This window comes from Oncorhynchus nerka, linkage group LG15 (assembly GCF_034236695.1).
Source record: "Oncorhynchus nerka isolate Pitt River linkage group LG15, Oner_Uvic_2.0, whole genome shotgun sequence".
Taxonomy (NCBI): Eukaryota; Metazoa; Chordata; class Actinopteri; order Salmoniformes; family Salmonidae; genus Oncorhynchus; species Oncorhynchus nerka.
Window position 1 is genome coordinate 76,135,144 of NC_088410.1, and position 237,198 is coordinate 76,372,341.

The following is a 237,198-nucleotide window of genomic DNA, read 5'->3' on the forward strand; positions in this document are numbered from 1 at the left end:
AAACAATCACCCATATTATCAAACTTATTTCATTGTAAACTTCACATTTCTCTAGTATAGGCTACTTATCATAATGAATATCAGCAAAAATGCCTGCGTGAAGTGCTCGGTATGGATAATTCTGTTATCGTCCCAGCTCTAACGTGTACATCCTTTTGATTAAGCTAAGCTTCATTGAAATGCAACTCTCTATTAGCAAGCAACAGTTTTGTTGTATGATAGCCTAGGCATAAGCTACTCTATACTGTATGCAACTCTAGCACAAGACAATTTGATCCGCTCATTCCAACGCCTGTTGTAGAAATTCCTCCACATTCTTGTCACTGTAGCAAACGGGGCAATACATCTCATAAAGGGCTTCATATTCACCTATATAATCTCTATCTTTGTGATACTGTTGTCATTATTCACATTGTGGTGAATTGATGAGAAGCCTACAATGGTAAAACCAACGGTTTAAAGTTCTTTAAAACAAAAATATAATCTTTAAAGGGATGATTGGGCTGCAAACTGCAGGGATCTGGAGTGGTTAACCAGGTATAGTGCTTATTGGATTGGATTATTCTGCTGCGGGAGGAGCTCCATAAGTAGCTCGTGCTAGCGTGAAAGCTGCGGCTCCAGATCCACCAGGAGAATGCGAGGCGGTGTTATCTTCCAGACCAACAACCCCGTAATTCCCTAAACCGTGATTACGGTATGAAGACAAGGAAAACAATGAAGCTGATACACATTTTTCCTCCCGTCTCTTTCTCTCACCCAGATTCCTTCCACAACTTGTGTGGGGCGACCAGCGATCACCCAAACTGATGAGGTTCTACTGATCCAGTTACGATTGAGTTCCCTTTTCCACATTTGACAAGGTAAGGGTTCAGTGAGCACAATGATCTGTTTTTCTACTGAAATTCTAACCATCACTGGTTTCAGTTTTGAGGTTCTCTCCACAGTCTACAGACATGGCTGCAGTCAGACTCTTCTCTCAGGACTGCACTTTTTCAGCTGCCATTGCATTACAAAATCTCTAAGATATTGATACTTCATTAATAAGTGTAACGGAAGTGGTTTGATGACCAAACTTACATATGAGTAACCTAGCCTGAGTCCTGAAGAGTTGGGCTTTGACTTAGTAGGCTAATGCGCTCTTCTGCTGCACCATAGACCTGGGTTTGAACCCTGTGGGTCACATTAGTTCAGTGACCCCAATAGGTCAAAGTGGGGTGAAGTGTAATGGAGGTATGTTTGATACCTAAAGAGCTGCGTTGGCTCCCCGAGTCAGTTGGCCTGTTTGAGTGGATCACTTCTGTCAAGTCGTCAAAGTGTGTTGCATTGTGGGGATTAAAAAATGGTCCAACTTGCTCCTACATGTCGACTGCATGAACTTTACAAAAACCATGCTATCAAAGGTCATGAAGTTTTGACTGCTGTCGACTGCAAGTTTCTGCAGTTGAGCTTCACAAACAGCCATCACCTGCATTGTGGGAGGCGCTATTGTCAACCAATCATTAAGCTGTTTTTTTACCAACAGGAACATAACCAAAGACCTGATTGACAGGAACCAACTTTGCCACTATTTGTCTATACAGTGGATATGTACAAATTAATGTGATATTTGAGGCTGTCTCACCAATTCATTGTACAATGTACACACACTGTATACTTTCCTAATATTGAGTTGCACCCCTTTTTGCCCTCAGAACAGCCTTAGTCGCGGCATGGACTCTACAAGGTGTCAAGCGTTTCACAGGGATGCTGGTCTATGTTGACTCCAATGCTTCCAACAATTGTGTCAAGTTAGCTGGATGTCCTTTGGTTGGTGGCGCATTTTTGATACACATGGGAAACTGTTGAGTGTGAAATACCCAGCAGCTTTGCAGTTCTTGACACACTCAAATCATTGCGCCTGGCACCTGCTACCATACCCCGTTCAAAGGCATTGAAATCTTTTGTCTTGCCCATTCACACCTACACGATCCAGGTCTCAATTGTCTCAAGGTTTAAAAATCCTTCTTTAACATGTCTCCTCCCCTTCATCTACACTGATTTGAAGTGGATTTAACAAGTGACATCAGTAAGGGATCATAGCTTTCACCTGGTCAGTCTGTCATGGTGTTTTGTACACCCGGTGTATATTTTCGGTTTGTGAGTGTGTGATATGAGGGTCAGAGACATGTTTATGACAACCTTATAAAGAAGAAAAATGATTAACAATGGCAACACTACCATGTTGCATTGAGCCTTGCTGTTGGAAAACCACATCAGTATCAGACTTTCAGCTATCGCAGATGCACTTCACTCCTCGACTTTTGTCAACAGTCAGTTGCCTTAGCCCTCAAACGAGCCCAAGGCCTTCTGAGGCACAGAAGACCTGTTGGTCAGATAAGCAGGAGGCCTAAATACATATGGTATAACAGCTGCTTAGACCACCATGGAAGTGTAATATTTATCATTTGTCATTTTTAAAGAATCCCAACCTTATTCTTATTATGTCAGTCTGTTAGATGCAGAACATTTGCCAAGTAATATGTTGCTTTTATAATTGATTAGTATACACACACATGTAAACAATGACTTAGTTTTTGTAATCCACTGCACTGAGTCTGGCTTAGTGGTAACACTCTCTCCTTCAGAACCGTATACATTCACCCAAAACCAGATCCCTCTGTCTCCATACCTCTGTTCCTATCCATTCACACATAAATACAAATACCCAAAACCAGATCCCTCTGTCTCCATACCTCTGTTCCTATCCATTCACACATAAATACAAATACCCAAAACCAGATCCCTCTGTCTCCATACCTCTGTTCCTATCCATTCACACATAAATACAAATACCCAAAACCAGATCCCTCTGTCTCCAAACCTCTGTTCCTATCCATTCACACATAAATACAAATACCCAAAACCAGATCCCTCTGTCTCCATACCTCTGTTCCTATCCATTCACACATAAATACAAATACCCAAAACCAGATCCCTCTGTCTCCATACCTCTGTTCCTATCCATTCACACATAAATACAAATACCCAAAACCAGATCCCTCTGTCTCCATACCTCTGTTCCTATCCATTCACACATAAATACAAATACCCAAAACCAGATCCCTCTGTCTCCATACCTCTGTTCCTATCCATTCACACATAAATACAAATACCCAAAACCAGATCCCTCTGTCTCCATACCTCTGTTCCTATCCATTCACACATAAATACAAATACCCAAAACCAGATCCCTCTGTCTCCATACCTCTGTTCCTATCCATTCACACATAAATACAAATACCCAAAACCAGATCCCTCTGTCTCCATACCTCTGTTCCTATCCATTCACACATAAATACAAATACCCAAAACCAGATCCCTCTGTCTCCATACCTCTGTTCCTATCCATTCACACATAAATACAAATACCCAAAACCAGATCCCTCTGTCTCCATACCTCTGTTCCTATCCATTCACACATAAATACAAATACCCAAAACCAGATCCCTCTGTCTCCATACCTCTGTTCCTATCCATTCACACATAAATACAAATGCGGAAGAGGTTCAGAAGTTCGTTCTCCTTTTAAAAAGAAAAGTTGCACTGTACCACGATACAGAGGAAGGTGAGTGTATATGGTATAGAACCAGGGTGATGTTTGGATGTATAGTTAGGCTTAGTATCCTTATCAATGTATGCTTTGATAGCTGCATTAATGTGTGTCTTGTATGACATTTTTGGTTTTTGGATCCACAAGCATCCCTATAACCATAACAAGATGCAAAGTTTTTATATTTTAGAAAATGTGTCTGGAAATTAATAAGCCAAGAAATGTTAACATATCTCTAGACCAGGGGTGTTAAAGTAATTCCATAGAGGGCTGAGTGTCTGCCGCCCCCCCATTTCAATTAAGACCTAGACAACCAGGTGAGGTGAGTTTCTTACTAATTAGTGACCTTAATTCATCAATCAAGTACAAGGGAGGAGCGAAAACTGGCAGACACTCGGCTCTCCATGGAATGAGTATGACATGTGGTCTAGACTCTTAACATGCCCACAAGTTATCTTGAGGGGAGGGTTTTTGCTCTGTCATAACCTAGTTTTTTGTGAACTGATTAGTTGTCATTTATAGGGCTAGTCTCTGCCCCCTTGTTAGTTGACCCATTGTATGCCTATTGTAATGGCAGTAGAGGTATGGCGCTTGAATTCTGGTGGAAATGCATTTGGTAATTTCTGGTTACTACTGGTAAGCAATATTGAAAACTGATGATAATGGTTGTGTAGGATTTTGCCACTTTAACTATCTGTTACATATTGATTCTGCCCAACAGTATTTTATGTTGTGATGTAGTGCTGAGTTGCAAACATGAGAGAATATCTGACGACATCCTGGCTCATACCACTCACTCCATGTAATTCAGAATTCCATTTGAATATAAGGGATAATTCCTTTAGGAAATTTTTCATTTCTACAAACTTGAAGACATTAAACATTCATTTTTGTTAGGCTTTATTGAACTATTATAGTACTGTAGATCAGAAATAAAGTTTTTTAGAACGTAACAATCCCATCACTGTTTTCTAACGGAAGGACTATAGCTTTCTTTCTGCTTGTTTTGTGAATAAGTGTTCCAAGTTCCTAGATCGTCATTGCGCCACATGACACTGACGCAAAAGGTTGTGAGAAATATGAATCGATTTACTGGAAAGCAGTCGCTCTTTAAGGAAGTTTAGTATAACATTAATGTATATTTCTTCCCTCATCCGTCGACGATAAAACAAAATCCCGGTCATAATTGTTGCACTTTTTTTTCTATAAACGAACTGTTCAGTCATAGGCTACACACCTTCGATTCTGAAGTTGAGAGCGAGTGATATTCTGGCTGTCATGAAGTGACACATTTATTTTCTTAATATTAGGGCATTTTAACACATTTTTGGATCCCTATAATTTGGTTAGTTCTCTTTCACAAAGCCGCTTTTTCGATAAAAAAAATTAAATAAAAAAACGACAAACGAATGCCTACAATGTGAAATGTATACATTTGGCGTAGGCTACATTTAAGAAGTTGATGTGGGACTGCATGGTTTTAAATTGATAAGCAGTTACGTTTTAACACCCCTTGTAAGTGACCTGGATTTCCCACGTTTCTTGCGCTCAGGGAGGTGAAGTTATGTCCCTCCTTTAAAGTTGTATCTGTGATTGCCCAGACGGTATGTGGCCTCGCACACACATGCTCCCGTCTAAAAAAAAGCGATTTAATTGGAGTGTGACTCTCTATAGCTTCTGAAAACGTCAAAGGGATTAGTGTTATCGAAACATGCGTTTGCCTGAGTCGATCAATGAAGGAATCCTGAGAACACCACCTCAACGCTGACTGCTGTTGTGTTACATTGTAGCGGAAAGAATGTCGGAAAGGGCCGATGATGACGTCAGGGGGGAGCAGCGCAGAGCGGCCAGGCAGCTAAAGCAGCAGCAGATCCAGCGGGGAGAAGGCTCCACAGCAATGGCGACTGTTGCGGAGCGCAGATCCCTGCCTAGTCCAGAAATGATGTTGGGACAGTCTTGGAGCAACTGGGTCGATGCTGCCATACCCAAAGGCAACGACGGTGAGTGCTCGTGCGTACTGGATGTGTGTGTAGTCGAGATATGATCGTTAGCCTTTTTCCGATTGCGTGCAGTTTTGGGAATATGAAGACACGCTACTGGTAGCAACAGCAGAAGCAAGCAAGTGCAACTATTTGTGTCTGTATTCGATTGCCTCATTTTAGGTGCTGAATCGGAGGAAAGTTTGAAGGAGTTCGGGAAAAATCGAGAAGCCATGCGATTGTGCAGAGATGGTGAGTGTTCTCTCTTTTGTCAGAGCCAATGAGTGTTTTGGTGGGTTGCACACACACTTCACATGCACCAGCTGAAATCTGGTTGTTCTGTTGAACAAGTGCACCAGATTGACCTGTGACAACGCAAGTCTGATCAATCAATGATATAGCCCTGGAATCTATGGCCACTAGTTGACATCTTCAAGAGAGGACTTCTATCCTCTGTTCCTAAGTAGGTGCACACCACAGCTAACAACCAGCCAGGGCTTATTCAGTGGGGTAGAAAGACAGAAATGTAACGTGATAAAGCTGACATGATTGTTTATTATACACAACAGATAATTTGTCTGTTTTACACTATAATTTCTGTCTGGCTGTTCTGTATCATTGTGCCCACCTGAAAAGCCCTGATGTGCACTGTTAGGGGAGGGGCACACTCAGTGTGGTGACAGCAGTTTCACAGTTAAAATGGGAGCAACGAGTCTGTCATTAAGAATAACTGCTACTCTTGATGGAAATTTCTTGAAACCTCCAATGACTTTCCTATGTCAGTTGAATATTTATAGTGCTTCTAAACTACTACACACTCATTTGTTGAGAACAGTTTTATAAGCACATTCAAAGTGCTCTATATTTACAATATTAACCACAGAATGGCCTTACTGTTTTTTTTGTTTGGACGCTATGATTTATAATTGAATTATTACATGGGTTGGTGTCAGTGATTTGATAAAGACTGTCATGAAATGTTTAATTACCATGCTATACAAATGGCGAAGACAAAGGTTGGAAGACAATGACATATTAGTGAGAATGCAAATTCAAATGGTTTTGATACGTTTGGTGCCAATGTGAGAGTTAAGTCGATCCGTATTTATTTTATTGAACCGTTATTTAACTAGGCAAGTTAAGAACAAATTCTTATTTACAATGACGGCCTACCAAGAGTGTAAAAGCCTCCTGCGGGGACGGGGCTGGGATTAAACATACAAATATCTACACACTACTGATAATGAATGCCACCGACAGCTGACTCTGCAGTAGTGAAATGTGGCAGTGTCTCACAGTAAGGTGTCGACACTGAAACAGCACCAGCTACATGTCTGAACTTCTGAAGGCCTCAATCTGGGCCCTGTTTGTCAGGCAGTTAAGGTTCCGGAACAATTTGAAATGAACCTAAACAGACAGATATCACTTATTTTTGAAAATGGAAATATTTGTTAGGAACAGGAGAATGTGACATGAACAATACCCAGATGTTCAGATTTTTCTAGTTGTTTGTGTAATAATAATGTATTGGATTTATATAGCACCTTTCTACCAACTGAGGTTCTCAAAGTATTTATCAAGTAATGGGGAAACTCACCTCATCCACCACCAATGTGTGGCACCCACCTGGGTGAACCATTTTGTGCCAGAATGCTAACGACACATCAGCTAGCATGATGAGGACTGATATATGCCATTTAGGAATGAAGGGGGTGATTAGGTAGCCATGATGGAAATGGGGGGCCAATTTGGGAATTTAGCCAGGACACCGGTGTTAAAACCCCTACTCGTGCCATGAGATTTTTAATGACCACAGAGAGCCAAGACAGCAGTTTAACATCTCATCCAAAAGACTGTATCCTATGCAGGGATATGTCCCCTTCACTGTCCCGGGGCATTTGAATTCTATCTTAAGACCAGAGTGCCCCCTGCTAGCCCTCCAACACTACTTCCAGCTGAATCTGGTCTCCCATCCATGACCGACCCTGCTTAGCCTCAGAGGCAAGCCAGCAGTGGGATGCAGGGTGGTATGCTGCTGGTGTGACCTGCAGGATCCAATGGGATTATAGAAAGTGCATTCAGAAATTATTAAAACCCCTAGACTTTTTCCACATTTTGTTACGTTAAGGCCTTATTTTAAAATGTATTAAATTGTTTTTCTTCCTCCCTCATCATTGTACACACAATACCCCATAATGACAAAGAAAAAACAAAATGTATATATTTTTGAAAATGTATTAATAAACTGATATCACATTCAGACCCTTTACTTTATTGAAGCACCTTTGGCAGCAATTACAGCCTTGAGTCTCCTTGGGTGTGACGCTACAAGCTTGGCACACCTGTATTTGAGGAGGTTCTCTGCAGATCCTCAAGCTCTGTCAGGTTGGATGGGGAGTGTTGCTGCACAGCTATTTTCAGGTCTCTCCAGAGATGTTCGACCGGTTTCAAGTCCGGGCACTGGCTAGGCCACTCAAGGACATTCAGAGACTTGTCCCAAAGCCACTCCTGCGTTGTCTTGGCTGTGTGCTTAGGGTCGTTTTCTTGTTGAAGGTGAACCTTCGCCCTAGTCTGAGGTCCTGAGACTCCGGAGCAAGTTTTTCTTCAAGGATCTCTCTGCACTTTGCTCCGTTCATCTTTCCTTCGATCCTGACTAGACTCTCAGTCCCTGCTAATGAAAAACATCCCCACAGCATGATGCTGCCACCACCATGCTTCACCGTAGGGATGGTGCCAGGTTTCCTCCAGAAGTGATGCTTGGCATTCAGGCCAAAGAGTTCAATCTTGGTTTCATCAGACCAGAGAATTTTGGGTTCTTTAGGTGTCTTTTGGCTAACTCCAAGTGGACTGTCTTGTGCCTTTTACTGAGGAGTGGCTTCTGGAAGCATCTCCCCAGAGGAACTCTGGAGATCTGTCAGAGTGACCATCAGGTTCTTGGTCACCAGCCTAACCCAGGCCCTTCTCCCCCAATTGCTCAGTTTGGCTGGGCGGGCCAGCTCTAGGAAGATTCTTGGTGGTTCCAAACGGCTTCTGTTTAACAATGATGGAGGCCACTGTGTTCTTGGACCTTCAATGCTGCAGACATTTTTTGGTACCCTTCCCCAGATTTGGGCCTCGACCTTATGGCTTGATTTTTACTCTGACATGCACGTCAACTGTGTGACCTTTATAGACAGGTGTGCCTTTCCAAATCATGTCCAATCAAAATGAATTTACCACAGGTGGACTCCAAGTTGTAGAAACATCCCAAGGATGATAAATGGAAACAGGATGCACCGGAGCTCAATTTTGAGTCTCCTAGCAAAGAGTCTGAATACTTACCTAAATAATGCATTTCTGATTTATATTTTTAATAAATTTGAAACGTTTCTAAAAACCTGTTTTCGCTTTGTCATTATGGGGTATTGTGTGAAGACTTTATTTTAATACATTTTAGAATAAGGCTGTAACAAAATGTGGGGAAGGGGTCTGAATGCACTGTAAGTGCAACAAACTGCTGACTAGATGTAAGAAAATGGGAGAGCTGATCGTGTCCTTAAAACATCAATAGAATACAACTTTGTTGTCCTTTGATTAGAACAGAAATGTATCTTCTGCCTTTCCCAGCACCCTTGAGGTACACACATACACGTTGCGAGGCACAGGGTCAGCTGCAATGCAGCGCCCCTGGATGGAGAAAAATTGTGGGGATTTAAGTCCCTTGCCCAAGGGCTCCACGGCAGGAGATGGTACATGGGATCAAAGATCAGCAAGGTTCTTGCTGCCCTGTGTCTGTGTGCAGCCAGCCTCTGCTCTGAGCATCCAATATATGCTACTACTCTACCTAGATCATTCATCACTGCCATTGAAGAGGAAGGTGAAATTAACTGCATTCTACTCTTTCTCTCCTTCTCTCTCATCTCCATACCACACAAGAACATGGGGAATGAAATGGCACATGGAGTTTCACCAATTTTTTAATGTTTGATGCTTCAATAGTGCAGTGCCACTGCCAATGTCCTGAATGCAGAGTGGACTGGTGAGTCAGATGGTGCTCATTTAAGAGACCAGTTAGACCAGTCACTAACCCTGTGTTTAATACAGGTCAGCTTGTTAATTCCCCCATACACAGCAGCAAATTACTTTTCTAAGAGCACAGGTAGGCTTTTGTGTGGACTTGAATAGCCAGAGCCTCGGAAACGTTGGTGACATTTCAAGTGTCCTCAGCCGTGTGTTGGAGGGCCTTGTCTGCTACGGCGTGTGGGCGGGCACTCTGGGTGATCTCTTAATTAGCCCCTTCATTAGCTCTTTGTTGTTCTCCTTGTGAGGGTAAATGTTGAGCTCTCCTTGTCTCCCAGTGTGCCACTCTGATTTCCATGATGGAGCTTTCACCAAAAAAGGAGTGAGTCTTATATTTGTGTTTATTATGGATCCCCCTTGGCAGCAGCTACTCCTCCTGGGGTCCAAACACATTAAGGCACTTACATCACACATACAACACAAGATAAAACAGTACATCATATAACATTATTACACCACAACATATCTACAAGAAAAAAAGTGTATAATACCACCCTACAACAATATTTGTGGTCAGAGAAAGGCGCTAATGATTGTCAGACTCCAGCCACCTAGAGAGCGAGAAAGGGAATAGAAGGACCATGCGGTATTGGAGGGATTGCCAAAGACTCCAGCCACCCTAGTCATAAGACTGTTCTCTCTGCTACCGCACGGCAAGCGGTACCGGAGCGCCAAGTCTAGGTCCAAAGGCCTTAACAGCTTCTACCCCCAAGCAATAAGACTCCTGAACAGCTAATCAAACGGCTACCCAAACTATTTGCACCTTTTTTTAATTTTTTTAAATTTACACTACTGCTACTCTCTGTCATCTATGCATAGTCACTTTAATAACTCTACCTACATGTACATATTACCTAAACTAACCTGTGCATAGATGACAGAGAGTAGCAGTGGTGTAAATTTAAAAAAAGGTGGGGGGGGCAATGCAAATAGTTTGGGTAGCCGTTTGATTAGCTGTTCAGGAGTCTTATTGCTTGGGGGTAGACGCTGTTAAGGCCTTTGGACCTAGACTTGGCGCTCCGGTACCGCTTGCCGTGCGGTAGCAGAGAGAACAGTCTTATGACTAGGGTGGCTGGAGTCTTTGGCAATCCCTCCAATACCGCATGGTCCTTCTATTCCCTTTCTCGCTCTGCACATTGACTCTGTACCGGTACCCCCTTGTATATAGTCTCGTTATTGTTATTTTACTGTTGCACTTTAATTACTTATTACTTTTATTTATTTTTCTTATCCATATATTTGTTTTAAACTGCATTGGTGGTTAGGGGCTCGTAAGTTAGCATTTCACTAAGGTCTACTACACCTGTTGTATTCGGCATATGTGGCAAATAAAATTTGATTTGTGACTGGTGGTGTTGAGCACATGAATGAATCCACCAACCAACCAATTGCCTCTGTTAAATGCTTAACTAACTCAACGACTGACCGAGGTTGAACATTTTAACTTTAATTAACAGTGGATTGCAGTTTTCTGGACGCATAAGATAATAATATGCCATATGCATTCCTGTGAATGAAGGTGTTCTTTTTTTGCCTGGATGATTTAGTTTATTTGAATATTTGCAGGTACGGCCCAAGTGACAGTCTGTGCCTCAGTTGCTCTCCATCCTCTTGTTTATTTGAAGTCACAGATCATTCACAGGCTCTGCCACTGGCTGTAGTTATCCTGCCTGCTTCACCCCTTAGGTGTGTAGCGTGTGGGTAGCCTGTCAGTGTGTTTTCTGCAGCAGTTAACCTTTGGAGTGCTGACTCGGTCATCTTCTTGTTCTTATCACTAGGTTGTTTCCTGTACTGTGAAATTGGGCTGGTACCCTCTTTGTGTGTGTGTGTGTGTGTGTAATCTATACGAGGGTACAATCAGTTTTTGTCTGGAATGATTCTCACACTTGTATTAACCATAATTATCCTAGAGTATTGAATGCTCAGTTGCCTAGGCTTTATCTCCCTCTGTCCATAACACTACATGGTTTCAAATGTTTCATTCAGAAACTTCCTGTGTCTACCTCCCTACAGTTTACAATAGATACTGGTTGTCTTTATCCTGTTCATCTGTGTTCCCCCCCCTCCATGGAACCACAGACATGCCCATATTTGGCCAGTGTCCAGCACAGGATGACTTCTACCTGGTGATGTGCAGCCACTGCAGTCAGGTGGTGAAGCCCCAGGCCTTCCAAGCACACTACGGTAAGTCTCACACACACAAACCGAGCTGATCCAGGATCGGGTTTAATAGCTTTTTGTTTTATAGCTCTTCTGAAGGGTTTGGGCAGGGAGAGCATATTCTAGACTTGTGCATTGGGGAAACCTGCTCGGCACTAATCTCTGTCAGGATGACACAACTATAGAGTGCGTGTGCATGCATGTTCAGACACTATCACATTCAAAAGGATTAAAGCACCCCTCCCATTCACCTCTACACTCTCTATAACGTAACATGAGAAAGGAGCGCTCAGGCTTTTGATTTCCACCGCCTAAGACTTGTTTACAATTCTCCTGTTAATATTTGATGTGCTCCTCCGAGTCCACGCCTCTGTGAGTGAAGTCAAATGTATTGTTTTAGCATGTTAAGCTGTCCCTGAGATGTCTGAAGAGGTCTTAAAAGTACTACAAAGAGTAAAGGAGTATATTTTTTCCCCTCCGCTGTGTGAGTTCTTAAACTGGCTTTTTGGCCGGCACGCTGGGAAGAATTGATGAATTATGGATTTTAGAATCAAGAGATCGCTTTGCTGTGTATCTCGTTAAATCCAGCTTGGTGAACCCTCTGTGCTCTCTCACACACACACACACACACACACACACGTGCTTCAGTGCAATTATTAAGAGAACTGCTCTCTCCACAGACACAGTGAGCACCTGTGAGGCAGAGGGTTAGATGTGGTGTAAACTCTCTCTCCCTCTCTGGCTAATTTGTCTCCATGATAGGTGCTTTAGGTTAAAGTTTGGAGACCTTTTTAAAATAGATTTTAGTCTGTAAAATGTATAGTTCTACCTTCCCCTACAGTTATCATTGACACCTCTAGTAAAGAAGAGCAAGGTATTATCTGTTCATTGAGCTGTTTCATTGAAGGATTACTTTTTTTGTGAAATGGCCTTGTCTAAACTGACACAGAACCCTATCTTGTGTAATTCTTGAAGAATGTTCATGTGTTTAATAACACATACAGTGCCTTCAGAAAGTATTCATACCCCTTGACTTATTCTACATTTTGTTGCGTTACAGCCTGAATTCAAAATTGATTAAATAGATGTATTTTCTCACCCATCTACACAATACCCCGTGAAAACATGTTTTTCTAATTTATTGAAAATGATCTACAGAAATATCTAATTTACATAAGTATTCACACCCCAGAGTCAATACTTTGTAGAAGCACCTTTGGCAGAGATTACAGCTGTGAGTATTTCTGGGTAAGTCTCTAAGCTTTCCACTCCTGGATTGTGGAACATTTGCCGATTTTTATTATTTTCAAAATTCTTCAAGTTCTGTCAAATTGGTTGTAGATCATTGCTAGACAACAATTTTCAGGTTTTTTTCGTAGATTTAAGTAAAAACTGTTAACTCGGCCACTCAAACATTCACTGGCATCTTGGTTATCAACTCCAGTGTAGATTGGGCCTTGTATTTTGGAATATTGTCCTTATGAAAGGTGAATTCATCTCCCAGTGTCTTGTGGAAAGCAGACTGAACCAGGTTTTCCTCTAGGATTTTGCCGGGGCTGAGCTCCATTCAGTTTTTTTTTTAATCCTTTAAACTCCCCAGCCCTTGACGATTACAAGCATACCCATAACATGATGCAGCCACTATGCTTAAAAATATGAAGAGTGGTACTCCGTAAGGTGTTGTATTGGATTTGCCCCAAACATAATGCTTTGTATTCAGGACACAAAGTTGATTGCTTTGCCACATTTTTATGCAGTATTACTTTAGGGCCTTGTTGAAAACTGTATGTATGTTTTGGGATATTTTTATTCGGTACAGGCTTCCTTGTTTTCAATCTGTCAATTAGATTAGTATTGTGCAGTAACTACAATGTTGTTGATCCTTCCTCAGTTTTCTCCTATCACAGCCATGTAACTCTGACTGTTTTAGTCACCACTGTTCTCATGGTGAAATCCCTGAGCAGTTTCCTTCCTCTCCGGCAACTGAGTTAGGAAAGATTCCTGTATCTTTGTAGTGACTGAGTGTATTGATACTCCAGCCAAAGAGTAATTAATAACTTAATCATGCTGTTTTTTTGTGTTTTTTTTTACCCATCTTACCAATAGTTGCTTTTCTTTGCGAGGCATTGGAAAACCTCCTTGGTCTTTGTGGTTGAATCTTTGTTTGAAATTCACTTCTTGACTGAAGTACAGAGAATTGTATGTGTGGGGTAAAGAGATATGGTAGCCATCTCAAAAATCACTAAAACACTATTGCACACAGGGAGAGTCCATGCCACTTATGTGACCTGTTAAGCCAATTCCTACTCCTGAACTTATTTAGGCTCGCCATAAAGGGGTTGAATACTTATTGACTCAAGACATTTCAGCTTTTCGTTTTTAATAAGCAACATTTTTTTTTTTTTAACCTAGTTCCACGTTGACATGTTTTTTTGTGTGTGTAGGCCAGTGCCCAGCAAATCTCAATTTTAAGTTCAAACTATACCACAGCGAAATGTGGAAAAAGTCAAGGGGTGGGAATACTTTCTGAAGGCACTTTATGTTGGCTATGTCAATGTCCTCACGCAGAGGAACGGTGTGAACGGCGTGCTTTTAGTAGCTTTAGGATGGATCTTTCAGTCTTTAGAACAAATTAGTTTGTAAAATGTCATGCAAGCAATTTGCTTTTTAAACTTTAATTGGAATATTCACTTGATCTACCTGGTATAGAGGTCCTGCCATCCAGGACCTCTATACCAGGCAGTGTCAGAGGAAGGCCCTAAAAATTGTCAGACTCCAGCCACCCTAGTCATAGACTGTTCTCTCTGCTACTGCATGGCAAGCAGTACCTGAACGCCAAGTCTAGGTCCCAAGAGGCTTCTAAACAACTTCTACCACCAAGCCATAAGACTCCTGAACATCTAATCAAATGGCTACCCAGACTATTTGCACCCCTTTACGCTGCTGTTACTCTGGTATTATCTGTGCATAGTCACTTTAATAACTCTACCTAAATGTACATATTACCTGAACTAACCGGTGCCCCCACACATTGACTCTGTACCGATACCCCCTGTATATAGTCTCCACATTGCCTCTGTACCGGTACCCCCTGTATATAGTCTCCACATTGACTCTGTACCGATACCCCCTGTATATAGTCTCCACATTGACTCTGTACCGATACCCCCTGTATATAGTCTCCACATTGACTCTGTACCGATACCCCCTGTATATAGTCTCCACATTGACTCTGTACCGATACCCCCTGTATATAGTCTCCACATTGCCTCTGTACCGATACCCCCTGTATATAGTCTCCACATTGCCTCTGTACCGATACCCCCTGTATATAGTCTCCACATTGCCTCTGTACCGATACCCCCTGTATATAGTCTCCACATTGCCTCTGTACCGATACCCCCTGTATATAGTCTCCACATTGACTCTGTACCGATACCCCCTGTATATAGTCTCCACATTGGCTCTGTACCGATACCCCCTGTATATAGTCTCCACATTGGCTCTGTACCGATACCCCCTGTATATAGTCTCCACATTGACTCTGTACCGATACCCCCTGTATATAGTCTCCACATTGGCTCTGTACCGATACCCCCTGTATATAGTCTCCACATTGGCTCTGTACCGATACCCCCTGTATATAGTCTCCACATTGCCTCTGTACCGATACCCCCTGTATATAGTCTCCACATTGCCTCTGTACCGATACCCCCTGTATATAGTCTCCACATTGACTCTGTACCGATACCCCCTGTATATAGTCTCCACATTGCCTCTGTACCGATACCCCCTGTATATAGTCTCCACATTGACTCTGTACCGGTACCCCCTGTATATAGTCTCCACATTGGCTCTGTACCGATACCCCCTGTATATAGTCTCCACATTGCCTCTGTACCGATACCCCCTGTATATAGTCTCCACATTGCCTCTGTACCGATACCCCCTGTATATAGTCTCCACATTGACTCTGTACCGATACCCCCTGTATATAGTCTCCACATTGCCTCTGTACCCCTGTATATAGTCTCCACATTGACTCTGTACCGGTACCCCTGTATATAGTCTCCACATTGACTCTGTACCGGTACCCCCTGTATATAGTCTCCACATTGGCTCTGTACCGGTACCCCCTGTATATAGTCTCCACATTGACTCTGTACCCCCTGTATATAGTCTCCACATTGACTCTGTACCGATACCCCCTGTATATAGTCTCCACATTGGCTCTGTACCGGTACCCCCTGTATATAGTCTCCACATTGGCTCTGTACCGGTACCCCCTGTATATAGTCTCCACATTGGCTCTGTACCGGTACCCCCTGTATATAGTCTCCACATTGGCTCTGTACCCCTGTATATAGTCTCCACATTGGCTCTGTACCGCCCCTGTATATAGTCTCCACATTGGCTCTGTATATAGTCTCCACATTGACTCTGTACCGATACCCCTGTATATAGTCTCCACATTGACTCTGTACCGATACCCCCTGTATATAGTCTCCACATTGACTCTGTACTGGTACCCCCTTTATATAGTCTCCACATTGACTCTGTACTGGTACCCCCTGTATATAGTCTCCACATTGCCTCTGTACTGGTACCCCCTGTATATAGTCTCCACATTGACTCTGTACCGGTACCCCCTTTATATAGTCTCCACATTTATTCTGTACCGGTACCCCCTGTATATAGTCTCCACATTGACTCTGTACCGATACCCCCTGTATATAGTCTCCACATTGGCTCTGTACCGGTACCCCTGTATATAGTCTCCACATTGACTCTGTACCGATACCCCTGTATATAGTCTCCACATTGACTCTGTACCGATACCCCCTGTATATAGTCTCCACATTGACTCTGTACCGATACCCCTGTATATAGTCTCCACATTGACTCTGTACCGATACCCCTGTATATAGTCTCCACATTGACTCTGTACCGATACCCCCTGTATATAGTCTCCACATTGACTCTGTACCGATACCCCCTGTATATAGTCTCCACATTGACTCTGTACCAGTACCCCCTGTATATAGTCTCCACATTGACTCTGTACCGATACCCCCTGTATATAGTCTCCACATTGACTCTGTACCGATACCCCCTGTATATAGTCTCCACATTGACTCTGTACCGATACCCCCTGTATATAGTCTCCACATTGACTCTGTACCGATACCCCCTGTATATAGTCTCCACATTGACTCTGTACCAGTACCCCCTGTATATAGTCTCCACATTGACTCTGTACCAGTACCCCCTGTATATAGTCTCGTTATTGTTATTTTACTGCTGCTGTTTAATTATTTGGTACTTTAATTTATTTTCTTCTTTAACTGCATTGTTGGTTAGGGGCTCGTAAGTAAGCATTTCACTGTAAGGTCTACTACACCTGTTGTATTCGGCACATGTGGCAAATAAAATTTGATTTGATATCTCCAGTTTTATAGTGTAAACCAGGTGAGCCTCTGGCCTGTATTCTCTTCCTTTTGGTGTCTGAAAACGAATGGCACTTCCTTCAATTTCTACTCTGGGCTGGTCACTTAAGTTCCACCTATGTCCCAATATGCACACTAGTGTTGCGCTGTATACTGGTATATCACGCTACCAAAATGTCATGATACTTATGATACCAACATTTTTGAATACGGTATAGTACCGTTTCATATTATACTATCACATTTTTTGGGGCCATAACAATCTAAAGAACCCACTGGCTAGCACATATTATAACATTTTTATAAATTCAGTTTGGCTTATAAATGTAATAATAAAAAATGTAAGCAACAGAAACTAGTCTTTTTTCCGCTGGTCCAATACTGTCCACTTCACTTTCATGCGCATATCATGTGTGGCAGCGCTAACCCGCTGATATGTGGCAGCGCTAACCCGCTGATATGTGGCAGCGCTAACCCGCTGATATGTGGCAGCGCTAACCCGCTGATATGTGGCAGCGCTAACCCGCTGATATGTGGCAGCGCTAACCCGCCAGGCGCATCCCCTTCCAGCCATCACTCACCTGCACAAGGCAGTTGAAGTAGGCTTTGCAAGTTCGATGTCACCCAGCAGGGCTAAAGAGGAAAAACAGCTTCGCGACAGGCATGCTCGCAACTTTACAGCAAAGAAAACAACTTGTCTAGCTCAAACAGGGAAACAAATTGTTGATAAAATTTTAAACACTATGCCACTGGCTGTTTTAAACTAACCATGGGCCACTAATTATTGGTTTGATGACAAACAATGTTGTGAAGTCGTGTTACCTAGCTAGTAACCTAGTAACTTGACAGTAATTCTCGGCAAATTTGATTGGCACAGTTAGAAAGGAAAAGGGTCTGCTTGTCATGAGATGTGCTTCAAAGGTATGATTTATGTAAGCCTAAATCAAATCAAATTCGTACATCAGCTGATATCCTTCGTACATCAGCTGATATCTCAAAGTGCTGTACAGAAACCCAGCCTAAAACCCAAACAGCAAGCAATGCAGGTGTAGAAGCACGGTGGCTAGGAAAAACTCCCTAGAAAGGCCAAAACCTAGGAAGAAACCTAGAGAGGAACCAGGCTATGTGGGGTGGCCAGTCCTCTTCTGGCTGTGCTGGGTGGAGATTATAACAGAACATGGCCAAGATGTTCAAATGTTCATAAATGACCAGCATGGTTGAATAATAATAAGGCAGAACAGTTGAAACTGGAACAGCAGCACAGTCAGGTGGACTGGGGACAGCAAGGAGTCATGTCAGGTAGTCCTGGGGCACGGTCCTAGGGCTCAGGTCCTCAGAGAGAAAGAAAGAGAGAATTAGAGAGAGCATATGTGGGGTGGCCAGTCCTCTTCTGGCTGTGCTGGGTGGAGATTATAACAGAACATGGCCAAGAAGTTCGAATGTTCATAAATGACCAGCATGGTCGAATAATAATAAGGCAGAACAGTTGAAACTGGAGCAGCAGCACGGCCAGGTGGACTGGGGACAGCAAGGAGTCATCATGTCAGGTAGTCCTGGGGCATGGTCCTGGGGCTCAGGTCCTCCGAGAGAGAGAAAGAAAGAGAGAAGGAGAGAATTAGAGAACGCACACTTAGATTCACACAGGACACCGAATAGGACAGGAGAAGTACTCCAGTTATAACAAACTGACCCTAGCCCCCCGACACATAAACTACTGCAGCATAAATACTGGAGGCTGAGACAGGAGGGGTCAGGAGACACTGTGGCCCCATCCGAGGACACCCCCGGACAGGGCCAAACGGGAAGGATATAACCCCACCCACTTTGCCAAAGCATAGCCCCCACACCACTAAACTATACTGAACAAAAATATAAACCCAACATGCAACAATTTAAAAGATTTTATTGAGTTCCAGTTCATATGGAAATCAGTCAATTTAAATAAATTCATTAGGCACTAACCTATGGATTTCCCATGACTGGGAATACAGATGCACATCTGTTGGTCACAGATGCCTTAAAAAATGGACCTCAGGGTCTCTTCGTGGTGTTTCTGTGCATTCAAATTGCCATCAATAAAATGTAATTGTGTTCATTGTCCGTAGTTTATGCCTGCCCATACCATCGCCACCTTGGGGCACTCTGTTGACAAATTTGACATCAGCAAACCTCTCACCCACACGACACCATACACGTGTTCTGTGGTTGTAAGACCAGTTGGACATACTGCCGAATTCTCTAAAACGATGTTGGAGGTGGCTTATGGTAGAGAAATTCAATTCTCTGGCAAAAGCTCTCATGGACATTCCTGCAGTCAGCATGCCAATTGCACACTCCTTCAAAACACGAAGTCTGTGGCATTGTGCTGTGTGACACATTTTAGTGACCTTTTATTGTCCCCAGCACAAGGTCCACCTCTGTAATGATCAAGCTGTTAAATTAGCTTGATATGCCACAGCTGTCAGGTGGACGGATTATCTTGGCAGAGGAGAAATGCTCACTAAAAGGGATGTAAACAAATGTGTGCACAAAATTTGAGAGGACTTTGCTTTCTTTGCATATGGAACATTTCTGGCATCTTTTATTTCAGTTCATGAAAATGGGACCAACACTTTACATGTTTATATTTTTGTTCAGTGTATATCTAAAAATGCTAGCATCGGCCCAATGTCTAGTTTAACACTGATTGGCAAAACCGATGTCAAAGCTGACGTGCATAGTTACATGACGTAATGTCGGCACTTTAAAATTTAGCGCGACACGTGCAACACAGCATTCCTAACCTAGCCCACAATGTCTGCTGTGTGGATCGAGCAGTCATTTGAAAGAGTAAAAAAATTCAGTGAGACAACTCCATGGCAAAGTCCATTAACGCCAAGATAATGGACTTTATTGCCCTTGACAATCAACAGTTTTCTGTCGTGGGTGATGTTGGCTTTCACCGACTGGTTGAGCACTGGTACACTGCCAAGTGCGCTATTTTTCAGATGTTGCCCAACCGGAGTTGCACAGTAATCAAGTCACTGCTAAAAAAAAATATATTTAAACATTGCGTCACTGCTATTAGCTTCAAAACTGACAATTGGACCACCGATATCAACCCCATGAGCATGCTGAGTCTGACAGCACAGTGGATCATCTAGGATTTCGTACTGAGGAAGGTTATATTGCATGCTTATGAATGTGCTGGTTGTCATACCGCTGCTGCCATTTCAATGACATTTGTTTGAGAACATGTTTGAAACTTGGAAATATGAACATACTAGCTAGCTCCATTCGAACAACTGACTGGAGAAATAAGCTCATCAACTTAGCCTGCAGCAGACGTGATACCTCTGTCATGGCATTGAAACACCTGCTCAACAAAGTGATTCGGTGGTGTTCTCTCTTCACTGTGTTGCCACCGTGCTCGATACTATGTACAAGGACCGCTACTTCGATGCAGACAATAAACAAGGTTTACGTGAAATGTTACATACACAGCTGGACAAGATGGAAACGGACACCGTGACGAAGAGGCGCCACAGACTGAGCTGAAACTTCACTGTTTGACATGTATGATGAAAGCCTGGTTGAGAATTGACTGAACAAATGAACCCATGAAACAGCACAGCAAGTAAGAAATAGGTTTTGATTTGTTTTACTGGTAATGGGCACATATGTAATTGAAATACTTTTTGGTGTGTGTGTGTGTGTAACCATTATTTAACTAGGCAAGTCAGTTAAGAACAAATTCTTATTTATAATAACGCCAAACCCGGACGACGTTGGGCCAATTGTGCCCCGCCCTATGGGACTCCCAATTACGGCCGGATGTGATCCATCCTGGATTCGAACCTGGGACTGTAGTGACTCCTCTTGCACTGAGATGCAGTGCCTTAGAACGCTGTGTGTGTGTTAACTATTTAACTGTATTAGAATGCTTAAAAGGCAGCTAAAATTTTAAACATCGGTTATCTGTATTCTTTTTTTTTGTTTAGGAAAATATAGGATATCCGTATCGGCCAAAAATGTCATATCGGTGCATCACTACTTTCTGGTGTTCTTTACATCCTGTTTGGTGCCTAACATTTTTAAATTTGGGGGCAGCGCGCATGTGTTTGGTCTGTGTGTTAACTGAAGAGGTTTCATGCTGTTTTCCCTTTACTGCCACAATGACATGCAGATCATTAGACATGTATATTCCTTCCTCCCATTCCTCTAGCCAAATCACAGCTAGGCCTTTGCAAATATGAGTAAAGTTGCCATTTTATGCCACCTTCTACTATACCTTCGTGGCCAAAAGTATTGAATGGCACAAATATTAATTTCCACAAAGTCTGCTGCTTCAGTGTCTTAAGATATGTTTGTCAGATGTTACTATGGAATACTGAAGTATAATTACAAGCATTTCATAAGTGTCAAAGGCTTTTATTGACAATTATATGAAGTTGATGCAAAGAGTCAATATTTGCAGTATGCTTTACTGTTGGCATGACACAGGACTCATGGTAGCGCTCACCTTGTCTTCTCAAAACAAGCTTTTTTTCCGGATGCCCCAAACAATCGGAAAGGGGATTCATCAGAGAAAATGACTTTACCCCAGTCCTCAGCAGTCCAATCCCTGTACCTTTTGCAGAATATCCGCTTGCAGAATATCCGCATGTCCCTGATGTTTTTCCTGGAGAGAAGTGGCTTCTTTGCTGCTCTTCTGGACACCAGGCCATCCTCAAAGTCTTTGCCTCACAGTGCTTGCAGATGCACTCACACCTGCCTGCTGCCATTCCTGAGCAAGCTCTGTACTGGTGGTGCCCCGATCCCACAGCTGAATCAACTTTAGGAGACGGCCCTGGCTCTTGCTGGACTTTCTTGGGCGTGCTGAAGCCTTCTTCACAACAATTGAACCGCTCTCCTTGACGTTCTTGATGATCCGATAAATGGTTGATTTAGGTGCAAACTTACTGGCAGCAATATCCTTACCTGTGAAGCCCTTTCTGTGCAAAACAATGATGACTGCACGTGTTTCCTTGCAGGTAACCATGGTTGACAGAGGATTTAGTAGACAGTAGATTTATTTATCCGTTATTTTACCAGGTAAGTTGACTGAGAACACGTTCTCATTTGCAGCAAAGACCTGGGGAATAGTTACAGGGGAGAGGGGGATTAATGAGCCAATTGTAAAGGATGAACAATGATTCCAAGCACCACCCTCCTTTTGAAGCTTCCAGTCTGTTATTCGAACTCAATTAGCATGACAGAGTGATCTCCAGCCTTGTCCTCGTCAACACTCACACCTGTGTTAACGAGAGAATCACTGACATGTCAGCTGGTCCTTTTGTGGCAGGGCTGAAATGCAGTGGAAATGTTTTGGGGGGATTCAGTTCATTTGCATGGCAAAGAGGGACTTTGCAATTCATCTGATCACTCTTCATAACATTCTGGAGTATATGGAAATTGCCATCATACAAACTGAGGCAGCAGACTGTGAAAAATTAATATTTGTCATTCTCAACTTTTGGCCACAACTGTACAGTGTGAAGTTAAATACAATTTGTTGTATTGAGTAGAAGTGTGAATATCAGTGACAGGTTTTAGCACATGCGCATAACATTTAGAGAACTACAACGAGTGTCAGGGGGGACGGCTGAACAGTTAATTAGGCCACCCTGAATTTTTTCCCACTGTGGTAATGCAATAAAAATCAACATCAAATTTGATTTGTCACATACACATGGTTAGCAGATGTTAATGCGAGTGTAGCGAAATGCTTGTGCTTCTAGTTCTGACAATGCAGTAATAACCAACGAGTAATCTAACCTAACAATTCCACAACTACTACCTTATACACACAGGTGTAAAGGGATAAATAATATGTACATAAAGATATATGAATGAGTGATGGTACAGAACGGCATAGGCAAGATGCAGTAGATGGTATCGATTACAGTATATACATATGAGATGAGTCATGTAGGGTATGTTAACATTATATTAAGTGGCATTGTTTAAAGTGGTTAGTGATACATTTTTTCCATCCATTTCCATTATTAAAGTGGCTGGAGTTGAGTCAGTATGTTGGCAGCAGCCACTCAATGTTAGTGGTGGCTGTTTAACAGTCAGATGGCCTTGAGATAGAAGCTGTTTTTCAGTCTCTCGGTCCCTGCTTTGATGCACCTGTACTGACCTCGCCTTCTGGATGATAGCGGGGTGAACAGGCAGTGGCTCGGGAGGTTGTTGTCCTTGATGATCTTTATGGCCTTCCTGTGACATCGGGTGGTGTCCTGGGGGGCAGGTAGTTTGCCCCCGGTGATGCGTTGTGCAGACCTCACTACCCTCTGGAGAGCCTTACGGTTGTGGGCGGAGCAGTTGCCGTACCAGGCGGTGATACAGCCCGACAGGATGCTCTCGATTGTGCATCTGTATAAGTTTGTGTGCTTTTGGTGACAAGCCAAATTTCTTCAGCGCTGCTGCGCCTTCTTCACCACGCTGTCTGTGTGGGTGGACCAATTCAGTTTGTCCGTGATGTGTACGCCGAGGAACTTAAAACTTACTACCCTCTCCACTACTGTCCCATCGATGTGGATAGGGGGGTGCTCCCTCTGCTGTTTCCTGAAGTCCACAATCATCTCCTTTTGTTTTGTTGACACCAATATCACCAATATTACTTGTTGTCATGATGCTTGGCCTGGTATCGTTAGTAAAATGATGGTATCGTGACAACACTAATGCACACATTACTTCACACAATAACACCGTAGTGCCCTCAAAGCTCATCACTAAGCTAAGGACCCTGGGACTAAACACCTCTCTCTGCAACTGGACCCTGGACTTCCTGACGGGCTGCCCCCAGGTGGTAAGGGTAGGTAACAACACATCAGCCACGCTGACCCACAACACGGGGGCTCTTCCTGTACTCCCAGTTCACTTATGACTGAATGACTCCACCATCATTAAGTTTGCCGATGACACAACAGTGGTAGGCCTGATCACCGACAACGATGTGACAGCCTATAAGGAGGAGGTCAGAGACCTGGCCATGTGGTGCCAGGATAACAACCTCTCCCTCAACATGGTCAAGACAAAGGAAGATGATTGTGGACTACAGGGAAAAGAGCACTGAGCACACCCCCATTCTCAACGACGGGGCTGTAGTGGAGCAGGTTGATAGCACCAAGTTCCTTGGTGTCCACATCACCAACAAACTATCATGTCCAAACACACCAAGACAGTTGTGAAGAGGGCCTGACAAAGCCTATTTCTCCTCAGGAGCCTGCAAAGGTTTGGCATGGGTCCTCAGAAAGTTCTACAGCTACGCCATTGAGAGCATCCTGCCTGACTGGTTGCATCACTGCCTGGTATGGCAACTGCTCGGCCTCCGACCGCAAGGCTCTACAGATGGTAGTGCGTACGGCCCAGTACATCCCTGGGGCTAAGTGTCCTGTCATCCAGGATCTCTACACCAGGCGGTGTCAGAGGGGGCCCTAAAAGTTGTCAGACTCCAGCCACCCTAGTCATAGACTGTTCTCTGCTACCACATGGATGGCAAGCGGAACCGGGGCCCTTAGTCTAGGTACAAAAAGGCTTCTACTCCCAAGCCATGAGACTCCTGAACAGCTAATCAAATGGTTTCCCATTTGACTATTTGCGTTGCCCCCCCTTTACATTGTTGCTACGCTGTTCATTATCTATGCATAGTCACTTTAACTCTACCTGCGTGTACATATTTCCTCAATTACCTTGACTAACCTGTGCCCCCTTCACATTGACTCTGTACTGGTAGCCCCTGTATATAGCCTCGCTATTGTTATTTTACTGCTGCTCTTGAATTATTTATTTGCGTTTTTAATGTGTTCTTTTTAAACTTATTTTTCTAAACTGCAATGTTGGTTAAGGGCTTGTAAGCATTCACTGTAAGGTCTACACACCTGTTGTAATTCAGTGCATGTGTCAAATAAAATTAGATTTATGTTTGTGTGGACATTGGGATCCATACTATTTAAATTGACCAGTCAAGGCCACGGGTTTCAGTGGAATCACTACTCTCTCTTTACAATGCAGTGTTTGTTTCTTTCTTTCTCAAAGGAAATGTTGAATAAACAGCTAAGCCTGTAATATTTCATCTGATTATTGCTGGTAATACAGTGATCAGGATTGACCACAAGAGGGAGACAAGTGTCATTGGTGACACTCATTGGTCCTGTGGCAAGAGTCACAGCAATCATCGACTAATAGCAAATGTGAATAGAGGAGCAAATACAGAAGTTTGTACTTTCCTCATAAATTGATGTTAGCCTAGTGCTGGTGTGGTTGCACCTGACTACTACAGTGTAGTTCATTAACAGAACTTTCTACTTAAATGTTGTGCAATAACGTTGATTCAGATAGCTCACACGCTGGTACCACAGACTGCCTGTCAGTCTCATCTGCATAATCTCTGTGATTTGATAGGCACGGCATTATGAAATTCCATAATAGGCCTGTTCATTCATTGGTTTTCCAGTGTACCGTGTGTTAATGCAGGACTCAACTGTTTCTATCTGAAGCCGACTGCACTTGTCTGGTTAGTGAAACACTAGTGAACTTCTATTAAAATAATGAGCGCATCTCTGCAAGGTACCACAGAGGGACCCTCCCTTTCTGCTCTGAATGTGGTCTGTGTCGGGACCCTCCCTTTCTGCTCTGGATGTGGTCTGTGTAGGGACTCTCCCTTTCTGCCCTGGATGTGGTCTGTGTAGGGACCCTCCCTTTCTGCCCTGGATGTGGTCTGTGTCGGGACTCTCCCTTTCTGCCCTGGATGTGGTCTGTGTAGGGACCCTCCCTTTCTGCCCTGGATGTGGTCTGTGTAGGGACCCTCCCTTTCTGCCCTGGATGTGGTCTGTGTCGGGACCCTCCCTTTCTGCCCTGGATGTGGTCTGTGTAGGGACCCTCCCCTTTCTGCCCTGGATGTGGTCTGTGTAGGGACCCTCCCCTTTCTGCCCTGGATGTGGTCTGTGTCGGGACCCTCCCTTTTCTGCCCTGAAAGTGGTCTGTGTCGGGACCCTCCCTTTTCTGCCCTGGATGTGGTCTGTGTCGGGACCCTCCCTTTCTGCCCTGGATGTGGTCTGTGTAGTTTTACATGACTTTCACTCCATGAAGCCACAGTGTTGCTGCTGGTAGGAAGGCCATTAGCTGAGAGAGTCTGCTGAAGGTCAATGCACTGTGATTCTCCCATCTAGACTGTCTCACCTCATTCTCCTGTATTGCTTGAAGCCCATCCATATGCTGTGTTTGAACAGTGGGGCCCCTGGGTATAGTACAGGGAGCAGCTAGCCTGGCGCTGTGGGCAGGAGTGACACTCTGGAGTTTAAACAGGCACTAGGCAGGCAGCTCCGCTCCTCTTATTTAATCCGGTCGCTGAACAAAGACCCTCTCCTCACAGCTATATGTGAGTACTCAGCAGTGACTGACTGTGAGACTACAGATCTGGGATCAGCACAAGCAGAGCTATAGTATGCTGAGGAGAGCAGGCCTGCACTGTTGACAGGACCATGTAAATAATTTTGATTGGCCCTAGCTGCTTTATGTGTAGCCTACACTGAGTGCTGTAGGCCTATGCTGTGGCCCACTTTCCAAAATGTACCCCAGCAAGCCGGTCTCCTCCATCGTCAGGGATTTCCCGGCCCTCTAGAGAGACTACTGTTATTTGCCAGTGTGAGAATAGACCTTAATGCTGCTCCTCTCCTCGGTCTCTGTTTTGCTGTTCTATTGGTCTACCAGGACCTCTCGCTGGCTGGCTCTCAGCATTTGGCAGGCGTTGTGGGAACGTCATGCTGGGGAAGCCTGTTCGTGCTTGTGTGGGTTATGCAGCGACGTCTGGCTTTGACTGAGTGGCAGCTATGGGTTGGGGGAGGTTGGCGAGAGGCTGTTGGGTGCTGTCCTGTTAGCAGGAAGGCAGTGGGTCATGAGTAGGAGGGTGGAAGAGGTGTGAAGCTCCAGCTTGGCTCAGGGAGGGAGAAGAAGGGCCTGGAGCTGGTTCTCTGTTAGCTAGCTGGGGTGGTGTGTGGCTGGGAGTGTCAGCTGTGCATTCTGTCCTGCTCTACTGCAGCTCTCCAACTGAGACAGCCTCGGCATGCAGCCCAGACCTGCATGGGCTTAGCAGAAGGTTAGTTGGAGTTTCGTTTTAACTCGCCACGCCACCACGAGCCAGCCAGGCAGACTATTTCCCACTAATCCTGCTCTGATCTGCTCTATCTATCGCTCTCATCCTCTCGCTCCATTCTCTTGTTATCTGCCCTCTCATTCACTGATTGTCTGTTTCTGTCTTTATGTCTGTAGGCTTATGTCTCTTCTTTCTGACACACTTTTCTCCATGGATAGAAGATTAAACATGTTTGTTGTGCTGCTCTGCTGGTTGGGAGGAGGTAGTGCAGTCAGTGTCTTATCTGGCTGTAAAATGGTCAGATTAACCCTCAGGACTGGAACGGCCTTCAGTTGCTTCGGCCTGAAGAGCGAAACCTCTCGCATTCTCTCACATGCTTTCTTCTGCTCTTGCTGTATAACTTTCATTTTCTCTGTCTATTTTACTTTCAATTGTCATGTAGTGTGCTTGTTCAGATTGTGTTAGTTTGTGGAGTGAGTGCTCAATAACATTAGAAATAACTGTTTAGGCTAAATACTGCAATGCAGATATTCCCTTTTGTCCTGTTCAGCAGCTCTTGTTTTTCCTCTTAGTTGTATTTTTTTCTTCTGGTATTAGTATTTTCTTGTATCAGTTATTTTAAGCCTAACCGTTCCATTCTGTTTCAGACAGGAAATCAAGCTCATGACCCCTATTTTTATTTCAGGTGAATTGGCCTGGATCAGCAAGGCTTTCTAGTCTTTTTGTTTTTAAAACGACCTGTTTTTGACTTTGTGTTTAGTACATTTTTACCCACTTATACTAGTGTTTATTGACACATTGATTCCATGCACATTTATTGGAAAAATGTACCTGTCCAAAGGCCTGTTTCAAGAAAAAATGGAACACTAGTTACTACCTTCTGATTTATGTGCCTGTGTCGATGCTTGTTGGTCATGTCTCTATGTGGACTGTAGTTCGTCCCTAACCTGCTTTACCCCTGACCCCTAGAGAGAAGACACAGCTCGGCCAGCATGCCCCCCTCCACCTCGGCCCCCTCGTCAGCCTTCTCCCTGTCTCGGAGCAGGGGCAGTGGGACTGGGGCGGGGGCCGGGGGTGTCAGTGGAGGGGCCATGGGCCGCTCCTCCAGTGGGACCAGCGCCGTGTCCAACTCCAAAATCCTCAAACCAGCCAAAGAGAAGCTGCCAGGCATCCAGCAGAGACCTCACTTCCCTCCCTTCAGGGAGCTCAATGACAAAATGTAAGCCATGCCTAACCTAGCTGCTGAATCATTAGCTTTTATTATTTTTTAAGTTCATTTTTATTTAACTAGGCAGTCTGTGAGGAACAAGTTCTTATTTACAATGACAGCCTACCCCGGCCAAACCGGGATGACACTGGGCCAATTGTGCGCCGCCCTATCGGACTCTCAATCACGGCCGGATGTGATACAGCCTGGATTCGAACCAGGGACTGTAGTGATGCCTCTTGCACTGAGATGCAGTGCCTTAGACAGCTGCGCCACTCGGGAGCCCATGCTGAACCCAAGAAAAACGTGTTGTCATGTTGAACTTCTTCCCCCCCCGCCTCTGATAGCCCTGCTTTATGTTTACTTCTCTCTCTTCAAGTCCTCCTCTCCCTGCTCCTAAGAAGTCTAGCTCTGATTGACATCTCCCCGTACTACCCTCTATCTGAATGAGCCCCTTAAAGAGTGTTAAAAAGATCCTTTATCAAACTCCATTTGCAACCACTCAAAACATGTTGGCTTTCTACTTGGGGATTTAAACACATTTCAAACTCTACCTAAACCTGTTCTGTTGAAATGAAATGATTTCTCTGAGATCTTTGCTTTGCTGCTATAGATAAATTAACTCCCTCCTCCTGCCATCCTTCACTTTCTCCTCCATCTGTCCATCTCTCTCTTCCAGCCTGACTCCTGCGGTCAAAGTGGAGAAGATGCGTCTGAAGGTGGATGTGTGGGCCAAGCTGGTGCAGGCTCCCTTGGCCGCCACGACATCGTCCTCCTCCAGCAGCACTGTGAGCTCCTCATCACCCGTGAAGCCAGGCCTTAACTGTCCCTCCATACCAAAGGCTCCCTTGCTGGCCCCTGTCCAGATCCCCAATGGCAAGGGCCACATCTCCCTCTCTGCCCTGGACAAGAAGCAGGACAACAGTGCCAGTAACAGACAACACCTCCACAAGAGACTGTCAGGTGAGAGGAGATGATAAGGGATTGTCTGTAATATGGTTTGCTGCAATAGATTTAGAACCTCAGTCATTTATCCAAGTACTGACATGTCATTGCCAAACAGTAAAATCTCGGCTGATTTTATCCCAGAAATGCCACTAACTGAATACTGTTTTTCTGCTACCGCTCTCTTCCTTTTTCCTTTTCTTGTTCGCTCTCTCTTCCTTTCTTGTTCTCTCGTTCTCTTCGCTCCTGTTCTCTCTTCCATCAGAACGTGAGTTTAATCCAGATATCCACTGTGGGGTCCTGGATATGACAGCTCGGAAGCCATGCACACGATCCCTAACATGCAAGGTACCAAGCCCTCTCTTCTGCCCCCCATCTCTCTGTTCTGTTTGGTTAGGAAATATTCATTGTCACATTTCCTAGGTCTTTCAGCAGCCTCCAGACTGAGTGCAGCTCATCCTGACCTAACATACCCTTTGGCCTTCTTCCTCCCTCAGACACATTCCCTAAGCCAGCGGAGGGCAGTGCTGGGCCGGAGGAAGCGCTTTGACACACTGTTGACTGAGCACAAGAGCAAAGCCCGGGAACGGGAGCTGCAGCACACCCACCCCCAGCAGATCCCCCTCTCAGGGACCCCCACCCCTCCCCCTCCCGGCTCGCCCCCCACCACGACGCCCACCAGGTCGCTCAAGGCAACGGAGCCGCCGACGCCGCCACCAAGCCTTTGGTGCTCGGCAAACCCAAACCTCAAAATCCTGGTCTTCCACGGTGAGTCACTCCATGTACTCTTTCTGGGTACCCAACATCCAACAAATACTTTTTCCAATGTGGTACAGCCAGTACCTGCATCCCTGATGTGTGTTCGTAAATCACTGTTTCCTCTGCTCTAAGACTGAACAGCAGTATCTCTCAAGGAGGTGGCGGTTTCCTGGAAGACCCCTCGTTGGTCCACGAGTCACCCCACCCCTCTACGCCCGCCCCCGACAGGGTCGCCTGCCTGTCCAGTGACGAGGGGGAGAACGAGGAAAGGGAGGAAGGCACAGACAAACTGGACTGTCACTATTCAGGTTACCAACCACGGCCGGCAGCTGTAAGTCACTTTATATTTAACTCTTACAGGAATGTGCTCTACATTTATTGAGCCCTTAAATTCACACCACAGAAACAATGAAACAACAGCTTAGCCAGATGCACGAAAAAGTCTTCAACCTGTTTTACAGGCTCTATAAACAGTACCAACCTCCATTGAGTGGCAGCTTTTACCGTGCAGTGTGTGTTAACTGTTTCCTCCCTTGCTGCTCAGTACTGCACCTTTGGAAGTCGACTATTTGGGAGTAGCTGCTACTCTTTTGACCGGCGCTGGGATCGAATGCGATGTGCTCTTACTGCCATGATGGACAAGCACGTCAACACTCAGATGTGGAAGTAAGTCTGTACATTCATTAGACCAGCGTTCCATAATACCTACCTAATCCACTAACCTATTGCAAAATCACTGAGGCAGGGAGTAATGGCGTTGCCAGTGTCATGGAAATATTCAGTCAAGAATATTTCTCAAATACTGGAGCCTGTGAGTTCAATTATAATTTATAACAAGGTAATAAAAGCCGAGCTGGTTCATGAACCACTTTGTAATAAAGTCTAATTGAACTTACAGGCTCCGGTATTTGAGAAATATTATTGAATGAATATTTCCACGACACCGGGTGGTGAAGGGAGATCTAGTGCTGTATGGGACACCATTAGGCTATTTATCTCTGGGCCTGGTGGGCCAGAACACATCTGGTTTTCATACTCTCCTAATTAGGGACTGATTCAGACCTGGGACACCAGAGAGGTATACCACAAAGCAGGATCAATGAGTTGGCCTGCTAATTTTGATGAACAACCATAAATAACTATTGATTTCTGGTTAATAAAGAAAGCTAAACATAGATATTTGTTTTTGGTTGTTGAGTCAATGAGACCTTGCCCATTTCAAGCTTAACTTTTATTTGTTTCAAAGATATTTCAGGACATTTAGGCAAGTTAGCTGACATTGATCTTGCTTGGTATTATATCCCGTGTCTCTCCAGGACTGTCCTGTGCTGACTCCTCTCTATGTGTAAAGCAGTTCCAGTTTCTATCCAGGACTGTCCTGTGCTGACTCCTCTCTATGTGTAAAGCAGTTCCAGTTTCTATCCAGGACTGTCCTGTGCTGACTCCTCTCTCTGTGTAAAGCAGTTCCAGTTTCTATCCAGGACTGTCCTGTGCTGACTCCTCTCTATGTGTAAAGCAGTTCCAGTTTCTATCCAGGACTGTCCTGTGCTGACTCCTCTCTGTGTAAAGCAGTTCCAGTTTCTATCCAGGACTGTCCTGTGCTGACTCCTCTCTATGTGTAAAGCAGTTCCAGTTTCTATCCAGGACTGTCCTGTGCTGACTCCTCTCTATGTGTAAAGCAGTTCCAGTTTCTATCCAGGACTGTCCTGTGCTGACTCCTCTCTATGTGTAAAGCAGTTCCAGTTTCTATCCAGGACTGTCCTGTGCTGACTCCTCTCTATGTGTAAAGCAGTTCCAGTTTCTATCCAGGACTGTCCTGTGCTGACTCCTCTCTCTGTGTAAATCAGTTCCAGTTTCTATCCAGGACTGTCCTGTGCTGACTCCTCTCTATGTGTAAAGCAGTTCCAGTTTCTATCCAGGACTGTCCTGTGCTGACTCCTCCCCTATGTGTAAATGTTACTGATGGGAATGCTCATTGTGGCCTGTTTGTGTTGTAGGAAAATCCCTTTGGCCTTGGAGAATTCCTCTTCTGCGCCGGCCCACAGGACAAGCACAAACTCCCTGTCCTCATCCCACGGTAGCACACCTGCCTCAGGCTTCCTCAGCCCCTCTGCGCCCCCTCCGCCCCCCTACACCCAGTCTTACGACAGCAAGTCTGTGCTCTCGTACGGGACCACCTTAAACGCTCGTGCCTCCCAGGGCACGGCCGACCACCCTGCCTACAGTGCAACACAGGCCAGACAAGTGTCTTCGTCGCCCCAGATGCCTTCAGCCCACTCCTCGGTCACCACCCTGGCGTCAGGACGACCGCTCAAGTCCAGATCCAGCGGCAAGTCCTTCAGAACCCGGGAGTCTTCCTCCACAGCCGCCATAACCAACTCCACCAGCGGGGGCAGCACTAGCCTCAGCTCGGGGAAGAAGAAGAAGAACAGCTCCCTCACATTGTCTCACGCTACCACCTACTCCTCAGAGTCCTCCTCCAACCCCACCTCTTCCTCCTTCAAGAAGAACTGCACGGTAAACAGTGGCAGCTCAGGGAGCACGTCCCACCACGCCCCACTAGTCCCCTCATCTCACAGCGGCGTCCACAGTGTGGGACTTAATTGTGGCCCCAATGCCAGGACCAACTCCCTCAGTCTGAAGGCAGAGCCCTCGGGGGTGTCGGGGCCTGGGGTCAGAGGCCCCCCCTCGGGTAGCCCGGCCGAGTCCATCAAAAGGATGAGTGTGGTGATGAACAGCAGTGACTCCACCCTCTCCTTGGGGCCTTTTGTCCACCAGGCCTCAGAGCACCACAGCAGGTTCAGCCATGCCCACACTGACGGCCGCCTGGAGGGGAAGAAACGCAAGGGCTCCCCCGCTGCCAGCTCCGTCAACAGTGGAGGTGGACCGGGCAGGCCCAAAGTGGCCAAGTCTCCAGCAATCAACAACATCCATGGCAAACATGGACGCACAATCCCAGGAGGCCCAGGGCTCCCCAACAACTCCCTCATCCATCAGGTGGGTTGGACCCCTACAGCCTCACACACTGGCTGCTAACGCTTCCTATCATCAACCAGTCAATCTCTATCTGTTGGGAAATTTACTGTGCAGTTAGGACTTATCTGGCTTCAACATATGTACATATATTGACGTTAGACAAAACACAAACTAAAAATCTCATCATTTAAAAACCCTGCCACTCTCTCTCTCCCCTCAGCCAAAGGCCCGCCCCTGACAGCAGTGGCTGTGTCCTCTGTATGGAACTGAGGGGCGGATGATAAGGGGGCAAACCTGTACACTGCTCTGGACTGCACGAGGCCTTCTAATGCCTTACTCTCAGCTTCCCATGATCCTCAGGGTGGAGGTGATCTGGACAACCCTGTGATGTCGTCTATAGTGGAACTATTTCTCCTAAAGCCATGTGGAGGTGGCAGGCGTTAGCACCTGGGGTGGGTCTCACCTGTCCCCCTGTCAGTCAGTGTTGTCCTGAGGTAGGTCTTCCTATGGGGAGGAGAGGAGGGAGTTGCAGCCTTCCTGCCCTTTGACCTCCATGTTGAAGTTCCAGAGGTATGGAGGGGAGGGTGAAGGGCTGGCACAACAGCCATGCCACCGCCCGCCCACCATGATGCAGAGCCACTGGGAGTGACTGGAGAGCCAACAAGCCGCAATCTGTTGGTATCTGACGATCTCTTCCGTGTGTGTGTGTGTGTGAGTGTTTGACTTTGTCACGTCAGATTCTACTGGACTACTGGAAATTCAAACTTACACCTGCAGGCCTGAACTCAGAAGCCTTGAATGGAGAGGGCAGGAAGACAAACTGTCACTTACATAACTTCAATCACGTTGTTTTTATCTCTTCACTACATTTTGTTGGTTGGTTTGAATCATTGTGGCGTGTGTGTAGATACCGCCATGTTATGTACAGTAGCCAGAGATGAATGACATGAGCAGATCCAGTCAATTCTATATGAGTTTCATACATGACCCAATTATGCAATTGTTACTTTTTATGTTTCTTATCATGTTTTCACTGAATTTAACTACAGCAGATTGGGGGGGGGGGGGGTCAATTGTGCATGCATATGTGAAAAGGATGCCTGATGTGACAATTTGATTGAATGATCGTGAAAGAGGCACTAATGCTCACGAAAGACCAGCTGAGTGCTTGGGACTATAAGGTTCTAGCTGAAAAAAGATGATTCTGAGATAATTAGCTTTAAAGTTAAGCAGTTTTTATATTGTATTCTTTTGAAATTAACATGAATTGTGTTATTTTGAGTACTATATAGGTAGGGAACATTGAACAGAATAAGGCTGTCAATAACTACATTTGAACAAAAATGCAGATTTACCTTAGTCCCAAGCTTGAAGTTGTAATTCCTACAATATTAACATTTTACTAATGAACAGCCACAGTAGACCTATCCCTAACTGTGAACAGCACTAAACAAATACAGACCCACTACTTGCTTTAGGACATTTAAGTTGTGCTTATTTGCCCCAAAAGCTAGCCAAAGGCAGCCATCTGTTTCTCCCACCATAGTCTGTAACCACTATCCCAGCTATGGCTATTGTTTCCATTCCGGTACCTTTAGTAATGTCACAATACTGTTTGTGAGTAGAGGGGTTTGTAATGATTGACATCAAACTTGTAAGTCTTTCATCAAGCATGAAGTCTTAAACTGGCAATACTTCCCTCTGTCTGAGATGATGCTCCTTTGGGGGGTGTGAGATTCATGGAGATGGCTTCAGAGTAAGTTACTACTTTTTTGTAACCCCTGTAAATTTCATAAACTCCACTGATGTCAGGCAGCAGAGAAGTTGAGTGTTTTGTATCTTACTTGAGCTTTTTCTTGTATGTATTGAACAAACATCGAAGTATCCCTATTTCAGAATACATATTTTGTTAACGAATTGTACATATTGAAATATGTATTTTTGCACAGGCATTTTCTTATACAAAATGTTTTGGTACAATTGAGATTATTTATTTAGTAATTGAAATAACACGTTTAAGAACTTAACTTATTTGAAGTGGTTCACTGCCAAGTCTAACGCAATAGGCCTATAACTAGAGGTTGAAGCATCTCATGAATCATGTAGTGGGATCCTTTAAAAGGTGAAGTGTTTCCACTGTAGCATGTGTTTGTGTGATAGACAATATGTTTTGTTTGAACTCTCCAAGGTCTCACTTGTGCTTTTTTCTATTTTCAAGTTGCCTCAATCAAAAAAAGAATTATAATTTTGTGACCCAAATAGCCTGATTCTGAAATGCCCCGCAGGCTGAAAGCTGTGCCAGTTGTCTAAGCAATTTCTATGGATTCACTCAACTAATTTGGCTGCATTCGTGTTTACACCGGCAGCCCAATTCTGATTAGATTTTTCTCCAATAACAGATCTTTTTCAGAGCTGATCTAGTTAGTGAAAAGAATTGGTCTGCCTGTGTAAACACGACCGCTGTAGACTTTATAACATTTCATCATTGACACTTTCCTTTTAAGGCTGAAGGGACTTAAGCAATCATGATAAACACTTCAAACAGTGCAACTGCTTGCATCATTGTTGCCAAACATAATTTGAAACTCAGCATTAAGAAAATGTAGTTTTCAGCGTTTCAAAATGCTAAAATTAAAAAAGTGCCTGAATTTGTTTCACACTGACTGAGGACAGTTGTTTTTTTAGTTTTACCTTACTTGAATGTTCAGTGTTTTAGGAGCTTGCTTTTGAAATCTGCCTATGAACCCTAAATGTGGTGTAAAAAAAGAGGCTTGTCAGCGAGCTGGTATGAAACCTTGGTGTTAACTCTATTCTTTTGATTTATGTTTTCCAGATGAGGTGCAGACCAGGGGGTGTTGAAGCTTCCTGGTCCATTATGAATTGCTTGTAGCAGGTTCAGTAAAGTGTTTTGTTTACCCTCAACCTCCACTGAAAGCGCTAACCTTGTTTTCATGTGATGGAAACTTTGCAAAGATGTTTATCAAGTACCACAGACTTGGAATGTGAAAGTGAAACACAGCTTGCGGGAGGAAAAATCCTCAGTAAGAGCGTGCAGTTTTTGTATACATCATCAGAATCATTTGATCAGCTGGACTTGTATTGGCTGCTATGTAATTCATGAACAAACATGGTAGGTTAGATTTACTTAATATTTAAAGAAGATTGTATATTCTATTTGTTTTGTAACAGGTTTCTGTAAATAAATAATTTATACAGCTATTTATACAGAAAACTTGACTCGCTTCTTTACTGATTTTATTTGTTAACTCCAAGTCTGTATCAAAGGAAAACAAAATCACCAAAAAGAATTTTTATATACATAATGAGGGTCAATTCTTGGATACTGGTACAACAGAAAAATCCAGCTCTCCCTCCCAAAGAACACGGCCATCCATTTTACATGTTGATAACTCGAGACAACTTCTGGACACGGTTGAGCAACAAGTCCCCTTTCTTGATGGTCTCCTGGTACTGCCAGTTCTTACTATCAGGTCTGGAAGAAATAAAATAACACTTGAGCTCTACCACTTCTAATAGAAACTAATTGTTTTACATGTAGGGTACCAGTCAAGTTTGGACACCTACTCATTCAAGGTTTTGACTTTTTCATTGTAGAATAGTGAAGATATCAAAACTATAGAATCACACTACCAAAAAAGTAAAACCCCAAATACTTTCATGAGCTTCATGAGGTAGTCACCTGGAATGCATTTCAATTAACATGTGTGCCTAACTTTTTATGGCTGCAGGGGCAGTATTGAATAGCTTGGATGAAAGGTGCCCATTGTAAACAGCCAGCTCCTCAGTCTCAGTTGCTAATATATGCATATTATTATTATTGGATAGAAAGCACTGAAGTTTCTAAAACTGTTTGAATATAACAGAACTCATATTGCAGGCCAAAACTGGAGAAATTCCACTTCCTGTTTATTTTTTCTGGGGGTGGCAGATTTTCAACCAAGCTCTCATTGAAATTACAGCGAGATATGGATGAGTTTTCACTTCCTACGCCTTCCACTAGACGTCAACAGTTGATAGAACTTTGTCTGACTAATGTGAAGGGGGGATCGAATGAGACAGGAAATGGTCACCACTGCCATGCACGTTCACAGGGGAAGGACCTGCGTTCCACCGGTCATCGGAAGTCATTCTAATTCTCCGGTTGGAACGTTATTCAAGATATGTAAACAACATTCTAAAGATTGATTCAGTACATCGTTTGACATGTTTCTATGGACTGTTACGGAACTTTTGGACATTTCGTCACATTATAGTGGACGCGCTTTGACTTTGGAATTGTTAACCAAAGTAGCTAATCGGACATAAATAACGGACATTTTCGAACAAATCAAGCATTTATTGTGGACTGGGATTCCTAGGACTGCATTCTGATGAAGTTCATCCAAGGTAAGGAAACGTGTCATTTTCTGGTTTCTGTTGACTGCGGCTAATTTGGCTACTGTTCTGAGCTCAGTCTCAGATTATTGCATGGGTTGCTTGTTCCGTAAACTTTTTTTGAAATCTGACACAGCGGTTGCATTAAGGAGAGGTATATCTATAATTCCATGAGTATGAAACGATGTGACTATGCAAAATCACTTGATGTTTTTGGAACTAGTGAATCTAATACGCCAATGTAAACTACGATTTTTTTGATAAATATTAACTATCAAACAAAACATGCATGTATTGTCTAACATGAAGTCCTATGAGTGTCATCTGAAGATAATTCAAGGTTAGTGATTCATTTTCTCTCTTTCTGCTTTTTGAATGCTATATTTTGCTGGAAAATGGCTGTGCTTATTGTGGTTTGGTGGAGACCTAACAATCGTTTGTAGTGCTTTTGCTGAAAAGCATATTTGAAATCGGACACTTTGGTGGGATTAACGAGAATAGCTTTAAAATGGTATGAGACACATGTACGTTTGAGGAATGTTAATTATGAGATTTGATGTTTTGAAAATGGCGCCCTACACTTTGACTGGCTGTTGTCAAATCGCTCCCGTTAACAGGATTGCAGCCATAAGAAGTTAAGGAAAGAAATTCCATAAATTAATGCATTTGTGACAAGGTAGTGATTGTATACAGGAGATAGCCCTATGGTCAATACGGAAAATTTCAAGTTTCTTCGAGTGCAGTCGCGAAAACCGCTGCAGAGGATAAGTTCATTAGAGTTACCAGCCCAAATAAATGTAACGGACACATTTCAACATGAACTGTTCAGAGGAGACTGGGTGAATCAGGCCTTCATGGTCAAATTTCTGTGAGGACACCAATTATAAGAGACTTGCTTGGGCCAAGAAACACGAGCAATGGAAACCTGTCCTTTGGTCTGAGTCCAGATTTTTGGTTCCAACCTGCCGTGTCTTTGTGACGCAGAGTAGGTGAACGGATCTCTGCATGTGGTTCCCACCATGAAGCATGGAAGAGGTGGTGTGATGGTGCTTTGTTGGTGACTGTCTGATTTATTTAGAATTCAAGGCACACTTAATCAGCATTCTGCAGCGATACACCATCTAATCTGGTTTGCGCTAAGTGGGACTATCATTGGTTTTTCAACTGTGTAAAGCATTGGAAAAGCATTCCAGGTGAGGCTGGTTGAGAGAATGCAAAGCTGTCATGGCAAAGGGTGGCTATTTTGAAGAATCTAAAATATATTTTTGGTTAACATGATTCCATGTGTTATTTCATAGTTTGTCTTCACTATTATTCTACAATGTAGAAAATAGTAAAAATAAAGAAAAACCCTTGAATGAATAGTAATTCTTACCTGTTTGTTTCCACTATCTCGTTTACTTTGTCGATTTTGCAATGGAGGCGACCAGCAGCTATGAATCGTGAGAGTTCCCTGAGAGGGAAGAAATTTTAAAAAAAAGTTATCACAGTACCTTTTCTGTATCAGTGTAATCAAGAGCACCAATTGTCTTCTGACGGCTGGCATCATTCCTATGTGACTCGCAGTCCTCAACCATCAGTGCAGATGAAGTCGTCGCGCGCTGTCTGACGTAAGACAATGGAGCACTAATCGGCATTGTGGGTATGGAACAAGAGCTAGTGAGACTCACTGGTCAATGAACTCTGTGCTGACTCCAAAGGCCTCAGCCATGTAACCCAGGGTGAGTGAGCGGTAGGACTCCAGGAGCTGGCTGTAGGCATGGATACGCATCTCTCTCACATAGTAACGGTAATGAGGGGCAAACAGCCAGTCCTTCTTCATATCCTGCTCCACTGTGGCTGCAAAGAGGGGACAGAGACAAACAGGTTTACAACTAAGGAATGGGGGATAGTGAAACATGCATGTCCACTCACTGTCTGCGGACATTCATTCTCTTCAGCTTTACTATTTACAAGCCTAAATGAGGGGAGAGAAAAAGGGGTCTCACCCAGTGACTGGAAGAAAACAGAGTAGCGACACTCGTATAGTGAGAAGAGGTACTGGCGGACAGCAGGGAGACTGTGCAGCACCTCCAGAATCTCTGCTCCCTTTATCACCTGAAAGAGAACAGTCAACAGGATAAAGTCATGACAGAACTGGAAATCTGCCAGTTGTATAAAACATTTATCCTTATCAAAACAAGTTTAAATATACCTGTTCTGACATGTAGAAAGTATTATATAAACATATTCAGGTTTTCTGCAACCATACTTGTCTTATTGTCTGTCAGGGTAAGTACGAAGTCTGCAAAACTACCACCTCTAGAATTATGTAAGCACATTGATGCCCCGTTGACAACACAACCACCGTGGCTCCAGAATCTTCCTCTCCTGCTACCAACCTTTTCTCTGAGGTCGGGCCTCTTCTGGGCAATCATGCAGACGTAGACGGTGTATGTGACAAAAGTCTTGTAGTCCATGAGCTCGTAGGAGGTGAAGGTGGACACCGTGTCCAGGAAGAGCTCAGCAGCCTGTTTAAAGTCGCGGATGGCCACACAGTACAGGCCCTGGTACACCTTCAGACGGTTCCTCCTGTCCCAGTCACCCCCCTCCTCAATAAGGCTGTGCAGACACAAACAAGGAGGATATTGAAATGATGATGCTTACAAAATACGAGAATATAGAAAAACAGCTTACAATAAATAGACAATACAATGCCACGGCAGGCAAAATGTTGCTGGCTGCTATGAAATCTAAACCGTGCCAGGTAACACATGAGACTTAATGACATGTCATCATAGAATAGTGAATGCAGAGAGAAGCAGTGCCTTTTAGCCAAACTACCTTTTGGCTTTCTCAGTGTTGCGTGTGATGAGGTCACTGTCCATGTAGAACAGTCCAATCCTTAGAAGGTAGAACACAATGTCTAGCCGATGTCCCAGGGCCACAGTCTTATCAAAGGTCTTCCTGAAGGCCGTCAACGCTTCCTCCTGTGGAATTACACAGCAAGAAAAACAGTTAAGATACTGGTGATGTGAAGTTGATGAGTTATTTGGTTAAGCTAATGACCTACATGCATGGCTAAGTTAGAATGGGGTTTTCTGGGGTAGATTCTTGAGGTTTATGTGTATGTATAGCATGATACTGTGTGTATATTGTATAAGGTCCACCGTGCAACCGTGGCACTATGACTGATAACATTTAACATGACTTCTGATTTTTTGGCCTCTGCTCTGAATGTAACAGCTTATGAATGCAAAAGCACCTTATTCCCAATTCTGATGAGATATTCAGCTCTAGCCATCATTGCATCTCGAATTTCACTCTCCCCGAGGTTCTTCTCAGCATCTTCCAGGACATCATCCAGACGTTTCAGCTCGTCCTCGTTGGCCTTCTTCATCTTACTCATTAGGTCTGTGTCAAGCTGCCACTTCAGGTCTTTACACAGGCTCTCGTAGTAAGGTGCCATATCTGTAACAAGACAATTCATCAGCTATCACGTTAAAATAAATAAAAGTGACTAGCTAACTAACTTGTAACCTTTGGCAACATTCTAGCTAGCTAGCCATTTTTATTCCATATGTATCTGGTTAGCTAGCTAGCTAATTTCATTTGAGTATCTAACTAGTTAGCTACTCGCTAACTGACTAAGTAGCAGGTTGATATGGATAGGTATATGTTTGCCAGAAGATACCGACTCTACAGTTAGGCTTGTTTACACTGAGCTGCACTGGGGTCAGTTCAGAAAACGTACCTCAATGCAGTGATGTGATATGCCACTGTACTCCAAATGTACCTTTCTCCGTGTTACTATCAGTATTCAATTTGATGGAGCAGTGTGGATAAAGATCAAATCTGAAGTACAGTGGCATATCCCATCCCTGCATTGAGGTACGTTTTACCACCCATATCTTGCGCCGACTCCACGATGTCAATGTAACCATGACTGCGTTCCAACCCCAGTGCAGCTCAGTGGAAACAAGCGTAATGGTAGGGTCGGTATCTTCTGGCAAGGTTTATGTCTGACAGTGATGCTAACGACACTGAACAAAAATATAACATGCAACAATTTCACTGAGTTCCAGTCCACATAAGGCAATCAGTGAATTGAAAGAAATTCATTAGGCCCCATCTATGGATTTCACAACTGGGAATACAGATCTGTTGTTCACAGATACTTTATCTGTGACCACTATTTGCCTCATCCAATGTGACATCTCCTTCGCATAGAGTTGGTCAGGCTATGTGGCCTGTTGTCCCACTCCTCTTCAATGGCTGTGCGAAGTTAGTCATTGGCGGAAACTGGAACACGCGGTCGTACACTGTAACCCAGAACATCCCAAACACGCTCAATGGGTGGTGACATGTCTGGCAAGTATGCAGGCCATGGAAGAAATGGGACATTTTCAGCTTCCAGGAATTGTGTACAGATCCTTGTGACATGTGACCATGCATTATCCTGCTGAAACATGATCTGATGATGGATGAATGGCACGATAATGGGCCACAGGATCTCGACACGGTATCTCTGTGCATTCAAATTTCCATTGATAAAATGAAATTGTGTTCATTGTCCGTAGCTTATGCCTGCCCATACCATAACCCAACCATGGGGTACTCTGTTCACAACGTTGACATCAGCAAACCACTTGCCCACACGACGGCATCGGTCTGGTCGAAACTGGGATTAATCCGTGACGAGCACACTTCTCCAGCCTGCCAGTGGCCATCGAAGGTGTGCATTTGCCTAGTGAAGTCTGTTACGAAGCCAAACTGCAGTTAGTTCAAGACCCTGTTGAGGACAACAAGCATGCAAATGCACTTCCTTGAGATGGTTTCTGACAGTTTGTGAAGAAATTCTTTGGTTGTGCAAACCCAGGTTCATCAGCTGTCCGGGTGGTTGGTTTCAGACGATCCCGCAGGTGAAGAAGCCGGATGTGGAAGTTCTGGGCTGGCGTGGTCTGCGGATGTGAGGCCAGTTGGACTTACTTCCAAATTCTCTAAAGCGACGTAGGAGGGGGTTATGGTAGAGAAATTAACATAAACCAGAGCTGTTGCCAGACATTTTTAACATTCCTGCAGTCAGCATGGCAATCGCACGCTCCCTCAAAACATGAGACATCTGTGGAAGTGTGACAAAACAGGACATTTGAGTGGCCTTGTATTGTCCTCAGCACAAGGTGCACCTGTGTAATGATCATGCTATTTAATTCGCTTATTGATATGCCACAACTGTCAGGTGAGTGGATTATCTTGGCAAATGAGAAATGCAATGTTGTGCACAAAATTGTAGATTCATAAATGTTGTGTATATTGAACATTTCTAGGACATTTTATTTTCAATTCATGACACCAACACTTTACATGTTGCGTTTATATGTTTGTTCAGTGTAGTGTAACTAGTTAGCTACCCGTGTCAACGCGTTAGTTAGCAAGTCTACTCGCTAGCGACAAAAATGTGCCAGGCGAGTTAGCTACCTACAGGAGCTAGCTAACGTCAGCAATTTCAACACTGTATGATAGGAGAACACTAGCTAGCATGACTTCCTAGGCCACATTGCTATATATTTTGTTTACAACAGATAGCTAAAGTTACTATTTTCGGTTTATTAGCTTGGCATAAGCTAGTTACTTTGCCAGTACCGGGACTTTCTGGCTAACGTTAGCTACTCACCGTTTTCTTTGATTGAGTCCATGAGTTCGGTTTTCACTTTAGCATCTTGTCGGTGACCATCCATTGTGAGCAAAAATTTCAGCTGTGCTATCCTAAGATCAGGGTTTTTAGGCAGACCCTCTTCTTCCAGATTTTCCAACGGCATTTTGGCAAATATAAAATTAAAGTAATGACTTGGCTAAATAGCAGATATATCTTCTCTGGGACAACAAGGGTAAGGGGGAGATATATTCGGCTAGCTAGCTAACAATGACTACGGATAACACTGGTCTGCTACTTCCGCTACAGCGAGAACGTGACAAGATCAGATGGTGCTGCCCTCGTCTGGCTAATAACGGAATGTCGGCCGAGCACACGAAGTATGCCAATTTATCTCACGTCAAAGTACACAACTTTTCACTCAGATTAAACACATGTTGCCAAATGGTTTATAGGCTTTCTTACTTTCTACAGAGACGAGTAGGACTAATGTGACAGCGACTCAGTGGTTGAAAGTTAAGCTCCCTCTGAGATGTAAAATATTAATCTTATTCCTGAAAATGTCTAACAGAGCAACTGTCAGGTGGACATGTAACGTTAGACATAATTGTGTTACATGGAACTCTCAAGATATACAGAATGGAGACTTTGTTGAGGCACCTGGTAGGCAACCTTTATTATTATTATTATTGAAACGGGATATACTTTTTCATATCTGAATGAGTAAGTATTAGTAAGTTTCCTGTTATTTTATCCAAAGGTAACATAAGCAAAAATGTTACTGTTGAAAATGTAAAAAATCTATTACGAAATTAGGTTCTTATTACGAACAACACGTTTATAGCCATAACATAATTAATTGCTGTATGAAAGGGTTATAAAATCACAATAGGTACAAATTAGACAAATCTATGAGCACAATGACTCAGCTAAACAGGGAAGAGAAGCAATGTTGACGAGAGGTTACATAGTAGTCTATCCATGCCATCTCTGTCAATGTTTTTTAAAAGCGTTTTAAGAATACTTTTAAGATACATTATTGATTGAGGTTATATACCTCATTGACATTAAATATGTGTCGACCTGTAACTTTCATTGTAAAATGTTTACCCATTTATGTTCTCCATTCCAGACCCATGGTAATGCTCTAGTCTTCATAATAATTTTGGGTATTGGCGGATCTTTTCAAAATGGGTTCCATGTTACTGTCATCAGTTCCCCTTCACCAGTAAGAGATATCAACACATTGATTCCCCACACACTCATTTTTGTTAAAAAGCATGATACTAAATATGTTTTGATGAGTCTGGAATTGCCACTACTTTTCCCATGGCAAGAAATACCTAGGAAATATAACATGGTGTTCAAGGTTTATGAATATCTTATTTTCATCTCACACAAGTTAAATCTGCATATTCGACCCTGCTCAAATGAACACATAGCCTACTTCACCAGGGTTGTAGACTGTCTGTTTCCATAACCATGTCGGTCTGCTTGCAGTACATCTGGAACTTCATCAATAGCAGTTGGATTGGGCGATATGAAGAAACCCCACCGGCACAGACAGTCAAACTCCTCTGGTCAGCTATAGTGTCTCTGTACGCTGTGGGGGGTCTCCTGGGCTCGATGAGTGTCAGGTGCATTGCTGGGAGGTTTGGCAGGTGAGTTGCACTGATTTTTGTCATCTGTATTTATCTCAATTTAAGTTACTTTTTCATTCAAACTTTTCTTCATTTCTTCTTCAGGAAGAGAGCCATGATATGGAACAATGTTGTCAACATTGTTGCTGCAGTGATCATGTTCACCAGTAGGGGGGCAAACTCCTTTGAGATGATCCTGATTGCTCGGTTTCTGTTTGGATTCAATGCAGGTCCTACCAATGTGATGATGTTGCACCTTTCATTTCATGCAGATTAGTTTAATCTATGGATCATTTAGCCATGGTAAAATAAAATCATGGAATGGTCTTATATCTTAGTGTTGATAGCATTGATTTTTTTAATTCTTGTTTGTGAATCTCAGGTTTAGGAGTGAATATCCATGCAATATACCTGGGTGAGAGTTCACCCAAAAAGATAAGGGGCATGGTAACACTAACATCTGCTACCTTCCTCTCCATTGGTAAACTGTCAGGACAATTTTTTGGACTAAGGTACAGTGCTCATTCTGAATTTCAACATTTCAAAAGACAAAAACATCAAGTATCACATTAAACTGATGGTTATCAATGTGTGCCAAATTGGATATCCTGAAATATGCTCTGACTTGATTCTTTATCTCAACTTTCTCAGGGAGATTCTTGGTCGTGAGGATAGCTGGAACATCCTACTGTGTGTTTCAACATGTTTCTCAGTGGTACAGCTGCTAACACTGCCCTTCTTCCCCGAGGCCCCAAGATACTTATTGATAGAAAAGGGCAATGCAGAGGCATGCAAAAAAGGTAGTTTGTGTTTCCTCATAGGCACCAAGATTGAAATTCTTGATGTCCAAAGGGATCCATCCTAAGTAGCAACGATCGTACTCAGAACATTGAGTACTGTCTGTGCAAATGTAGAAATTATGTACAGTACTATATTACACTGGATCTAAATACATAAACGTATATTATTACACATAGCGGACTGATTGGCCAAGGCCTGTATAGCTGGGTGCAAAGTCTATACAACTGAGGAGACTTTAGTTACTTCTTGTATCATATTCAGAAACTGTGTGTGTGTCAGCTCTGCAGAGTCTGTGGGGCAGGGGTGAGTACAAGCTGGAGATGACGGAGATGGTGTTGGAGCAGGCTGCCATAAAAGGCGAGACCTCGAAGACTCTCCTGGAGCTGCTGAGAGACAGGAGCGTACGATGGCAGCTCATCACCATGGTGGTGGTGTACGGCTGCATCCAGTTCTCTGGCATCACCGCAGTAAGCACAGCCCCCTCTGTCTTTTATCTCATACTGTACCTACTACTGTACATTCTACATCCTACTCCTCTTCTTCCCTCCACCCTCAGATCAGTGTGTTCTCCTTTGACATCTTCAAGGAGGCAGGCATCCCCCTGGATAAGATCCGCTATGTGACTCTGGGTGTTGGAGTGTCTGAGGTCCTCACCTCCATCACCTGTGTGAGTGCTGCTGGGTAACATGGGCTACACTATAGGGGGTACACTACGATACCCCTCTTTAACTTCTACAAAGCATGGCCATCACTATGTACCTAGGGCAATGGGGGGCAAAGTACGGCTCGCTAGACATATTTCAAATGTATTAAATATTATTATATTGTAAGATTTCTGGCTTAAAATGACTCATTCCGTGATAGACAAACAACCTCCAATAGATGGCGCTGTAGCCTGACAGCGCTCTCTGTATTTGGGCCTAGTCAGTCAGATTCAGAATACGCTTAGTCATCATAGCCAATTCATTGCTTGACGGCTTTTGACAAAATGAGTGCTGCGAAAATGAGAAAAGTGGGACTCTGAATGTTGTGTGTTTAAAGAAGAATGGACAGCAAAATACTTTTTATACTAATATTGGACATAAGGCGGTATGTCTGATATGCCAAGAAAGTGTTGCCGTTTTTAAGGAATATAATCTCAATCATAATTTTTTAAGCAAGCATGCTAACTACGCTAGCGATCTGTCCTCTCAGGAAAAGGCAAGGAAGGCCTCAAACTTAAAAGCTCAACAAAATATGTTTACTAAACGGTTTACTCAAGGTTTACTCAAGACTGTAAGTACTGGCACATAAAATCACAAAGCATAGCAAGCCTTTTGGTGAAGCGTTTGTGAACGAGTGTATGGAGCCTGCTGATATACTTTGTCCTGAGAGTAAAAGCCAATTTGGAGAAAATTAGCTTATCACATGATAAGTGAGGAGTGATAGGTGAGGAGCTAATCTCAGAGTTGAAGAAAAAAGCAGATAGCTTCAATCCTTTTTCTATAGCACTAGATGAGAGTACTGACATCAGACACCTCTCAACTTTGCATTTTTGTCAAAGGAATAAATGAGAAATTTGAAATAAGAGGAACTTCTTGCAATCGAATGAATGATGGGAACAACCAGGGGCTCTTATTTATATGACAGGATGTCTGCCAGCTTGGAAAAAAATGTATCTACCAAGGAGCAAACTGACAAATGTCACAACAGATAGATCACCAAATCTAACCTGTAAAAATATTGGCCTACTAAAAAGATTACAAAAGACAAAGTAAAATAAGAAACTCTGAGGAATTGATATTTCTTCACTGTATTACTCATCAGGAAGCCCTGTGTAAAAGTCTGTTAAAGCTGGAAAATGTTGTCAAAGTGCTTATAAAATGTGTCAACTTCATACGGGCAAGGGGGCTGAACCATCGTCAGTTCATACAGCTACTCAATGACACAGAGGCAGAGCATCAGGACCTGTTGTATCATTCAAATGCGCGCTAGCTAAGCCTGGGAAAGTATTTTGCCATGTGTGGGAACTGAGAGGGGACATAGGTATGTTCCTTGATACGGTTGGAAAGCTGATGACTTCTCCGAGTTGAAAGACACAGACTGGCTGGGCGACTTTGCTTTCGGTGTGGACATATTGGGGCATCCAGACAAATGAGCAGCCAGTCTCTTGCTAATTTTCTGACAGTGCTTTCAAGGAGAACTACAAAACAGCAACAATAGTCCCGTTCTATGGCTCACTTAACGAAACAAAGTTTACAAACATGAAAAAAAAACGCCCAAAGGATGCTTGTTTTATTCGGGTCCACATGTGTGTGAACAAATGTTCTCAGTCATGAACCAGACTTTGATGCCCTTGCCAAGAGAGGTGACCAGACCCATTGTTCACATTAAGACTCAAATAACTGACTGGGGTAGGAAAGGATTATGCTTTTTCATGGTGATGATAATGCAGTGAGAATTATCCAGCAATGCACTTGGATACAGGTTATTTGTCCCCATACATCTGACAATTAACACTTATTTGGACTGAAATGATTGGATAACTGTAAATATGGCTCACATTGGAGATGTGTTCCTTTACATGCTTTCAAAAACAGACCATTCCAAATTAAACAGATGCTCTTACCATATGTTTCACTCACATTTTTGAATCTTTTTTTTTTTACACATCTGCTGTTGCATTTTGCATGTCTCCAGACATATAATATATATATATATTTAAGTTTGCATATTGTGACAAAGTTTGATTGTACTTTACAAGGGTAGAGATGCAGGATCTGTGTGTGTGTTTGACTGTGTCATGTTATAAATTATATCAATTTTGTGAAAAATTTGCTCACAAAAAACAAGGGTAGAGATGGTACAAGGGTAGAATTGTTCTGCAAGCGTATGTACACCTACAGTACACTAGTAGATGCATGTCAATTTGAAAATGAATAGTCTTCACATGTTTTGACATGCATATAGTATGTGGCCCTTCACTTGGTTTCATTCACTTAATGTGGCCCTTGAGCCAAAAGGTTTATCCACCCCTGACCTAGGGTAAAAAGGTTTAAAGTAGAGCCCTTTTTAATTAATGTGAAAATGTCACTCGTTAAGTGGTCATTAGGCAACCGTAGGAGTGACCATACAGGAAGAAACACTGTCCCCGTGCAGGAATCCCACCACCTGTGCCTACTGTACAGAAGCTCCGCTACAGGTTGAACATATTTGTCACTAAGATGTGAATGCCCCTCCTGAGCTCCTAAACAGTAAATCATGTCTGAGCTCCTCTGGCTCTGCCATCCCCTGTGCGGTGGGAAGGAGGGAGTGATAGATGGGGAAGGTTCCGGATAAGTTCTGTTGTGTCCGTTCATCCCTAGGGCCTGCTGATCGAGAGTGTGGGGAGGAGAGCGCTACTCTGGGGGGGCTTTGGGGCCATGTCTGCCATCATGATATTAATCACCATCACTCTCAATCTAAAGGTGAGTCCCTTGACCTTTCAACTCTCCTGCATTGTGACAAATATACAGTAAGAGGACCTAAGTGATGATACATGGATGTGTATCACATTAGAATGTGTCCCGAATCCCCTTGGTCACGACTTCACCAGCAAAAGTGGTGGTTGTTCCATGTGCATGGAAAATATACAATAAAATATAATTTATTCTGTTTTAACAATATTGTTATAGGATTACAGCTTCTGGATTCCATACAGTACTGTTGGCTTGATATTCCTCTTTGTCATTTTTTATGGAGGAGGACCAGGTATGTTTAATATCAAACCACAGAATGGGTTAGTAATAATACAATAACAAAGTATAGACAAAATACCAACATTACATTGCTGTGATCATCAGTGGTGATTGATCTAATGCATCCTTTCCTGTTGCCTGTGCTATTCCTAGCTGGAGTGTTGCCGTCTCTCACACATGAGATCTTTATCCAATCGTGCCGGCCTGCAGCGTTTGTGTTTACTGGGATCCTGCGCTGGCTTGGCTTTTCCGTGCTGGGACTAGTTTTCCCTTTTCTTATCGTACGTCTATATAGACCATTTTGGAATGAAGTGTTGTATTATGCTTTTATAATGCTTGCAAAGTTTTATAATTCTTTCTAAGTTACCAATTGAGATACAATGACATTTCCTGAGCACAAAGCCCATTGTTCTTCACTATGACAGTTTGATACCCCAGAGATACCAGGCATACAGTAATTCCATACTTTGAACATTACATTGAGACACTGCAATTAAAACTTTTCTTTATTATCTCAGTATTACCTTTGTCTCAGCCAGTCTGTAAAACAGCAGAGCTCTAATTTAGACATAAGTGGAATTATCTAAAATGAAACAAAGGTTTCCTGTAGCCATGAGTAGAACATTAGGAGAGGACTATTTAATCACAGGCTCTCAGCCAACTGTCCAAGTTGTTCCCCTGGTTATTGTAACTATAGGAACTCACCTGCCTGCCTCTTCTCTGTACCACAGGAGCTGCTAAAATCAGTCAGCTTCGTGCTGTTTGCCTGCATGTGTCTGTTGGCGTCATTTTACATCTTCTTCTACCTGCCGGAGACCAAGGGGAAAACCCTCCTGGAGATCTCAGAGGCGTTTAAAAACATCACACTGTGTGAAAACCCCCTCTCCGTTGACAAGACCCTGGAGACAAGGTTATGAAAACTGTTGATAGCAAATTAACTGAGATTTATCCCACTCTGAGTTGTTTAGTTTGTATCATATCTTCATACAATGTGCACTCACAGCATATATTAAATCAAATGTATTTATATAGCCCTTCTTAGATCAGTTGATATCTCAAAGTGCTGTACAGAAACCCAGCCTAAAACCCCAAACAGCAAGCAATGCAGGTATATATACAATTGTTTTATGCATCTGAATGACTTTTAGAGACCTATTGATTTATAATAAAATTACTTTTCAAACAATCTTTAATTTACTTGTTTCCAACCTTTTTTACAAGCCATATGGTCTGGTCTGTTTTCCTGAGAGGGTTCATATTATACATTTTCTAGAACAAAAATGTACTCTATCTTTTATATCTCATACCACATAAAATCCTCCCCAAGTCTGACTTCTTACGGACTCATTAGTAAGAACCCTGTACACTTAACCGATGCCCATGGCCCACGTGGGGGACTCGCTCAGCCTCTTAGCTGGCTCTTTGAGAACTGGCTCCCATAATGATGTGGCTGGGACTTTGATGGATTTGACTTTTCCAGTATGGTTGTGAACCTGCTGGCTCTGAGGGGCTCCCCATCTCCCCCTTATCATTGGCTGCCAGCTGCTGCCAGGCACAGGGTCTTCATTCGCAGTTAAAGGCGCTAGGTGCACAGCTCCCATTCAGGGATGGGGAGTGATTGATGTTATCTTAGATGGGTGAGATGTTTCCTCGGCGTCCCACTGTTGTGCGTTATCTCTAGAGGGGATTCATTAGAGGTACCATAGTGACGCCTAACCGTTTCTCCTCACTGACCTGCCTGCCTGGCCAATGGGCTGTTTTTACTCTTAGAAAATAGAAAATGCTGACTGAGGTAACAATCATGGACACATACAGTATAATAGGTATTTCCATCTGAGCATATGTGTCAAATAAAGGGTTGGACTTAGACCAAACAATGTTCATGACAAGTGCAATGTGGTATATTTCAACTGTAAATAATAGTATATTGATCTTGGGAAGATTAATGCTTAAATATATCAAAATTGAGCGTTTGTGATAGACCATATTGGTTTATTATTTATTGTGCTGTAGTGAGACCAAGTTCAACAGATGGCAGAGTTAATCTGCATTGTGAAAACAACTTAATTCAAGGCATGACAGCACAGACGTTGTGGCACAGTAATATACACGCAACATGCAACGATTTCAAAGATTCTACTGAATTACAGTTCATATAAGGAAATCAGTCAGTTTAAATAAATTCATTAGGCCGTAATCTATGGATTTCACATGACTTGGAATACAGATATGCATCTGTTGATCACAGATACCTTTAAAAAATTGTGTACAGATCCTTGCAGCATGGGGCCATGCATTGTCATGCTGAAACATGAGATGATGGCGACTGATGAATGGCACGACAATGGGATTCAGGATCTCGTCACGGCATTAATTCACTGTCTTCATATTGCCATCGATAAAATGCAATTGTGTTCATTGTACATAGCTTATGCCTGCCCATACCCCCAACATGGGGCACTTTGTTCACAACGTTGACATCAGCAAACCACTTGCCCACATGACGCCATACACGCTGTCTGCCATCTGCAGTGTACTGTTGAAACCGGGATTCATCCGTGAAGAGCATAGTTCTCCAGCATGTCAGTGGCCATTGAAGGTGAGCATTTGCCCACTGATGTTGGTTACAACGCCAAACTGCAGTCAGCATGCCAATTGCACACTCCCTCAAAACTTGAGAAATCTGTGGCATTGTATTGTGTGACAAAACTGCACATTTTAGAGTGGCCTTCTCTTGTCCCCAGCTTCTTGATATGCCACACCTGTCAGGTGGATGGCAAAGGAGAAATGCTCACTAACAGGGATGTAAACAAATTTGTGCACAAAATGTTAGAGAAATAAGCTTTTTGTGCTTATGGAACATTTCTGGGATCTTATTTCAGCTCATGAAACATGGGCCCAACACTTTACATGTTGCGTTTATATTTCTGTTCAGTGTACATTCACACTAACATCTTTTGAGGGAATCAGTGATAAAAATAGGTTTGGTTGACTGATACTGCTTCTCAATGCGTCACAATACAACAAAATGCATTTTTTGAAAGGACAACCAATTAAGGTCAGTTCATATGATCACTGAAGAACCATTTTGCTGAAGTGAAAATTATATTATCCCAAAACCACTGTACAAGGTCATACCGTGAAAGATACATTTTAAAATGTCTGGTGCTATTTTTAGGACTTTTACTGCCTCTGCACATAATGGAAAAGCCCGGCTCCAGTAGCTGTTCCTCATGGACACAGAGGTGAAATGTGGGCCAAGCACTCAGTAACAATATTGCAAACAAAACTTACAAGGCGTTCATGGTAGTTCCGTAAAATGACCTAGTTTAGATCTACAGTATATGACTGAAACCTCCTGGCCACACAGATATACACTGAGTGTACAAAACATGATGAAAACCTTAATATTGAGTTGCACCCCCTTTTTCCCTCAGAACAGCCTCAATTCATTGGGGTATGGACTACAAGGTGTCGAAAGTGTTCCACAGGGATCAAATCAAATGTTATTTGTCACATGCGCTGAATACAACCTTAACGTGAAATGCTTACTTGCAAGCCCTTAACCAACAATGCAGTTCAAGAAATAGAGTTGATTTTTTTTTTTTACTAAATAGACTAAAGTAAAAATAAAGAAAATCATAAGTAACAAGACAATTACATAACAATAATGAGGCTATATACAGGGGGTACCAGTACAGAGTCAATGTGCTGGGGTACAAGTTAGTTGAGGTAATTTGTACATGTAGATGTACATGTAGCAGTGTAAAACAAGGGGGGTCATTTGATTAATTGTTCAGCAGTCTTATGACTTGGGGGTAGAAGCTGATAAGGAGCCTTTTGGATCTAGACTTACCGGTTGCCGTTCGGTAGCAGAGAGAACAGTCTATGACTTAAGTGACTGGAGTCTTTGCCAATTTTTTGGGCCTTCATCTGACACCGCCTAGAATATAGGTCCTGGATGGCAGGAAGCTTGGCCTCAGTGATGTAGTGGGCCGTACGCACTAGCCTCTGTAGCTCCTTAAGGTCAGATGCCGAGCAGTTGCCATATCAGACGGTGATGCAACAGGTCAGGATGCTCTCGATGGTGCAGCTGTAGAACTTTCTGAGGATCTGCGGACCCATGCCAAATCTTTTCAGTCTTCTGAGGGGGGAAAGGTGTTGTTGTGCCCTCTTTCAACTGTCTTGATGTGTTTGGACCATGATAGTTTGTTATCTTAGTGATGAGCTTTGTGGGCACTATGGTGTTGAACGCTAAGCTGTAGTCAATGAACAGCATTCTCACGTAGGTGTTCCTTTTGTCAAGGTGGGAAAAGGCAGTGTGGTGTGCAATTTAGATTGCGTAATCTGTGGTTCTGTTGGGGCGGTATGTGAATTGGAGTGGGTCTAGGGTTTCCGGAATGATGGTGTTGATGTGAGCCATGACCAGTCTTTCAAAGCACTTCATGGCTACGGACGTGAGTGCTACGGGTTATCTTCGCTGTCTTGGGCACAGGGACTATGTTGGTCTGCTGGAAACATGTAGGTATTACAGACTCGGTCAGGGAGAGGTTGAAATTGTCAGTGAAGACACTTGACAGTTGGTCTGCGCATGCTTTGAGTACATGTCCTGGCAATCCATCTGGCCCTGCGGTTTTGTAAATGTTGACCTGTTTAAAGGTCTTGTTCACATTGGCTATGAAGAGCATGATCACACAGTCGTCCGGAACAGCTGGTGCTCTCATGCATGCTTCAGTGTTGTGGGGGTGACGTCATCGATGCTCTTATTGATGAAGCCTGTGGCTGAGGTGGTATACTCCTCTTTGCCATTGGATAAATCCTGGAGCATATTCCAGTCTGTGTTGGTAAAACAGTCCTGTAGCGTAGCATCCGCGTCATATGACCACTTCCGTCTTGAGTGAGTCACTGGTACTTTCTGCTTTAGTTTTTTCTTGTAAGCAGGAGTATAGATTTGCCAAATGGAGGGCGAGGGAGAGCTTTGTATGCGTCTCTGTATGTGGAGTAAAGGTGGTCTAGAGTTTTTTTCCCTCTGGTTGCACATGACATGCTGGTAGAAATTAGGTAAAACGGATTTAAGTTTGCCTTCATTAAAGTCCCCGGCCACTAAGAGCGCCACTTCTGGATGAGCATTTTCTTGTTTTCTTATGGCCTCATATAGCTTGTTGAGTGCGGCCTTAGTGCCGCCATTGGTTTGTGGTGGTAAATAGACGGCTACGAATAATATAGATGAGAAATCTCTTGGTAGATAGTGTGGTCTACAGCTTATCATGAGGTTTTCTTCCTCGGGCAAGTAGTACCTCGAGACTCCTTCAATATTAGACATCTCACACCAGCAGCTATTGACAAATGGACACCCCCCCCCCCATCGCCTTACCAGACGTATCTGCTCTTTCCTGCTGATACACAGAAAATCCAGCCAGCTCTATATTATGTGTCATCGTCCAGCCACGACTCGGTGAAACATAATATATTACAGTTTTTAATGTTTCGTTGGTAGGATAGACTTAATCATAGATTTTCCAGTTTATTTTCCAATGATTCCATGTTGACCAATAATACGGAGGGTAGTGGTGGTTTACCCACTCGCTGGTGCATTTTCACAAGGCACCCCGACCTCCTCCCCCTTTTTCTCAGTATTTTCTTCACACGGATGAATGGCATTTGGGCCTGGTCTCGACAAAGCAGTATATCCTTCACGTCGGACTCATTAAAGAAAAACATCTTCATCCAGTTTGAGATGAGTAAACACTGTTCTGATGTCCAGATGCTGTTTTCGGTCATAAGAGACTGTAGCAGCAACATTATCTACAAAATGCGTTACAAACAATGCAAAAAAACAAACAAAATGATGCTGTGTCAAGTTGGCTGGAGGACCATTCTTGATACACACAGGAAACTGTTGTGCATGAAAAACCCAACAGTGTTGCAGTTCTTGACACATTCAAATCGGTGTGCCTGGCACCGACTACCGTACCCCATTCAAAGGAACTTAAATCTTTGCCTATCCACCCTCTGAATTTCACACATACAAAAGCCATGTCTCAATTGTCTCAAGGCTTAAAAATCCTTCTTTAACCTGTCTCCTCCCCTTCATCTATACTGATTGAAGTGGATTTTGCAGGTGACATGAATAAGGGAGTATAGCTTTCACCTTGATTCACCTGGTCAGTTTATATCATGGAAAGAGTAGGTGTTCCTAATGTTTTGTACACTCAGTGCATAGTACCTCAAACATTTTTGCATTGTGCAATAACAGTTTAAAGAGTATTTAAACCCATAACATGGGATGGGATCAAACAACGCAATAGCAACCTTGTATGAATCACTCTAGGTAATGAGTGCCAGCCTGGTGATGAATAAAGAAAAGTATGTCCTGGAATGAAAACATCACCGACACTCTCTGCCTCATTTACATCTGAGGGCTAAAGTGGTCAACCCATTATACTGGGAAAGAGAGAGAGGGGGTGAGAGAGAGCGAAAGAAAGAGGGTTATTAAAGAGAGAGCGAGAGAGAGAGGTTTTGGTTGTGGTGATTTAGTGCAGGTGGCACACAGATGGGAACCCTCTGGGACTTGGGGCTCATTAATGAGTTACTGCCAGAGGGCCTGGGGACGTGACACCATGAACCAGACGGAGCCCTCTATCGTGGCGGTATAAAGATACCCGGTGTGTCACTCTCCATTAACATGAGATGTCTCCCAGTTGTTTAATTTGTGGATTACTACCCAGCCCCAAGCTGGCACAGTTTCACTGTGGATGTGGCAGATCAGGAAAAAACACATTATGAAGGGAAATGCTGCATGATGTGTTACGAATTCTAGCTAGGTGGCTAATGTTACAGTGCCTTGCAAAAGTATTCATCCCCCTTGGTGTTTTTCCTATTTTGTTGCATTACAACCTGTAATTTAAATGGATTTTTATTTTGTATTTTACAAAATAGCCCAAATTGGTGAAGTGTAATGAAGAAAATAACTTTTTAAAAATACACTGACGTGGTGCGTGCATATGTATTCACCCTCTTTGCTATGAAGCCCCTAAATAAGATCTGGTGCAAAAATTACCTTCAGAAGTCACATAATTAGTTAAATAAAGTCCACCTGTGTGCAATCTAAGTGTCACATGATCTGTCACATGATCTCAGTACATGTACACCAGTTATGAAAGGCCCCAGAGTCTGCAACACCACTAAGCAAGTGGTGGCACCATGAATACCAAGGAGCTCTCCAAACAGGTCAGGGACAACGTTGTGGAGAAGTACAGATCAGGGTTGTGTTATGAAAAAATATCAGAAACTTTGAACATCCCACGGAGCACCATTACATCCATTCTAAACATTTTTAAAGAATATGGCACCACAACAAACCTGCCAAGAGAGGGCCGCCCACCAAAACTCACAGACCAGGAAAGGAGGGCATTAACCTGTTGAATCTAGGGGGCACTATTTTCATTTTTGGAAAAATAACGTTCCCAAAGTAAACAGGCTATTTTGTCAGGACAATATGCTAGAATATGCATATAATTGACAGCTTTGGATAGAAAACACTCTAAAGTTTCCAAAACTGTAAAATATTATCTGTGAGTATAACAGAACTGATATTGCAGGCGAAAGCCTGAGAAAAATCCAATCAGGAAGGGACTCTTATTTAGAAAGCTCTGCGTTCCTATGCGTCCCTATTAAGCAGTGAATGAGATATCAACCAGATTCCCTTTTCTATGGCTTCCCTAATGTGTCTAGTGTCACAATACATAGTTTCAGGCTTTTATTTTGAAAAATGAGCCTGAACATCAACATTGCGTCAGTGGTCAGCTGGAGGCTGACGCTTTTTGGAAAAAAGGAACATTTGCTATCTAACTGGGAGTCTCGTGAGTGAAAACATTCGAAGATCATCAAAGGTAAACTATTTAATTTGATTGCTTTTCTGATTTTCTGCTTTGGCTGTAAAGCATAATTTCAAAATCTGAGATGACAGGGTGATTAACAAAAGGCTAAACTGTGTTTCAATATATTTCACTTGTGATTTCATGAATATGAATATTTTCTAGTAATATTTATGTCTGTTGCGTTATGCTAATTGGTGTCAGTTGATGACAATTCTCCCGGATCCAGGATGGGTAGATCCAAGATTAATCAAAGAGACCAAAGATAACCCCGAAGGAGCTGTCCACAGGACAACTTTAAGCCGCACACTCCACAGAGCTCAGCTTTACGGAAGAGTGGTCAGAAAAAAGCCATCGTTTAAAGAAATAAATAAGCAAACACTTTTGGTGTTCGCCAAAAGGCATGTGGGAGACTCCCCAAACATATGGAAGAAGGTACTCACTCTGGTCAGATTAGACTAAATTTGAGCTTTTTGGCCATCAAGGAAAACGTTATGTCTGGTGCAAACCCAACACCTCTCATCACCCCCAGAACACCATCCCCAGTGAAACATGGTGGTGGCAGCATCATGCTGTGGGGATGTTTTTCCATCGACTGGGACTGGGAAACTGGTCAGAATTGAAGGAATGATGGATGGTGCTAAATACAGGTGGGAAAAAAAGTCTTCCAGAGATTTAAAGCAACATGAGTGGTTTAAGGAGAAACATTTAAATGTCTTGGAATGGCCTAGTCAAAGCCCAGACCTCAATCCAATTGAGAATCTTTGGTATGACTGAATTGCTGTACATCAGCTAAACCCATCCAACTTGAAGGAGCTGGAGCAGTTTTAACTTGAAGAATGGGCAAAAATCTGAGTGGCTAGATGTGCCAAGCTTATAAATCAAATCAAATTTTATTTGTCACATACACATGGTTAGCAGATGTTAATGCGAGTGTAGCGAAATGGTTATGCTTCTAGTTCCGACAATTCAGTAAAAACCAACAAGTAATCTAACCTAACAATTCCACAACTACTACCTTATTAAACACACAAGTGTAAAGGGATAAAGAATATGTACATAAAGATATATGAATGAGTGATGGTACAGAACGGCATAGGCAAGATGCAGCAGATGGTATCGAGTACAGTATATACATATGAGATGAGTAATGTACGGTGTGTAAACAAAGTGGCATAGTTTAAAGTGTCTAGTGAACATGTATTACATAAAGATGCAGTAGATGATAGAGTACAATATATACATATACATATGAGATGAGTAATGTTGGGTATGTAAACATTATATTGACTCTGGGGAGGGGGGGGGGATGAATAGTTATGCACATCCAAATTTGTTGTCTTATTTCTTGTTTGTTGCTAAATATTTTTTATTGTGAATCTTCAAAGTGGTAGGCATGTTGTGTAAATCAAGTGATACAACCCCCCAAAAAATCTATTTGAATTCCAGGTTGTAAGGCAACAAAATAGGAAAAATGCCAAGGGGGGTGAATACTTTTTGCAAGCCACTGTAGCTAGCTGGCTAATGTTAGTTAGGCTAGGGGTTAGGGTTAAGGTTAGGGCTAAGTTTAGTTACGTTAAAGGGTTAAGGTTAGGGGAAGTGTTATCTGAAAGGGTTAAGGTCAGGGTTAGGCGAGGTTTAGCTAAAAGGGTTAGGGGAAGGGTTAGCTAACAGGCTAAGTAGTTGCAAAATAGCTCAACAGCAGTAAGTATTTAAAGTTCTACCTCAACTACTCCAGTATCCCTGCAAATTGTAAAATTGGTACCTGTGTTTAACTTACATTATCCAGTTTTTTTCTTCCTTTCTTATTTCTCATGTTTTGGTATACTATTTTTATATTGAATACTACACTGTTGGGAAAGGCTTGCAAGTCACGCATTTCACAAATAAAACATGAAACTTGAAGGTCCTGTGTAGATTGTATTTTCAACCAGCAACTATCAGGAAATAACACTGATCAAATGTTTTCACAATTTTACAGTGTTAGTTTCATCAGCTGTTGTACAATATGATATAACACAGAGAATTGCACTGAGCCTTTTTAAAGCCTGGATTAAAGTGAGAGTTAAAGAAGGCTGTGGATGGAGAACAGTTTAAGGCAAGGGTTGAGGATGAGGACTGGGTTGGAGCTAAGCTTAGGTTAATGAGTTCAGTTGAGTGGAGGTCCAATTCCTACCTGCTATGACCTTGACTAACACTTTTGGTATAATTCACTTAATTCATGGGACACTTCACAATTTCTCACCTTTGTATTTTGGTGGGCAGCTGGAATGAGATGTGGGTCCAGTATGTCCCCCAGTTTTTGATCTGAAACTGGGTAAGAGTTAAAGCAGTGCGGGGGGGTGGGGGATGCCCAGTGAGTTGAGGTATAGCAGATGGAGTTAATACCAGATAGAGGGGTTACTGACTGTCACCCTGTATTAACACAACATCCTCAGGAGATGGGTCAGGCTCAGGACAGCCAAAGGCACTCATGCACAACGTTGTGAGGGAGCGGGTCCTGTTGTTTAGGAGAGGACTCTGGGTGGTCATCAGAGAATGAAATACCCTGCTTGTTCCTGAACCGCAGAGTCAGGATTAAGGGTCATATTGGCCAATTCTCCAAAAACATCCAGCTTTAGTCAGTGGAATACAGAGAAAACCTGCAAATCTCTCTGTATCAATATCATCTACATCGGAGGTTGACAAATTGCAGTTCAGCCTTTAATTGTTTTTATCTCTTCTCAGCTAACAAAATCACTTTATTCCATATTGATTCATCAATCTCAATGTCAACTACTATCAAAGGTCAGGTATGAGGCTACTTTTATCAGTGTGCAGTTTGTGTGTGTGTATGTTTGGTGTGTGTGTGTTATGGTGATGTCTTACCATGGTAATTGGACACACGACGAGGGGTAGACAGCCAGTAAAAGCCTCAGCCATTCCTGTCACGCATCTTCACCAGCTAAATAACTGAATCAGGCTATTTCAGTCCCCTCTGAGTGGAGCTGTAATTTGGTGCAGTTTTGGTCCCGTACTCTCTACATACAGCAGATAGGCAGGCGCCTTCTCTGTGCTGGCCTTGAAGATCACTTAATAGCTTCTGACCTTCCTCAGGGATCTCAGCAAACAGGAGAATTATCCGTCTTTATGTCTCAGCTGATAACCTTATAAATTGCCACTACCCATGATGTGCATTCCTCCCAGTTAACCAAGACAGAGCTTAGTGTTCCCAGAACAGCCTCTGACACACTAGAATAGAAAGATGTGTTCTGTGTTAACCACTGGACAACGTGCTAGTTTTATTCAGTCATGGTCATGATACAGGAACAGCCTCTGGATTTCAGACTCTCTCTGTGTTTCATCCTATGAATCTCTGTCTGCTAACTTTAGCGTCATCACATGACTGAGTTCCGTGCATGCCAGGGCCAATGGAATGTCAGGAACATTGGTTAATTGGCAGTCACATGCTACAGACATTCTATTTAGAATCATTTGAATGCTCTTCATGAGCCCTACACTGGCCATGAGAGAGTCAGTCAGAAGGACAAACAGAAATTCAGCAAAAAAAGAAACAACCCTTTTTCATGACCCTGTCTTTCAAAGATAATTCGTAAAAATCCAAATAACTTCACAGATCTTCATTGTAAAGGGTTTAAACACTGTTTCCCATGCTTGTTCAATGAACCATAAACAATTAATGAACATGCACCTGTGGAACGGTCGTTAAGACACTAACAGCTTACAGACAGTAGGCAATTAAGGTCACAGTTATGAAAACTTAAGAGGCCTTTCTACTGACTGAAAAACACAGAAAGAAAGATGCCCAGGGTCCCCGTTCATCTGCATGAACATGCCTTAGGCATGCTGCAAGTAGGCATGAGGACAGCAGATGTGGCAAGGGCAATAAATTACAATGTCTGTACCGTGAGACGCCTAAGACCGCGCTGCAGGGAGGCAGGACGGACAGTTGATCGTCCTCGCAGTGGCAGATCACGTGTAACAACACCTGCACAGGATCGGTACATCTGAACATCACACCTGCGGGACAGGATGGCAACAACAACTGCCCGAGTTACACCAGGAACACACAATCCCTCCATCAGTGCTCAGACTGTCCGCAATAGGCTGAGAGAGGCTGGACTGAGGGCTTGTAAGCCTGTTGTAAAGGCAGGTCCTCACCAGACATCACCGGCAACAACGACGCCTATGGGCACAAACCCACCGTCGCTGGACCAGACAGGACTGGCAAAAAGTGCTCTTCACTGACAAGTCGTGGTTTTGTCTCACCAGGGGTGATGGTCAGATTTGCGTTTATCATCGAAGGAATGAGAGTTCCATCGAGGCCTGTACTCTGGAGAGGGAACGATTTTGAGGTGGAGGGTCCGTCATGGTCTGGGGCGGTGTGTCACAGCATCATCGGACTGAGCTTGTTGTCATTGCAGGAAATCTCAACGCTGTGCGTTACAGGGAAGACATCCTCTCTCATGTGGCACCCTTTCTGCAGGCTCATCCTTCCAGCATGACAATTCTACCAGCCATACTGCTCGTTCTGTGCGTGATTGTCAGTGTTCTGCCATGGCCAGCGAAGAGCCCGGCTCTCCCATTGTCCCATCTCCCATTGAGCACGTCTGGGACCTGTTGGATCGGAGGGTGAGGGCTAGGGCCATTCCCCCCAGAAATGTCCGGGAACAGGCAGGTGCGTTAGTGGAACAGTAGGGTAACATCTCACAGCAAGAACTGGCAATTCTGGTGCAGTCCATGAGCAGGAGATGCACTGCAGTACTTAATGCAGCTGGTGGCCACACCAGATACTGACTGTTACTTTTGATTTTGACCCCCCTTGTTCAGGGACACATTATTCAATCTCTGTTAGTCACATGTCTTTGGAACTTGTTCAGTTTATGTCCCAGGTTTTGAATCTTGTTATGTTCATACAAATATGTACACATGTTGAGTTTCGTGAAAATAAACACAGTTGACAGTGAGGACGATTATGTTTTTGCTGAGTTTATAACACACATGCCTTTGTTAGCAGTCTCCTCAGTAACAGGTGGTCAATCACACTTCTTTTCACTCTGTTGACCTGCAGCAGTTTAGCTTCATTTGAAATATGTGATCGTCATTAGCTTAGGCATGATCAACTTCATTCTGCAATTAAAATGCAAATTGAAAAGACACAAGCTGTTTTCAAGTTGCTTTGAATGTTACATACTTCGACACATTGTGCTTTTCACAAGCCCCATACAAACTCCCTATGACAAACACAAGTATAGAAGTATTCAAACCACATTCCCATAAGAATGTACTGTGTAAATACATGGACCACAACATTCAGTGAGACAAATAACAAAGATGATATTACCAGAGCGTAGCCTAGTGGTTAGAGCGTTGGGCCAATAACGGAAAAGTTGCTGGATCAAATCCCAGAGCTGACATGGTAAAAATCTGTCCTTCTGCCTGAGCAAGGCAGTTAACCCACTGTTCACTGGGCACCATGGACATTGATTAAGGCAGCCTGATTCAGAGGGGTTGGGTTAAATGCGGAAGACACATTCAGCTGGACAACTGACTAGGTATCCCACTTTCCCAGAGCCATATATGGGATGTTTGTTCTCTCCAGTGTAATCTTCCTGGAGTCCACTGACCTGCATCAACACAACTCAGGGATTATCTACTCCTCTATGGTGTGTAGCCCAGAAAGCATTTGGTTTACAATCTGTGGTGCCTCTCATCTCAGCTTTAATTAAGCACATGGAAAAGACACTTGCTCTCAGTGCCAAACCATTGACACACACACTGACTGCACAACCCCTCTGTCCTTGGGTAAAGGCCCGCAGGGATGAGAAGATATGTAAACGAAATGAATAAATATATGGTTTGGGTTAATGAAGTAAGGCTGTGTGCGCTGATGAGTTTTGAAACATGTGTTCCGTTTCTTTGGTGACAATGTGCATCTCTGCGGGTATGACTTAATGGCAGTGGCCTAGGGGCTCAGTAAAACAGGGGCCTCTGTTTTGGTCATAACAGTCAACAAAATGAGAACTCCTCTCTCGCCCTTTGTTATTTGACCACAGCAAAACATAAGAACAATGAAAGACAGCCTCTAAAAGGAACCTACATAAACACATATTAATGCCCCCAACATGTCAGTAGCATTGGTCTTCAATCACTTTTAATCTAGAGCGTGTAGTTAAATACCTATAGTTTTGAGACCTGCAGCAGAGGGGAGGGTGTGGAGTGGACAGATTACGAGGGCCCGAGACCTAGCTAGCGTAATCCTCTGACCACACTGACACAGTCCAATTTATTGCCCTGCTACTTCACCTTTCAAACACAAACTTAACCTGGATCTCTTGTCTAAGTGTAAAAGTAGAAAACTGGAAAATTAAACGACAAGAGAGAAGTAAACTACTCCTGTCATTTTGGATGTAAAGGTTATATTAATTGAGGAGATAGCTTGTGAGTTACAAACTGTGCTTCAGTGAAGACCATATGAATCCCATTAGCATAGCTTTTAATGCATTAATTCATGGAGATGTATCAGCAGCACATAATTTATCTGGGTTTATGATAAGCTCAGCTAGAGCTCACAGACATCTGTTTGCAAACAGTGCCGTAAAGGCCCATTAATCACAATATTTGTAACACTTGACTCATGACCTCATGGGGGTAATGACATTTACAGAGAGGTGTGCTTTTGCCATGTTCTCATTCATTTTAGCACTGAGCAGATGGTGAGCGTGACTGTTCAGTGGTAGACATAGCTTCACATGAACCCACCAGTCTCCAGTGAGGGTACGGACACCTGTCAATCTCTCTCTGAAATGCTATTTTATTCCAATACAGGACAAGATCAGTACATTAACAGGCATGCGGTTTCTATTTCTACATTATAGATATTCAATACATAAATGATTCTATACAAAATATAAAAATATGTGGGACATCATTTACATCGTATTTACATTACTTCCTTAATTTAGTGAATTAATTAATTTAGTTATATACAGCCTATAAACTTGAGTATAATGGTATACACCTAAATCACATTGCATGAAATAGCTGGACCTTACTAAACTGTCTGTACCTTACTGTTTCTGAATGGAAATGACATTATTATTACGATTGCACATTGTCTTTGATAAACATGGTGACAGACAAGCATAACGCAGAGTGAGAGTCAGAGAAATATAATCAGTACTCAGGATATCTTATTCTGAAACATTAAATGGATAAACATGCAAAACATTCTGTCAACGGTTTACCCAACTGCATATCAAACATTGTCAATCTCACAATACCCAACTTCAGACTTATTTTCTGAACAGATGAACTATGTTAGTGTATACTAGGGAGGGAGGGCACATTGTCTTGACTCTTGCCATGTGCCGAATGTTAAGAGATTATGCAATTCTTGCTTTTCCGGCGTTTCCGGGTGTGCAGCTGTCCTCCTCTGCCGCTCATTTGGTGCGGTCCGCCCACCCCCGTGGAGCTGTACTTGTGGAGGAGCTCCTGGCTGCTTAGGTACCTGAGCTGCACGGGCCTAGGAATGGGCTCTCCCAGGAAGTAGCCCTCGTCATCTGACTCAGATGATGAAGAGCAGGTGGAGCACCACTCATCCTCATAGTCGTCCCATGAGTAGGGCCCGGCAAGACGGCGGTGGGCACCTGGGTTCTGCAGGGTGAGGTCAGAGGTGGTGCGAGGGCACTGCCGGAACGGCTCCGGCCCCCTGCACCTCCCCCTTGCACCCCCAAACAGGTCCCTGGTGCTCCGGGGAGGTGGGAATTGGTCATAATCCTCTCTGACTCTCAGCTGGGGCCTCTCCCTGCGCTCAGCGGCCAGGTGCAGGGCATTCTCCGAGCGGGAGCGTCTGGAGCGACGGGACCGGTGGTGGTGGTGTTTACGGCGCTGAGGGGTGTCTTCAGGGGCAGCCATGTCCGGGCCCTCTCCTTGTCTCCGGGTGCGCTCGCTGATGGGCGGGAGGCGTGCAGCATTAGCGCTGCTCACCAGGCTGACCCTGTCCTCCTCCTGGTAGGTGAAGCCGGGGGGCAAGCGGCCCATCCCCATGCCCAGGCCTGGGGGCTCACAGTACTGCAGAGGATACTGCACCTGCACCGGGGGCTCCAGCTCCATGTAGGGCTGGCCTGAGGTCAGGCTGCGCAGAGACTCAGAACTGTGGAACTGGACCGAGGAGTTGAGGTTGCCAATGTTGCTCTTCTCTGACACGTTCATGCCAGAGTCTTTGCTCAGGTCGGGCATAGAGAAACGAGACAGGTGCTCCTGGCGCTTCCCTCCATCTGCTGACGTTCCTTCAGAGAGAGAAGAGGGATTAGTCAGTGGTCAACTTCATCAGTTGTCCTCATTATGGTCATTAGGAGTGTGCTGACATTGCTATACTCGTATCCGTAAGTTGACAGTTGATAGTCAGATCGAATGGTACTCGTGATAGGAAAAACGGAAGTGTTTTAATATACCCAAATAAATGTGGGCAAAATACCTCCTTGCATGTTCTCACAGCAAAAAAGCTGCAGATTAGGAGCAGTGCGCAGAGGGGTGGGTGTGTATGTGTGTCTGTGTGTGTGGTGTGTGCCTGTGTGTGTGGTGTGTGTCTGTGTGTCTGTGTGTCGGTGTGTATATGTCCTCAACTTGCAGTGGGCAGCCAAGTTTGCTGTCACTCAGTCAGAATGTGCATTAGCATTTCATATTTTTTCCCAACCCTTGCCCCACTTGTTAGATATTATGCACATTGATAGCTTGATAGCAAACGTCTTCGCCATGTGATTTATCATAGTAGCAGCAGAAATCTAAATGATCAGACTGAAAACACGTGAGGGAAAGTGATCGAGTGAAATTATGAAGCGAGTGGATGGAGAAATACAGCTTCACACTATCCAAATCAGAGCAGCAGAATCAATGTCCCGCCCGCCCTTCTCTTTACAGACAGGAAAACTAGTCAGTTATTCAGAGCACACACATGACTGACTCAAATAGAGCACCGCATGGTTTAGAAACTCTGTTTCTGACTGACATGAGAAAGATGCTTGTTGGCATATTTTTTTTCTCCTGATCACTGATAATGACAAAAAATACTTGAATCATAATCATATAACTGGCGAGTGTAGAGAGTATAGAGATATTGTTATCCACGTCGGCACCAACGATGTTAGGATGAAACAGTCAGAGATCACCAAGCGCAACATAGCTTCTGCGTGCATATCAGCTAGAAAGATGTGTCGGCATCGAGTAATTGTCTCTGGCCCCCTCCCAGTTAGGGGGAGTGATGAGCTCTACAGCAGAGTCTCACAACTCAATCGCTGGTTGAAAACTGTTTTCTGCCCCTCCCAAAAGATAGAATTTGTAGATAATTGGCCCTCTTTCTGGGACTCACCCACAAACAGGACCAAGCCTGACCTGCTGAGGAGTGACGGACTCCATCCTAGCTGGAGGGGTGCTCTCATCTTATCTACCAACATAGACAGGGCTCTAACTCCTCTAGCTCCACAATGAAATAGGGTGCAGGCCAGGCAGCAGGCTATTAGCCAGCCTGCCAGCATAGTGGAGTCTGCCACTAGCATAGTCAGTGTAGTCAGCTCAGCTATCACCATTGAGACCGTGTCTGTGCCTCGACCTAGGTTGGGCAAAACTAAACATGGCGGTGTTCGCCTTAGCAATCTCACTAGGATAAAGACCACCTCCATTCCTGTCATTACTGAAAGAGATCATGATACCTCACTTCTCAAAATAGGGCTACTTAATGTTAGATCCCTTCCTTCAAAGGCAATTATAGTCAATGAACTAATCACTGATCATAATCTTGATGTGATTGGCCTGACTGAAACATGGCTTAAGCCTGATGAATTTACTGTGTTAAATGAGGCCTCACCTCCTGGCTACACTAGTGACCATATCCCCGTGCATCCCGCAAAGGCGGAGGTGTTGCTAACATTTACGATAGCAAATTTCAATTTACAAAAAAAAAAAAAAAAATGACGTTTTCGTCTTTTGAGCTTCTAGTCATGAAATCTATGCAGCCTACTCAATCACTTTTTATAGCTACTGTTTACAGGCCTCCTGGGCCATATACAGCGTTTCTCACTGAGTTCCCTGAATTCCTATCGGACCTTGTAGTCATTGCAGATAATATTCTAATCTTTGGTGACTTTAATATTCACATGGAAAAGTCCACAGACCCACTCCAAAAGGCTTTCGGAGCCATCATCGACTCAGTGGGTTTTGTCCAACATGTCTCTGGACCCACTCACTGTCACAGTCATACGCTGGACCTAGTTTTGTCCCATGGAATAAATGTTGTGGATCTTAATGTTTTTCCTCATAATCCTGGACTATCGGACCACCATTTTATTACGTTTGCAATTGCAACAAATAATCTGCTCAGACCCCAACCAAGGAACATCAAAAGTCGTGCTATAAATTCACAGACAACACAAAGATTCCTTGATGCCCTTCCAGACTCCCTCTGCCTACCCAAGGACGCCAGAGGACAAAAATCCGTTAACCACCTAACTGAGTATCTCAATTTAACCTTGCGCAATACCCTAGATGCAGTTGCACCCCTAAAAACTAAAAAAATGTCTCATAAGAAACTAGCTCCCTGGTACACAGAAAATACCCGAGCTCTGAAGCAAGCTTCCAGAAAATTGGAACGGAAATGGCGCCACACCAAACTGGAAGTCTTCCGACTAGCTTGGAAGGACGGTACCGTGCAGTACCGAAGAGCCCTTACTGCTGCTCGATCATCCTATTTTTCTAACTTAATTGAGGAAAATAAGAACAATCCGAAATTCCTTTTTGATACTGTCGCAAAGCTAACTAAAAAGCAGCATTCCCCAAGAGAGGATGACTTTCACTTTAGCAGTGATAAATTCATGAACTTCTTTGAGGAAAAGATTATGATTATTAGAAAGCAAATTACGGACTCCTCTTTAAACCTGCGTATTCCTCCAAACCTCAGTTGTCCTGAGTCTGCACAACTCTGCCAGGACCTAGGATCAAGAGAGACGCTCAAGTCTTTTAGTACTATATCTCTTGACACAATGATGAAAATAATCATGGCCTCTAAACCTTCAAGCTGCATACTGGACCCTATTCCAACTAAACTACTGAAAGAGCTGCTTCCTGTGCTTGGCCCTCCTATGTTGAACATAATAAACGGCTCTCTATCCACTGGATGTGTACCAAACTCACTAAAAGTGGCAGTAATAAAGCCTCTCTTGAAAAAGCCAAACCTTGACCCAGAAAATATAAAAACTATCGGCCTATATCGAATCTTCCATTCCTCTCAAAAATTTTAGAGAAGGCTGTTGCGCAGCAACTCACTGCCTTCCTGAAGACAAACAATGTATACGAAATGCTTCAGTCTGGTTTTAGACCCCATCATAGCACTGAGACGGCACTTGTGAAGGTGGTAAATGACATTTTAATGGCAACGGACCGAGGCTCTGCATCTGTCCTCGTGCTCCTAGACCTTAGTGCTGCTTTTGATACCATCGATCACCACATTCTTTTGGAGAGATTGGAAACCCAAATTGGTCTACACGGACATGTTCTGGCCTGGTTTAGATCTTATCTGTCGGAAAGATATCAGTTTGTCTCTGTGAATGGTTTGTCCTCTGACAAATCAACTGTAAATTTCGGTGTTCCTCAAGGTTCTGTTTTAGGACCACTATTGTTTTCACTATATATTTTACCTCTTGGGGATGTTATTCGAAAACATAATGTAAACTTTCACTGCTATGCGGATGACACACAGCTGTACATTTCAATGAAACATGGTGAAGCCCCAAAATTGCCCTCGCTAGAAGCATGTGTTTCAGACATAAGGAAGTGGATGGCTGCAAACTTTCTACTATTAAACTCGGACAAAACAGAGATGCTTGTTCTAGGTCCCAAGAAACAAAGAGATCTTCTGTTGAATCTGACAATTAATCTTAATGGTTGTACAGTCGTCTCAAATAAAACTGTGAAGGACCTCGGCGTTACTCTGGACCCTTATCTCTCTTTTGAAGAACATATCAAGACCATTTCGAGGACAGCTTTTTTCCATCTACGTAACATTGCAAAAATCAGAAACTTTCTGTCCAAAAATGATGCAGAAAAATTAATCCATGCTTTTGTCACTTCTAGGTTAGACTACTGCAATGCTCTATTTTCCGGCTACCCGGATAAAGCACTAAATAAACTTCAGTTAGTGCTGAATACGGCTGCTAGAATCCTGACTAGAACCAAAAAATTTGATCATATTACTCCAGTGCTAGCCTCTCTACACTGGCTTCCTGTCAAAGCAAGGGCTGATTTCAAGGTTTTACTGCTAACCTACAAAGCATTACATGGGCTTGCTCCTACCTATCTCTCTGATTTGGTCCTGCCGTACATACCTACACGTACGCTACGGTCACAAGACGCAGGCCTCCTAATTGTCCCTAGAATTTCTAAGCAAACAGCTGGAGGCAGGGCTTTCTCCTATAGAGCTCCATTTTTATGGAACGGTCTGCCTACCCATGTCAGAGACGCAAACTCGGTCTCAACCTTTAAGTCTTTACTGAAGACTCATCTCTTCAGTGGGTCATATGATTGAGTGTAGTCTGGCCCAGGAGTGGGAAGGTGAACGGAAAGGCTCTGGAGCAACGAACCGCCCTTGCTGTCTCTGCCTGGCCGATTCCCTCTTTCCACTGGGATTCTCTGCCTCTACCCTGTTACGGGGCTGAGTCACTGGCTTACTGGGGCTCTCTCATGCCGTCCCTGGGGGTGCGTCACCTGGGTGGGTTGATTCACTGTTGTGGTCGGCCTGTCTGGGTTGGCGCCCCCTTGGGTTGTGCCGTGGCGGAGATCTTTGTGGGCTATACTCGGCCTTGTCTCAGGATGGTAAGTTGGTGGTTGAAGATATCCCTCTAGTGGTGTGGGGGCTGTGCTTTGGCAAAGTGGGTGGGGTTATATCCTTCCTGTTTGGCCCTGTCCGGGGGTGTCCTCGGATGGGGCCACAGTGTCTCCTGACCACTCCTGTCTCAGCCTCCAGTATTTATGCTGCATTAGTTTATGTGTCGGGGGGCTAGGGTCAGTTTGTTATATCTGGAGTACTTCTCCTGTCCTATTCGGTGTCCTGTGTGAATCTAAGTGTGCGTTCTCTAATTCTCTCCTTCTCTCTTTCTTTCTCTCTCTCGGAGGACCTGAGCCCTAGGACCATGCCCCAGGACTACCTGACATGATGACTCCTGGCTGTCCCCAGTCCACCTGGCCATGCTGCTGCTCCAGTTTCAACTGGCCTGGGCCCTAGGACCATGTCCCAGGACTACCTGACATGATGACTCCTTGCTGTCCCCAGTCCACCTGGCCATGCTGCTGCTCCAGTTTAAACTGTTCTGCCTTACTATTATTCAACCATGCTGGTCATTTATGAACATTTGAACATCTTGGCCACGTTCTGTTATAATCTCCACCCGGCACAGCCAGAAGAGGACTGGCCACCCCACATATGCTCTCTCTAATTCTCTCTTTCTTTCTCTCTCTCTCGGAGGACCTGAGCCCTAGGACCGTGCCCCAGGACTACCTGACATGATGACTCCTTGCTGTCCCCAGTCCACCTGACTGTGCTGCTGCTCCAGTTTCAACTGTTCTGCCTTATTATTATTCGACCATGCTGGTCATTTATGAACATTTGAACATCTTGGTCATGTTCTGTTATAATCTCTACCCGGCACAGCCAGAAGAGGACTGGCCACCCCACATAGCCTGGTTCCTCTCTAGGTTTCTTCCTAGGTTTTGGCCTTTCTAGGGAGTTTTTCCTAGCCACCGTGCTTTTACACCTGCATTGTTTGCTGTTTGGGGTTTTAGGCTGGGTTTCTGTACAGCACTTTGAGATATCAGCTGATGTACGAAGGGCTATATAAATAAATTTGATTTGATTTGATTTGATATCCAGAAAATTGCCCATATTCGTTATGATACTCAATTTGTCAGACTAATTGGCACTCCCCTGAATATCATTACTACATCAGGATAGTAGTCGGTTATAACCATCAATATAATAGACATTACACTCTTATGTGAACGATACTTGTTTCGTTAGCCCCAGATCGGTTGCAGTATTATGTGAGAAATAAAATGTCCTGAGCAGTAAAATATATTGCTTCAAATATAATCACATGAATTCATCTTCACATGATGGTGAATTTTGAATGAGTTACCTGTAGCGTTGGACAGGGTGAGTGACTCCATAGAACCCCTGGGTGTCTGCTCTAGGGGAGTGAGCTGCTCCGTGAAGCTAAGTGCACTGATGGGGTTCCTGCTGCGCCCCATCTGGGGAGGCCCCACCTCCCTGTCCCTCTGGTTCTCCCTCTGGAACACATGCAGACTGACTGAGCGCTTGTCAGAGAAGCCATTGTGGGGTGAGGAGCTGTGGGGTACATCAATGCTTTGCTGGGGTTTCTGTTTGGGGGAGTAGTAGTTGACTGAGTCCTTGTGGAACCAGTTCTCATTCATAGAGTGGCCCTTCACGGCTGAGATGAGCGGCTTCTTGGGGACACCCGTCTCTTTGGACCTGGGGTCTGGTTGGCTGCCCTGCCCGGGGGAGGTGGAGTTATAAGCAGTCCTGACATTGCATTGGCTGAGCAGCTGGAGTGGAGTGGGTGTTGCTGTGTGGTCTGATCGGCCCTCGTAAGGGTATGTGTCGCCTCCCTGTCCCTGGCTCTTCCATGCGGGCGGCTCACGGGTCAGACTGGGCGTCTGGCTGGACAGACTCAGCAGGTCCATCTGTAAGGAGAGAGGGTCCACCTCGCCCGAAATCCGCCCCGCCTGACCCCTGTTCTTCCCAGCCTTGGAGCTGCGGTGGGGCTCTCGAGTGGAGTGTGTGCTCTGGAAGGCAGAGTCTGAGGAGTCTGACCCGTTAGGCTCACCTCCAAGGCTGCAGGAGCGTGAGCAGAAGATTTGTCCCTGTTTGGGCAGGAAGGGGCGACCTAGGAGGGAGCTCTTACAGCGGGCACAGCAGAAACAGCCCTCTGTGGCGTGCCAGTGCTGCCCGTCATACGTCATCTGGCCCTGGTCAATGCCTGCGGGAAAGAGTGGAAAGACTTGTTAGCATATAAGCCAAAATGTCCATGAAAAATTCCCAATACATTTGACTGTTTTGCTCAGTAATGCTTAGGGTCAATGCCTGCAACAGAAAACCCTCAAGACTAATCATTGTAGAAATACTGTTGCTGGGGAATGTGAAAGAGAAAGTGCTATAAGCAGCTAGGCAAATTGAGGCTAATCAAATACAAAACACGAGCTAAATATTCTAGAAGGAGAACTCATATCAAAAGATAACGATATCATCCCTAAACTGTATTTTTTATTTTTTATTGTAGTAGCAAATTATAAGTAAACTTGAGTGAAGAAAGGCTTTGGGGCTATGACACTTAGCTGAGTTTACTCATTATGTACCATGCCTGGCACTGTATAAACACATTGCATTTGAAGTATGTTTGGAATTTCCGGGGAGAATGGTCCTAGGCTAATGGCTGCCATCTGGTTTCAACGTGTTTTTTGATGGTTTCAATGTATAATCAGTTTTACTCAAATAATTTCTTTATCCTGTATAACAAATAATTACAGAGCTGCATGTCTGTCTGTTGAGGGCCATGCCAGATCACAGCTGGGGATCCTGTTGAGGGATAAACCAGCAGCTCTCTGGACTGAGAGGAACACACAGAGCTTGCACTGGGCCAACTGGTGATACGGTGCTGGGTTTACCCTCCAAAATAAGTTATCCTACTCAGAACAGGGTTGGTTAACCTACAGAAAATAATGTGTGAAACATGTATCTGCTGAATACATTTGAAATTGTATTGATTTCACACACTGATCTTTTTCCCCTTTGTGAAAACGGTCTTAAGTTCACATAGTCTGTATTTAAGGACAATATGGTATCTGCATGCCAGTGTTGCATTAAGTCCTACCCACAGTTACTCTCAGCTAAAAGCAGGTCATCTCTGCACCATTGCAAATTTCTCCCTGAAATGTTTCTCCAAGCTAAATCCAGGTCATTCCTCTGTTCTCTATTACCATTACAGAAATCCTTCAGCTGAAAGAGCATCAGTGAAATCATCTAGCTTTGCATATGCCAGTGCTCTAGCTCTCAAGAATAGGATTCACGTATTGGACCTAGGGCCCTGCGTTGGCTCTGATGGATGGGTTGGGTGTGTGGCATACCAATGTGCTCCCCACAGGAGTCACAGTACTCTGCATAGAGGGACTGAAAACAGCTGCAGCAGTAGGGCCGGCCCTCCTTCATGATGTACCGCTGGCCACCCAGCATCGTCTCACACTCGAAACAGCAGAAGTGCTTCATGTGCCAGTGCCTGCCCTCCGCCTCCGTGCACTCGTCCGCAAAGATGATCTACAGACGGAGAGAGGGAAGAGGGATGGGGAAGGTATCATTTATCATGCTGCTTTTTCTCTGAGGCAAGGCCCTTCTCACCCAATTACAGAGAATGACAGGACAAAGACATCAAGGCCTCACTGCCTGCTGCTGTAGACCTCTCCCTCCTGCATACTGACAGACACTGTCCTACTGTATTACACCACTTTTACAACCCACTCTTTGGGATCATGTGTATGGAGATCTAATTGAAAACAATGCTTAATTATTCCCATATTATAGCAATGTATTTCAAGACAACACCATATAGGTCTCTTCTGTTTACCCATCTCTAAATCATCTATTGTGTTTTGCATGGCAGTTTTAAAAAAAATGTATTTTTATTTAACCTTTATTAAACTAGGCAAGTCAGATAAGAACAAATTCTTATTTACAATGACGGCCTACCCCGGCCAAACCCTAACCCATACGACGCTGGGCCAATTGTGGGCCGCTCTATGGGACTCCCAATCACGGCCAGCTGTGATACAGCCTGGAATCGAACCAGGGTCTGTAGTGATACCTCAAGCACTGAGATGAAGTGCCTTAGACCGCTGCGCCACTCGGGAGCCCAGTTAGTGTCATAGTATTCAATATAATATTTGCTGGGAAGACCTATGAAAGGTTTAGTATCAGAGAGGATTTTGACTGCGTGGGTGTACTGTATGTGTGTTTGTGTGCCTGTGGGTGTGTTTAGCGGGGTATGCACTCACCTCGTCACATGCGGAGCAGCGTGGTTTGAGTCTCTCTGCATGGTGCCGACCACAGTAGATCTTCCCTTCCTGGTAGAAGTAGATGAGGTCCACCAGCAGCTCGTCACACATGCTGCACACGAAGCAGCCAGGGTGCCAACACACGCCGTGGCCCGCCCGCGACGCAAACACTGCAATGTCACCTCCGTTTATCTGCCCCCCACACTGAGAGATGGTCAGAGACAGAGATGGTGGAGGGGAGAGGTGGGGGAGGAGAAAGAGACATGGTGGAGGAGAGAGAAAAAGGGAGGAGGGAGAGGAAGGGGAGAGGAAGATTAGAGGAGAAGAAAGGTACAGGGAGTGGGAATGAGTGGGGTTTAACAGTGAGAGATGGTAGGGAGGGGAGAAAGGAGGGAGATGGAGTGAAGGAGACAAGAGTGACAATGAGAGAAAGGTCAGGGAGTGCAGCAGAGATTTAGAGGGGTGGGAGAAAGAGGGAGAGGAGAAGGTTACAAACAGTCGGGGAAACACAAGACCCTCAAGTCTACCATTGGTGAAAGACAGGGTCCTAACTTGAATGTGAGGCTCCATTATATGAGCTGCTTTTAAATGTCAGCTGAGCACTTCACGTGGTGAATCACAATAAAAGTGAGAAATGTCACTGGGTACTTACGATTCTGTTAGATTCTACCACAAAGGAGATGTGCATGTCCTTCACCTTCATAGTAATTTCCTTTGATAACCTGCTAAAGTTTTTTTAGATCCCTCATAGTGATGTGACTATACACGTATTTCTATCACATCTCACCAACTATAGCCACTGATGTATAACGTCTACCAGATGTCTGTCCTGCCTCTGCCCTACTTATCATGTGAGTGCACCAGTCCCAGTCTCGCAGGAGTCAGTGTACCTGCTCACAAATCACTCCGGTCATCGTCACAGGAAACGGTCTCACACTGCCGCGGCCCAGATTATCTCGTTTCCGTTGGTTACTGAAGAGTTTGAGCTCCCGCTTCTCTTCATCGTCCAGAGTGTTACAGTAACGTACCTGGAAAACACACACAGATTGTTAAAATAAATGGCAGCAGAGAAACACAAACTCTGTAGTTTGTTGTAATTATTAAGCTAGAGACATACGTTACAATGTCACTGTGACAAATGACCCCTTTCCAACGTCTGTGTGCCCAGGGGCCCGTGAGGCAGGGGGTCTCACCTCATTGTCGTGGGGGGGCAGCTGATGGAGGAGCTGTTTGATGCGGTGCTTCTCTCCTGGGCTGTTTACATAGGGCACCTTGTCCTCAGGCAGGGAACTGTAGTACTGATGAACCTGACGGGAGAGAAACAGACTTGTCAGGCCACCACTACGGTAAGCTGTCAGAGCCACCACTACGGTAAGCTGTCAGAGCCACCACTACGGTAAGCTGTCAGAGCCACCACTACGGTAAGCTGTCAGGCCACCACTACGGTAAGCTGTCAGAGCCACCACTACGGTAAACTGTCAGAGCCACCACTACGGTAAGCTGTCAGAGCCACCACTACGGTAAACTGTCAGAGCCACCACTACGGTAAACTGTCAGAGCCACCACTACGGTAAGCTGTCAGAGCCACCACTACGGTAAGCTGTCAGAGCCACCACTACGGTAAGCTGTCAGAGCCACCATTACGGTAAGCTGTCAGAGCCACCACTACGGTAAACTGTCAGAGCCACCACTACGGTAAGCTGTCAGAGCCACCACTACGGTAAGCTGTCAGAGCCACCACTACGGTAAGCTGTCAGAGCCACCACTACGGTAAGCTGTCAGAGCCACCACTACGGTAAGCTGTCAGAGCCACCACTACGGTAAGCTGTCAGAGCCACCACTACGGTAAGCTGTCAGAGCCACCACTACGGTAAACTGTCAGAGCCACCACTACGGTAAGCTGTCAGAGCCACCACTACGGTAAACTGTCAGAGCCACCACTACGGTAAGCTGTCAGAGCCACCACTACGGTAAGCTGTCAGAGCCACCACTACGGTAAGCTGTCAGAGCCACCACTACGGTAAGCTGTCAGAGCCACCACTACGGTAAGCTGTCAGAGCCACCACTACGGTAAGCTGTCAGAGCCACCACTACGGTAAGCTGTCAGAGCCACCACTACGGTAAACTGTCAGAGCCACCACTACGGTAAGCTGTCAGAGCCACCACTACGGTAAGCTGTCAGAGCCACCACTACGGTAAGCTGTCAGAGCCACCACTACGGTAAGCTGTCAGAGCCACCACTACGGTAAGCTGTCAGAGCCACCACTACGGTAAGCTGTCAGAGCCACCACTACGGTAAGCTGTCAGAGCGGCTAACAGATCGCTGAAGCTGTACACAGCCCATCTGTAAATAACCCAGCCAACCAACTACCTACCTCATCACCATATTTGTTTTTGATTTTCTGCTCTTTTGCACACCAGTATTTCTACTTGCACATCCTCATCTACACATATATAATTGCTACACCACTATGGCCTATTTATTGCCTTACCTCCTTACTACATTTGTACACACTGTATATAGACTTTTCTATTGTATTATTGACTGTACGTTTGTTTATCCCATGTTTAACTCTGTGTTGTTGTTTTTGTCGCACTGCTTTGCTTTATCTTGGCCAGGTCGCAGTTGTAAATGAGAACTTGTTCTCAACTGGCCTACCTGGTTAAATAAAGGTGAAATATATATATATATTTTAATACCAGTGACATGGTACAAAGATTAGGCTACAAGTAGCAAATGAACATTTATTGTAATCATGTAGGCTATTTGAGGAAGGAGAACATTTATATCTGCAGCGTAACCATAACCCTACCACAAGAACACACATACATGCAGTACATACACACAAGGACACACACACATATACAATCACTTTGATTTATGACCCTCCGATGCAGTCTTAATGGAATCTGGCCTTTTATTCCCTCCCAGCATGTTGACATGAGAATGCAATGCATTACCCCTCGACATCACACACACACACAGATGAACCGTGTTTGTGTCAGACAGAGGATTAATACTAACCCCACTATTCAAAATGACTGCTACATTCTTTACATTATGCCGGCCAACAATGAACGTCATTTTGGTAGAAATGTATTACAGTCTCTCCATTATAGAGTAACAGGGGGGCAGAACAGAATGGGAGCCAGCGGTCTTCAATTGCGTTGATGTCAGGAGCATCGAGCGCCAGACGATGGAGCAAAAGAAGGCAAAAGAGAGAGAGCGCGAGAGAGAAGGGGGCCAGCGGTACAGGAGAGGCAATCAATATGTGCTGACCACAGAGCCACAGGCAAGCCCATTTTAATAGCCTATGTACCCAATAAATGGATCTTTGGACTGGAACCTATCGGCTTTGTCCTTGGGTGCGATACAAAGGGCCTGCTACCACAACAATAAGGATAGCCCTGAATAATGAAGAAAGTCTTCTGCATTTAATAAATACAAATATATACAATACCGTTCAAAAGTTGGGTCACTTAGTAATGTCCTTGTTTTTGAAAGAAAAGCAATTTTACGTCCATTAAAATAACATCAAATTGATCAGAAATACAGTGTAGACATTGTTAATTTTGTAAATGACTATTGTAGCAGGAAACGGCAGATGTTTTAAGGAATATCAACATAGGCGTACCGAGGCCCATTATCAGCAACCATCACTCCTGTGTTCCAATGGCACGTTGTGTTAGCTAATCCAAGTTTATAATTTTAAAAGGCTAATTAATCATTAGAAAACCCTTTAGCAATTATGTTAGCACAGCTGAAAACTGTTGTTTTTTTAAATTAAAGAAGCAATAAAACTGTCCTTCTTTAGACTCGTTGAGTATCTGGAGCATTAGCATTTGTGGGTTTGATTACAGGCTCAAAATGGCCAGAAACAAAGAACTTTCTTCTGAAACTAATCAGCCTATTCTTGTTCTGAGAAATGAAGGCTATTCCATGTGAGAAATGGTCAAGAAACGGAAGACCTCGTACAACGCTGTATGCTTGACTTGGAGTCAACATGGGCCAGCATCCCCGTGGAACTCTTTTGGTACCTTGTAGTCCATGCCCCAACAAATTGAGGCTGTTCTGAGGGCAAAAGGGGTTGAAATTCAATATTAGGAAGATGTTCTTAATGCTTGGTACACTTAGTGTGTGTGTGTGTGTGTGTACACGTACAGTGGGGCAAAAAAGTATTTAGTCAGCCACCAATTGTGCAAGTTCTCCCACTTAAAAAGATGCGAGAGGCCTGTAATTTTCATCATAGGTACACTTCAACCATGACAGACAAAATGAGAGAAAAAAATCCAGAAAATCACATTGTAGGATTTTTGATGAATTTATTTGCAAATTATGGTGGGAAAATAAGTATTTGTGTGTGTGTGTATGTATGTATGTATGTATTTATGTATGTATATATGCATAGCCTCTGGATTATCTATAATCTCTGATGTCGAAATTTATACCCAAACACACTACAACATGTTCTATGACAGCTGGAAATAGTCTGTGATTCTTGGAAATAAAACTAGGTGCATGTTTATTGTGGGTTACTCTTTTAACTTTTATGCATGTCCAGGGTGAAACGTCCCCCTTTTATAAGTGTGTGCTGCTTTAAGTGCAACTCAATTCCTCTGGTTGTGTTTTGGTTGGCTTGGCTCGGGTCGACAAGGGATAGGGAATCACAGAAGCGGCTCAGGGATCCTTGCATATTTCATGAAACAACAACTGTGGTCAAGCCCTGATAAATCAGAGAACACACAGACACACACACCCACGGAGACCAAGCCCTGATAAATCAGAGAACACACAGACACACACACCCACGGAGACCAAGCCCTGATAAATCACTGAACACACAGACACACACACCCACCCACGGAGACCAAGCCCTGATAAATCAGAGAACACACAGACACACACACTCACGGAGACCAAGCCCTGATAAATCACTGAACACAGACACACACACCCACCCACGGAGACCAAGCCCTGATAAATCACTGAACACACAGACACACACACCCACGGAGACCAAGCCCTGATAGATCACTGAACACACGTCCAACAACAACCACTGGCCTATACACTTGAGGCCCAACACACACACACTGTGGTAGAGATGTGTGGAGCAGGACACACATCCACACTCCCCAAAGCCAGTTAGGATGAGCAGATTAGGATAATAATAGTAATCAGGGGCATGGAAACTAAATGTAGTCAGATTAAATCTGCTTTCTAATTGTATGGAGAATGTATTACTTTTAAAGGGTAAATCAAATGGCAGGGTTTTGGGGTTTATTTTGGAAACCAACAGAACAGAGTCCTCCCCCCACACCTGATTTTCATCGCTGTTCACTGGCAAGACTGACAGCGTTTAAGACACAATCAAAGTCCAGTCCTGAAACATGCAACAGTGAGCGTTTATTGGACATACCATACTTTAACAAGACACCATTGCAACAGCCCATCACGCATGAAGGAAGGACAGGTAAAGAACAAGAAGGCCCGCACACTGTTAAAGCTCCCAAATCGCAACTTTATTGACAACAATATGATCCGAAACGGATCTTCGTCAGGTCAAGACGGAAGGACTGCCATTCCAAAGTACAATGAATGGTAACAGGCTGCCATTTCCTTCAACGTGAGTGTAGACATTGTCTTTACAGCTACAAAAACAATGAAATAGTCAAAGCTTTTTGGTTTAATTTCCTCTTGGATGAGCAGGCAGATTCTTCCTCGTCTCTTGTGACACAAGGTAAAAGCAACGGGAGACAGACTGAGTGACCTGCCTTTCCAACAGCAGAGAGACATCAGTAACGGCTGCTTAGTAACATATTTGGCCTGAACTTCCCTGTATCCTGGCAATGTCCTGACATTTTATTAGCTCTGACATCAAGGGAGAGAGTGTATATTGGCTGGACCTTCCTGAGGCCAGAACCAATAACTTCTCAGCACAGTCAATAATGGCAGTCTTATTAAGAACTTGTAGTTGAAATGCAGCCGAGAATCCTTCAGTTTCACATTACCAATACAATTTAGCTACATACATGCATCCAGGCGTTCATATCATTGCAGAGCAAGGGGAAAACATGTTTAGCTATTCCCGGAAACACTGTTTGGTGGAATGGCTCCCACTATCTTTGTGGAAAATATGTTACAGAATGGTGACATGACACCAGTTGAGACTGAATAGGACGCTCCTCTTCCTGACAGAGCAGTGGGACTGGGTCCCTGAGGAGAAACCTAAACCAGGAGCTCAGATTCTACAGATGAACTGGTATTCATCATCTCTCTCTCTCTCTCTGTGTGTGTGACTGGGCAGGGCTGGGTTTGGACGTTGAAAACACATTTCTATGACTCGACTGACTTGAATGTCAGGTTGGGAAAAGCTCAACTGTATACCTGGATACTCAATGTGCATATGTAACCAGCAGTAAATCCTGTAAAATATAGCCTTTTCCCTCAATGCAAAGCCACTCCTATAACTGCAACACGCCCAGTCTTATTGCCCTACTACTTTAGAAATCTATCAGTCAGTCTATCCTTGCCGGGCTCCATTTTGGCAGGCTGGTGTTACGCTGCTTTTAAAGGGGGGCTTAATTGACTGGAGGTCACATGTGACTCTTGGGGATGAAAAATGGCGGTGCTCAGCCTTGGGCGACTGAAATGGGGGACTAGTTAACAGAATATTGACCACCCGATTGCACAAGCAATAAGGCTTCCTTTCAGTTCATCAAGAAAATGAAACTCACATCTATAAAAAGGTTTTATTGTCCAATAACAAGCACACACACACGCACACCTTCGGTACACAAGAGCCTTGTAAAGATGTTTTTTTGGATGCTCACAGGGCATGTAATATATTTCTGCATATCCCAGCTTAACAGAGTCAACAATGGGCTTGTGAAATCACGAGTAAACAGTTTGCAAGCAGAATTAATGAGATATTCACTCAACCACTGGCATCATATAATCCTTGTAAACCTATCAGTTTACTTGAACACCACACACGCAATATAAGATGGCAAGTAGAACTGTAATCCAACACAGAGGAGATGGAATAGTGAAAGCAAACCATACTCCTTTTTGAGTCCCCGGTGTGTGTGTGTGTCTATCATACCTGTTCAGGTTTGAGCCCCGGGGGCACCCAAGCATACTCCTCCAGCGCGCAGCCTGAGTCGTCGTCTGAGGTGGAGTTCCTCTGGAAGTCGTACATCAGCTTAGTGATGGTCTTCTCCATCTCCAGAGGCATGGCCGTCACCACATGCTCCTCACGGTGGCACTTACAGTGGACACAGATGTTCCTACAGGACACAGGGACAAAGCAGAAGTCAGTTATCAAAGCTTACAGTGGACACAGATCTTTCTACAGGACACTGGAACAGCGAGCTGAGGTCAGTGATAAGATACCAAAGCTAACATTGAGTGGACATGTCTTTTCTTCAGGAAGAATAGAAAAGTGAGAAACTGTTATCCATAGTCCAAGTTTAGTGATATAAAACACTGTCAGCAACCAACCAGGACTTGTGCCTTGTACGTATGGCAAAATGTGGGTTGAGTTCAGACCTCTCTCGATGTCCATCTTTGTTTTGAGGGGTTTCCATTGCAAAGCAATAAAGCATGTGAAATCTAATCTCCATGGCAACAAAGCATGTGAAATCTAATCTCCATGGCAATGAAGCATGTGAAATCTAAACTCCACACAGTTCAAAGGCCAGGGTTCACATGTTTTACAGAGAGCAGGATCTCAGAGACATTCTAGCTCCCACAATCCTCTAGGTAACACCAGTGAGGACATAACGACAAACAGGTTAGGGAAATGATTCGCCAAGCTACTGACAGTGATGGAAAGCAGTACTGTAAATACACATTTCTCCTCCTGTCTTTACAAGGTTAGCTTCAAGCGGTTTCAGATGCTCAAACAGGATAAAAATCTGTTCTCATTAATCAAGAACCATGCAACAGATTAACACACCCACACAAGGTATCCGTTTGTTCGCATACAGAACAAGGATTGCAAATTTAGGTATAATACATGTGACTAGAGCCTTTTTTCACCCTCACCCTTTAAAACAGAATAAACTAAAGTTGTGAACTAGGCCACACACACACACACACACAAACACACCCACACACACACACACAGAAACTCTGTCCAGGCAGCAGACCCTGTAACCATTGGACACAGAGGGAGGCCCGCGGGTCGTATCCACTGACTTCTACTGCCCCTCAGGTAGCCAATCAAAAACAAATCAAAAGTTTATTGGTCACGTACACAGTTTAGCAGATGTTAAAGCGTGTGCAGGGAAATGCTTTTGTTACTAGCGCCCTGCAATGCAGTAAAATGTCAAATAATTGCACAAATAATCACACACACACAAAAGAAAATTAAGAATGATTTTTTATCACGAAATGTCGTAACTAATCCAATTAACAAGCCAAAGAGCACTGTAAAAGTAACCCAAATGCAGTCTATACATATATACACCAGATGAACCTACACAAGATATACTAAGAATGATATGTACAGAAGTAGATATATTAGAGTGAGCCATGTCAAGAATCCAGTATATAAATAAATATGTGGTGTGCATAAACGGTGTAACTAAAATAGTAGAAATATTTATTATTATTTCGACATATTTAAATACACAGTACAAAACACCATGGCAAAATGGACGGAATTGCAGGAAATTAGCTTCCAGAACAGAGTCTGGAATATAAATGTGTGTAAATGGTGTATAGCAGTGGCGGTCAGTGCCGTTTAAGATGAGGGAGGCCGATTTTTTTAAATGAACATGGCCTTTTTTCTACTAGAGCATATTGGATGACTGTCATTCATATTTCATTCACCCTGCTCAATGTAACATTGATAGGTTTAAGATACAACATGATACTAAACATTTTCCTATACCCATCATAATTTTGCTATTGCTAATCTAGGGTGTAATTAGTCCAACAGTTGCAATTGAGAGTTTCTATTGGACAAATTCAGGTAAGTTTATCCCCTTCCTTCCGTTTAAGACTAGTTTTTCTACAGAATCGGCGGAAGGAATACATCCTTGATCACCACAAACACAGTTCATTTTCATAGCAGCCACATACAAACAGCACAATCATTTGCTTGTTGTAGAATTCCTTCTCGGACCTTCTCATCCTCTCACCTTTTCCCTTTGCTTGCGTACTTCAGTGCACAATACAACAGCTGTCTGTGACGAAGCAACAAAAAAAAACAAGCCAAACCTTCATACCATAACCGCTATCTGCTACACACAGCCAACATCGTTGTAACTAGAGGTCGACCGATTATGATTTTTCAATGCCGATACAGATTATTGGAGGACCAAAAAAAGCAGATACCGATTAAATAGGCCGATTTTTATATATATATTTGTAATAATGACAATTACAATATGGAAGGAACACTTATTTTAACTTAATATAATACATCAATAAAATCTATGGTCTCAAATAAATATTGAAACATGTTTCACTTGGTTTAAATAATTCAAAAACACAGTGTTGGAGAAGAAAGTAAACGTGCAATATGTGCCATGTAAAAAGCTAATGTTTAAGTTCCTTGCTCAGAACATACAGTTGAAGTCAGAAGTTTACATACACTTAGGTTGGAGTCATTAAAACTAGTTTTTCAACCAGTCCACACATTTCTTTTTAACAAACTATAGTTTTGGCAAGTCGGTTAGGAAATCGACTTCGTGCATGACACAAGTCATTTTACAACAATTGTTTACAGACAGATTATTTCACTATCACAATTCCATTGGGTCAGAAATGTACATACACTAAATTGACTGTGCCTTTAAACAGCGTGGAAAATTCCACAAAATTACGCCATGGCTTTAGAAGCTTCTGATAGGCTAATTGACATCATTTGAGTCATTTGGAGGTGTACCTGTGGATGTATTTCAATGCATACCTTCAAACTCAGTGCCTCTGCTTGACATCATGGGAAAATCAAAAGAAATAAGCCAAGACCTCAGAATTTTTTTGTAGACATCCACAAGTCTGGTTCATCCTTGGGAGAAATTTCCAAACGCCTGAAGGTACCACGTTCATCTGTACAAACAATAGTACGCCAGTATAAACACCACGGGACCAGCCGTCAGAATGTGTCTCCTTCCTGAGCAGTATGTCTCCTAGAGATTAATGTACTTAGGTGCAAAAAGTACAACTCAATCCCAGAACAACAGCAAAGGACCTTGTGAAGATGCTGGAGGAAACAGGTACAAAAGTATCTATATCCAAAGTAAAAACATGTCAAATATGGACATAACCTGAAAGGCCACTCAGCAAGGAAGAAGCCACTGCTCCAAAACCGCCACAAAAAAAGCCAGACTACGGTTTGCAACTGCACATGGGGACAAAGATCAAACTTTTAGGAGAAATGTCCTCTGGTCTGATGAAAAACAAATATAATTGTTTGACCATAATGCCCATCGTTATGTTTGGAGGAAAAAGTGGGAGGCTTGCAAGCCGAAGAACACCATCCCAACCGTGAAGCACGGGGGTGGCAGCATCATGTTGTGGGAGTGCTTTGCTGCAGGAGGGACTGGTGCACTTCACAAAATAGACGGCATCATGAGGATGGAAAATTGGGGATATATTGAAGCAACATTACAAGACATCGGTCAGGAAGTTAAAGCTTGGTCGCAAATGGGTCTTCCAAATGGGCAATGACCCCAAGCATACTTCCAAAGTTGTGGCAAAATGGCTTAAAGACAACAAATGAAAGGTTTTGGAGTGGCCATTACAAAGCCCTGACCTCAATCCTATAGAAAATGTGTGGGCAGAATTGAAAAAGCATGTGCAAGCAAGGAGGCCTACAAACCGGACTCAGTTACACCAGCTCTGTCAGGAGGAATGGGCCAAAATTCATCCAACTTATTGTGGGAAGCTTGTGCTACCCGAAACGTTTGACCCAAGTTAAACTATTTAAAAGGCGATGCTACCAAATACTAATTGTGTGCATGTAAATCTCTCTCTCTCGCTCTCAGTTCATATTGCAAGAGCTCTGATGGGTTGGAGGACATCCTCCAGAAGTTGTCATGACCCCTGTGTAAGTCTATGGAAGGGGGCAAGAACTGTGAGCTTCCTAGGTTTTGTATTAAAGTCAATGTATCCAGAGGAGGACGGAAGCTAGCTGTCCTCCGGCTACACCATGGTTCTACCCCAGAGAGCGCTGTTGAGGCTACTGTAGACTTTCATTGCAAAACAGTGTGTTCTAATCAATGATTTGGCAACATGTGAATATATTTAGTATAGTTTTTTCTAAAAATTACAACTTCGGTTCACTATTTTAATATTTATGAAATTCAATGAAGAGGATGGTCCTCCCCTACCTCCTCTGAGGAGCCTCCACTGGTGTATAGTGACAGTATGTGAATAGAAAAGGTGTACAGCAGTAGTTACAGCCTTCAAAAAGTATTCATATCCCTTGACTTATTCCACATTTTGTTGTGTTACAGCCTGAATTCAAAATAGATTCAAAAACATTAAGTTCTCACCCATCTACAGATAATAACCCGTAATGACAAAGTGGAAACATTTGTAGAAATTTGTGGAAACATATTTAAAATTAAATACAGGAATACTTCATTTACATAAGTATTCAGACCCCTGAGTCAATACTTTGTAGAAACACCTTTGGCAGTGATTACAGCTGTGATACCTTCTGGGTGAGTCTCTAAGAATTTTCCACACCTAGATTGTGCAACTTTTTCCCGTTTTTCTTTTCAAATTCTTCAAGCGCTGTCAAACGAGTTCCTGATCAATTGCTAGACAGCCATTTTCAGGTCTTTCCATAGATTTTCAAGTAGATTTAATTAAGAACTAACTCAGCCACTAAGGAACATTCACTGTCTATTTGGTAAGCAACTCCCGTGTAGATTTGGCTTTGTGTTTTAGCTTATTGTCCTGTTGAAAGGTGAATTCATCTCCCAGTGTCTGGTGGAAAGCAGACAACCAGGTTATCCTCTAGGAATTTGCCTCTGCTTAGCGCCATTCCGTTTATTTTTTAAGTCGATTACAAGCATACCCCTAACATGATGCAGCCATCACTATGCGTGGAAATATGGAGAGTGGTCCTCAGTAATGTGCTGTATTGGAATTGCCACAAACATAACACTTTGTATTCAGGACAAAAAACGTATTGCTTTGTCACATTCTTTGCAGTATTACTTTAGTTCTTTGTTGCAAACAGGATGTATGTTTTGGAATAGTTTTTATTCTGTAAATGCTTTCTTCCATTCACTCTGTCATTTAGGTTAGTTTTGTGGAGTAACTACAATGTTGTTGATCCATCCTCAGTTTCCCCTATCACAGCCATTAAACTCTGACTGTTTTAAAGTCACCATTGGCCTAACGGTGAAATCCCTGAGAGGTGTCCTTCCTCTCCGTCAACTGAGTTAGGAAGGATTGCTGTATCTTTGTAGTGACTGGGAACATTAATACACCATCCAAAGTATAATTAATAACTTCACCATGCTAAAAGGGATATTCAATGTCAGATGTTTACTTGTACCCATCTACCAATAGGTGCCCATTTGAAAGGCATTGGGAAATCTTCCTGGTCTTTGTGGTTGAATCTGTGTTCACTACTTGACTGAGGGACCTTACAGATAATTGTGTGCGGGGTACAGAGATAGGGTAGTAATTGAAAAATCATATATTAAACATTATTATTGCACACAGAGTGGGTCCATGCCACTTATGTGACTTGTTAAGCACATATTTAGGATTGCCATAAAAGGGGTTGATTACTTACTGACTCAAGACATTTCAGCTTTTAATTTGTAATTCATTTGTAAATTACCCTTTGACATTATGGGGTATTGTGTGTAGGCCATTGACACAACATCTAAATGTAATACATTTTAAATTCAGGCAGTAACACAACAAAATGTGGAGAAAGTCAAGGGGTGTGAATCATTTCTGAAGGCAATACAGTATATACTAGAATACAATATATACATATAAAGTGGGTAAAACAGTATGTAAACATGATTAAAGTGACCAGTGTCCAATGACTATGTACATAGGGCAGCAGTCTCTAAGGTGCAGAGTAGAGTACCGGATGGTATCCGGCTAGTGACATGTCTACGGTTCAGGGCAGGGTACTCCATCCCATTACACAGACAGATGCCCGGTGGGCAGCACAGGATAAGGAACAGGGGCTTAGACTTCTTTGAGGGAAAGATAGAGACAGAGAGACTCTTACATGCAAACCTCACCGGCCGCGTGCGCGAGCGTTGCAAAATCCATTTCCACACGTTATTCAGTCCTTTCTCCCACACCGCTTGCGCACGTGAACAAGTGTCTGTGTAGCCAGGCCCTAAAATAGAACTTGATTATGCAAGTCCCCTCATTATTGGATATCAGGAAGATACAAACCCACATGGATGCTTGAAAGAGAAACGAGGAGAGCAACAGCTAGCTGACTAAATATCCATGGATGTTTCATGTGTGTTTCGACCTGCCCCCAAATTAACATAATATACAGTGCTTGACCTGGACTGAAATAGGGACTGGTATTCATTATGGGTGCCAGTATTGTTTACATGTAGGTGCATGAGCTCCACAATACATTTGAGCTAATGTTCTATAAAAGGAATAGGAGCTTAAGCAGTCGAAATTTGAGGTGCCGGTACTCAGCTCCAGTGAGCACCTGTCCAAGTCAAGCACTGGTTAAATAAACTAGTGATGCACGGCTGGGGACCACTACATACATCCCTGCTTCTTCACTACCCTTGGGCAAGGGCAATCTACCTGATCTCCTGGAGGTGATTGGCTTCAGACCAGTGTGCATGAATATTAAATCAACATATGAATGAATACTGAAATGCCAAGACATCTCATCTATGAATATTGATGGGAGTGGTAGGTAGTACATGGAGTCAGGCCTCGGTTTGCAGACTAAGTCATCAGCTCTCTGACAACCAGCCCGTCCATACAGGAGAGGGAGAATTAAACAGCCCATCCTAGCAGTGGGACACCTAGCCTGGGGCTACAGAGTCCTCTCATTACAATACAGCAGTTCTCCATCATTACTAATGGATGTGGGATTAGAGACACATGTACGTACGTACGTACACACACTGTACAAAAAATCTAGTTGTTTCAACTAATTATTATTAAATTGACTGATTCCAGTCTTTTTAGTTTCCTCAGCTTTTCGATCAAAGTGTTTATTTTTGATTTTGATTGAATATTAAAACATACAATCTACTTGCAGTGAACATTTACATTCCATTCAGTCATCAAACAGACTCCCATCCAGAGTGACCCACAGAAGCAACCAGGGTCATCGCCCTGCCCAAGGGCACATTTAAAGATCTCCCACAAGGTCAAAACATGGACCCGAACCAGCTACCTATCCGCCACATATATCATAACAGCAAGGCCAACTGAATACGTTTGAGTGCATGTATGGCACTATTTACAAAGTAAATCTCAGTTCTGTTATAACTATTTTATTTATCATAGTGATTAACATTAACACAGAGTAATATGCCCCACTAACATTAGACAACTATACAGAAAACCTTTCAATTGCTGAAATAAGTCAATCAAATCAATAGTCAGATTAACTGATAATTGACACAGACATGGTGGCAAAGCAGGAAGATCCCAGGTGAGGACATGTTGAATAGTAATTACTGTATACATGCACAATGTAATCAGGTTGGTCAAATATGTAAGTTTAAAACATTGTATGTCAAAGCACCACCGTCTGTGTGTAACTAGTTCCACAGACATTTTTTTACAAAGATAACAAAATAATAATATCTAGTTGAATGAACATATGAGTCAAGTTGAGCAAACACATCATTTTACGTTTTAAGTTAACTTAATTTGTGCCGAAGTTCTCTCAAGTTGGAGTTTGCACCAACTAAAAATGTTAAGTTCAGGTAACACTGACCGAAAAGTAGAACGAGTGGAACCAGTGACTTAATCATTTTACAGTATGCACATATATGCACACACACCAACATACTAAATGTACGTTAGAACACGGAGAGATGATCCAGAGGGTACAAAAACATGACAAATAAAATAGAAAAAACCCATTACACACACATCTCCCACTCCTTTTCATGCAAGGGGCTCATTCTGCCTTTGGGTGGAGAACAGGCTTGGAGATAGGGGTTTAAATATAGCCTGGAGGAGTACATTGGGCATGGGGGACAGTGTTTCACACTGCATTCCCGGAGTGTCTCCGTTTTAAAATGATACAGACAGAGAGGCCTTATAAAGACCAACCCAATTGTTCTCATCGTCTTTGAACTGGACATGGGAGCACGAGGGTTGGAGTCCCATGGGACCCGTAAGCCTGTCTCTCTCCAGATGTATAGGGCCATCATCCAGTGATTCACCTTCCATACATCTGATCTCCCTGCATCAGGATTGGCAGAGATATGCCCAGGGCCTAAGCCCCTGATTTACAACAAGGTGCACATCACTGGGATTTCTATCCTGAAACAATACCCCATGTTACACTGGTCATCTACATGACTTCAATACAAGTCAAGTATATAACCAACGCCTTCTAAAAAAAAAACACAAAGTAAAAGGTAAGAAAATGAAATAAATGAAGTAGACTGGCTTTTCCTCTCCTGGGGCAGATAAAGCCTTCCATGGTCAGAGCAGAACACCGCAGGAAGATACTAATGACTGGAAGGTATCTGAGTGGACAGTAATCGCTGAGACTGTGATGTAAGCAGACAATCAGTCACCACCACAGTGTTAATCATTGCATTGCTCCTCTACATCACCCTGGCAACAGCCAAGTTAAACAGCTACACTCTGACACACTGCACAGTCAGTCAGTAGACACACCCAACCCGTAAAGACCCTGTCCACTGGTGAAGCTAACGCCCAAGAAATGACTGACCCACACACAGACAAGTTCTTACTAGACTAGAGATACTTATTGTTTTGTTTTCAGTATTATTCACCACTGTGGAACTCTTAATAACCACCTATGGACTGGTTGGTACAAATCCTCTGAGGTACTGGTTGAGTGGTGGTGCCATTCATTTAACAAACCCAATATTAACAGTTTCATTTGCCATAGGGCAAGGTGTCATCCAGGCTCTTAAACACCTCCTCTAAAGTGTTCAACACATCCACAACCCTTGCCTTCGAGAATAACAGCCATGGAGCTGAGTGGGCTTGATGTGGTATCCGAAAGGAACCCCATTCCCGACTAATTCCAGAGCAGCTCCCAGAACCGCTGCTGTGTTTCTGTGTCATCATTCCAGACAGCATGTTTAAATGGCAGCTCAGAGGAACAGCTGCTGTGTTTCTGTGTCATCATTCCAGACAGCATGTTTAAATGGCAGCTCAGAGGAACAGCTGCTGTGTTTCTGTGTCATCATTCCAGACAGCATGTTTAAATGGCAGCTCAGAGGAACAGCTGCTGTGTTTCTGTGTCATCATTCCAGACAGCATGTTTAAATGGCAGCTCAGAGGAACAGCTGCTGTGTTTCTGTGTCATCATTCCAGACAGCATGTTTAAATGGCAGCTCAGAGGAACAGCTGCTGTGTTTCTGTGTCATCATTCCTGACAGCATGTTTAAATGGCAGCTCAGAGGAGAGAAGGATAAAAGGTTCAGAGGAACAGCTGGAGGCAGGCAGCAGCCAAATTTCTATTATTTCTGCTTCTTTTGTTTTCTCTGGACAGGCAGGGAAAATAGGAGGACAGATTATTTCTCTATTTTTTAAATGCCTTTTGTTCTGAGATCAGATGGGCATTTCCTTTCAGTGTATTTAGTCTTAAATTGTCCTAATTTGGTAATTTATTGAAGCAGACATGTTCATCTTTAATCAGTGTTAAACTGGATTGCACTACATACCAAAGAGGAATCAAACAAAAAAAAGGTGTTTATTAGTAGCTAATTACTGGCGACTCAATCCAATATATTCAATCTAATGGAGATTAGGCCTGCACCCACCTGCCGCAATAAATAATAATACATTATTCTTGTCCAACACACACACACCATAAAATATACATTGATTGAACACTATCAAAGAATGTACGTGGCCTCCCGGGTGGCGCAGTGGTTAAGGGCGCTGTACTGCAGCGGCAGCTGTGCACAATTGGCCTAGTGTCGTCCGGGTTAGGGAGGGCTTGGTCGGTAGGGAGATGTCCTTGTCTCATCGCGCACCAGCGACTCCTGTGGCGGGCCGGGCGCAGTGCGCGCTAACCAAGGTTGCCAGGTACACGGTGTTTCCTCCGGCACATTGCTGCGGCTGGCTTCCGGGTTGGATGTGCACTGTGTTAAGAAGCAGTACGGCTGGTTGGGTTGTGTATCCGAGGACGCATGACTTTCAACCTTCGTCTCTCCCGAGCCCGTACGGGAGTTGTAGCGATGAGACAAGATAGTAGCTACTACAACAATTGCACATCACAAAATTGGGGAGAAAAAGGGGTAAAAAAAAATAATAAAAAAAAAGACGTAATCTCACTACACCTTTATAGAATTTGTAAAGGTTTAGTGTCAGAAGTGCAGGAAGTGAGAGAGGACTATATATTTATGTAACATTAACTGAGGATGGCAGCTTTATACCAGATGACCGTGTTACTTATTCATAAGTGTTACTTGTTCGGTAACTGCTACTGGGACAGATGCATGGTATGTCACATGTGGCCAGGTTTTCAGGCTCCTGAGACCTCAGTCCTTATACGGAACTGTAGCTATGCTGTTCTCATGCGATATTATCAAGCTGTCATTGGGGAACCCATCTGTGCAAACTATCTGCAAGTTTGAAATGCTGACAAACACAACTAGTCTAAACATGGCTTAAAACAGTGGACCAGATTAAACAATCTCATGGTGTTGAAAGGGGATGGTCAAAAACCAACTGACATTATTTTGCACATCAAGACTGATAAAATGGTTGGTTGCCTATGAGCCGAGGCTACCTGTAGTCTAAATGTCTGTTTCAGAGCAATGCAGCCTGATATCTCCATTACCCCTGGACTCTCGGGCCAACTGCTGGAGTGTCCCATTATTCATTATTCCACCAAATCCGTTCATATGCTAATCCAAAATGACCTATCCTGACTCAATCAATCCCGCGGCCGGCCACGTCCAGACCATAGAGGCAACACAACAAAGACTAATCCCACTGAAAAAAAACTGGTTAGCTTGACCGCCGCGCCACGAAGAGTAGAAAGAGAAAATGGATAACAACACATCCATTACGGAGGATAGTCTATGAGTCAGTAAGGTGAAAATGAGTGACACCGTCAGTGCAACTATTGCGTACGAGCAAAAAAAATGTAACGTTCAAATAAAAAACATCTATTACAGAATAATCAGTGTAATTGCTTAGTAGTTGCAATGTAAATATGATTGCCTAGTTCTAAATCATGAATAGGCCTACCTAGTCGTTAAAATACATTTCACCTCATACCTCATTGATGTTGATATGATTTAGTTTAAATCGAGCACACCACGAATGAGCCACAGACTACATTGTAGCACACATCTTGCAGTCAGGAAATATCAAACCCGTTCTAAACACGACCTTTCAACGGCAGTAAAAGTTCACTCAAACTGGAAATGTTGATTAAACTTGGCCACAGTTTAAAACCTGAAATAGATACTGTCTTGAAGGTCCGGACACAACAGAGCGCAAAGATAGCCTTGTCAGCTGTGTAAATAACAGATTGATACAAAATAACGGAGCCACAAACGGTAAAATGTAGTCAATGCTTACCTTATCACCAAGTAGGTGTGAGGGAGAGCATGGCTATGCACCCGGTGATAATAGCTTTCAACCACACTTTCCTCATTGCAAGCCTTTTCATAGTCTACTATTCCTGCGACACAATTTTACGAATCCTGCACTCTCACTCTCTGGTCAGTGCGAAGGCGCAATCTGTTCCTCTAGGCTCTGTCCTCTTCGCTCTGCGAGCCTTTTTGTCAAGCTGTTCTGCAAACACATTCACCAAGCGCAAGGATTGGTAAAGCGACACAAAACCCAATAAGCGGTTAAACACAAATACCCCTACATTTAGTCCACCTACATTGAGATAATGCAATAGCCTTAACTTTGTAGATTACGTTTCGAACGAATCCAAAACAATAATTTACGGAGGCAGCAACAGAAAGCTAGAAAGTTGAAAAACGATCCACAGGGACTCCTTTACCGTATGCGCTTAGTTAAGGAGCGCTGAGCAGGGGACTTGCTCACCCCGAGTGACTGGCTGAATAACGGAGTAGCCTGTCCTTGCCAGGACCACCGCACCCCCACCCCTCCCGAATGCTAATGACCATCCGTGATGTCAGCAAGTCACCATCCCAACACTGGTATAATTAGCGGCGTGAATGACTGGTGTTTTGGAGTCATTTGCATGCAAATTAAACAATTTCACTGAATCAACTGCCCCAGGGCAGCCAGCTAGAGAGCGAGAAAGGGAATAGAAGGACCATGCGGTATTGGAGGGATTGCCAAAGACTCCAGCCACCCTAGTCATAAGACTGTTCTCTCTGCTACCGCACGGCAAGCGGTACCGGAGCGCCAAGTCTAGGTCCAAAAGCCTTAACAGCTTCTACCCCCAAACCATAAGACTCATGAACAGCTAATCAAATGGCTACCCAAACTCTTTGCATTGCCTGCCCCCCCCCACCCCACATTTTTACACTGCTGCTACTCTCTGTTTATTACATATGCAGTCATTTTACCTCTACCTGCATGTACATATTACCTCAATTACCTTGACAAACTGGTGCCCCTGCACATTGACTCTGTACCGGTATCCCCTGTATGTAGCCTCTCTACTGTTATCTTTTTGTTGCTCATCAATTTTTTGTTCATTTCTATTTTCTTATTTTTTTTCTTATTTTTTTTTAACTTCAGTTTATTTGAGTAAATACTTTCTTTACACTTATTCTTCTTAAAACTGCATTGTTGGTTAAGGTAAGGGCTTGTAAGTAAGCATTTCACTATACCTGTTGTATTCGGTGCATGTGACAAACATTGATTTGGAAACAAAATGCATAACAATTACCAAAATAATGGAGGAGAATGGAGAAGGGTTATAGATAGCCTATAGCTTACAGAACACTGGTGTGGAATAGAGTAAGGTAACCAAACGTTTTTTGTATTTTATTAGGATCCCCATTAGCTTTTGCAAAAGCAGAAGCTACTCTTCCCCCTGCCCTTATTTCCCAATACACTGTAGCCGAAGAGGTCCTATTATATACTGCTTAGTTAGTTATCAAATGTTTACCAACAGATTTAGAAGAAATACATTGTTACAAGGCCTGTCAAATAGCTTCCCGAGCATTGGACTAGTAACTGAAAGGTTGCAAGTTCAAATCCCCGAGCTGACAAGGTACAAATCTGTCATTCTGCCCCTGAACAAGGCAGTTAACTCACTGTTCCTTGGCCGTCATTGAAGATAAGAATTGACTGACTTGCCTAGTTAAATAAAGGTCCAATAAATAATAAAAAAAACAGAAGTGAACAATAGCGTTCACCTTTCAGCTCTTCCACAACAGTGAGTATGAGGGGATGGAGACAGGCAAGACAGTTATTGAACACTAGGCAATTGAAACATAGTTTAGAGACAAAACAATTCATATTGACCTTGTACTTCCATCATAAAACAACTTCCAAATGTAGAAACAATGACATACAGTATAAGCAGTTGTAAGAACTATAAACTGGGTGATAGGGGTCTGTCGGTTTGGGACCAAAATAAATAGTTACACTTTTGGAATGAAATCAGTGTGTCAAGTTGCAAACCAAAATATTCATTTGACTTACTCTCTAACTTTTGTATAATTTCAGCCAGTAGTTTTGAAAGTGGTGCTCACGAGCCAAAAGTGGTACCCGTTTTTTTGTGTACTTGTGTATCCAATTGTGTACTACGTCATCCATTTAGTGTGATATGTTATGAGTTTTGCCATTTATATTATATCATACACATTTAGCAATTTGTGTGATATGTTCCAAATCCAATTCCTGCAATATGTTTCAAATTGGTTGGGCTTTAGATCCCGGAGTGCATTTAAAAATATATATTTTTTAAATAAAACCCCCTTTTTCTCCCCAATTTCATGGTATCCAATTGTTAGTAATTACTATCTTGTCTCATCGCTACAACTCCCGTACGGGCTCGGGAGAGATGAAGGTCGAAAGCCATGCGTCCTCCGAAACACAACACAACCCAACCAAGCCAAACTGCTTCTTAACACAGCACATCCAACCTGGAAGCCAGCCACACCAATGTGTCGGAGGAAACACTGTGCACCTGGCGACCTTGGTTACTGTGCACTGTGCCCGGCCTGCCACAGGAGTCGCTGGTGCGCGATGAGACAAGGATATCCCTACCGGCCAAACCCTCCCTAACCCGGACGACGCTAGGCCAATTGTGCATTGCCCCACGAACCTCTCGGTCGCGGCTGGCTGCGACAGAGCCTGAGCGCAAACCCAGAGTCTCTGGTGGCACAGCTAGCGCTGCGATGCAGTGCCCTAGACCACTGCGCCACCCGGGAGGCCGCCCGGAGTGCATCTTTAACTATGGAAAGTCAATCAACATTAATTCTTCCATTTGGGATGTGATTTGGTATTGATCGGTTTATTTGTGGACTCAACCTGCAATTAAAAGGGACTAAATAAACAGGCTGAGTGTTCTCTACTAGATTAATTATATCTTGGCTATTTTGGTTAGTCGTAATTTACAAACACTTGCATGGCTCTAAGCCTGTAATACTATCTGAGCTCCTTTCCAGAATCAGTGTTAGGAGTGTTTAACAATGTCTGACTGCTGCTGCTAATTTGCTTATTTGTCTTGCATTGAATGTGGTTGATTTCAAAGGGGAAACGGCGCAATGAGGGGGAGTTTGTAATTAAATCAAGATGTGTTTATTCTTCCTCAAAAGCCTCTGCACTGCTTTAGCCAAGAGCCAAAAAGTAAAGTAAAAAAACAAAACTCTTTGAAACAGTGGTTGAACGCTGTATAAACAGTTTGTGAAGCTGGTAAAACCAGCCGGTGGCTCTGAATGACCTCCACATTTTGAGGAAGACGCAGTCTTCTTTCCGTTCTCCTTTACCTCCTTGAGTCAGCCTACAGCTTTTGCTCCCAATGCTGTGTCTGGCTTGGATTCCATCTTCACACGTGGCAGACTGCCTCTCCCTGGCCTGCACGTCTTTTAGCCCCACACACAAGAGTATCAATTGCCCCTTATCCTGAACTTAAGGCCTTTCCACAGGATTTTATGAGGAACTGTAAGTGACAGCGTCCCCACTCCTCATAGCGGATCAGCTGGTCTGGGGACCGTTGCTAACCTCATATGGGCTCTGCACTTTCCCAATAAACTTATCCAGGGCCTGTAACTGCTTTAATGCTCTAATAAAAATGTAGAGGCCAGCTTGGGAAACATGCCACAGATAACATTTACTTTACTGTAGGCATGCAGTGCCTCTGCATGGTCATTTTAGTCGAGGAGTACAAGTTTACTCCCTTCAAAAGCATGTAGGAGCATATCAGTGCTTTTGTCCCGATCAAAGCACAAGATGAACGATAGTGCATACTTACTGCCCCGAGGGATGAACAAGCCATGTCAAATATGTTTTATAGTTGCACTTCCTGAGAGGATCTTATCATACACCACTATTATATAAACCTTACCAAGGAACAAACTAAAGTAACAACAAAAACATTATCTGTCACTATAACAAAGAGCAATGGCTCCAATGGCCCGAGTTGACCCACAATTTCATGTAACACCACCCTCTTCTCTCCTTTCATGTGGGAAATGCTGATGATGACTATCACTGAGTCAACACCAAGGCAGCTGAATCTCACCCCAACAGCTGATCACTAAGGAGAGAAGAGAGAGCAAGAGAAAATAGAGGGAGAGAGAGAGAGCAACAGAGAGAGCAAGCGAGAGAGAGAGAAAGAAAGAACACTCCTTTTCTGGTGTGTATAGATATCTACATTCTGGTGTGTATAGATATCTACATTCCTTTTTAGTGACTGGGCTGGGCTTGCATCAAAGCAGTTGGGTCCAACAAGCAAGTTAGATTGATCCAACTTCCTTTCCCACAGACTAGACATATTTCCAGCCTCAGATAGGGATTTAGGGGGTTGGAGTAATTCCCCAAATCTCTGCTACCGCTTTTAGAAGTCTCTTCCAGCGCGTTTACCCATGTACTCTATCCTTAGAGTAGAGGGTCTGCGGCTGTGGATGGATACAAAGCTCACGAGCACTTCTACAATAGTGTTCACAGCAGATAAGTGACTATTACACACTCCATGTTGAATGTTAAATGGATTAATTCCACACGGTTTGAGCGGCATAATTGTATTTTTATAGGGGGAGAGAAAAGTTTAGCCAGTTTGTTGAAATTATAATTTGCTTGGGGGTTCGTGAACAGGGAGAGTGTGTTTTCCTGCTCCAACTCCATTCATGGAGGGGCCCTCGGCTCTGGAGTGATCTTGAGGAGAGGCTCCTGATGGGTAGGCTATTTCTGCCCCTGCTGGCCCACTTAAAACAAGAGGTCTTCAGCATGGAGAAACGTGTAGCTAGGGCCCCATCCATCTCAAGCCACAGGAAGCCTGGCTTTCAGGGGCTGTGGAGCACGTTCCTCAGTCCACAGTACCCTACTCTACCTCTGTCTCTCGGAGTTTTCCCAGTCCTACATGCGGATTCTGATTAAAAACATAACTGGGTCACACTTTCCTCTGGTTGAAAAAGGGGTGGGACGTAGATGCACAGGGAAATGTCGACTGATAAACATGAAAAATGTAGAAAGAAATGGTTTTACATCAACGTGAAATAGGAAAATTAAAGTGAACCACCTGCTGTCTAAACCTCCCACACCAAACATACAAGGGCAGTTTCATGACTAAGCTCCCATTCATCCACCAGTGGGAGGAATAATCCATAGTCATGTCGGCCATGTGGGTGTCAGTACCTCAATGGGTGATCACTCCCATTCAGTCAGACTGCAGGGTTCTGGAACACCATACATCTCTCCTCCTTGGAGCTCCGCAGCCCTCTCCTTCCTCCCTGCAGTCGCCATGCGGAGAGGAGTGACCAGATGTTCATTAATAAAGGATATCATCACCCTCATTAGGGTGACCACAGCAGTGCAACAACCCAGCAGCTTGATACATTATTGCCTCATTCCGTTTGAGAACGTCACACCACACAATACCCAATACTAAAGCCTCAGACACACTCTACAACACCACAGACAGGTATGCAGAACAACAGTACATGCTGATAACGCATACTACTTGAAGAGAGAAATAGAAGATGCAAAATTGAACACAATATGTGGTCTGGGACAAAGACGTAGACTTGTTTTCATGTTGAACATCAATAGAGAGTAAAAATCCTCAGGTCGGTCGGCCCAGTGATTTAAACACAGCCGTGTGATTATCTTCTTCTATTTAAGCCAATCACTTGGGTAGTGCTCCAATTTCTCCAGAGGCTCCTGTAACGGTTTAAACTTGAGCCATCCAAACTTTTAGTTAAATAAACCCTTGCTCAAGTATGCCATGTTTAAATATTTAGTTTGAGAAAGACTGGCTGGAAGGAGAGAAGGATCAGTCAAACAGTGGTGGGTCTGATTGAGCGGTTCTGTCTGTCCATTCTAGTCCAGGACCAGGAGGGAGTACAGTGCTCTGCTTATGTCCACTTACAGCTCCGTTTGATTTGCAATTTGTTATCAACACAATTCAAGGCCATGGTAGAACATTCCTCAGACAACTGTCTAGAGGACACTTTTCCTCCTTGTTGTTGCACAAATAAGAACATGTAGTAGACTAAAAAAACAGAACATAAGTCATGCTTACTAAGTTTTTACAAATTACATTTTAAAAAATCTGTCAGATGTTATTCGTGCAGTAAGTAGGAACTGAAAGTATGTTCCTATTCAATTTCCAATGGCAAAGACAATATAGGGAAGAGAGATGGGGGAAAAAAAAATACATCTGAACAGTTAGTCCTCGGGGTTTTGTCTGCTACATAAGTTCTGTTATACTCACAGACATGATTCAAACCGTTTTAGAAACTTCCGTGTGTTTTCTATCCAAATCTATGAATAATATGCATATCTTATATTCTTGGCATGAGTAGCAGGAAGTTGAAATTGGGCACGCTATTTATCCAAAAGTGAAAATTCTGCCCCCTGGCTTTAACCTTGAAGTTAAGAACAACTGCTTATTTACAATGACAGCCTACAACTCATGCAACAGCAGCCACACACACACAGTCTGGTAAATGTATCAGGGTTAGGGATCAGGGAGGGCGTGAATTAGAGCCCAGGACGGACTGATATAGCTTCCTGTTACAGGAGTGAGAGTGCGAGAGAGATTGCGAGAGAGAGACCTAGAGAAAACCAGGATGCTCTTTTATTCATCTGTAGGAAAACATATTACCATTAGCTCATGCTTTAAATACCTCCGTGATTTGCAACAGAGAATAGCACCTTTGAAAAATCGGATCAGTCCTTTCTGCAACATGCCTATTACAAACACCAAGCTCCAGTCAGTTTGATCGGTTGGTGTTGTCAAAATATGATTGGTTAGAAACTTTCACAGAGGCCCATATCTTGCAGCATTAGTAGAGCCAGTTTGCTACCGTCAAGCCCATCTGAACTCTATGTAGACCTACACAGGAATAGGAAAACAGACCGGCTTACTCACCAATCCATTTCCACCCTCCCCTTTTCACCTCAATAACCCTAAAGCGTTTCACTTACATCACTATCTCACAGGGGAATTATGCTTTTAGTACTACAGGCTATTTTGGATTAAAATTAATTTAATTGATGAGGTTTTTCAGAATAAAGTAAAAGCGAAGGTGTGTAGAGTCAGGATTGAATAGACTTGTCTGATATGAACAGATGACATTGGAGAAGGAGAAAAGGGGGATTTAATACACTGAATCTGATTTCAGAGCTTATCTAAGTGGCCAATAGAAATATAAAGAGGATGACTTCCTGACCACACAACAGAGGTTCTGTGAGGGGGCCCTCATCCAATCAACAGTGTTTCATCTCAACAACCCTGAAATAAAACAACCACCCATCCAATTCACCAACTACAAAAACAACAACAGTTCACTTTGGTCAGGCCATTTATTCCACCCAAGGTCCATTTCATTATCAGATATCCTGCAATAAGCTGTGATGACACACGCTCCATGTCGATATGACCACCGCTGCTTTCTCCACAGGAGCTGTCTTGCCCAGGTCCGGTGGGTTTACATACACCTTAGCCAAATACATTTAAACTCAGTTTTTCACAATTCCTGACATTTAATCCAAGTAAAAATTCCCTGTCTTAGGTCAGTTAGGATCACCACTTTATTTTAAGAATGTGAAATGTCAGAATAATAGTAGAGAGAATTATTTATTTCAGCCTTTATTTCTTTCATCACATTCCCAGTGGGTCAGAAGTTTACATACACTCAATTAGAATTTGGGTCGCATTGACTTTAAATTGTTTAACTTGGGTTTCGCCTTCCACAAGCTTCCCACAATAAATTGGGTGAATTTTGGCCCATTCCTCCTGACAAAGCTGGTGTAACTGAGTCAGGATTGTAGGCCTCCTTGCTCGCACATGCTTGGCCACAGTCCTGGCCACAAATTTTCTATGGGATTTTTTAATTTTACCTTTATTTAACTAGGCACTTGCTAAGAACAACTTCTTATTTTCAATGACGGCCTAGGAACAGTGGGTTAACTGCCTGTTCAGGGGCAGAACGACAGACTTGCCAGCTCGGGAGTTTTGAACTTGCAACCTTCCGGTTGCTAGTCCACCACTCTAACCATTAGGCTGCCCTGCCGATTGAGGTCAGGGCTTTGTGATGGCCACTCCAATACCTTGAATTTGTTGTCCTTAAGCCATTTTGCCACAACTTTGGAAGTATGCTTGGGGTCATTGTCCATTTGGAAGACCCATTTGCAACCAAGCTTTAACTTCCTGACGGATTTCTTGAGATGTTGCTTCAATATATCCACATAATTTTCCTCCCTCGTGATGCCATCTATTTTGTGAAGTGCAACAGTCCCTCCTGCAGCAAAGCGCTCCCACAACATGATGCTGCCACCCCCGTGCTTCATGGTTCTTCGGCTTGCAAGCCTCCTCCTTTTTCCTCCAAACATAACGATGGTCATTATGGCCAAACAGTTTTATTTTTGTTTCATCAGACCAGAGGACATTTATCCAAAAAGTACAATATTTGTCCGCATGTGCAATTGCCAACTGTAGTCTGGCTTTTTTATGTCGGTTTTGGAGCAGTGGCTTCTTCCTTAATGAGTGGCCTTTCAGGTTATGTCGATATAGGACTCGTTTTACTGTGGATATAGATACTTCTGTACCAGTTTCCTCCAGCATCTTCACAAGGTCCTTTGCTGTTGTTCTGGGATTGATTTGTACTTTTCGCACCAAAGTACGTTCATCTCTAGGAGACAGAATTCGCCTCCTTCCTGAACGGTATGATGGCTGCCTGGTCCCATGGTGTTTATACTTGCGTACGATTGTTTGTACAGATAAGCATGGTACCTTCAGGCGTTTGGAAACTGCTCCCAAGGATGAACCAGACTTGTGGGGGCTTACAATTTTTTTTCTGAGGTCTTGGCTGATTTCTTTTGATTTTCCCATGATGTCAAGCAGAGGCACTGAGTTTGAAGGTATGCCTTGAAATACATACACAAGTACACCTCCAATTGACTCAAATGATGTCAATTAGCCTATCAGAAGCTTCTAAAGCCATGACATAATTTTCTGGAATTTTCCAAGCTGTTTAAAGGCACAGTCAACTTAGTGTATGTAAACTTCTGACCCACTGGAATTGCGATACAGTGAATTATCTGTTGGTAAACAAGTGTTGTAAAATTACTTGTGTCATGCACAAAGTAGATGTCCTAACCGACTTGCCAAAACTATAGTTTGTTTAAAATAAATTTGTGGAGTGGTTGAAAAATTAGTTTGAATAACTCCAACCTAATTCCGACTTCAACTGTGCACGCACGCACCCACACACAAAACTATTTAGGCATTAGGGATCTTAATCCAGAAGGGATTGAATGTCTCTGCTGTAACCAACAAGCTTGATCTTGACATCTAGCCACTTAGCTACAAATGAGGAAACCAAATGCATAGCTGGAGCCCTGAGGTGGATATAATTTAGTTCACATCTAAGATTTCTAATAGTTATACTTATAAGCAGTGTCATAGTGTCACCCCCCCGCAGCCCCCACCCCAAACATCTATATACATATATATATTTTTTTAAAGATATTGGTATTTTGAAATATCCCGGTATAAGGTATAAACAGTATATCGCCCAAGCCTAGTATGTGTTGTGTTGAGACTCAGTGTGTTAGCAACGCAAGGACTGATTGGAGAAGGTCTGAGACAGCACTAAGGAATAAGGAATAGATGACTCATTCAGCATCCACGTGTACTGTGTAATCATGAAAACTCAACAGAACACACAAATACACGCACACACACTCACACTCACAGACAATCCAACAAAAGGTAGAGGCATTGAGACACTCAGGAGCCCCTCCACCACGTTCCACAGAACAGAAGACTGCCGTTACTGCTACTCTTCCATCTGTCTGTCCCTGCTACTCACTGTAGCTTCTATTACTTCCCCTTGTGTAGACTTTGGCCCATTAGAAATCAGTGAGAGAGCAACACCCTGAGAAGAACTAAATGACCCAGGCACAAGGCTGTTTATATAATCCCGGCCTGCCATTCGCCCCTGTTTATTTGAACTACGAACAGCACCATCCATGTGTATGTGGAGGGGGAAGGCAAGGTCGGCTATTCTAAAGCATATCCTGTGTCCTGCCCCTTTCACACTCCTCCACGCTCTTAGCACACTTTTCACAGCGCGTTTATCTCCCAGCAGGCGCCGGCAGTCCTTTGCTTCTCCAGGCACAGATAGTCCTCTGTGTGCCCAGCCAGGGTTGCACGGCAGACGCCCCACTGCCTTCCTGAAGCCACAGAGCACTGTGACCCACATATGGGTAGTACTCTTTCAGCTTTTGACCACTGCCTGCTAGTCCCTCTCCAGATCCCTCCACTGCACAATGCCAGTGACTATGCATGGAGATTACTCAAAGCAGCCCCTGTGATGAAGGAGGGAGACTGGAGGAATAGTGGGTTTGGGATGGGGTTGGTAACGGTGCCTAGGGGTAGGGGAGGATGAGAGAGTGTATCGTCAATGAACCCAATGTTTTAATCCACAGCCTGGAAGGACTGTGCCACCAAGCCAGATACTGTGAAATCTCAAAGAACACGCATGCGCGTACAGACAAATAGATAGATGTCGGTACAATATTGAGTTAACTTTTCGTAGTTTACTTTTTGTGGATGTGAATGTACTGAGATGTAAAATAGCAGACATTTAGCTAGGCTGACATTTATGAAGGACTGGTGGGCTGTGATTTAGCTGCTTACAGTTGCGATTTCTGACTCCCAACTATCCATGTGTGGGTTTCTCTAAAATAGCAACTCATACATTAATGGCAAGAAATAGACTGTTCAGTATGATGTGGGAATATTGACCAGGAAAATCAGATAGCAATGCTGTCACATTTGACATAAGACTACGTTATGAATCTAATGTTTCAGGCTCCACCCATTCTCAGTTACACACTAGTTTTACACAGTGTATATGTGCAATCATTAGAAAAATATAACCTAGCAACTGAATGTCAGTTGAGGTCTGTTTTGGGTTAAAGTGATTTTCATTCTGAAGACTTCAACCCTCTTTAGATATCCCCTAAAGGCCCTTTGACTTGTTGGACTCGTTGACCATTTACTTGCAGGTGGAATGTTTAACTACTGCAAATGTTTCCTACTCACCTCTGTTGCTATGCCTAGCATCTGTAGCTCCCACCAGTTACTTTATACAGAAACACACTCACATACACATGACCAGCTGAGAATATTACTCATTTCCATCAGCTTCACTACACATATTTGTTTTCTTATTGTGCAATGCTTTTCCAGAAGAGCTTGGGCTAAACTACAAAATAAGAACATTTAATGGTTTGGAATTGGACACGGCAGTTTGATTTCAAAAAGCCCCTTTTACATTACGGGAAAATCAGCCTGAATTCCAAATCCAATTGAATTAATCCTTGTATTGAATTTAAGAAAAATGTGCTTGGTGCCACAGCTCTGGTATGTAGGCCAGTGTATTAGTGGGCAGAGTAAAGCCTGCTGCTATGATACAGGCTGCAGTGCTACTGGTCTGCCAGCCAGAAGACAGCGCTGCCTGGAGTCCAGTTGAATGACCCTCAGCCTGCCCACCCAGCTTTAAAGAGGATGAGGAGGTCAGAGAAAACAGACTGCGAGAGGGAGAGAGACAGAGAGAGAGAGAGAGAGAGAGACTGCGAGAGAGAGAGAGAGACAGAGAGAGAGAGAGAGAGAGAGAGACTGCGAGAGCGAGAGAGAGAGAGAGACAGAGAGAGAGAGAGAGAGAGAGACTGCGAGAGAGAGAGAGAGACTGCGAGAGAGAGAGAGAGACTGAGAGAGAGAGAGAGAGAGAGAGAGAGACTGCGAGAGAGAGAGAGACTGCGAGAGAGAGAGATACAGAGGGAATGAAAGAGAAAGAAGAGAGAGAGCGAGAGAGGGGGAGAGGGAAAGCGAAAGAGAGAGAATTGAAGAGAAAAAGCAGTGGAAGAGAAGTCATTCATCTGACATGGTGCCACCAGGAGTTGGTATTTGGCTGGCTACAAGTAATTAGAATACATTTCCCCATGGAGTGTATCACATTATTGAAACCTTCCATTGACAGATCATTCTGGTTTTCTCATCATAAGACTTCTGTATGTCCCCTACTGCTTTGAGAGGGAGGCCATTAATCTACACAGTGAAACCAGGGGCTGGAGGGGTGAGGTCATTGACATCGACCAACCAATGAGAGTTCCTCTCTGTCTCAAGGTGCAGAGCCCTTGGCCATCACTAAATCACCGCCCTCAGTCAAGATGACTTCCCGTGGGCCCCAGGGCCCTCTGCTGTGCCGACACCTCCAGGGAGAGCGTGAGGAAAGCTTTGGACTATGTACAGACTCAGTGAGCATAGCCTTGCTATTGAGATAGGCCACCATAGGCAGTCCTGGCTCTCAAGAGAAGGCAGGCTATGTACACAATGCCCACAAAATGAGGTGAAACTGAGCTGCACTTCCTAACCTCCTGCCAAATGTGTGACCATATTAGAGACACATATTTCCCTCAGATTACACAGACCAACAAAAGAATTGATCAACTCCCATATCTATTGGGTGAATTACCAGTGTTGTCAGAAGAATATGTCAACCAGTGAAGAACAAACACCACTGTAAATACAACCAATATTTATGTTGATTTATTTTCCCTTTGGTACTTTAACTATTTGCACATCGTTTTAACACTGTACATAGCCATAATATTACATTTGAATTGTCTCTATTCCTCCAAAGTGTGTCATGTTTACTGTTAATATTTTATTGTTTATTTCACTTTTGTTCATGATCTATTTCACTTGCTTTGGCAATGTAAACATATGGTTGCCATGCCAATAAAGCCATTTGAATTGAATTGATAGTATACCTGGCATTAATGTGCCCTTTGATCAGAGGTATATTAGTATTCGGCTGGCCTGACCAAGCCTGGTCCCTCTGTGTCCCCTAAGGCCACGGACCTGATCAGCCCACTGTTTCATCTCACCTTAAACTCTATTGATTACTCCTAAAATGCAGAGCCTTTAGTCTTTCGTGTGGACATAGGGGAGGACGTCCATTTCCTTGACCATTTCCAATCAATACATTGGAAAAGGCTGGGGAAAGTATTAACTGAGAGAGCAGCTTCAGTCTCTTAAAAAAAATGTGAAAATGGACAGATGATCATGAGAAATGGTTAGATAAATCTAAAAATAAAAACAAGCAGTATAAGATGTCTCCCAAATTGGAAAAGATGATGACATAGCAGAAACCGGAGTGTTGCACAAAAAGCTTGAACAACACATGAACCCTGCCATCTGAGACACATTTAGTATGTGCAAATTATTACATATTTCTCAAAAATAATATTTGAGATGTCTTTAATCTGTTGATGCAAGTTTACTCCTATTGAATGTTATATTCTAAGCATAAGTAAGCAAAGTATAGTATAGTGAAGAAGCCCAAACCCAGGGGATGCCACCCCCTCTGAGCACCCCCCACGTCAGCCACCCTGATAGTCCTGTCATGACGTGGCCCTCTTTGGGGATAGCGAGTACCATCCTCCTCTCTCACCACCTCTCTATCTTCCCAATACACCCAGGCTCTGTTATGCAAGTCATAAATTCCTAGAGGAGTCTCTCCTCATGACCAGACAGTATAGAGAGAAAGTTTCACAGGAGAACAAAGGAAACTCTTCCGCATCACAGAACTTGAGAACTGAACAATGTCTGTCCATGTTTTGGAGAATGTGTACACGGTTGGGGGAGAATCCAGCTAGGACCGGTCCATTTCGTTTAATGTTTGTGAAACTCATGAGAGACAATACAGCCACATTACCATAACTCTGTTTATACAAGAGTCTCAGTTGTGAGGCTTGCATCTAATTGTTGTGTAAAATGAATGACTAAAGATGAAACTTTGTGAAATTATGTAATGTGATTTTAAACTGTTTAATGAAGGAAACTCCAATTCCCTTTGGAGTTTAACTAAGTCATAGGCCCGCCCCATGAGCACAGACATTGATCTAGTGTCATGGGACAGCTCTTTCCTACTGTTCTGGATATAAACCCCACCTTGGGAATTTCCCTTGAGACCAGCTTACCTCGATTACCGAGAGGGCTAAGGTTTGAGTAGAGACCATGCATTCCTCGTTTCTGAATTCTTAACCATACCACGTGGTTAAAATCTGAGACTATTGATCCGACAGAATAAGAGCTACTCTTCGATACTAATTACTATTCTGCAGCTAGAAATTATGTACCCGTGAATGCGAGGACCGACAACCACCGAAACATATATTCTATAAGGACATTTCTGAATGGGACTCTGAAGTACCCATTCTAACCACGAAAGACAGGCTAACAGAAAGGACTATTCCAACAGAGATCACGACGACACACTGAGAGTAAATATATATATTGTTTGCAATTATTCCAGAATGAGTGAGCGTTCATGTGCGAAGGATTAGCATTTCAATTATTATAATTATCAACCGTGTAGTGTCTTTTGTCTTTCGCGCCCTTCCACCCTGCTACCATGAAAATACTTCCACCCTGCTACCATACAGCAGGTAAACGCAAGTATTTCCTGTGACAGTGCCTCAAAACCAAATGTTTACCTGGCCCACCACTCCAATCTGGACTAGAACAGCCTCTATGACCAGGTCCACCTCTACAAGGCAGCAGTGCCCACCACTCCACCCTGGACTTGAACAGCCATTACGACCAGATCCACCTATACAAGGCAGCAGTGCCCACCTTCGCCAGCACCCTAAAGGACATCGCCCTCAACCGCAGCCCCAACACCACACACAGGAGCAACAGATAAATAGACACCGCGCCCAGATCAGCAAGACACTCTCCCAGACCTACGGGACCCTCCGCGGACCTACATATAGAGGACCCACAGCGAGCGGACCTACCTACATCTAGACCACAGCACCACATCCACATACCAACCAATCAATACCCCCCCCAAACCAACCATGCCCACACCCCATATAGGCCCCCTCAGATCAGACCTATGCCGCTCGTGCCCACCCCGTTCCCCCCACTCCCATGAAGAGGGCCTCAACATGAAAGTCACACATACGATCAGGCAGTGAGCAGGCAAACAGGCCCAACCCCCACTTTTATACTAGCCCAAGCCAATGGCATGTACTAGATGCTCAGCAGGCTCTGCTTACACTTACTGGTCTGAGACCAAACAACACGACTAACATTATTGGACACTTTATGGACCGCAACGCCTTCACTATCTCATCCTGGAATATCCAAGGCCTGAGGTCATCTGCCTTTGGCCTAAAGAGCAGGATCCTGGACTTCACCAAAGAAATCAGAAATACAGACATTGTCATCCTATAAGAAACATGGTATAGAGGAGATGGACCCACTAGTTGCCCTCTAGGTTAAAGAGAGCTGGTAGTCCCATTCACCAAACTACCAGGTGTGAAACAGGGAAGGGACTCAGGTTGTATGCTAATTTGGTATATAGCAGACCTAACTCACTATTAAATTAATCAAAACAGGAACATTTTACATTTGGTTAGAAATTCGCAGAGAAAAATGTCCTCCTGTGTGCTACCTATATCCCCACACTAGAATCCCCATACTTTGCCTAAATAAAAGGTTACATTTAAAATATATATAATAATAATAATAATAATAATAATAATAATAATAATAATAATAATAATAAAGACAGCTTCTCCATCCTGGAGGGGGAAATCAATCATTTCCAGACCCAGGGACATGTACTAGTCTGTGCGACCTAAATGCCAGAACTGGACAAGAACCTGACACCCTCAGCACACAAGGGGACAAACACCTACCTGAAGGTGACAGCATTCCCTCCTCTATATGCCCCAATAAGCACAACTACGACAACATAATCAACAAAAACAGGTCACAACTCCTGCAGCTCTGTCGCATGCTGGGTATAGTCAATGGTAGGCTTTGAGGGGACTCCTACGGCAAGTACACCTATAGCTCATCTCTTGGCAGTAGTACTGTAGACTACTTCATCACTGTCCTCAACACAGAGTCTTTCAAAGCGTAGTGAGCCCACCGACACCCCTATCAGATCACAGCAAAATCATGGTCTACTTTAACAGAGCAATACTCAATCATGAGGCATCAAAGCCAAAGGAACTGAATAATATTAAGAAAGGAAGGAAAATAGTGTGGAAACCTACCAAAAAACAATTAGGTAACAACAAATTCAATCCTTTTTAGATAACTTCCTGGACAAAATGTTTCACTGTAATAGTGAAGGTGTAAACCTAAATATATTTGACCTTTCAGCTTCCCTATCAAAAAGAAAAATGTGACTGACCCAAACTTAAGGAAAGCTTTGACTATGTATGGACTCAGTGAGCATAGCCTTGCTATTGAGAAAGGCCGCCGTAGGCAGACCTAGCTCTCAAGAGAAGACTGTATAATATGTGCACACTGCCCACAAAATGAGGTGAAAACTGAGCTGAACTTCCTAACCTCCTGCCAAATGTGTGACCATATTAGAGACACATATTTCCCTCAGATTATACAGACCCAAAGAATTTGAAAACAACCCCAATTTTGATAAACTCCCATATCTATTGGGTTTATTACCAGTGTGCCATCCCAGCAGTGAGATGTGTGATAACTCTTACCACAAAAGGGCAACCAGTGAAGAACAAACACCATTGTAAATACAACCCATATTTAAGTTGATTTATTTTCCCTTTTGTACAGAGAAACCAACCAAGCAGAAATTCCAAAACAAGCCCCTTCACACTCCCAGCATTCTCAGCTGCAAATTACCGTTTTAGAGCAGAGGGGTGAAATGTGGCACCCCCTTGGCTGGCAAGCTGGGTAAACTTTATAGATCCTGTGTCGAACCACAAACACATCTCTTAAACTTGGGGAAGCCCTCCATGTGCTCACAAACTCAGCACAAAACAACCAGTATGGCTGGTGGCATTGTCATGCTGGAGGGTCATGTCAGGATGAGCCTGCAGGAAGGGTGCCACATGAGGAAGGAGGATGTCTTCCCTGTAACGCACCGCGTTGAGATTGCCTGCAATGACAACAAGCTCAGTCCGATGATGCTGTGACACACCGCCCCAGACCATGATGGACCTCCACCTCGATCCCAATCCAGAGTACAGGGCTCAGTGTAACGCTCATTCCTTCAACGATAAACGCGAATCAATCACCCTTGGTGAGACAAAACTGCAACTCGTCAGTGAAGAACACTTTTTGCCAATCCTGTCTAGTCCAGCGACGGTGGGTTTGTGCCCATAGGCGACGTTGTTGCCGGTGATGTCTGGTGAGGATCTGCCTTACAATAGGCCTACAAGCCCTCAGTCCAGCCTCTCTTAGCCCATTGTGGACAGTCTGAGCACTGATGGAGGGATTGTGCGTTCCTGGTGTAACTGGGGAGTTGTTGTTGCCATCCTGTACCTGTCGCGCAGGTGTGATGTTCGGATGTACCGATCCTGTACAGGTGTTGTTAACATGTGGTCTGCTACTGCGAGGACGATCAGCTGTCCGTCCTGTCTCCCTGTCTTAGGCGTCTCACAGTACAGACATGGCAATTTAATGCCCAAGCCACATCTGCAGTCCTCATGCCTCCTTACAGCATGCCTAAGGCACGTTCACGCAGATGAGCAGGGACCCTGGGCATCTTTCTTTTGGTGTTTTTCAGAGTCAGTAGAAAGGCCTCTTTAGTGTCCTAAGTCTTCATAACTGTGACCTTAATTGCCTACCATCTGTAAGATGTTAGTGTCTTAAATCTCACTAGGGTATGTGGGACGCCACCTGGCCAACATCCAGTGAAATTGCAGAGCGCCAAATTCAAATACAGAAATACTCATAATAAAAATTCAGAAAACATACAAGTATTTTACATAGGTTTAAAGATTATGTTCTTGTGAATACAACCACGGTGTCAGATTTCAAAAATGCTTTACGGCGAAAGCATACCTTACAATTATTTGAGAACATCGCCCAGCAGACAAATCATTACAAACAGTAACCAGCCAAGTAGAAGAGTCACAAAAGTCAGAAATAGACATAAAATGAATCCCTTACCTTTGATGATCTTCACATGGTTGCACTCAGAAGACATTCATTTACTCAATAAATGTTTGTTTTGTTTGATAAAGTCTCTCTTTACATCCAAAAACCTCTGTGTTGTTCGCACGCTTTCTTCAGTAATCTACAGGCTCAAACGCAGTCACAACAGGCAGACAAAAAAATCCAAATTGTATCCGTAATGTTCATAGAAACATGTCAAACGATGTTTATATTCAGTTCATAGGTTGTTTTTAGACTAAATAATCAATTATATTTAAACCGGACAATAACGTCATCAATATAAAAGGTAAACAAGAAAGGCACACTCTCGGGATTGCGCATGAAAACGCTTTGTGACACTGCAGGGTCCACTCATTCAGACTGCTCTTACTCCCTAATTTTTCAGAATACAAGCCTGAACCAATTTCTAAAGACTGTTGACATCTAGTGGAAGGCATAGGAACTGCAATTTGAGTCCTAAATCAATGGATACTGTAATGGCATTGAATAGAAAACTACAACAACAAAATAATCCTACTTTCTGGATGGATTTTTCTCAGGTTTTCGCCTGCCAAATCGTTATACACACAGACACGATTTTAACAGTTTTGGAAACTTTGGAGTATTTTCTATCCAAATCTACCAATATCTGCATATCCTATTTTCTGGGCCTGAGAAGCAGGCAGTTTAATTTGGGCATGCTTTTCATCCAAAATACCCCTACCCTATAGAGAAGTTTAACGACCGTTCCACAGGTGTATGTTCATTAATTGTTGATGGTTCATTGAACAAGCATGGGAAACAGTGTTTAAACCATTTACAATGAAGATCTGTGAAGTTATTTGGATTTTTACGAATTAACTTTGAAAGACAGGGTCCTGAAAAAGGGACGTTTCTTTTTTTGCTGAGTTTATGTACATATTGCAAATAAAAAAACACAGACAAAGTAGACATTATGGACTACAAGGGCAATTTGTATGGACAGACCTAAGAAACGCACCTATGATCAAAAGTCACGATAACCTACAGTATATGATAGGAAGCCAAGTTCAATGTGTCACATACAGGCAGTCAAAGAAGTCAATGACATTAACTTGAAGCTTAAAACAGACAGCATTATTTTCGGTAAACCTCACTCTCAACTAATGTTCCCTCAAAACATTTTTAGCACGGAGCAAATTTCAGGTCTGCTGAGCACAAACTTGAACATTGTGAAAATTCTGTACAACTTCCAATGCACGTTTACTGTGAACACTGAGGCTGTACCCGCTTTAAGTTACAGTTTTAATAGTGGCCATGTAGGCTCCTGTGGCTATTTGGTCATAATGTAGGCCTATCAGAGTGGCCCACCATCAAAAACAATGGAGAAAACGCATCCCTTTATATTTTAAAATGGAAATAGCTGTTCTATCATTTAGCCTACAGTAGCAGCCAATGTGACGTGTTCAATTTAGGCCTACATTCCATGAAAATTTTGAAAAAAAGCAGGGCTTGACATGAACCTGTTTATCCACTTGCCATTCAGACAAGAAGGTGTCTGAAAATGTTTTTGCGCTGTTTGATGCAAAATAAAATGCATTCTTATTCTCATACCATTATTACATAGAATTAGACACATTATGCTAAACTCTGCCTATTGGCTACTTATCTTATTCAAGTCTGTCTCAAAATATACAACTTCCCCTTTAAGACAAAAAAAAATCTTTACCTGACTCACGTTTCAAAGATGTCTAGAAATGTATACATTTTGTGCTCTTGTAGGAAGCAATCACTCCCCTATTACTGACTACAAATGATCTAAAACGGGGCTAATAACTCACAAACCAGCAAAGGATATGAACAACGTGTACAGTGGGGCAAAAAAGTATTTAGTCAGCCACCAATTGTGCAAGATCTTCCACTTAAAAATATGAGAGGCCTGTAATTTTCATCATAGGTACACTTCAACTATGACAGACAAAATGAGGGAAAAAAATCCAGAAAATCACATTGTAGGATTTAAAAAAAATGTATTTGCAAATTATGGTGGAAAATGCGTATTTGGTCAATAACAAAAGTTTATCTCAATACTTTGTTATATACCCTTTGTTGGCAATGACAGAAGTCAAACGTTTTCTGTAAGTCTTCACAAGGTTTTCACACACTGTTGCTGGTATTTTGGCCCATTCCTCCATGCAGATCTCCTCTAGAGCAGTGATGTTTAGGGGCTGTTGCTGGGCAATACGGACTTTCAACTCCCTCCAAAGATTTTCTATGGGGTTGAGATCTGGAGACTGGCTAGGCCACTCCAGGACCTTGAAATGCTTCTTACGAAGCCACTCCTTCGTTGCCCGGGTGGTGTGTTTGGGATCATTGTCATGCTGAAAGACCCAATCACGTTTCATCTTTAATGCCCTTGCTGATGGAAGGAGGTTTTCACTCAAAATCTCACGATACATGGCCCCATTCATTCTTTCCTTTACACGGATCAGTCGTCCTGGTCCCTTTGCAGAAAAACAGCCCCAAAGCATGATGTTTCCACCCCCATGCTTCACAGTAGGTATGGTGTTCTTTGGATGCAACTCAGCATTCTTTGTCCTCCAAACACAACAAGTTTTTACCAAAAAGTTATACTTTGGTTTCATCTGACCATATGACATTCTCCCAATCTTCTTCTGGATCATCCAAATGCTCTCTAGCAAACTTCAGACGGGCCTGGACATGTACTGGCTTAAGTTCTTGGATATAGGGGGCGCTCTTTTAATTTATGGATAAAAAAACGTTCTCGTTTTAAACAAGATATTTTGTCACGAAAAGATGCTCGACTATGCATATAATTGACAGCTTTGGAAAGAAAACACTCTGACGTTTCCAAAACTGCAAAGATATTATCTGTGAGTGCCACAGAACTGATGCTACAGGCGAAACCAAGATGAAATTTCAAACAGGAAATGCCCCAGATTTTGAAGGCGCTGTGTTCCAATGTCTCCTTATATGGCTGTGAATGCGCAAGGAATTAGCCTACACTTTCTGTCGTTTCCCCAAGGTGTCTGCAGCATTGTGACGTATTTGTAGGCATATCATTGGAAGATTGACCATAAGAGACTACATTTACCAGGTGCTCGCTTGGTGTCCTCCGTTGCAATTATTGCGTAATCTCCAGCTGTGTGTATTTTTCCATTTGCGTCAGAGGAGAAACCCAACTGCCACGAATGACTTATCATCGAATAGATATGTGAAAAACACCTTGAGGATTGATTCTAAACAACGTTTGCCATGTTAATTTGGAAAAAAGTTTGGCGTTGTAATGACTGAATTTGTTTTTTTTCTTAGCCAAACGTGATGAACAAAACGGAGCGATTTCTCCTACACAAATAATCTTTTTGGAAAAACGGAACATTTGCTATCTAACTGAGAGTCTCCTCATTGAAAACATCCGCAGTTCTTCAAAGGTAAATGATTTTATTTGAATGCTTTTCTTGTTTTTGTGAAAATGTTGCCTGCTGAATGCTAGGCTTAATGCTATGCTAGCTATCAATACTCTTACACAAATGCTTGTGTAGCTATGGTTGAAAAGCATATTTTGAAAATCTGAGATGACAGTGTTGTTAACAAAAGGCTAAGCTTGTGAGCCAATATATTTATTTAATTTAATTTGCGATTTTCAAGAATTGTTAACGTTGTGTTATGGTAATGACCTTGAGGCTATGATTACGCTCCCGGATACGGGATTGCTAGACGCAAGAAGTTAAGCAGGGGGACACGTCTGGCACTGCAGGATTTGAGTCCCCGGCGGCGTAGTGTGTTACTGATGGTAGGCTTTGTTACTTTGGTCCCAGCTCTCTGCAGGTCATTCACTAGGTCCCCCCGTGTGGTTCTGGGATTTTTGCTCACCGTTCTTGTGATCATTTTGACCCCACGGGTTGAGATCTTGCGTGGAGCCCCAGATCGAGGGAGATTATCAGTGGTCTTGTATGTCTTCAATTTCCTAATAATTGCTCCCACAGTTGATTTCTTCGAACCAAGCTGCTTACCTATTGCAGATGCAGTCTTCCCAGCCTGGTGCAAGTCTACAATTTTGTTTCTGGTGTCCTTTGACAGCTCTTTGGTCTTGGCCATAGTGGAGTTTGGAGTGTGACTGTTTGAGGTCGTGGACAGGTGTCTTTTATACTGATAACAAGTTCAAATAGGTGCCATTAATACAGGTAACGAGTGGAGGACAGAGGAGCCTCTCAAAGAAGAAGTTACAAGTCTGTGAGAGCCAGAAATCTTGCTTGTTTGTAGGTGACCAAATACTTATTTCCCACCATAATTTGCAAATGAATTAATAAAAAATCCTATAATGTGATTTTCTGGATTTTTTTTCTCATTTTGTCTGTCATAGTTGAAGTGTACCTATGATGAGAATTACAGGCCTCTCTCATCTTTTTAAGTGGGAGAACTTGCACAATTGGTGGCTGACTAAATACTTTTTTGCCCCACTGTATGTGTGGCAATACTTTGGAACAGCTTTCCAAAGTTAAAATCACTTTGTGCTGGTTTTTACAATCTTTTATGTACAACATTTGTTTTTTTCTTTTTAAAATTATTATTTTTATTATTTAAAAAATTTGCTCAGAAAACTTGGGGGGCCAAATAAATTCACCCATGGCCACCAGTTGGAGCTGGTGTAGTACGTATTGGCAGAGTTTGCAAAACAAATGGCCCCCCCAACTGATACAAACCAACATGATATCATTATGTCAGGTAGGCCTACTTTGTAATCAACATTTAATTGTGGGAAGTTTTTTGGGGAAAGCCTTTAGAAATGTTCATTCAAAACAGAGCATGATGACTGAACTGCCCATTGCAATTAGCTTACTAACCAAGACTCCGGACCAAACTTCTCAATACCTGGTTTACATACCCATTGTTGCCTTAGTTAGCATTTACTGGTAGATCTCATACGTTGAAACGTATTTCCTACCTACCCTACCAGCTACCCTACCAGCCACTGGTTGGCCTGAGGTGGGCCCACCACATCTGGTGTCCCTGTGGTGGGTGGGACCAGACCACAGTCCACGGTTCAGCCAAACAGCCCAGAAGTCAGGGACATACTGTAACTACAGCACAACACACACCCAGAGAGGCAGTCACGGTGACGGGTGTAGGCTGGGCTTAGAAAGAGAAAGTCCTATCCCACAGCTATAGGGGTAGGGGGATGCAAAGAGATACATCATACTGTGCATCAACTACATTTACATTTGAGTCATTTAGCAGACATTCTTATCCAGAGCGACTTACAGTAGTGAGTGCATACATTTGTGTACTATTTCGCACGGCTACTATTTTGTGCTGATTGTACATACGAATTGCACAGATACAAAAAACGTTGTCCTCCATAGAATAGGGACGTTGGCGGGTTAAAGAAAATCAACAAAATACAGGGAGAGAAAGCAGAAGTGTGGATATGAGACTAAGGGGCTGGGCTTTCCTGTCACCCACATCAAGGTCAGGTATTTCTGCTGTGTCCTTGAGAAAAGCTCTCCACCTCCGCCACCTCAGAATGTATCCAGCTGAATACATATGGCCACCTAAAGCACTACATCAACTATAATGTACCATAACAACCAAGCAAATGGCCACGGACTAGTCTCAGATGGGGAAATGATGATAAACAGCCCATAATCAGTCTAATAAAACAGTGCAAGAATCAGAATGGGACGGGATCGATGCAGTGTGGTACGGTCTAAGGGAGAGTAATTAGGTGGTGATTCATTCTGTGTCTCAGTGATGATTCATTCGGTGTCTCTTCCATTGTCTGATCCCTGTATCACACTGAGAGGCAGCTAATTGCCTGGAGGTGACATTAACACCCAGCAGTGACTCACCACTGTCACTGTGTCCTGCCTGTCCTCCCATTTGAAGGCTCTCGCTCTGTGACAGGGACATACACAGCAGTGCGACAGGGACAGCTTTTACTGTACCAGTGTCACACCACACAAATGTGATGAGAAAGGACTGAGAACATTACAATGAACTTTAGAGAACAAAAAGTCAGCAGCACCAAAGGGATGGTAGTGTCTGTTTGTTTTGTTCTTACTGTGTGATACAATAATACAAAACACACCCATGTTGTAGCATCTTTGTTTAATGTGGAATGTGACAGATTTGGGTTCTGTGAGATGTGGGGGAGGTGTTTGTGTAATGTGTGTGTGTGTGAGAGAGAATAGAGCAGATGATTATACAACATGACAAAGCTTGGAACATGATTTAAGGCGAGGCATCACATTAACGTGGTTCCAGCTCAGTGTCCTTCATTAGGAAGGGAATAGTCCTGTCCTCAGACCAGCAGGAAACCACACAGCTCTGACACACAGCGATGACACTGGGGACAGGCATAATCACCTGCAAATGGAAGACCGATGGGGCACATTTTCGATGGGGCACATTTTCAACATATCGACTTGTAGCCAAACAGAATCACGCTGTGCTATTGCTGTCTCTTAGGGGGGTCAGCCATTGTGTACTGCTGGTTGCACATGATTGATTTATTTGCTGTGGCACACCAAAAGGTTCCCCCAACCGCTTACGAAGTGATTCACAAACAGAAAGAGAGGTTACTGGGTACATTTGTCTGTGTTTGCGTGTAGGGGAAAGATGGTTTTGCGGTCGAAGCGATTCATTAATAGCATAAATGTGTTTTCTATTTTCTCTGCATGTTTGTGGGCGGAACAATTTTCAGCCACATGCAGTGCTGTCTGTGGGGGGTGGGGGGCGTCCATCGATGACATCAGAGGTCAGGCAGGAAGGAATTTTAAAGACCAACACTCAAAACCAATCCCAACCCACATTCCCTATTGCCCCCCCCCCTTCCATCTCCATGGCAAAACAGATATTTTACCTCCCGACACGCACGCACACGCACACACACACCTAAACCAATGTGTAGGAAGTCTCTCCCGCTGTTGATTTTTTTCGACCACCACAACGGCAGAGGGGTGTTTCAGAGAGCGACAAGATTGAGGTCATTGTCCAGATTCAAAGGGGGGCCTCTCTTTACGTGCTGTTTTATGACGCAGACACAGACAGACACCACAGGGTCGTCGTGGCTACAGTCACCATGGGGTCAGAGATGGGGGAGAGGGAAAGCTATTTTTCCCCACACACTAACATTGAACCAGAGCAAACAGTGGACTCTCCCTAGGACCCGATGTAAAGGAAAGGCAGTTACTACTTCACAGCTTCATGACCCCTCATATTTCTTAGTGCTGGCTGATGTGGAAGTTTGAAATAAATGCAATTTGCAATAAAACATTAGGAACATTTTAAGTAATGATATTGGCAGCTTCCCTATTTTATGTTTTTCAGGCTGTGAGAATTTCCAGGGGTGTTGTTCAGCTGTGTAATGTGTTTTTCCCAAATACAACATACAGTAAGAGATCAAATAATGGGGCTCAATCTGGCAAACACACACACATGCAGCACACACACTAAGTAGACACACACACACACACACACACACACACAGTTCTGAAAGTCATCAGAATTCTCCCTAAACAGATCCAGTTCTTCCAATTAGGCTGCTTGCAGGTCTGTGGGCCCCTCTGGAGCCCCAGTGAAGCGTGGAACATTAATAATGGGTCTGGAGACAGGCCTTATCACTAGCGCTGCAGCTCCAGCCAACCTCAATTACCTCATAAATGCTTAGCAAGTCCAGCAAAACAATACCGCAGGGGCGAGCAAGGCCACACTCACTGCTCACACACACACACACACACACACACACACACACCTCCCAAAAACAACAGTTTCAGCACTATTCACTAATAGGCTTTTAATACTCCGGTTGGGAAGTTCAGATCAAAGATACTTTAAGTTATGAGACTGATTGAGAATTCTAAATATAAAGAATAGGAACATAGACAGGATATTATACTGCAATATAACAAACACATCAAGTGTGGAAATATGAGCAAATATGTGGCAAATTATGGTGGAATTGCTTTAGTGAGAAGACGAGGGATTGGGGTTGTAATTAATGTGTGTACATGCATCTGCTGTGTACTGTATGTGCATTTTTGTCTGTGTGTGTGTATACTCTGCCCTGTTATTTATTTCACACTGGACCCTCTAGTGTTTGATGGACAGGCAGTCTTCCCACGAGTGTGTGGACTGTGGAGGTGTGTTGAGCACAGACACATTATAATTATCCTCAGCCTCACCAGTTCTTAACGCGGTCACACAAACATTGACCTTTACAATGCCAGCCATCTCTCGCTTCTTTCTTTCTTGGTCCATCTCCCTTTTTCTACGGTATGCACTGTTTCTTTCACTTGATGTCAGTCTCTTTCTTGGTTTCTATATGCTTCCCCCTTTCACTAACATCTCTCTCGTTTGTTTTTTTCTCCCTCTCTCCCCCCATTTCTCCCTCTCAACACACGGAAACATACATCAACCACACACTGTATGCATCCTCCATTACCCAGCCGGTATCTTAGACCGATCTGGCACTCTGTGTAACGTAGCAACATGTTGGGCTAAAGACAGAGGTTCAAGTGTGTAATAACCTTCCCCTGCATTCCACCCTTCTGTCCTAAACCCCGCCCACTCAGGATTTGGGAAAACAATTAGGAGGAGAGACGGATCACAGACTTCTGGAAATGACTTCATGAAACCATTTTCCTTGTCCCCGAAGTGGAGAGGAGAGGGGAAATGGAGAGCGAGAGAGAGACTGCTGAATGCTAAAGGCTGAGTTCACCAGGCTGGAGTTTGTTTGTGTTGCTCTACTTCAGGGACGGGCAATGGGTGACCATGTAGCCCCCTTTTGTAGGAACTCAGTCAGGGTCTCAACTTACTGTTGAGAGTTAGAATAGTATAAAATATATATTTATGTTTTATTGTCAAATACACTGTATCGATGCAGTGAATAGGGCCCCCAAAAGGCCAGGGCAGCTCTGTGTGGCTGTGGGTACTGTGAACCCTCATGATGACTTCAGATTTCTTGTGGCCGCCACCCCCATAAAAGTTGCCTATCCCTAGTCTACTTCATGGTGAGTCAAAGCACATATACCCCCATCATCTCTACACTCTTAGAAAAGGGTTCTGCGGCTGTCCCCATAGGTTAACCCTTTTTGGTTCCACATAGTACCCTTTTTAGTTCCAGGTAGAACTATTTTGGGTTCCATGTAATACCCTCTGTGGAAAGGGTTCTACATGGAATCCAAAAGGGTTCTACCTGGAACCAAAAGGGGTTTGTTAAAGGGTTCTCCCATGGGGACAGCTGAAGAACCCTTTCTGTTTCTAGATAGCACCTTTCTTTTCTATGAGTGTACCGCCATCACCACTACAACCTCCATCACGATAAGGCAGGTCATAGCCTGGTTCTGCTGGGCCTCGGCTACACGGGGCTGGCTGGGCTGGGCTAGAGACACTCCCTAGAGATATTTGAACACAGACCTATATTGAACATGCTACCAAAGAACACATAGTCAATCTACAGTACTGGATCCCTCGCACAGTCACATAGATTTACTAACTTGCCATCGCTAAACATGGCAAGTTAGAGTAAAACTGTTTTAGCCACACTGTACTGTCAGAACGAAATAACTCAAATAACTCGAAAGTAGAGTGTTTCTGAGTGTATCCATACTATAACAGGTCTGCTCCTATGGGCTTCAGATGGATGAAGGTCAGGGGAAGTCACATACTGGGGGCTGCTTTAGTGCTCTCTGGTGCATACGGGGAAATGAGGTCATTCCTCAGCAGGAACAAACTCATATGCAGGTGCCCTACAGGGAACAGGGAAGCCTATGGGAATGCCTTATGCATGTAATGTATGTGTGTTTACAACTATATGCCAAGAGTGGTTAGCATTCTGGGTGAGGACCACTTTATACCCTGAGTCCCTCCCGTATATCTCTTAGAGGGGTGCAGTGGCATGGAGGGTGGGTGGCTAGGTGGTTGATGAGGTGGCAGGGTGAGAGAGATCCTGAATTGTGCACCAGCTAGGCATGTAGGAGTGGGCATGGCCTGGACTGCCTGCTCCATATGGTCTTTACATTAGTGGCACACTGGGAAAACTCAGACCAACACTGCACACTCCTCACTAATGTATGTAGGACACACGTACAGATGTAGGATCTTAATTTGAGCAAGTTTGCTGCAGCAGGAAAATAATCCTGCATCAACAGAACATGTGAATTATTATGTGGATTATAACTAATGGACATTTTTTTTGTAGGGGCTGATACAGTTTTTGTTATGGCAAATCAAGTCTGAAATTTTAAAGTGGAAATTACAAACTTTAGAAGCCTTTTTAAACATCTAATACATTACAAGTTTGCATTTCCTTCTGTGTAGAAAAATTCTCAGCAAAAGAGTGATCAAATTAAGATCCTATATCTGAATGCACATGTATACATACACATTCCTCCCCTGTAAACACACACATGCACACACACACATTATCCTTGTGCTACTTTCCAGTGAAAGTTTCTCCCCTCCCCTTTTCCACTGGAATGAATGTGAGAAAGCCTCGGTCCACAGTCACTGCAAACCTAACCTCTCCTCCCTCTAAATCAAATCAAATCAAAATGTATTTTCCACGTACACAGTTTAGCAGATGTTATAGCGGGTGCAGCGAAATGCTTGTTACTAGCTCCTAACAATGCAGTAAAACATCAAACAAATACACACACAAAAATAAATAAAAGAACATCAGGACAAATCCAATGAACAACCCAAATAGCACTACACAACCACTATAAAAGTTCCTCTGACTCAAACATGTTCAGGCCTTCTATGGAATAGATGACAGAATGAGATTATGTTAAAGGAAAGGCTACAACAACAGGAAGTATGAAGACAGAGACGCTTTGTGTCAATCAAGTGACACGTGCAGGCTAAGAGACAGATCCCATGTAACAGCAGCCACACACACACACCTCCTGCAGCTCCTCCTCCTAAGGAAGGCAGAGGGCCATGTCTCCCAACACATCAGTGCTGTGTTGGCCTCGGGACCTGGGTCCAGATAGGCCACTTAATTAACAAACACTCCCCCCATCCCATCACACACACCCTGGCCCAAACCCTACTGATTGACACTGGCATATGGAATTCACAGGAGGGTTCTATTTCTGGGGCTAGGTGTTGACACTAAGGGTTACACCTTCACTAGCAAAACGGCCACACCTCAGGTGCAGGAGAAAGGTTTGCTTTGGCTGCTGCGTGAGGTTCATGCTTTAATCTCATAGAACGCTGCTGACTCTGTGTCTCTTCATCTTTCATGATATTATCTAACATCTGGTTTTTAAAAAATGATCCTGCTTCTTTTCTCTTTATTTCTGGTTCTAGAGAAAATAGCCCAATTAATGAAAAAAGTATCTAATCAAGAATTACATTTTCAATTACTTCTGCAACTCGTCCAACTAATTACCTTTTTTCACAAATGCCACCAGTTTGACGCCAAAACATTGACTACAAATACATATTGACATAGCAAAAACAATATAAAGGATATTCATGCTGAAACCCTCATATTAAACACCAAAGGTATTCAATGAGTTGATCATGTTATACAGCTTTTTCATTCCATTTTTTATTTTAAAATCATCTTATTTAATTATTTTATATATTTTACATGCGATAAAGCCAGAGATAATTACATACACCTGTGATAATCTAAGGTACACTAGATGTTTTGTGATAGATTACATAAAATCCTTGATCCAGACTTCTGGTAGTTTACTGGTAAACTTTGAAAGTTTCCAGTAAAATACCCTCCCTTTGCAACCCTAGCCCTGTCACACTGAACAATGGCCTGCGCAAAGTAACCCACCCTGCCAGGGTCAGGTAGGACTCACCCTGTATATATGGAGAGAATCAGAGCACACTTTATGCAGATGAGAGCTGTGTGTGTTTCTCCATGGCATGATAGAGCGAGGCCTGCTCTGTGCCAAGGCTGCAGTTTTCTCCAGCCAGAGGGAGACGAGCACAGATACATCATTATGGCCTCATTTATCACCCATGGGACATCTTGGCAGCGTTCCTCACTCCCACTCTCTCTCTCCTTTTCTACTTACCTCCCTCCCTAAATCTTTGTCCCTCTTTCTGTCTTCTCCCTCTCATACTTAACTCCCTATTTCTCCCCTTTATTCATGTAGTTACTTCCCTCCTATCTATCCGGTCTTTTGGCTGTGGGGACGGAAGGTAGACTAGCGGTTAGGTGTTGGGTCAGTAACCGAAAGGTCGCTGGTTTGAATCCCCGAGCCGGCAAGGTGTACAAATCTGTTCTTCTGCCCTTGAGCAAGGCAGTTAACCCCCAACAACTGCTTCCTGGGTGCCGATGACATGGATGTTAAGGCAGCCTCCCACACCATTCTGATTCAGGGGGGTTGGGTTAAATATGGAAGACACATTTTGGTTGAATGCATTCAGTTGTGCAACTGACTAACAACCTCCTATCCCTCTTTCCGTCTCTAAATGCCTCTCCTAGCTCCCACCACCGTTCCTCCTCTCTGGTAACCCAATAACCTTCAACCTGTCAGGCTGTTTTCACTCCAGCACTCCCCCTTTCCTCCTCCTCCTGCTGCTCTCCGTGCCAGTGGGTGCCCTCTGCACTCTGCTTGCCTCATCTGTCCTCTGTGAGCATCGCGTGACAATTGGGAAATATGGGGATTCACTGATGCATGTTCAGTGTGTGTGTGTGTATTGGAAGCCTGAGGGTGGTATCATTGGCACCTGGTGACGTCCACAGCCTCATGGGTCCTGTGGGTGGCACGTGGGAGAGGGGTGGGGAGCACAATGAGCATCAACAGCACCTGGTGGGTGGCACTCTGAAGTCTGTGCTTTCCTTTTATATATATATATATATATATACACACACACACACACACACCTTACGGAACATTGCACACTGAAGCCATCTGCAATGCAGTCAGTGCACAGAGACCTGGGTGTCTACAGAGCCCCAAGTTCTGCCGCCATATAAACCAACCGTCTCATAAAAACCCTGCCTCCCACCCACACCTTTACCCTCCCCCCAGAGCCCTGCCTGTGAGCTTTAGGACCACAGGGTTGGCGACCACCACTACCTGCAATAACATATGGATGGCATTCTGTCCAATTAGGGCTCAGTCGCTGTAGATGAACATAATTAGTCCCTCTGGTCCTGTATTTAACTTAGGGAAGCTTGACATTATAAACAGGAGATAAAAGGAGAAAGTATAATGACCGTAACGAGCCTGGGTCTGCTGTGATGATGCTTCTCCTAAGAGACAGATGCAACTTCCCAGGATCCGTAGCAGCAGAGTTAAATGCCCAGGGGTTGCTACTCCACAGTGCTGTCATAAAGTGTGTTGTGGCGTGGCTGATCGCAATTTGACCTTCTGGTAAAGAAGCAAGCCCCACTTAATGGGACTTCTGACTTCATGGCATGCTATTTTCCTCCCTCCTCTCAACAGAGCCCTGACCCACTGCTCTTTGGCATGTGCTGTGTGCTATATAGAAACCTTTAAAACAGCCATTTCTGATGCGTGTTGTCAGACAACTAAGCCAATGGGAGAAAATTAATAGAACTCCTTTACATTCTCTGAAGACAGAAAATACAACTTCTTTACACATGTGTTCCCGAATGAAACCAAGTGGTTCTCTCTTTCTGACACTGGTCACACTGACAGTTATTTTGTAAACTTGGATTGCATCTCCGCAGTCCCACAGCTCTAGCTAGCTAACCACCACCATGTCCCAGGCCAGATAGGGAAAGGAAGATATACGCCATGCCTTTGGGATTTGCTCAATGTGACCTGACATATGACACAACAACATTAACACATGACCCCAGGACTCATTTGCCCAAAGCACTCTTCTAAAGCAGGCCTGTCAGTCTGAAAAATGAGCACCCATCATCCAGTCGTTACAGGTTATAGGCCAATCTGTGTGGAATCAAGACAGAAATAGGAAATGCAGATGCTTGAAATATTCTAGGAGCAGAATCATTACCACCAAACTGTTCATGTAGTCTACTTTCCAGTGTAAACTGGTGAGCGTTAGGAGTGGTGTGCTTGGCAACTAGTATTCTGTCCCCTAAGCAAACATGAAGGAAACACAAAGAAATAGTTTGGGAGTTAAGCCCAATTAACAGAGCTTTAGCACAATGGCTCAGCTGTGTGTCTCATCTTTTCATTAACTCAAGCAGAGAGATCTGAGGCTGCTCTCTCTCCAAAGAAACTCCAATATAGCCTTTCATGTGTAATGAACCCACGGTTAGGAGTAAGACCTTACCAATTTAACGATTTACAAACCACTTTCACCAGAATGTAAAGAGATGGCTGATGGAGATAGTTAAATATCTGCATCATCTAAGGCTTCTTCAATGACTGATTATCTACACTATAGCTCAGACAAAGAGAGATCCTTTGTGGGTGTGTGCGGCAATGCGTGAGTTTTTGAGTGAGTGAGTCTGTGCGTGCCTGCATATGCGTGAGCAATGCAGTCTATCAACTAACAGTCTATCCAAGTCACAATAGACTGACGTGACCATCCTCTGTAGAAAAGGCAGCACTGGCAGATTTCAGTTTCATCTCTGTCAGCACAACTATAAAAAAGTGTCAGTCAACAAGGTAGAAGTAGAGGGGATGAAGGTCTTGCGTTCTAAGCCAACCATCTCACATTTACATTCCCCTAGGGGGAAATCTGCTAAGACTATTCTGTATAAAAGAAGCCAGCAGAGAAAGCCCTATTGTAATGTCATTCGAGCTAGTTGGATTTGACATGATTTCCATGAGATTTTATGATAATGTGTTTAATTCTATGAAACATAGTCTGGTTTAGCGAGGAAACAATCTGAAAATGAGAGGACTGGGTGAGTAGAGGGAATAGAAAAATGTGTTCTGGTTAGATCCATGACAGAGAGATGAGAGAGGAGAGCAGTGGTTTGGCTGGCACATAGACAGAGGGTCTCACTCTCTTTATCCCTCTTCTTTCTCTCTCACTTTTCCTTCTGTGTCGCCACTCCTTTCCCCTCAATCTGGCCTCATCGTTTCAGTATCCCTTCTTTCTCCCCCCCCTCACTCAGCCCTCTCTCTCTGCACCTCACTCTTATCCCTCTCTTTCAGCACCTCCCTTGTCCTCCCCCCCCCCCCCCCACCCTCTACATTTATCTCTCCCTCACTCCCCCTCTTCCACCCTCTCAAATCAAATTCAGGCTGCTTTATCCTCTCTCTCTCCCCTCTCTAGAGTTGTTGAAGGAAGACCTTGTGTTTGACAGACAGGTCCCGAGTGCAGTCACCTTCCTGGCCTGTGCTATCAGATGGCAGAATTGGAAGTACTGAGTGGCAGGCTGGTTAGTCAACCCGCTTTCTTGGCTCTCTGGCAGATTCAAGTGTGGTGGGTGTCGAGCCTAACACTGGAGACAAAGATATGGTTGGCTTAGCACACAAAGAAAATCTAATAAAAATTATGTTGGACATGTGTAATATAAACATACTAAATGTCACTCAGATGCAATTATTTGAAATTCCATGTATAGATGGAATGAATTTGTTCATGTTGATGTTGGCGCACGCTTCTCTATTTTCCCCAGTTACAAGCTGTAGGCCTACACTGTGACATCACTACAGAGGCAGTCTGCATTGTGAGCTCACTGAGGGGTTCCCGGCTCTGTTTCCATATCAATGTCGCTCATGTCGCCCTTGTTCAAACTCTTATCAGTGGACAGTTGACTGGCGTTATATTTGGTTATGTTACTATACTAGAACAGGAGGAGCTACAACAGTAACAGACTAAAGATGGATAATTGGCAGCATTAAACCAAAGTGTCTGAGATTAAATATGATTCAAGATTAAATCTGCCCGCTGGTTTGGCTCGTGGCGAGTTGTGCCCAGGACATTGATCAGTAAACAGCATTAGAGCAGGAAATGGGGCTGGCAGCACACCCACTCTTTAAATCAATGGGCACACCTACCACCTGGAGAGCCTCTAAAGATCAACACACCACATCCATCCAGCCCATTGTCTTTCACTCTCTCTCCCTCCTTTAATCTTCCCCTCCTCTGCGCTCAGCAGAGCCCTCTTCCTGGGGGTATTGTATTGAAAGGAGGCTGTTTGTCCTGGGTCTGTGTGGATTGATGCAGTCAGCACTAGCCTTCAGTGTGTAGCTCTAAGTAAAGGTTCAAATGGCCAGTTGGAACCCAAAATGGGATTAACTTTCCAAGATTCTTATCTAGCTGACAGTTTTACATCTGCCCCTGTTGATACCACTTTCAATCAAAATATCTGTTCTATTTTTCCTGGTTTAACCACTGGCTCTAAATCAGTCAACATGGAGGCCATTTTAGGGACAGAAAGGGCGTGTTCAGGAAGCCACAGCCTGTTATGTGTCAAACCCTATTCTTCTCCCTACTAGGCCTGTGCCAGCCACTCACACCCGGGGGCCATAAACATTGAGTGCAGGCACATCTATGTGGAATGTACCTCGCGATTTATAGACACTCACACGGACAATAAAGACGGCAAACCCAGAAGTGTATAGCTCAGATATAAACTGTACTTTAACTTGTCATATCTGACATGATTTGAAGCATAACACACACCAAAAGCCTTTGATATAAATGCCTAGACTACCCTGATATTCACAGCCAACTACACACAACCTTAACGCACAACCCTAATACACTCACACACCTTGTTGCTGAGACAATGGTATGCTCCCTGTCCCTGCTATAGTCCCATATAAGTGGAGTTAAAAATAAAAGAGGAAGGTATGTCACACAGCTGTGAGATGCAGGGAGATTTGTGTGCTGTCAGTCCACTTAAATCACAACAGCTGAGATGACAGGAGACTGCTTTTACACGGCCTTTTCCCTTCTCTCTCCCTCTTTTTCTCTTTCTTCCCGATGTTTCCTCCTTTTTTCTGTCTCTCTCTTTTTACTGTACTCACCCTTTGACTATTTTCCATCTCTCACTCCAAAGATAAAGCTACCCACTCCAAACACCTTTACCTGGCAGGCTCTACAGAGCCTACCCACTCCCAACACCTTACCTGGCAGGCTCTACAGAGCCTACCCACTCCCAACACCTTACCTGGCAGGCTCTACAGAGCCTACCCACTCCCAACACCTTACCTGGCAGGCTCTACAGAGCCTAAGAGAACGGAAGGACATGCTTCAAAAGATGTTGACATCACAAATGTCACAAGCCTTTCACACATTACTAACACACACACAAAATCTGAATCCCACAAAATCTCATGACAACAAAAGGCTTAGAGACACAGAAATGTATTTCCAAATAAGCTAAAATACCAGTTGTGTACACATTTGCCTAAAGAAACACAAGTCAGTCAATCACTAAAGGTATTGGACATAACAGAGAGAAAAGGTAGGAAACTTACATGAGTGTATCCAGGCAGAGATTCCATGGCTGTCAGTTTGTGTGTGTGTGAAATGGCATGTTTGCTACAGAGTTGAATTAATATGTAAAAGTTACTTACCACTTCCCCTCCAGCTGGCTGAGCAGTGCAGGGACTGGTGATCATGCAGTTAAACGACAGAGGCTCTCAGAGGATAATCACTGCAGCACGATAGCCTGAAAACACTTTCAACGTTTATGTAATTGAAAAAGTCTGTTCCTCTCTCAGATGAGCAACCAGGAGAGAAGGGTGAGAGAGAGAGACTGACATGGAGATGATTGCCTTGAGTGTGTTGCTGATCTGAAGGGGAAGATTGCACTAGACTGCAACCAGTGGATCAACCATACGGGTGCATGGAGTGAGAGAAGGAGGGACAGAGAGAGGGAAAGAGCTGCTCACCAGAGGAATGTGATCAGGGATGATCACCAAGCTAGGAGCTGAGCAGGCAGGCTCCTTAGCCAGGACCCCCAGTTAGCATGGAGGTTAGATTGCCACAGTGGAAAGCTAGGGAAAAGAGGACTAATCAACATGTTGTGCCATATAAAAAGGACAGTAGAAGGTTAACTTCAGGTTTCATTGCGGTATGTTACTCTCCTCTACCTACTGAAAAGACTGGAGCGGAGCAGAGTGGAGAAACTGGGTACAGCTACTGCCAGCATCTTTTCACTATAATCCACCTCTACTTCCACATACCTGTCTGCACAGTGCTGAACTGGATGGAAACATCTGCTATAATACTTTCTGTAGAGCCAGATCTTATGTGATGTGCAGCTAGTAACGCTCTATTGGTTTAACTACAAGAGAGCTACAGTTGAAGTCGGACGTTTACATACACTTAGGTTGGAGTCATAACTAGTTTTTCAACCACTCCACAAATGTCTTGTTAACAAACTATAGTTTTTCCAAGTCGGTTAGGACATCTACATTCTGCATGACACAAGTCATTTTTCCAACAATTGTTTACAGACAGATTATTTCACTTATAATTCACGGTATCACAATTCCAGTGGGTCAGAAGTTTACATACACTAAGTTGACTGTGCCTTTAAACAGCTTGGAAAATTCCAGAAAATTATGTCATGGCTTTAGAAGCTTCTGATAAGCTAATTGACATAATTTGAGCCAATTGGGGGTGTACCTGTGGATGTATTTCAAGGCCTACCTTCAAACTCAGTGCCTCTGCTTGACATCATGGGAAAATCTAAAGAAATCAGCCAAGACCCCACAAAAAAATTGTAGACCTCCACAAGTCTGGTTCATCCTTGGGAGCAATTTCCAAACGAGTGAAGGTACCACGTTCATCTGTACAAACAATAGTACGCAAGTATAAACATTTACATTTACATTTAAGTCATTTAGCAGACGCTCTTATCCAGAGCGACTTACAAATTGGTGCATTCACCTTATGACATCCAGTGGAACAGTAGTGCATCTAAATCTTTTAAGGGGGAGGGGGGGTGAGAGGGATTACTTTATCCTATCCTAGGTATTCCTTAAAGAGGTGGGGTTTCAGGTGTCTCCGGAAGGTGGTGATTGACTCCGCTGTCCTGGCGTCGTGAGGGAGTTTGTTCCACCATTGGGGGGCCAGAGCAGCGAACAGTTTTGACTGGGCTGAGCGGGAACTGTACTTCCTCAGTGGTAGGGAGGCGAGCAGGCCAGAGGTGGATGAACGCAGTGCCCTTGTTTGGGTGTAGGGCCTGATCAGAGCCTGGAGGTACTGAGGTGCCGTTCCCCTCACAGCTCCGTAGGCAAGCACCATGGTCTTGTAGCGGATGCGAGCTTCAACTGGAAGCCAGTGGAGGGAGCGGAGGAGCGGGGTGACGTGAGAGAACTTGGGAAGGTTGAACACCAGACGGGCTGCGGCGTTCTGGATGAGTTGTAGGGGTTTAATGGCACAGGCAGGGAGCCCAGCCAACAGCGAGTTGCAGTAATCCAGACGGGAGATGACAAGTGCCTGGATTAGGATCTGCGCCGCTTCCTGTGTGAGGCAGGGTCGTACTCTGCGGATGTTGTAGAGCATGAACCTACAGGAACGGGCCATCGCCTTGATGTTAGTTGAGAACGACAGGGTGTTGTCCAGGATCACGCCAAGGTTCTTAGCGCTCTGGGAGGAGGACACAATGGAGTTGTCAACCGTGATGGCGAGATCATGGAACGGGCAGTCCTTCCCGGGAGGAAGAGCAGCTCCGTCTTGCCGAGGTTCAGCTTGAGGTGGTGATCCGTCATCCACACGGATATGTCTGCCAGACATGCAGAGATGCGATTCGCCACCTGGTCATCAGAAGGGGGAAAGGAGAAGATTAATTGTGTGTCGTCTGCATAGCAATGATAGGAGAGACCATGTGAGGTTATGACAGAGCCAAGTGACTTGGTGTATAGCGAGAATAGGAGAGGGCCTAGAACAGAGCCCTGGGGGACACCAGTGGTGAGAGCACGTGGTGTGGAGACGGATTCTCGCCACGCCACCTGGTAGGAGCGACCTGTCAGGTAGGACGCAATCCCAAGCGTGGGCCGCGCCGGAGATGCCCAACTCGGAGAGGGTGGAGAGGAGGATCTGATGGTTCACAGTATCGAAGGCAGCCGATAGGTCTAGAAGGATGAGAGCAGAGGAGAGAGAGTTAGCTTTAGCAGTGCGGAGCGCCTCCGTGATACAGAGAAGAGCAGTCTCAGTTGAATGACTAGTCTTGAAACCTGACTGATTTGGATCAAGAAGGTCATTCTGAGAGAGATAGCGGGAGAGCTGGCCAAGGACGGCACGTTCAAGAGTTTTGGAGAGAAAAGAAAGAAGGGATACTGGTCTGTAGTTGTTGACATCGGAGGGATCGAGTGTAGGTTTTTTCAGAAGGGGTGCAACTCTCGCTCTCTTGAAGACGGAGGGGACGTAGCCAGCGGTCAGGGATGAGTTGATGAGCGAGGTGAGGTAAGGGAGAAGGTCTCCGGAAATGGTCTGGAGAAGAGAGGAGGGGATAGGGTCAAGCGGGCAGGTTGTTGGGCGGCCGGCCGTCACAAGACGCGAGATTTCATCTGGAGAGAGAGGGGAGAAAGAGGTCAGAGCACAGGGTAGGGCAGTGTGAGCAGAACCAGCGGTGTCGTTTGACTTAGCAAACGAGGATCGGATGTCGTCGACCTTCTTTTCAAAATGGTTGACGAAGTCATCTGCAGAGAGGGAGGAGGGGGAGGGGGAGGAGGATTCAGGAGGGAGGAGAAGGTTGCAAAGAGCTTCCTAGGGTTAGAGGCAGATGCTTGGAATTTAGAGTGGTAGAAAGTGGCTTTAGCAGCAGAGAGAGAAGAGGAAAATGTAGAGAGGAGGGAGTGAAAAGATGTCAGGTCCGCAGGGAGGCGAGTTTTCCTCCATTTCCGCTCGGCTGCCCGGAGCCCTGTTCTGTGAGCTCGCAATGAGTCGTCGAGCCACGGAGCGGGAGGGAGGACCGAGCCGGCCTGGAGGATAGGGGACATAGAGAGTCAAAGGATGCAGAAAGGGAGGAGAGGAGGGTTGAGGAGGCAGAATCAGGAGATAGGTTGGAGAAGGTTTGAGCAGAGGGAAGAGATGATAGGATGGAAGAGGAGAGAGTAGCGGGGGAGAGAGAGCGAAGGTTGGGACGGCGCGATACCATCCGAGTAGGGGCAGTGTGGGAAGTGTTGGATGAGAGCGAGAGGGAAAAGGATACAAGGTAGTGGTCGGAGACTTGGAGGGGAGTTGCAACGAGGTTATTGGAAGAACAGCATCTAGTAAAGATGAGGTCGAGCGTATTTCCTGCCTTGTGAGTAGGGGGGGAAGGTGAGAGGGTGAGGTCAAAAGAGGAGAGGAGTGGAAAGAAGGAGGCAGAGAGGAATGAGTCAAAGGTAGGCGTGGGGAGGTTAAAGTCGCCCAGAACTGTGAGAGGTGAGCCGTCCTCAGGAAAGGAGCTTATCAAGGCATCAAGCTCATTGATGAACTCTCCGAGGGAACCTGGAGGGCGATAAATGATAAGGATGTTAAGCTTGAAAGGGCTGGTAACTGTGACAGCATGGAATTCAAAGGAGGCGATAGACAGATGGGTAAGGGGAGAAAGAGAGAATGACCACTTGGGAGAGATGAGGATCCCGGTGCCACCACCCCGCTGACCAGAAGCTCTCGGGGTGTGCGAGAACACGTGGGCAGACGAAGAGAGAGCAGTAGGAGTAGCAGTGTTGTCTGTGGTGATCCATGTTTCCGTCAGTGCCAAGAAGTCGAGGGACTGGAGGGAGACATAGGCTGAGATGAACTCTGCCTTGTTTGCCGCAGATCGGCAGTTCCAGAGGCTACCGGAGACCTGGAACTCCACGTGGGTCGTGCGCGCTAGGACCACCAGATTAGGGTGGCCGCGGCCACGCGGTGTGGAGCGTTTGTATGGTCTGTGCAGAGAGGAGAGAACAGGGATAGACAGACACATAGTTGACAGGCTACACAAGAGGCTACGCTAATGCAAAGGAGATTGGAATGACAAGTGGACTACACGTCTCGAGTGTTCAGGAAGTTAAGCTTACGTAGCAAGAATCTTATTGACTAAAATGATTAAAATGATACAGTACTGCTGAAGTAGGCTAGCTGGCAGAGGCTGCGTTGTTGACTATGTAGGCTAGCTGGCATTGGCTGCGTTGTTGACACTACACTAATCAAGTCGTTCCGTTGAGTGTAATAGTTTCTACTGTGCTGCTATTCGGGGCTAGCTGGCTAGCTAGCAGTGTTTATTACGTTACGTTGCGTTAAAAGAACGACAATAGCTGGCTAGCTAACCTAGGAAATCGCTCTAGACTACACAATTATCTTTGATACAAAGACGGCTATGTAGCTAGCTATGTAGCTAGCTACGATCAAACAAATCAAGCCGTTGTACTGTAATGAAATGAAATGAAAAATGTGATACTACCTGTGGAGCGAAGCGAAATGCGACCGGATTGTTGAGTGCAGAGGTTCTGTTCGGTAGACGTTGGCTAGCTGTTGGCTAGCTAGCAGAGTCTCCTATGTTAAGGACGACATAAAACTACACACTCTAAACTACACAATTATCTTGGATACGAAGACAGCAAAGACAACTATGTAGCTAGCTAACACTACACTAATCAAGTCGTTCAGTTGAGTGTAATAGTTGTGCTGCTAATCGGTAGACGGTGGACTAGCTAACGGTGGACGTTAGCTAGCTGGCTAGCTGCAGGGCAGTGTAGACTGCGTTAGGACGACGAAATACGATAATTACGCAATTATCTATGATACAAAGACGGCTATGTAGCTAGCTAAGAAGAAATTGCTAAGATTAGACAAATCAAACCGTTGTACTATAATGAAATGTAATGAAATGTAATACTACCTGCGGACCGAGTGCAGATGCGACCGCTCGCTCCAACCCGGAAGTGCAGCATCTTCACAATGTCCTTTGCTGTTGTTCTGGGATTGATGGTGCAAAAAGTGCAAGAAGTACGTTCATCTCTAGGAGACAGAACGTGTCTCCTTCCTGAGCCATACCGCTCAGGAAGGAGACGCGTTCTGTCTCCTAGAGATGAACGTACTTCTTGCACTTTTTGCACCATCAATCCCAGAACAACAGCAAAGGACATTGTGAAGATGCTGGAGGAAACAGGTACAAAAGGATCTATATCCATAGTAAAACAAGGCCTATATCGACATAACCTGAAAGGCCCCTCAGCAAGGAGGAAGCACTGCTCCAAAACTGCCATAAAAAAGCCAGACTATGGTTTGCAACTGCACATGGGGACAAAGATAGTACTTTTTGGAGAAATGTCCTCTGGTCTGAGGAAACAAAAACAGAACTGTTTGCCCATAATGACCATCGTTATGTTCAGAGGAAAAAGGGGGAGGCTTGCAAGTCGAAGAACACCATCCCAACTGTGAAGCACGGGGGTGGCAGCATCATGTTGTGGGGGTGCTATGCTGCAGGAGGGAGTGGTGCACTTCACAAAATAGATTGCAGCATGAGGAAGGAAAATTATGTGGATATATTGAAGCAACATCTCAAGACATCAGTCAGGAAGTTAAAGCTTGGTCGCAAATGGGTCTTCCAAATGGACAATGACCCCAATATTACTTCCAAAGTTGTGGCAAAATGGCTTAAGGACAACAAAATTAAGCTATTGGAGTGGCCATCACAAAGCCCTGACCTCAATCCGAAAGAACATTTGTGGGCAGAACTGAAAAAGCGTGTGTGAGCAAGGAGGCATACAAACCTGACTCCGTTGCACCAGCTCTGTCAGGAGGAATGGGCCAACATTCACCCAACTTATTGTGGGAAGCTTGTGGAAGGCTACCCGAAATGTTTGACCCAAGTTAAACAATCCCTGTGTGATTGGCATGGGGAGAGGCGATGCTACCAAATTCTAATTGAGTGTATGTAAACTTCTGACCCACTGGGAATGTGATGAAAGAAATAAAGGCTGAAATAAATCATTCTCTCTACTATTATTCTGGCATTTCACATTCTTAAAATAAAGTGGTGATCCTAACTGACCTAAGACAGGGAATTTGTACTAGGATTAAATGTCAGGAATTGTGAAAAACTGAGTTTAAATGTATTTGGCTTAGGTGTATGTCAACTTCCGACTTCAACTGTGCACACATCTTAAATGGAGTGTAACCTCACCTTACCATAGGCCTCTCCATGCCAAACATCTTCTCTCCCCAAACTGCCCCCTCTTCCCATGCCAATCACATGACCAATAAATATAGGAACAGGACCTGTAGAGCATGTGAGTACAGGTTAAATCAGAGCCATTTATCACTAGAGAGCCAGAGTGAGGTTTCTGGACCTGTCAGTAGTGTGCTGTGGGTAGAATATGATTGGTTCTACAGCAGCGCTCTACACTGTACAACTACTGTGATTCATTCCCATAAATCCATATGGATTTCTGTGGTGGAGGACAAGGAATCACACCAGGAGAGCAGCACGCACTCATACCTGACAACTAGTGCCAGTGTTCTCTTTACAACCATCATCACCCTCATGCTCGTGCGCACGCATGCACGCACCCGCCCACACACACACACCCGCCCGCCCACACACACACACACCCGCACACACACACACACCCGCACACACACACACACCCGCCCACACACACACACACACCCGCCCACACACACACACACATGAACATTCCCCAGCAGCGTGTGTGTATGCCACTTAACATTAATGTACTGTATATTAGCCCAGTACTAGGCAACAAGCCACACTCAACCTCAATAAATGTCTCAGATGTTGCTATTTTTTGCTACTATGGACAGCTGCATGCTAAAGTGCATCATAATTTATGCATGACACTGAGAAATATCTAATGTCCAAAACAAGCTTTGGATCACTAGTAAAGACTCAATTTTGGAAAATACTGGCAGCTGTGTTGATGTCTTAACTGGTGTTCGTATTATAGTCGAGCCACACGATAGTGTGCATTGGTTGAAGCTCAATGTTAAAGTCAAATCTCCCTGCCATCATATCTAAGCCAATATAACATCAATGTGGAATTCGCAAGTCAACTTGATTTGAGGTACACAACACTCTACCCACCTCTTGTGATGATCCAGAGTCTTATGGCTTGGGGGTAGAAGCTGTTTAGTAGCATCTTGGACCTAGACTTGGCATTCCGGTACCGCTTGCCGTGCGGTAGCAGAGAGAACAGTCTGACTAGGGTCTATTTTTAGGGCCTTCCTTTGACACCGCCTGGTATGGTGGTCCCGGATGGCAGGAAGCTTAGCCCCAGTGTTGTACTATGGCCAAGCTAACAGCAGTTGGATGTGAAGCAGAAGGTAGCTAGCTAGGTATATTTAGCTATGGCTTTCATAAAACTGCTGACCTGGACACTTGCGTGTAGTCAGGGGACAAACAAATAAGCTCATGAATGTCCTTGGCTGAAGTTATATACACCAAACTCTGGGAAAACTGTCACACTTCAAATTTACAATACATGCACACAGCAGAACAAATGTGTCGCTGTTAGAACATCCAGAGGAAATTCGATCCCTTACTATGTGCATTAATTCAGTACGCTCCCTCCTTTCTCAACACAATTTATTCTTGTCATTATAATCCAAATTTACACTGACTGATCAACACAGTGTCAAGTTACGTTACAATGTCTTCCCAAAAAGCATCCAGGTAAAACAACATGATGATCTGGGGTTCCTTTCGCAATCTGTTCACAGTCAAAAGAAAATGTTATGACTGATAACTTGGTTAGCTATGTAATAAAAACGAGACTATTTGCAACACATCAACTGTTTGACTATTTGGTTTTTAACCAAGCAAGAGAAAAATGTACTCAGTACTGATTGAATGTTAACAAAAACATTGTCATCGCCAGACTGTCATCATCAGACTGTCCATTTAAATAGTGTAAAGTTGACTATCGATAATGGCTAGCTTCACAGCCCTGGGATTTGAAGGTCCTGGGTTTGCCTACCGCAGACCCGCTCCCCACCTCCGTTTCCCGACACACACACCAACAGTGTGTGCTTATTGTTATTTACTTGGTGTCTCTTAAAAAGAGCCTTTGGGTTCGTTGGGCATCATTGAGTGGCAAGGGTCAGAGTGTGATGTGTACTAGTACTATTGTGGTGTCTTGCTACCATGGAGGAGAGAACAGTGGAGAGACCAGTTCTCAAACTCTCAAGGAAGTGGTCGTTGTCCTCCCTGTTAGATGCACGCCATCCCTATGGTACACATGCACTTGATAAGTTGTACAGGTTGTAAATGTTTCTCCTTTTCAGGCACCACCACCTGTCATTTGAGAAGCATGGAATTTGTCAAGCTGGCCTATGTGGAGCTGACAAATGACTTACGCTTATTCATATGCCCACTATCAGTAGTACTTATGTATGTTCTATTCCCAACCTGTGAGTACTCACATCTGTTTCTTATATTTATACTGCCATTTATAAATGTGGGAATGTGTGCTATTTTACTGGAGTTGGACAGCGGTGTACAGCATTACTAAGAACGTTTGTAGCTAAAGGATTTAGAGCACCTATTCATTGTCAGATTTGTACGTACGTATTCTTAAAAGTGTTTTGTACTTGTCTAATAACTTTGTATTTTACAGGTGCTTCTCAGCCGTTTGTCATTTGTTTGTTTTAGGAGTTACCAAAATTGCTATTGACTAGCCACAGGGTTATACAGGCTTTTTTGTTCAAGCCCAGTGCTACCACACCTGATTCTACGAACTGTTCATCAAGACCTCAGCTGTTCATCGAGAATCAGGTTTGTTAAAACTGGGCATGAACAAGAAAGCCTGCATAACCCTGTAACTCTTCAAGAGCAATTGTGGCCATGCTTGAATTCTATGTATAAAGTTTACTATATCTGATGAATGTACGTTTGATTGTAAATTGTATATTTTATACTAATTCACTATAGTTTACAGGTAATGTAGTACTAGGCCTTTCTTCAGTAAACTTTAAAGTACATTTCCATGTAAATAGGTAATGGGTAGATGATTATTTTGTTTATTTTACAGGAGCCATCTCAATTGTCTTGTTAAGAGATCAGGGAACAAATGTCTAGTTTACTCCATATTGGCGTAAATGGGTTTCAGTTTTTTCGCTTCCCTCTGGAAAAACAGCTGTCAATATTAAATGAATACTAATAACTACATTATTTCTGTTGCCTTTTGTCATTGTGTACTTTTACTTTACTTGTATTGCTTTGTTTAGCTGTATTATAATGTTGTATAATCACCTTCAGATGTAAAAGCCATGGAAATTAAAAACAAAAAACTACGTTGGTCTGAAAAAGAAAGAAAATTCAGATGAGCACCACAATGCATACTTCACCCATGCTCTACCAACACACAGCTTTGACTTACTACAGTAGCTATGCTGGTCTATTGTACTTCCAACAATGTGTAGGCAGGTTGCTTAGGATTCATACTCTTCAGAGGGATAACGGACAATGGTGTCCTGCGATTAAAATAACATATAAACATACAATCACAAAGAGACAATCACAAAGACAGGTGAAACCGCTCAGGGTGTGAAACATACAAGTTATTTTCAAAGATAAAAAAAAAACTATTCCACCACCACTCTTGCTGTTGAAAGTTATTATTGAAAAGGGAGAGGCTAACAAATTAGCAACATCCTCTTCGATACACCTGCTGGAGCCGCTGCAAACTAGCCTACAACAAAAGCTAGCAAGCTAGACCGTGGGACAACTACTGCTCACAATTGCGCAGTGTTTTTACGTTTTTGTGAAAACAGTCACACCCATTTCAAGTCAAAATGTGATTGGTTGATTACACTGTCACTCAACATTTTTCCCTTAATACAGTTGAATGGCAGATGCCTTCTATCTAGCTTCTGGTGCCTTGCCAATGGCTGACTTGGCTAGCTATATTTATCTCCCCTGAGAGACCACCAAAGAAAAATCCACATTGGATCTTTTTTCTCTTTGGTCTTAACTTTCCAACAAAAACTGAAGAGATTAAATCAGAACATCATTGAAAATAATAATATTTGATAAATCCTTAGCCCTTCTCTGAAGGCATAAAGGGCCCTCATTGTTTCCCACTGTGTTTGGGTTAGTAATCATTTGTAGACGGTCTCCATTCTCCCTCAGCATACATTTTATTTACACCATTCTGAATGTCTAAAGAATCCATATGTTGTTCTGAAATATGAACACAGAAATATTGGACATTTTGAACTCTGTTATGGTGGCAATTTGACAATATTGCCACCATGAATTGGACTCGCATTTTTCTGGTCTCGGATCCCTCGACCCCTTCTGGTCTTGGTCTTGACTCGGACTAGATTTTCTCTGGCCTTGGATCGGTCTCACTTTAGGTGGTCTCCAACACAACACTAACAAATACACACATAACTTTAAGCTGCTACATAGTCATATGACAGAGGTAATGAACTGTCCATTGTTCAGCACAGGATGTGATAAAACAGGACCATGCTTGAAAAGTAGTACTCTGGTAAGCTAACGGTTACAGAAATGAGGAATGCAGACAGGCTCTATAGACCTCTATATCTTTATGAGTGACTGTGTCAAACACACCACCTCCTGTTATGTTGGGTACCTACTGACTCAAAAATGTTTTATGGAAAATGTACTTTCAATTACATGTATTTTTTAAATAAATATTGAAGGAAATACAGGCAGGCACCACATTACTACATGACAAAACTGCTCATTCAATCAAGCCTGATGGTGTTGTAAGTATAAAACTAAAGCTTGGTTTCATTTAAAAAAAGAAAGAAAGCTTGAAATGGTAGTGGAAATGGGGTAATGTCTTAGTGTGGGGTGGGAAGAATGCTATACATTACCTTGTATCTGGTATAAATCACATTATTGTGGGAGAACCTCCTCTAAGAGTATGAATTAGGCTGTTTAAAAAGGTTTGAATCCTAAGCAACATGCCTACACATGGATGGAAGTACAATAGACTGTAGGCTGGAAAACCTTGGTAGAGCATGGGTGAAGTACGCATTGTGTTGCTCATGTGAATTTCAGACCAATGCTTACTTCTCACTGAAAACAGTTTTTTGCTTTTAATCGCAACAAGGTTAGTGTATGTGGTCATGCAGAGGAAATGCTAAAGACGTGACTCTCCCCTCCTCCACCCCATCCCTCCATCACCCATCCCCCTGCCCACAGAGGTTAACTCGTTGTCTGCCCCTCAGGACTAAATTAAGTGATCAATCAATTGCACAGTCTCACAGAGAGGGGAACATGGGCCAACAGCACACACATACTGTAGAGTGGTAGAGGCAGCTAACTGCCCGAGTGAAAGGAGAGTGTGTGTTTATCACAAGCTGTTCTGAGATACTCATGAGCCATCTGCCTTATAAGGGGACTTGAAAAAAAGACATGACTATTATAACATGCAAAAATAAACAGCATGGTACAATGTAATGTAAATGATTTAAAAAATGTCAGACTACTCATCAAGAGTCTTTGATATACCCATAGTGCACCAAAGAATTGTGGGTTGGCAACTTGGCAAAGGTAATCAATGGTGACGGAAGAAATTAGCTGGTACAAGATAGTTAGTGCCTACATATCTGAATCAATATTCTCTTCTCACCCATACCGGTGAAAAGAGAGAGCAAAGACCAATATAACACAATAACACGGCTGTAGCTATTAAAGCCATCTCTCACAAAGTAAATGTGTCACGCAGAAAATGGGCTTTGACATCCCATACACATAACAGAGAATCCTCACGATTAAGAACTCTGCTTCCGTCTCTTGCTGGGAATCTGCTTTCTTCTCCGATTCTGAAGCCATTAGAGAGACAGCTGGCAGACAGAGTGACATGGTACAATAGAGTATCAAAAGAACCCCATTGCTTCAGCCTACAGTATAAGCATGAGTCTAGACTGTAGTAGAGCATTAGGAGCTCATATAGAGCAGAATCCTGTCTGAGACTACTCTTGATGCAGAGCCTAACCACAGCAAGGAGTGTGCTAAGGATGGAAGCTCTGATCCAGGCTATCCACACTGGGCCAATTACGGGCTCGGACTGTCAGCTCACTGGCACATTACCATGCCTAGGTTACCCTTTCAGACCCCAGAGGAGAGGCCCGCTTCAGGCGTCCTCATGCTTCCCATCTGAAACATTTAGAGCATATATTATGAAAACATTGTGATGTTTTTGTTCCTTTAGGTCTCCGGAAAGGTTTTTTTGGGCTGTTTGTGCGCACATTTTCTTTGCTGAGGCAAGCCCAAGTTTGGTAACTGAAGTCTACGCCCCTTCGTCAGTGATTGATCAACAGTAGGGATTCTTCAATTAAGTGTTTGTTGTCATTCAACAAGAGATGACTCGTTTTCATTTAAACATTTTCACTTGAGAAATAGAGCACCAAACATCTTAGTTAGATGTAAAATTGTGCGACTAAGACCTCCTTGGCAAAAACAACAAAATGAATTATCTTAGGTTAGTTCTGAGAGAGACAAAAAGTACTATTGCTGCTTTTTCCTCGTTTTTCAAGGGAAGGTATTTTAAGGCAGTAGGCGAGGCACAGACGTACACTTCGCCTAGCCATTCTGCTAGGAGCAAACCAAACCTAGTACGCCTTTAGACCACAGGCTGACCGTCAGCCAAGATGGAGAGAGAGAGAGGGGGGAGGTGAAGAAAGGAGAGAGAGACCAATCCCCCCCTCTCTGCACTGCCCTGGCAGTGAGCCCTTTGGCAGGCCCTCTGGTATCCATTGCGTCTGGGTAATACTGGGGGTGGAAGGCGATGCGGGAGGGGGCTGAAAATCACCCAAAATGTCAGATGAGAAGAGAGCAAGGTTAAACCAACACTGAAACTTTGGAACGAGTTTCATGCAATCCATTGAGAGAGAGACACAGAGAGAGATGTAGAGAAATACAGAGAGAGAGATATAGAGAGAGATGGGGGGGACTGAGATTTACATTTACATTTAAGTCATTTAGCAGACGCTCTTATCCAGAGCGACTTACAAATTGGTGCATTCACCTTATGACATCCAGTGGAGCAGCCACTTTACAATAGTGCATCTAAATATTTTAAGGGGGGTGAGAAGGATTACTTTATCCTATCCTAGGTATTCCTTAAAGAGGTGGGGTTTCAGGTGTCTCCGGAAGGTGGTGATTGACTCCGCTGTCCTGGCGTCGTGAGGGAGTTTGTTCCACCATTGGGGGCCAGAGCAGCGAACAGTTTTGACTGGGCTGAGCGGGAACTGTACTTCCTCAGTGGTAGGGAGGCGAGCAGGCCAGAGGTGGATGAACGCAGTGCCCTTGTTTGGGTGTAGGGCCTGATCAGAGCCTGGAGGTACTGAGGTGCCGTTCCCCTCACAGCTCCGTAGGCAAGCACCATGGTCTTGTAGCGGATGCGAGCTTCAACTGGAAGCCAGTGGAGAGAGCGGAGGAGCGGGGTGACGTGAGAGAACTTGGGAAGGTTGAACACCAGACGGGCTGCGGCGTTCTGGATGAGTTGTAGGGGTTTAATGGCACAGGCAGGGAGCCCAGCCAACAGCGAGTTGCAGTAATCCAGACGGGAGATGACAAGTGCCTGGATTAGGACCTGCGCCGCTTCCTGTGTGAGGCAGGGTCGTACTCTGCGGATGTTGTAGAGCATGAACCTACAGGAACGGGCCACCGCCTTGATGTTAGTTGAGAACGACAGGGTGTTGTCCAGGATCACGCCAAGGTTCTTAGCGCTCTGGGAGGAGGACACAGTGGAGTTGTCAACCGTGATGGCAAGATCATGGAACGGGCAGTCCTTCCCCGGGAGGAAGAGCAGCTCCGTCTTGCCGAGGTTCAGCTTGAGGTGGTGATCCGTCATCCACACTGATAGGTCTGCCAGACATGCAGAGATGCGATTCGCCACCTGGTCATCAGAAGGGGGAAAGGAGAAGATTAACTGTGTGTCGTCTGCATAGCAATGATAGGAGAGACCATGTGAGGTTATGACAGAGCCAAGTGACTTGGTGTATAGCGAGAATAGGAGAGGGCCTAGAACAGAGCCCTGGGGGACACCAGTGGTGAGAGCACGTGGTGTGGAGACGGATTCTCGCCACGCCACCTGGTAGGAGCGACCTGTCAGGTAGGACGCAATCCAAGCGTGGGCCGCGCCGGAGATGCCCAACTCGGAGAGATCTACAGTATGACTGCAGAACAAAGTTAGCCGAGGTCAGAGAGAAGACAGATGTCTCTGACAGCTGTTTCCGATCTGTGTATTCTCAGAACGAAGGGAGATGAGAAAAGTTGAAATGACAGAAGTCAACCTGGGGAAAGTCCACACTAGAACCCCTGAGTCAAAGAGTCATACTGTTTATAGATAAACTACTGTATGTAAAGGTGATAAGTTCGCCCCTGTAGTGCAGGGCTCAAGGGGTTAAAGTCCAGCGGTGTTCCTGCCACTTAGTTTCACAATGCCCAGCTGTTTGCCTCTCCAGAAAGCCAATGAAAATGCCAGGCTGCGGTTTAGACGTTCCAGAACACAGACTCTGGGGACTGGGATCAGAGCTGGGGATCAAGCCACTGCTACAAAAGTCTCAAGTCCATCCTCTCATCCCTCCCTCCACCCTTCATAGTCTCCTCCGTCCATCTACTCCTCCTCTCCAGACATGTCCTCTCTCCAGGGATAGTTGGAGGCGCGCACACACACGCATAGTCTGTGACAGTAAAGAGGCAGCCTCTGTCCCAGACTTGTCAGTCAGTGTGTCTTTATTAACCGCTGGCCGGCTGAGCCACTCCCCTCCCGACAGAGGAAGAGAGCTCACAGTACACACAAGCTAATGAGCTATACACAGTAGTCGCCACATCTGTCAATCACACTCAGCACCAAGGCGGGGAGTCGCATAGAGAAATCAGTGTCTGTTTAAAATAATATAACGAACTGGTCGATTCTGGGGACAGTGAGAGTTGTAGCAGTGATCGTTATTATGTTGATGAGAGTTTATAATTTTGGTAATTTCAGTTAGTGGAGGAGACGGAGAGAATGATAGAGATTGAGGGAGCCTTGACCTCATCCTAACCTTACGCCATAAACAGACAGTGATGATACAGCCTGGGTGTCTCATCTCATTCCCCCGGTCTACTGGCCACACGTTTCACCTGAAAGGATAGGTCAAAGCTATTCAACATGGTGGAGATAGATAGCTCCATAACTATGTAGATGAAGCTCCAGAATACTGTTCTCTCAAAGGTAGCACTCTTTCAGATCTGTGGTCACCAAAGGAAACTAAAACAAGACTAAGTCCTGTTAGAACCCTGATCTATCCATCGAGTTGGGAGTGTTCTCGCCACAGTGAACAGGAGGTGAGAGGGTCATGGGGCTGGGACTCCTGAGTCAGTTCCCGGCAGCCAGTCCTCGGAAGGAGGGAGATACTGACTGCAGAACCACAGAATGCAGCCAGTCAGTCAGCCAGTCAGCCAGCCAGCCCATCACAGCTGAGCTACAGCTCTAGACCTCTGCTGCCACTGATTATAGACCGTCCATCTGCTACACATTCACAGGGTGGGCATTGAGCACGATCCATTTACTGCCTCATCTCTGCGGCATCCTTTATTATACATCATGGGATTCAGTCAGAGAGGTTGTTAGAGACAGTGGCTCTCAGAAGGTCTTCAACCACACCGAGGTCAGATCCAGAGACACATAATCCAGCTACCCCTGACTAACATCTCTAACCTACAGCAGTGAATGGGCTATGCACCAAGTAAGCAAACTCTAGTTAGCGTGTTTGGATTATCTCTCTGTGTTAAGGGGGATGATGACGTTAAGTCTTCTATGACCAATGCTCTAATAATGTGCACATCTCCACAGAGTCATGATGAAAGGACAAGGGTAAGAAGAGGCATCTGAAAGGTCACAAATCAACAAGGCCCACTGGGAGAACGACCAAGCTTATTTCACTGGAGTCTGGGGCGGCAATAAAATACAGAATATGGAAAGAAGATGATTTTTGCTTGTGTCTTCCACACATTTGAGATGCCTTAGTTTGGCAGCCAGAGAGCGTGTGATGAGCTGTGGTAAAGACCACTGCCTCGCGAATCCTAACAATGCATTTTCTTCTGATGTCCTGGGGGTATAAACACATGAAATGCTTTTTTGCTCATCAGCAAGCACATCTGAGAACAGCCAAACCAATCTCTCCAAACCCAATCTACAATGATGCAAAACACATGCTCCCTCCTTTCCTTCCTCCTCTCATCTAAAACACATTGCCTCCCTCAAAAGTGTCCCGAACAAATGCAAGTGGTCGCGCCCATATAATCGAACAGTCCCATATAAAATTCTCTGAACATGAATTTCCCATTGTGGCAGCAGGGTCAGTGGCTCTCTCATCCAGGATCACCAGTGTCCCCAGACCCACGTGTGGCCCCAGCCCAATGACAGCTTTGCCTCTCTACCCCCCCCCTGCCCCCCTCCACCCCTGGTCACTGGGGACCAGCACTGTGTGACACGATGACATTATCAATCAGCAGATATTGATTCTATTGACAGGGTCCATAAGAGTCCCTGATGTTACCACCCACTCTTCCTCTCCTCCTTCATGCTTCTCTCCCTAAACATTTCATCCTCCATCTAAATGTTAAATGTTGTGTCCACATCTTTCTCTTAATTTTCACTTCATCTCTCCCTTCCTCACATGCTCAGTCTATAGAGCCTATCTACTAACCCAATCAGACAGCACAAAATGATACTTTCCTTGGGGGCCACTGTGTATAGCCTTATGAATATTTAATTTACTATGATTCACTTTCTGTGCATGCATAATGCACAGGTTAGCATTCTTTGTCATGAATCTTGTTCTTGACGCAGCTCTGCAGTGGTCACTAGCTGGCATAGTCACAAAGTAATAAAATCTCATTTTCAAACCTAACCTTAACCACACTGCTAACATTAACGCCTAACCACACTGCTAATCCTAATGCCTAACCTTAACCACACTGCTAACCCTAATGCCTAACCTGAACCTTAAATACATTTTTACAATGTAGCCTATTTTGACTTTGCAGCTGGCCTAACTAAGGGGGAAATCGCTCAGTTCTGCCTCCAGGACAAGACTCATGACAATAAATGTCAACCTGCGCATAATGCAGTGACTGCTTAAAGAAGAGGGTATCAAATTAGGGAAAATAAGAAGCTGAAAATAAACTCAAATTGAAAATGAGACCACAGTAGGCCGGTAAAACCCCTATAAGAAAACAGATCTCTTTTGACAGAGAACTGCTAAGATGTAAGCAATGAGGGAGAGCCATTAGTGAGGCTAGAATCTGAACTGGACAGGAAGCAGAGGGCGAAATTACACTCCAGAGGAAGACCGAGCCGTTTTACACACTATCAGAGGGATGGAAAAAGGCAATAAGCTCCCTGACAGCAACGTGTAAACTTCATGAAGCCAGTGTCAGTTCCTCTCCCAGTTCCGCATGAGTGATTTTTATCTCTCCGAAAAGCACGGTCCTCCTCACGCCTATCATACTGCTCCCCCCCCCCCCTATCCCTCCGCACAGAACAGAGAAATACCGGTGATGCATTTACATGTGCCACATGGGATGGCCAGAATCCAATTTCACACAGACAGATGTCATATATTAGACTCTCCAAGGAAGCCAAACATCCTTTCAGCCAAACATCCTTTCCTTTGAGAGAGAGAACGAACAGACAGAGAAAAGGAGTAAGGGAGAGAGCTAGAGCAAGACCATAGACCTTCCCTCTGGTCTTTGGGGCAGGCATGTAGGAGAGGAACAATGGAATGATCAGTGGGCCCTGGAAAGCAGGCGCTCAAAGGCTACCTTTGTCTGTGAAGTGAGGAGCGGGACAGCAGGCCCCAACACACATGGACGTAAAAGAGAACACAGAGTGGAGACCTTAACAATAAGCAATAGAAGCAGCGACAGAGTGGGGTCACTACACTGTAATGTGACCTGGCTACTGTAGCAATCTATCCCTCTTTCACAATTACACCAGCCAGCCAACCAGCCCCTTCTCCTTACAATTCAATCACTTCTCCAATGAAAGGCTATTAAATTGCCATTTTACTTTCTGGCGTATTTAAAGAACTTGGCACAATAAGTGGTTGTCCGATCAGCTATTATGATGTGATGGTGCTGACCTGTACAAGTCAGTTTGAAAGGAGAGGGCTGGATGGGAGATGGAATAGGAATATGTGTAATCAATTGAAGAGCTGGTCCTCAAAGACATGAGGGATTTGACTGGCTGAGTAACAAAAATCTGCTCTACATGACTACATAACCATTAACACCAAAATAATATATTTTGTTTAATGATGTATACTATGTAGTCTAATATTTCAAGACAAATATTCGATACAGGAAGCAAAATCTCATTATGCATGCACACTGTAGGTACACTCGTATAAGGACCCTCTCAAATAGGCGTCCATATCTGTAATTACTGTCTTATAGGTCAGCTGTGGGATGACAGACAGCAGGCGAGACACCACCAAGTGAGCTGACGCGAGGCATCTCTCTATGGACCTGGGGGATAGTGATCGCTCACACACGAACGCACGCATGCATGCAAGCACACACGCCACTCTCCCACTTTCCCTCAGTGCTGGGGTGTCCTATCTGGGTCCAGGTCTGGCTGTTCATGGTTCAGGAGTTCTAACTCAGATGAGCTGCTGATTCCCTAGTGGCAGAAAACAGATTATACATTTTAATAAGATTTATCACCACCCTGGTGAAGGTTGAACATGGGCAGAAACACAAATTCAGGGAATGATTCATTTTAGATTTGGAATTTTGCCTCTCTGGCTAGGTCCTTCTACAGTACAGTATGTGCTGGTAGCACAGTAAGTACTGAAGCTGTCCTGAAACTACAAAAACATGTGAGGGGAGCAAGATACATTTCTGGAGACAGAAAAGGCGAGTCAAACAAGTGAAAATCCAGAGGGAGAGAAAATAATATTAGGTAAAATTATCCTTTATGTTCTATTCTCCAGATCACTCAGTCTTCTCACTCACTCTAATTCCCTGTCTTTCCCTCTCTCACCCACACATCACTTGTTTAACCCTTAATGTCTTGAGGAAGGCTGTAGTGATCTAGCTGATAAACTAATGGACCTCTGTGTCTAATCATTTTCACCCAAACATTAGGACTAGGTCTGCCCGATCAGACCCTGCAGAGCCTTATAAAGTACACAGATCTGATGTTTGAAACATTGGACAAATGTTCAGACAGACAGACAGAGAGAGAGAGAGAGATGAAACAAAGCGTTGTCCTGCCCCAAGGGAGTTTTACAAATGACTTGAATGATTAGAAAAATGGATGAGTGGAATGAATAGTTCATTAGATATTTATATGGATCTGCACATTTGTGGAAGCTAAAAATACAGTATCAGGTGATGGAAAACACTCCCGTCTTCTCGCTTCTCCTTTTGTGCTGTTTAGATCACAGACTAGTCTTTTCTCCACAGCTTGACAGTTTATACTGTACACACCAGACAATTGATACTGCTGAAACCCACAATGTAGCACAAAGTATAGCTATCTTGGAAGACAAATCTATGCTTTTCCATGTTAAATACAGCATCTGTCTTCTGCCTGACTGATGAGTATGAGTGGAGAGGAGCAGACAGGAGTGGTGAAAAGGGATGAGCGAGAGGGGGCACATGGGGTCAGGTTAGAGAGCTGTCATTGTACTGATTCCCGAATCACGTCTGTACCATGGAAACAAGCATTCAGGATAGATTCACCTCTCTGCCTCGTTCCTTCTCAGGCTCAATGTCTTCCCTGCCGCCTCCTTGCTCCAGGGTTCCATACTGTGATCAAAACAGTCAAATTTGTGACCGTTTGACTGGCAGTGTGATACACGTTTTACTGGTTGCTAGCAAAAAAATAAATGTTTTACTTGGTTACGTTAGTTTTTGGTTCAGAATTAACTTCTTTTTAATCATCATGATTTATTCAAACAGTAATGTGCAATTGACCACAAATAAACCAACTTTATGAAAATGGCAACAACGGCATGGGATTGTCCCAGTCTGTGCGGCAGGGCTCGACATACAGGAGAGGTTTTGGAAAACCTCCGGGCTAGCCGCCAGTAAACAATAATATTGTAATAATGCTATTTTTAATATAGGCCATCTAATTGATTATGAAAAACAGATGGATCCCCGAAGCTGTTCGTTCATTATGTTGATTATTTATCACACGCGCTGCACATATATAGCCTATAGAAATGATATTGGGCAGAGAGAGCTCGCTGCTCTCAAACAGCTGGTTGTTGCGTGGAGTGAAGACCGACAGAGGTAAGGATAAGAAAGCGGTGGAAATGATGTTCCAAGTTATGATATATACCAGTAAATGCTAAGGCAAGAGTGGGTATGCAAAACAGGTATTTCAAAAGTTCAAAGTAACAGTTGGCTTTTCTAGGCTTTTCCATCCATAAAAAGTCATTGAAGTTACAGTACCTTCAAAATGTATTCACACCCCTTGACTTTTTCCACATTTTGTTACAGCCTGAATTTAAAATGTATTGAATTGAGATTGGTTGGTCACTGGCAGACAAGCAATACCTCATCACTATGTTTTTTGAAATTTTTACAAATTAATACAAATGAAAAGCTGAAATGTCTATAATCAAAAAGTATTCAACCTCTGTTATTTTAAGCCTAACTACATTCAGGAGTATAATGTGCTTATTAACAAGTCATAATAAGTTGCATGGACTTTGTATGGAATAATAGGGTTTAACATGGTTTTTGAATGACTACCTCATCTCTGTACCCAACACATACAATTATCTGTAAGTTCCCTCAGTCGAACAGTGAATTTCAAATAGAGTCAACCACAAAGACCAGGGAGGTTTTCCAATGCCTCGCAAAGAAGGGTACCTATTGGTGGATAAAAAAGGTTAAAAAACTAAACAGACATTGAATATTCCTTTGAGCAGGGTGAAATTATTGATTACTTTGGATGGTGTATCAATATTTCCCAGTCACTACAAAGATACAGGCATCCTTTCTAAGAGGATGGAAACCCCACAGGGATGTCACCATGAGGCCAATGGTGACACAGTTACATAGTTGAATGGCGGTGACAGGAGAAAGCTGAGGATGGATGAACAACATTGTAGTTACTCAACAATACGAATCTAATTGACAGAGTAAAAACAAGGAAGCCTGTACAGAATTAAAATATGCATCCTGTTTGCAACAAGGCACTAAAGTAATACTGCAAAGAAACTGGCAAAAAAAATCATTTTTGGCCTGAATACAAAGTGTTATGTTTGGGGCATATAAAACACATTACTGAGTACCACTCTCCATATAGTGGTGGCTGCATAATGTTATGGGTATGCTTGTAATTGTTAAGGACTGGGGAGTTTTTCCAAGATAAAAAAGAAACGGAATGGAGCAAAACACAGGAAAATCCTAGACAAAAATCTGGTTCAGTCTGCTTTCCACCAGACACTTGGAGGTGAATTCACTTTTCAGCAGGACAATAACCTAAAACACAAGGCCAAATCTACATTGAAGTTGCTTACCAAGAAGACAGTGAATGTTCCTGAGTGGCCGAGTTACAGTTTAATTTAAATCTGCTTCAACATTTATGGCAAGACCTGAAAATGGTTGTCTAGAAATGATCAACAACCAATAGACAGAGCTTGAAACAAACATTTTGAAAATAATAAATTAGCAAATCTTGCACAATCCAGGTGTGGAAAGCTCTTAGAGATGTACCCAGAAAGACTCACAGCTGTAATCACTGTCAAAGGTGGTTCTAACATGTATTGACTCAGGGGGGTGAATACTTATCTAATCAAGGTATATTCGTGTTCTATTTTTTATTGATTTTCTTTTTTGCAAATGTTAGAATTTGACAACAAAATGTGGAAAAAAGTAAAGGAGTGTGAATACTTTCTGAAGGCTGTATGATAGCCAATTTAGAAGTTCTACTGCTCCACATAATTATTCTGGGATTTCATATCTGATCTGTTTCCCACCGTTTCAATGGAAAGGTGTTGCGCTGGTCTGTTGTGCTTTTTGTGGTAAAACCACATATGGTTATTATGAGCACGACAACATCAAATGTTGGTTCAACTTTTTTCTATACAGACCGGTCCATTACAAAAGGGAACATGGTTTTTGGATGCTTTCTCGTTTTAAAACATAATACAGTAACCCCTCAAAACTCTTCAACATCTGAAATGGTGTGACTGACTAGCTAGCACTTGCACAGACTTCATTAATGTGTTTGTGTTGGGAGCATGCATGTATTTAGTCAGGCAATGTCCACATTACTATGACATTTTAGAATGTAAAAATTATGTGAACGTCAATGCATAATGCCATTGGGTAGGCCTATTAAAGAATACATTAAGTACTAATGCATACTTTTTCTATAAAGACAATTACAACAATTCAATATAAAATGTAGAAGTATTTTTTTCATTCGCCACAGTAGCTTTCAGTTGGCACTGGACCGGTGTGCCACTGATAAATTTACCTGACTGGATCCCTGCTGTGTGCGTAGGGCCTATTTGTCTACCACTGTGTATCCATTAGTGATGCGAATGATAGCCTAACTTTTTCAGGTAGATGGAAAGGCAATTAATAGGTATATACAAAGTAGCATTCTGCCAGATTCTACCTGGCAGAATCTTTATTATTTGCATCAATCCAGTGGCCATTTGTTTTGAAAAATCCATCACAAGTTTGCTACACATGATTTGAATTGGAGGGTAAATATATACACTGCTCAAAAAAATAAAAGGGAACACTAAAATAACACATCCTAGATCTGAATGAATGAAATATTCTTATTAAATACTTTTTTTCTTTACATAGTTGAATGTGCTGACAACAAAAATCACACAAAAATTATCAATGGAAATCAAATTTATCAACCCATGGAGGTCTGGATTTGGAGTCACACAAAATTAAAGTGGAAAACCACACTACAGGTTGATCCAACTTTGATGTAATGTCCTTAAAAGTCCAAATGAGGCTCAGTAGTGTGTGTGGCCTCCACGTGTCTGTATGACCTCCCTACAACGCCTGGGCATGCTCCTGATGAGGTGGCGGATGGTCTCCTGAGGGATCTCCTCCCAGACCTGGACTAAAGCATCCGCCAACTCCTGGACAGTCTGTGGTGCAACGTGGTGTTGGTGGATGGAGCGAAACATGATGTCCCAGATGTGCTCAATTGGATTCAGGTCTGGGGAACGGGCGGGCCTGTCCATAGCATCAATGCCTTCCTCTTGCAGGAACTGCTGACACACTCCAGCCACATGAGGTCTAGCATTGTCTTGCATTAGGAGGAACCCAGGGCCAACCGCACCAGCATATGGTCTCACAAGGGGTCTGAGGATCTCATCTCAGTACCTAATGGCAGTCAGGCTACCTCTGGCGAGCACATGGAGGGCTGTGCGGCCCCCCAAAGAAATGCCACCCCACACCATGACTGACCCACCGCCAAACTGGTCATGCTGGAGGATGTGGACAGTTTGATTTCACAGAAGTGTGATTGACTTGGAGTTACATTGTGTTGTTTAAGTGTTCCCTTTATCTTTTTGAGCAGTGTATATACTGTATATATATCGTTTTTTACCAGACCTCCAGAATGGTCCCCTGATGTGGTTTAAGTATTATCGTGGACTTAGAAAAACAACTGAATTGGATGTTCTATTTTAAAAAAGTGTGATTTTGAGAACGAATACATGAAAAAAAACTTGGGGAACAGTCCTTCTCCCCACCTCATTTTGGTATCAGTATAATATTTTCAGATTCTGCCCTTTTCACAGAAAAGAACACATGGCACTTTAAATTATGCAATAAAATATTTGGAACTATTTTAACAGTGTATTTTCTTTATTGTCACAGTGAACCTATCCAAATAGGTCATGCTAATTTAAAATATGGCTTGTCATTATTAGAATGGTTCTGTTTGGAATGCATGCACATTACGGGACATAGGCCAGTTCATTATCAATTACAGATGTTTTTGTAAAAATAAATAAAATAATAATAATTAAAAATTTAATTAAAAAAAAATATATATATTTTTTAAATCGGTGAGATCAAATCATGTGCTGATGCCACCAACTGAATAAGTTGGTAGCAGCAGTGCCACCAGGGAAAAAAGTTAGTGTCGAAACCCTGCCTTGCTCCCTCTCTCGGCCTCTCTTTCTCCCTCTCACAGACCTTCTTTCTCTCCTTCACTCTCAATCTGCCCATCTCTGCTAACCCCTGGCTATACTCTCTATCTGAACAGAAATCATCAATAGACAGCTATTTGTGGTCCTGCATTTCCTGCATTTCACACACAAAAAGGAAGGATGACACTTTATTGAAAGTCTATTTCAGAGCTCAGACAGCCATAGACTGATGTCACAGGCCAAGTACCGCAGCACAGCTCTCTAAACAGTAGTCCATGATGACAAAGTTAGACTAATAAACTCTTAAATAAGATGGCCCCATTTCACAAAATATATTCATTGCACTAGCATTGCATATTTTTCACCTGACAAAAGCCTGCCCCGTTCCTAAAAAATATTAACATTTTGGGAAAATGGAGCTCATTAGCTGGAAGTGAACTTGTTTTTTTTTTGCACTACAAAGGTTAGCAACTAGCAGATGCAAATCAATGTGAGCGAGAGATAAACAGAAAGAGGGCACAACTTCAAAGTGGCCTGGTGAGATAATGATTCCTTCTGTTGATCATGCAACAGGTCATCATAAATACCCCTTCCCATGGAGACTTACCCAGACTCTGCTGTAAAGCAGCCAATTTACACACATAAAACATGCATATAGACACACACACGGAAGCGCAAACACAAATGCATTCACACACCAGCAAAGCCAATCTTTTCTTCAGGAAGTAGCTAAAGTTAAGGGTTAAGGTTGTGAAATATCCAGAGCACCAACTTTTCAAACTTTCAACGATGATTTACGTTCTGTTCCCTTGGACCTGCAGTCAGAGTCCATTTCCTTTAGTTCAAAGCCAGACTGCATCTCCTCTGAGCCAGGTGGGCTAATTAAAGATGACATGAAATAAAGCTAACACCGTCCACTTGGCATCTGCCTCTTACCAAGATCCCACCCAGCCTCCCTGTTTCACCAGCCTCACCCAGGCTACCTGCCCTGTTTCTCCCAGGTTTCACACCGGGCTGACTGCTCTCACACTCCAGGCAGCCCATCGGACCAGAGAAGCTCAGAGAGGGAAATGGCTGATGAAGCTCACCTGGGTCATTACACCCAATATAGTCAGATTATGACTGGTGAAGGAGAACAGCCAACCTACACTGTACTTATGCTCACACCAACATTGTGTTTACACAACTACACAGTCCATGTGGTGGAGCCGTTTTATATTAGCCACTTGGAAGGTAAACTTTTACAGACGCGAGGGGTGCACACCGTTGGCTTATGCTGCTGCTCTGGCAGGGTTTGTGAGCAGCAGCATATGGGAGATATTTTAGTCACAACACAAATCACTAAGTAGTTCAGTCTGTTGAGCAGAGCTCTTAGCTTCGATGCTCCTCAACTCCTGGATTTGAACAATGCTGATGCTGGAGAAAGCTCTGCATACATCCCCAGACTGTACCCTTCATATCCTTCACTGTGTCCTAATGAGGTTTTAGGACAGAGGTATTAGGAATGGACTAGTTTGTCATTCATTACCATCTCTGTGAGAGCTTGGAAAGATCAACAAGGCAGAGCCTGCCAAAATGCAAAAAAAAGTAGCCTGACTTCCAGCTCAGCGCATTGTGTGCATTTGTATTACTACTGTGTGTGTGTGAGTGAGATGGCACAGGAGCGGAACTCTGAAAAGCACATAGCATATCCAACACTATAAGACCCATGCAGTGCAGAAGCCTGCTAGAGAATCTCTTTCACGACACCTTAACTTTTCTCCACAGAACCCCCTAGGAAAGATGTTACCCAACCATTTTGGAATAAAACAAGGTTGAGATGTGTTATATGTATAAAATCTATCCCAGTGTCGAGAAATCTCTATGTAGAAATGTCTCCCACAGTCAAAGTATGAAAAGTACTATTCAGTCTGCCTCTAACGGATTCAAATGTTTTCTACTTAAAATAACTACAGAGAACAAGTGACCTAAGACCCCACCAATCCACCAGTAATAAGACCAAGAATGCGGCTCGTAATGACCTCCTTCCATCTGATGCGAGTCAAACATACACTGCTCAGGCTCAGTGGGGAAAGAGCGAGAATGGCTACATGAATGTGTCTGATTGGCCATTGAGTAGGTCTGGACCTGGACTGGACTGTAGAGGCATCTGATTGGTATTAGTAAGGAGAGCGATGCCTGGTCTTGATATGAGCGTGCTGTCATTAGACTGGGATGTGAAGGCCACAGGGTGCTGGACAGGGGGTCACTGTGGGGTCCTACAGCCTCATACTGACTTCTGATTAATGAACTTGGTAGCCATTACCCAGCAGGCTTGATTGTCAATTACAAATCAAAATAGGTCAAATGGCCTAGGCCTATGTAAAATGATATGTTGTCCTGCAAGCTATCCGTTAAGAGAATGTAGAGACTGAATGAAGTCCGTTTCCACCATGATTTCAGATAACCAGTCATTTTCCCCAAACACAACATCACATTCTACATCCATTGCTACAGTGTGTCTACTTTGAAACCCGAGTATGTGTCCCCCCCCAACACACACTCACACCAAAATAGCTTCCACATGTGGACCTTTGACTAGTGCTTGACCCTATTAACCCAAAACAAGGCCTACTAATGACACCTCACTCCTGGTCCCAGCCCAGCTGATTCACTGACTGATAGTCACACACTGACGGACAGACAGAGACAGCCAGACAGACGGGTCCTATCAGAGCTGGTTCCTCATCTGCTCTATGTTGACCAGGAGGAGGTCAAACAACAGATAGTGGGCAAAGGATTACTGCAAACTCTGTCACAGTCGAGTTTAAGTTAAGCGCAGCTCCTCAGCACAATCACCAAGCTGATTATTGAACTATATGCAACCTAGTGTGTGCGCATGAGTCTGTGTGTAGAGAGAAAGGCCAAATCTGAAGAGAGACTTGTAAAATAAACCCACCCAAATACAATGAAGAACTCTCATCATGTACCCTTTTATTTAGAGGACCCTAATCATACACTCATGTTCAGAAAACAAGGATCTGGGATTGACTGGCACAGAACCAGCAGAGGCTTATCACCTTTACATATGATATCAAATCCTAACCAAACACCAAATCTGATCTACCAAAGCTATGGAACCCCTTATTACACAACCGAAAGCCTGAAGATCTACCTCAGAGATTTCAGAAAAATAATAATTTGTAGCTCTTTAAGGAGATTACAAATATTTTGATCCCCCTAAATTGGAGAGCATTATCACACAAGGAAGGAAGGGAGGCACAGGGAGGGAGAAGCCTTTGAACAGGGAAGAGGGGGGAATCATGACGAGTCTGAAAATAGCCTGATAATTTGTGGTCTGACACAGAAGGCGTCTGATGTAGCGGATGGATCCACAGCTCTGAACTTACAGGAGAGAGATGCCTCTTCAGAAATACATCAATTCCAGGGTGCAGAGAGCACAGATATCCAACAGTCTCCGCTGGCTTGATCATCAGCACTAGAGGCTTGACAATAAACACACACAGGCCACCACAACAACCTGGCTTGCTGAGAATTGTACCCAGGTCAAATCAATACAAACGTCAGACTGAAGGATGTACAAATGAATAGCTCCCACCCAGGTATTGTGCAAGTACAAAAGGCCTCAACAATAGGTGGGTGAAAAGCTAGAAAACAACCTTTTAGGAATAGAGGAGTCAATTATTACACTTTTGTAATGGTTTTGAAATCAACATTGTCATACGCCCCATAATTTTGCACTAAGGTGCTAGGTAACAGAAAAACACAGACCAAACCATTGTAACAAGGATGTATGGGAACAATAGCTATGTGTAGGAACATTTACTTTCTTTTTACTTTTGTAATAGCTGCCATGACGCAGTACTGTGGCTTTGAAATCCCAGCGGTTCTTAGCCAAGCACACTGACTTCAGGGTCTTTATCCAAGCTAAAGACCCTGAAGATCACTTACAGCTGTCTGCCTGAACACAATTCCCTGAGAAGCCCCTCTGAAATAATATTATGATTGTGGCCCTTCGGGGCCCATTTCCAATACAGAAGGACTGTGGTATATTGGTCTCTCCCTCATCATTAGAACCTACTGGAGTTCACAGGTGCTGGCTGCTCCAAATCCAAGTCTAGCAGGCCAGGCCTGATGACTGTCTCAGTGATGAGGCTGCCTGTACTGGGCCAGGGCCTTTGTGGGTGTAGAGACAGACTCTTTGTGTTTGGGCAGAAAGTCTGTCCACCGACCACTCAATTGTCTCACACCATTAAAATCAGCCACGACAGTCCATCGCCTCAGACTAATATATGCACTGGTTTCTTCTATGGCTAACCCAATGAGGCGTGCACACATGTACAGTTGAAGTCGGAAGTTTACATACACCTTCGCCAAATACATTTAAACTCAGTTTTTCATAATTCCTGACATTGAATCCTAGTAAATATTAGGATCACCATTTTATTTTAAGAATGTGAAATGTCAGAATAATAGAGAATTATTTCTTTCAGCTTTTATTTCTTTCATCACATTCCCAGTGGGTCAGAAGTTTACATACATTCAATTAGTATTTGGTAGCATTGCCTTTAAATTGTTTAACTTGGGTCAAACGTTTCGGGTAGCCTTCCACAAGCCTCCCACAATAAATTGGGTGTAACTGAGTCAGGTTTGTAGGCCTCCTTGCTCGCACACACTTTTTCAGTTTTGTCCACACATTTTCTATAGGATTAAGGTCAGGGCTTTGTGATGGCCACTCCATTAGCTTGACTTTGTTGTCCTTAAGCCATTTTGCCACAACTTTGGAAGTATGCTTGGGGTCATTGTCCATTTGGAAGACCCATTTGGGACCAACCTTTAACTTCCTGACTGATGTCCTGAGATGTTGCTTCAATATATCCACAAAATGTTCCTGCCTAATGATGCCATCTATTTTGTGAAGTGCACCAGTCCGTCCTGCAGCAAAGCACCTCCACAACATGATGCTACCACCCCAGCGCTTCACGGTTGGGATGGTGTTCTTCGGCTCGCAAGCCTTCCACTTTTCCTCCAAACATAACGATGGTCATTATGGCCAAACAGTTCTATTTTGTTTCCTCAGACGAGGCAATTTCTCCAAAAAGTACAATCTCTGTCCCCATGTGCAGTTGCAAACCGTAGTCTGACTTTTTAATGGCGGTCTTGGGAGCAGTGGCTTCTTCCTTGCTGAGCGGCCTTTCAGGTTACGTCGATATAGGACTCGTTTTACTGTGGATATAGATACTTTTGTTCCTGTTTCCTCCAGTATCTTCACAAGATCCTTTGCTGTTGTTCTGGGATTGATTTGCACTTTTCGCACCAAAGTACCTTCACCTCTAGGAGACCGAACGCGTCTCCTTCCTGAGCGGTATGACGGCTGCGTGGTTCCATGGTGTTTATACTTGCGTGCTATTGTTTGTACAGATGAACATGGTACCTTCAGGCGTTTGGAAATTGCTCCCAAGGATGAACCAGACTTGGAGGTCTACAATTGTTTTCTGAGGTCTTGGCTGATTTCTTTTGATTTTCCCATGATGTTAAGCAAAGAGGCACTGAGTTTGAAGGTAGGCCTTGAAAGACATCCACAGGCACACCTCCAATTGACTCAAATTATGTAAATTAGCCTATCAGAAGCTTCTAAAGCCATGACATAATCTTCTAGAATTTTCCATGCACAAAGTAGATGTCCTAACCGACTTGCCAAAACTATAGTTTGTTAACAAGAAATTTGTGGAGTGGTTGAAAAACATGTAAACTTCCGACTTCAACTGTACATGTACACACACACACACAAAAGCCATAGTTTTTAAAGACTGTTGACTGAGAAATATTGATCCTTGTTAGTAAAAGAAGGAATTGTCACAGTGAGTCACAGTAGAAGAGAAGACTTGGGTTTATTTAATTCAAAACCGTCACCTTCTGGCCTATAGACACTAACAAAATGCACACACACACACACATCAAACATTCTCCTTGTAGTCCAAATGCATTATTCACTGTAAAAGGTGCACAGCTTGCCCGAGTTTGAGCATTTACAATTCAAACAGGGCAGAGGCTGAGTCTGCATTGAGAGAGGCTGTGGCTCCAATCTACATACAGGACGTGCCTGACTTACCAGATGAAGAGGTGGTGAGAGACCCAGAGAAGAATAGGGAGTGGAGGGAGATAGAGGAACAGGAAGCAAGAGAGAGAGGAAGAGGGGAGGGATAGTGAGTAAGAGAGATTGAAATAGAAGAAGAGAGAGAGAAAGAATCTTTTGCATAACTGCATAACTGAGGCTTCACATGATATGATGTCTGTCACATGATGTCTCTCGCTGACGTAGGCGGAGGGTGAGGCCTTAACAGTCACAAGGCGATTTCTCTGCTACCCTTGCAAACCTGGACCCCTGGAACAAAGACACAGTCTCTGTGTGTGTGTGTCTACTGGGACATTGCAGTCTCAGCCATCAGTTCGTTGAGATGGATTTATTTTAGATGTAATAATAAAAGGTCAACTTTGAGACACAGATAAGGCCACTGTTCCTCTCAGGAGGACCAGCTTCACATTTACACAACACAGACATTCATGCCCAGGCCAACAGTCCCCACAGACTCTCTGGGGCTCCTATAGACATTCATCAAAACACACTGAATTGGACCATATGAATGGATAGATACACAAGCTGACAGAAGACCCGTGTCAAGCATCAACTCTTTAACAATTAAGATATGGAAACCCCCTCCTAATATGGAGGAACACACACACAAACCTTTGGACGTCCTTCTGTCACAGGACGAGATCAGGCATTGAGCACCTGCTCACACCCCCAGCCTGTACAGATGTAAGATATTAATTTGAGCCAGTTTGTTGCAGGAAAATAATCCTAAAGCAACAGGAAATGTGAATTATTATGTGGATTATAATCAATGCACATTTTTGAAAATCAAGTCTGAAATTTCATAATGGGAAATTAAAGTTCACAAGCCTTTTTAAACCTCAAATACACCAAAAGTTCTCCTGCAACAGGCAGATCAAATGAATATTAACATCTGTACCCCACCCTACCGTATGGTGACACACAAATGCCACTAAACCCCACCTGTCAGTGACAAAGAGAACCTTGGACATTAGTGGAGTGGAACACCTCGGACGACAGGAGTGGAACACCTCGGACGATGTCAGACCCCGCCTATCCTTCTCCGATATACAGACACCTCTTCTTCCAACACAACCCATAATGCCCCTACATTTAAAACATATCACTTTCACTCTTTTGTTCCTATCTGGAGTGAAAGGAAATATTTTGGACCGCTCATCCCAGAGTGGATACCAGTGCAGGAACATTTACACATGCATCAGGGTTCTGGATCCAGTCATCATAGTCAGCCTCCCTAGTAAAACACATTAGGAGACAAACAAACAGAGATTCTGATTCAAACCAGATGGCCAGATGCAGCAACAGGGCTTGGTGAACTGCACTGTGAAACCCATACGGGCCGGCTGAGGATAAGTCACCGTTTATAGGTGATATTTTTCAACAAGACATGACAATGGATTCCCAATTTATAGGTCACAAAATGCCTTTTTATGGCTAAGGCGTCACCCCTTTTACCTAAACAGTTTACATTTTACTCAGCATACTTGTATACAGCATTCATTATGTGTGTATTTGGCTTCAATCAGCAGACATTAGAGGCAAAAAGAGGAAGAAGAGGATTTAAGTAAATAAATAAGACCAGGCCTGCTCATTAGAATCAAACGAGAAAGAAATTACACCCCAAAAGACTGTTAAAGACTGTGAGCCTTTGATCGCTGCCCTAAATGAGCAAGATCCACTCTACAGAAAGGAATGTGTGCGTGTGATGATATAGACTGAGGCTTGCTTTACAGAGAGGGGTTTAACTGAGGTAAAGCTAACCTAACTCTAAAAGTATGCAGCACAGAGCCGTGAGTCAAGAGCACAGACCCAGAGACCAGGGAACTGTTAGTCTGAACATTCAGCAGTCCAGGTGTTGACAGCTTGAGGAAACACGTCACCTCTACCGTATAGAAGAAAGTCTGATGAGGATTTAGTAGAAAGGTAGAGACATTTTGTATAATAAGGTTTAAACTAGGGTAAAGCACAAATAAGTGGCAATGCTTTTTACACTGTATCGTGCAGTAAAATATTGTCCGTATAATTCGGTATCTGTTTGTTATCACATTGGATTTTTACTGTATGTTCATAAGAATGGAGACCGGGATGGTTTTCCAATACTTTACTGAACAGAAAGCCAAGTTCATCACTTTCTTTGTAGCTGAATTAGTTATCGTGAAGCATACTACTAGATTATAGGTACACTAGACCACTATGGAACATTCACAACATTGCATGTGTCTCGACAGGATCCAGCCTGGTGAAATGTAAACAGAGTCCCCCTGGCTTGGCCTGCCTCTCTGTCCACTGTCCTGCGTGTGAGAAGACCACAGAGCAGAGGATTATGGAGGGGAAATGGATGTTAGTTAAAAGCTGACCTCTGACATTGATACAACAGTCTTTTGATTCGCTGGATCAGGGTGTTCTGTTCTCTGGTGTGGGCTTTAAATGCAAGCTGTCACTTAAATAAAGTCATTATCTAGGTTTTGTCTGAGCGTCAACTGGATAAAGATGATAAATCCCTCCCCAATGTGATTCTGTATGGTTTGTTCTATTCGTGACAGAAAGCCAAACAGACAGTTGTCAGATTGTTGGTTTGTTTGAAACTGCCAAAAGCATAGAAAGTGCTGTTCCACATTAGTGACACCACATCAGGATCCTGCGAGAGTGTGGTTAGAGAGTGATGATTTCACACCTACGATGTGTAATCCCTCCTCCATGATGTCTCAGTCCCCAGTGAGCCTGCAGTATTCTCCTGGTTAACTTTAACACATGACAACCTGCATATTCACCACATCACTCTGCTGGGTTGGTGGCAGTACTGAACTTACAATAACCTGTAATGCCATGGACTGATAGATTCTGGTCGTTAGCTAACGACATCTTGTGAATAGTCAAAGCTAATTTGAACACGTTCAACTTCAAACTGAGTGAAAGAAGAATGCTCCCTGCTAGCTCAAACTACAAGGATATCAGGTTGAGAGATAAATCACTGAGTGGCCTAAACATGAAAAATGGCCTTGACTTGTTAGTTATATAGTCTCCTATTTCACAAGACACAAGGTCCTAAACTTTTCAATTGCAATGCAGACTTTATGAGTTCAATAACTCTGTGACTCTGCTACACTGAGACAGTCCAGACAAACCGTGGGTCATTTATTTACATACCAAACTGTCAAACCCTCAACAGACCAGTAAAGGGTTTGCTTTTCATTGTTAGATGTTTTTGCACTGTTGGAGATAGCAAAATTCTTGTGTTCCTACACCCGCAAAAACATCTGCTATGTGTGTGTATGCGACCAATAACATTTGATTTGATTTGATTCTGCAGTGTCAATGACACATTTTAGGAGGGGACCCTTACCTGATGTCAATTACTTGAAATGAAACACTCTATCCCTCACAAAGTGCTTCATTCTTAGAACTGTCTGGCTTATCTTTAAAAAAATGTCAAGGTTCGTTGAAGCTTATCTACATGAACTCATACCAAGTTCCTCACTCAGCCTCAACTTTACAGCGATGCAGTGAGCTGGACCAAGCGAACGCTGAAGAGCAATACTGAGCTGTTCTCAGGACGTGTAGTATGACTAAGCAGATTATTAGGACAAAACAAGGTCACTGGAGTCCAAAGCCAATTCAATTCACAAAATAGCTATTTTTCCTCTCTCCTACTGCCTTCCTTCTTCTAGCTGTTAATCTGGCTGTGTTGTATAGACCCTGCCTGTTGGCTCTCTGACCATAGCCATTACCATTATTAGGGTGCCAATGTTATTCTGGGCTGGCCAGTTGTCAAGGCACCAACAGGCACCAGCAGCCACTCACACACATCTCCTTGGCAATTAGTCAATTTACACAAATAAATGTGTCCCTACATGAGAGAGCATCTGCGTTGCATTCAAATATGCAGTGCTATACGGAGTTGCTGGAGCAAGAGTTCGGGTTTCTTGTGCAATAAGTATCCTCTAGGAATGGAGGATTTAATAGGGTGATATTGGTAAGGCCTACTGAAGGAACCTCACATGGTGCTCATTCTGAAATACTCTTAATGCTGGCTCCCATCTCCCTCTCGCTACCGCAGGCACACATGTACGTACACACACAGCCTTTTAAACATGTTACATCCATAAACATGGTGTAGAATAGTCTTAAAAGTCTCATGTTCTCAAGTTTCAGGTGGAAGACCATTACAGTGCCCAGTGGTGCCATTACTATCAAACGGAGATACACTGGTTACACTATTCTTGTGGGGACCTAAAATCCCCAAATGGTCCCCACAAAGATAGTAAAATTCTCCCTTGTGGGGACATTTTCCCACACCCCCATGAGGAAAAAGGCTATTTTAAGCTTAGGGGTTAGGTTTAGAGTTTGGGTTAGGGGTTAAGGTTATGGTCAGGGTTAGCGGTTAAGGATTTTGAATGGAAATTAATTTTAGGTCCCCACGAGGATAGAAGAACATAGAATGCGTGTGTGTGTGTCAGTTTGTGAAGGAATGTGTGATTGTGTTGGCCTGAGTGTCATGGTGTTCAGTGTCCCTCATGGGGACATTTCCCACGTCCCCATGAGGACAAAGGCTATTTTAAGCTTAGGGGTTAGGTTGTTATGTTTAGGGTTACAATTAGGATTAGGGGTTAGTGGTTAAGGTAGGGTTAAGGTAAATAGGTTTAGGGTAAATAGAATTTGGAATGGTAATTCATTTTAGGTCCCCACGAGGATAGAAGAACATAACATGTGTGTGCGTGTGCAGGTACATGTTGTTTGTGTGTGTGTGTGAGGTTGTGAAGGAGAGGATGTGCGTGTTTGTTTTGGGGTGTTCAGGATCTCTGGAAGCCGTTCGTTGTCCCTTCTCTGATCACAGGAAGCTGGCAGTGCCTCAGACCTCCTATTAGAGGCAACTTCCTGACCTCTCCCTCTCCTTTCAGATGGATTGATAAGCAGAGTCCAGAAAAGCAGAGCGGCTACTCTTTCATCTATGAAACACAGGGCTCACTAGCGTCCTCCTGGCTATTAATAGACACACACAAAGTATGGACACTTAAACACCTCAATATGCATAGCCAAGAGAAAAAGGCTTCTGTATGTATAGAATCTTTGGGACATCATAAAATGTTGACTGGTGATGAAGGATCTTTCTGGTCTCTATAATATTCCTCCTCTGTTTTGTTGTTGAGCTTTGACGATATCTGCTACTGCGTCACTCATGGATTCTGCTGTGTGCTTTGAGTCATTGTGAGCTGTGGATGTGATGGGGACCAAAAATAACACTTCGCCCACTCCTCAGATGATGCAGAATACGCAGTATGAAAAGCCTGAGCATGAGGGAATAGATGCAACACAGTCCGCAAGACATCTTGGGCCAGATACAAGCAAACCTACACACCAAAACATGTTCATTTTAGCTTATAAACATTCATTTATTACACCATTTCAAATATGATTTAACATTTAAACAATGTGATATACCACTGTGTTGGTTAGATTGAATTCTACCATGGTCATGCTTGCAGCTCAATACGCTACTAAAAGGCAACCAATATCCAGTCAGTTGGCTAAATCAATAAACCATTCCAATACATCAACACTGACTGCTGTGTCATCAAATCCATGTTTTGTGACTAAACAAATGAATACTGCTCCAATGAAAATAGGAAGTGCCACCATTTTCCATCCCAGAGGGAAACATTTAAGTGAAAGTGTTAAAATGTCTATTGTTTTGTCTTTTAGTCACCTGACTTGGGCCACTCTTCTGATTTGTTTGTTATGTTGATTATATATTCATTATATGGATATAAAAAAATTATTTAATCGACAGTGAGAAACTAACTTTCTGGCCATATTGGTGATGAAAATGCCATGCGATAACGTCAGATACAACACTTACCTCTGCTGGTGACTCTGGGCTAGAGCTGAAATCTATCCTAATACTTCAAATAACAACTAGGTGGTGTAACAGCAAACTCATTATCCTGCGTATAGGACTCATCGGAGTTCACCAGAGCAGAGTAAGGGGACTGTAGATGAACAGAAGGTAAAAGTTAGACTGCTGAATGTGCCAATAGTCACAGGAATGTCATGGAATGTCAAGTGGAGAGGGGCTGGTAATTAGGTGAGGGGACAGAGATAGATACCACCACAGCTGTGTTTCTGGTGCATCTTAGCCAGTGTGTGTGACAGTGTGTCAGCGCTGGCCTTTGACCCTGGCCTAAGGGACACAGAGATAATGACTGCATCGCCTGATGTTAACGGGAAAACATGTCAAATGACATGAATGAACAGTGCAAACCCTAACAAGTGTGGGAGGGTGGAAATTGTAGGCTGTGGTACGTAGTGAAGTCAGTGTGTGACTGACGGCTGCGAGACTCCCCCTTTATTCCAGGTGAAAGTTCATTAAGCCAGGATCAGCACCAGTGGAGATGCAGGCGGAATAAGTCCTCTAGACTCCAAAGCAGAGCAGAACACTGCCTTCATGGCTAGAAACTACTGGGGAAGGAAGCTCTCCGGCAAATCCAGGATTTATTCACATCAAGGGGGAGAGTGCATTGATCAATTTATTCTCCTAATTTCAGAGTGGAACAAACATGTAAACAGTATGCAAATCGAACAAAATCACGAGGACGAATGTTTTCCTACAGGAATGTAAAGTTACAATGACAGTCAAAGTTACAAATCGATTCAGAATACCAAATGCACTTCTCCAGACATTGGGATTCACTTGCCCTCTCCCTCTCTCCTACATACTGTAGATAAGTTGGTCTACATCACTATCTAGTGAGTCTGACTTCATCCTCTTCTCCAGTCTCTCTCTGGGTCAGAGGGATTTTCTGATGCCTATCTGTCTCAGTCCAATACCCAGAGTGCTTGGCACCTGTTCAGTATGACCTCTAATAACAGTCTAGGAAAATAGATGGGGATCAGACTAAAGCAACAAGACACACAGAGATAGCGTAATCTTGTGCCAGACTAGGGGTATGTTTTTGTTCAGGAATCAGCTGTGGAACACACACAGTGCCATGAGGACCATCTCTCGTGGTTGTTAAAAACATGTCATTGCAGATCACTATTAAGAAATGATAACACAATAATAAAAGCTGGGTGACCATTTTTAAACATCCATATTTGATATCTATTGCTGCAAACTAATTGCCCTTTAGGACAAAGGATATGTACTCCAGTCTAGTCTGTATGAGACATGTTCGCCTCCCTGTGGAAAAACAAAAGCGTTTCAACACTGAGACAGTAAACACAAACAACTAAGTGAAGGTGGAGAACAAGACTCCTCAGAGCTTAAAACAAGATCTGGTCCCATAGAATTAGAAAACAATGAAAGTTACCCCCCAACACGGAATAAAAGGTTTTGAACGTCCCAGAAGGAAAAGCACCTACTCAAAATGCAAGTCACCACAATGCTGAGTCAACACAAAGAGAGCCTGTTTTGGCTTGTGACTTCTGGGCTCTCTGATTATGTGGGTTTTCTGGCACTGGCACACTGGCCAGTCCACAGCGTCAAAGTCAGGGTAAAGAGACGACTTCTGTTGTCTGCCCGGGCCAAGACTTTAATCAACAGCACTTCAATTTGGCTTTATGGCTGTTTAGAGAACAAGATGCACAAGTCGATGGGTTGTAGGAATGTGAAGCCTTATACACTACCACAATTATAGTATAGTTAACATTTGCACAGCATACACTAATGACTTCAAATATTAAATTTATGTTAGGGAGTAAACATTATTTATAATAAGGGTTACATGGATGGCTCTCCCGTCAGCAAAATATATTGTACCTAAACCCTCCCTGAACGCTTGAAAAAAAAGTGGCCCTCGTTTAAACCCTAAATAATAATTAAAACAAAGTGGATAGCAGAAAACATGTCTACCGTTTACCCTCAATTCTTGGACAGACCAAACGATTCTTCATCCTGTAAGCATTTACATGGCAATGCAGGAATTTTGATAGCGCACAGGGCTGAGGGCCAGAAGGCTGTGGGTTTGCAGACAACTGTGGACAAGAATAGGGTGGAAAGATAACATTTATAGTAAAAACATTGTATGAATCTATCATCGTATTTGCAGGTCTGAGAAAAGAAAAAAAAAAATCGCCTTTTATAAACATTTGATGCAATTCTACATAATTTTCAACATTAGCGGGATATTATTTTAATACCACACAAATTAATGAAATTACAGGCTAGGGAATGGACAAATAGCTAGGCCTGTGTTCATCTTACCATATTTATCCAATGGCAAATTAGTGTCTTGTTCGCCACGAAACTGTCCCTGTTGGCAAATAATTAAAAATGAGACGTCATGCAGAAACATTAAGCTTTAATTTCTGGCTACTCTTCTTCCGTGGCTTAACCCAATGAGAGGTCACAAGTGTTTCCCTAAAAGCTGTCTGGGTTTTAGGGCTGTCTCCAATTGGTCTAAATTTTAAATCATGTCTTAATCCATTTTTTTCTATTTAACTAGGCAAGTCAGTTAAGAACAAAAGTATTTTTTACAATGTCATATATAGACACACCCTATGTGTTTTAATGAAATCAACTAGATACAGTGCCTTCGAAATGTATTCACACCCCTAGACTTTTTCCACATTTTTTTTACAGCCTTATTCTATAATGGACTAAATAAAAAAAATAAAAAAACAGAAATACCATATTTACATAAGTATTCAGACCCTTTGCTATAAGACTTTCAAATTGAGCTCAGGTGCATCCTTTTTCCATTGATCATCCTTGAGATGTTTCTCCAACTTGGAATCCACCTGTGGTAAATTAAATTAATTGACAAGATTTGGAAAGGCACACACCTGTCTATATAAGGTCCCACAGTTGACAGTGCATGTCAGAGTAAAAACCAAGCCATGAGGTCGAAGGAATTGTCCGTAGAATGCCGAGACTGGATTGTGTCGAGGCACAGATCTGTGAAGGGTACCAAACCATTTCTGCAGCATTGACTGTCTGCAAGAACAGTGGCCTCGATCATTCTTAAATGGGAGAAGTTTAGAACCACCGAGACTCTTCCTAGAGCTGGCCGCCCGACCAAACTGAGCAATCGGGGGAGAAGGGCCTTGGTCAGGGAGGTGACCAAGAACCCGATGGTCACTCTGACAGAGATCCAGAGTTCCTCTGTGGAGATGGGAGAACTTTCCAGAAGGGCAACAATCTCTGCTGCACTCCACCAATCAGGCCTTTATGGTAGAGTGGGCAGACGGATGCCACTCCTCAGTAAAAAAGGCACATGACAGCCCGCTTGGAGTTAGCCAAAAGGCACCTAAAGACTCTCAGACCATGAGAAACAAGATTCTTTGGCCTGATTTCCAAGCATCACGTCTAGAGGAAACCTGGCACCATCCCTATGGTGAAGCATGGTGGTGGCAGCATCATGCTGTGGGGTTGTTTTTCAGTGGCAGGGACGGAGAGACTAGTCTGGATCGAGGCAAAGACGAACGGAGCAAAGTATAAAGAGATCCTTGATGAAAACCTGCTCCAGAGCGCTCAGGACCTCAGACTGGGGCGAAGGTTCACCCTCCAACAGGACAACGACCCCAAGCACACAGTCGAGACAAAGCAGGAGTGGCTTCGGGAGAAGTCTATGAATGTCCTTGAGTGGCCCAGCCAGAGCCCGGACATGAACCCGGTCTAACATATCTGGAGATAACAAAAAAATAGCTGTGCAGCAAAACCCCCCTCCAACCTGACAGAGCTTGAGAGAATCTGCAGAGAAGAATGGCAGAAACTCCCCAAATACAGGTGTGCCGAGCTTGTAGCGTCATACCCAAGAAGACTCAAAGCTGTAATTGCTGCCAAAGGTGCTTCAACAAAGTACTGAATAAAGGGTCTGAATACTTATGTAAATGTGATATTTCTGGTTTTTATTTTTAATAAATTAGCAAAAATTCCTAAACACCTGTTTTTGCTTTGTCATTATGGGGTGTAGATAATAAAAACATATGTTCTAGAATAAGGCTTAACCTAACAAATTGTGGAAAAAGTCAACGCACTGTATGCATTGAGCATGTCTGATGCTTTAAGCTCACTGTTCGATGAAATAACACTCAAATGACTCAAGAGGGAGCCAGAGATCAAGGTCATTAAAAAAAAACCTGACCCGACTATCCACATGCTCCTACTGGTTTTCGCAGATTCTGCCTTACTCTCCCGAAGTTGCCGGTAATAGGCCAAATGAAGAGTCAGAAAACTTTCATGTGTAATGCCAATTTATCTTACCATTTCTACTGATCTGCGTGCCAGTTATGGTTTTCATATGTACATTTGTAGAACGGTTTAATTTCATTATTATAATAAAGTCTTCGTATCTCAAAATCACTGTCACGTGGTTAATCAAAATTCTATCTAAATGAAAATGATGCAAACCTAAAAAAGTAACTTCTATTGCCAACTATGTAAAAATAGCCTATAAAGCTAACAAATAAAAACATTGCAGCCTGCAGGTAGAAAATATCCTGATAAAAATAAATCTATCACATTGGCTATGCACGGCCTGTCTGCAACGAACTTGAAACACTATCAGGTTGGGTCTGGCCTGAAGCTTCTTGCAACAATGTACGACATATTTTGGGCCCTCAGAGTTACCCGAGCCAGTGAGCTTGGGACAGATACAGCTGTAGGCTATTTGCGCAAGGGATAAGAAGTAATCAGGTAGGCCTATTTTATGACATTTCCACTGGGTCACAACACAGTCATCAGATTACCATATTGCAAATAAGAATACAAACACATCCGTCATGTAATCATTAGCTTAAATGATGACACCCTTGTAACAGAAAACACACATACACGGATTTCATCTCCCTGAGCAGCGTAAAGCATCTGTTACAGAGGTGTCATAGATAGCAGCATCATTACTACTTGGATCTCATCCAGACTAAAGATATAATTTCCCCTCTCCAGGTAGACAAACACAGAAAGGCCATAAAGAGCAGCGCTTACAACACAATATTTCAATATGACTGGGGATCAAAGGAGAGCGCTGGATAGGAGAGACACTGAACTAATAAAACAGGCTCTTATCTGGGGAGTGGTCCTTCCACAATGACCTCTGTTTGCGTCACATGGGGTGACTTTTAGATACAGCTAACCCTGGCTCATCTCAACTTTTAACATGCCACTCCATTGGAATTCACGAGCCGTCCGATTGGCCCTCGGTGTCTCAGCGGGTTACCACATGCTTCCCCGTTTCCGTGACCACCATATCTAATGGAACGTTTAATAATTAAAAAAAAAAAGAATTACAGCCAATCAAAGACAGCTTCTCCCTCTTGAGCCCATAGAGAAGCTTTCAGAGAAGCAACTGATCTTGACCCAGCCTTTGATGCAGAGAGAGAGAGGAGTAAGAGAGTAAGAGAGCGAGTAAGAGAGCTAGAAAGGGAGGGGAAAAAGAGGGAGGATAGGCTCCCAACCCTGTCAGAGGATCTGGAAAGGTCAAACTATGATTAATTTCAGGGTTAAAGAGTTCTCTGGGTTTGTATTATTGCTGAGCAAAAACCCTCCGGCGCTGTCAAAACGCAGGCGTTTAAAATTGGATCCTCTTAAATGACAAAGACAAAACATTCAATTTACACAATAAAAAACCGCCACAGCATCTCATTTGCCTCCTGACCTAAATGAGTGTTACCACGCTGCACAGATGTTGCTGCTTACCACTTCAAAGGACACAGGGAGTGGAGGAGATAGGGATTGGTCCAATAATTACCAGTGAACCTCTTCAGGGCTTTCACTGGAGGTTGGCATCCATCTCCATGCCAATACTGACACTACATGGTAAATCCAACAGGCCTATTGTGTGGTGGTGGCCACCAGGGTCTCTCTCCCCCCCCGCCTTAGTGCTGTGGCCTCTTCAGAACTAAAACGAGAGGGTCCTTTTTAAAGGGACATTCATGTGCCAAACCAGGCTGACAGTTTTATTTGACCGGGCTACTTGTTAACATGATGAATAGCAAGTTGGGTCTGTGTTATGCAGATCAGATCGGGTTACTGTGAGGACAGACGTCAGTGGGCTCACTGAGGCCGGATTAAAACTCAAACCCAAACACCCTCCATATCCCTTCTCCTCTGATTTTACTCCAACTTGGGTTTCAGCTTAGGCCAGTGGTGCATACAAGAGCAGGCTTTTTCCAAATACCAAGACTAACCTATTGTACTACGTGAATGAAGATACTGGCAAGAAGAAATTACTGCAAATGGGAAGACTTTGCAGGAGTTACAGTAAAATTACTATAACCTGCCCTAGTATTAACTACTGGTCAAGTGTTAACATTCAAGCACCATTATCATTGGCAGTGGTGCGCCAACATGCCTTGGCAGTGCGTTAGGTGAGTTATCGAACATGCCTTGGCAGTGCGTTAGGTGAGTTATCGAACATGCCTTGGCAGTAAAGCAAAGTTAGATGGTGAGTTATCGAACATGCTAAATGACTTGGCAGTGCGTTAGGTGAGTTGATCGAACATGCCTTGGCAGTGCGTTAGGTGAGTTATCGAACATGCCTTGGCAGTGCGTTAGGTGAGTTATCGAACATGCCTTGGCAGTGCGTTAGGTGAGTTATCGAACATGCCTTGGCAGTGCGTTAGGTGAGTTATCGAACATGCCTTGGCAGTGCGTTAGGTGAGTTATCGAACATGCCTTGGCAGTGCGTTAGGTGAGTTATCGAACATGCCTTGGCAGTGCGTTAGGTGAGTTATCGAACATGCCTTGGCAGTGCGTTAGGTGAGTTATCGAACATGCCTTGGCAGTGCGTTAGGTGAGTTATCGAACATGCCTTGGCAGTGCGTTAGGTGAGTTATCGAACACAGCTTTAAAATACACCAGTGGAGAGTTAAGTGGGTCACACGATCAGGCTGATCAGATATCTGCTCTCACACAGTGCTCATGTTAATAAGCTCTGTAATGAGTCTCATTAGCACGGAAGAAAATCAATCAAGCCAACGGCTAGCATTAATAATTCAAAGGAGCACGTTGCGCAAGTTAAATCCACTCCTGTCTTCCCCTATCCTAACCTCCCCTGCCTAGAACTGCCAACTCTGGTTACACAGCTACACTGGCTCTCTGACACACTTGCAGTAGGGTTAGTAATGTGCAGCTACTCTTCATCAGAATATATTGGCATTATTGAAATGGACAGATTGAATTGTTCTGAAGCCAGAGGCAAATCAAACTAATCAATACAACTAGGCATACAGCAGTCTATTCATCATGTAGTCTATTCATCCTGTAGTCTATTTAGAAGACAGTAGCTCACAGTAACGCATAACATATTCCCGTTTGCATACATTGCTTTTCTGAGAACAAATCATGTTATACTAAAGTGACAAATTCTTATTGGAGTTTTCCTTTAGTCAATCTTTTTCAGAAAGAGTGTGAGAGTGTGATTGGTTGGATGAAAGCTCAACAGTGGTCGGTGAAGAATCTGTTCAGTAGTCGACCTGAGTCATTTAAAATGGATGGCACTTGACTGGGCCTTCAATAGGACCTGAATGGGACCAGCCAACACAATAAAACCACTGTGGAAGAGTAGGTATAAAACCCCTGGACACCAGCTTAGCGGAAGCTTCTTTATAGCACAGAAGAAGGAAAGAAGAAAAAAAACTGCCGCAAACTCTTCCTGAAATCTCAAGCTCCTGAACATTTGGAAAAGCATCAATATTTTGGAGAATTCTGGAGATACACATGTTAAAGTGTAGGGAATGGTAGGGGGATGTGGATCTCAGCGCTTACTTAGCCCAGTCCCTTTTACTGTTAGTTATTCATTTCTGAGAGTTCAACACAGTTCTTTACATGGCCTGGCTTTCCCAACCTCCTTGGCTTTCCTCCAGACTCACACAGTGCATGTCATCAAAGAGGGTGCTCTTGTGCAACTATGTCTGACATCAGCAACAGTGGCTGTTTAAAGGCTGTTATAGAGAACAAGATTTAGATCTATATTTTTAAATAGCCCAGTCCCAACCCATATACACCATGAGCATCATCAATAATTTCCCAGGGAGACAATTCAAGGTCTGATTTTGGCAGTCTTGCAGGTCCCTGTGTTGACCTAGCAGTTTTGGCACTCTTAGTTAATAAACAGCAGGGTTATATAGTAGCCTAGCTACAGTACTGTCTAATACTGTGTACGCACCTGCCTTCTCCGATGACCTAATCTCGAACACTGAGGTCAGCTAAAGTCCACATTCAAAATAAAACACCCATATCTACATCAATCGACATGAAAACATACTTTGCTGAGAACCAGGGAGGAAGAGACTGGTTGGAGTGTTTTCTTTTAGAAAGGAACAAAGGAGTTCAGTGATGTTCGTAGCCATAAAGTTCCCTCGTACTGTTCTAGCTTCTGCACACAAAGCAGAGTTTTCAAGGCCGTCTGTAAGAAATGTCTGCCGTTGGGTTGGTTTGTCGGGAAAATGTTTACTTTTATTGTGGCACTGCAAACACAGGCAATTAAAGGCACATTCCAGAGGTTGGCTGTTGCCCTGTAATAGTTTATTCCTCATTCCTTTCACTCTAAAACAAATATAAGCGGAGAGTGTGTGTAGAATGACTGCTTCAAATATCCCATACTGCATGAATGGCTTTCTTAAAGTCAACTTATGTTAGGGCACACAGATCATGAACAATGCCTTGCTGACTCTGATATGCATGGCTGAGTCCATTAAAACCTTAACACATGAGGGCTTCAGTAACTCACAGGTGTCCTCCAGACCAGTGCTCTAGCAGAGAAGGAAGTGTCCAATGACTCAAACTGGAATAGAGATATGGTCTATACTATTCAAGAGCAGTATGTATTCAGAGTTTCCTCAGGATGTTTTCTCAAACAAGGAGCCAGCACTATTCCACCTTACCAACTACCACCACTGAATCTTTTAACTGATACGAACTGAAGTTTTTGGCAGGCAGGGAGGGAGTAGAGAGATGCCCTGTAAAAGTAAGGGTAAGTGTATAAATAGAGAAGGAGAGAGAGGGTCCCTACCTCCATTGGTGCAGAATGAAGCCCGGTCACTGGTCTCCACACACGTTACACAGCTGTTCACTCTCTGATTCAGCAAGGGTGTTCAGCTAGTGACAGAGAGAAGAACCAATATATGATACCTCCTTGTATAACGCATCTCTTCATCAAACACATACAATATGCTGTCTCTCACATGACAACAATTCACATTGGGACAGAGTAGGTTTACAGATTATCTCGAAAGGCATCGAAATTTTGAGACATTACAATGACATAAATCCAGGTGCATTAGGCCCTACTCCCTTTGAGTTTATGACCTGGGCAAAATTCCCCCAAAATACCACTGATACAAAGAAAATATGTTGGGAAAAATATAGTTCTGTGCCTCAGTCTAACAGTTCATAAAACAGAAGTCTCTATGAAAGGTTTGACAAAGTATGCGTATTGGCGTAGAATACAAACCAACTATTCATCAGCGGGCCAATTAATGTGACTTAATTCGTCTTTGATTTGTACTGGTGGATGCGTTATCTTCCCGGAGCAGATGTAACTTCCCCACGGAAACGGTACAAAGAGGAATGCACTGCTTTGCCGATTGAGAAACAAAGTCCACAGACTGCATTTACACAGCACATTGTTTGTGGAAACTGGTAACCACACTGATGCCGTTGTCATGCAAGCATCGTTTTATTATATTTCTGCAAAAACGTGGGATCCTATGAAAAACGACAACTTGCATCACTCACCGTTCTACTGGATTCTCTCTTCTTGGAGCTGCGAGTGAACATACCAGTCTTGTTCCAGAACGGTGGGATGAGAACTGAGACCAATAAAGCAAAAGGTACACTTGAAGAGTGTCCGCGCACGTTCGTAAACAAATCGTGGCGCTCGACTTTCCTCAAACAGAGAGCCCTGCCCTCGCGTTTCATTCATCAATGAAGAAGCGCGGTTTCCGGATACTCCAGCTCTACCTTATTGCCTCCAATAGAAGCAGCAAATTCCGCAGAATATATTAATATTCACAGCTAAATATTGCAAGTAACACTTTACACTGTCGTTATTAATTACATTTCTAAAAGTAAAGTGTTAACCATATTCACTACGTTCATTAGGCTACATAGAATCAAAATGTAATTGACATTACAAGTGAATTGTCAGAGTATGTTTCCATCATATAGGCCTACTGTATGAAATAAACTAAAACGTTGGAAAACTTTGCCTTTGAATCGTTCATGAGTTTTCCTATGCTAATGTTTTACCATCAGACTGTAACCAAGCCAACCCAAGAAACTCCCCTTCTCAAACACAGAACTGAGGACTCACTTCACTGTATTCTCTCCAAGTCACATTTGGTCAGAAATGATACATTTTACCCCCATTTGTTTGATGAAGTGTCCAACTTTTTCCTCCCACTCTGGAATTTCCCATTTCAATTTCCTGTGAGGTATAGCAGGCAGAGTTGGCTCTCCAACAAGTGCTTGCCATTTACCACCAGAGAAAAGCTTTGCCGCATCACCAAGACTCAGGCAGACAGACTCAATGCACTCAAGAGAGCTTTGAGTCCCAAGGCTTTTCCTCTCAAAGGAGAATTCTTCACAGAGAGCAGAGCCATGTTAAGAATATCACTGCAATAATCTCCATGCTCAGGGCTCTATTCACTTTACTGGGCAATTGTATATATATATTTTTTTTAAATCTTAGATTCATTCAAAGGATGGTATTACTGCCTAATATATTATACAACTCCTTGAATTCCCTCTTGGCTTTTCTCTATCTTCAACATGCTCATGTACCACTCAATTCACTACATTTCTATGTGCTTACCTTGCTTCACTTCCCACAATGTTCAGACATCTGTCTTCAACACTTTTGAATCTGGAACAAGGTTGCACTACTCTGAAGAAGTCAGCGCTGTCTACTGTTTGAAGGTGAGAGCTTTGATCTTCAGACTTCCTCACTCCTGTGGACTAAAACGTCCACAATGTTCCACATCAGCAGGCTCTATACAGACAGAGAGAGATATATACGCACGCTCGCGTGCTCACACACACACACACACACATACACACAGTTTGTGTATGTAAAGCAATGATGGTGATGGTGGTGGGGGCTGTTCTACAAGGTGTTTTATCTTTCGCTGGGTTTACGATAATCCTGATGTTATCTAAAAACAGGATGAGGATCATCATGGTCGAGGTGTCTAATATTTATTTTTCCCAGGGCATGCCTTGATTTTTTTACCTCACAATTTTCAGTGTTCAGAAATAAAATGTCCTTAGGATAAAGGACACATGTGTTGGGAATGTACAGTAGATCCCCGGGACCTATAAGGACCGAGGTTACTGTTTAATCTGTGTGGGAAGATCTGGGAATATGTCTGATTTGAGCACACACAGGCACAGACATAGACAGACACAGATGCAAGCACAGGTACAGATACAGACACAGACATACAGACAACCATAACCCACACACACACACCTGATTCTACACAATGGTTAGATATAAACTGTAGTTCAAAATAAAAAAATACAAACATGGAATAGAATTGATTCTAAATATTCACTCCAGTACAAGATGATGATGTGAAACCATGTAAACTATACACAATACACACAAAACACATATTCCACATTGACAGGGGACTCCAACCACTCCCAGCATTAAATGTGCTGTAAAAAAATATGAACATGCAGTCTGCACAGCTCCACGAGGTTAGATTAAAGAAACAGCTGAACTTGCTCTACTGCATAATTCAGAGGTAACTCTCCCTGCACTGCTGCAGGGGGAAATGTCAAAGCCTTCCAATGGAATACTGCATACTAAGGTGGTTTTAGTAGCAAACCCACAAAGGGGTTTTCTCTCTGTTACCACTTAGTTAGCATGGCACAGGGCTCTGGTTGGTGATACAGGGTGCAGTGGGGAGGAGGCAACAGTTCAGGTGGGACACTGCGGCAGCTCTAACCCTAGGCTAAACACTTTACCTGGATAATTATATCAACCCACCTATTTAGCAGTCTGTTCCAGATTGAGTATTGCCAGAGGATATGAGTGAGCATGTGAAGAGTGGTTGTGTATGAATTGCTGATAAGGTTAGATTGAGCTCAAGTCATAGCACCTCATATAAGTACTCATGAAAACAGATTCCATGTGATTAGGATGCAAATAAAACAGTAGATACGTGTCCACTGAGAGATTGTAACTCATAAGCATATTAGAAAGTGATTGGAGAAACAAGTTAATTACCCAGTTTACCTTGGAGGTGTCAGAGTAGTTGTTCGATCTTCTCCTTTTGACAGTGATAATTGAAGTTGGAGCTGTGAATGACAGTGTGATCCTAGCACCTGGGCTCCGTAGACTTACAGGTGTTTGCTGGGTCTTGTTAAAACAGAACATGCCTACGTGAGGAAGGATCCATGGAGATGGTAAACAGTAACCATACCAGGTGAGTTGGAGGGCGCGCAAGCACACACACACATACACACATTCTACTGGCAGAGATGTCGTTCTAAGTAACATAGCTACACATGCTTTTAAAACAATCAATCAAATGCTCATAATCATTACAGGTAAAGTCATCTATTTTTCTGGCATCATGTTAGTGCTGAACCAATGACCATAACATATTACAGAGGACATACCTCCTACATTGGAAAACATGAGATTGAATGGGCTGTTTAATTTAACCTGAGGTCTGGGGGAATGTCCATACATCTGGTCAATGTGGGTTGCTACAGTACATTGGATGTTATCTCTCTGAGGATTGATACTCTGCCAAAGACCAGTGGTTTTGTTTAGATAATGACATGGTCATGGTCCTTGTATGTTAGATCCACAACATACCCACAGAAGTGCTACATCACAAACTGTCTGGACTGTCATGCATAGGTGTAATAGGTGGCAGGGAAGTCAGGTGCAGGAGAGTCAAATGGAGTGTAACATGGAGTCTTTTAATAAAGTCCACGGATTATGCTCCATAACACTAAATGTACATAAACAAACAAACAAACAAACATGGGTACGAGGACCCGACGCGCACCTATACAACAATCACACTACACTGACAATAAAACAATCTCTGACAAAGACATGAGGGGAAACAGAGGGTTAAATACACAACAGGTAATGAATGGGATTGAAAACAGGTGTGTGGGAAGACAAGACAAAACCAATGGAAAATGAAAAAAGGATCAATGATGGCTAGAAGACCGGTGACGTCGAACTCCGAGCACCGCCCGAACAAGGAGAGGCAACGACTTCGGCAGAAGTCGTGACATGGACACTAAAACAACTGGTTTCAGACCAACCTTATTACATTGAATGCAATATCTACTGTAAGCTACTGTCGTGTCTTTGGCATCAGTAAAGGTGAAGACTGTTATTTTATTAAATCAATTCTCTGTAATTATTTTTATGTGATTAAACTAATCATGTGAATATAATTAACTAGGAAGTCGGGGCACCAAGGAAAATCTTCAGATTACAAAGTTATAATTTTCCTAATATAACTCTTCAGATATTTTAATATCTGATCAATTAGTCTTCTAATTAATGAATTATTCTTTATCTCACTTTAGTCTCATTCCAAACGTCGTAAATTGTTGGTTATCTGCACGAACCCAGCCTTTACTATGAATCATCCATACACCAATTGGCATAATCATTTATTTAATAACTAACTAAATAATCACATAAATGCATAAACAAACAACACAGTAGATATGGTTACAAGGAACTGATAGGGGATGTTCCCTAGTGGGCTAAGCAGATATGATGGCTTGGTGGAAAAAGGGAAGTGGGTGTGGACTGAAAACATGCGGGAAAGACAAATGGAATCACTATACAGTTGATAATTATATTAATTGAAATGCTAATCCTTTGCACATGAACGCTCACTCATTCAGGTATAATTGCAATTAATATATATTTACGCCCAGTGTGTCGTCGTGATTTCTGTTGGAATCCGGTCCTTCTGCAGAGAGTCAGTTCATCAGCATCTCTCTCTGCTTCCCTGAAAATCAAAGTATTTTGTGGTTAGAATGGATACTTCAGAGTACCATTCAGAAATGTTCTCATAGAATAGATGTTTCGGCGGTTGTCTGTCTCGCATCCCAGGTTGACATCATTTCTAGCTGCAGACTAGTAATTAGTATCTAAGATTTGCTCTTATTCTGTTGGGATTGATTGTCTCAGAATTTAACCATTTCCACCTGTGTAGCCAATACTCCACGTGGTATGGTTAGGAATTCAACAACCATTGCACCCTTAGCTTATGCTGAGGTTTTTGTGGTCTGAAGAAGATTTCCTCAGGAGGGGTTTTTATTCGTAACAATAGGAAAGTGCGGTTCATGTCGCCAGATCATGTCTGTGCTCACAGAGGCGGGCCAATGACTTAGTTAAGGGAATACAATTCTCTCTAAAGGTTTAACATCACAATACATCATTTCACAAATAGTTTCATCTTTACTCATTCATTTTATACAATAACTAGATGCAAACCTCATGATTTTGAAATGTACAAATTCAGAGATATAGTTATGTGTGTTTCCTGTCCTCTCTGATGTCACCAAATGAAACACACTCATCATACCCATCCCTTAAGTGTCCACGGACCATTCCCACAAGTGGATATTTTGTTTCAAATTCCCATTTTGGGGATTTAGGAGTTTGCCATGTGAAATCCTTTGTTCTCTCTGTGTCTCTCTTTCTGTATGGCCAGGAGGAGAGAGTCTCCGCCAGGAATTCATGGCCTGAGATAACAGAACCTGGGTGTAGGAGAGAGTGAGAGAGAGGGGGGGATGCCACGATCTACACCCAGAAAGGGCCACGTCATGACACTACCTACCAAGAATAATTTCCCTGTGAGCATGAAATCTGTCATGTCATTTCCAGGAACAGCTCTGTAGAAACACAAGGTATTCTGGCATGGCACTGTCAGATCCTTCTGCTTGGTAGATTGATGACTTTCTCTCTCCCTCTGTCTCTCCACACTTCTATGCTACTGTAGACACTCTCTTGCATTTAATAGAGCCCCCTGGATCTGTTGACAACTAACAGCTAAAAGAATCCGCAAGCTCCCTACAATACACCTGAGATTTGGTGTATTGTAGGCTTGCACAAACTAGCTGGAGCCTCAGCACACAACTTATTTGAATGTGTTTTCATGGCGCCCCATGGTCCTAGCATTGGCTTTGTATTCCCAAGTCCCTTTCATGTATGGTTCGTAAGCTACAGTATGACAGACAGTCAACAGCACATGGTCACAGTACTGCACATCTTAGAAAAAACTACCAACCAGTAATTACACCTGGAGGACCAGGTGACGGTCTAGAGCAGACCCCCATAGACAAACAAAGATGGGGGGAGGGTTCACAGAAACATATGCACAGCGTAAATCTGTTTTTTATGGTATGGTCGGGAAAGTGCAATAATGTTAAAGTGATCATCATGAAAGCAATGAGCCTTTATGGCAGAGGCATGTCTTCTCTCTTGTCTATTCATAGCAAGATCATAGCTATTATTACCTTTATTATTATGTGTTATTATTTATTATTTTGTGTTATTATGTGTTATTACCTTTCTATTATTATATGAGTAAACATTTCACCGTTGGTCTACACCTATTGTTCACTAAGCATGTGACAAATAACATATGATTTGATATTATACTTCATAGTGTGATACATCAAGGTTTGTGTATGAAAATTATGTATTAGCATACAGTGAGGGAAAAAAAGTATTTGATCCGACGTTTGCCCACTGACAAAGAAAATGATCTGTAAAGGCTTTCCTCCTCCTCTTCTGAGGAGGAGTAGTAGGAAGGATCGGAGGACCAAAATGCAGCGTGGTATGTATCCATAATGTAATTTAATGAGAATGAATACAGAATACAAAAAGAACAAGAGAAACAAAATGAAAACCAAAACAGTCCCGAATGGTGCAAACACTGAAACAGAAAAATAATCACCCACACCACACAGGTGGGAAAAGGCTACCTAAGTATGATTCTCAATCAGAGACAACTAATGACACCTGCCTCTGATTGAGAACCATACCAGGCCAAACACAAAAACACCACATAGAAAAAATAACATAGATAACCCACCCAACTCACGCCCTGACCATACTAAAAGACATAACAAAAGAACTAAAGTCAGAACCTGACATGATCAGTCTATTATTTTAATGGTAGGTTTATTTGAACAGTGAGAGACAGAAATAACAACAAAAAAATCCAGAAAAACGCATGTCAAAAATGTAATAAATTGATTTGCATTTTAATGAGGGAAAGAAGTATTTGACCCCCTCTCAATCAGAAAATGTCTGTCTCCCAGGTGTCTTTTATACAGGTAACGAGCTCAGATTAGGAGCACACTCTTAAAGGGAGTGCTCCTAATCTCAGTTTGTTACCTGTATAAAAGACACCTGTCCACATGAGCAATCAACCAATCAGATTCCAAACTCTCCACCATGGCCAAGACCAAAGTGCTCTCCAAGGATGTCAGGGACAAGATTGTAGACCTCCACAAGCCTGGAATGGACTACAATACCTTCGCCAAGCAGCTTGGTGAGAAGGTGACAACCGTTGGTGCGATTATTCGCAAATGGAAGAAACACAAAAGAACTGTCAATCTCCCCCGGCCTGGGGCTCCATGCAAGATCTCACCTCGTGGAGTTGCAATGATCATGAGAACGGTGAGGAATCAGCCCAGAACTACACAGGGGGATCTTGTCAATGATCTCAAGGCAGCTGGGACCATAGTCACCAAGAAAACAATTGGTAACACATTACGCCGTGAAGGACTGAAATCCTGCAGTGCACGCAAGGTCCCCCTGCTCACGAAAGCACCAATACATGCCTGTCTGAAGATTGCCAATGAACATCTGAATGATTCAGAGGACAACTGGGTGAAAGTGTTTTGGTCAGATGAGAGTAAAATGGAGCTCTTTGGCATAAACTCGCCGTGTTTGGAGGAGGAGGAATGCTGCCTATGACCCAAAGAACACCATCCCCACTGTCAAACATGGAGGTGGAAACATTATGCTTTGGGGGTTTTTTTCTGCCAAGGGGACAGGACAACTTCACAGCATCAAAGGGACGATGGACAGGGCCATGTACCGTCAAATCTTGGGTGAGAACCTCCTTCCCTCAGCCAGGGTATTGAAAATGGGTCGTGGATGGGTATTCCAGCATGACAATGACCCAAAACACACGGCCATGGCAACAAAGGAGTGGCTCAAGAAGAAGCACATTAAGGTCCTGGAGTGGCCTAGCCAGTCTCCAGACCTTAATCCCATAGAAAATCTGTGGAGGGAGCTGAAGGTTCGAGTTGCCAAACGTCAGCCTCGAAACCTTAATGACTTGGAGAAGATCTGCAAAGAGGAGTGGGACAAAATCCCTCCTGAGATGTGTGCAAACCTGGTGGCCAACTACAAGAAACGTCTGACCTCTGTGATTGCCAACAAGGGTTTTGCCACCAAGTACAAAGTCAGTTTTGCAGAGGGGTCAAATACTTATTTCCCTCGTGCCTTTGTGCCAAAGCCGTGGTGCAGGGCTGTCTCTCCCATTTGCAAGGGCACCTGACTAATGTACCATCCTACTGCTCACTGCTGGTGACTGCGTGTACTGCTTTAGACCAGGTAATTAGACCAGCCTAAACAGCCATTACAAGAACTAAAGCACAGGTAGGAACCTAGCACTTACTACTCTGCTCCATAAACACTCAGCCACTGAACTAGCTTGGATAGTGACACCACAGAGCATAGGAAAATCAACGCTGAAGGATGCAGAGACTGTAATACAGCTAAGAGTGGAAGAGAGAAAGTACATACAAAGTGTGTACACATTCATACACATACCCAAAACTAACAGTCTTCTTCTGCCTCATTAGACAAAGAAGAGCCAGGCCGTAACACTGCCATAATATGAGAGAAAAAACACTGCATGAAACACAAAGCAGCTACAGTACACTGGACTGAATATGATGCTACATATTTCTAAGGCACATTTTTATGTTCTAGTGCCCTCAATCTCAACTCTGGGCCCCGAAGCCAGTTCCACTGTGTTTTTTCATTGTTCCCCTCTAATAAGGGACTGATTTAAACCTGGGACACCAGGTGTGTGCAATTAGTTATCAGGTAGAACAGAAAACCAGCAGGCTCCGGACCTCATAGGGTAAGAGTTGAATACCCCTGTTCTAGTGTATGGTGAAGGGATGTGGATAGATACACAGTAAATACAGTACATTGTGTGGTGTTTGTTGGAGAGAAAAAAACACAATTCTTAAAGGATCTTACAATGTAAAAATAAATGTTGAGTATATCGTATAATAAATAAGTCATTTACCATGCTATGTACAGTACTTACACCTGTTCTATTGACATATTTACACATTGGAGGGAATAGGGGTCATTTGGAGGATGGAACCCTCGTTACTTTAGCACCACTGAGAGGTTGGATATCTTGGCTTGAAGAGCAGCTGAAGAGAGCTGTGAAGAGAGGGAGGGATGCCAATACAGAGGGATGCCAAAACCACACACATTTAGAAAAAAAGTGCTATCTAGAACCATAGGCTGTCCCCAAAAGATAACCTTTTGAAGAACCCTATTTGTTTCTAGGTAGAACCCTTTTGGTTCCAGGTAGAACCATTTTGGGTTCCATGTAGAACCCTTTCCACAGAGGGAGCCAAAAGTCTTATTACCTGGAACCAAGAAGGGTTTTTACCTGTAGCCCAAAAGGGTTCACCTATGGGGTGAGCCGGTAAAATCCTTTTGGAAACCTTTTCTCTAAGAGTGTACTATGGATACAAACACAATCCAGGTGACATGTTTCATGTTTAGGAGGGAAATAGTGGTAAATAGTGATAAAACATGATCTATTTCTAAAGAATAGTTAATAATATACACACGATTAAACTGTCAATTTAGGCCACTGTGATGAGCAGGACAGAGCCAGAAGACGGAGTGCATTTCCCACAGTAACCCCGACGCATTAATGTCACTCTGCTACCATCCTGTGGACAAACAAGGAACAATGTTTACACTGCTATAATAAACAGGATACAGCATAGTTTAGTAACAGTAACACAAATCATGATGTATCAACTCATCTACCATGCCATCTCTTTTATAACTGGCCATGAGAAGAAAAAAACCCAGTTGAAGGTGGTTTTAGGCTCTGGCCTTTTGTGAGGTTCTCTGTCACAACGTTATAAAGGTATTAAACCAAACTGTAAAATGGGGCCGCTGAATGAATTACATATGCACTACCGGTCCAAAGTTTAAGAACACCTACTCATTCAAGGGTTTTTCTTATTTTTTACTATTTTCTACATTGTACAATAATAGTGAAGACAGCAAAACTATGAAATAACACATATGGAATCATGTAGCAACCAAAAAAATGCTAAACAAATCTAAATATATTTTATATTTGAGATTCTTCAAATAGCCACGCTTTGCCTTGATGACAGCTTTGCACAAGCTTGGCATTCTCTCAACCAGCTTCACCTGGAATGCTTTTCCAACAGTCTTGAAGGAGTTCCCACATATGCTGAGCACTTGTTGGCTGCTTTTCCTTCACTCTGCAGTCCGACTCATCTCAAACCATCTCAATTGGGTTGAGGATGGGTGATTGTGGAGGCCAGGTCATCGGTCATCTGATGCAAGACTACATCACTCTCCTTCTTGGTAAAATAGCTCTTACACAGCCTGTAGGTGTGTTGGGTCATTGTCCTGTTGAAAAACAAATGATAGTCCCACTAAGCTTAAACCAGATGGGATGACGTATCACTGCAGAATGCTGTGGTAGCCATGCTGAATAAATGTTCCTTGAATTCTAAATAAATCACAGACAGTGTCACCAGCAAAGCACCCCCACACTATAACGCCTCCTCCTCCATGCTTTACGGTGGGAAATACACATGGGGAGATCATCCGTTCACCTGCACCGTGTCTCACAAAAACCCGGCGGTTGGAACCAAAAATCTCCAATTTGGACTCCAGACCAAAGGACAAATTTCCACCGGTCTAATGTCCATTGTTCATGTTTCTTGGCCCAAGCAAGTCTCTTCTTCTTATTGGTGTCCTTTAGTAGTGGTTTCTTTGCAGCAATTCGACCATGAAGTCCTGATTCACAGTCTCCTCTGAACAGTTGATGTTGAGATGTCACGCCCTGACCTTAGTTATCTTTGTTTTCTTGATTATTTTGGTTAGGTCAGGGTGTGACAAGGGCGGTTGGTTTAGTTTTTGTATTGTCTAGGTGTTTTTGTCCTGTCTATGGTTTTTGTATATCTATGGGGTTTTAGTATGTCTAGGTATATGTAGGACTATGGTGGCCTGAATTGGTTCCCAATCAGAGACAGCTGTTTATCGTTGTCTCTAATTGGGGATCCTATTTAAGTTGCCATTTTCCATTGGTTTTGTGGGTTATTGTCTATGTGTAGTTGCATGTCAGCACTTGTGTTGTAGCGTCACTTTTGTTATTTTGTTTAGTGTTCTTTTTTTAATAAAGAAGAATGTATTCATATCACGCTACAACACAAGTGGTCTCCTCGTTATGATGACCGTGACATGAGATGTGTCTGTTACTTGAACTCTGTGACGCATTTATTTGTACTGCAATTTCTGAGGCTGGTAACTCGAATGAACTTATCCTCTGCAGCAGAGGTAACTCTGGGTCATCCATTGCTGTGGCGGTCCTCATGAGAGCCAGTTTCATCATAGCGCTTGATGGTTTTTGCGACTGCACTTGAAGAAACTTGAAATGTTCTGTATTGACTGACCTTCATGTCTTAAAGTAATGATGGACTGTTGTTTCTCTTTGCTTATTTGAGCTGTTCTTGCCATAATATAGACTTTTACCAACTAGGGCTATCTTCTGTATAACCCCCCCACAAATGAACTTTTAAGAAGGCACACCTGTTAATTGAAATGCATTCCAGGCGACTTCCTCATGAAGCTTGTTGAGAGAATGCCAAGCGTGTGCAAAGCTGTCATCAAGGCAAACGATTTGAAGAATCTTTGAAGAATCTCAGATCACAGATATAAACTGTATTTGTATTTGTTTAACATTTTTTTGTTTACTACATGATTCCATGTGTTTTTTCATAGTTTTGATGTCTTCACTATTATTCTACAAAGTAGAAAATAGTAAAATAAAGAAAAACCCTTGAATGAGTAGATCTTCTAAAAGCTTTGATAGGTTATATGTGTAAATGCACAGTAATCTAATAGCATTTGCATAAGCAATGATGTGGAACACTTTCAGCTTAATACACAGGATAATCAAATGCAACAAATCTATCCCACGGAATGAAAGGAGCGGCATCTCCTCTGTAGTTGGACAACACTTATAGTGAGTGCCCTCCACCCCACTTGACTTAAAACAACCGGTATTCAGTTAACCAGCCTTGAGTGTCCAGAGCTCCACTGGCTTTGAGACAGATTCAGCGTCCTCAGCCTGATCTCCATTACAAAACCCACTTCACAGTGCAACTGCCCAATAAGGCTCCGGTCTCTCCAGGCACTTAAGGCATCAGAGGATTCTGGGATACAGAGCCCACTTGGGCCAATGCCCAGAGCAGAGAAGCCTCTGGAGCCAAGAGGAAGGAAGGGAGGGAGGGAAGAATGGATGGATGGATGGAAAGAGAGAGAAGAAAGGAGGGAAGGAGGGGAAGTGGAGAATGAAACCAGGAATGTGAAAAGCCTGTTAGGTAAAACACTGGGGTAAATCTCAGATGAAAACTCGCCATCATAAGTGACCAAACATGAGGCTATGTGATGTGCATCATGTTCTTGCCTGGGATTTGTGTATATCAGCAGCTACATAGTTTCTTTGGGAGATCCACTTGGTTTTCTCAGCTAGCTGGAAGCCTGTTGCTGAGAGGTTGATGCTGAATCTACCCTGAGGACACAGGGAGGGAGGGAGGGAGGGAGGGAGGGAGGAAGGAAGGAAGGAAGGAAGGAAGGAAGGAAGGAAGGAAGGGAGGGAGGGAGGAAGGAAGGAAGGAGAGAGAGAGGGAGAGAGAGAGATAGAGAGGGCAAGGGAGATATCAGCACTAGGGTTGCAAAATTCTGGGAACTTTAAATAAACTCCCTGATTTTCCCGAAATCACGGTTGGAGGATTCGCGGAATCAGGAGGGAATACGCTGGAAATCCGGATGTCTCCACCCAGGATTACTGGAAAACCAGGGAATTTATTGAAAGTTCCCAGAATTTTACAACCCTTTCAGCGCCTCCCCCATAAGGCCAACAGCAGGGAGCAGTAGAGACCAGTTCAATTACATGCCGCAGCTGCATTTAAGTTTCATCAAAGCCCAGATTATATATGCCTGCCAAAACCCAGCTACAAATACCAGACTCTTTACAGCACAAACAGCTATAAACAGAGGTCGTCTCTTGGAACTCTCTTATGGAAGCATAAGTATTTGTCAAGTTAACAGAGCATGGTGAGAAGTGTATTACTACTGTAAATGTGTGCACACGTTTTCTGATTACATGGTGTGTTGTGTTAATGGAAATGAAAAACATGTTCAGTAACTCTTGGAGTCCAATGAAATATCTATTTATTAGCCTATCAAAACCAACATGTTTTGGTGCAATAGTTTTCATTGGGGTCTTTTTCGGTCGTTGGAAACACATGGCCTCAGCCATATCTCCTGAAATGATTGAAAAAATTGCATTTACATGGGTTGGCACCCGTGTCTCACTGGGCCATGGCTCCAGCGAACCTGCTCTCACTTGGGGCCAAAGCCAGGCCACTTACTTCTCAGCTTGCATTTACTGTGAACTTCAACACATTCTTACAAAGCAACTGTTTTGATTATGCAGAGGTCGTTGATTCTGCTCGTCACAAGTCCTCACTGTCAGCCCTAGCTATGGAAACACAATGTCCCTAGTATAACATAAGGCTAGCGTAACACTGGAGTTACAGTCGAAAAGCAGCATCAAGAGGGGAGGGAAAGTGGGTGAAATGGTGTCTTTGAAGGATGTTTCTTCCTGTTTTACTGGCTTTCCCTTGTGGTGGGCTGCAGTCTGCGACACTCTGGAGACTCATCATATGTGCCACACATTGGGAGCTGGCTAGGACTGTGGGAAAGGTGGCATATACACACACATACAGATAGAACCCCTTCTCCATGCACTGGCTGAAGCTCACACACACACCCATTTACACACAATACCCCATAATGACAAAGTGAAAACATGTTTTTAGACATTTCAGCTAATGTATTGAAAATGAAACAAATAAATATCTCAGTTACATAAGTATTCACACCCCTGAGTCAAAACATGTCAGAATTAGCTTTGGCAGCGATTACAGCTGTCAGTCTTTCTGAGTAAGTCTCAAAGAGCTTTGCACACCTGGATTGTACAATATTTGCACATTATAATTGAAATAATTATTCAAGTTCTGTCTAGTTGGTTGTTGATTATTGCTAGAAAGTCATTTTCAGGGTGGCAGGGTAGCCTAGTGGTTAGAGCGTTGGACTAGCAACCGAAAGGTTGCAAGTTCGAATCCCTGAGCTGACAAGGTACAAATCTGTCGTTCTGCCCCTGAACAGGCAGTTAACCCACTGTTCCTAGGCCGTCATTGAAAATAAGAATTTGTTCTTAACTGACTTGCCTCGTAAAATAAATAAAAAATGTCTTGCCATAGATTTTCAAGCCAATTTAAGTCAAAACTGTAACTGGGCCACTCAGGAACATTCAATGTCATCTTGGTAAGCAGCTTCAGTGTATAGTTGTGTTTTAGGTTATTGTCCTGCTGAAAGGTGAATTTGTCTCCCAGTATCGGTTGGAAAGCAGATTCAACAATGTTTACCTATATGATTTTGCCTGTGCTTAGCTCTATTCCGTTTCTTTTCGTCCTAAAAATCTCCCTAGTTCTTGCCGATGACAAGCATACCCATAACATGATGCAGCCACCATCATGCTCGAACATATGAAGAGTGGTACTCAATGATGTATTAGATTTTCCACAAACATAACGCTTTGTATTCAGGACATAAAGTTCATATCTTTGCCACATTACTTTAGTGCCTTATTGCAAACAGGATGTATGTTTTGGAATATTTAGCACTGAGATGCAGTGTCTTAGACCACTGCGCCACTTGGAAGCAGTTAAGAACACATTCTTATTCACAATAACGTCCTACACCGGCCAAACTAGGACGACACTGGGCCAATTGTGCACCTTCCTATGGGACTCCCAATCACGGCCAGTTGTGATAGAGTCTGGATTTGAACCAGGTTGTATGTAGTGACACCTCTAGCACTGAGATGTAGTGTCTTAGACCACTGCGCCACTTGGAAGCACCCCATCTTTGTAGTGACTGGGTGTATTAATACACCATCCAAAGTGTATCAGCTCAAAGGGATTTCAATGTCTGCCTTTTTTATTTTAACCATCTACCAATAGTTGTCCTTCTTTACGAGGCATTGGAAAACCTCCTTGGTCTTTGTGGTTGAATCTGTATTTGAAATTAACTGGTCGACTGAGAGACCCTACAGATAGTTGTATGTGTGGGGTACAGAGATGAGGTAGTCATTCAAAAATTATGTTGAACACTATTATTGCACAGTCAGTTCATGTAACTTATTATGTGACTTGTTAAGCACATTTTTACTCCTGCATTGATGTAGGCTCACCATAGCAAAGGGATTAAATACTTATTGACTCAAGAAATTTCAGCTTTTCATTTTTAATTAATTAGTGTGTAAACCAGTGACACAACATCTAAATGTAATCCATTTTAAATTTGGGCTGTAGCACAACAAAATGTGGAAAAGATAAAGTGGTGTGAATACTTTCTGAAGGCACTTTCTGAAGGCACTGTATACAGATACCCTCCACAGCCATATACAGGTGCACTCCCTCACACACTCCCCTGTCTCTGATAGACCCCACATGAGAGGCAGACATTGCACAACATCATGCAGAGAGACATGGGGTTATTACAGTCTCACACATAGCATCAGTGGTGAAGGGAGAGAGTGGAGAGTGTGTGTGTGTCTGTGTGCCAGCCAGCAGCCTCCTCTCACAGGCAAATAGGATCTGCAGAGACTGGCCCAGGCAGGGAGTGTGTCCAAATCTCACCACAGACAGACGGGCCCCTCTGTCCTCAGGACATGTGTGTCTGCTCTGCTCGGTCCCCACTCACAGAAAACACTCCTGCTCTCTCTGTTAACAGTATCACCACACTCAGCACCTCACTAACCTCTTGAGCATGAGGTTCTGCTGGAACTTAGCACACATTGAACTCAACAGCACTGTTAGATGGTCAGACACTAGTGTTGTCACAATACACATCCGACCACAAGGGGCTACAGAGAGTAGTGCGTACGGTCCAGTACATTACTGGGGCCGAGCTCCCTGTCATCCAAGACCTCTATACCAGAGGACGGCCCTAAAAATTGTCAAAGACTCCAGCCACCCAAGTCACAGTCTGTTCTCTCTGCTTCTGCACGGCAAGCGATACCGGAGCGCCAAGTCTGGGACAAAAAGGCTCCTGAATAGCTTCTACCCAAAAACCATAAAACTTACTCAACAGTTAGTTAAACAACTACCTGGACTTTCTGCTTTTCACCCCCTACCTACATGTACAAAGTACTTCAATTATTGTGTTACTATTTTATTTTGATATATTTGTTAATATTCATACTTTTTAACTGCATTTTTGGAAAAGGGCACGTAAGTAAGCATTTAGCAGTCTGCCATTATCTACACAGTCTACACTTGTTGGATTCAGCGCATGTGACAAATAAAAATGTATTTGATTTGATACCAGTATCGCGATACTAGGATATAAGGAAGCACAGGAAACAAAATATGAAGCAGACTCAATTTCTTGAGGAAAACAGTCCTAATGTTGTAAAAAACAGCTTTATGTTTTCACTCATAGTAACATTTGTTTATTTTTCAAACTATAGCACACAATATTTTACAAAAGTAAGTTTAAAAGGACCATGGAGTTAAGTCTGTTTGGTGTTTTCTAATTTGCCAAGGAAAATCTGGTATCATAGTATCGCAATTCTGGTATCGTGACAATACTATCAGACACACTGTCAAAGACACACCTAATAAACAAGATTAACATAGATTCGTGGGGTCAATAGAAGTCTTAAGTCCTAACCTCAAAACTCACACCCTAGTTCTTACCTGTGGACAACAGGGGGCACTGTAGCAGTCTCCAGCTGTGGCAAAGGGGACTCTGTGGCCCTCGCGTGTGAAAGCAAACTGTCAGTCTGTAGCTAAATGACAAGAGAGAAAAACAATGGCAGAACATATTAGTAGACAAGACAAAGGCTTCGTAAAAATGAATCTGGAACATAGCTCAATCTTTTTGACTGGCCAGCATCGCTATAAAAACTCATATAGCAGCAAAATAACAACTTGCCTCTTCCAAAATGAGTACACTTTCACATAACCTAAATCGAACCTTGCTTTTAGGGTCACCGTAATGGCAATATCAGTATAATTCCATCTACTTAGTGCAATTTAAACTGATCCCCTCAGGCCCTTTAATTGTGTGCTCCTAAATGACCCTAAAAGACATCTTGATCCCATTAACCCCACTCTGCTTGGACTTAATGAAATGTCTCTGTGAGGAGGGGGATAAGGAAGAGAGAAGAGGAGGCTCTTATTTTACAGCATGTTGTGGGAGTCAATCACGGTACCCTGACACTACACTACATTCAAGTTAGCGTAATTAACTATGATGTAGCGTGCGTGTGTGTGTGTGTGTGTGTGTGTGTGTGTGTGTGTGTGTGTGTGTGTGTGTGTGTGTGTGTGTGTGTGTGTGTGTGTGTGTGTGTGTGTGTGTGTGTGTGTGTGTGTGTGTTGCAAGGATTGACTATAATTGGTAGGGTAGTCTACATGGCCTTGGTGAATGTGTTCTGCAACTGGTTTTGACCTACTCACTGATGATGTGCATCTTGCTGAGGTCTAGTCATGCACTTGTGAAGGTGGAGAGGCCAGCAGTGGTGTAGTCTCTACTACACTCACAGTCCTCTCTCATGGCCCTTGTAATAGGACACTGTGTGGGGTCTATCAGTCTAGAAAGGAAAAGAGCAAACATACTGTCTCAATCAAGTTCATATAACATTTGTCCTCTGCACTTTTGACAGTTACATAATGATAAATGAAGTAATCCATAGGTTGCTTTACCTGAAGGCAAATACTTCAGAGTAGTTCTCTCCCTCTCAGGTTGTCAGGGTGATGTACTCCCGTGGCTTGTCAGTCTGCATTCCTGCACAGAAGTCCTGAGGAGGAAGAGGAGCTGAGGAATGACAGGAAGGAGGAAGAAGGGGTGAGAGAACTTGCCCAGAGATTTAATTTAAAACCTCTTCAGGACGACATACTATTTCTAAACCTGACCTGGGTTGGTCTGGTTCTCAAATGGACGGACGGACGGACGGACGGACGGACGGACGGACGGACGGACCGACCGACAGACAGACAGACAGACAGACCGACAGACAGACAGACAGACAGACAGACAGACAGACAGACAGACAGACAGACAGACAGACAGACAGACAGACAGACAGACAGACAGACAGACAGACAGACAGACAGACAGACAGACAGACAGACAGACAGACAGACAGACAGACAGACAGACAGACAGACAGACAGACAGACAGACAGACAGACAGACAGACAGACAGACAGACAGACAGACAGACAGACAGACAGACAGACAGACAGACAGACAGACAGACAGACAGACAGACAGACAGACAGACAGACTAAAGAAGTTTCCCTCAGTCTCATTCATCTAAAACATGAGAAAATAACTAATCACCAGCCGGCTTGGGTAGCAACTTCAGAATGGAAAAACAAATGTACTTGTTATAATCAGGAGCTGGAACGGTTCATGGAACAGAACAGAAAACCGGAAAATAAGGACATTTTTCAAGTAGCATTAATGGAACCTGGAACCAAATTGGAACCATATTTTAAGAGTTTGGGAACCGGTTAATAACGTTATTTTACGTTCCAGGCTCTATCTGTACTGATTTGTGAAGTAATTTAATGAACTAAATGTAAACTATTGATTTCACAGGTTAAAAAAATGAACAGAAAGGAACGATATAAACCGGTACCTTTATATTGCTGGTCGGAACAGTGGAACAAAATGAAAAAAAATGGTGGTTCTGTTCAACATCAGGCTGGAGATCAGACAGACTCTTGTTGGTAAAGTAGGGGTATAGCTTAGAAACACTAAAGTGCATTATGGGTTACATAATAAGTTAACTTTAATTTATGATGCAGTTGTGGTGGTGGGGAGATGTAGCCAAACTGTGAGCCACGCTCTTTTTTCTCCGGTAGCCCACTACTTAATTTTGTCATTCAGACTACCTCACATGGTGTACAAGTTTAATAAATGTCAACTACTTCAGTGGAATTCCATACTAACTCGTCATTAGCAGCAGATAAGATCCACAAAGGTGGGAATTACCCCAGAGCATCCATAAATTGCTCTGGTCCTGGAAGTAAGGCTCCCCTGAGTCGTTCCGACTACAGTCTGGAGGCGAGGCAGGAAAGGTAACACTCTGGATGTCACTGTAGCTCGGGGGCAGATGGCCTAAAAGAGGTATAGCCATGTTACAGAGGTGTATTACACACATACTTTATAACAGGAGTTAGGTAAAGAAGAGACTGAGGATACTGTATGTCTACTGAAAGGCAGGGCTGCTGCAGGCTTCACTGGCCTCTGTTTTAGTGTCTGAGGGACAACAGTCACTGCCTAGTTCCTCAGCAGAAATACACTGCACTGTCCTCTCCATTACTCCATCTCCACAGCTCACTTAACATTGAGGGGGAGAAAAGAGTAGGAGTAAGGGTGCCTGCCACGGGCAATAAGTACTAAAATGAGAAAAAACATAACACTGATAGTTGATAGAGACTGGAAGCCATTTACAGCTTCGAAGATTCCAACCCTCCACTCCTGTGTTGGAGGACAGAGGCCTTGGTTGGGGGGGAATATAAGAGATGGGAAACATTACTCAGCATGACCAACAATGGTAATACTACAACACTAGGGTTTAAACAATTTCAAAACCTCCCTTTGACTTCCTGTAAGACTGTAGAGTATATGAACTTGTTGATTTGCTGGATGAAGAGTGAGAATTGATAAATAACATAATGGCAGTGTGCTATCGACATTACAGCAGTGTGTTGAACCATGTTTGTAGTCCAGACTTACTTTTATGATGGAGCTGACAGAAATCTCAGGCCATCACCCTCGTTCTCTACATCCAGATGTACACTGTGTACAAAACATGCTCTTTCCATGACAGATTGACCAGGTGAATACAGGTGAAGCTATGATCCCTTATTGATGCAATTTGTTAAATACACTTCAATCAGTGTAGATGAAGGGGAGGAGACAGGTTAAAGAAGGATTTTTAAGTCTTGAGACAATTGAGACATGGATTGTTTATGTGTGCCATTCAGAGGGTGAACGGGCAAGACAAAATATTTAAGTGCCTTTGAACGGGGTATGGTAGTAGGTGCCATGTGCACTGGTTTGACTGTGTCAAGAACTGCAATGCTGCTGGGTTTTTCCTGCTCAACAGTTTTCCATGTGTATCAATAATGGTCCACCACCCAAAGGACATACAGCCAACTTGACACAACTGTGGGAAGCATTGGAGTCAACATGGGCCTGTATCCCTTTTGAACACTTTCCATGCGACTAAAATTGAGGCATTTCTGAGGGCAAAAGAAGGTGCAACCCAATATTAGTAAGGTGTTCCTAATGTTTGTACATTCAGTGTATGTACGTAGTAACTCAAGTGACTTGCCTAGTTAAATAAAGGTTAAATAAATAAAAATGTTGTGATGCTGTTGGACAGTGTTATGGTGGTAATCCAAGTTTAGAGATTTTTTGGAAGGGCTTGAGAGGCCTTGCCTTGCGTCAGAAACACTTCAGTTCAGCTCTTACAAATGCACTCCAGCTGGTCTTCATCTATGTTATGCGTCCAACGCTGTCAAACAAATGAAATACCTGGAATTGTTATTGTGAGCTGAGCAGCCATGCTGTGCCTTTGTGGAATTTAGCCTGTGGCTAAATGGGTTTGGGCTAATGTAAAACCGTTCTAAATGTGTTATTATAACAACTATAACATTATGACAACTATAACATTATAACTTTAACAGCATCAAGTAGCCTATACAACTATATTGGACAAATGGACAGAGGAACTTGCTCATAGTATGAAATATTAGAACTCCTAGCTATTAGAATGAGTGGCATAGCCTATGTTATGTTAATCTATGTTATGTTAATCTATGTTATGTTAATCTATGGTGAGAAAAACAAAGAACAGACTGCCACTGAAAACCTTTCCTCAAGCTTTCAGGTGAACTGACAAAGGAGGAAGGCAATATAACAGCTGGTCGAGAAGCTAGCTTAGCCCACAAAGGCATTAGACCTGAAAGGACAGGACATATGGTACAAATGGACATGTCTGTAGCTGTCAGAGCACAAGTTGGAGCTACCTTGCCAATACTTTCAGATCTGCATGAAGTGACGATGAGATATAGCAAATCAAATCACATTTTATTTGTCACATGCTCCATAAACAACAGGTGTAGACCAACAGTGAAATGTTCACTTACGGGTCCTTTTCCAACAATGTAAAGTTAAAGTCTTTATGCATCTCAATGTGCTCTAATATCATAAGCAAATTTATTTTGGGCTAATTCACCACCTGACTAAGTGGAGACTTAAGTGGAGACTTAATCAGGTGGAGAATTAGCCAAACATACCCTCGTAAAACTGACTATCATACCGATCCTCGACTTCGGCGATGTCATTTACAAAATAGCCTCCAACACTCTACTCAGCAAACTGGATGCAGTCTATCACATTGCCATCCGTTTTGTCACCAAAGCCCCATATACCACCCACCACTGTGACCTGTATGCTCTCATCGGCTGGCACTCGCTACATATTCATCGCCAGACCCACTGGCTCCAGGTCATCTATAAGTCTTTGCTAGGTAAAGCTCCGCCTTATCTCAGCTCACTGGTCACGATAACAACACCCACCCGTAGCACACGCTCCAGCAGGTATATCTCACTCGTCATCCCCAAAGCCAACACCTCCTTTGGCTGCCTTTCCTTATAGTTCTGTGCTGCCAATGACTGGAACAAATTCCAAAAATCGCTGAAGTTGGAGACTTATATCTCCCTCACTAACTTTAAACATCAGCTATCGATCACTGTAGCTGTACACAGCCCATCTGTAAATAGCCCATCTAATCTACCTACTTCATCCCCATATTGTTTTTATTTACTTTTTTGCTCTTTTTGCACACCAGTATTTCTACTTGCACATCATTATCTGCACCTCTATCACTCCAGTGTTAATTTGCTAAATTGTAATTACTTTGCTACTATGGCCTATTTATTGCCTTACCACCTCACGCCATTTCCACACACTGAATATAACCGTCTTTTTTCTTCTGTGTTATTGACTGTATGTTTGTTTATTCCATGTGTAACTGTGTTGTTGTTTGTGTTGCACTGCTTTGCTTTGCTTTATCTTGGCCAGGTCGCAGTTGTAAATGAGAACTTGTTCTCAACTGGCCTCCCTGGTTAATGTAAAGGTGACTCAAAATACGTTAGCTGGATCACTAACTCTAAAGATAATACCCACTCATAGTATCCGTGCATTAATCTAACAGTACCTTTAATGTAATTTATTTTTTAAATTGTAGCCATCTAGTCAGGGGTAAAGTGACTGGGCAACGGGATTGATAATAGACCGTAGCAGCAGCGTATGTGTGAAAGTGTGTGGCGTCAGTATGCATGTGTGCGCAAGTTATGTGTGTGTGGGCATTTGTAGTGTGTGTGTGTGTATCTGAGTCAGTGCAAGAGAGTTCAATGCAAAAAGGGTCAATGCAGGAAGTCTGGGTAGCCATTTGATTAGCTATTTAGCAGTCTTGTTTAGCAGTCTCAGGCTTGGGGGGTAGAAGCTGTTCAGGGTCTTGTTGGTTCCTAACTTGGTGCACTGGTACCGCAGTGGCTAAATGGACTAGAGAGACCTGAGGAGTTCCAGCCTCCGGAACTTTCAGTGAGGCAACTTGAACCGCCAAACGTCCAACAGCAGCATGAGGTTAACTGCCATAATTATCTTCAGCTGTTTGCAGCTTGAGGGGTGCCAAGGCGGTATTTTCTCTCTACTAATTAGGCTACACTCTTCTCTAAGTGCAGTGATTTCATGCTGCTTGTTGACCTAGATTTAAGGCTTCCTGAACATAAATTAAAAAAAAGACAACTTTAATGCACCCTTTAAAGACAAAAAGACTGAAAAAAAACAACCAACATAGACTGATAACAGTGTGTATTGATCTGAGCTTTTGGCTACCCAAAGTAAATTGTTGATGAGGTCAGATTGGGTCAAGATTTCGTGTTCAATAAACATTTTCTTTAGAGTATGCCTCCAGCGCATATTCACTATAAATGATGTCTTCAGCTGTAACGGCAGATTTCCTCCTCGTCTGAAGAGGAGTAAGGATCGGATCAAGAGGCGGCTTGATAAGTGTTCATGACGATTTTAATAAGAAAAGCACTGAACACTAATAAATACAAAAACAATAAACGAAGACGTGAAATAACCAAACAGTACCATGTTGCGACAAACACTCACACTGCGACAAACACTCACACTGCGACAAACACTCACAAACCAACATTGCAACCCAGGCTACCTAAATATGGTTCTCAATCAGGGACAACGATAAACAGCTGCCTCTGATTGAGAACCATATCAGGCCAAACATAGAAATGGAAAAACATAGAAAAACACACATAGACTGCCCACCCCAACTCACGCCCTGACCATACTAAATAAAGACAAAACAAAGGAAATAAAGGTCAGAATGTGACATGGGTGATATGTGTGTTTTTGTCTCATCTAGGGTGTTTGTACTGTCTAGGGGTTTTGTAGATTTATGGGGTTGTTTCCATCTAGGTGTTTATGTAGGTCTATGGTTGCCTAGATTGGTTCTCAATTAGAGGCAGGTGTTTATCGTTGTCTCTGATTGGGAACCATATTTAGGCAGCCATCTACTTTGGGTATTTTGTGGGTTATTGTCTATGTTATGAGTTAGTGTTACGCCCCTGAAAACAGGGGAGAAATAATCACGAGAGTGATACGGTGTTGTATTCTCAAGTCAACATTTAGTTCAAATCATTTCACAAAAGTAACACATTACATAACAGAAAACCCATTATACAAATAACACAGCAAAATATCTTATTAACAACACGCATGTTCGTTCACAATCGACATAAAATGGCAGCTACTCTCAGTACGATGCTATCCTTCACTTCAACCGAGCAGGGCTAATATTACTCTCTTCAAACTTAACTCTAACTTCCTCAAGACGTTACTAAAACACACCTTAAACACTCTTGACATGTTCGCTAGTTATAACATTTAAATTACTATTTTTATCATCAATAAAGTACCTGAAAACAGGGGAGAAATAATCACGAGAGTGATACGGTGTTGTATTCTCAAGTCAACATTTAGTTCAATGAGAAAAGACTGCGAATTTCCCCAGGAATATGCGTGGAGACCAGAGCAATCGATCTCCGGCTCATAGATTAAGAGCATTTCGTAGATCACAGATTAACACTTTTAGGCACCACAAAATAAAGTAATCAATATAACGTTTACACATTACTCTCACAATTCGTACCCTTTGACAGATTTGAACTTTAACACAATTATATGAATGTTATCAATCTCTATCAACTAATACTGAATGCATATTTTTAACCTTAGATGTTTTAAGATCCTCACATACTATGAACTTACTAATACTTTTCAATGTATAACAGGCTATGAATATGTCCTTTAACCTGTCACACTAGCACATTGGTTATATAGCGGTTGTTTTGTTTTAGTGGTCTTCATGAAATAAAGAAGGATGTATTCTAACCACGCTGCACTTTGGTCCTCTCCATATGACGATCGTGACATCAGCTTTGTAGGCCTACTGTAAAGGATTGGAATCCAGTGGTGTGTATTCATGAATGCCAAGGGAAGACAGCCTTCCCCAAAAATTAGACCAATAATAAAAAATAATTATAATGTGTCTTTCACCTCTCTGTGTTTCATAATTGTCCTTCAATTCACAAGTGGCTGAATGTATCCCACTGGAGAAAGCACCAGAGTGAGCAAAACAGTGCCCCTCTGTCTCAATATGTGTGGCAAATCTATCTGATGCTGTCTGGTCAACAAGAATATGACATTGTTGCCGCCAGTAGCGTTGAATTCAATAGCAAATGAAGGCAGCGAGCATTTGGCCTCCCTTACTATATATTTTTTATTATAAAAGAATAGCCAATCAGCGTTGAGCTAAACTCAGTGAGCACAACTGTGAATGTTCCTGGCACACACGAAAAAAACGTGTGAAGGGAAGCCAATTTGGATTTGGCTTCACACCAATCATATCACATCAAAAGCAAAACGTCATTGACAGAAAAACTGAATTGTTGTATGTCGTTGTGTCGTTGTTTGTATAGCTGAGTAAACACATATAAAAGCTAGGTTTTAGCTAAAGTTTAAACAACAATTTCACATCTCCGCTAGTTACTTTTGATAACCAAATGTATTGATCTAGCTATCTGCCATTCTGTGCATCACATTGCTAGGCTACACTTGCAAGCTAGAACAACTAGCTTGTGTTCACAGCTAGCTTATAACTTTACCCACCGTTTCTCACATTACCCAAAGCCAACAGTAGCCTCTGCTGGAGCAATCCTTGAGTAGAAAGTAATTGGCAGCACTGCAAATAAATGCAATGTTAATTAGCGATAAAGCCAAATCAACTATCAACACTATTACCAAAGATTTATATAACTAACCCACGGTACTGAAATTACTCCAAAATAATCTGTTTTTCCTGTCTGTTGTCACTTGAGTGGCCTCTCATGTCGTAATGTGGAACTGAAGACTCAACTGTGTTGTGAGTGTCTTCCAAGTTTGTCGCCAGAATATTTCCAAGGAGGAAGCAAGTCCTTGATGGCATGTATGGCCATATGCTTAATTCATAGGTTGATAACAGAAATTGACAGTGAAATATTTGAGTGAACATATTTTATTTCAGGGTGTAAGAGGAAGAGACATTTACAGACTATCCAAAATAAAACTATCATCCTAGCAGATATCAGATCAAAAGCAATAGATGTAAAAACGTGCATAAACAAGTCACATTTCAACAAGCTGCTGTCTTATAGCAGGTATTTTACACTTTAAAAAGCAAATCAAATGAGTAGATATGCCCCCCACCAAAGTGAGATGCTGACCAACAGAAATAAAGTAATACATTTCTGTATACTTCCAACCATTCAGGGTATTAGAATTAACCAAGGTTCAGCACTATGGTTGCTTTTACACAGGCAACCCAATTCTGAACTATTGGCATAAACAATAATTGGGCAACAGACCAATTTGTAGGAAAACAATCCAAATTGGTGCTGCCTGTGTAAACGCAGTCTATGTGGTTTTCTCAACCCTTGCTGAAGAATGTGCTTATTTCCATTAAATCAGGTGTGTTAAACTCATTACACGGAGGGCCGAGTGTCTGAGGGTTTTCGCTCCTCCCTTGTACTTGATTGATGAATTAAGGTCCCTAATTAGTAAGGAACTCCATTCACCTGGTTGTCTATGTCTTAATTGAAAGGAAGAACCAAAACCCCACAGACACTAGGCCAGGGGTTAGGCTGAAAACACACAGGCACTCAGCCCTGTGTGGGATGAGTTTGATACATGTGCATCGAATGATTAGGAGTATACAGTGCATGCCTGACTTTATTATAACATAAGTAAACAAAGCTGTAGGCTACTTTTGTCACGTCCTGGTCGAAGTAATGTATGTTTGTCTTCATTTATTTATTTGCCAGTCTGCATGGAGCAGCCAGAGCTGCCAGTCTGCATGGAGCAGCCAGAGCTGCCAGTCTGCATGGAGCAGCCAGAGCTGCCAGTTTGCATGGAGCAGCCAGAGCTGCCACTCTGCATAGAGCTGCCAGTCTGCATGGAGCAGCCAGAGATGCCAGTCTGCATGGAGCTGCCAGTCTGCATGGAGCAGCCAGAGCTGCCAGTCTGCATGGAGCAGCCAGAGCAGCTAGATCCGCCAGTCAGCCAGGATCCGCCAGTCAGCCATGATCTTCCAGATCTGCCAGTCAGCCAGACTCTTCCAGATCTGCCAGTCAGCCAGACACTTCCAGATCCGCCAGTCAACCAGACTCTTCCAGATCCGCCAGCCAGCCAGGATCTGCCGGAGCCAACTACCTGCCTGAGCTTCCTCTCAGTGCCGAGCTTCCTCTCAGTGCCGAGCTTCCCCTCAGTGCCGAGCTTCCCCTCAGTGCCGAGCTTCCCCTCAGTGCCGAGCTTCCCCTCAGTGCCGAGCTTCCCCTCAGTGCCGAGCTGCCCCTCAGTGCCGAGCTGCCCCTCAGTCCCGAGCTGCCCCTCAGTCCCGAGCTGCCCCTCAGTCCCGAGCTGCCCCTCAGTCCAGTGGGGTTCTGGGTGAGGACTACTAGGCCATGGTCGGCGGCGAGGGTGGACTATCCTAGGACGCGAGGGGGAGGAACTAAGACATTGATGGAGTGGGGTCCACGTCCCGAGCCGGAGCCGCCACCATGGACAGACGCCCACCCGGACCCTCCCTATTGTTTTGATGTGCGTCCGGGAGTCCGCACCTTAGGGGGGAGGTTCTGTCACGCCCTGGTCGAAGTAATGTATGTTTGTCTTCATTTATCTGGTCAGGCCAGGGTGTGACATGGGTTATTGTGGTGCGTTTTTGTCATGGGGTTTTTGTGGGGTGTCTAGCATAGTCTATGGCTGCCTGAGGCGGTTCTCAATCAGTCAGGTGATTATCGTTGTCTCTGATTGGGAACCATATTTAGGCAGCCATATTCTTTGAGTATTTCGTGGGTGATTGTTCCTGTCCTTGTGTTAGTTGTCACCAGATAGGCTGTATAGGTTTTCACATTCCGTTTGTTGTTTTTGTATTGTTCATGTTTCTTCATTATTAAACATGTATCAAAATTACCACGCTGAATTTTGATCCGACTCTCTTTCGACAGAGGAAACCCGTAACAACTTTAAGCTAAGAATAAGTGCAAACAACGTAACAAGAAGCAGATCACTAAACAGTAAGAAGACAACAGTTATGAAATCCTATTTACTTGTCATGATGAGCGAGACATACCCTATTAACGATTTGCTGGTGTTACAATATGATAGTGGCATACATGCAAAATAAAAAGCATACATGTTAATAGGGATGTGCATCTTTCCCTTTGAAAACGATTTGATAGACATTTAACTAGATACATGGGCTTCAATACGATATAGGAATTATACGTTTTAGGTTAAACCTACCGGACCACACTGAGGATGATTACAGCTGAACACAATGTACAGTACCAGTCAAAAGTTTGGAACCACATACTATGTTCTATAATTGTGGAATAATGGTGAAGACATCCAAACTAGGAAATAACACATGTAGAATCATGTAGTAACCAAAAGTGTTAAACAAAGATTCTTCAAAGTAGCCACCCTTTGCCTTGACAGCTTTGCACACTCTTGTCATTCTCTCAACCAGCTTCACCTGGAATGCTTTTCTAACAGTCTTGAAGGAGTTCCCACATATGCCGAGCACTTGTTGACTGCTTTCCCTTCACTCTGTGGTCCAACTCATCCCAAACCATCTCAATTGGGCTGAGGTCTGGTGATTTTGGAGGGCAGGTAATCTGATGCAGCACTCCATCACTCCCCTTCTCAGTCAAATAGCCCTTACACTTACAATGCTGTGGTACAGTGGTTGCTCAACTAAAAGTTTTGAGATTATGCTGCGGGATTTAGAGGTAATTTGTGGTTTAGTACGGTACCCTGTGCCACTGCTTCATTGCTCCATACCACCGCAAGGGGGAGTTCAAGCACGGATTATGCTTTTGGGCATCGCTCCAGTCCCAGGTTCGAATCCAGGCTGTATCACATCCGGCTGTGATTGGGAGTCCCAAAGGGCAATTGGCCCAGTGTCATCTGGGTTTTGCCGGGGTAGGCCGTCATTTTAAATAAGAATTTGTTCTTAACTGACTTGCCTAGTTAAATAAAGGTTAAATAAAAAAAATATATATAATATGTCTTACAGAGCCTTTCCATTAGTCCACTCAAGTTTAGTCCACGCAATTAGCTGGAATTGTAATGAAAAGCACTATACAAAGTAAATGTATTATTTATTATACATGTCTGCAGAAATTTTGCAATTTTGTAATGTGTTTTGTTTGGTAAATTGTTTAGTAAATATTAATTCACATTTGTGGTGCCACTCAATAAACAGTGAATTATTTAAATCAATATTGTCAATATTGTTATTATTATTATTAAAATATGTTTTATAATGGAGGGTGGAGTTAAAAAAATGAACCCAAAAAGGTTCTTTGAGGAACCATTATAAGGGGTTATTCGAAGAACCTCTTTCACGGGTTCTTTGAATAACTTATAGGGGTTCCCCCACAGTTTCAATTTGAAGAACCCCTAAAGGATACTCCAGGAACCTTTTGTCTACTGTTAGTCCAACTGCACAACCAGAATATGAATGCACACAAGGCAAGTGTTTTCACCTATTGCGATAAATGTACACTGTTAATGCATGGTGTCTGAGGGGAGATGTTTGCATTAGACATGACATGAATTACTACACTTCACATTTTTTGTAAAATCACATACTTGGTCTCCATTTCTGCTACTAGCTCTGTTTCTGCTTCTAGCTGGGCAAACATTGTGTCTATATATGGATCTGTTGTGCTGAAAAATAAAAAGTGAGAAACATAGCATTTGCATGGTTATGAGATTAGAAAATGTTAGACTTTTCATGACCAATGTTTGACATCATGGACAGTGAGACTACATGCATCGTTTGCAAACTCCCCTCCCCTGTCAGTGATAATGTTGTCCACAAGTCCAAAATCAAGAGGTTTGTTGCTGATAATTGAAGCGATCTCTGTTCCCGATTTGCCCTACAACAGTTCAGCAATTACCCATTTGCTGAAAAGGTCAGTTATGGTTAGGGCATATTGGTTACCAGCAACGGTACTCTTCTCAAAAGGGCTTATGAGATAGATGCACAGGATAGACCATGCATGTCTAACTTTGATAGAATGCATCACAGGGTCCTGCGTTTTCATGTTATAGTAGAGTTGACACTGCACTCCTCAACCTTATAGAATGTGAAAACATAGTACAGTTGAGGCCAAACGTTTTGAGAATGACAAAAATATTAATTTCCACAAAGTTTGCTGCTTCAGTGTCTTTAGATATTTTTTGTCAGATGTTACTATGGAATACTGAAGTATAATTACAAGCATTTCATGAGTGTCAAAGGCTTTTATTGACAATTACATGAAGTTGATGAAAAGAGTCAATATTTGCAGTGTTGACCCTTCTTTTTCAAGACCTCTGCAATCCGCCCTTGCATGCTGTCAATTAACTTCTGGGCCACATCCTGACTGATGGCAGCCCATTCTTGCATAATCAATGCTTGGAGTTTGTCAGAATTTGTGGGTTTTTGTTTGTCCACCCGCCTCTTGAGGATTGATCACAATTTCTCAATGGGATTAAGGTCTGGGGAGTTTCCTGGACATGGACCCAAAATATCGATGTTTTGTTCCCCAAGCCACTTACTTATCACTTTTGCCTTATGGCAAGGTGCTCCATCATGATGGAAAAGGCATTGTTCGTCACCAAACTGTTCCTGGATGGTTGGGAGAAGTTGCTCTCGGAGGATGTGTTGGTACCATTCTTTATTCATGGCTGTGTTCTTAGGCAAAATTGTGAGTGAGCCCACTCCCTTGGCTGAGAAGCAACCCCACACATGAATGGTCTCAGGATGCTTTACTGTTGGCATGACACTGGACTGATGGTAGCACTCACCTGGTCTTCTTCGGACAAGCTTTTTTTCCGGATGCCCAAAACAATCGGAAGGGGATTCATCAGAGAAAATGACTTTACCCCAGTCCTCAGCAGTCAAATCCCTGTACCTTTTGCAGAATATCAGTCTGTCCCTGATGTTTTTCCTGGAGAGAAGTGGCTTCTTTGCTGCCCTTCTTGACACCAGGCCATCCTCCAAAAGTCTTTGCCTCACTGTGCATGCAGATGCACTCACACCTGCCTGCTGCCATTCCTGAGCAAGCTCTGTACTGGTGGTGCCCCGATCCCGCAGCTGAATCAACATTAGGAGATGGTCCTAGCTCTTGATGGACTTTCTTGGGCGCCCTGAAGCCTTCTTCACAACAATTGAACCTCTCCCCTTGAAGTTCTTGATGATCTGATAAATGGTTGATTTAGGTGCAATGTTACTGGCAGCAATGTGAAGCACTTTTTTTGCAAAGCACTGATGACGGCACATGTTTCCTTGCAGGTAACCATGGTTGACAGAGGAAGAACAATGATTTCAAGCACCACCCTCCTTTTGAAGCTTTCAGCCTGTTTTTCGAACTCAATCAGCATGACAGAGTGATCTCCAGCCTTGTCCTCGTCAACACTCACACCTGTGTTAACGTGAGAATCACTGACATGATGTCAGCTGGTCCTTTTGTGGCAGGGCTGAAATGCAGTGGAAATGGTTTTGGGGATTCAGTTAAGTTGCATGGCAAAGAGGGACTTTGCAATTAATTGCAATTCATCTGATCACTCTTCATAACATTCTGGAGTATATGCAATTTGCCATCATACAAACTCAGGCATCAGACTTTTAAAAAATTAATATTTGTGTCATCCTCAAAACTTTTGGCCACGACTGTACATTAATTAGATATAACAAAGGCAAACACTCTCATCTTAATTTATAATAACTGCAATTTGCACAGTTATGAATTGAAAATGCACAGTTTGCTGTCATTTCAGCTGCTTGATGTGATTGTATTACGCTGTAATGCTGAATTCCCGCGATACGTCTTGAATTGGCTAGCTAGCAAATGTGAAGTAACGTTAGCTTGTGATTACTTGTGACTGAGAAAGATAGAAAGTTAGCACTTACCTAGTAGATCATTTCCTTCAGCAGATGTTCCATGGTGCTGTTTTGAGATAGCCGTCTTGAACAAATGTGACTCGTTTCAAGAAACTAGGCGTATGTCACACGTCACTACTTCACAGGAGAGCCATTTGAACGTAAACTTTAAAAAATTAAATAAAATGGCAGAAATGCCTTCTGGAACATGTGAACTTTCATGTGCCTTAATAACAAACTTGTATGCAATCTGTAAATATGAATACAATTGTTAAATTACAAGCCTAGTTGGTTTAGCCATGGGAAAAGCCAGCAACCTTCCCACTAGCCATGGTTGGCTGAGATAATTACTGGACTGGACATGCCGAGAGATGAGTTTGGATTGGTCTGCCATGTAGCACGCTTCTGTCTATAACATGAGCTGGTCAGTTTGTAAAGGTAATCCTTTCTAACGCTGCTTAAAAAAATATATGACGGCGTAGAACTGCATACTGTAAGTGTTTTTCTCCACTTTCTGGATGCCGAGTTTTGAAATCACTGAGTATGATAGCTAAGGATATCTAAAGTGACTGAGACATTTCTGGGTTTGATTGCAAATATGCAGATGGAGTCGAAAAGAGAACCCACAGAAGGCTGTATAAAACACCTGTCTCCGGATGACATCTTCAAATAAGGGCAACCATGGCTTCCGTGAGAAAGAGGGAGAAGCGTCCAACCATGTATACGGGTAAAATACTCTAGCATTTTCAGATATTACACGTTTCTAATATTGTCAGAAAGTCTATTTTCATTTAAAGTATACTGTTAGCTAGCTAGCTAACGTTAGCTGGCTGGCTCGCTAGCTGGGTAGGTATATTTTTTGTATCTCAGAGCCATTTGCATTGCTAGTTATAGCCTAATGTCAGCTAACTAACATTGAACCTGGTTGGTTAGTTACCTGCAGATTCATGCAGGCTAGTAACGTTATGAGTTGGGATTATGGTTAGTTGTTTAACTAACTAGCTACATGTCTAAACAAAATACTCCACTGTGCAAGTAACCATTTCAATAGAATGTTCATGATGTCATTGCGACAACTGTTGATAGCCAGAGGGGGTTTACCAGCTATGTCTATCTACTCCGATTTCATAGCACTGTTGCATGAGTGTGCCAGAGTGCATAATAACTGACAAATTAGCTCAATAAAGCGTAATTCAATTGTTACCAGCAGCACAGCTGCATTCACCAATGCTCTGGATAACATAAAAATAGCCTAACCAGCTCTGTTAGGGAGAGTAAACTGGTCAGAGTGAGCTGTTCCCTCATTTGTGTCTGGAGGTAGCTAGCCAAGGTTAGCCAGTTAGCTTGGGTGCTTGACTGCTGTTGTTAAGTCAGAACACTCGGATCAACCCTACTACTAACACTCCTGTAGTATAAACCAGCCTTTAGTCTTGAAATCTTTGGTTGTTTAGTACATGGCCTCACATGTGAATCCTTAAAGAGATGGGTGGGGCTAAGGCTTTAGAGAGTGTGAACGATGCTGAATGGGTGTAGACAAAGAAGAGCTCTCCAGTAGGTGTACCAAAATATTTAAGGGACATTTTCTCAAAAGTGAGGTTACAAGTTTATCAACTTTCAAAGCATAATTACTTTCCCATTGTACCTCAACTGTAGTGTATGATATACCATTTTATGGCTCTGAGTCGCTACTTTTATTCAATGTAAAAAACACAATTTCAAATGTTGCTACATAAGACCGAATCTAGTTGGTTGGTTACACATATGCACTATCAAGTCTTTTCAATCACAAAAAATCTCCTCATATGAACCCTCAGCACTTTGGCGCGCTAGTCCGGATTGGCAGATGTAGCAAATGCAAGCACCCACAGGTTTTTGAGGTTGAGGTAGGATGAGAAAGAGACATTCACACGAGCTCAGCCATCCACACAAAGAGACGCCCGTGCAATTAATTATTGAACTGGGAAGATTTTCACGCAGTGAGAAATTTTACAATATGATGTTACAATCACAACAGAATCAGAATGATTGGGAACTATTTCACACTGGGAAGATTTTTACATGACACAGGGAATCTGATCGCTTCCTACGCAGGACACATGACAGCACCTCTTCAGCCGCTAGGCTTAGCAATTCAGCAGCAATACTGGCTTTTTATCAGAAGGAGCTGCAGGCACGCCTCTCCGCAAACTATGATGCTGAGACCATGAAATAACTGTCTACAGTTACAGATCTGCTCATCCAATGCCTTCAGGGCAATGCTCAGATGGTTGGGAAGTCATTGCGAACACTGTGTTGCTCGGTGCCACCTATGGTTAGTACAGTCCAAGCTCCCTGACAAATAGAAGGGTCCACTCCTAGGTGTACCCATATCACCTGGCCAGGCATTTGGCCCAGCAGCGGCCAGCCTTTTCCAAGTGTCTAAGGAGGACAGAGATGCACAGATGGAGCTTCAGCACCTCATTCCAAAGCCTAGAATGCATCAGTCAATAAACCATTACTCCCGTCCCAGGGCCCCAACTGAGATGCCAAGAAACCAGCCTCTGACTCACGCTGCACCTGTTCAGGAGTGGAGGAACAGACACTCTCAACCCTACAGAAGAGGTGGAGTGCAGCATCGTCCAAGAGGTAGTGGCAGAAGTGCACCATATGCAGTCTGCGTCCCCTCTGCACTACAGCACGCAGAGCCTCGGTCCTGATGGAAGCGACTTTCTAGTGCAACACCATTTCCTCGAGCACCACCTTTCCAGCTGGAAAAGGTAAATGGCCAACACAATTTTGTCAGTGACACCCACGCTTCAGGGCTGTCTTGGAAACAACAGCTCGCAACCCTGCTCAAAAGCAAACACTGTTCAGAAATCTCCTGGCTCCTGGAAAAGCTCGAAAATCGAAGAGGTAGGACCAGTGCAACAAAACTGTGGGTTCTACTCAATTGATTTTCTGGTGCCAAAAAAGACAGAGGCCTCCGTCTGATCCTGGACCTAAGGTGCCTGAATCGTCATCTTTCAGCACTTCCCTTCAAAATGCTGCCAATCAAAACCATCCTTCAGTCAGTACAACCAGGCATTTGGTTCTCCACAGTGAACCTGAAAGACGCATACTTTCAAGTCCCCATTCTACAAGCACAAAGAAAATACCTGAGATTTGCCTTTGAAAAATGTGCTTTTCAATTTCGCACTCTACCCTTTGGCCTTTCACTCGCTCCTTGCACTTTCGCAAAGTGCATAAACGCAGTGCTAGCTCCCATTCACCAAGCAGGAGTTAGGGTCCTGAACTGCTTAAATGATTGGCTAATACTGTATGTGCAGGGTTACGAAGCCAAGCTTTGGCACACATATCCATGGTCTCACATCACCTTTCCGTGTTGCAACTAACAATGAACGTCTCTGGTCCCCACTCAGTGTGTGCACTTCCTGGGCTTGACACTGGACACTCAAATCACACAAGCAACACTCTCTCCAGAAAGAGTGGTATCATTGACAAATTGTCTTTCAACATTGAAACTGAGAAACAGATGACAGCACTAGAGAGTCAGAGTCTCCTAGGCCTCCTAACTGCTGCAGTCCATGTTGTACTGTTGGACTTTCTCCACATGCGGGCAATATAGAGCTGGTACAACAGACACAATCTATGTCCCAGAAAGGAACATACACAAAAAGCTGACAATTTCAATTAATTGCTGGAGAGCAATACAATGTTGAAGCCGAGCACTTCAAACTCCCAGGGGAGTTCACCTTGGCACAATTCGCAATGGGGTGACTTTGACCACAGATCCTACCTACAGGGATGGGGAGCAGCTTGAACCAGTCGGGGGTTCATGGTGTATGGTCAGCACCATGGACAACAGCTCACATCAACGTACTGGAACTTCAGGTGGTTCACCTTGCACTCTGCCACTTCCTCCCAGTACTGAGAGGACAACATGTACTGATACGGACAGACAACATAACCGCGGTTGCACAAATCATCCACCAGGGCGTATTGAGGTCAATGGCACTGCACCAGGTAGAGAGGGAGATACTGCTTTGGGCATCCCTCAGAACAATACACCTGCCGGGGGTGGAGAATCAGGCAGCAGACCTTCTCTCCAGAGGAGGCCCTTTTCCTTCAGACTGGATGATACATCCCACAGTAGTGAAGATGATCTGGGCGCAATTCGGAACGACCATTCCTGATCTGTTCACATCACAAGACTCAACCTATTATTCTATGTGGTTCTCCATAAAGGTTCCAGCAGGCCCACTCAGGGTCAACGCCCTATCACACAGGCGTCCAAGGGGCTGCTGTTTGCATTTCCACCAATTCCCTTGCTCTCTCAGGTCTTGAGGAAGATCAGTCTTGAGAGCGCGTCAGTTAGCAGGGAAGTACCCATCTATATTGAAAGTGTATATGGCAGCCATCTCTATGGGTCATGAACAAATTGTGGGTTCATCACCAGGGACGTACCCTCTAGTATCGCTCCTTCAGTACCCTCATGGGAGTTAGATCTTCTCTTCTTCTTCTTCTTCTTCTTCTTCTCTTGCTCTTCTCTGTATCACGGAGGCCCTCCGCACTGCTAAAGCTAACTCTCTCTCCTCTGCTCTCATCCTTCTAGACCTATCGGCTGCCTTCGATACTGTGAACCATCAGATCCTCCTCTCCACCCTCTCCGAGTTGGGCATCTCCGGCGCGGCCCACGCTTGGATTGCGTCCTACCTGACAGGTCGCTCCTACCAGGTGGCGTGGCGAGAATCTGTCTCCTCACCACGCGCTCTCACCACTGGCGTCCCCCAGGGCTCTGTTCTAGGCCCTCTCCTATTCTCGCTATACACCAAGTCACTTGGCTCTGTCATAACCTCACATGGTCTCTCCTATCATTGCTATGCAGACGACACACAATTAATCTTCTCCTTTCCCCTTCTGATGACCAGGTGGCGAATCGCATCTCTGCATGTCTGGCAGACATATCAGTGTGGATGACGGATCACCACCTCAAGCTGAACCTCGGCAAGACGGAGCTGCTCTTCCTCCCGGGAAGGACTGCCCGTTCCATGATCTCGCCATCACGGTTGACAACTCCATTGTGTCCTCCTCCCAGAGCGCTAAGAACCTTGGCGTGATCCTGGACAACACCCTGTCGTTCTCAACTAACATCAAGGCGGTGGCCCGTTCTTGTAGGTTCATGCTCTACAACATCCGCAGAGTACGACCCTGCCTCACACAGGAAGCAGCGCAGGTCCTAATCCAGGCACTTGTCATCTCCCGTCTGGATTACTGCAACTCGCTGTTGGCTGGGCTCCCTGCCTGTGCCATTAAACCCCTACAACTCATCCAGAACGCCGCAGCCCGTCTGGTGTTCAACCTTCCCAAGTTCTCTCACGTCACCCCGCTCCTCCGCTCTCTCCACTGGCTTCCAGTTGAAGCTCGCATCCGCTACAAGACCATGGTGCTTGCCTACGGAGCTGTGAGGGGAACGGCACCTCAGTACCTCCAGGCTCTGATCAGGCCCTACACCCAAACAAGGGCACTGCGTTCATCCACCTCTGGCCTGCTCGCCTCCCTACCACTGAGGAAGTACAGTTCCCGCGCAGCCCAGTCAAAACTGTTCGCTGCTCTGGCCCCCCAATGGTGGAACAAACTCCCTCACGACGCCAGGACAGCGGAGTCAATCACCACCTTCCGGAGACACCTGAAACCCCACCTCTTTCAGGAATACCTAGGATAGGATAAAGTAATCCTTCTCACCCCCCTTAAAAGATTTAGATGCACTATTGTAAAGTGGCTGTTCCACTGGATGTCTTAAGGTGAACGCACCAATTTGTAAGTCGCTCTGGATAAGAGCGTCTGCTAAATGACTTAAATGTTAAATGTAAATGTAGATATTGTCCTACGATCACTTATGACTCCAGCCACCCTAGTCATAGACTGTACTCTCTGCTACCGCACGGCAAGCGGTCCCGGAGCTCTAAGTCTAGGTCCAAGAGGCTTCTAAACAGCTACTACCCCCAAGCCATGAGACTCCAGAAAACCTAATCAAATGGCTACCCAGACTACACCGCTGTTACTCTCTGTTGTTATCATCTATACATAGTCACTTTAATAACTCTGCCTACATATACATATTACCTCAATTACCTCAACACCGGTGACCCCGCACATTGACATTGACTTTGTACCGGTACCCCCTGTATATAGCCCCGCTATTGTTATGTACTGCTGCTCTTTAATTATTTATTATTCTTATCTCTTATTTATTCTTTCGATATTTTCTTAAAACATAAGGGCTTGTAAGTAAGCATTTCACTGTACATTTCACCTGTTGTATTCGGCGCATGTGACAAATAAAATGTGATTTGATTTGATCCAAACATTTAAGCCCCTGTCTTCACTTGTGTGTTGTGAGCTCAGTCAAGACTGCCTTTCTATTGGTTATTGTTTCAGCAAAGCTTGTTGGAGAATTACATGCGCTTTCTCCCAATCCTTCATGCTTTACTTTAGCAGAAGATGGATATAAGGCAGTGCTTCGGGCAAATCCAGCATTCTTAGGTACTTTAACTCAGGTGCTTTCATCATCACATACTAACCAGCCCTTAATCATAACGGTATTTCACCTGCCTCCTCACTCAGGAGAGTTGTGAGTTGAATACACTTTGCCCGGTTAGGGCGTTGAGTGCCTATCTTGCTGTAACAGCAACTATTCATCAAACAGAACAGCTTTTTGTGTGTTATGGGGAGCACAGGGGTACTGGCATATTGGATTACCAATGCAGTGTCAAAATCATACGCTGCAGCAGGTAGACCAACTCCAGACAGCTTGGTAGCACACTTCATCAGGGGTGTGGCCACTTCATGGGTCCTGTTCAGAGAGGCCTGCCTGGACTATATCTGTGCTACTGCAAGTTGGGCAACACCCACGACTTTCATGAGGTACTACAGAGTCAATGTTATGTCTGTGGTTCTGGACACGGCACGCTCTCTCAACCCAGATAAGTGAGCGTACCATGAACGTTGTAATACTTACTTATCAACCATCAGGGAGATAGATGTTCTGTATCTCATGTTTTAAGTTCTAGCTTTCAGTTTGCGGTTGAATATCACAGTTGAAATTCTGTGTTACCTTGTTGGGTATTATATTCTGTTGCATCTTGTGGTGGATACAAGGATGTCCAAGGGACTAATCTGGACTTAGTTAAATGGTGAGTTATCCCAAATTACCTCTTTGGTACAGCGTCTCTCATAGTTTGTTTGTTGAGTCATTACAACAACGAAAGAGAACATTGGGTTATGGATGTAACCTTAGTTCTCTGAGTAGAGTAACGGGTCACCAAGTATTCATGTTGTTCCTCCACCTCCATGGGGGTTCGAGTGAAGTAGTAGACAGTATGTCACCCCACTCCACCTTATATAGCGACAGGCTACGTGGGTACAATAAGGGTGTGGCGTGACTATAAACATATTTGATATTAAGCATCTCAATCACATCACGGGAAGGAATTCCCATAGGTCGTTTTGCAAGCAATTACTCTACTCAGAGAACCAAGGTTACATTCGTAACCCAACGTTTTGTGATGAAACAAACATGTGGTTGAATTTATTCTGCCCACAATGGGACTGTTGTCTTCTTGTTATCTTGGCCTTATATATCACGGTGGCGTATGAACTAACGGGTTATAGAGCAGCAAACAACACACTTATCACAACACATAGGTTGTAGCCTTTTATTCCTGGCTTCCCCATTGATTTTACCAAAGTACTGCTTCTGTTTGAACACTGCAGGAGGGATATGGTAGAGAGGGATTCATCAGATTTGATCACAGGCGCTGCTCTCCAATCCTTCCTCACACGCCACTGCACGCTCTAGAGCTCCCTCGGCTCCCTCCTGACAGTGAATGTCTCTGGGACCAGCTCGAGGTTCCACTCTGTCTGTCAGCTGCACTCTCACCTCGCTTAAAACAGAAGTACACAAAATATCCACGCTCCAACTGACCTTTATTTTGGAGAATATGTGGATGGCTTTATCCAAAGAGCCGTCAAGGCTGCACTTACCGAATGCCACTTTCCCTCTCTCCACCAGTACAGGAGGGGCAGTCAGTGACCCGGCAGGTCTGGCCGCTCTTGTACTCCATTGCTGCTTGATGCTGAGTACTGAAAGAGAACAGGACAGAAGGTAGGACTCATGAAAAATTATTCTCTTACATGTTTGAGGTTTGCTTGATTGTCATAATGTCTGTAAATGATACCATTCCACCCTACCCATTTTCTCCATCACCAAGTAAGTTGTTTGAGTCCAAAGGGAGTTTTTTTTTGCTCGCACTGCAGATGGCAATATCGGTCCACTACTAAAGGATTATTAAAGGCTATAAAAGCCTCCACTCTTCTGGGAAGGCTTTCCACTAGACGTTGGAACATTGCTGTGGGGACTTGCTTCCATTCAGCCACAAGGGCATTAGTGATGTCGGGCACTGATGTTGGGCGATTTAGCCTGGCTCGCAGTTGACGTAGCAATTCATCCCAAAGGTGTTCGATGGGTTTGAGTTCAGGGCTCTGTGCAGGCCAGTCAAGTTCTTCCACACCGATCTTGACAAACCATTTCTGTATGGATCTCGCTTTGTGCATGGCGGCATTGTCATGCTGAAACAGGAAAGGGCCTTCCCCAAACTGCTGCCACAAGTTGCAAGCACAGAATTGTCTAGAATGTCATTGTATGCAGTAGGGTTAAGATTTCCTTTCACTGGAACCAAGGGGCCTAGCACGAACCATGAAAAACAGCCCCAGACCTTTATTCCTCCTACACCAAACTTTATATTTGGCACTATCTATTGGGGCACTTAGCGTTCTCCTGGCATCCGCCAAACTCAGATTTGTCCGTCAGACTACCAGATGGTGAAGCGTGATTCATCACTCCAGAGAACGTGTTTCCATTGCTCTAGAGTTCAATGGCAGCTTTACATCACTCCAGCGGACACTTGGCATTGCGCATGGTGATCTCAGGCTTGTCTGCGGCTGCTCGGCCATGGAAACTCATTTCATGAAGCTCCCGATGAACAGTTCTCGGTAGTGAGGGTTGCAACCAAGGACAGACAAGTTTTACGCGCTACATGCTTTAGCACTCGGAGGTCCCGTTCTGTAAGCTTGTGTGGCTTACCACTTCGCGGCTAAGCCGCTGTTGCTCCTAGATGTTTCCACTTCACAATAATAGCACTTACAGTTGACCCAGGCAGCTCTAGCAGGGCAGAAATTTGACAAACTGACTTTTTGGAAGTGCCACATTGAAAGTCACTGAGCTCTTCAGTAAGGTAATTTTACTGCCGATGTTTGTCTGTGGAGATTGCATGGCTGTGTGCTTTATACACCTGTCAGCAACGGGTGTGGCTGAAATAGTCAAATCCACTAATTTCAAAAGAATCCACTCATTTGAAAGGGTGTCCACATACCTTTGTATATATAGTGTATATGGCAATACAAGTGTATCTCTCTCTCTTTAGTTTTAATTGTATCTTCGAATCACCTGTTCCAGTGGAACAATTAGCCTATCCATCTACTTCCCACGTTACAATTGTGCACTTGTTGAAACAAAATATGCAAATTATGAACTCTTTAACATAGAGTATCATTATTCATTTATCTGTTCATTACCCTCATTTTGGACCTGTGTGTGGAATTCTGTTGAATTGAGTTGAGGCGGCTGTTGCAGGGAAGGTGGTGGCATGATTCATGGCTACCTTCCTTACTTTCCACAGCAAAGACATCAAGTTTATAATGTCATTCTCACACACTGGTTTAACTTACCGGGTGTTGAGCCTGGGTTAGCTAGCAAGTCTTTAGGTCTTCAATAAGATCATGTCCCTGCACAAGACTACACTATCAAGCAAACAACTTTAGTTACATGTGCCTGTGGAACTACATGTAGAAAGTTAATTAAATGGCATAAATCATTCTGTCATTTTGTTTGTTGATTATAAGACATTTGTTTGACTCACACCAGACCCCTCTGTGGTTTGTACTTTGTGTATGTAATGCATCTTGACTTAGACGATATGCTGCTTCAGGCTGAAGGACACAGCTTATTATTAAACATTTGACTGCTATACCACTATAATTTAAATTCAACATCATTCACTACAATTTGCTTCAATATCAACAGGAATACTTCTAATTAGAGCTAACACATCATAATCATTGCAAAACATTATATAGTCTTATCAAAACAAGGATCGGTCTAGGAATTTGGTTCAAAAGCTCTAACCACATGATTTTATGTGCAAGAACAATGTAAGGTTGAACCAAGGTTCTGTTTACAGAATGACAGGCAGAGAGAGAGAGAGAGAGAGAGAGAGAGAGAATGACAGACAGAGAGAGAGAGAGAGAGAGAGAGAGCGAGAGAGAGAAAGAGAGAGAGTGGGGGAGAGAGAGAGAGAGAGAGTGGGGGGAGAGAGAGAGAGAGAGAGAGAGAGAGAGAGAGAGAGAGAGAATGACAGACAGAGAGAGAGAGAGAGAGAGAGAGAGAGAGAGAGAGAGAGAGAGAGAGAGAGAGAGAGAGAGAGAATGACAGAGAGAGAGAGAGAGAGAGAGAATGACAGACAGAGAGAGAGAGAGAGAGAGAGAGAGAGAATGACAGACAGAGAGAGAGAGAGAGAGAGAGAGAGAGAGAGAGAGAGAGAGAGAGAGTGTGAGAGAGAGAGAGAGAGAGAGAGAGAGATAGAGCGAGAGAGAGAGAGAGAGAGAGTGGGGGAGAGAGAGAGTTATCTCCACTAGACAGTCAAGCTTGAACCCCTGCCTTGAGGACATTAAATATTTTGAATGTAGAATGTCTTTCTGATTTGACCATGTTTTTTCTTCTTCAAAAATGCAAGAAATGTAAAAGATTTTATAAACTTCATCTACAGCTGTACGCAACAGAAATACATCTGGAGGAAAATCCCAACATGTAAGTAGAAAGTATGATATTGGTTGGTGTGTAATGTTTCACTACTACCTGGCTTACCTTGCACATGTGCATGTACAGCAGGCCTATCTAGGTATTTAAAAATACAACATTAGAAACATAGAGTTACATTAACAAGGCAAATGTGAATGCTTATTGTCTTCAAAGCCAAATAGCTACTTTCAATACTGTTAATCCTGAAAGTGTTTGTAATTACATTTTAATTGGATTTTGTGCACCAACAATAATTGCTAATTGTGCATTTTCCCAAGGGAGATTTTACGTGCTAACGGCACATGAAGGTAAGGCCTTTCATTATCATGTGTGTGTGTGTGTGTGTGTGCGTGCGTGCGTGTGTGTAAACACATCCAGATGTCCATGCCCTCCTGAGGCTCGAAGAGCGAGAGAGGTGAGAAACTGCCTTGTTAAATGAGTGCATGTAAACCATTAAAAGCGCCAGTAATCCCATCTCTTTATGCTACCTATTTTCTCTATATTTCAATCATTTGTATTGATTTAATTATCAAAACAAGAAATTCCAAGTGTGATTACTGAAAAAGTTCTGCTTGAAGGAGGAACATTTCCCCTCTGAAATGTCATAAGATTAAGAGCATTTAAGACAGTATTTGTAATTACTAATGATTTGTTGAATATCATATTTCATAATTACATTCAAAATAAAGCTGATTGTTTATGAAGGTACTACTCACTATGGCAGGGGTCCTCAATCGTTACCCTACGAGGTCCGGAGCCTGCTGGGTTTCTGTTCTACCTGATCATTAATTGCACACACCTGGTGTTCCAGGTTTAAATCAGTCCCCGATTAGAGGGGAACAATGAAAAAAATGCAGTGGAACTGTAACTTGAGTTTGAGGGCACCATGGCTTCACAAGTGGGTACATGTGTCAATGCCGGTTGGCAGGTGTTAACATGTGGAGAATTTAGTTATTTTTATCTGCCAATTGTGGATGCAAAAAATGTGTGCATTTTGTAAATCTTGTGAAATGGTCCATGGCTACCATAGGGTGTCTGTTAAATGATTATAGTACAGTACATTCAGTTAAATCAGCTCTTTCCTGGTTTTAAGATTGTTTAGGGTGCTGTATGCAATTGAGCTGTCTGAGATAGAGGGCATATGTATATCTCTTCTGGGCCCCTGATCAGTGGAGGAGGGGGAGAATGAGAAAGAGACAGAGAGAGAAAGAGCGGGAGAAAGAGCATCAGACTCTCCAGCTGGGGTGGTGCATGTTGGGAATGTGTCTGGCCTGTTGTGGTAAGTAGATTCTCTCTTTGGCGGGGTAGAGGGAGAGGAGCCTTTGACACGTTTCCCATTGGGGAGGGATAGGAGGGCAGACGGGGAGGGAGAGCGGCACAGGGAGCTTCATGCTGGCTAGAGTCAACCTCAGCCAGGCTCAGATGAAAGAGGAGGCATGACTATCCCTCCCACTGCCCCAGATAGCAGCCCAATATGGGATTGTCTCAAACTGCCAGAGGGATGAGCTACAGCTTAGCAGACAGACCACAAGGTGATGCGCAACAGGACACGTCTTACTGAGCAGTCATGCATGGTAGAAAAAATGCCAACTCACTGCCTGGCCTCAGAGCTATGCAAAACATCCTTATGTATTTCTGAGCACCTCCAAGATGTATGATACCTACTAATGGTCTAGTTACCTCAGACAGAAATGAAAGCAGGGAGGTTGGTCGGGGAGGATGGGTGGACGTAATCCAATCCAAAGGTTTTGTGTTCAAAGTCGCGTAATTTTAGCTAACCCTTCTCCTAACCCTTATTCAAAACTTAAACCATTTCAACTAACCTGCTACATAAATTATCCTAACCATTGTCGTTAGTTACCCTAACTGCCAAAGTTAATTCTCCCTGTAATTCTCCTTTATTGTTACAGTGCAAAAAGCAATCTGAGAGAAAGAAGCATAATACTATGAATCATTGTCACGTCCTGACCATGGAGAGCATTTCTTTTCTATGGTTGAGCAGGTCAGGGCGTGACTAGGGGTTGTTCTAGTTTATATTTTCTATGTGGGGTTCTAGGTTTATTTTCTATGTTGGTTATTTGTATGATTCCCAATTAGAGGCAGCTGGTAATCTCTGTCTCTAATTGGGGATCATACTTAAGTATAATTTTTTTCCACCTGTGGGTTATGGGATATTGTTGCCTGTTCGCACTGCATTGTCGTCACGTTTAGTTTATTCTTTAATGTTTTGTTTTTTCTAAGTTTCACTGACTAATAAATATGTGGAACTCTACGTACTTGGTCCGTCTATACTAACGAACGTGACAGAATTTCCCATCAACAAAGGACCAAGCAGCGTGCCCAGGAGGAGGAAGTATCCTGGACTTGGGAAGAGATCCTAGATGGGAAGGGATCCTGGACTTGGGAGGAAATCCTGGCAGGACAGGATCGCCTTCCTTGACGGGAGTCGCTTAGGAACATGAGAGGACAGCGACGACGTCGGGGAGGAAGGCCACAGAAACCCCAATAATTTTTCTGGGGGGGAGCAGTCGGCGAAGCCAAGGTGTGAATCAGAGCCAGTCTGGGAGAAGAGGGAGAATTTGGAGGAGAGAGAAATGGGAGGATTGTTGAGTTGGTGGAGGATGCATGGTATTTGCCCTAAGGAACGTGTTGTCAGTTTAGTGCCACCTGAGTCAGCTCCCCGTACTTGTCCTGAGAAGTGTGTTAATTAAAGTTCCGGTACAATGTGTGCCGGTTCTACGCACCGTGTCTCTAGTGCGCCTCCATAGCCCGGTACGTCCTGTGCCAGCTCCCCGCACTTGCCGTGTGAAGGTTGTCATCTGTCCAGGACACGTTGTGCCAGCTCTACGCTCCAGACCTCCAGTGCGCCTCCACAGCCCAGTACGTCCTGTGCCTGCTCCTCGCACTCCCCCTTAAGTGCGCCTTCCCAGTCTGGTACGTCCTGTTCCTGTTCCTGCTCCTCACACTCTCCCTCAAGTGCGCCTTCCCAGTCAGGTGCGTCCTGTGCCTGCTCCTCGCACTCGCCCTGAAGTGCGTGTCACCTGTCTGGCGCCACCTGCGCCGGCTACACGCATCAGGCTTCCAGTGCGCCTCCCCAGTCCAGAGCTTCCAGCGACGTTCCCCAGTCCGAAGCTTCCGGCGACGTTCCCCAGTCCGGAACCTCTAGCGACGTTCCACGGTCCGGAACCTCCTGAGACGGTCCATGGTCCGGAACCTCCTGAGACGGTCAATGGTCCCGAACCTCCTGCGAGGGTCAACGGTCCGGAACCTCAAGCTCCATGGCTGGAGCCTTCCCCTGCGCCGATGCTCAGTCTAAGCACGACATCCAGTCCAGTTCCAAGGCCAGAGTCTTCTTTGGCTTTGGTGCCCAGTAAAGGCACAGCGTTCAGTCCCGCTCCATGGCAGGAGTCTTCATCTGCACCGAGGTCCAGTCCAGGCACAGTGTTCAGCCTGGGTCCCTGGCTGGATCGTTGGATGAGCGGGTTCTTCGGCCTGCACCAGAGCCGCCACCGACACTAGACATCCCCCTAACCCTCCCTTTTTGTTTCAGGTTTAGAGGTCGGAGTCCGCACTTTGGGGGGGGGGGGGTGTACTGCCACGTCCTGACCATAGGGAGCATTTATTTTCTATGGTAGATTAGGTCAGGGCGTGACTAGGGGTTGTTCTAGTTTATATTTTCTATGTGGGGTTCTAGGTTTATTTTCTATGTTGGTGATTTGTATGAGTCGCAATTAGAGGCAGCTGGTAATCATTCTCTCTAATCGAGAGCATCCTGTCGGGCTGTATCACCGCCTGGTACGGCAACTGCTCCGCCCACAACCGTAAGGCTCTCCAGAGGAGGGGGCAAACTACCTGCCCTCCAGGACACCTACACCACCCGATGTCACAGGAAGGCCATAAAGATCATCAAGGACAACAACCACCCGAGCCACTGCCTGTTCACCCCGCTATCATCCAGAAGGCGAGGTCGGTACAGGTGCATCAAAGCAGGGACAGAGAGACTGAAAAACAACTTCTATCTCAAGGCCATCAGACTGTTAAACAGCCACCACTAACATTGAGTGGCTGCTGCCAACATACTGACAACTCCAGCCACTTTAATAATGGAAATTGATGGGAATTGATGTACAAATGTATCACTAGCCACTTAATATAATGTTTACATACCCTACATACCTCATCTCATATGTATATGTATATACTGTACTCTATATAATCTACTGCATCTTGCCATCTTTATGTAATACATGTATCACTAGCCACTTTAAATTATGCCACTTTATGTTTACATACCCTACAATACTCATCTCATATGTATATACTGTACTCTATACCATCTACAGCATCTTGCCTATGCCGTTCTGTACCATCACTTATTCATATATCTTTATGTACATATTCTTTATCCCTTTACACTTGTGTGTATAAGGTAGTAGTTGTGGAATTGTTAGGTTAGATTACTCGTTGGTTATTACTGCATTGTCGGAACTAGAAGCACAAGCATTTCGCTACACTCGCATTAACATCTGCTAACCATGTGTATGTGACAAATAAAATGTGATTTGATTTGATTTGATTTAATTAGGGATTATACTTAAGTCTAATTTTTTTCCACCTGTGGGTTATGGGATATTGTTTATGTTTAGTTACTGCATTGTTGTCACATTTAGTTTATTCTTTATTGTTTTGTTTTTTCTAAGTTTCACTGTCTAATAAATATGTGGAAGTCTACGTATTGCGCCTTGGTCCGTCTATACTAACGAACGTGACAATCATCCAATTCGCATGCTATTATACGACCGGGTAAGACATATGATAGTATACGTGCTATAATTCATGTTATATTTTACGACCGCTATTCCATTCATAAAGTAACGTAACATTATATGGCATACTAAATGGACTATCACAGATGTATGTACAGAATAATACAAATTCCGCTGACACCACATTGCTCAGATACCCAGCTCACAGTGCACGTGCACACACGCATATGCTCACACACCACCAGTGAATAAGCAAGTAAAATAAAGAGTGCTGAAGTGGGAGCGTGATTCGTGGTGGTAGTCAGCAGTGTTTTATTGCACGTTTAAAGAGTACCTCTCCCCAGTTCACTGTCGTCCACTTGGGGCAGCGGTGCCCCCAGCAGCTCCTCTCTTTGCTGGGCTGGGTCAGGTGCTTACAGTTGTCCTCTGAAACAGGTCGACCTGACCTGGTCATACAGCTCACCTTACAGTTCTTCCATCTTTTACCACAGGTGGCAGAGCACTGTAAGAGGAGGGGTTGTACAGAGAACAAATACCAGAACAATGTCAAGTAGTTTATGACTTCAATGGGAATAGTTTAAATAGTTTTTCAGTCTACTTCTTCTTGAGAACAATATCACACATGTACAGGGCTTCAGAGCGCACAACAGGTTAGGGACATTTTCATTAGCAAATACAATACATAACATGGGATCGTGCATAAGTCATGAGAATTGGTTTGAATCCAAATAAACATAGATTGGACATAGAAATTTCCCACATTTAGCACTTTGATATTTGATAACTTGAGATTTTCATTTACTGACATTCACACAAAAAAAACATTTGCTACAGTGCATCGTTTTTTTGCTTTTTGTGAAAGCAAGCGGAGCGTACAGAAATGTGTGACGGAAGCTGAGGCCCCTTAGTTAAACGGATGAAGTCCATATTAGAAGGTAGAGTCATTTAGAGTTAGTTGCTGCGCTGTGAGCCAAGCATACAGTACACAGTCAGCAGCCACGTTCACATCCAGGGTCATTGAGCAGGCCCAGGTCTAACTCTGTCTGACAGGCAGGCACCCCACACCAGCACCCCCCAGCACAGTCCAGTACTCCCAGGCCTGTGAGTTCAGTGGGGCTGTTGGGTTCGGGTTGGGTAATCAAAGCATGTCAGAGTGTGAGCCCCTGGGGCATTTAAGCCCTGAACAGCACCTGACAAGCAATCCTGTCTCCCAGGCTGTGTGCTACCCGGAAGACCAGAGCCAATCGCATGCAAGGAACAATGAGCCATCAAGCCACATTCAAACAGCCAGAAAGCTGAAGCCTGGAGGAAAAAAGGTAATATAGCTAGCACCTTTCAAAATTAAGGCAACTTTATACTGATATATCACTGATATTATATAAGACTGATTGGTTGCCGGGCTGCTTATCTAAATAGTCAACTAGGTAGTCTTGTTAGCTAGCAAGCTAGCTACCCAACAAATTGGGGACGTCATGAGGGCCATTCAGCGATGTTCCCATTAGGTTCCTTAAGTTATCCCACTGAAGTTTGGAGAACACTCCAAGAACATTGGGTGATGGTCCCATGGGAACGTTCTCTGGGGGACTTTTGTGTAGTTCCCTCTAAGTTACCAGGGTGTCGCTGAGGACCATGTCAGGACCTTTTTCGGATGTTCTCAGGACTCATTTACCAGTCCTTGGGACATTGCATGATGGTCCCAAGGGAATGTTCTCTGAGGCACCTATTTATAGTTCCCGGTTTGTCCCGAGGACGTTTTTAGGATGTACTTGGGACGTTGTGTCATGTTCCCCTGAAGTTCCCCTATATGTTCTTGGGATGTTGGTCCCCTGGAGATTTTGTCTTGTTCCCTGTTTGCCCTTGGGACGTTTTTAGAATGTTCCTTGAACGTTGTGTCATGGTCACCTGGAGGTCTTGTCTAGTTCTTGGTTAGTCATGGGGACGTCCCGGGCCGGTGCTGAAGATGGATATATCTGCTAATATAGAACTATTAAAGGCCCAGTGCATCAATTTTGTTTAAAAAAAAGAAGTTTTTTCAGGGGTTGTTTCAGTATCGGTACTTCCCATGGCTATGACTCCTGAATCACTGGGCGAAAAGGGTCTATATCAGGGGATATATTTGCATTACACGTTTTTGATATTCTAGAGAATATAGTGCATTTCCAATGCATATTATCAGTCTTTGGATATGTACTACATCCTGAAAAATTCTGAATCCAGATGTGCCTTTAATACACATATGATATTTTGAGATTACTCTGAATATCACACTTGGACATTTCCTATAGTCGGATATGGACTCATTCAATATCCTGAGATATGTGACATTCTATTTTCTCTCTTCATGTTGACAAATACTGACTGTATACTGTACATTGCATATCTGTTTTTTCTCAGCACATTCAAGATATTGTGCTATATCGATTCCAGATATCCTTCTCCTGGCTGAGGTCCATATCAGGACCTTGATATGTTTTTTGATATGCTAAAACTAAGGATGATTTCAGATGCATTTCTGAGTTTTCAGCACATGCTCAATAATTGGACAAAATATGGAATCCATATTTTTCTTTCATGCACAAATTATTTTTGAATTCCCTCCTGATATCGTGCATGGTATGGCCAGATAGAGTCATTAGATATCCTGAGATATCCTGAGACATCTTATTTTCTCTATATGATGACAAATGCTGATAGTAGACATACAGTACCAGTCAAAAATGTGGACACACCTATTCATTCAAGGGTTTTTCTTTAGTTGTACTATTTTCTACATTGTAGAATAATAGTGAAGACATTCAAACTATGTAATAACACATATGGAATCATGTAGTAACAAAAAAAGTGTTAAACAAATCTAAATAACCCTTTGCCTTGACGACAGTTTTGCACACTTTCTTAGGTTTGATGTCTTCACTATTATTCTACAATGTAGAAAATAGTAAAAAATAAAGAAAAACCCTTGAATGAGTAGGTGTGTCCAAACCTTTGACTGGTACTGTATGTTCTCAGCACATGCAATTCATACTGTATGCTCTTGACTGAGGTCCATTTCAGGATTTTGTTATGTACAAATAAGGACCATTTCTGATATTTAATTTCGTTTTTAAGGACATGCTCAAAAATTTCACAAATATTAATTCCATGTCATTCTTTCAGACAGTACCCATAGTTTTGGTATTCCCTCTGCATAAAGGCATGGGCAAACTGCAATCTAAAATCACTGTTACTGGTAGCCTAGCAACAAGAATAACTTGTTTTCTGCCACGCAGTGCCAACTGTCATTTTTGCATTTGTGCGCCACAAATGAGTGTGTATACTGGAGAAACAAAGAAGTGAGAAGCTGTTAAGAAATTACATTGAGTAGCTAATTTGAGATTTGCTATTTGGAATTGTATTAGGATCCCTGTTAGCTGTTGCAAAAGCAGCAGCTACTCTTCCTGGAGTCCACACAAGACATGAAACATAATACAGAACATCAGTAGACAAGAACAGCTCAAGGACAGAACTACATACATTTTATAAAAAGGCACTCGTAGCCTACATATCAATGCATACACACAAAGTATTTAGGTATAATAGGGGAGAGGCGTTGTGCCGCGAGGTGTTGCTTTATCTGTTTTTTTAACCAGATTTGCTGTTTATTTGAGCGATATGAGATGGAAGGAAGTCCCATGCAATAAGGGCTCTATATAATACTGTATGCTTTCTTGAATTTGTTCTGGATTTGGGGACTGTGAAAAGACCCCTGGTGGCATGTCTGGTGGGATAAGTGTGTGTGTCAGAGCTGTGAGTAAGTTGACTATGCAAACAATTTGGAATTTTCCCCACATGAATGTTTCTTATAAAAAGAAGAAGTGATGCAGTCCATTAATCAATGTGTGTTTGAGATATTTTATTTATTGATTGATTTTTTATTTAGAATTTTTGCTAAGTTTGCCAGCAGCTAGTAGGGCTAGATAATGAAATTGTCTTCTCTTCAGGGAAAAACATTTTTACCACCAATCAAACCTTAAGGTGACAGTTAACGTTTGAAAACAATTTAGACTGATGTACATGATCCAGTGGGTGAACTGTATTCCTGCCAGGCTGATCAGATTCAACAGCAGGCTCAGAGGCTCATAAGACAGAATTCTACCTTGTTGGCTGTTTCATGAAAAAATCTATTTTATCCATATGAATTGGGTCAAAGCAATGTGGCATGTATTTGTGTTAAACATTATGAATTTATATTCTTGTTCATACATTCAGAAAGTATTCAGTCCCCTTGACTTTTTCCACATTTTGTTAAGTTACAGCCTTAATTCTAAAATTGATTCAATTACTTTTTTCCCTCCTCAATCTACACACACTACCCCATTATGACAAAGTGAAAACAGGTTTTTAGAAATGTTTGCAAATTTATTACAAATATAAAATATAAATACCTTATTTACACAAGTGTTCAGACCCTTTGCTATGTGAATCGAAATTGAGCTCGAGTGCATCCTGTTTCCATTGATCATCCTTGAGATGTTCCTACAACTTGACTGGAGTCAAACAGTGGTCAATTCAATTATTTGGACATTACTTGGAAAGGCACACACCTGTCTATATAAGGCAGCACAGTTGATAGTGCATGTCAGATCAAAAACCAAGCCATGAGGTTGAAGGAATTCACGGTAGAGCTCTGAGACAGGATTGTGTCGAGGCACAGATCTGGGGAAGGGTACCAAAACATTTCTGCAACATTGAAAGTCCCCAAGAACACAGTGGACTCCATCATTCTTAAATGGAAGAGGTTTGGAACCACCAAGACTGGCCGCCAGGCCAAACTGAGCAATCGGGGGTGAAGGGCCTTGGTCGGGGAGGTGACCAAGAACCCAATGGTCACTCTGACAGAGCTCCAGAGTTCCTCTGTGGAGATGGGAGAACCTTCCAGAAGGACAACCATCTCTGTAGCACTCCCCCAATCAGGCCTTTATGGTAGAGTGGCCAGATGAAAGCCAATCCTCAGTATAAGGCACATGATAGCCTGCTTGGAGTTTGCCAAAAGGTACCTAAAGGACTCTCAGACCATGAGAAATAAGATTCTCTGGTCTGATGAAACCAAGATTGAACTCTTTGGTCTGAATGCCAAGCTTCACGTCTGAAGGACACCTGGCACCATCCCTACGGTGAAGCATGGTGGTGGAAGCATCATGCTGTGGGGATGTTTTTCAGCAGCAGGGACTGGGAGAATAGTCAGGATCGAGGGAAAGATGAACGGAGCAAAGTACAGAGAGATCCTTGATGAAAACCTGCTCCAGAGCGCTCAGGACCTCAGACTGGGGCGAAGGTTCACCTTCAAGCAGGACAACAAACCTAAGCACACAGCCAAGACAACTCAGGTGCAGCTTCATTCTCTGAATGTCCTTGAGTGGCCCAGCCAATGCCCGGACTTGAACCCGATCAAACATCTCGGAAGAGACCTGAAAATAGCTGTGCAGCAACACTCCCCCTCCAACCTGACAGAGCTTGAGAGGATCTGCAGAGAAGAGTGGGAGAAACTCCCCAAATACAGATGTGCCAAGCTTTTAGCATCCTGCCCAAGAAGACTGCAGCACCCTAGTCGACGGGACGAGGCAGGGGGAAGAGAAGGGGGAACGACTAGTCGCCCAGAGAGAGCAGAGAAGACTCAGAGGGTAGGTATCCTCTCCTTTAGACAAGATGCTGGAAACCAATGACAAGACGACCATAAAATTCTGTCAATTTTGTGAGGTGCTGTAACCTCTCCTTCTAGAAGCATGAAGAAAATATGTATTAGAATCCTATCCTATCTCCTAACACCACTTATTGTATATTCATATGTACTGTTGTGCTGCTCTCCAGACTTATGTTGTAGCCCGAAACCCAGACCACCCTAAGGACTTCCCTGCCTTAGCTGTGGGGAGATGAGTTCTCTTACCAAGACTACAAAGCACTCCCCCAGTTTACATTAGCCTCCTGTTGAAATGGGTTGCACCTTAACTCTTATTTAAGCATTGTTGTTTGTTTTTTTGCTATTCCGACTAGTGCTTGTGTACATTTTGGTGTTCTTTTTCCTTCCGGCTTGTGTTCGGATAAGAAGCAACGTTGAATTCGACCTGTGACAATAAATGCACTGTTGAAGATAATGGCTTGTTTCATCCAACTTTGTTCCCTATAAAGGACACCACCGACCAACGCTAACGTCGGTCTTGCACAGCCTCAGAATATTTGCAGCCATTTTCTGATTATTTCCCAATGATTCTACATGTTGAATGGCCACTGTTCGTCGACACCCAGCAGGTGATCTACTGCTCACGGCTGACGTTCGTGTTGGTCTGTTTTGTCTTTTACATACTTGAGTTATAGTTAATGCATATTCTACATTATGTACCTCAGTGGTGACATCACAGATGTACAGCTGCAGACTCTGAACATTCAGATCACTCACCACAGCACACAATATTTAGTATTTAACCTTTATTTAACTTATTTACAATGACGGAGTACCTACAATAGGGCTGTGTTTAAACAGGCAGCCTAATATTGGTCTTTTGACCAATCAGATCAGATCTTTTGCCAATAATTGGGCAAAAAATCTAATTAGGCTGCCTGTGTAAATGCAGCCTAAGACCATAAAAAATATACTCCTCTGTGATCAGCAACCACTTTCCAGCTCCTGTTTTCAGTTGCTCTAATCTGGCACAATAGAGTGTACAAGAAAGTCATAAGTTATAGTTATAGCCAGGGTGTCCATGAACAGAATTATATTTGTTTTTGTGTAGCACATGCACGGGACATCAACATGCTTCGAGAAATGACAGAGTCATAACCTGGTCCCAAGTAAATAACTGTCAAAGACAACGGTCAGTATTAGTGGTGGTATTTATTTTAAAAGGCTGCTCTATTCCATGTGCTCGGAGCAGATATTTAGTGTATGATAATCATGAATGAAATGAGGCCCTCACCACCTGGGGGGGCCCGTCAGAAAGTCCAGGACCCAGTTGCACAGGGCGGGGTCGAGCCCCAGGGTCTCGAGCCCCAGGGTCTCGAGCTTAATGACGAGTTTGGAGGGTACTATGGTATTGAATGCTGAGCCGTAGTCAATGAACAGCATTCTTAAATGGGTATTCCGCTTGTCCAAATGGGATAGGGCAGTGTGCAGTGTGATGGCAATTGTGTCGTCTGTGGACCTATTGTGGTGGTAAGCAAATTGGAGTGGGTCTAGGATATCAGGTAGGGTGGAGGTGATAAGATCCTTGACTAGTCTCTCAAAGCACTTCAGAACACGACAGAAGTGAGTGCTACGGGGCGATAGTAATTTAGTTCAGTTACCTTAGCTTTCTTGGGAACAGGAACAATGGTGGCCATCTTGAAGCACGTGGGCACAGCAGACTGGGATAAGAATTGATTGAATATGTCCGTAAACACCATAAATGATTCTATGCATTACATTTCTATTGGCAATATTCTGAAACATGCTCTCAAAAGAGCATACCCTCTATAATAGCCACTGTGCTTCTTCTAGAGGTCCAGTTTGAGATTATTTAATCTACAAAACACCTCAACTCCCAAACTGCGCATGAACTGATCCATATCATACAAAGGTTAAGACATCTGAACAGTGCCTAGCTCAGAAGGACCTTCATCAACAAGCAGATTGACATGTTAGTGTTACAGTTCAGGATCATTCTGGTTTGCTATGGCATATTTCTACTAGTTGGTAAACAAGCAGGCAATGAGCATCTACTTCTGAAATGGCTCTTTATTCCCACTACCTATGGCCAGGACTAGTTTTGCACTATACAGGGTATATAGTGTCATTTTTAGACACACACCCTTGATGTTATACTTTTGTTCCATGATATGAAAAGTACAATATAAAAAAGTGCCTTGTGATTAAAAGGGTTGGCAAATTTATTCCAAACTTGCCAAACATGGCTTACATCTTAATCATATCTTCCCATTCACAGTTAGAGACTGTTAGAGACTGTTAGAGACACTTAATAAACAATTGACTGGACTGGTTCAAGTAAAATAAATCCCTTTTAAGAAATTAAAACAAAATCTCCATTTGCTGGAGCTGTAGGTCGACTGGACTCCTATAGAACTTAGAATTCCGGAACCCCAGGCTCAGCATAGTAGAGGAGCTATGGCTTTGGGTATGGAGTGACTGGAGGGACAAAATGCACACAGTTACACACATGCAGAGAGAAATGGGGCATACAGATCATATACCGCATAACCTCAGTAATAATACATTGTCTTCCTTTCATTAAAGACCCTAAAGAGGGATTAAGAATAACACAATATGCAATAGTTTACTATGCATGCAGTCCGTCCATTTCATCTTAATAAGAGGTTGAATCCAAAGAAAGAAGTTGAGGCGATAGGTGGGCTTGCCTTCTGAGGGGCAGGTTGCCTGTTTAGGTTGAGCAGGTTGCTTGTGCTGACAGGGCTGCCTGCGTTGACTGTGTTGTTGTTGGCTGTGTCTTTATGGCAGCCACTGGGACACTGGCCACTACATGCATGCTTCATAGAGACCCAGCTAGCTTGGAGTGGCACAGGGAAGGGGTTAAATGATTCAACATGGAACCATGAATGGCAGCATCCTGACTTATGAGCCTCTGAGTCTGCTATTGAATCTGATCAACCTGGCTGGAATAGCGCTCACCCACAGTATCATATGCATCATATGAATCCTGAGCTGATTGGGCGGAATGTAAATTGGAGTGGGTCAAGGGTTTTTGGGATAATGGTGTTAATGTGAGCCATTACCAGCCTTTCAAAGCACTTCATGGCTATGGACCTGAGTGCTACGGGTCTGTAGTCATTTAGGCAGGTTGCCTTAGTGTTCTTGGGCACAGGGACTATGGTGGTCTGCTTGAAACATGTTAGTATTACAGACTCAATCAGGGACATGAAAATGTCAGTGAAGGCACCAGCCAGTTGGTCAGCACATGCCCGGAGCACACGTCCTGGTAATCCGTCTGGCCCCATGGCCTTGTGAATGTTGACCTGTTTAAAGGTCTTGCTCACAACGGCTACGGAGAGCATGATCACACAGTTGTCCGGAACAGCTGATGCTCTCATGCATGCCTCAGTGTTGCTTGCCTCTTAGCAAGCATAGAAGTAATTTAGCTCGTCTAGTAGGCCTGTGTCACTGGGCAGATTGCGGCTGTGCTTCCCTTTGAAGTCTGTAATAGTTTGCAAGCGCTGCCACAAAGGATGAGCGTTGGAGCCGGTGTAGTATGATTCAATTTTAGCCCTGTATTGGGGATTTGCCTGTTTGATGGTTCGTTGGAGGACATAGCAGGATTTCTTATAAGCTATCTGGTTAGAGTCTCACACCTTGAATGCGGCAGCTCTACACTTTAGCTCAGTGCGAATGTTGCCTGTAATCCATGGCTTCTGTTGGGGTATGTATTGATAAAGCCAGTGACTGATGTGGTGTACTCCTCAATGCCATCGGAAGAATCCCGGAAAATGTTCCAGTCTATGCTAGCAAAACAGTCCTGTAGTTTAGCATCTGCTTCATCTGATCACTTTTTTTATAGACCGAGCCACTGGTGCTTCCTGCTTTAATTTTTGCTTGTAAGCAGGAATCTGGAGGATAGAATTGTGGTCAGATTTAACAAATGGAAGGCGAGGGAGAGCTTTGTATGTGTCTCTGTGTGTGGAGTACAGGTGATCTAGAATTGTTTTCCCTCTGGTTGCGCATTTAACATGTTGATAGAAATTAGGTAAAACTGATTTAAGTTTCCCTGCATTAAAATCCACAGCCACTAGGAGCGCCGCCTCTGGGTGAGCGGTTTCCTGTTTGCTTATTTCCTTATACAGCTGACTGAATGCGGTCTTATTGCCAGCATCCGTCTGTGATGGTAAATAAACAGCCACGAAATGTATGGTTGAAAACTCTCTTGGCAAGTAGTGTGGTCTACAGTTTATCATAAGATACTCCAATTCAGGCGAGCAAAATAAGACTTCCTTAGAATTCATGTACCAGCTGTTGTTTACAAATATGCACAGACCGCCCCCCCCCTCCCTCGTCGTGTGCTGTTCTATCTTGCCGGTGCAGCGTATATCCCGCTAGTTGAATATCTATGTCATCATTCAGCCACGATTTCGTGAAACATAAGATGTTGCAGTTCAGGAAGTCCCGTTGGTAGGATATTCATGATCGTACCTTGTCTAATTTATTTTCCAATGATTTCACGTTGGCAAGTAATATTGACGGTAACGGCTGCTTTCCCACTCGCCGTCTGCGGATCCTTACGAGGCACCCCGCTCTGTGTCCTCTGTACCTGCGTCTCTTTCTCTTGCCAATAACGGGGATGTTGGCCTTGTCGGGTGTTCGAAGTACATCCTGTGCATCCTGCTTGTTGAAGAAAAACTCTGTCTAATTCAAGGTGAGTGATCGCTTTCCTGAGATCCAGAAGCTCTTTTTTGCCGTACGATATGGTAGCAGAAACATTATGTACAAAATAAGTTACAAATAATGAGAAAAACCCCCACATAATAGCACAATTGGTTAGGCGCCCGTAAACTGCTGCCACTTCCGGCGCCAGTTGTCTTAATTTTGAAAGATACAAGCTATATTACCTTTTATCCTCTAGGCTTCAGCTTTCTGGCTCTGTTTGAATGTGGCTTCATTGCTCGTTGTTCCTTGCATGCGACTGGCTTTGGTCTTGGGGGTGGCACACAGCCTGGGAGACAGGCCTGCTTGTCAGGCGCTGTTCAGGGCTTAAATGCCCCATGAGCAGTGTAGAGTTGCAAGTACAGATAGGATGCGACAGGCTCTCGGTTGAACAAGTAAGTATCCCAGCATGGCGCACTGAACTGCTCAGTGAGGGACCGCGCCGGACAGGAAGCCACGACAACCTTTCACCTCATTTAGGAGAGGGAGGGCGGGGCTAAATGTCCCCAGGGTCCAGAGGACAACAACTGGAAGTTACTTCCCACCGGAAATTACTGTAGAAGTGAGCACTTTGTGAATGGATTTGTTTTATATGCATTATACACTATTATTGGCATTTCATTTTATATTAAAAAATGAAAACAAAAGCACAAAATGAAAAGGAATGACAAATCTAAAGTTACGAAAATCATTTAATTTAAAGCTGCAATATGTAACATTTTGGGACCACCAAATTCACATAGAATTTAAAAAAAAAAAATATTTCATTTTATTTTTACAGGGACAGTGCACATTAATCAACGTTTCAGTAAAAGTGCCGGTTTTAGCCAGCCGGCTAATTTTCAACCGCAGTCCCTGGGCAGGTTATTAAAAACAATTACAATATAGACAATAGCACCATAGAACAAGCAAGACATAGCAACATAGGACAAGCAAGACATAGCATACAGACAGAGCAACATAGAACAAAAAGCAGCAAGACAAAATTCATAAAAGCAACAAAGTGTTTCCACACCTCACAAGCTACAGACAACAGACAACATGGAAAGCGGCAACACACAGCTAGGGACCATGTTCACAAATCTGATTGACCTTCAGCCAGGTCTTCAAGCATTTTGTGAAAGTGTGATATGTGGTGCAGTTATGTGTGTCTGATGGCAGTGTATTCCAGACATGGGAAGCTCTCACAGAGAATGCAGATTTACTAAAGGTGCTTTTCCTTAGGGAACTATACAGTCACCTCTCATGGCAGACCTTGTGGATCTGCTGCCATATGTCTGGGTTTTCTGTTTAACAAAAATATTGAGTGGAGGGGAGCCAGGCCTTTAAGGATCTTGAATACAAGACATGCGTCGGTGTATTGCACAAGATTTTCCCAACTCAAGAGCTCATGCTTTCTAAGGATGTGACAATGATGATGGCTATTGGGCTTCCTATCAAGCACTTTGAGAGCCTGTTTGTAGACAGACTGAATAGGTTTTAATGTTGTACAGCAAGCTTGGGCCCAACTAGTCAAGCAGTATGTTAAGTGGGGGAGTATCATAGATTTGAAGTACAGTTTTGCTACCTCTGTAGTCAAACAATTTCGTATAAATCGGAAATTAGCTAGATTGAATTTAGTTATTTGAATGACCTTTTTCACATGCTTTTTAAAAGAGAGGTTGGAATCAAGTATGATGCCAAGGTACTTAAAATCGGATACCACCTGGAGCTTCTCCCCTGACACATAGACATCTGGCTCAGTAGCATCTGTTGCCCTCTTTGTGAAGAACATGCAAACAGTTTTTTTCACATTGAGATGCAAACACGAGTCACTGAGCCACTTTGTAATCTGGACCATTACAGTAGTGAGTTCTTGTGCAGCTTGTTGTTTGCTCTTTGCATGCACATATATCACTGTATCATCTGCATACATTTGAACTTCAGACCCAGTACAGACAGAAGGCAGATCATTAATGTACAGGCTGAATTTGAGGTATAGATCTGCCATTCTCTTTGGAAGCAAGTCTAAAAAGTAGTAGATTTATTCTGTTTTGTTCAGTTTGGTACACCAGGATCAAACAGCTGAAAATACAATACTTTTGGTTATTGAAAAGATATTTCACAGCAGTTTAGATGGTACAATGATTCTCTACACTTTGATTGTTTTATCACATGAACTGAAATGAGGCGAACTATCAGAATTGTAGCATGTTGCATCTTTAAGAGATGGAGAATGACATAATCAAATAAAAAATTATGCCAAAACACCAACAATGCGTGGTTACTCTCTGTACCGCACTATACATTTGAAAAATGTTTGTTCTAATGAATTTCAATAAACATAAGGGAGACCATGTTAATGTATGTACTGTAATGTAATGTATACATGTCTTTCTGTGAGGAGCATTTTGGTGTTTTGGCTTAAGGCTAATTTCAATCAGATTGTTTTAGCGGTGTTGGAAGTGGAACTGCGTTAAAGCTGTTAAATTCACAAGCAGCCGTGTTACAAGTTCAAACACTTGAATTTGACTGATAGGCATAAATCCCCCACATCCAAATTAACATGAAAACATGCATTAGCCTATCATCAATGGTTTGACATTTGAAAGTAATTATTTCTAACATCGATAGCGCCTACACTTTCTAGCTCCGTTTTGAGCTTCTAACACGGAAGGGATAATAAGGAAGGGTGTTTTTTTGCACACAAGAAAAGCCGCCCACCGATATGTCAGCTCATACCACAGTTACACCTCCAACACCGCCAAAACATCTGCTATGCGGATGTCGGCCAACGTTGGTTAACGCTCGATCTGATTTAATCTAGGCCTTAGTCTCCAGATGTTCCTCACATGCATACATCTGTAAGAGGCTGTTATTGGGCCCAGCATTGCGTGGTTCTGTTACCAGTTACAGTTAGCCCTCCTTTATAAGTACCACTTGAGGCCAGCCATCAGTCTGCATGAGGACTCTAAGAGCATGGAGGTCACTTCTACTTTTAAGGTGCTCTTATTGCCCATACATGGTGTTTTAGGTAACATTCCAACTTAGATACTATTGTTTTATCCACGAGCAGGCATTACAGTGGTGTTTGGAATTAGGATTTAGGTAGACACAGAGAGCAGACACACAGGCTAAGATCATGGTACTGGAGGGCCGTTTAGGAGAAATAGTATTATACAAAGTCTTAAATCATTTAATAAAAGGCATTTACAGCAAAGGGCAGGCAGTCACTGTGCTGCTTTTCAAATATCAGATCATTCCTCAAGGTTTTATATACTCTTTAACTGAGCTTTCCAGATATTTTACTCTGCTCCAATAACTTGCTATTACTTTGGATTTCAATCATTACAGCACTGTCAATAAGCACCAGTTAGTGAACACAAGTAAATCACCCACCAATTCTCTATATCCACAAACGATATGGGTGTCAACTGGACACCTTTATTACATGCAGTTAGTTAATGTGATTCATGCAGAAATGTACCCAACAACCATTACATAAACTAGACACTATAGCCTTGTTTATACCTGTCACTACCAAGTATGTCTTGATCTTGTCCACTTTCTTATTGTGCCCACATCTTCAGAAATGCATGTATGCATGGTATTAAAATGTGTCTTATCTGTCCACTGTTTCTGCATTGTGACCAGAGTTTCTGGTCTCTCCCTATGCAACTTATTTGACAGATTAATTGACAGATATGTATTTATTTATTTTAAGACACATATTGAAGCCTTAAGTCAGTAGTGCCACATGTCAATGATTTTAGAGAACAGGATAATTATTTAAATGGTTTCACTGTCCAGATGCGTCTACACTTATAAGATTTCCAGACACAATGTGTGCCTGACAACCTTTAGAGATGGTCAGGAAGAGCGGATCACAATCAGATCACAATGCATCTTTCAATCATCTACACCTGTTTAAAAATGTGGGCACAATCAGAATCTGGACAAGATCAGGACAAAGGTTGTATTATGGCAACCAGGTATAAATGGGCTTATATTTTAGCATGCTCTGAGTGAAATGTATATATTGATATCAATGTAAAGTGTAATCATCACAAAACTACCATTAATCTACAACACAATTTTCAACTATCACACTATTTTCAACTATCATGCAGTCAGACGCAATTCGATTGTACCATTCAAATCAGATGCTTTTATTTACAGTGTCAAATATAACAATGCCCCGGACAGACAGTAAGTTGTGCCTAAAATAAACCACATTCCAAAGTCTGCATTCCGTCCCGGAATCAAAGGTGACTGGGCCTTCCGGGCCCCCACAGACAACAGGGCTTTCCCAGCTTTTTTTCCTTGGATCACAGCCCTTTCCCAGAAGTCCATCCATGCTGATTAGCTGTACAGCGAAGGGGCCCATCCCAGATCAAATGTGACCCTTGTCTTTCTGACGGGCTTTCATTTGAGTGTCACCAGCCCCCACCATCAGAACAATGTCATCAACCCACATTGGGCGAGGGGGGACTGGCGAGGGGCGGATGAGGGGGCAACGTAGTTGTAGAGCACGTGTTGCCAGGCACACAAAAAAAACATGTCAGGCATGAGGAGTGAATAAGGTCAGTAAGTGGGGGATCCATCTTGTCAGTGTCACAGAGAATAAAGATTTCCCTTGGTACAAAAGGCTTTGAACTTTGGCCTACAGAAAAATCATGATTGCTCAAATAGGTCACTGGGGCCCTGACCTCATAAGACAAGATATTGCTCAGTGATTTGTACATTTTCATTCACTGAAAACACCCCTTTCCAAACACCAGTTAGTGACCTCGAGTAATGCTCTCTGTAGAGATAATTTCCTATTTAATCCATAGTAGGTAATTTGGTTAATTATAATGATCACTTCCACGTTCCTAGTGTAATTAGTGTAAAGTCTGAAGGAAATCGTCTTAATTAAAGCACAGACTTGTAGATTAG

The 237,198-nt window shown here is 43.4% G+C and overlaps 5 protein-coding genes across 10 annotated transcripts; 3 read left to right on the forward strand and 2 right to left on the reverse strand.

Moving 5' to 3' along the window:
- Positions 1–3,917: 3,917 nt before the first annotated feature.
- LOC115143315 (ataxin-7) lies at positions 3,918–36,470 on the forward strand. Its single transcript, XM_029683589.2, is given in 13 exon segments — positions 3,918–4,225; positions 5,380–5,589; positions 5,752–5,820; positions 11,707–11,811; positions 28,321–28,570; positions 29,238–29,521; positions 29,769–29,851; positions 30,001–30,118; positions 30,121–30,271; positions 30,395–30,593; positions 30,807–30,928; positions 32,260–33,259; positions 33,459–36,470. Coding segments are annotated over 12 exon segments (2,601 nt in total). The 5' UTR covers positions 3,918–4,225; positions 5,380–5,387; the 3' UTR covers positions 33,477–36,470.
- Positions 36,471–36,476: 6 nt separating this feature from the next.
- On the reverse strand, positions 36,477–43,532 carry LOC115143317 (26S proteasome non-ATPase regulatory subunit 6-like). Its single transcript, XM_029683593.2, has 8 exons — positions 43,287–43,532; positions 40,878–41,083; positions 40,457–40,602; positions 40,015–40,234; positions 39,622–39,730; positions 39,304–39,472; positions 39,009–39,086; positions 36,477–36,731 (listed from the first exon to the last, which is right to left on the reverse strand). Exons 1-8 carry the CDS (start codon positions 43,429–43,431, stop codon positions 36,635–36,637), a joined length of 1,170 nt encoding a protein of 389 aa, XP_029539453.1. The 5' UTR covers positions 43,432–43,532; the 3' UTR covers positions 36,477–36,634.
- A 117-nt stretch (positions 43,533–43,649) lies between these two features.
- Positions 43,650–50,615, forward strand: slc2a9l1 (solute carrier family 2 member 9, like 1). Its single transcript, XM_029683590.2, has 12 exons — positions 43,650–43,928; positions 44,398–44,493; positions 44,766–44,926; positions 45,011–45,135; positions 45,288–45,417; positions 45,557–45,705; positions 45,986–46,173; positions 46,263–46,373; positions 49,051–49,152; positions 49,360–49,435; positions 49,576–49,703; positions 50,154–50,615. Exons 1-12 carry the CDS (start codon positions 43,905–43,907, stop codon positions 50,337–50,339), a joined length of 1,476 nt encoding a protein of 491 aa, XP_029539450.1. The 5' UTR covers positions 43,650–43,904; the 3' UTR covers positions 50,340–50,615.
- A 13,163-nt stretch (positions 50,616–63,778) lies between these two features.
- LOC115143318 (prickle-like protein 2) lies at positions 63,779–175,111 on the reverse strand. 6 transcript variants are annotated; one of them, XM_029683595.2, is made up of 11 exons: positions 174,925–175,111; positions 174,200–174,285; positions 167,449–167,497; positions 167,105–167,219; positions 81,515–81,698; positions 75,602–75,715; positions 75,299–75,436; positions 74,409–74,612; positions 73,488–73,674; positions 71,483–72,343; positions 63,779–65,590 (listed from the first exon to the last, which is right to left on the reverse strand). In XM_029683595.2, exons 5-11 carry the CDS (start codon positions 81,644–81,646, stop codon positions 64,677–64,679), a joined length of 2,550 nt encoding a protein of 849 aa, XP_029539455.1. In that variant the 5' UTR covers positions 81,647–81,698; positions 167,105–167,219; positions 167,449–167,497; positions 174,200–174,285; positions 174,925–175,111; the 3' UTR covers positions 63,779–64,676. The 6 variants fall into 6 exon arrangements, with proteins under 6 accessions (XP_029539455.1, XP_029539458.1, XP_029539457.1 ...); XM_029683598.2 differs by lacking the exons at positions 167,105–167,219; positions 167,449–167,497; XM_029683597.2 differs by lacking the exons at positions 167,105–167,219; positions 167,449–167,497; positions 174,200–174,285; positions 174,925–175,111 and adding exons at positions 93,142–93,357; positions 93,575–93,680.
- Positions 175,112–217,418: 42,307 nt separating this feature from the next.
- LOC135559845 (uncharacterized) lies at positions 217,419–220,635 on the forward strand. The gene is made up of 3 exons (XM_065000726.1): positions 217,419–217,424; positions 219,944–220,050; positions 220,107–220,635. The coding sequence occupies exons 1-3, from the start codon at positions 217,419–217,421 to the stop codon at positions 220,633–220,635; spliced, it is 642 nt and encodes a 213-aa protein (XP_064856798.1).
- Positions 220,636–237,198: the final 16,563 nt, after the last annotated feature.

Coding starts and splice junctions, on each gene's coding strand:
- LOC115143318 (XM_029683598.2), bottom strand. CDS start 81,646: ATGCCTCTGGAGATGGAGAAGACCATCACTAAGCTGATGTACGACTTC. Junction 73,675..74,408: donor GCTGCTCCGCATGTGACGAG/GTGAGTGCATAC, acceptor CTCCGTCTGTAG/ATCATCTTTGCGGACGAGTG. Junction 72,344..73,487: donor CTCCTGTGGGGAGCACATTG/GTATGCCACACA, acceptor TCTTTCCCGCAG/GCATTGACCAGGGCCAGATG.
- slc2a9l1 (XM_029683590.2), top strand. CDS start 43,905: ATGGAGACTTTGTTGAGGCACCTG. Junction 43,929..44,397: donor AGACTTTGTTGAGGCACCTG/GTAGGCAACCTT, acceptor TCTCCATTCCAG/ACCCATGGTAATGCTCTAGT. Junction 46,374..49,050: donor TCCTCACCTCCATCACCTGT/GTGAGTGCTGCT, acceptor GTTCATCCCTAG/GGCCTGCTGATCGAGAGTGT.
- LOC115143317 (XM_029683593.2), bottom strand. CDS start 43,431: ATGCCGTTGGAAAATCTGGAAGAAGAGGGTCTGCCTAAAAACCCTGAT. Junction 41,084..43,286: donor GGACTCAATCAAAGAAAACG/GTGAGTAGCTAA, acceptor GTCTTGTTACAG/ATATGGCACCTTACTACGAG. Junction 40,603..40,877: donor TCATCAGAATTGGGAATAAG/GTGCTTTTGCAT, acceptor GTAATTCCACAG/GAGGAAGCGTTGACGGCCTT.
- LOC135559845 (XM_065000726.1), top strand. Junction 220,051..220,106: donor AAGTGCGCCTTCCCAGTCTG/GTACGTCCTGTT, acceptor GCGCCTTCCCAG/TCAGGTGCGTCCTGTGCCTG.